This window comes from Xiphophorus hellerii, chromosome 6 (assembly GCF_003331165.1).
Source record: "Xiphophorus hellerii strain 12219 chromosome 6, Xiphophorus_hellerii-4.1, whole genome shotgun sequence".
Taxonomy (NCBI): Eukaryota; Metazoa; Chordata; class Actinopteri; order Cyprinodontiformes; family Poeciliidae; genus Xiphophorus; species Xiphophorus hellerii.
The window spans coordinates 3,694,167-3,944,642 of NC_045677.1; the positions used below are offsets into that span (position 1 = coordinate 3,694,167).

The window sequence follows — 250,476 nt, forward strand, 5'->3', positions numbered from 1 at the left end:
TTGTAAGATAGAATTTCCATGTGACTGCTACTGATTGCGAGACTTGCTTTGTGTTTAATGGGAGAAGCGAAACAGGTGTATCCTAATTAAAAGTAAAGAAATCAAGAAATGGCAAAAAATGTGGAATGAAGATAAGAAAGGAAGAAGATTATATGAAGTACAAAAGTCAGTTTGAATTCGAAGCATTAATGAACGAAACAGAAGAGAAGAAATAATAATTAGTAGATTAAGAGTAGGTCATACCTACTTAAATGACATGCTTTATAAAATAGGGAGGAAAAATAATGATAAATGTGAGAGATGTGGAGAGAAAGAAAATGTAGAACACATATTGATGAACTGTAAGTCAAATGAACTCGAAAGGGAAGAATTAAACAGAATAGTTAGAAATATGGGGCATGAATGGAATCTTAAAGGTATATTAGGAAATGAAGGAAACATAACAGATATTCACAAATTAAGGAAAGCATTGTTTATTTATCTTAAGAATACAAAATTAAAAAGTAGAATTTAATAGATATGAAGTAATGCTTCTACACACTCATGTACAGTAGGTGGCGGTATGCACCTTAAAGTTGCTTGTGATCCGCCATAATAGAAAAGAAGAAGAAGAAGAAGTATCCTATTGGTGGTGATGAACAAGCCCAGGCAAGCAGGCTACGGACTTTGTTCGGTAGCCTACTTGCTACTTGCTAATCAGTAGGTGGGGTCAAAACACTTGCGTTTCTCTCTCTCGCTTTTTTGTAACGAGTAACTAAACCACACATTGAAAATGTATCGGAGTAGGGGCGTGCCGTGGTGGCGTAGGGGTTAGCGCGACCCACATTTGGAGGCCTCAAGTCCTCGACGCGGCTGTCGCGGGTTCGACTCCCGGACCCGGCGACGTTTACCGCATGTCTTCCCCTCTCTCCTTCCCCCTTTCCTGTCAGCCTACTTCATGAAAAGGGACTCTAGAGCCCACAAAAAGACCCCCTGGAGGGGTAAAAAAAAAAAAAAAAAAAAAAAATGTATCGGAGTAAAAGTACGCAATTAAGTTCGGAAATATAGTGAAGTAAAAGTGAAAGTCATCAAAAATTTTCATACTCCAGGAAAGTATGAAGTACTCCAAAATATACTTAAGTAAAGTAGTGAAGTATTTTTACTTCGTTACTATACAACACTGGTCTTGAGGAAATGGTCTTCTCTTATAGCCTCCCTGTCTCTATGACAACTGAAGGAGTGTCTCTGAGGCTGCCAAAAATATTCCCAGTGAGAATGTTTTCATGCTGGTTTCTGGTGTCGGACTTTCTATTTCTTAATTATTTTTCTTCTGTAAAACCACTGACTGCAATTTCTCCAAAATGCAGATGTAGCCACTCCCAACGAGGCAAGGCCTTAATAAGATGCCAACGTCTTCTCTGATGACTGAAATATGAATATATCTCATGTAACTGTTTACATCTGTCACTGCCATGATTTTTAGTGATTTATCACATGAACAGATTTACTCATGTGTGATTTCAATTCCTTTTCTTATTTAATGGAAACACCACAACACCAAAATTGTTTTTTTCAAAATTAGCATAGCATGGAAAAGGTTGTGTGCAAATTTGTCATGGAAACGCAGCTACAGATAACTTATAGAAAGGTTAGGTCATTGAGATGCTGCACAGTACATAAGAACTCCTGTTGTTCATGCTACACCCGTCCCTTTATTCACTTTGCAACTTGTTGCTAACCTAGCTGAGCTGTTTCCTTTGCAGAATGTATATTTTGATAACTTTATTCTGAAACTTTTTATAAGGAGCTTCAAACAAACATGATGGATATTTTTGCAGAATCTTTCTATCTGTAGAATCACCAAGCAGTCCAGCTCTATCTCCCCACTGCTTTACAGGATGTGAAATGAGGTCAAAGGCTCATCACCATTTCCCGTAGTCTTTTGTTGTTAATTCATAACCATATTCATAACTGGCAGTTTATTGTGGATTGTTTTTGCTATGTAGGTTATCTATAAGAATTATTTCTTCATTTTAATTCCTTAATTTTACCTTCATGCTGACTGCTGGAATGAAGTTTGCGTTTTTTTCCCATGAAGGAAATACTGCTTTATGGGAAGCAGTATTTGCCAAACATGTTCTGTGTTCTACTAATTAATTAATTTTAGACCCATCTGTCCAAAGCATATTACTGCAGAAGTTGTTCATTTGGTAAACCTCAGAATGCTCTTCATGTTTTTTTCCCTGAAAACAAAGCTTGTGCAGTCTGTCAGATCCAGGTGTTTTGCAAGTTGTTTTGACTCTTCTCCACTTGTACACTACATTCTATACCAGAATCTGCAACCGATGCAATCCAAGGAACCATTTTTGTCCTTAGTCCCGGTAAGTATACCTGACATTTTGAAAAAACACAACTTATATATTTTCAGAAATATCTAATAAAGGAAAATTGTTGTCATTTTTCTAACAACCACCATTTTGTTTCTATTTTTAAAATTTGAAATAAAGAAAAATATAAAACCTTTGCATAAAGAGGATGTTTAATTTGTCTTAATCTTAATATTTGTGTAAAATTATGAAAAAACCATGAAAAACACACACCTATGACAAGAAACAGATCTAAAAACATATTGCTTGTACTTATGAAGAAAACTGCTACCTACTACCTGAAGACCTAAAAGAGCTCTGTGCTTCTCACTCTCAACAGCACGACTAAAAATGCATGATGCATAGCAGGAGAACCCTTCAAAATGCTGAGTGTTAACGTCTTAAAAATGTTCTGCTGATGTGATCAATGTGTTTGATTTTGACCATTTTAAAGGGGCAGTGTCATATAAAATCGACTTTTTTTTAGCTTTACATCATGTTATAATGTTATTCCCTCATCAAAAACATACCTGGAGTGTTGACTTGATCCTCTCATGTATATCTAAGAACTTCTTTGATTTCCCATGGCAACCATTCAGCTGTGCAAAACACTTGGATGGACCTAGCTCTGCCTTCAAGATGAAGTTCCTCCTAAAAGCTGAGGCTCACAGAGCAGTTCCTACAGACCCACTCAGTACCTTCAGACTAGCCAGCAGCAATTAGCAAACACCTGGTGGAACCTCACATCAGGTGAGCTCATTATAGGAGCTACTTCTAAGTGCAACGCTGGTAAAAACTTTGTTAAAGATTATAGGAGTCATGTTGTGATGACTTCCTGAAGTGTCAGAAAGAGCAGGAGTTTCTTAAAGAGACAGAGGCCAATTTGACAGGGTTATATAATAAAGTCAAATTTGTTTTAAGTCATATTTGATATATAGAGCATTTTTATAACAGCTACTTGATTACTCGTTCCTTGTAAACACATAATATGCCCCTATAAGAGGTAATTAACCTGGAGGTGTCCTAATGTAGCCTTAATTAGTTGAACTTTGTGTTAATAGATCATTTTATAATATTTCCATATATTCAAATATGTGAGAAAAACACACATAATTTCATAAGGTTTGTGTGTGGGGGTGTGCAGGCGTGTGTGTGTGTGTGTGGGGTGGGTGTGTGGGCGTGTACGTGTGTGTGTGTGTGTGTGTAAACGACCCTAAATTAAACTGTAGGGAGATGCTGCAGAGAGATGGAGTTGCTGGCAGGAGTCGCTGCGTCGCTGCGCTGAACTTCAGCGTCTGCCCTGACAGAGAGGAGGCGCTTCAAAACGCCTCACCTTTACTCAATCTACACTGCACCCAGGATGGAGAAACACACTGCAAGGAGGAAGACTGGGGTGTGCCGTTTCTACACAGCCCTACCAGACTGTAGCGCTGCCTCCGTAGAATAATATGGGAGTGTCACTTCCCTACTAATGCTTTTCATCATGACATGTTTTACATACATGGGGAAATGTGTGTTAATGGCAGTATTTTGCCCTGATCTTATTACAAGCTAACACCAGTCAGAATTTGCTTTAATCCACTCAGTAAGAAACACAAATAAAACATCGTGTGCCATTTCCTGTGCATAAAACTATGCGAAGTTGCTTAATAAATGACGTACTTCTCAGTTGTCCTCAGGGAACCAGCGCTTTTATTCAGAATGGAGCCTAAACAAATCCAGTGAGCTCTCCACGTGGCAGACACATGGTTCCGATCATGAGACAGAGAGAGTTAGGAGCTTCAAACACACACTGACATTCGTTTTACAAGAAGGAGAAAAAAATGCAGAAGCAGAGTTTCTTGATTTCATGTTATTGTTTTAAATGCATTTATAACCAACTTAGAAAAAGCTTTTGCTTTGAATAGAGTTCCTGGAGATTTAGAGTCGATTCAAATTTGTGGGCTCAAGGGGAAAGATGCAAAAGAACTGGCCTGTGTCACTCAGTTTCCGTGAAGGTTAGTACAACAATGCCACGGTGAAACGTGTCTGTTGAAATTTCTCTTCTGATTCTTTCTGGATTAAGGCTCCTCCTTAGTTGACTGGGTGGTGCTTGCTGACAGTTGTGTAATTCATCTTGCAGCAACAAGTTCTGTCAGACAAAGAGCATTTTCGAAGCCAAACTACAGAAGGCAGCGGGAGAGAGCCAAAGTATGTTGTCGGTCTGGCCGCGCTCCAAATTTCCAGTTCTAGCAGATTTATACCCTAAATGTGACTGAAAGGGGAGAGATTAGCTTGCAGAAGGCTGCATGTGCAAGTTTTCAATCATCTCTGCGCGGACGTCAAATCTAACCTGCTTTTAAGTGTACGAGAAATGATTCTGAGTAAGTATTTCCAGAAAAACGCGCTTGAAGAAGCTCCCCAGAGCTGCAGGTGTGGTTGTGAATGGCCACATTATGATCCAAGGCCAGATAGTTCCAAAACCATAATGGAGGTATTTTGTTGTGTGCACTGTAGGAAAGGCTCTCAGAGGGAGAAGAAAGAAGAAAAAATTATCATCACAGAGAACTATAGCAGCAGAAAACTACTGCGTCTCCCTTCTTCCTGCATTAGCAGCCTCTGCTGCTACTTGGTAGGACACAAACATGTACGGCCAGTCACACACACACGCACACACACACGCCCACCCCCACACGCACTGGAATTCTGGTAAAAGATGTGGAAAAAGCTTTCAAATAGATTGATGTTTCACTGCAGACACATATTTCCAGAATGAAAACTTTCCAGATTAAGAAATTATTGTTTTAAGCAAATCATTGGTTAAAAAATGTCCCATGGCTGTAAAGAGCATGATGAGTGTTTAGTTCGCTTTAAGGAGGCAGTTTCTTCTTAAAGGGCCAGCATTATGTAAAATCAGCCTTTTTGAGCTTTACATCATGTTATAATGTTATTCCCTCATCTAAAACATACCTGGAGTGTTGTTCTGATTCTTTCATGCATGTCTGAGAAAACCTTTAATCTCCATGGTAACCATTCAGCTGTGCAAAACACTTGGGTGGGTCTAGCACCACTTTTGAGGACAAAGCTCCTCCTCAGAGCTGCAGTTTCCAAGCTTCTGCCTCACAGAGCAGCCCTTCCCCACAGGTCCCCTGCTGAGTTCCTTCAGACTAGTCAACAGCAATTAGCAAACACCTGGTGGAATGAGCTCAATATAGGAGCTACTTCTCAGTGCAATGCTGGTAAAAAAAAAAAGTTGTTGAAAGGTTAATAGAGGAGCCATGTTGTGATGACTTCCTGAAGGCAGAGTTTCAGAAAGAGGAGATTTTAAAGAGACAGAGGCCAAATTTCAAGGCATTATGAAGTCGAATTTCTTTTAAGTCATATTTTATACATATATATAGTATATACAGTACAGACCAAATGTTTGGACACACCTTTCTAATTCAATGGGTTTTCTTTATTTTCATGACTATTTATAAGGCAAGAAATACCAATTATTAACCTGACAGGGCACACCTATGAAGTGAAAACCATTTCAGGTGACTACCTCTTGAAGCTCATCAAGAAAATGCAGAGTGTGTGCAAAGCAGTAATCACAGCAAAAGGTTGCTACTTTGAAGAAACTAGAATATAAGGGGTATTTTCAGTTGTTTTACACTTTTTTGTTTAGTGCATATTTCCACATGTGTTATTCATAGTTTTGATGCCTTCAGTGTGAATCTACAATGTCAATAGTCATGAAAATAAAGGAAACTCATTGAATTAAAAGGTGTGTCCAAACTTTTGGTCTGTACTGTATATATATATATATATATATATATATATATATATATATATATATATATATATATATATATATATATATCTTACTGTACATGTTTGCTCCAGAGGACATTTGACACCTGCAGGTGTTCTACATGTACACCTGCAAACTTGAGGTTAGTCTGAATTTGTTGACTTTGAACCAGGTGTGTATGTTTTAGTCATACATCACAGTTCATAGTTATGTAAAACTCTGTGCTCTGAGGAGAGTGTTGCTGTTGTAGATTCTGACTCATGCCAGTGTAGAGCCTCATTAATTAGTTACTGGGTTACAGCTTAAATTCTATAATAAATATCCTTCTACCAGAAAATGATAGCTTACATCCAGACAAACTGGTCAGACATACAAATGATATTAATGTAATTTTGGAATGTAAAGTGGTTTAGAAATGTCTCTAGAAAATGTTTGCGAGTTGGGTAAAGTTGCTGTCCAGATTTGTCCAGATTTACAGATTTCTTCAACTTTTCAGTTGTTTGGACTTTTGGTTGACCAAGTGCTAAAACGAACCATTTCTGTGCTGGCAAGAAGAAACTAGCAGCTGTGTTTCCATCACAAATGTGGACAAAACTTTGTCAATATCTCACTAATGTTGAAAAAAACACAACACAATTTTGCAGTCATGGTGTTTCCCTTAAATAAGAAACTTAATTAAGATCACGTGGGTTTGTTCATGTGATAAGCCATTAAGAAACATCCTCCATTGACTTCCTGTTGTCTTCTTCTTCATTGTTTGCACCAGTGGCAACATCCGGTTGTTGATCATGGGACTCGTGTGATGCGATGAGCGTTTCCATTACAGTTTTGCAAAATAAACCTATTTCTATATGGAAAAACCACCTCATCTTGGTGCCAAAACTTTACATCAAATATTGAGAAGTTTTTTTTTTTTTGTAATTGGTGTTTCCATTGAGCAAATTTATTTTTGAAATGTCAAATTGAAGTGAGAGCTCACAAAATGTCAGTGGAAATGCAGTTAATGACATTCGCGCATGAGATGTTAACCCGCCTCGGCCTGATAAAGTTACAAACTACAAAATGTATGCAAGAAATTACACTACCTCTCAACAAAAGATATTAATGCTTCATATCTGAGCATTAATGAATTATGACCTTCTTTGAAAGAGAGAAAGCAACAAGAATTTGTGTACCAAATTATAAGCCGTTGCGGTTGTATAAAATAATCTTGCCGTTCTGGAAACCAAATCAGCGCCTGATTGTTCTGTGTAATTACTGCGATCAAGTTCTGCTTGTGTTTCTTTCAGTTACACCTAACTGGACCACACCTCGAGTAATCTTCGTACCGAGTCAGACCTCTGTGGTAGTACTTACCTGGAATGCTATTATCCACCAGAGTTTGTTGCTGGTTCTTCTACTCCAGTCCAGTCACCAGAACCCCTCTGCCTGTCCCACTCATCCCTCTTCAACCAAAAGAGTCCAATCATCTCTACACTCATCCTGAGTCAGGATTCGTCCCTCAATCAGCACTGGGAACCTTCAGGAAACAAATAACAACAAGTGAGGTCCAAGAAAGATAAACTAATTTATCTCCTGTTCTTCCCTGTTCTCAGTTTGTTTCCTGCTCGTCTGTCTCAATCACTGACTTCTGTTGGATTTTTCTTTGGAATTTCACCGATTGCACAACAAATCTGGTTATATTTTACTCCCCCGTTCTCATTATGGTTTTGAGTCAAAAAGCAAAATCAAAGCTCAGCGAATGGGATTCATGTCGTTTCCGGTGAAGTTGCTAAAATGTGTTACTTTATATGCCTGTGTTTGTGGTGCAAGCAAATATTGATCCTGCAGAAGATAATAGTATCAAATGTGTCATAGTAAGAAAGAAATTGATTTGAGGAAATGTAATATATTGCCAATATACTAAAACATTTTTACTATTTTTTTCACTTTCATGTCCTCTGTATTTATATCATATGAAATATAGTGGATTTCAAACACTCTGTACTTTGTATGTTTGGTCAGATTTTCTCATGTTCCTGTCCTGCCGTCATTGTTCTACAAACATCGATGATTTCCTTGTAGTCTGGGCTGTTTCTATTAAGCAAATTTATTAGCATTTTTCCAGTTTGAGAAATTTGAAGCTAACTGGAATTGCAGCTAGTTCCACCATGTAATAAAAGTGTGTAGGACACAGATGTAGGACTCCGGCATTGAGGACTGCAGTGTTTGTGCCTTAAAGGTGTGTAGAACTGTACACTAGAGTTGTGAAAATACTGTCATGTATTTTTTCACTTTTGAGATGACAACTGGAAACGCTGAAGGAAAACACAGCTGACAGCATTTCACCTGAAGCAACAGCTTTCCATATGACCAGGAATTCAAAGGACGTCCAGTAGCGACCAGCAGGTCGGTCCGGGACACGGATCTCTTCCTGAAGAGTGTCGACAGAATTACATTACCACCAGTGCACTGCTTGCTCATCATTAACAATAAAATTGCGCAAACTGGAATTACGCAAATAAAAATTTTGCTTAATGGAAACACAGCAATTTTGGAGAAAATTACGCTTTGATAAAAAAAATTAAATTGCGCTTGGACGAGGTGGTTTTTCATCTGTCTCGAAATACAGGTATTTGGCAAAACTTTGATGGGAACACTTTTTTTGCATCACCAGAGTCACATGATCAACAGCAGGTTGAAGAAGACGGAAGGAATTGGTAGCAGGACTACGAATTGTTTTTGTTTTTTCAGACAATGTGCAGCTGGCTGCAGCACAGCTCACACAGCATCACAGTTCATAGAAAGTTGTGTGTCTCTCCAATGTATTGAATCATAGCTCTTCTGTAAACACACAGGCTACAGTTTCCCCAAAACTCCGCATACGTAGCCACTCCCAAGAAGGCAGGACTTATCGCTCAAATGCCTGAATAGGACCCCGACGTCTCCTCTGATTGGCTGGTAGATAATGAGCTCTGAATTATGAAAATATTTCATGTATTTGTTTGCATTCGCTTCTGCCATTTTCTTTTATGTCTTACCACAGGACAAAGCTTATTCACATGATTTTAATTTCTGTTCTTATTTAATGGAAACACAGCAATTGCAAGTTGTGTTTTTTGACATTAACGGCAAATAGACAAAGATTTGTGCACATTTGTAATGGAGTGATTGGCAGCGGGTGGGCGTGTCTGCATCCACATCCACGAGACTTTCAGACAGATTATTGTCTAATGGGAGGCGTCAAGGAATCTACTTTTGTAGAAGAAAAACATTGACATTCTGCAGGAATAGAAGAGTGGACAACACACTGTAAAAAAAGTCAGTAAATTTACGGTAAAAAACTGTAAAAAACCAACAGTTTTTGACCGTCGTATCCAAAAACATTGCATTACCGTAGAAATTACATGGAACTACCGTAAGTCGAAACTGCAAAGAAAGTCAGTAAATTTACGGTAAAAAATTGTAAAATGCCAGCAGTTACTGACCAGAATATTCACAGCATTATACTGCCGTAGAAAATACATGGCATTATCATAACTGAATAAACATATATCCTAAATAATTGTGACAGTCACGAATGTAGAAAATACAGAAATATAGTGTAAAAATATAAGTAATTGTAAAGTTCTTAAAAAATTGTAATATTGCCAGCAGTTAATTACCCTAAACTTAACAGTAGCAATCAGCCAAAATTACAAATTTTGCTGATGTTTAGATCTACAATGTAAAAGCGTAAACAAGACTGCAAAATAATTTTTTACAAAGAACAGAATGCTGGTGTGATATTTTGGTTTCTTTTTTAATAATGCCTTTAATACACCAAACTGAAATCTCAGCAGTAGACCAGGCATCGATCTGGCGATCCACCGATTGCAAAGCAAACTCCTACAGCCAACGCCACCATCATTTATGAGAGCATTTGATCATTAACATTAAGAGAACTGTATGTTAGCCCCTCTTGCTTGAATGAAGCTGAAGTTGGTTTCCAATTGCTGCTTCCAATTTGGGAAATGGCTAAAGGGCAATTCCACCTAATTTTTCACTGCAATCAGCATCTTTAATTTACTCTAGCTAAAAAACTACAACACCTAGACTCTTCAAATCTGGACTAGATTATTCTCAACTCATATCAGAATATTTAGAACCAAGTGTGGGATTTGTAAAACCTTTATCTGATTTGTGAAACTTCAATAAAGAACAATTCTAGTGTTATCCAAAATCATACAAGTTGTAAAGTCACCCATCATTGAAGTTTCACAAATCCCACACTTGGTTTTAAATATTGTGCTATTAGTAGAGAATAGTCTAGAGCAGGGGTCCCCAAACTTTTTCCTGCGAGGGCCACATAGCTGTTCCTTTCTCTGCTCGGGGGCCGGTCTTAGTTTTTGGAGAAAGATACCTTAGAAACTTATTGTCGGCGGGGGGGGGGGGGGGGCTGTTCTGTCTTTGAAACTGTCGACGGGGGGGGGGGGGGGGGGGGGGGGGTTGCTGACTACGACACATTCGCGGTCGCTTTTAGATAGATTTTTACCCAGAATGGAAATGGAAAAAACCGTGAGTGAAACGGTGACTGGGACTGACTAGTATATATTTGAGGGAAAGTTAGTTTAACATCTGCTCAAGAGCCCCCTGGTGGTTGAAGAGAAATCCACAAACCAGAAAATACAATATATGAAAAAATACACTGAATGCTCTCTGGTATGAGGAGGCGGGCCAGATCCGGCATTGCCAGACCAAATGACGCAGGCCGTAGTTTGGGGACCCCTGGTCTAGAGAGTTTTTCATTTTGTTATTGTGATAAATAGTAGGGTTTACAGTAAATGGAGACTGTTATTTGTCATGTAAACAAATAATTATCTAGTTTGCATTGCTGCTTGATCCTTCAGCATCAGCAGCAAGATTCTTTTAACTCTGTTCCTGTAGTGGTGTCCTGAACTCAACACAGTAAAGTCACTGTGCTAACTAAGGTTGCTAACTAGGGTGCTGAGAGCCCAGTAGGCCTGGTCCTTGTCAAGATGCTGCTACTGTCTTTGAAATCAAATTTCTGCTATTTTTGCACGTTCAGGAGGAGAAGGGCAACACATCACAGGTGAGTCCCTTTCACGGTTTCAACTGAAGTTAGCTAACTTTAACCAACTGACAAAGAAATGTGTAGTTTCTGAGCCATGCTGTTTATGTACATGCACTGCAGCTAGATATTTTTACTATATGGAACATTTAATCTTCACAGATGCAACACTTCCATTAATGTTTCTGTAGGAACGGCTGCATAGATTATATTTCTGGTCTACTTCAGACTACATGTGCTTAAAGTTATTGTTAATGGCAGAAGCAACTTTTTCCAAGTTTGGTTCAATAATTAATTTGAATTACTTTGAGTGTGAAATGTTCATGCATGCAAGTTAAATCTCTGAAGAACATGTTAGCTTTTGTTTCAATATTTTGGTAATACTTAGAAGTATAAAGCTTGGCATCAGAGATATTATTTAATATTTTCCTTTGACCTCTTGACTCTCACACCCAAAATACTTGCACTAAAGTCACTGGGTCCATGACAGTTGAAGGATTTGAAGATAAGAGAATTTAAATATTAATATTTTACAGCTTTTCTCAGTTTGGGTGCATCTCTCAGAACAGAATTGAAATTCTTAAAACTACCTGTTCAATCTTCAAATTACTGTGTCACTTCTGCACATCAAAACAATTAGTTTTGCAAGTTTTGCTTTTGTACATCATGTAGCTGGTTATGTACACTTCTATGCTTTTATAATTGTAATTTGCTTTTATCGTCTTGATCAAAATATGTTAACCCTCCTGTTGTCCTCGGGTCAAAATGACCCGCCACTGTGTTAAACCCCCCCCCCCCCCAAAAAATCCCCTAAATGTAATTTTTTTAACTTGAGATTTTAAGACTTTTCCTAGATTGGCCCAGACAATAGAAAAAGTTCAGTGTTGCTTTTATTCTCATTTCCATGTAAGCTGTACAAAAAAAGGTACAAAGATGGTCTTCAGGTCAAAATGACCCGTGAGGCAAATGGAGTTGAAATCAAGGTCACAGAGTTATTTACAAACCATAAAATGTTACAAAGTTTTAGTTGTGTCTCAGATCAATCAGTAGCAGAAGTGAGCAGAGAGTGGAAGGCCAATTTTCCGAGCCACAATGCCAGTCAAACTCTTTCACACCTACTCAAGACTGATGCGATTTGATGACCGTGAATCAAGACCAGCAAGACGTATGACAGACAAACTTGCAGCCATAAGAGAGGTATGGGACAAGTGGGTGGAGCGGTTGCCCTACCTCTACAATCCAGAGCCTGATGTAACAGTGGATGAGCAACTGGTTCCATTTAGAGGTAATCTGTTTTCATATTTGTAATAAAAGTGATTTTCACTATTGATTTCTTTGACTGTTTTCTGTGACACTGATACTAATCACTGATGCTAATGTCTTTTGTCCAAAGGTTGTTGTCCTTTCCGGCAGTATATGCCCAGCAAGCCAGCAAAATATGGGATCAAGTCATGGGTGGCTTCTGAATCAAGCTATGCTTGGAAAATGCAAGTCTATACTGGGAAGTCAACCAGTGGATGCCCAGAGAAGAACCAGGGGTTGCGAGTTGTGCTTGATGTGACAGAGGGACTGAGGGGTCACAATGTGACATGTGACAATTTCTTCAACTCTTATGAACTCGGACAGCAGCTCCTGAAGAGGAAGATCACCATGGTTGGTACAGTTCAAAAGAACAAGCCTGAGCTCCCACCTGCACTGCTTGGGTCAAAGGAGAGAGAGGTCTTCTCCTCAAAGTTTGCCTTCACACCCACCACCACTCTAGTTTCCTACCTCCCAAAGAAAAACAAGAATGTAGTTCTTCTGAGCACACTGCACAAAGACGGCGACATTAGTGACCGTGAGGACAGGAAGCCAATCATCATCCTGGAATAAAACCGAAACAAAGGAGGTGTGGACAACCTAGATAAGGTGATTGGAGCATATAGCTGCAGAAGAATGACTGCCCGCTGGCCCCTGGTCATCTTCCACAACATCATTGATGTGTCCTCCTACAATGCCTTTGTGATTTGGATAGAGATCAACCCAACCTGGATGTCTCATAAGCACAACAAGAAGAGGGTGTTCCTGGAGCAGCTAGGAAAGGCACTTGTAACTCCACTCATTGAAAGAAGGAAGCATGTCCCCCACACAGAAGCCTCAGCAGCAGTTGTGAAAGCTATTCAGAGTGCAGCAGCTCCTGATCAACCTGAGGATCCATCTACCACAGCCACTTCCTCAGCTAAGCCAAGTAAGAGGAAGAGATGTCAGTTCTGCCCTCAGACTGTAAAACACATACTGTGTGCTGCAGGTGTAAGAAATATATCTGCAAAGGCTGTGCACTTGCATACTGCCCTACATGTGCCAATTAGTTGAATGGGTTATGTTATTTTTCATATTTTTGTATTGTACATCCTCTTGTTCACTGGAGAAAAGTAAAAGAAAATTAGTCACTGTGATGAATAAAAATGCATTCGAAACTCATTTTGCACATTTTTTTTCTTAAGCTATAGAAATTCAAGTGGAGAGGGAAAAGTCAAGTATTCACACATTTTGTGGTGAGTGACAATATACAAGATAGAATTTGGTGTTTAAAATTCAATTAAGCTGCTTATATTGGGGGTTTATTGAAGACGGGTCATTTTGACCCGGAGGATAAAGGGTGTATACAGAAAATGAGGACAACAGGACAACAACGTGTCTGTGTTGAATTCTCAACTTCCAAAATAGCATCAGTTCATTGTGTAAGTCTTAACATGCATAAGTCTTAAAGTTGTCATAATGTGAATCATATATTAATTAATTTATATTCTATTATTTTCTAAATCTGTCCTGAATTGGTAAATTGCTCCCAAGTGAGTCCTGAGTTTCTCTAACAGGTCAGTGTATGAACCATTAGCTCAACCAACGATCAACCAGTTTTCTGAAACAGATTGGAGGTGCATCTTGTGAACCATCAGTTGGCAACATTATGCTCTATATAGTCAGAACACAACACAATGTTACATGTCTGAGAACTGATGAACAAGTATCTGGGCAGAGTGAACAGCCAGAGAGAAGAAGAGGAGTGAGGCTGAGGAGGAAATAGTTGGGAGGAAAGCAGAAGAAGAGTCAGAAGAGGCTGAGGACATCTGCCAGTTTCCATCAGTCCAACATCAGGACATGGCTGAGACCCACAACATGATGCTGATGGAGGTCCTCCCACCCTACTGTTCATTCCTTAACCCCACTGAGGAAAAAAGATTCCTCAGTGGAGTTAAGGAACAAAGTGACTATGGAAATTAAAATGTAATGTAATTTCTACAGCACTGTACAGTTTTCCTTGAGGAGATTGTCCTGTGGCTCCTTTTCTACTTTTTTTGTTCTCTGCATTTCTGTCTTTTTCTTTCTGAATCACCATGGCATGGTCCATGAATAAATTATAGCAAAAGCGTAAATCAGTGTTTCTCAATCCTGGTCTTCAGCGTCACCCTGTCCTGCAGGTTTAGGTATTTCCCTTCTGCCACACACCTGAATTGTATCTCTGGATGATTAACAAGCTTCTGCAGTACTTGATTGTCATCCAATCATTTGAATCAGCTGTTCTGGAGTAGAGGCACATCTAAAACATGCAGAGCAGGGGGGCGTTGAGGACCAGGGTTGAGAAACACTGGCGTAAATGATCCTTTTGTAGTCTCTTCTCATGACTAATCGATTTGACTGTCTTATCTGTACATAGAGAGACTATAACTTATTATTTTGAGTCACTGATATGTTAACAGACAGGATTTTAAGAGCTGAACTAAGGATTTTGAAAGCAAACAAATGCTATTTTTCCTGTTTCTACAAATTGTTTTGAGAAATGCGCTTACTGTTTTGTAAATGCCAACAATGACTCGAGAAATGCACCAAAAGTGACTGAGAAAAACTAACCTAGCATAAATTGTCTCAGCTGTATCAATTTGTTTGCCTGTATGAAAAGTGTTCACATTTACAGCTTTGTTTCTGCTAGCTTGCAGGAAATGTAACTTACATAAATGGTTGAAGACAACCTATTGGCCTTCATGAGACTCAGATAAATGGTGAGTATCTATTTCATAAATTGCCTAAAACAGTTATATTTGTTTTTAGTTTGTGTATTTTGTCTGGTTGCAGACCAGAGGATCACACCTGTTGACAACAAACAAAGGTTTAACTACTGAATTTTCAGTCAGAAATGATCACACCACCTGGTTGAAGTACCTGTGTCCATATGCAAGTCAACAAAGGTGAAACAAACATTTAAGCGAATAAGATGTTCATGTAGTGCATCTTTCTAACTTTTTCTTTTTGTTTTCCAGCAGAGAGGAAACACCCGATTGACAACATGCGAGTCTCAATTTCAACCTGTGACTGGGAAGACTACAACCATCCTGAGCAACGTCTGATCTCAGCGACTTGTGACTCTCAACCCAGAACAAGAATCCTTTTATCACCATTTTGTCTTCTACAATATGTTATCTCTTATGTGGACACATACTGTTTGTTTTGTTTTTGTTTTCCAGATCTCAGTAATACCGTGAGGAAACTGGACATAAAATAGAATCAGTTCTTTTTTTAACTTGACTTTTTAAATAGAAATTGTTTCTTTAAGTGGATTACTCGTAATCTGTATTTTTGTTTAATTAGAAATTATTTTCTTTATAACTTTCTGTATAGAAATGCTTGACAAGTTACACTTCCTTGGTTGTTGTACTATAATTTGTATGGTAAAATTCTGGTAGGAACAGAGACCAGTAATTTACCATAAGTTTTTTTTGGGGGGGGAGGGTTTACAATAAAATGTCAATATATCATACAGTCTGGATGTGTTTTTCACTCATGTAGATATTATGCCTCAGTCAGCATGACCGTATTTACTACGGCAAAACCACATTTTATTTTTTTTAAAATATTTTAGGAAGTACGGTATTTTACCGTATTTTAAAAATACGGTAGAATCCTGCATTTACAACATACGGTAAAAAACTGGCAGCTGTGGTTGCCAGAATTTTACCGTATATTAAAAATACGGTAAAATCCTGCATTTACAACATACGGTGAAAAACTGGCAGCTGTGGTTGCCAGAATTTTACCGTATTTCAAAAATACGGTGACATCCTGCATTTAGCAAATACGGTAAAAAACTGGCAGCTGTGGTTGCCAGAATTTTACCGTATTTTAGAAATACGGTAAAAAACTGGCAGCTTTGGTTGCCAGAATTTTACCGTATTTTAGAAATACGGTAAAAAAATGGCAGTTTTGGTTGCCAGACTTTTACCGTATAAAGACGGTAAACTTCTGGCAACTCAGCTGCCAGTTTTTTACCGTAAAATGAGGCCGTTTTTTTTTACAGTGCAGACAAATGGAGATAACTTATGAATCCTTTTTGTGATCATCTGATAATCTCTGAGGGAGATTAATGAAAAGTTGCAAAGAAGGTGGATCAGCACTCTGAACATCAATTTCTCTAAAATGATCTCAAACGTTTCATAATTTTATGGATAAAGGCGTTTTGAGTTTAAATTTTAACAGTGTTCAACTGATGGGTGTCACTATAGGACAGGAAGTAGGCCTGTGGAGAGGCAGCGGGGGCGTGGTGGTGAGAATTGTGTAATGACCTCCCTCACATTCCACTATCTTCTCACAGATTTTTTTTATTAGCCAGGATTCTTTAAAGACACTCTGAAGGAAAAATTCCGAGCTTTACACAGAAACACTTTACAGATGGCAGAAAATAATTGTCTGCCAACAGAAATGTGACCTACGAAATATTCCTTATCTGTTCGGAGTGTTTGAAGCAGATCAGAAATCCTGACACCACGTTGAATCGTTGGAATCGACATGGTTTTACCACCCTCTAAAGTTCTGAATTCGGGAGTCACAATCACAACGGGAGGACGTTCCTGAATTTAAGGAACGTCCTTAAATGAGCCACTTATCGGAACAAAATGTAGATATTTCTCATTTAATAGGCAAATCCCTGCTGAGAGCCTCACAACTGCTGCCTCTGGCGTTGATAATGGGCCTTGGAGACCTGCGGTTGCTAAGGCTAACCTTGGCGTGTGAGCTGCGGGTCGCTAAGTGTTAATATAGGAGTGATTCATCCTTCTGTGGTAAAAAAAAATTAAAGTGGGTGCTGGTCGGTTGTTGTGATCCTGATGGTCCGCTGTGCTGTCCCACCGCAAAGCCCAGCGCATTCTGTGCCTCCTCAGTCCATCAGCTCAGCAGTTGGTCCGGTGCCTGATCGCAAATGACTTAATTGCGTCATTAAAAAATAGACACAAAATATGCATTGTAGGAAAAAGTTACGTAATTGGTGTAACAAACTCTGGTTGACATGCAGTGAGGTCTGTACAGCACAGTTCACCGACGAGGCGTTTCATAGAGCTTCCCATCATAAAAACATGACAAAGTCATCAATTATGAAACAAGCAACAAACATTACATTTTGTCAAATGCCAACATCAAAATCATCAAGCAAATACACGTCAACTATGTTGATCAACTTTCCACTTAGTACTAATCAAAGGCAACCCTAAATAGCTGGGTTTAGGTGTTGATTTAAAGCAACTCAGTGTTTCTGCTGTTTTCCAGTTTACTGGACGTTTGTTCCAGATTTGTGGTGTATAGATGCTGAATGCTGCTTCTCCATGTTTGGTTCTGGGGATGCAAAGCGGACCAGTGTTACTCGTATCTTGTTTCATGGGGACGTTTTTCTGGACGGGCGCACCGGTTCTTTTGAAAGTCCTCTGTGGGTTATATTCCATATAACGGAATGGGCCGTCTCTTCTTTTTCTTCGGGTAAAACCTCTACTTTTGCATTAACAGACTTATCACTAACTGCTCTTTCCGAACGCCTCACTTTCAGACTCACCATGGTTGGTGTTCGCTCGCACTTCAGCTGTGAGCAGCACACCAAACTGAACGTTAGCGGTTCAGACAGGAAACCCCCCCCACCAAATGCTGAGTGATGATGTTCATGATGTTATCATGTGCGGCTGATGTGACATGCTCGCGCTTGGGTTTACTAAACGTGGGAGCTTCCAGATTTATACCTCACCAAAAGTGTAATGTTTTTATAAAATGCTACAATAAGTTTTTAAATGCATTTTTGTTTTCTTTTTTTAATTGTTTGTTGTTATGTAAAAATCTACTTTTTTGATTTTTACATCATGTTATAATGTTATTCCTTCATCAAAAACAAACCTGGAGGGTTGCTTTGATTCTTTCATGCATGTTTGAGAAATCCTTAAATCTCCCGCGGCAACCATTCAGGGTTGCAAAACTCTTGCTCTCTCCGAGTGATGACTCCTTCAGACTAGCAAACACCTGGTGGAACTGAGCATCTGCTGAGCCCATTGCAGGAGCTACTTCTCTGTGCAATGCTGCTAATGTTGTCGTTAAAGGGTTCATAAAGAAATGTTGTTGTGATGACCTCCTATAGACGAAGTGTCGGAAAGAGTAGGAGCTTCTTAAAGAGACAGACGCCAATTTGAAGGAGTTACATTACAAAGTGAAATTCCTTTTAAGTTATGTTTGATATATAGAGCATTTTTATACCTGAAGGTAACTTTATTACTTGATTGTGCTATAAAGTGGCATTATGTCTAAGAAACACATTATACGGCCCCTGATTCATGACTGTAGTGTTAAATTATTTAGAAAATCATAGTTGCTGCTTCCGTAGAAAATCAGACAAGGTCCAGTTCGAACATATTTTGGAACACAGTGATGGATGGCAGTCGTCATGGCATCCGGACTACATGGGTTCAATGGGGCCACGTTGTGTGTCCATCAGAGGCCAGGTGGTTGTATCGTGCAGCTTCATGGCATGAGTTAAGTACAGATGTTACCGTGGTTACAGGTTCAGGTTGTGAAAGACACACAAACGCCAAAGGAAGACAGCTTACCGTCCATAACTAGGAGCCATGGACGGGTGAATCCTGGACACGCCCGCTTTTAGGGAGAACAGCCAACACCACACATGTTGAAAAGATGTGTAAAGCTGTTACTGCAGACATCAGTGTGGCGAACCTTAGCGTTTATCCTCAGGGCATCTCTGGAGCACCCTGGTGGAACGGAGGTGAAATGCCACAGAGAAGTGTTTCCTTTTCTTCACATGTGTAAGAATTTCAAATATTTAAAATTTCAATACCAGACAAAGGTAACCTGACTGAAATGCCTGCATGTTCTATGTTGTTGTTGTTGTTGTTGTTGTTGTTCTGTTGCCACCCATCCTTCCCAAGGGCAACATGTGGGATCAGCCTGGATGTCAACCCTGACCCAGTGCCGAGTCGACGTCCGTTGGATTTTGAGGGACAGTAACAACAGCTGTGGCTGACGTGATGGAGGACAGGAGAGCTGGATGACTGAATGCTGCTCTGCATTCCTGCCTGCAAGCAGAGCCGACACGGTGCATACAAGCAGCAAGCTCCAAAATACAGTCAGAACAGAACTGGATTCCTTTCAGTTCCAGGACTTCCTCTAGGTGCTTGTTTTTTTTTTTTTAAATGCAATTATGTTTACACACACAACAATTAAATTTTTACTTAAAACTGTACATCAAAATACATATTCTTATTTTTAGGCAGTATAAATCCAACAATAAGCTGGTCTACAGTGGCGTTTTAGAGCAGTGGTATATAGGAGTGAATAAAGGAGTGAATTTCTGCCAAATCTCAACATTTTGAGATTAATGTTAGACATTTTCTAGAAAAAACAAAGACATTTCTGAGTTAAAAAAGTTATATGTTTGCTAGAAATAAAACTCAGATATTTCGAGACTAATCACAGAAATGTTCAATAAAACAAGATTTTTTTTTTACATTTTAAAAGTCAAACATTTGCTAGAGGAAAACAAAAATTTTGAGATTAATTTCAGGAATTTTCGAAGAAATATTTTTTATATTTCTCAGTTTGAAAAGTTGAAAAATTGCTAGAAAAGCACTCAGAAATTTTGAGATTAATCTAGGAAATTTTTGAGAATAAAAACTATGAAATATTAGAATTTTAAAAGTCAAGAATTTGATAGAAATTTTGAGACTAATCTCAAAAAACCTCTGACTTTTCCTTCAGCAAATTTTCACCTTTTCAAACTCAGCAGTGTCCTTATTTTTATTTTTTTAATTTCAGAGATTTTATTGGTGGAAATGTACTCTTTCTTTTTTTAAATGCTATCTACAATGGACCTAAGATGCTGTCTGACTCATCTTATTATTGGAGGTTGATGATAATTTTTGTCAGCATATTTAACAGTATATCAGATATCCAATATTCACCAGTTCTTTTAAATCAAATGACCTAATGGCTTAAAATAAACTGTCTATACCAGGGTTAGTAATTCTGGTCCTAAATGGCAGATTTTCTGTTTCAACTCCTCTGATTAACTGAATGGGTCAACATCAGCAGCAGGCTTCTTTAAACATTTGAATCAAAGCTGATTCAAATGTTTAAATTATGAGTTCGGACAGGAGACACTAAAATATGCAAGACACTGGTCCTCGAGGAAAGGAGTTGTTACTGTGACACTCTGACACTGTGCTTGCAGAACAGAACAATTATTCCTGGTAAAAAAACCCAAAAAAACATGCATAATTGTGAGCAAACAAGAAAATGACACGACTTTCAAATGATTTATGGATAAAAACCTCTTTGTTTTCACTATCTTCACTATGACACCTCTAAATGGGATCCAGTTTGGCGAGTGTTCAGATCCCAAATGGAACAGCAGTGAGAAAATGAAAGCAGGGAGACTAAATATTATAGGAACGGTGCAGATTAATGAACATCATGTAACATAAATGAGCACAAGCTAGGCGAAATGCAACAGAAAATGAGTCCAAGCTAGCCTGGCCATTTCCTTCCTGCGTTCGATTCAAATCTCACTTCACCATCAAAGCTGTTCAGTCTGTGTTGGTCACACTTCCAAATACTGAATTAACATTAACAGCCGCCATGTTGGAATTGGCTTTTTTCTCTTCGCAGTGGAGGATGGTTGTCTACAGTGCAAGCAATTTACGGTTAGCTTTACAGGATCAAACTGCCGAATTACATATGTCACAAACAAATGGTAGAGATCAAATTTAAAATGTTGACAGAGTCCAGACCTTCTGTATGAAGCAAAGTGTAGAACAAGGGCCTGTTTTACCAGGCTATGCCCAAGTTAGCTGAAGCAAGGTAATTTTCATTAATAATGCCTTTAGCTGTAGTTAAAACTGGCCTAAAAATGAAGTTTGACACTTGATATTGCTCAAAATGTGTCCACATAGACACCGCATGTAAACCAGATGCGCAAATCGCACTTGGCCTGAAAAGGCCTAAAGTGCTCTGGATCCAGTTTGTCATCCACTCCAAACATTGGGTCGTTCAAGTTAACAGGGCATTGCAGACCACTCACGACACATTCACTTACAGGGAACATACAAGCTAAAATATTTTACCTGCCAAAAAATGAGTTTAATTAGCCTTGGTAGATTGACCAATTACTGCACTTCTATTCTCTTTTATAAGCGTGTAATTTTCCCTACACTTCACTACTTTGTGTTCTGTCACTTAAAATTTAAGTTTTTATGTGTAACATGATAAAGTGTCAAAAGATCGGGGCGTGCTGTGGTGGCGCAGGGGGTTAGCACGCCTCACGTTTGGAGGCCTTAGTCCTCGACGCGGATGTCGCAGGACCTTTGCCGCCTTTGCCTCATGTCTTCCCCCCTCTCCTCTCCCTCCTTCCTGTCTGCCTACTGTCGAAAAAATACGAACCACTAGCGCCGCAAACTTCGGAGAAAAAAAAATGGAAAAAAAAAAAGTGTCAAAAGATTCAACGTACACATGCAGACTGACAGTCAGCTGGGATCCTGTCATGGGGTGTCAGGTCAATTTGAACCCTGTGTTTACACCACAGGGGCCACGATCACTGCTAATGTCGCTAAAACAAATACACAGGTAACTGCTGTTCCCGTCGCCCTTGCCACAAAAAAGACAAACTGGACCAGTTTGATCAGAACACCAACTGGCCAGGGGAGTTTTAACAATGTGGACGTACCAATCCAGAGGGAAAATGAGCAATCTAGATTTGTTCTCTGACTAAACCTGAAAGGGACTGGAGTCAGAGTGAGATTACAATCAAGTTTACTTTTCACACAACCCACCGACAAGTTGTTAACTTTGCAGCTACATCTGTTTTCTTTCACTTTGACTCGACTCAGTTTTGAGTAGTCACTTCGTATCGACAGCAGGATGAACTCCTGCGTCTCTTTAAAACGCCGGACTCCGACGCTCTCGCTCATCCTGACAGAGGAATGCCACCTCTCAATCCCCCCAGATCTCAGCTGGCCTGCAACTGTAAACTGTGCGTGCGGCGTTCCACCTGCACGAGGAGGTCAAAGCAGACCTCACAACTGATGTGCAAAGTGGAAAAATCCGCGGCGTGTTATTGAGTTTCCACCGCTGGCCTTTGTCCACGTTATGACACCTTCGGTGCAAACTGATCCCAGCGGCCTACACAGAGATGTCGTGGAAGTCTGTCACCTGCAGGTGTCAAATGTGGAGATGAGACAGCGGGGCCCAAAGCGCCTGATGATGAGTTTCATGTACGCCACTGGCACCTTTCACGCCTCCCACTCACTGCTTGTTTACCTCCAGGTCAGGTTTCACTTGTGGCTGAGCTTCAGTGAACCCTGTGAAACCAAAGAGAGACCCTGCAACTCTACCCTCATCCATGTGGCGAGTACAGGGTACTCTCATGATTGCTTTTCCTTCTCTCTTTTTTCTTCTTTCTTTTTTCTTTCTATTTTCTTCTGTCTTTCTTTCCCTTTGGCTTTCCTTTTTCCTTCTTTCTTTCCTTTTGTCTTTGTGTTTCTTTCTCTCTAATTCTTTCTCTTTCATTCTTTCTTTCTACCTTTATTTCATTTTTACTTCTGTCTCTATCTTTACTTCCTTCAGTCTTTTTTCTTCTGTCTATCTTTCGTGTTTTACTTATCTTTCCTTCCTTTTATCTTTCTTTCTGTCTTTCTTCCTTCCTCTTCCTTTTCTTACTTTCTTCCTTCTCTTCTTTCCTTTCCCTTCCTTCATTTCTCCCTCCCTCCCTTCCTTCCCTCTATTCTTATCTTCCTTACTTCCTTTCTTCCTTCTTGCACTTCCTTCCTTCCTTCTTCTCTTCCTTCACTCTCTCTCTGCATCTTCATTTCTGTGGAACCTCCAGAAAACTTTTCCACGTAAAGCCCAGCAGCACGTAGCGCACCGTGTCATATTTCACCTGGCGCTCCTTAAACTGGATTTACTGGCCCAGTGCATGGGCCGACCTTGAATGGTGGGAATGTGAGCCAGAGTTGACACAGGCGGAACAGAGAGCACATCATTCAGGACCACAGCGCCGCTGAGCAAAGAGTAATTACAGCTTGTTTACAGCATAATAAACAATCTGCCAAGTGAGAGCTCTGCAGCAGGAGGGAGCAGCGGCTACGAGCTTCTTCCTTCTTATTGGCACCTTGGAGCCACAGGGCTGTGAAAACATCAGTTCCCCCTCACCGATTTCTTTTGTTTTTGCTCTTTTTTTTTCATTTTAATCACTCCTAAACGCTTCAGATCATCAAATTAATTTTTACATCAGCCGACGATACTTTGAGTAAAATACAAAGTGACATTTTCAACATTTAATCTTTTAAGAGAAAACTCATCCAAACCAGCCCAGTTGTATGTGAGAATACCGCCGCTGTTAAATCATAAATTCACTGGGATGAAAAACATTTTTTTGGAAAGCTGAGGGAAAATTTTACAAGCCACATCCAGGCCTGATTATTGTCTGATCTGTGGAACTGAGAAATCACCTAAACATGAAGGTGTTTAAAAAAACAAAGTTATCTATCATTCTGGTGGTTACAGCCTTAAAGGAGAACTGAAAAGTGTGTTTAGCCCTTTAACTATCACCCCCAAATTGCTTACATTAAGTTCCTTAAGGTCGTCATGGATACAAGGTTGGCTAACATCAGGTAAATCATAAAATAATAATTGCTGTAAAACAAAATGAGTCCTCCCACAGCCTGAGAGACGGAGTCCATTGGACTCTGCAAGCTTTTTAAAAACCATGCATGATTACTAGGGGTTTTTTGTGTGTGTGTCTGTGTGTGTGGTTTCGGGAACTGACGGTTTGACAGGACAATGCCCTGTTTTCCCGCCATTAACCATAAAATTGCGCAAATTTTAATTACGAAAATAAATTTGCTTAATGGAAACACACCGATTTAAAAAGAATAAAGAGTTTTCGACCAAAGGTTTTTGCTTTTGTTCTAAGGTGAGGTGGGGTTTTTTCTGTCTGTATTGAAATAGTTTTTGTATTTTGCAAAACTGCGATGGAAACACTTTTTTCACTTCACGCGAGTCACATGGCTAAGAGACGATGACAGGAAGTGGCAGAAGGATGACGGTTTTGTTTTCGTCGGACGACCGCAGCTAGCTCCACCGTAGCTCTGACAGCATTTTATGATTCATAAAAAGTCACTTGATTGTGCTATGAAATGGTGCTATGTGCCTAGAAAATACATAATAATGGCCATTTGAAAAATAAAATATGGAAAATGTGGACTGCATTTGTATCCGGCCTTCTTTACTCTGACTCCCACTAATTAAATCCAGTGCAACCATTTGCCTTCAGATGTTATTTAATTAGTAAACGAGTCCACCTGTGTGTAATTGAATCTGAGTATAAAAGCAGCTGGTCTGTTCCTGGCCTCAAAGGTTTGTTGAGAACATAAGTAAACAACATCATGAAGACTCTGAAACATAGCAGACAGGTCATCAACATTATGCACTACTTTGTGTTGGTCTATCACATAAAACCCCAATCAAGCAACCATAAAGTTTGCGGTTGTGGCAGATGCGAAAGGTTTCGAGGATGGGAAAGCTGTGGAACAGACTCCGCTCTTCCAAACCACAGCGTTCGAACACGGCCCCGCTTTAAATGTTTTTCGGGAAGTTTTTTTTTTTTTTTGTTGCATGGCTGAGGTTTTCCTGTTTGCTGGAATCCGGGTTCCTCGGAGTGTGGTTATTTGCCTCGCTCTTCTGGACCTCAATTAAAGTTTATGCAGCGACGCTAAATCATGCGGATGAGATCGCAGTCTTGGCCTTCAGCAATGGCGAACTTGTCACATTCCACCAAAACAACCCCGAGTGCTGGAGCACACACACGATGAGAAGAGCGAAAGTGATGAAGGAAACAAGAGCGCCGGTTTGTGGTCCGAGTTCGTCTCCAAAAAGCACAGAACAGAGACGTAGGATCCTTCGCATTTCTGATGGCGAGGCTTACTGAACGGTGATAATACTCGCATGTTTTCACAACTAATTATAAAGTCAAAGACAGCAGCTTGTTTGCTTAGCTTGGCAGTGGGAACGGAATGAGGGTAAATGGCTTTGGTTCGGTTCCACGGTGTTCAATTAACACAATGTGTCTGCCAACCAGAATCCATAAAGCTCAGCAGTAACCATATTAAAGACCCGCTCAGTCATTGGCAATATCTTCGACAAGTTTCTTTCAGTGACTCAATTCACTAAGCGAAACACATTATATGGATCAGTTACACACAGACTGATGTTTTCCTTTTGAGTGTTTTTTCTTCTTTCTGTTAATTAGGCTGATTTTCTGCTTCCTGCCAATGAAACAAAAAACACAAAAAACTCCCAGTGCAGGTGGAATGACTGGCTAAAATATTATAACTACTGGACAATATCTCCCATTCTACTCAATGTGCATTCCTATTCTATTCTGTTTTATTAGAAAGAATATTTAATGCCTGGTCAAAGCTACTTTCTCTAATAAGCCGGTCTCACAGGAAAGCATATTTTAATTTATTGAATATGACTGTAGAACCTAATGTAGCAGCATTTGCCTTACGTAACTGTTTTTAAAGATGTCAAAATTAAATGCTGAATTTTAGACATAGCACACAAGGAAAAAAAACGACAAATATGCTTCACAATAAAAAAAAACAATACAAGAAATAAAAACAATGAAACAATAACTAAAAAAGAAAAACAATTAACATATGAAAACTCTTTAGGGCCTTATTTTTTTTTAAAGGTCAAAGAAAAACGTTGAGTTTTTAATCTGACAGATTACTCCATGGTGTGATCGGTGCAGATATGTGGAGCTAAGATATTCCAGCAAAAGGTCCATCAAATACATCAGATTTCTGCATTTCAGAAAGTTTATTCTCATAAAACATGCTGTGAGAATATAATCAACAACAAATGGTTTAACAATTTCAATACTTTTTTTTTTTTTTAAGAATTTGATCACTAACTGTACTAAACCAGTTCAATTAGCTAATTAGTTAGTTAGCTAGGTAGTTAGCCATGACTGGTTTGGTCATCTGGTTTGTAGTTCCATGTTGAAAAGACAAACAAATAGGGCAGGCAATTAATGCATAAAAATGACTCAAACTGAGAACAACTTTGATAATAAAAACAATGACTGCCTCTGGGTGAAGAAGTTCACTTAAAGTTGTTGACTTTAGCTTTAGCTGTTAGCATTAGCGCTGCTGCTAAACCAGTAAATTCTGGAAAAAAAACATCTGTTCTCACTCTAACACGGAGACTTTCCAAACAACGGGATCCACAGCTGTTTGTGTTCTTGCTTGTTTGTGTCTGGATTACTCTGGGCTGCTTCTGCCATTTAGGGCTTTACACATTAGCCAGGTTGAGTTTCAAGTTCCTCGTTATGTTCTGCTATCTGTGGATTTAGCTTAGTTTTTTATGTCAATATCAGTCTTCAGGTTTTTGTTATAAAACCCTCTAGTGTCCAGGTTTGCACCATTGCTTATTTCAGTTTACTAGTCACTACTAGTTACTAGCCATCCCTCAGTTTCCTGCTCCGAATCTTCATTTGTCATTTTTGATTACTTAAATGCATTTAATTTGGCGTTTTCTGCCCCTGATGAGCCTCTAAAACCGAACCACAACACAGCAAGTCTGACTCTTGTTAAAGTATACAGTCTTATGAGACTTCTGAGGCGAACGGCATGCGACATTACTGTCAAATAAAAAAATATTCACCAGTGGAAAACATTCAAAATAGCCACTAATATTCCCAGGACTTTATGTCCCAGAAGGTTCAACCCCATGTCACAACATGCATCACTCAGACGAGTCACAGCGTCCATACTGACCTCCTCCCAGGTTCTGCAGACCTCAGAAAGTAACATTTTATGACAGACCAAGTGTGAAATCGACTCATTTCAAGTTGAATCAGCCCATATGCAGCCATTTTCACGCATGTCTCCACAAAGGACTGCCATGATCTGTTGCCCTTTGGTTTTCAGTTTTTTGTTACTTTTGCATGTTTTGACCTCATTAGATTTTGGACATTCGATTATTTGATTATGTTCACTGTGTTTTCTTGTGTTTAGCTTCTTAATGTTTCTCCCAAATGGCACTGCTTTCAGAAATATGAATCATTGCATTTCAGTAATCATCTTCCCTTGTATTCAAGCCACTCTGTTCAGACTTCCTTTGTCAGATCCTAAGTGTTCCTTACAGGCTACTTTCCTATTTTTCCTCCTTCCATGCTCTTGCAGTAGGAAATTGGCTGAGGACACGCTGAACTGTTCATCAGCAGAGCTCCGTACAGGAGCTACTTCTGAGTGCAACTCTGGTAAAAATCTTAAGTGGTTAATAGAGGAGCCATGTTGTGATGACTTCCTCAAGGCGGAGTTTCAGAAAGAGCAGGAGCTTCTTAAAGAGACACAGACCCAATTTCAAGGCCTTAAATGACAAAGTCAAATTTCTTTTAGGTCATATTTAATGCATGCAGCATTTTTATAAGAACTGAAGGTAACATTGTGACTTGATTGTGCTGCATTGTCTAAACCTGCTTTAAAAGCAGGCACAGGCAATGCATGGATGGACTTTCTTTCTCCAATATCCCTTCATGTGTCGCCACGGTGACGCAGTCTTTTTTTAAAATTTTTACGTCTTCCAAGGTGGCCAGTGGGTACTTTTTTGTAACGTCACTGCAAATGCCCTATAATCCCTTAAAACTACAGAACAGTGTGTGTCTTCAGTGTGTATTTGATGGCTTCACCATCCTTCAGTTGGAGCAAACTGAACAAAGTCTGGAAAATGTTGTGAGTCTCAAAGTTGGGATCTCTCCCATGCGTCTCCTTAGACTAAGGTTGTTCTCTCCTTCTCTCCTTCAGCTCACTAAGCATTTCTGGCCAAGTCAACTCTGTCGACACATTCAGCTTGGAGATCGGCTTGTCGACGGCCACGGCTAGAAAGCGTATTACGTTTCGTGTTTAGTTGCCCCTCCGAATTCTTCCAGTTTTACAAATTTGCCTTGAAAATGTGATTTAAAAAAAACAAATAGTTATCTGATTATTCTCAGCTGTCCCCTGCATCAGTGTAAACAAGAATGTTGGCATTTTCTTCCAGCTGAACATCCAAACTTCCAAACATCAGTTCAGCAAAGATAATTAAAAGCATAACATCTGGTTTCAGAGAGTTAAGCCTCCCCTTCCCCTTCTTTTTTTTTTTTTTGCCATGTTGCAGCAGCATTCCTGAGAGCAAAAGCTCATCTGTGCAACTGTCAGACGAAAACAGAGCCGTGTGTATCTCCTGATCTGGCCTGCAGAGAGGAGCAGCCGAGCGCCGCTGTCCTGCATGCCACCGTCTCACCGCGTCAAGACGCCCCAAAGTTACCGAGGGTCAGTCCTTCAAAAACACATTTCAGATACATCCGTCGTGGATTAATGATTGTGTTGCTCTCATTGTGAACTTCTGCAGAGATAAAGAAGGATTACACTGGGGGGAAAAAAATCAAGTCGTAGCCTAATGCGCGCTTTACCAACAGGAGGCTCCTGATTCTGCAGGTTTTCATTTTCACACTGGCCCTAAAGGTTGAGATGGAGACGCTCCGTCGAGTCGCTTCCGCATCTCTGCGCTTGCTGTTGAGTTTTAAAAGGGACAGTATGATGTCAAATGGACTTTTTTAGCTTTATATAATAATGTTATTACTTCATCAAAAACATACCTGGAGTGTTGCTTTGATTCTTTCAAGCATGTTTGAGAAATCCTTTAATCTCTCCTGGCAACTATTCAGCTGTGCAAAACACTTGGGTGAGCCTAGCTCCGCCTCCCCCCATTCAGTTCCTTCAGACTAGCCAGCAGGAATTAGCAAACACTTGTTGAAGACTGCGCAAATGCAGAGCTCCTTATAGAAGCTATTTCTCAATGAAGTGCTGGTAAAAAGATTAAAGCGTTAATAGAGGAGCCATGTTGTTATGACTTCCTGAAGGCGGAGTTTCAGTGAGAGCAGGAACTTCTTAAAGAGACAGAGGCCCAATTTCAAGGCGTTAAATTCGTAAGTCAAATTTCTTTTAGCATCTTTTAATAACTGAAGTGGTTAGCCCTGTTGCAGCAATAAATCACTTCAACACATGCTAAATTAAAATCAGCTCAATAATTTCCATTTGCATGATGTATCATTTTTCTCTTTTCTCTTTCTACCAAAAACTGGATGACTAAAGACTTCAGCCTGGTGTTTTTGTTTCAGCTGGACCTATTTTTCTGAAGGACAATTTGTTTACAGAGACTTCATAGCTGATTCCATTTGTTGTTTCTGTTGTTTTGTTAATTTGTGGATGTTTAAAATGCTTTCCAGTTCCAGTGTTAAATGTTCACTACCATTTAAAAATGGTCTCAAAACAACAATATTATCTTTTATCGCAATAACTTCTGCAACAATTTATCGTCCATCAAAATTTGCTATCGTGAGTAACTTAAACATAGTTACTTGATTGTACCGTATATTGGCGTTAGGTACCTGGAAAATACATAAAACTGCTTCTTTAAAAAATAGATTTCATTCTTTTATATTTAGCAAAGCAAACCATGTCATCGCCTCAGACCAGCTCATTTAGCTCTCTGGTATTGCACAACCGTAGATGTGAGCAGAGGTTACCGAGAGACAACTGTCACGACGACCTCGGCAAGCTGCCTCAACCTCTTAGAGATGCCCAGTGTGTTGCATAAAACCAGCACGCGCTGGACGTTTTCTGCTTCGTGTTGCAGCACGGCTCGGGACGTAGCCGCGGCACGAATACGCATGGAATGTTTTCCCTCTGGTTATCTGAAGGCAGCGGCTGCTTCTTCCTGAAAACAACACAGTGAAAGCAGCAGGATGTCAGGTATCCAGTAAAAGGAAACCTATAAAAGGTACAAAGGCATTCAGGTTGATGCCATCGTGAATCGCTTTGTGAAAAAGGAAATCATGCTAATTGTAACCACATCTGTTCCATGCTGAAAAAAACCCCCAACAACGTTCTTTCTTAGCACTGAGGGTTATTATTTTTAGGAATTGTTCTTTATTTAAAAAAAAAAAAACTAAACAAAAGAAAAAAACGGTTGAGCTTTTTCCTTAATGTTTTTTTCCATCCATGAGAACATTGACTTGATCTAACTGCAGCCTGGTCCCTCACTTTGTTCTGTTGCTTGGAGACAAAGTCAAATAATGAAGCTCTGTGTGAGCAAGACCCGTCTACTTCAAGCTAAATATAGATGAAAAAACAACTAAGTTAAAATAAAAAGTTTCCGCATATTTCTGTTTTTTACTATAAATCATCAAATTCTTGAGCATTTTCACCCCCTGTCACGTATACTTCAAATATTAGGAAGGCCATTTAAAGCACCTTGCACTCATAAACATATTACATAAGCTAAAAGATTTCCGTCCACGGTCGATGATGTGTAAGGAATGTCGTATGTAAAGACGGTTGCAGCTCCTGGAACAGGAACGGCTGGAATGTTGCGTGGCTGTGCTATGTTTGTCATCATATTTGGCCGGGAGATTTCTCTCTCGTGTATGACGAATGGCCGTGTGAACCTCACACTCCATTACAGATACTAGCCGGTGGAGTCTCTCTCTACAGCAGTCGCTTCAATGAAAACACAACTGGGCAGCGGTGGTGGAGAAAAAACAAAGAGCGCCCTCTTTGAATTGTGCGGTTTTACACATCAGAACATCCGACTGGACTCTGAATCTGTTTACATCCATCGTAAATCAGCAGATTGTTGACTGATGTAGGCTATGAATGAAAAAACAATAAAGCTGTAATGGATTACAGTCAGTGGTTTTGTTTAGTGGGCTGAAGTAGTTCAGCCCACTAAACAGCCCACAGAGAAGAACAGCCACAGTTCTTCTCTGTGGCCGTCGGTCTTCCGGATCTGCTGTGGAGAAATCTTTGGAACGTCGCTTCATTGCTTAAACATTCCACTTCCAGCCAAGACTCGACTCTCACACAGGTGGGCTCATGTTTACAATGCTTTGCGATTGGTTCATGTTCTGCAAATCAGTCCCAAATTATTACCCCGACATACACACACACACACCTCTTCTGAGCCTGTGGTTTATTTTAAGTACACTATCATGAACTTTTAGCATCAAAAAGTCCCTATAAGAGTATTTATCAGTCGACGCCACGTTACGTCAGCACTTGGATTGTGAACTGTCACCTACACAATCCAAGAATACGCTATTTTAACTATTTAAACTGTTTACAGTTAGTCTAATAAAAGTATTTACACCCAGCAGCCAGCACAGATCACCTATCTTCACCCACATGCAGCTTTGCAAAATCTGCAGATGTCTGAGGTTTTATTTGTATTTTGGTAAATAACCAGATATTTTTCCCGTGTTATAAGTCAAATAATCAGTAATTGGAACAAGAACATTTTCATCAAGATTAAGGAATTATCAACTTAAAACAAGCACAAAAACACAAAGTCCCTTGATAAGACTTTGTGTTTTTGCCGTCTGAGCCTGAGGTGAATTTAATATGATTGGTGGCTTTCGTCCACTTTTCAGGAAAAAGCTTTACAATTCCAACCCAGGAACAAGAGCTTCAACAAGGCTATTGCTGACGTCTTTTTTTAAACTCTCATATGACCTCAAAGGTCACGGTTGGTGTCTTACTAGTCTTTCATTACCTCAACAAGGCAACATTTCTGACCTGAGAGTAAAACCCCAGAAATGCAAGTCTGCTCAGATGATTTAGGAAAATCCAAGTTTTGCTGAGTTAAAATATCTCTAGAAGGTTAGAGATATTTTTGCTTCTATCTCCTCAGCTCTGGATTCCCGCCTCACTTCCTCTGTGGCATCCTCAGATAACTTTTCCTGATGCTGGCCCCAAGTCATGTCTGCTGAGGAAAACAATATTTCTGTCCTGACTCACCACCGTGGGACGAGATAAAGCTCTCAGGCAATCATGAGTTAGTGTATCTAATTCTCCCGTCACATCTTCACATCTGGATTTGATGATGCTCAGCAATGCCGGTCACAAGACTCTATCATCCACGTCCTCAGATGGCACCCAGACAGCTTCAGAACTTTGCTTGTTTCCCTCCCCACCTCCCACCCCATTCAGTAGGTCCTCTGACTTTTACAGGCATTAGTCTACTTGATTAGATTTCTGGATTTATTTGAGTCATCTGAGGGTTCCATGGTGTACAACTAGTGAGGAATTAACATCGCGTTTCCCGGTACTTTGTCAATGAAAGTCAGCTTAAATTGCATTTTCCAGCTCAATGGGTGTAGAGGTTGTGAACAAAAAGGAGACGTTTCATACAAATGAGTCCCCGTCTCAGAGGAGACGTGTGTCACTCTATACGGTGACACACAAATAAAGGTGTATTCATTGGCACACAGTGGAGGCGCTCAGGGAGAGGGCATGACAAAAAAACACCTCCACAATAACATGGAGGAAACACAAGCCCTCTCCTCACAGGCCTTTAATGCTCCTGGTTTTTGTCCTGGGTGATGGGAGGTTTTGCTGAACTCCAGGATGCTGCATCCTCAGTGCACTAAGCAGCGTGATCCTTCCTCCCAGCAGCTGTTAGGCTCTAGAACCGTCACGGCTCCCAACAAGCTCAATAAGTGTTTACATACAAGCTGGTATTTGCACTGTTCGGTTTCCCTGCAAGTATTTATATATCTTTGTTGTTGGCACAGTTTTCATTTTTCATATATTAATCCACATTTTTTACATATATATATACTGTATATACTGTATATATACAGTATATACTCTACTCATTTGCACAATCCTAGAATCAGAGTGCAATATTTCTTTTTTTCTTTTCTTTTTACTCTGTTTATTAAGATTTTAGTGCAAGATAGAGGGTAGAATTTCAAAAAAAATGTAAACTTGCAAATTTTCAACATTTGGAGCACAGAAATTCTCTTTTCGAGAAAATTTCAGCGCTTAATCTCAAAATTTCTGAACCTTGTTTAGCTGACATCGACTCCTTCTTTTATTTCCATACCTACAATACGCCATGGTAATTTTCCACCCTCTTCCGGATGTACTCAAATTTCTGTGACATTCAGTCCAAGTAGCTGATTAGCTTTGTGCGTGTGTGGGGGTGTGGGGGTGTGTTTTTTTTTGGGGGGGGGGGGGGGGGGGGGGGGGGTTGCTGCAAACGGGGTTGCTGCCGTTTGAGACGAAGAAAACAAAAACCTACCAAACAGGTTTCTGCCGAAACAGCCGACTGTTGGGGAAACAGGAGAAAAAGGGGAAACGGCAACAGCGACGAGAAACTCGCTTTTCAGCTGGAGGACAAAACTACAGTGTTTTCTTCTCAATCCGAACAAGAAGGCGTGTGTTCAAATGCACTTAGGAGGGAATAGTTCCTTATTAATTGAGCAGCACATACTGAGGGGTGTTAGCAGCAAAGCATGACAAGAAACAAGCCAATAAACAGGCAGTACCACTAAAAATTGCCTGTGCAGAATCATTTTGGTCATTTAAACAATAAGAGATGAAACCTGCCCATCTCTGTCAGCCCGCTGTTCGATTAGCTAACCCTCCCGTCGTCAGACAGGTGCTGCTTCAGGTGAGAGCAGGTCCAAATTTTCCCAGCAGCCCTTTGGCCCAGGTCACTTTCCGACAGTGAAACCACCTGGGATCACATTAAAAAAAACTGCCTCATTCTCTCACACATACACATATGCAAGCAAACACAAAACACACAAGCAAACGACACAACCCCTCATCCCTCTCCTTCCCTTAGGCCCTGCTGTGAAACAACAGGGGAATCTGCCGTAGCGACACCACGCTCCCCCTGGTACTTCTCCACAGATAACAAAGGCTGAGGAGTGTTGTGTTGCAATACTTGTTGATGTTGACTTTGCTGGTTTATGGTGCACACATTCCATATAGGCAAGGTAGACCCACAATAAAAGTTGCTGTAGTGAAGCTGATTTGTTCTTCTACAGGAGCGGCGAGCTGGCTACTGATCAACGCCTGAAGTTTTCCACTGTCCTCCATCAAAGGCATCCATCTTCATTAACAGGCAGCAGATGCGCAGGGCTGTGAAAGGCTCCGGGAACGAAACGGAGCAACAGCAAGAATCCAATTTCGGAGATCAAAACCAAAAACGCACTGGAGTCGAGCAGAAAGCGTTAACGGTGGAAGATGTTTGACTAATTGTGTTTGCGGCTGCAGATTTTACGATGTGCCAGGGAGACTTAATGTACAGACAGCAAAAGGTCACATTTAACCACTTACAACTGAAGAAGTTTTTTATTTTTTTTTTCCATTTTGGATTCAACAAAACCCTCATTCATCCATTCATTTATTCCACCTTAAGCACATTAAATTAGGTCTGACCGCAGGGACATGAGTCCCAGTCCTCAGAAGACCCCAAAGGAACAAAATGAACCCAATAATGGGATCTATATTTGGTCAGCACAAAACCGGCCTGTTGTTTTGTTTGGACAAACTGTGCTGTAATGCATCCAAAAAGACTATGAGGTTAATTTGTTGCAATTAATCTAATTAATTGATTCAGTCACGGGGGAGTAATAGAGCGCCTATGAGAAGTGGTGGGATCGGAGATTCACATCGTGGATGCAACTGTGTGATGCTATCGCTGCGATATGGAGCCAAAATTACTGAGGGTCTGTTTCAGATGCCGTGTTAAAGTTCTGCTGCAAAGGGAGTTCTGAAGACGAGACAAGATGAAAGTAGAAAAGTGGGTGGAGAGTGTAGATTCTCCAAGTTCCCAGTTGAAGGCCGTTTATAATTTGATACTCGTTTTTGGTTTATATCGACCAGATTTTTGATATCAGTATCGGATCGGGACAACCCTGTGTGCCTTTAAACATTCATCCTCTACTGCAAAGAGAGAAGTGCCGAGCCGAACGAGGCGGCTGTTAATGTTAATTCAATATTTTGGTGATTGGCTAACAGAGACTGAACAACTTTGCTCATTTCCTCCGCTGCCATCGTTAAAACTACAATTCTAAAACGCCGCAGAGAATCAACATCATCGTTCACAACTTCTCCTTTTGTTCACTGATTTGTCTGGCTGAAATTCTACCAGAGGAATCCACTTCAATGGGAGAAATCCCATATGAAGCACTGGAGGGAGATGAGAACAAAATTGTGTAGGAAGGAAACAGCCAGACTAGGGCTAACACAGATGGAGTCTGTGCCAAGGTTCACCGGCGGATGCATTTGTTATTAGAAATTGAGAAGTTTTGTTTCATCTGGTCAGTTTTTCTTAGTGTTTTGGTTTACTTTGTGGCTCACCCTGAAATATAAGCACAGGTCAAACAGTTTAGTGAGGAGGAGAAGCAAAGTCATAGACATAAGTCTGGTAGAGTTGCCACAGCTCTACAGAACCAGAGTCACAAGGAAGGCTAAAGCTGGCCTTGTTGACCCAAACCACCCTGTCCAGCACCATTACATACATTACATACAATGCAACACAACAGGATATAGATGTTCATTTATACTGTTGGCCTCCTTAATAATTTGGGATGATAAGCCCTAACAGAGACTGTTGTGATTGTATTTTGTACATTACAGATATTGTGTATGTTACTATTGTTATTCTTTCAATGTGTTTTTGTGCTTCTACCTGCAATTGTGCTTAGGGACAACACAGTTTATCCTGTGTTGGCTTTTTTGAGGAACCTGTTTATTGAGTATTTGAATGCATATCGATGCATTGCTGTAGCTTTTCTGAAGTTGTGACGTCACTCTCAGATCCAGCTTCTCACTTTTGAGACAAAGTGAGCGCTGCGGTCTAAGTGTGTGTCGTCGTGGGACTGGTTGTGTGTTCATAAGGAGGTGTTGTGTTTGCAGGTGTACAGCATTGCTGAAAGACGATACAGTGAACCCCTGGTATTTGGGGAAGGGGGGGGCTTAGGGACCACAGCTGGCCTCTGAGTTGAAGAAATCTGCGAGACACACATTTATATCCAGACCCATTCAATAAATGACTGAAAAGCCCGTTTATGTCAGGAACTTTATCACTAAGTGAATGTTTGAAAGCATTTTAATTGTGATGATTTTCCACTTACAAACAATGAAAATACAACATTTAAAATTAGAATTTTACACCAGAACATTAAAAAAAAACATGGAATTATTTAATACAGAAATGTGGGCTTAATAAAAGTATGTTTAATACTTGCTTAAAGGTTGTTACTTCCAAAAAGGAAGTAACAACAAAAAGGTTGTTATTTTATGCTCGTTTGGACAAATGAGCTTAATCTGAACTCATATTTGAATTTATTAAAAATAAATTTATTAAAAAATAAAAATAGATAGACAGACAGACAGACACCATCTGAAGAAATGCACCAAAAACAACGAATCAGAATCAGGAGGAGGGTCTTACTGCTGTCAATCAACCTCATGTACTCGTAGCGTAACATGCTAATGTCAGAGAAACAACTCATCATTACAGGAAAACCATTTATCCATTGTCATTGGTGGCCATGCTAATTAGCTTTAGCATTCACAACAGACTGTGCTAGCTGTATCATAGCAAAGAGTAAGGGGATGGAGATTGATTGACAGCAGTAAGACCCGCCTCCTGGCTGTGATTGGTTGTTTCTAGTTAGCACTGGAATAAGGCAGAGGAGCTCTTTTTTTTTCAGATTATCTGTCTCACACCAAACTGTCATGAAATAGTGACAGTTTCAACAAATATATAAAAAATATTTTTTTTTGAAAAATGTTACGTGCTGCAGCTTTAAGATAAGATCTGTGGAAATAGATGGATTTTGCTGCGAATAATTCGGAGCCACATTCTGCAGGAAATCTGTGAATACTGAATGGCGAACAGGCGGGGGGCCCACTGTATATAAAGATCCACAGAGAAGATGGAGAAAACAGCAGGCTATGGAAAATTTATGTCTTCCATCCGTCTATGAGCCTCCAGCCGGAGTCAGATCTGGATAACCTAACACCGACTGAAAGCTTTATCGAAAAGGAAAGAATGTGTAAAAGTCTCAGCAACTGAAACGTCCCCACATGTCTTGTGGGGTTTCGTCAGCTGATTTCTCTTTGTCCTTTGGGTAAATTACCCAGTAATAAGTTAGCAGGTACGTTCGAAGAGACAAATAGGAATGGAAGGAAGTTTGTTTTTTTCACACATTTGCGGAAATCCTTGTTCAAACATTGTCAGGGAATTCATAGAAAGAAATGCGGCCCAGATGTAAGAAAAACACTGCTGTTGTTCGACTGTTTGCGTGTGTGTACGTGTGTGTGTGTGTGTGCAACGCATTCTCCAAGTGGGACTTTGAGCTGAGTGCAGAGTACAACAGAGACCCCCCTTTGTACGCCTGTAATATTTAGTCTCAGTTCAATAGCCTCATGCCAGCCAGTATGTACAAAAACAAGTGCATTCGAGGCACATTTAGGCATGTTCTTCACGCTTCTCAGGCTTTTGTTGAGCCAGAACAAAGTTTCATCTTGTCACAATAAAAAGAGTGGAATTGTACAAAATGCTAGAATGTGGCGTTCTAATATCCCACATCATTACATGGCTGTTGCACTATTTTATTAGGCCTGGCAATAAAGTGTGACTTTGATTGTTTATTTAATATGTTACTTTATGAGAGCAGGTTGTTCTGGCCTGGCTAGAAGCGTGTTCTCCGCTCAGGCTTGCCTGGTGCTGAGCCAACGGCCTGCAAGCCACAGATACGTGAGTAACAAAGAGCAAAGTTAATGTTTGATGCTGAAAGGAGCGAACTCTGCTTCTATTTATTTTAATACAAAACCTTAACTGCGGCGGACCACATCGAAGGCAATACAACTAGTAGTTCATCTTTTATAGCTTTGTAAATGTTTCAGTTCCAATAAGTCTGCTTAGTATCCAGTTCTGGCTGGTATAAACAACTGAGGGTGGAAAAATATCTGTCAGCTCACACATATTGGATCGAATATGTATGACAACATGTCAACGCCATTATAGATAAAAGAAAAAGACAGGAAAAAATACAAAAAACTGAAATTTGGTCTCAGTCTTTAGACTTAATCTCAGAAAATTTCCAGAAAAAAACAAGAACATTTATGAGTTTGAAAAGTCAAAAATTTGCAAGAAAACTAAATCTTAAAATCTTAGATTAATTTCAGACATTTCTGAGAAAAAAGAAAACATGGAAATTTCTGAGCTTCAAAAGTTGAAGTTTCCAATCTAGACAGCATATTAGGCCCATTGTAGACAGAAAACAGTAAAGAGTAAATTTCCACCAAAAACATTATAAAATTTCTGAGAAGAAAACTGAAATTTCTGAGTTCATAAAGTGAAACTTTGTTAGAAAATACTCAAAAAATTTTAAATTAATGTCAGAATTTTTCTAGAAAAAAATTGGGAGATTTCTAAGTTTGAAAAGTCCAAAATTTTGCTACAAAAAAACAGACTTTTAAAACTCAGAAATTTTCAAGGTTTTTATTTTTTTCTTTTTCAAAAATTTCTGAGATCAATCAAATTTTTTTTGATATTTTTCTAGCAAATTTTTAACTTTTCAAACTCAGAAACTTACTTATTTTTTCTCGAAAATTTCTGAAATTTTTTGGGAGAGATTTACTCCATTTTCTTTCTATAAACAATGACCCTTATACGCCATAGTCAATATGTCATGGTTGAACATATTGCCCTTATCAGAGCAAAGCAACATATTCTTATATGGGATTCTTGGGAGTCTGTTGTCTGTGTGTTAAGGTAACCTCAAGTTCAGTAGTTATCAGACGTAATGCCTGCGGGTTAAATATATATCTGTGAGTGAGTCGCAGAGAGACTCAAAGTTCACTGTAAATGTCACATGGATCATGTAAAGAACTTTTTATTGGCTCTCTGCAGAGCACACATTGACCGCAGCTAAAAACAACACAAACAACGTTGAACTTTGTGTGATTGATAATGGGCATTGATTCTTTTCCATTTCCGCATGCTTGGTTTGCAAAACAACTAGTGAACATTTGCTTCAAATGCAGATGACTGGATGACTTTTTCAGGAATGCACCAATACAAAAATTTGGCATGATTATCCGACATTGATACTGTGGCCAATAACCAATATTTACCGATATAATGTATACACATACAGTACATTTCCCTACACTTTTGACGCTTTGTAAAGGTGATTCTACATAGCTTCTCTGCAAACAAAATAAAACTAAACTATTATCAAAAAAACAAAACAGTTATAACCCCGGACCACACAAATCCCCCCTGACCAACATCCCCCTCCTGAAACACAAACAGCAACAAGATGGACATAAATAGTAGTCGTCAATATCGACCCAGCTTTACTTAGAGGACCGACATGTTAAAAAATGACACTTCTCTACCTGACTGCTGCAGTTCATCAGGGTTTTCAGACACCTGGTCCTGCGTGGATCTCTTAAGTTCCAACCAGTGCTTTAACTAGACCGGTGGTTTAGGTGTTGACTAGGTCGTTGTAATCCCTTCCAATCGTTGAGCCACTGACCCGTTTAAGACCCAGAGTGGAGCAATCTTTAGCTCTAAAACAAGATGGTGTCACATTTAGTAAACAGAGGAGCTCCTGGCCTTAAGGTGCCCAGGTCTAGTAGCTGCTCATCCCTCCATCAGCTGTGAGTTTGATTTTCACCAGACATGGTCTTGGTAATTATGACCAAACATCCCTACTTTGGTCCAAAGGGCATTGCCCCAGAGTTATTTATACAGATTCAACTTTCCAGATCTGATCTGTGTTGCAAAATTCTTGTTACAGAGAACAGAGGGTTTTTCCTTCAACCGGGTCCAACAGGATAAACTCGTCCAGTCTTCTTCTAAGTGGACTCTCCTGACCTTCAGAATTTAACATAACCAAAGCCTGACATGTGCATAGTTTGGCCTTTGGTTGAAAGTTGCTGTAAATTTTGTCTTTCATGTTTTCAATTTGTAAATAATCATTAGCAATGCAAAATAATAGATATTGGATTGATTGGAAATGGCTTCATAACCCTTCTAGGGATATTACTAATGTCTTTCCACCTTATCAAGGTGGTTGCCAGAGCAACAAACTGCTCAAGCTCCTGCTTAAGGGAGCTTAAGCAGGAGCTTAAGCAGGGTATTCTGTAAAACCTTTTGAGCTCTACATCATGCTATAATGTTACTCCATCATCAGACACACATCTGGAGTGTTCCCGTGGCAACCATTCAGCTGTGCAAAACACCTGGTTGGACCTAGCTCTGCCTTTGAGGCGAAGCTCCTCCTCAGAGCTGCAGTTTCTATGTTTCCGCCTCACAGAGCAGGCCAGCCCCGCAACTCCCACACTCTGCTCCTTCAGACTAGCCAGCAGCAATTAGCAAACATCTGGTGGAACCGCTTAACTACAGAGCTCTTTATACGAGCTACTTCCCAATGAAACAATGTTAAAGGATTAACAGGGAAGGAACGATGTGATAACTTCCTGAAAGCAGAGTTTCAGAAATGGCAGGAGTTTTTAAAGGGACAGAGACCCAATTTTAAGGTGTTAAATTAGAAAGTCAAATTTCTCTCAAGTCATATTTGATATATATATAAAATTTTTATAACAACTTTAGGAAACATAGTTACTTGATTATGCTGTAAAATGCCCGAAAACACATAATACTGTCCCTTTAACAGACGTAATCACACCTGGAAGCAGCTATTGTTTACTTTTTTTTCCACGCAAAACTTTTTCATACTCACCAATAATTACAGTTGTGTGTTTCTGTTCACTTGAGGTTAAATTTAACCAGAACAGATCGCTTTATGTTCCCCTGACATGTTTAATAGCGGAAATTAAAACAGAGCACACTTTCCTTTTCTTTGTCACCATAAATGTAAATCATGCATACTGTTCCCCAAATTCAAGCGCACGCTGTCACTTCAGCCGACATGAACACACTCCCCCCTCTTGTCCCTCCCCTGACAACCCCTTTTCTCTTCAAAAGGGAAAAGGGGGAAGAAGGCAAAGAGTCGTATTTTACTGACACGACCTTTGGTCCTAGTCAGGCAACCATGTGCCTGGATCATGTTTTGGGAGAGGCGTGTTGCTATCCGTCTGCATCTAGGCCCCCAGGTCAGCAGAGTTCATCAGGGGGTATTTGGGGGGTGGAGGGAGGGTGGAGGGAGACACTTGTTAACACATAGGACAGATTTATTTAACCGGCTGAGCAGGAGAGAGAAAATGGCTTTTTTTGTTTGTTTCAGGGTCGACTGGAAAAAAGCAGCGAGGGCTGTTTGTTTGTGAAACCAGCAGCATTGTTTTAACGAGCCCTGCGGACAGATGACGTCTGTCTGATGAAAGGGAAACGCTTCACATGATCTGTCAAGGCTTAGTTTGTTTCATATTGTTAACTAAGGGGAAAACGTTCTCCAAGCACACCTGGCCCAATATCTGGTTGTGCAACGATTAGCATAAAAAAACTAGCATAAAGGAGGAACTATGGCCTACTCTTCTTTGAAGAATTATGTTAATTCAGCCACATTGAAAGTTTTTTTTTATTATTATTTTTTAACGTAGACCTGTTTGAAGTCGTATTAAAGCATCCCAGACTTTGAATAGGTTCCTTTAAAATCCTCACTTTATCTTTCGAGGCATTCAGAGGGGAACCTGCTGGGGTGGTTTCGGATCATTGTCCTGCTGCTTAATCAAAGTGTGATTGAGAATAAACTCAACAAATGTTATCCAGACATTGTCCTTCCAGATTTTGTAGTTGAGAGTAGAACTCGCGATTCTATCAAGAACCACTAGTCGTCCAGGTTCTAAAGCAGCCAAGCCCTTCCAGACTATCAAAATACCACCATCATGTTCGACGGTCTTATATTAGTTCCATACCAAAGATAACAAGACAAATTTCAACTTGTTCTATGCTTAACTTCGTACAGAGTGTCTGGACCCTTAGCCATTGAGAAATGGTTGAAGTTAGAATTGATTGGATCTGATTTTATGCCATCTCTAACGTTTGACTGCGATGTATGCAACACGCCGGCTAAATGAAGTTTACCAAAAATTGTGAGCGCTGTAAAAAAAAAAAAAAATGCATGGAGAAGAGGGCCACAACATTTTTACTAGCAATAAAGCATCTTAAACATTTCTGTTGCTCCGACTTTAATTGCTCAATATTTGGAGGCGTGGCCAACAAGAACCTAATGGCCTTGTTACCTTCCTCCGCTCCCATTGTGAAAACTATAAACATAAGCAGACTACAATTCTAGAACATCAGAGAAAAATTGATGTCAACATTCACAACTTCTCCTTCTGTTCTGGTTGAAATTCACCTGGAGAAATTAAGCTCCATAGAAGAAATCCCAGACGGAGCACTGAAGGGAGATGAGAATCAAGAGAATAAGAAGATAGTGGCCAGACTGTCAAATTGTCAAATGTGTGAATTTGTGGTTTTTATGGTTTATTTAGATTTTTTTTTTTTCGTCAGCAGTGGTTTTTCCCTTGGAGCTTCACAATGGGGGCCATTTTTGTCTCTTACTGTTGAATTATGCACTCTGACCTTAGCTAAGGCAAGAGAGGCTGGCATTGCTTTACTCTACATATTGTTCTTGGTTCTTTTGTGATTTCCTGGATGAGTTTGTCCTGCGTAGCTGAAGCAATCTCAGTAAAGTGGGAAGGTTCCCCACTGTTCCATGCCTCTTACTGTGGGTCACTGGAGTCCTAAAGCCTTAAAAATTCCTGTCACCCTTTCCAGACTCATCTCAACGACTTTATTCCACTCATTCTCTTGAAAATCTTATAATTTGAGGGATCTTTTAGCCTACTTCATGTAGTCAGACAGGTTCTGTTTAAGCTGACAGCAGTCAGATCTTGGTGTGACTAGAGAAACATCAAAAGGTTTGGCTAATCACAGTTAAATCATGACTTATTTAGGGCGGTGATGAAGCTTTTTACACAGAGTTCTGTTAATTGGGATAGTTTGTTTCCCTTGGTAAACAAAGTTCACTTCAAAATAACTTTCTGTGTATACCGAGACTTTAGTTTGCAAATTTAACATTTGCAAAGTAACTTAAATGTCACACATAACTTAAATGTGAAGCATTTAAGTGTGACAAAAAACAAACGCCAGAAATCTGAAAGGCAGAAAATACCTTTTTTATCTTACCCAAAACTGCATAACACAGTTTATATGTACTTTTTTTTGTTGTTTTTGTGTGTTTACAAAAGCCAGACACATTACTTTGCTAAATAATCATAAAGTGGCATGTTTTTGAGATCCAGCCGATACCTTCTTGAGGAGATTATCTACCGCATGCAGAATTCTGTCTCTTATTTGCTATCTGCAGCGAAGCCCTCGTGAGAAGCCGAAGATGTTGCACTGATGCACGCGAGCAAAAGGCTGGCTAATCTGAAACCCGTGCATCCTCTCGCCTGCGAACAAAACACCAAGAACCGGACCGAGCTCTCTGCTGCACCTGACTGAGCAACTTTTTTTTTTTGTCTCCTGTAATTCATTGCAGGAAAGGATGTGGAGACGTCGCACCCGCAGAAACGTGGGCCACCAAAGATAACCACAAGGGGAAAAACATCAGCGATGCAAAACAATTCTCTATACTGCTTTGTTGCCATAGCCACCTGAACTGCTGCAATTTAGACCCATGGAGCTCCACTGCACGCTATCTTTTCTGCAGGTTGAAATTCATGATGGCTGTGAAACCTTAATGTTTTTGCTGCTCTTTGTTTTATTTAATTTTGCATATTTGTGAAGGAAAAAAAAAATCAGACGTTGCTCCACATTTTCAGTGACTTGTGTGCAGCTGTAGGATGGATATTTATGACTGTCTTTGTTGCAAGATCTTAAGTGCCAGGGAGATTTATTAGAAGCCCATTTATAATAATAATAATAACAACAATAATAATAAACCAAAGGTCTTTGCACTGTAGATATGAACATTTGGACATGTTTATGATGATGAGATAAACGTGATTGATATCATTATCAAGAGTAAATGTTTTATGTTTCTGGTGAACGAAACATGAGTAAACCTGACTTCTATAAGCACCTCGTCACACTAGATTTCATTCAGGGATATCAGAGTAAAATGCTGGTATCCTTCAAAATCCTTCAAAATCCTCCAAAATGCTGGAGGCAATAAAACATTTCAAAATATTTCTGAACTTTTTTTTACATTTTGCATTTTTACAAAATAGTTGTCCCAAGGACACCTACATGTAACTGACTATTTTAATGGCTCAAACACCAAATATGCCTTAATATGCATTTATATGCACAGTGGAAACTGGCTTAGCCCACTCTTAGTACAGACAGTCAGTGTCAAGGGGAAGAAATTGTGCTCCTGGATTGGCTGCTTCGCAAACAGCAGCCAATGGCCAAGTTGCATCCAGAGATGCTTTTTATTTTAAATATTTCAAAAGAAATCTGTGAGTAAACCTGACTTCTATAAGCACCTCGTCACACTAGATTTCATTCAGGGATATCAGAGTAAATTTGAATCAGTACATATGCATGCCACACTTTTCAGATTTGTTTTCGTAAAAACAAAAAAAATTAAAAGCCATGCATCACTTTCACTTTTACATCTCACTTATGCATTACTTTGTGTCAAGCTATCGCTGAATATTCTAATAAAATACATAAAAGCTTGTGGTTGTAAGAAGGCGAGATGTGAATGAATTACCTTCTGGCAAAACGCAGCTAGTCTTCGTATTTATGCAAGAAAAACACACTGAACACCTTTAAAAGAAACCCAGCAGGAATATGCTAAGAAAAAATATTACACACAAAGAAAAATTCATTTACAATTTAAAGAGCAACGGCCTTGGCTTTATAATAAGTGTCAGGCGCTATGAGCCCACAGCTACTGAAAGCTTCTCTGTATTACATTCTCTGTGTTTAGCATTTCAATGGCCCACTTGTTTATTTGTACACAACAATTTATGTAACAGATTAAAATTCACTGTAAATTCAATAAGCGATCTGCTTTTAGTAAAAGGGAGACGGCCAAACAGAACAAGATCCAGCTGTACGAGGAGGAGATGAATCACCTGTTGTGGATTTAGGAGAGTCCAGCTAATAAGGAACCGGCCCAGACATCTAGGAATATTTCATATCTCATCTCCTTATCTATGAAGCAGCCTGCTCCCAATGACTATTGCATCATATTTATATCTGCCATAAATAAACATCATGAAACTTATCAAGGACTTAGTCACAAATGTCCAGTTCCTTATAGAATGTATACTTATTCCTATTATTATTATTTTTTGTAGTAGTTACTATTATTACTATTATTTAACTACATTATTATATTATTAATATTATTCGTAGTTATTATTATTGTTATTATTATTAGACACTACATGTCATGATTTGGGCGGTTATTTTTTCCTGGGTGTCTTTGTGTTGTGGAAGGAAACTAGAAGATCGAGAATTTAGTTTCCCGGCATGCATTGTGATGTACTCATATTTTCAGCTAGGTTAGGGCGTGTTAGGTCAATAAGAAATTACACGCAAGTAATATATCATTTTCCAGAACATGTCTGATGACACTCAATGCGCATAAACCTATGCGAGACGTGAAACAAGCTTTGACACATAAACATGGTTGGTCTGAAGGGTCGTTTCTCTCCGGCGGAGACATTAGTCCGTTCACACGTGTGAAGTTGCGGCAGATGAAGCTGTCGTCGTTTCCCCCTTTGGGGAAACAAGGAAATCAAATTTTCGACTTGAATTAGCAGCGGGTGTCTGGGAAAAAGTGAAAAACAAACCAACAAATAAACACGCCGACATCACATTACTCATTTTGGTGAACATGAGCGGCTGACTTTCCAGCAATTTTCATAGGACCCTGAGCGACAGACAGACAACACAGTCCGGTTCCCCACAGTATTTATAACTTGGTCAGCTGACCTTGCACTTGGACGCAACCACTACGCGGGGAGAGTTGGAAATATTATAAACCTATTCATTTAAGTTCGTAGAGTTGACATATCTCACAGTAAACACTATAAAACACCTAAGAGAAAGCGTGTCTGTGACATGCACATGTAGTGTTTGCATAAAGTGCTTTTAATGCAGTTTTAGGGGATGTACGGCGGAGAGAGCCTCCCCCGCCCCGCGCATAATGGCTCAGCCTTCTGTTGAAATTCCGAGAATTGAGCCGCTGTGTTTCTTAGAACTGGATTCTCAGAACTGGTGATGCTCAGAGTTTCGAGGAAACTTTTATAAGGTGACTTTTTTTTCTCTCTCTCTCTTCCTATTTTCTCAGAAGTGTAGGGAAGCAGCACAGGCTTGTGCAGCCGCTCCAGCTGCTGTCAAGCTGGAGATTTTTATTTATTTAGTGTATTTTGTGAACATTTAAGCTGAGAGTGAACTGACATATGTGAACTGTGGTGGTTATTTTTGACAGCCGGAGTCATGTTGCGCTGTTTTAAACGGAAGCGCGGTGTTGGGACCGTGTTTTTCTTCATTCGACAGACTTATTCTGCTTCCGCTCTGTGTTTAGTAACTGCGGTGTTTTAGTAAACCTGTAGCGCTGGATAATTTTTTAACTTGTGGCTTAACGTTCGCAAATATTATTTCACTCTTTTCAGTTTACTATTTCACAAGTTTAATGCCATGTTGTGTTTAGCTGTGGCGCAACAGTACCGGTCTGTCTGGTTCAGTCACTTCCAATTTCCTTTGCGCAGTTTCTTTTTTCGACGGCGAAAGTATTTTTTTTTTTTTTTTATTCGACCCATTGTTGCTAAAGCGTTGTTTTTCGCCGTTTGTTTTGATAGTAGAATCAGCTGTAAAACACTTAACAGGACCCTGGACACATTCCAGGACGGTGCCAGGGCAGCTTCAACACTTCTATTTGCAAACTTGACAGGACTTGCGCTGGCCTGCTCTCAAGCAGCCCGAAGTTGCGCTGTAACAACTAAACCACTCCTTGAACTCGACAAATCTTTTTCGCATCGTGACGTGTGAGATTTAGTGTAGCAATTTCAAGGGGTTTAGGAACGCGGTGGGTGATTGGTTAGCTGGGGGGGCGTGTGAGTGAATGTAAACTGGTTAAATTAGACGAGTTCCCCTGATGTGGGGGAACAGAAAACCTCTCCGTCCGCGCGCTGGCAGCTCCAGTCTGAGCAGGAAGGACGGAATGTGCTCACGCGCTGCAGGCTGCCAGCGCGCGCTCTGCGCCAGTTCGTCTGCGAACATTGGAGAAACATGAGAAAGGTGTCCCGTAATAGCCCGGGAACATTGTAACAAACGTATTTATTTTCTTTTTTGGGGGGGGGGGGGGGGGGGGAATATCAAATTAATTCGAATTTATTTTTTACCCACCCTTAAAAACGAAAAATGTATTTCAAAACTATGTAGGGTGTGTAAATACAACCCTATTTATTAAGCCTGCAGGCGCTTCAAAGAAAAAAAAGCACATGTATGCACTAGATAGATATATCGTGTTTACTATCCTGTCGTTAAGACCCCGTTGACGGGAAGCAGAGTTTCACATAGTTTAGTAAACATGTTTTTTTCCGTTTACAATGGCGCCATCTGGTGTTGAAACGCAAGTGCAACACCTTCTAAGTTGTGTCTCTTTGTGAATGGCGGATTGTCAGTGGGGATGTGAAGGAAGTGCCAAGGTGACAGTCACTTATACAAATGTGCAAGCTGCTTTTTATTATAATATTTTCCATGCATACATTTCAGAAAGCTTTGAGTTGCAGTACTTAAATTGTTGCTAAATGTATCTTTTTTTTTATGTTTTCCATTTTTGTCCTACTTAGTGCCTTTTTAAAATTTCCACCATTTACTAGAGCCCCGTCACACCCATACATTTCTTCTATTTTTAATACTTATAAATAATTTTATGCAATAATTTATGAGTGAAAATGACTAGCTGTAATGAGTTGCAGCATTGTTTTTAGTTTTTCTTTTATATCAATATATTTGTGTGCTTCGTAGTGCCTCTTTTAACTGACCCCATCCTCAAATATTACAGCTCCCCTCACCTCCACTGCATGAATAAGCTAACAAGTCTTTCAAAACACACTTTTATGTTGTCCAACATGATTAATAAACATTTATTCGTATCTGGATTTATATAATTATTTCCTGGTTTCTATGACTTTTTTATGTGTTGGATCTTGAGCTGAATTTATTTGCAAAAAATACAAAGACCTTACATTCAGTATTCACCGACCTCGCTTTGAGTCTTTTATTTTTTATTTTTTGCACCTCTGCACAGATTGCGACAGCATGGCCACGACTGCAGATGGCTGCATTCAATTCACACGTCATGCAGGCGACGTCCTGCTCAACTTCAACCGCCTCCGCAGCAGGAACATCCTGACCGATGTCACGGTGCAGGTGGACGGACAGATCTTTCATGCACACAAGGCCATCTTGGTAGCCTGCAGGTGTGTGTTGGAGATGAAAGAGAGCACTTCACACCTCGTTGCTACTATTACCTGACAACTAATTGTTTTCAATCCTACAGTGGCTTCTTCTATTCTGTGTTCATGAAACCCGAGAACTCGAGCCTTGGTGCCATCAGCCTGGACCCCAAAGTGGACCCCAAAGGTTTCTCCCTCCTGCTGGACTTCATGTACACTTCCTTTCTGAACCTGAATGACTCTGTGGCCTTGACCACCCTGAACACAGCCATCTACCTACAGATGGAGCACGTTGCTGACACCTGCCACAGGTTTATCAAGTCCAGGTAATGCAGACTATCAAACTCAAAAATGGCGTCCTGTTGTTTCTGTAAAAGCTGCAGGGATCGGGATTTTAATTTCGATTTGTTTCTGCAGACATCAGGCTTTGAATATGCAAATGGAAGAGGTGCAGAACAACTCCTCGAATCTAGCAGAAGAAATCTCTGCTAAAAAGCTCGCTGAGGAAAAGGATCCAGACTTTAGTAATAACCTCTTACTGAGGTTGTCCCCTCAGGAGTGTGGGGGGTACGTCCCCAATGTTTTCAGGGGGATCAACACCACTGGTTCCTACCACGTGTACGGCGATCTGCACATCCCCGCTACGGTACTAGAAGGTTCTAATAAGATCGTCAACACCAGCATGGCCCAACCCTCCATTATGCGACCAGCAGAGGCTCACCGTAACCTCCAGTGTCCCGCCTCTCCCGTGGAGGGCCACAACACCCAGCACCCACAAACCGGCTGTCTGAGACCTACCCTGAGCTACACCAAGGGGGTCATCTGCAGCCCGCAGAGCCCCCACAGATCCGACTGCCAGCCGAACTCGCCCACCGAGTCCAGCAGCAGCATTAACGCCAGAATGAGCCTGAAGCAGGCCTGCGATTCCCCCAGAGACGCCAAGGCCCGCAACTGGAAGAAGTACAAGTTCATTGTCCTGAACCAAACCCCTGACGAGAGCGGGAGGGAGACCCAGAGCAAAAGAGCTGAAGTGGAGTCCGCGTCGCGCTCTCTCAGCCCCGCCAGTAGTGAAGCAGCTGGCGGACATGACAAGATCCAACCAGAAAAGGGAGCCAGCAATCACAGAGAGGAAATGAGTGAACTCAGCTGCAGCAGCAGGTACAACTGGTAGAACTCATGATGAATCAGCACTAATTGGGGATCTCTTAATGATAACTAACTGAAACGCACTCTTTGGTTGCAGATTCTCCTCCTCTAGCTGCGATAGCCCTCAGCGCATGGAGACCAGCCACCTCACTCCAACCTCTTACAGCAGCGACGAGGCCACAAAAATGTGCTCAGCTTATTCGCCCTCTAGCTGTGGTGAGTACCACACCACCAACCATCAGACTGTGATATTATTTTGCTGACTGAAAGTCATTAAATTTAAGCTGTTTTCTCTTTCTTTTTCTTTAAATTGGCAGAAGATAACTTCTTCTGCAACGGGTGTGACTCCAAGTTCTCGGAGGAAGACTCGCTGAAAGATCACATGGGTCAGGTCCACAGCGACAAGCCATACAAGTGCGACTGCTGCCAGGCCGCCTTCCGCTACAAAGGCAATCTGGCCAGCCATAAGACAGTTCACACCGGTGAGTGCTTTTTACGGTCAGCTGTAGCTCTTTGATGCAGCCACGCTTGTTCCTCGCTCAACCTGTCCGTGTCTACTTCCAGGTGCAAAGCCGTACCACTGCAACATCTGCGGGGCTCAGTTCAACCGTCCGGCCAACCTCAAGACTCACACGCGGATTCACTCTGGAGAAAAGCCATACAAGTGCGAGACGTGCGGTTCTAGGTTTGTGCAGGTGAGAAGATCAAGAAGCGCCGACCTTTGAAATCATTTTAAGACGGCCGCCTATGTTTCAGTCCGGTCACCGTTTCTGTCTCTTGCCTAACCAGGTCGCTCACCTCCGCGCCCACGTGTTGATCCACACGGGAGAGAAACCGTACCCCTGTGAGATCTGCGGAACGCACTTCCGTCACCTTCAGACGCTCAAGAGCCACATGCGCATCCACACGGGAGAGAAGCCTTATCATGTAATCCTATTATCCACCATTTGTTCTCAATGACAGAAGGACTATCAGTTCACCCTGTGTGATCCTTGAGTAGTTCTAAAAACATAAAAGAAAATATAAAAGCCCAACATGAAGTCATAATTACAAGCTTTAATGTTATAATTATGATAACAAAAGTAATAATTTTACGAGTCAGTCATAATTATGAGAAAGAAAGTCATAATTTTGACATTCAAAATCGATCTTAAGATCGAAAGTCAGTCTCAATTTTGATATAGTCATTAGTTCAACTTTCAGGCAGTTATGAGATTCAAAATTAGAGTTTTGACATTCAAAGTCATGATTATGAGAATAAAAGTCATAATTATGAGACATTGAATCTCATGATTATGACTTTGAAAGCCAAAATCTTGACTATGAATCCCATAATTATAACTTTATATCTCATAAGTATGACTTTAAATCTTAAAACTTTATATTGGGCTTTTATTTATTTATTTATTTTTTATGGTTAAAAGGTTCTTCCATAGTTTAATGCACCATGTCTGACAGTGCATTTTTTTTATTGTGTTCTTTCTGCAGTGTGAAAAATGTGACCTCCACTTCAGACACAAGAGTCAGCTCAGGCTTCATCTCCGACAGAAACACGGCGCCGTTACAAACACCAAGGCTCAGTACCGCAGGTCTCCCGGCAACATGGTCGCCGGCCCGGTGAACTCCTCCTGAGTTAGCCGCCGGCCACCGCTTACGGACTAAGTCAAAAAAAAATACAGAGCGGACGCTCAAGTGTAATATCTGCCTCTTTTTTTTTTTCCGGGCTTACACACGTTGCACGTATCCACGTGTGAGAAATGCTAGTCTGCGCTTTTATTTTGAATGTCCCAACAACAGAATGTACGTCTTGAATGTGAATCTGAGTGGGTATTTCTCCGTTTTGCAAATACCTCGACAGAATGTCAGCCCTCTATGTCGCTCGATTAGAGAATCACTGTTACACTTTGGTTTTAGATGAGGTATGAACCTGCCCAGTAATTGGTCTGATGCAGTCATGATGCCGATTTTAACTTTTCTTTCATAAAGCTCTTTGTGTAAATAAGATATATATTATATATTTTCAGATAGCTACTATTTGCTGGCAGAGTGTGAATATATTAACATTTGGTACATTGTTTCCTCATGGAGTGGCTTGACTGTCAGTCATGCTGTGGGCTTTTTATTTTTGCTGTGTCATAGTTTGTGGAACATGCTGTAATATTTACAGACTGTCATTTGTTTTAAAACTCGCTACTTTTTGTACATATTGAATTTTTTTTCACAGATTTTTTTTTTTTTTTGAGCTTGGTGTCTTGCACATGCCCATGATGTTGTAATATATCTGTGTTCATACATTAGCTTGAGTATTTCTACTTTAAATGTTCTCAACGGCTCCTTAAACCCTGTTCCCGGCACTTTTATATTCTTGATTATTTTTGTAAATGTGATTCTTTCTCTAATATTTGGTGCTGCAGCAATCCATTTCCCCCTAAGGGATTTTTTCCCCCCCCTTACTTAACTGTGCGCTTCATAAAACACTCATCATATTTGGCAGATTTTCTGTGCCTTACATTTACATTTCTCTGTTCGCTTTTTCCACAGACTGACAATTATTTGTATTTTAATTGTGACCATCTGAAAGCTCTGGTACTTAACTGCTTTTTTTATGTGTTTGCCTTGGTACTCGAGCTAATTAATGCATATGCATGTTAAGGTACCGTTGGTTTGGAAGCACCTCACCTGAAGGGTGAAGCTCTTTAATGTGCAGACACCAGGCCTCAAGCTAAAACACTCAGGAATATCAGTACTATGTAAGCAAATGTGTTTCTAATGGCAATTGAATATACATATGAAATATATTTATAAATATATTTATATATATGACAATAAAATGTGTATTGTGAAGCATATATGCGTCACTCCTTCATTTTTGGGTGTTAAATTACCACTATGAGACTTAGTGACATATTTATAATGCCGAAACCTGACTACATTAGAATATGACTAAATGATGAAGTAAAGATGAGTAGACTTGTAAAACAAAAAAACAAACTCTATCACAACAGATTTTCAGGGATGCAGACTGCTTCAAAACGTGTTAAACAGGAGCCTGGGCGGCCTACACAAAGCACTCAGTTTAACCCCATTTAAACTATAGGATTAGTTAAAAGTGAGATGGTGAGCCAACCGTTCTCGTCCAACATCAGTGTCTGACCTCACAAATGTGTTTCCTGGAGAACGGTCTGATATTCGCATTAAAAACATTCCTAAACATTGTGGGATAATAATTAGCGTATTATTGCAAACATGTCGTATTTGATCATTTCACATCAGGATGAGTTCTGGTTCTCACAGACCTGTTAGTCTGTATTTAAGAAGCAATTCTATTCTACACTAAGGACCAGTATTTATTGCACCTGTACAGTACATTTTCCATCATTGAAAAGCTGTTTTTACATAATCACAACTATTACATGTATTTTTCATCCAGATTAATGGTGTGTAAAAATAAACTTCCAACTGGACGTTTCGAGCCCTCGGCATGTGTAAAGTTGGCAACGTTTTCTTTGTGTTTCACCAAGGAAAATTTCATCACCATTAAGCTTCTTTATAGTTTACCTAAAATGTCTTGACATGGACACCCAGGGTCACAAATACAGTTTAGTCAAGTTAAGGTACATTCAAAGAAAACTTTTGGTTTTCTACAAGGGAGGCCTCTGTCTTTGTACACATGTGTGCATGAATGAATGACATACAGAAAAATGTCCATACAGACCTTATGAAGGCTTCATGGACGCTTCCCAGGTGTATTTCAGACTAGTCATCCTGACATGGCTTGGGTTAGCTCCGCCCACTGACGGTGATAAGGCCGACAGATAAATTCAGGATTCGCTGCAGCAGGAGACCATGTCATTAAACCGTGAAATACATTTCTGCTTGCTGTAAATTGCTGTTTTATTAATACATATTATAACTATATGATTAGTATTAGAATAATCAAATCATTGCTTAGTTCCCTTTTTCATACGACAGCTTTAATTGACTATATAGTTAGGCCTATTGAGTGAATTTTAAACCTGGTTATGAAGTTGTGTTTTCAGTACGCCTTTGACCGAAATGACTTGTTGAACTTGTTCCTCAGAGTCTGGATTAGTTTGAGGCGTTTCTATGTTAAATGTCTGTCTTCTGATCTATAAATGACTAAAAACAATTATATACATATAAATAAAAACAATACGATCTTAAAAGAACTTCAGAAATAGTAAAACTATTTTCACAAACAACGTTTTGTCTTTTTTTTTGTTCATAAACTCCGAAAACATGCATTTAAATATGGGATATTCCGCCCCCTGCTGGTTGATGATGTGATGTTTGCAAAAATATTGATTAAAACTTGAATAGATCTTTGCTATCAATAGCACACGCAGTGCTTTGAACAAGTATGTCCCCCTTCCAGGTCTCTTCAGTCTGTGCTTTATTTTCCTCTCCTCTAAAGGTTTCAGGTCATTAAGGAAATTTTTGGATCAAACAAAGATAACGTGAAATAAATACAAAAAACAAATGGAACCATAAAGTCAAGTCAATTCAAAAATAATGTACTTCATTGATCCAAAAGGGAAATTAAATGTTGTAACTCATATCACTCAAGGCCGTTATAGATGGCAATGGCTGTGGGCAGGAAGGGTCTGTTGTAGCGGTTCCACTTTTTTTTCTCATCAATCCACAGATCATTTTTCAGGCAACAATATCATTGCTCTAATCTATTATGACATTTCTTAAGATCAGGATGTTTGAAAAATTTCAGTGCACTTCATGGTTTTCTACTATTTGAGCGATTTCTTGATTCTGCACTCTTAAAACAAATGTTTTTGTTTTGTAAACACATTTTCTGCATAACCATCAAGTAAACATCTTCTGTTCCACACGTTGAGTTTAAACATCTGAGTATAGAATGAGTTGAACGTCTGGAGTTCTAGAACTTTCCACACTAAAATTGTACTGCAGGACGTTCGTGCAGCAAGACATACAGTACATTGGGTGAAAATTTAATCGATGTGTGTAAAACTTTGTCAATATGACGTTAATGTCAAAAAAAATGTCCAATGTCGCTTCCATTCAATTAAAAAAGAAATTAAAATCACAGAATAAGTTTTTGATAGGTCATTTAAAAAATGCTCTCACCTTCGAGCTAATTCCTATATTTTTCTTCTTCGTGGTTTGCACCAGTGGCTACATCCGGTTGTTGATCATGTGACGAGAATTTTTTTTTCCTTTGCAGTTTGGCGAAAAAAAACAATTTCTATAAAGCCAAAAAAAACCACACCTTATCCAAGTGAAAAATGTGTTTTTAGTCTAATATTTTTTTTTCCTTCAACATTTGAATGTTTTTATTGAGCCAATTTATTTTCAAAAAGTCAAATTGCACAGATTTGCTCAATGGAAACACAGCAGTATACACATTGTGTTGGATTTTGACTCTGTGTTGATATTAACATATGTAGTGATGTGTGCTGGGTGTGGCTAATGAAACAGGATTCAACACAGCTCACAGTTGACTTTGATAGGTATTCTGGATAAAAAATACATTTAATAACTCGAAATTTTATGATAAACAGTAAACTATATATTGGTTATGATATTTGGAATCATAACCAATATATCACCAAAAAAAAAAAAACCTTCAATGTTTTGTTTTCACTTTCCATCTTTATGAATCCTCCTCAAACACATCATACAAAACAAATTTCCTTTTCATCTACATATTTATTTCAACTTGTCCCAGATGTTATTTCCTCAATGAAGTGCATAAAAATGTTCTGCTAAAGACACGTCTCACTCTTCCCACCTTTCCCCCCCAACCAGACGCTGGATGCTTCCACGTGGAGCAGCCGCTGTCCAAACATGACACAGATGTAGAACTGAATTCAATGAGATGCCTGAAAGGTTATTGGCAGATCAATAAAGAGTCTACTCGGTCCTTGTCGCCAGGTCACATGACAGTTTGGTCTGAAGCATCACAGCTCCTTCTCACGACATGATACTGTGAAGACATTAGTGCTAAGTACCATGTTGATGATAGCGTTCAGCGTCTTTGATAAAATTATAACCATCTCGAGAGGAGAAGCGCTGAACGGGTCGATAGCGAGTAGCTGCTGGGCATCTCCTCTCGTCCCCTGGCCCCCAGCACCCGACACCCAACTCCATCACTTGAACCACCGCACACTGTGTTCGCACGAACAGGGTCGCGTTTACAAAAAGACATGAAAATCAAATGGAAAACGAACATAAAAACTCATCTGGAAGGACATAGAAATGCATTAAAGTAGTATCGCAGTGGATAAAAAGAAACTTAAAAAGATAAATGAATGTTGCTGACAGCTGGGAGGAACTCAAGCTTCTTTGTCCAGGATGGCTTTCACATCAGCAAACACCTGGAGGGACAGGAAACAAAAGGGCGGGGCTTAGTTTCACTCTGTGGTTCAAAAAAAAAAAGAAAAACAAACATCGTCTCCATTCATTCCAATTCAGCATTTCCACATTTTGGTCACGTTACAACAGCAAACTTTAAGTGGAAGTGGAAGATTATTGATGCGTGATTTTCTGATTTGGTTTACTGTACATGTAAAAATCTGAAAAATGTGGCATGCCTCTAAATCTGGGTTCCTCAAACTGTTCCAGGTTGAGGACCATTTAACAAACACTAACGGACCACCTAACTGGAAAATACCCCCACAATAACAACATCTTAATAAATGCAACCTGAAATTACAATTTTAGCCTCAAGTCACTTATTGTTGTCTTTGTTCATCCTAATGAGAAAGTTAATGCTGTTTAGAAGACGGCCACGACAAACCATGAACAGGTCGACTCGGGGCGTTTTGAGTTATTTACAGACTCTGGAAGTGTGGATATCCAATGATAGCAAATCAAAAAACAAAGTTGTTCTTTACTACAGCTGCTGTGTGCATTAAGAACATTTAGGGTATTTGTAATTTAGAAGCATAACAAGACTTGAGTTGCACTGGCAGAAACAAAAATGACAAAAGTCGTTGATGTGTGAGCAGAGCGCTATCAACAAGCAAAGTTGTAAAAAACAAAGAACAGTCCTCATTAACCGAGCCTGGAGTCCTACAGTTCATGGCAAAGAACCGTTCAAAAGAGTCGAATCACTAGTGAACAACACGTCAACACTGACAGAAGATATCACTTGGCTTCTTCTGGTCATATAACTAATCCTGTTATTGCTTTCCTTCCACCAGTGTCTTCAGTTTTTCTTTTTGAGTGATACAATTTTATCCATTATCATTTTTAAAAACAGTCTTTTGTTAAGCTAACTTAACAAAAGATTAAGCTCAAATCTTAATCTTGAGCTTACGATTTGAGCTCTAGTCACGATAAACAGTTGCTTACATGCAGTACCTTGCGGGCCACTAGGGGGCGCCCGCGGATCACGGTTAGAGAAAGACTGTTCTGAATTAAAACCCAAAGGGCTTCAGATGTCACCTGACTGAGATGGTTGTTAAAGAACCAGCATGATGGAGACAGCGGACAGGTTCTGTTCTTTTCACTACAAAACAAAACAAAATAAAATCATATCTAAAATTATGACGAGTTTGGATAGCATTAATAAGAGAAGCAGGAGAGAGGGACATGGTAACTGTGAAAGAGCTGCAGAGGAGTATTTATTTATTTAAAGGATAACCGTCTGTGATGCAGCATCTCACTGCCGAGAGCGTCCTTAGAAAACATCCAAGGTTTAGTCAAGAACTCCACAAATCTGGCCTTTATGAAGGTACAGAAAGAAGAAACCTGTAAAAAGTTTTGTTTGATGCTCACAATACAATATGCTCAAAAAGGCATGCCGCACTTTTCAGATTTTTATTTGCGGAAAATATTGCAAACCTTGAATCAGTTCCCTTCATGTCGTCTCCTTCCTTAAACCATGTCCCAAGTCATTTGTCAAAAGAAAAAAATGCTCTCGTCAAAAAAAAAAAAACAACTTAAGCTCATTATTTTAGCAAAGTGACGGTCAAAAAAGACAAAACGTGGAAATGTTTCAGCGGGCTTTAAGAATGGTGAAACAGAAAAGTGACGAGCCGTATCGAGGCGCGGTGTTTCCTCACCTCGTCCACGGAGCGGGAGGCGTCGATGGTGTGCACCTTGCCATGTTTCTGGTATTGCTCGATGATTGGTCGCGTAGAGTTCAGGTAGGTTTGGATTCTGCGTAAGAACAAGAAGAAGAAGAAGAAACGGCAGCTGGTAATTGGGGTCAGGCCGCAAAGGGGACTCGAACGAGACGTAAATCAGGCCAGCGACAGACGCAGGTATCCAGTCGGCCAGTTAAATAGGCCAGAGCAATCAGACATGCTGGATTTTAGTTGGACTTCTTCACACAGAAACCAATCAAACAAGCATGCATTCAGCACTCAGCAGACGTCTCACCTTTTCTCCAGGCTCTCTCTGTTGTCATCTGTCCGTCCGCTGCTCTTCCCTCTTTCTAAACATCTGTCGATGCAAACCTGTGCACATATCACATCTTCATATTTTATGTGTTGGACTAAAATAAGCCGGATGTGGGTTCAGATGCCCCGTTCGGTGGCGTACCTCGTTGCTGCAGTCAAAGAAAAGCACAAACTTGACGTCTGCTTTGCCGTCCATGACCCGGTTCCAGCCCTGCAGGTTGTCCTCGTTACGAGGGAAGCCATCGATTAGGAAATAGCTCTTGGTCTGGTCTTTGGTCATCGTCTCTTCCATGGACTAAACAGGGGATAAAGCACAAAAATGGCAACAGCTGCACGTTATAAAATGTGCACAAAACTTTGCTGCAGAAACACAACTTTGCAATTGTGATGTTTCCATTAAATAAGAAACATGATTAAAATCCCAAGATAAGATTGCTTATGCAACAAGTCATTAAAAAACACGCCACCATCCTCCAGCTACTTCCTGTCGTTGTCTTCTTCATGGTTTGCGGCAGTGGTAACATTCAGTTGTTGATCATGTGACTCCTGTGATATGGAAAAAGTCTTTCCGATGCAGTTTTGTGAAATAAACCCATTTTGATATGGCCAAAATTAACGTGCTTTCACTGAGCAAATTGCCTTTAAATGTTAAATTGTGCAATTATATGGTCAAAAGACACAGTTATAGACTTAATTTGTGTAAATATTAACACATCTAGTACAGCATACAAGTAATCAGGCCTGGGTTTTGGCTTTTAACATTATCACACAGGTTTGGGTTGGTTTGTGTAGCTTTTCCGAATGGAACAAATAACATAATTCAAAATTGTACTATACATAGCAAAATGCATGTGGGTATCATAACCAAAATACGACGAATTAAGCTCATTTCTTTTTGAAATGTCAAATTTTGCGATTATATGGTGAATGCAAACGCAGCAGTTTTGCATGACTGGTACAAACAAAGTTGGAGCGGCTCACAGAGCAGCTGTGAAAACTTTCAGCACAGAACAACAGATGTTCACGAAAGAAGCAGAATAAGTAACCTCTTGGCAACCCTGGAGCAGCTGCAGGAATGTTTATTGTGACACGCTGGCTTTCTTTCATTGCACTAATAAAAAGAACATTTTGAAATAAACTCTGTTGAGTCATCTCCCCAACCTCCTTAAGGGCTTGAAATGTTTTGTTTTTTTTCCAGATTGAGTCCGTCCGACTCAAACCGAGTGGAGTGCTCCGTCTGGCGGGCCGGCTCTGATTGGCTGAGCCTTCCTTTTCACCTAAACCGCTGTCAGTTTTCCATCTTCGCAGGTATGATGGTGGGTTAAAACCCATCTGTGATGCAGGTCTGAGCATGACAGGATGAGGGGAAGTTTGGAAGAACATCAACTTCTGTCACGCTGTTGAAGAGTACATCGCTTTTAATGCGCCTCTGTGCTGAATGGTGCGCGAATACTGGGATCAGTGGTGTGAGTTTCACTGTATTTTGCTGCATCTCTCTTAGCATGACATAGTCATCTAGATTTTTGGAGTCTTACTGAAAGCCATATGTAGTTGTCTATTTTTTGAAATGTAATTTTGTAAAAATTTGATTTGTGTTTTTCTATCATTTGAAGCACTTTGGGATTTCTATCTTGAAAGGTGCTACATCAATAAAGTCTTGCGTCAAAAAAGTTTTACTCCATTGACCAGCCGTACACATTTGTCTGTGGTCTGATGTATAACTAGACAGTAAAAAGAAAAAAAAAAAAATAACAAAAAAAATGTGCATGAAAAAAGAAAATGAATTCTCATTTGAAAACCACTGAAAAAAGAAATGGGTCTCTGTGTCACAACGAATTTGTACCCCAGAGAAACAGTCACAAGATCTTAGGAACTCTAATCAGCTCAATAAAAATGTAAATAAAATTTTTTAAAAAGGCTTCAGTCACATTTATTTTAAAGGAACGTAAAGGGAGTACCACTAATTTCGCCACCACATTTTGAGATTAATCTAAAAAAAACAAAAAAAACAAACAACAACATAGAAATGTCAAGCTTCAAAAGTTGAAAACTTTCAACTTCCTAAACTCAAGAGATTTTTGGCAGGAATGTACCTCTTTTGTTTAACTTTCTACAATGGCCCTAATATTCCGTCATAGTTCTTTGACGGAATAGCAATACTAAAGATTAGCCTGGCCCTGACGAAGTTGTATGCAGAAGTTGTATGGTTCTGCATACAACTTCATCTAAGTTGAAGTTGTATGCAACCTGCATGCAGGACCTGGACCTGATGCGTTACCTGTCTGAGTAAGCTGATGGTGATCTCCACCGGGACGATTTTGCCTTCTTTGATATAGTTATCGATGAGCTGTCCAAACTCAGACCCTTCTCTACCTCGCTCTGCCCTCAGCAAATCTCCAGCTGACAAATGAGTGTAGTTGTAGGCCTGAAACACACACACAGACATACACACACACACACACAGAGAGAGAAAACATTAGAATTTTCACATGATCAACTGATGCTCGGTGTTAAAACACAACGAATGCATCCATTTCTTGCTCCATTTTTATCCAAACAAACGATGAGTGCTTTATCAGACTGTAAGCGTGCAGCTTAGAAAAAGTCGGCTGTTTGTGCCCTGAATGAAAAGAGCTTCTGTCATTCAGGTCTGACTGCTGCTCTGGCAACGTGGCAGCCAACACCCAATCACGCTGGCTCAAAGTCTCCATCATAAACCCTTGCTACCAAACGTCTAGCATGTACGCCACTTGGGAATGCTTTTAGCAGGAAAGCAGTTTTACAGTTAAACACAAACAGTCGGAGGACAGGAAGAAAGATGCTAAGCTAACAGATGGGAACTGGTTTTTCTTCTATAACCGGTCTGTAAACAAAGTCCTCTTGAAGGTGATATGCTCACGTTACTGAAAGTGACTATGAGATTCTATAGCTATGAGATTCTATAGAATATTTGGCTGCTTTTTAATTCACTTTACATTCCATTTTGAGGTCATTTTGGCAGAGTACAAAATTTGGATCAAATGAATTATTGTCTAATAAATCCCGGCAATACAACACCTGAACTGAATGCTTGTAAAACAAGAGCGTGAAGGGGCTCATGTGAGAACATCTGGAGAGGCAAAAGCCAACGAGGTGGATTAGCAGAGCCAGCCAAAAAGCGACGGTGCTGTCCAGGAGACGCTGCTATGGATGGAACACCGTCTCTGCTTCCCGGATACTGAGCCGTTGGCGTCTCAGGACAGCCGTCAGACCGTCATACAGCAACTGTCTTCAGTCAGAGGCCTCAACAGCTTCCTTTGGTAGACTGACTGCTACAGGAAATCCTTACACAGCATCACCAGTGCTTTTGAAGATATTTCCATGAAACGAGTTGCGACATTTGGGACAGATAAAGTGTTTTCAAACTAAATTGGGATTCGTGAGAGATAAACCGATCGACATCAATAATCTGTGAAACTGTGTCATGAAAGTTTGAGTTCACTTTTCATTAACGTCATCAACCAGCATCTTCTTGTTCCTTCTGGATAATAACCACACAGCAGCAGAGCCTCCGGACATCACTGAAGCAGAAAACATAAAAATAGCCACAGAGAAAGATTTCAAAAAGGATAACCAAAGACAATTTTCACTCTAAAGCTCGCTAGTAGCTAGCCAGCCAGTAAAGTAACCCCTTTACCTCGTGTATTGATCTATTTTTGCCTATTTCAACAACTTACTGGTCACGTTTCACATTTCCATGAGAGAAAATACACTGAGAAGAGGCTAAAGCTTTAAGCTCCGTACAGTGAACTCCATCTCGTCAGTAAATCAATAGATGTTTGCTCAAACATGTATCTCTGTTTGATGAAGGGGGTCCCACTGCCCTCCAGACTGGCTCTGGTTGTTACATAACCGCAGCTGTACCGACCAGGCGGTGGGAAGGAGCCAACATCCTGCCGGCTCTGTTTGCTCTGCGTCATGTTCGCTTCGCTCATTCATTCAGCTGTTTGCTCTGGATAAAACTGGCGCTCTACAGAAAGCTCGTGTTGGTCTCATTAAACTTGTCTTTCCCGCTTCCGGTGTGCCAGGTTCTGCTGGTTTATAAGCGCCATAGCATCAGAGCAAAAGCGAAGCTAACTGGCTAGCTAACATTTATTTTTGGAGGACAAGCGGAAGTCCATAAATAAAGACATGGTTACTGCATCGTTAATAAAAAGGTAATAATGAGTCAAAGCACTCAGAGCTTCTCGTGTCACCTAGCTACACCTTCGCAACGGAAGTCGCCAGATTTCATTGTCTTTCCTCCATCATACCTCCACTATTTTGGAGCACTGCGTCCCTTTGCCGGCGCCGGGCCCGCCCAGGACGAAGATAACCTTCGGCTTCATGATGTGCGACACCCGCTTCAACAAGCTCTGCGACGCGTTACCGAGCAAGCGGCCCAACATAAACCAGCACCGAGGGAGCGGGGAAGCGGCGCCGTGGTGACCGGTGAGTGCGTGTCAGTTGTGTCGGTCGGTGGAAGAACAGGAAGGCTTCTACTTCCGCTGTTGACTTCATCCACCAATGAGGTTTCCCCACACGGTGCGTGATGCAGAGTCGTGACCACGCCCTCCCAGTGCACTTGTTATTTTTTTCAATGCAGAGGTCGGGTGACGCCCCTCCCTCCATCCCTCCCTCCATCCCTCTCTCTCTCTCTCTCTCTTCCTCCCTCCGCTGCCTCTACAGCATCAGCACCTCCAAACCGTACAAGACGACCAGCCGCTGGGAAGAGGATGCTCTCCCCTCCGTTATGATCCACAGCCTGGCGATGAGGCGGCTAACCGAGGGGCTGATGGTATGCTTTTATCACGTCCATTCCGCCTCGCTGCCTCCATTCATGATGCACCATTCATGGGTCTCCGCGGATGGAAGCACACTGCGAGGAAAGCATTAAAACATCCGCCGCTGGCTCCGCCTTTACGAGCTCGCCTTTTCGCATCTTCTGTTTCCATGTAGGTCAGAGCGATGAAGACCCCGATTTTGGCTTCCGAGGGCGCCGCGTGAATTTCGGGCAAATCCGAAGAAAGCCGAGCGAACAAAAGGCATCCCAGCCCTCATCCTCCTCCTCCTCCTCTGACGCACCTGGCTGCCCTGTCGCCACTTGACATGACAGCGCAGAGCCGGCAGCAGGGCAGCAGGATCAAGGGGCACCGACGTGCAGCCGGACGTGCGGACTCGACCAGGAGCGGGGGACGCTCGGCGGAGCGGAAGCAGCAGCCCAGGGGAGGCCGGATTGCAGTTTCTGGGGACGAGCGCCAAGGGCAGTGCGGCAGTCAGCAGACAGACCGGGGGGAGGAGGCTGCGGAGATCTGTGATATACTCTCCCCCGAAACCAGTCTCCACACCATCCTGGAGATATGATGGTTGATGTTTGTGTGCTTGATCTGTGGTGACTGTGGCACTCCCCAATCATCCTCTCCACTCTTCCTTCCCAACCAATCACTGGTGATGTGCAATTAAAAGCTTAGGTCTGCTCTCCAGGCACGGGTGGAGCCCTGAGGGGGGGACTGATGAGCATACTGGCCAGGCATCACTTGGTCCCTCCTTCTCTGTTTTTGCTCCTTCTGCTTGTCGCCTGCACTATGGGCTGCCTTCAAAGCATCGCCTGCAAGCCCCGCATCAGGCGGGAGAACATCGTGGTGTACGAGGTGTCTGCCTCTATTGACCAGTGTCCTACAATCATAGAGGAGAACTCACCGATTGTGCTCCGTTATAAGACACCCTACTTCAGGGCCTCAGCAGGAGTTGTGATGCCGCCTGTGCCCCGCAATGAGACCTGGGTGGTGGGCTGGATCCAAGCCTGTACCCAGATGGAGTTCTACAACACCTATGGTGATATTGGCATGTGAGGAGAAGACGCCACCTGGCTTTTTATGTTGCATCTTCACTCAGGCAAAGTAAGTTTCACCTTTCTGTGTCCTGTCTTGGCGCAGGTCTAGCTGGGAGCTACCAGAGCTGCGAGAGGGCCGGGTGAAGGCCATTAGCGACTCGGATGGAGTCAGCTACCCTTGGTATGGCAACACCACGGAGACGGTGACCCTGACCGGCCCCACATCCAAACCATCTCGGCTGACGGTCAGCATGAATGACAACTTCTACCCCAGCGTAACCTGGGCAGTCCCCATTAGCAACAGCAACACCCCGATGCTGACCCACATCACCCGGGACCAGAGCTTCATCACCTGGCTGGTGGCCATGAACTCTGTCACCAAGGTAGGAGCAGACCGCAGAGAGCAAGCCGGCTGTCTGTTCTCACATCATTTTTGCTTCGGTTTCACGTGCGTCCATCAACATTTTTGTCTGAGCTGTTAATGCAGAACACTGGCTGTACATCCAGACTCTGTATTTCACACAGACAGGCTGTGATGGTATCAGCTCCTCTTGCACTTTTCTCTTTTGGTGTAAAGTTACAAATGACTGAATTATGGCCAATGGAAAGCCCCTGCAGTGGTCATTAAAACTCAGTCAGGCTGCAGCAGAAGATTTTAGTCAGGCCTGTTTTCTGTTGAGCTTGTTTAGCTTCTCTCTGGACAGATAAGCATAGTTTAAGACCAGCGGTGCTCAACTCCAGTCCTCAAGACTGCAACTTTTAGATGCATCCCTGCTCTCAGCCATTTAGTCAAAAGGCTCAATTCTTTCACCAGTTCAGCTCTGCAAAGACCTGGTAACTGTGAGTTCATTTGATCCAGCTGTGTTAGAGAAGCTATGCGTCTAAAAGTTGCAGGGTGTTAGCTCTCCAGGAGTCGAATTGGACACCCCTGTTCAAGACAAACAATCATGTAATAGATAACATAATGCAACTTCATCATAATTCCCATTATTGAAGGAGTATTCCTGCCATACCGAGTACATCCTTCTTGTCTTCTCTAGGAGCGCATTGTGTTGCAGACGGTGCGGTGGAGGATGCGGGTCGACATCGCCGTGGATCCGGACATGCCACTCGGATCCAGGGCCTCGCTTGTTGGTCGACCGTACCAGGAGCAGCCGCACATCCTCAACTACCAGGAGCCCATTCCTCCCAATGCTCTGGGAAGGCCGAACGCCAACGACGCCCAAGTGCTGATGTGGAGGCCGCGTAGAGGGGCACCGCTTGTGGTCATACCGCCAAAATAGGAGGGGGTGAAATCTCTGCACAGACAAAAGCATAGGTGCTCCCTTTAAGGAAAAAGGGAGGACGGAGTGATCACAGTGCCCGCTGGTGTCCTTGCAGGTCCTAATTTCTAAAGGACTGAAGTGGACTGTTACCTTAAGCCAAAGCGAAGGTTGAATCTTGAATCTGACACAGCAGTCAGACGAAAACACCACAGTTTGTCCTCCAGGACCTTGAGCGACATCAAGGCTTGTTTAAACCCCGCCGCCCCCCGATAAGTTTTGAACTGCATATTTATCTCTGCCTGCATTTTAGCAAAGTACAAACCCAGTTTTTAGATGTACCGCAGAGGTATTAGTCAACAACAAGAACTGTATCCCGCATCCTTATGTAGACCTTATTGCATGAGAGTGAGGAGACTGGGAAAAAAAGAAGAAGAAGAAGAAGAAGAAGAAAAAAAACTGTTCTTATAGAAGTTTAAGAGCAGCAGTTTGTTTTGTATAACTTGATACCTGAAGACATTTTGATTGACAAGTCAGCCAAAATACAATGCGGGCTGGTTTGACCTCGTCTGTGCCAACAAAGGCCTTTCAGCACACCCAGTACTGCTATTAAAGGATGTACTCAGATCAGTTCAAGGAATCTTAAGTATTATATGAGTCTTTTTAGGTTTAAGATTAAACCCATGCATCCATCAGATTGTATTGAGAGCACCCACGTGGAAGGGGAACTCTACTGCTACCGTTTTCACCGGAGTCCTCTAACACTTCTGGCATATTTTCGCCTCTTTCGTGCAGCTGATATACTGTATTTCAATGGGTGTCGGATGGCTTTAAAGATGAGCTGGATCTCTTCATGCGTTAAATAAATAAAAAAACAAACAAACAATGCCAGACAAGCTTATAAGTACAGTGTAAATGATTTGGAATACTGCCATAAGGCACACTGACACTTACTGTAGCTGGAGGTGTCCAGCAACCAGAGTGGCACTAATAAAGTTATGTCACAGATAAAGTTAGTCCAGTAATGGATTGTATACGTATTCTTAATAGTTTTCTTGGTCTGGAATTAAACCAAGACTACTTCTAAGAAGTCACTCTTCTGCCCCCAGCCTCCCTGGCAGTCCTGTATGCGTAATATTTTTTATGAACATGAATTTAAGAAAAGAACATGCTTCAGAGACTTGCGACGTTTATTTACTACACATAAATGCTCGTGTCATTTTTATTTTTTTCTCTCCCCACTTCTCCACCTACAGAGGGCAAACTGTATCAGATTTTGAGAAACAAATAAATGATAAAATGATGATTTATATATGTGACAATTTAAATAAAACTTGAAATGAATACATCCATGCATATTTACTCAAGTGGGTCAATAATTTAAATGTCAAAATGAAATTTGAATTAGTTTTATGTTTCAATCGTATGCAAACATATGCAAGTCGTGCTTCATTTAATTGTGTCAGCAGCAGTGCAGCAACTGTCACTGAATTGTTAAATAGACAATGGCCTTTGATTGGTTGCCTGGAGAGCTGTGTAAGCCCCGCCCAATGACTTTGATTGGCAATTCATGAAGTGCTGCTGCATTAAACTGCATTTATTGAATATTAATTCAACTTTTGGCCTTTCATAATTCATCCTCCAGTAATCCACAGACATAACATGACATAATATTTTAATTGGTAATCACAGTAAGATTTTATGTCAGAGCCAATTACATATTGCAAAAAAAAAAAAAAAGTTTCAATTTTACTTCCAGATAATTCAAGAATCATGTATCTAGGTAAAAATGTAGCTACAGTACTTTAAAGCTATATGCACACATTATTAGATGGGTTACAAAAAGCATATGATAATACTGAATATGCTTATTTAATACTTTTAAAAGATGTAATTTTTTTCAGATGCCATTATTTCAGAAATTCAAGTCAAAAAATGTTAAGGTCTTATTCTATAGATTCCTTTTGCAGAGTGGGATGTATTCTAAGTATTTAGTTCTGTTCATTTTCGGTGATTATGGATTACAGCTACTGAAACCCTTCCGTTTCTCATTTTACAGGCCAAAATGTACAAACATTTTACAGGCCAAAATGTTTTGTTTTGAACATAGTATAATCTACAAGAATGAGAAAACCTGTCGACTAAAGGTAGCTGTCCAGCAGGAGCTCACCGAACAAGCTGACTGTTCACATGGTACTTTACTGAAGCATGTGTAATGTTTCCTGAACACCTCAGCAGAACCACAGTCTGATCGCCTCCCCTCACTCTACTGATGCACTAGTTCGATAATTAGGATATACAGTATTGTTATACTGTATCTTGTCTTATGTAACAACTGATTTTTGTGGTTTTTGTTACAAGGCCGTAAGCCATTATCACCAAAACAAACTGAAATTAAAGTTTGAAATTAAGGGTGCACTGATAAATCGGCTGGACGATAAACTGGCCCGATTTCTTTAATTTTGAGAGATCGCGATGGGCCGATATTTACATAAGTAATGGATCTTATCTAAGTCCGCAAAAGTCTGAAACTCAACTTCTGTCTTTTTTTGCGCTAACATGAGAGACGACTGACTGACAGACACGCCCACTTGGTTACATTTGCGCATGTGTGGTTAACAACAGTTACCCCACTGTTGCCAACTTAGCAACCTTATTGCTACTTTTAGCAACTTTTCAGACAAATCTGTAACGACCAAAATCGGAATGAGCAGGTCAGACGTTTTTAAGATCTGTGATCGGCCAGAAAACTGTAACTGGTGCATCCTAGATATTAAAATATAAGCAAAAAGGGTAACACTTTATTTGACGGGTTGTGAATAACACTGTCATAAACATGACATAACACCTGTCATGAACATGAGTAAGTCTTCATGAATATTCATGACTGTTGTCATAAAGTGTGATTCGGTAAATCATGACACTTTTAATACAAAGTTGACATTATTCAAAATGTCTTTATGTTATTAAAGCTGAAATGTAATCAGTAATACTTTTATAACAAATTTATGTCAGATCATGATTTCTTGGTTAATGTCAAGTTGTCATAACAAAGACATTTTGAATAATGTCAACTTTGTAGTAAAAGTGTCATGATTTACCGAATGACACTTTATGACAACAGTCATGAATATTCATGAAGACTTACTCATGTTCATGTCATGTTTGTGACTGTGTCATGACAGGCTTATTCACAACCCGTCAAATAAAGTGTTACTGAAAAAAGTTTGTTTTTCACGTGAACGGTCTATAAGCAGGGAAACAGATCGAAATTCTGTGGTCTTTTCAGGCAAAAGAGAATCGGTGATCGGCCAGAAAACTGCAATCAATTCAACCCTACTAGGAACATATCACTTTGCGAGGAATCTGGGCAGAAATTGAACTTTTCTTTTTTCTGAAAAAGAAACCGAGCAGGAAGAGCGGGTGTTTGTTTGCTTGTTTTATTTTTTGTTCTTAAAATGCTGTAACTTGGTGTTCCACCCCCAGATAACCAGCGGCCGCCCTTTACCAAACATTCTGTTGACGGCCCTGCCACCTTCACCTCCTCCTTGTTTTCCTGGTCATGGTCCGTCCACCGGCTCGTCCTGACAGCTTTCCAAGGTCCTGCCTGCCACTCCACACACGTTGTCACATGACTCATCCTCCATCTGTGCTTCTCTCCAGGTTCACGCCTCACCTTCCTCTCCCACTGCACCTTTTCCGCTCCTCCTCGCCTTTTCTTTCCGTCACCAAACGCACAACGCAGAACACAATGAGTCCGTCGAAAACAGTCAGAGGTCGAACCGGGCACGGTAATTTGGCGTCTCTGCTTTTGTCACAGCAGCTCGGCTTACTCAGCCATCTGTTGCTATAGAGACCGGTTTGGTTTTCCAGAGTGAGGCGCAACTGGAAGGGAAGGGGAAAGAGGAAACAAAAAAAATGTTCAAAATATTCATGGATGTGCCTTGCTCCTCTTCTCTTTTGTGAACTCATCGGTGTGAGAGTGGACACAAGAGCACACACACACAGACCCCGTGTACGCTCCTTTGAAGTGAGTAAAAAATCAACTAGAAGCATACTTTGACTTATTCATCCATAAAAGTCTTTATTTTGCATTTACAGAACAACAGAAGAAAATCTTTTTCAAGTAAATTCCCTAGACGGTGAGCAGCAATGTCAGGGCAGTCATGTTGCTTTCATTACATTTATCTCATCTGGTATGAAAAAAAAAGAACATCCAGCATGGAGGGGTTTACATCGTGGCGGAGGTAAACCCCTCCTCTTTGCAGCAAGGTTCGTCCTCCTCATCCCGCCACTAGGGGGAGCCTGCGCTCTCCCCATTTGACTCAGATGCTGTCAGATATGACGTTCCGATTTAGGAAGATGCTGTTTCCCCGAGTCACTAAAGTTAAAAAAAATTCATTAAACAAAAACAGCCCACGTTCCCGTGACTGCAGACTAAACTGCTCTGTTTGTTTTCACAGCATCACAGTGTGAACGACCTTATATTTTCTGCAAAGAAAATTGGACCCTCCATGATTCCAGCTGAAGTGGCTCCACGGTAACCAGATGCGCTGCTCCTACTCTTCCTGCATCTTAAGCACGGGAGCACCAGAGCGGTGGTTACAGTTCACAGTCCACCGATGCTGGAAAAGGAAGGAGGTGTGGAGGGGTGGAGTGGTGGAGGGCTGCCATCCCATCCCATCCCATCCATCAGCTCGCTGGAGCTCCCTGACTACACTTTGACGGCGCCGTTGGCGGGCTTGCCGTGGTAGCCGTAAAGAAACGTGGCAGCAATCACCAGCGTCGCTCCCAGGAAAAACACCCTGGGGGAGCAGAGAGGCAGAGAGAGAGAGAGAGGAGAGATTTATACGAATCCAATACACAAACGGCGTCTCGCTAGGCTTGTTTTACGTCGCCAAGGTTACCCCGTGGGATGGAAGTCGTTCAGGACGAAATACGAGATGAGGGTGGACACGATGATGGACACGGAGGTGGCGAATCCTTTGAGGATGTTGTCGGCGTACTTAATCACCACGGCGACGACCAGTCCACCCATAGCCTGCAACGCAAAGTTTGAAAGTCTGAAAGTTTTTCATGTGATCCCAACAAACCAGTAAAACCACAACTACTTTCACTTCATAAATAAGCCCGAATAGTAATAAAACATTTTTTAATGATTTGATGTCAAAAACTGGTCCTATAGTAGTAAGAAGAAGTGGAAACATGAATTATTTTTGCTTACTTTGACTTTTCGTTTCATCAGACACTACTGACCATATATTCTGTTGCACGATGTTTTCATGTTTTCTGAACGATTCATTGTTGGAAATAAGAATTTCTTCTCAATCAACCTACCTAGTTAAATAAAGGTGAAATGAAACAAACTAAATAAAAAGTGCAGCAGAAGTATTCACACCCTGTTTGTCCAGTGACAACCATCAATTTTATTTTATTTTATAAGACAGATTCAAATGAAAGGTTGCCAAGTTGTGCAGGAAAAGAAAAATGAAATGAAACTTTAAAAAAAAAGGCAATCTGAAAAGAGCGGCAGTATGTCCAGCCAGGGCCGGCCCAAGGCATAAGCAAACTAAGCCGCCGCTTAGGGCCCCCTCAGTGGAGCTGGGTTTTTTTCATTAGATCAAAAACACACAATTTCACCATGAAGTGATTTTTTACAATAACATATATTTGATAATGTATGTAGAAATCATTATTTTACTGATAAAAAGAAAAGAAAATTGCTCTTGGGGGACCCTGGTGGCCGTTGTAGGTACCGCACTCTTTGCCGGTAACATGAGACACGGTGCAAAGCGCAGAGCGCATCCAAACGTCCAAAGCTCCGGTCAGAAGTTAAATAAGCAAAACAATGTCTCAAAAAAGGACTTATCCTTCAGGGAGGAAGAAAAGAAAAAAGCCAAGATAAAGGTTTATTTTAATGTGTCTTGGTAATGTAAAATATTTGTAAAGCTGCTAGCTTGATAGCGACCTGGAACGGTCCAGTTCAACAGCCAAACATTTATGCTAGGGTCTTTGTGTTTGTGTGAAACTGAGTTTGAACTTTAAATGAGTTGATTCTCATGGTTGGCTCTGAGTATATTTCATGGTATATTTCTGAAGTATTTTTGCGCTACAAAATGCCGTGTTTGATAACGTTTGATAACAATAATTAAAACTTCTCAATGTTTGACATTGTCTAGCAAAATGTTTTTACGTCAGGCTATATAGCTGCTACATCGATGAGCTTCTCTATGCTGTAGTTGGGGATATGTTGTTTGCTGCTGAGCATAATCATTTTGTGGCTAAAACAAACATTATTTTTACATCAACTTCTATGTTATGTGGAACTTCTGTTAAAATCATTTGAAGACTCAGAATCAGTCCAGTACCGGAACCGGTCCACATCCTCAGGGGAGAAAGACTCACCTGGTATAAATAAAATTTTTAGCTATTGCAGTAACGCTTAAGAGAAATGTATTTAATCAAAGAATGTCATGAATATGTGTGTAGAGCTGCAACGATTGCAGTTTTCTGGCCGATCCCTAATTACCGATCTTTAAAAAGCCTGACCAGCCGATTTTGATTTTGGCTGATATGAATTTTTTTTTTGTCTGAAACGTTGCTAAATATAGTCAGAAAGTCACTGAGTTGGCATCATCGGGGTGAATATTGTTAACTGTAAACTTGCAGATCTGACCTGGTGGGTCGGTCTGTCAGTCAAACCTCTCACTGCAGAGCAGAAAAGGACAGAGGCTGATTTTTAAACCTTTACTGACGAAGATGAGATTAGGGGATAAGATGGGCTTCACATGTAAGCATCAGCAGATCACGATCCCCCAAAATAAAGAAAATCGGCGCCCAGAAATCAACTGGTCGATACATTATATATCGACCAGTTGATATGTCTGTCTCTGGCAGTGCTGTTTACATAATGTATACAGCACTGCCAGAGATGCAATAAGTTTACAGCAGGTGTGTGAATGATCTAATGATCGGACTGCTGATTGCAGCCAGTCCACATTGTTAGCAGAACTAGAGGGCCCCAAAACCAAATTTCGCTTAGGGCCCCATGGAGGCTTGGGCCGGCCCTCTGTCCAGCCCTCCTTATTTTGATACTCTTAAATAATCTCAGTACAAATCCAAATGTGAAGGCCTCAGAGGTTCATTAGTGAATTGATTTGAAACGTAATCAATTACAAATTTATTGATGGAACTTGACTTAATGTCGTGTTTTGATTGTTGATTCTATCTTGCATTGTGTTTCTGTGTTTGATATGACGTAAAGCACTTTGAAATGCCTTGCTGCTGAAATGTGCTATACAAATAAAATTTGATTGATTGATTTGATTGATAGTGAACGTTACAGAACCAAGGGAAGAGAGGGGTTAAGTAAAAAATGAAATGAAAAGATTTTTATTTTTAAAAGAGCTTTAAAAAACATTCATAATTATACTTCCTTTGACCTTGTGTTGGTCTGAGACAAAATCCTATTAAAATACAGTGGTCTGTGACCGTAACGTGATAAAATGTGAAAAAAGTTCGAGGGGTGTGAATACTACCTGCATGGTGCTGTGTATATTTCCTACGAACTATTTAGAATGAAATAAAAGTCAAAGTCGAGTTAAGAACTGTATTCTTTTTCTTCCAGTCTCAGCCGTTTTTCTTCTGGAAATAAAAAGGTAAAAGCGGAGATACCGAACGGAATCAAAGAGAGCCAACCTGCAGGACAACAACTGTCCAGGTGATGGCGTTGTAGCCCTGAAACATCCCGGACTGTCTCACACTCCGGCCGTCGTACACCATCATTCCTAACAAACCCAAAAGGAAGCTAAACAAACCTGGAAGAAAAGAAAAAAAAACATGACACAAAGACCGACATCACAGCTGATGACGCAGAAGAAATACGATGCTAACGACGCTAATGCTAACCAAAATAATGACTCTACCACTAAAAAAAAAATAGCTTGATTCTCCACAGCAGGAAATTACGGAAGAGGATTAGGGCCACCGAGAAAGAAAAAAACGAATTCTGAGATTAAAGTCAGACTTTAATCTCAGAATTCTTTTTTTTTTTTGGTGGCCCTAATCCTCTTCCGTAGGAAATATACAAGCAAACTTCCACCTTTTGCTTTAATACATTTTGCCAATACCTTTGTTATTGACTGTTAACTTTGTTAGGTTCAGAATGTTTCACTAAAGAGAAAGAAAGAACTACTGCTCTTCTCACATGTGAGGTTTTAATTATACCCATTATCAGCTGAAAAGGAGAACATTAGCAACATTAGGAAGCAGTGACTGCGGTCAGGGGAGGCAGGTCATCATGGAAAAATGATATATAATGATAACAATAATTTATATTGCTATTTTCACCCTGTAGTTTGTACTATAAAGTACCTATTTTCATTTAGCTTAACCAATTCTGATTATATTTTCTCCAAAATCGCTGAATTTTCGCATTTTCCCATTCAAATGCCTAGAAGTGAAGCCGGTGAGGCAGCAGCGATCTGAGCCTCACCTGGGATTGATCAACCTCTCACTAACTGCACTGGCTGCCATTCTATGGGAGCAAGTTCCTCCCCAAGTGCAGCGATACATTTATAGTTTTCTCCTCTTACCACAACAATCACGTATTAATAATCGCAAAATAAACATTAAGCTTAAAACCATACCACTACATTCTGCTCTTTGTGTGGGAAATATCAGAGTGGTTTTTTGGGGGGGGGGTTTGTGGCGTTGTTGTCAGTTGCTATGGCAACGAGTCTGCGCGTAGCTACGCTTATACAGAGAGCGAGAAAGAAGTGGTTTTGAGTTGCACTTTAACAGTTTTTCCCTTTGCTGTGGAGCACAGCACGAAATTAATAATGTGGACATGTCCAAGTTTGATTGAGTTAACGGAATTATTCTACGGCGGCAGCGCGGCCATGCATGACATGTTAAAGAATAGTCTTTTTGTCCTTCCGCATGTGCGGAATTTCCTCATGTACACAATAACATGCAGGGGGTCTACATTTGTAAATGTGATTATGATTAAGTCAGTGCCTCACCAGCTCTGAACCTCACCGCACATCACTGTTGGGAAAGTGAAAGCGACGACAGCTGCTGGGCATGAAAAACCTGTTTCTGTGGCACACCTAACACTGCTACTGACTGCCTGGGGACGAAAGAGGAGCAGCTGAACAAAGGCTTTCTGAGGAAATCTGACCGCAATCTAAAACTGCTACCAATGAAAGCAACTGGAGGGAAATTGGGGCATGCTGAACAACAACCTTTACAGGACTATCAAGAAATAGTGCCTTGATGTCTTTAAAGGTGCAGTATTATGTTTTTCGGCAACATAGCACCATTTTATACTCAGCATAAAATATAAAATAACTATGTTACCTTTAGTTACTGTATATCAAATATGACTTAAAAGACATTTGACTTTGTAATTCATTGCGATGCCACCGTTAGCTTGTTTTTGGTACAAAATTCGGACTCTGCTCCCAGGTTTAGAAATTTAATACCCAAATAAAAATTAATAAAGTAATTTATGTGATATATAGATATGTATATTAAAAAACTGTGTGTGTGTGTGTGTGGGTGGGTGTGTGGGTGGGTGTGTTTGTGTGTGTGTAAATTATTAAAGATGAAGCTGAATTAGGAGCAGCTTGAGTTCAGCCTTCACCTTGAAATTGGGCCTCTATCTCTTTAAAAACTCCTGCTCTTTCTTAAACTCCGCTTTCAGGAAGTCATCACAACATGGCTCCTCTATTAACCCCTTAACAACATTTTTACCCGTGTTTCACCGAGAAGTAGCTGCTATAATGAGCTACTTCCACCAGGTGTCTGGTAATTGCTGCTGGCCAGTCTGAGGGAGCGGAGTGGCGGAGTCACGGGAGAGGAATGCTCTGGGAGGCGGAAGCTCGGAAAATGCGGCTCTGAGGAGGAGCTTCGTCACAAAGGCGGCGCTAGGTCCAACCTGGCGTTTTGCACAGCTGAATGGTTGCCATGGGAGACTAAATGATTTCTCAAACATGCATGAAAAGGATCAAAGCAACACTCCCGCTATGTTTTTGATGGTATTACAACATGATGTAAAGCTAAAAAAAAAGTCTGTTTTACATAATACTGCCCCTTTGTGGCCAGTCACAACCATGATGTTAGGTTCAGAATCGTACCCAGCTGTATGTTGCGGACCCACACACTCTGCTTGGTCTCCTTTAGGATCTTCTCGAAGTAAACTCCAGCAAAACCGCTGGACATACAGGCCGTCAGCACCGCCGCCACTCCGACCACCTGGGAGCCTGCAGTCAGAACCTTCTGCTCTCCCGTAGAGTCGGTGGGCCACTGGGGAGGACGAACACGGGTTAGGTCAGGTGATCAGGACACGTTGTGATCAGACTACTAGAAAATAGGACAGTTTAGTGAAAAGAGACAGTTGAGTGTGCATTGTTGGGACCAGCTGATGTCAACTCATGGTTTTATTTTCCTGTCTTATAGAAAGTACTCCTGGCACAGTGCTTCTGTGTGTAGCTGTGTCTATTAAAGCACTGGTGCTGCCGTTAGGTTTGCGTATTCTGCTCTTTTTTTTTTTTCCCTCAGAACATTCAGAAGACTCAGTACTTCATCTGTTTCTTGAACTTTGACATTGGGGGAGCTATTGCTGCCCATAACTTGGGGATGATCTCCTTTTCACTCCCAAAAGAGAGTACCTCTGACAGAGAATGCCTATAGCTCAATTGACCATAAAATTGGAAAATAAATCTTAATAGAAGCATGCAATCGCAAACAAACTCAAGTTTTTTGATAAAAACATTTTAGCAAAAGAATGAGTTGGCTTTTCTCCCATATCAAAATTGGTGTATTTTGTAAAAACGCGATGGAAAAACTTTTTATTTGTTTGTTGGCGTTGGCCTCCATGGACAAAGCTCAGCTGGCTCCACCAGAGCTCATTGCACAGTTCATGAAACGTTGAGTTTATTATACGAACGTGTTGAATCCATTATCTGTAAAATCATTGACTACAATTTCCCCAAAACGCTTACATAGCCACTCCCAAGTAGGCGGGACTTGTAGCTCCAACGTCTGAATAAGATACAGACGTCCCCCCTGATGAGCACCGAATTGTGAATATATCTCATGTAACTGTTTACATCCGTCGCTAACATGATTTTTAATAACTTCTTGCGTGAACAAATGTATTCACGTGTGATTTTTATTTTATTTCTTATGCAACGGAAACACTGCAATTGTGAAATTGTGTTTTCTGGACCTCAGGTTGAGGGAGTAAGATGCCAGACTTTGACCGAATTAAATTCTGGACCCGTTAGTCTCGCTCACAATGTACAGTGAGAGCACATTGGTTGTGAACGTTCGCCATGGAAACCAACTCAGCAGAATTCAATGGACCTGACTCACCTGCACCAGCGTGACTCCAGCCATGAGGCTCAGCAAGGAGAGCCACTGGTACAGACCCAGCCTCTTTCCCAGCATGGAGACGGAGAACAGAGCCGTAGTGAGGATCTTCAGCTGGTAGGTGACCTGCGTCCATCAAAGATAAACAATATAAATGTACAGGGTTTGTTTTTGTTTTGGTTTTTTCCTTTTCAGAGCACTTGTTTTAGTCCTAACAGACTTTCTTACAGATTTTCAAACCTACTGGCATAATAAAACCAGAGAGGACGCTTCACTCAACCACCTTATCACTGAGTTGCAGGACAGCTATGATCTAGTGACACAGTGCTGCCGATGGCTGTTGTTGCTTTGAACTACAAGTTATTGGAGGTGGCAACATTTACCAGTTCAACTACAGCTGATCTAACTACAGACTAATCTACAGACTAATCTAAACTAAATACCACTGCCATCAGGCATCATAATAAGGCACTTTGAAACCGGAAGGTATTTGCAATTTTCCCGGAAAGAATGCGTCGGAGAGCCACTGAACTCCCCAACTTCTCCGATAAATGCTAACCCTCAGTCAGCCTGACCAATCACATCCATGTATAACCTGATAGGTGGCTGCATCCAGGTTGGACAGGGCAACATAGAGCAGATTGTTCTGTAGCGTGTAGATCCCTGCAGGCACGGCCAGCTTCATGGTCTCCACGGGCTTCTTCACAATCTCCTCCTTCAGCAGCAGGTTCATCGCCCGCAAACTGTATTCTGACAGAAACAAAGAGAGAGTTACTGGGTCCGTCCCATACAGTATAAGTATGATGGCATATTAGGGCCACTGTGGATAGAAAAAAAATGGAGGAGTAAATGTCGGCCAAAAAAACTTTTGGAATTTTAATATTAACGTCAGAATTTTTTTGTAAAAAATTTTTAAAAAGCATAACATTTTCAAAAGTTGAAAATTTGCTAGAAAGAAAAACTCAGAAATTCTAAGATTAATCTCAGAATTTTTTTTTAGAAAAAAAACTTGGACATGTCTGAGGTTAAAAAGTTTAAAAATTTGCTAGAAAAGCAAAGATATCTTGAAGTTAGGCCCAGAATTGTGCTAGAGAAAAAAAGGAGATTTCTAGAAACATGGACATTTCAGAGTTTCAAAAGTTGAAAATTAGATCCAAAAAACTCAGAAATATTTAGATTTATATTAGCAAGGTTTGGAAAAATTAAAAAACAAGGACATTTCTGAGTTTGAAAAGGTGAAAATTTGCTAGAAAAAAGTTACATTTTGAGATGAATCTCTGCCATGTTGAAGACAATGACACTTTTGCAAACTTGATATCTGAATTTGAAAGGTCAAACATTTTCAACTTTTGAAGCTCTGAAATTTCCAAATTTTTTTCTAAAAAATTCAGAGATTTTTTGGTGGAATTTTCTCCTCCTTTTTTTTCTATCTCTTAATGGTCATAGTAAGCCGTCGTAGATGAGGGACAGGGGAGCATTTGTGTACTGCTGCATGAGCCGTAGGAGGAAAAAACCCACTCACTGTTTTCCATGAAGACAATGAAGGTACATGTAAAGATTTTAAGGACCTCAGCAGCCACTACAGCAGAGGAGGCCAGGTAGCGGGGGCCGTCCTCCTTTTGGGTCCGGGAATAGCGCATGGTGAGAACCAGTGATGTGGTCTGCAGCACCAGGACCCCCAGGGACAGATACTTTAACCGTGAGGGGTGGGGTGTGGACGAAACCATCGTGGAGGACTCTTTGTCCGAGCTCTCAGCTGGAGGTAGAGCCTTTAGGATGTTCAAAAACCAAAGTAAGATTATTTCAGCAAAAACAAATGCCTAGGCTAAGCTAATATTGCCATCTGATGAAATATGACATCTGTTTGTGTGCAAAAACCTGTTTTAAAGGGGCAGTATTACGTATTTCCAGGCACATTGTGCCATTGTGTAGCACAATCAACTACCTGTTACCTTCAGTTCTTTTAAGAATTCTACATACATATCAAATATAACTTGAAAGAGATTTGACTCTAATTTAATGGCTTAAAATTGGGTCTTTGTCTCTTTAAATAATTCAGCGCTTTCTGGAACGCCACCTTCAAGAAGCCATCACAACATGGCTCCTCTGTTAATCCTTTAACAATGTTTTTTTTTTTTTTACCAGCATTTTACTGATATGTGTTGGGATCTGGGGAGGGCTGGCTGGGGTTCTTTCCCACTTTTTCCACCAGGGGGCTTCCTGGAGGTTCCTGGAGGGGCGTGGTTTCGCGGCTGCACACCTGACTCATATCTGACTCATTTGGAGGAGTATATCTGGATGGAGCTGCCGACACTCCAGTGCCAGAGTGTTAGCCAGTTATGGTATCTGTTGTTACTAGCCATCCTCTGACCAACCTGTTTCTTGAAGTAACTAATTTCGTGTAACCTCTTCCCAGGTTGCCCCTCCGTGACGCCTTGGCCGCCTGACCCGAGTTACTGGCTGGAGGGTTCTTCCACCCTGGATTCCTGTTCTTCCGCTACCAGCCCACCTCCCTTCCCTGAGCCCCGGCCTCGCGGACCCACTAGTCCCAGAGCTCCAGCCGAGCTTTCCCCTGTAAATCCTCAAATCCCAGAGATCCAGCCCTTGCCAGAGAGAATAAGAGAGAGACACCTCACCTTCACCTGTACATATCTGCACGTTGTTTTTCTAATAAATTTCCCTACCTGATCTGCCTCCGGAGTGTGTTCTGCACATGTGGGTTCAGAGAATTGATCGCACCATGACAATATGTAGCTGATATAATGAGCTCAGCAGATGCACAGTTCCACCAGGTGTTTGCTAATTGCTGCTGGCTAGTCTGAAGGAGCCGATGAGAAGCTTCATCTCCAAGGTGGAGCTAGGTCCAGCCAGGCGTTTTGCACAGCTTAACAGTTGCCACGGGAGATTAAAGGATTTCTCAAACATGCATGAAAAAAATCAAAGCAACACTCCATTTATGTTTTGATAAAGGAATAATATAACATCAAATAAAGCTAAAAAAATAAATTTTTCATCACACTGTTCCTTTGAATACAAGGCCCCACAAGTTCAATCACAGTAGCTCATGCTAGGTCAGGTAGCAACACACGTACATTTGTTGGCAAACTTTGGACAACTGCACAAACAGATACAGTAATGATCGTGTCTCACACTGGAGACACAACGGTGAAGTTAGAGAGTAAAAATGTATTTACCAGCTTCATATCTGCTACATCCTGGATGTCTAAAGACAAATATTCTTCACTCTTCGGCGTCATATTTCCTGAAACTCCTCAATGGTTTTAGCTGAACTTCCTCCTTCCCTCGTCTTCTCATTGTTGTGACCCCAGAGGTAAAACTTCCCCATGCACAGAGGGGCACAGGAAGGCGACAGAGGCAGACCATCCACACCAAACCTGAGCAGGAACCTCACTTCTAACCACAAGGAGTGTCCAACGGTGCTCTGCTGGTGGTGGGAGGAGCAGCGGTATGCCTCCTCTCTGAGGTTACTACCTCGCTCAAACTCTCGTCACTGCTACCGTATACTTTCACTCCTACAGACTCCTCAAACAGAACTGACTTCCTGCTTTCCTCTAAAGAGTCTAAAAGACAAAGTCCACTCATCTGCTTTCTGAAATTGCTGGGTAATATTTTGCAGTTTCGGGTTTACGCTAAAAGGAGGATGTAAAACACATCAGGCGGAGCAAAGCCGTTCTCTACAAACAGGAGGTGGGGGGCGTGTTCAACACACCAGCACACTGACGCTCTTATGTGTCAGCCGTGCAAAGCAGAGGGGAGCACGGCGGCACAGTCTCCCTCTGTATGACTCTGCCTGAGCGTGTGTGAGTGTGCGTATCCCTCCTCAAATCTAACACACCGGCTACAGTCTTTCGGAGAATGTTTCAGACACACCCTCGGCGTTCGCTGCAGTCTCACTTCATAGAAATGGAGTTCGTGGAAGGAGAACTGGGTCACAAACTGGAATAAACCAGGGTGGAAGGTTAGGCTTCAACACAGAATGCTGCACTGTGTATTTCTCGACAACTTGGATCGGACTCTTTCAAGATCACCCTATCCTTTTCTTGCACCACCACAAGATGTGGTGGTGCAAGTCTTCTTTCTCTTGAATGCATTACAGGTAAACTTGTAGCACATTGTAAGACGCTCTAAATGTAACCCAAACCAATGGGTTTTATTCAATTTCAGCCACATGAAAACTCTATCCGCCCATCTGGAGAAACATCCATCCACCCAGTAGGTCGTTGGACGTCGCGCTGCCAGTGACAAGCGGCCGACAGTTCTTCAAGAAGATCCCTAACAAGATAACGCAGCAAGCAGCAACAAGAACATTCTGGAAAACCTGACAAAAATGCAAAAATGTCCCGTACTAACCTGTGTGGACATATTCCGTGTCTGTGTTCACACACTCAGTACAAGCCTCAGCTGACACCACCGTCTCCCTCAGAGCCCAAAGCCGACTGAGCAGGTTGGATGACGACAACCCATCAGCACAAAATACCACAAAATACCTGACTGAAACGCCCTCTGAAACTGGTTCTGAAATGTCTATAGGTAGTAAGAAAAACACACTCAGCAGCTTGCTAAATTACAATAAACAGATCGGTGATTCTGTCTATTGTATCAGTGACGCAAAGCAGAGCTAAACAATAAAGAGGAAGGAAATGAAACATGGTTTTTACACAAGCTTACTCAGACTGGATGGAGACCAAGTATTTCCAAATCTTGAAACAGATTCTCAACTAAATATAAGCCTGGACTTGGACTAGGCCTCTCTAACTAATGAATTAGCTTTGACATAAACCATGGCATTATAGCAGTGATCCCAGTCTCAGGTCTTTTATTGCCATCCATCCATTTTCTGTTCACCCTTGTCCATATTGGAGTCGCCAGGGGTGCTGGTGCCCATCTCCAGCTAACGTTCAGGGCCAGACGCGGGGTTCACCCTGGACAGATTGCCAGTCTGTCACAGGTCTTTTATTGCCTCTAACAGATTATCTTTCATAATTGCTACTTTTAGCTCCTTCCATCTGCCCTCCAAGTTTCTTTTTTTTCCTGCTGAAGAAAAGCATCCACCTTGGAGTTACGTTTCACGGAAAAATTAACCGTAAATAGTCGGTGGCCCGCTGTATTAGGCTAAGACTGTTTAAACGGCCAAACATCTTCTTCTGTTTATTTAGACCTACATTGGTCAGTTCATAAAAATCTTTTTTTTTTTTTTTAAATCTAGATTTGAAATTAATTTGCATTTCAGACATTTTGAAAGCATATGTAAAGTTAGACTCAGTGTTTGTAAACATAACACGCAGCACTCTCGTAGTAACATATTAGTTTGCTTCTGCCTTTGACTGCCAGACAGGTCGCTCTGTAAAAGATGAATCAGGAAATGATCAAACTTCCCTTTGCGGTGTGATAAATGAATTAGAGCTCTTGTTTTGGGGCAGCAACCGGAGTTGACTTAACCAAACCACTTTACATTTCCTCATCGGGATGCGGATCTGCTCATGCCAGACAGGGAGTTCCCTTCCGCTGGGACGCACGTGCGTCTAAGAGCCTGTTGTGTTGTTGCGTCAGAGTTGCGACACAAGTTTTGAATCTAGTTATTGATTCAAACAAGCAGAGACAGTAACGTAATAACACACAAAAAAAAGTGTAATAAAAAGGGTTGAGAGTCTCGGCTGCCTCTGGAGACGTTTCCCCCTCCGTGCTGTGAGAGAAGCCCTTCAACCAGAAACTTACCCCGGGGGACAGCTGCTCATCCGCGGCCGTGGATGGATTGATTCATTCGCTGCTGCTGCTGCTGCTTCTCCAGCTTTAAACGCTCCCAGTCAGGGAGACGCTCCATGTAGAAATCCGCAGAGCAGTTCGCTCCTCCTCTGCAACTCAGTGACTTTAGGCATCAGATGAATTCAGCCTTTAGTCGTGCAGATTTGAGACCCATGTTGACCAACCTTCTGCCCATGCAGAGGGGGCCACCAGGGGGCCAATTTTAAACCAGCTGGATTCAAATTAGTTCCATAAAACGCCAAAAAACCCGGTTTGATTGCCTTTTGTTTTCTGCTTAACAATCGCAAAATGTTACACTAAAATGGCAAGGCAAGTATATTTGTATAACACATTTTCACCAACAAGGCAATTCAAAGTGCTTTGGTTAAAATGAACAAAAAAGTTAGATTTTTTATGGTAGAGTCATTTCGTTGATGCCTAATTAAATCATTAAATGTCAAAACAACTGATCAAGAACTGTTTCAATTTAATGTTAAAAGGGTAATATAAAACTTATATAAATTTGTCAGCAATTTATAAAATAAACAGTTTAATAATAAAATGTGTATATTATTTAAAATCAAAACTGTACAATTTATTCAGGTCATTATTGATTTATCTTCCTACTACAGGGCATCATGAAATAACAAGTCATCATCAGGGTGGTCCTGCCAAACAACAATAACATAAATAAATGAATAATTAATAATTTAATAAATGTTTAAAGAAATACGGATATAGCTTTATAATGAATTCACAAGCTGATTCATGTTTTCATTTAATCATTTTTTGATATATAATTTTTTTTTTTGAAACATTTAGATAAACACGCTTTTCTTAAAACTTTTGATCTAAATGCTTCAATAATTTCTAAAATACATCACATATATAATAATCTATGTATTTATTAAAATTCTGACGTTTGGATAAATGCTGTTTATTTTATAACGAAACAAAAGTGAGGCTTGCGCTTTAATAGCAGAATATTTCTGGAGGGTGTGATCCGACGGAGCGCGTCGTGACGAAATCAGTCACGTCTAACCCTCGCTAGGTGGTGCTGTGGCGGGAGATTCAGTCCTCAAATCTCTCCGCAGGTTCCGAAGAAGAAGAGCACGTGTTTCCGGTTTTCCTCGGAGAGAAGTGTTTGTGAGGTAACAGAGAAATAAAATGGTGCGTAAATTAAAATATCACGAGCAGAAGCTGTTGAAGAAGGTAGACTTCATCAACTGGGAGGTGGACAACAACCTGCACGAGGTGAAGGTCTTACGGAAGTATCACATCGAGAAGCGCGAGGACTATACAAAGTGAGTCAAATCTGTGATGAGATGTTTGGGGTTTGACTGGACTCTGCGGCGTTCAGATGGGTCAGACGAGACGGAGAATGGAAAAGGCCGAAAAGTTCAAGTGTGGAAAAACGAGTTATACACGAAGACGGAAGCAAACGAAAACCAAAGTTGCTATTTATAAGTCTGCTCGTTAGCCAAAATAAAAAAAAAAACACACCCCCTAATTTGCATGCGAGTTAAATTTACTACACAGATGGAATATTATCGAGAAATTCAGAAAATCACAAAGTAAAAGTAGTTTTCCAGGTTGAATACACTTTATATAACCTTCCAATTAGGTTCAAGTTTTACCACAGTGCAGTAAAATTCAATTTAAACGATTAACGTTGCAGACTTTCTTTATAGTGGAAATGCATGCGGCGACAGCGGAAAGAAATGTTTCAGTTTTAACAAGAAGAAACCAACTTGGGGGTTATAAACACAGAGGCACAAAATCCACAGGAAGACTTTCAGGGTAAATAACGTTGACACAATTAATGGCAGCAGTAACTGTTATCATCGAGGCTCAACTAAAGAGACAAACTACAAATCAGTCCTGCAACTAGTTAGTCAGTGGCAGCAGTATCTTCTTTTTCAACTGAAACAGCAAAAAGACAGGGGCGAGTGTATCATCTGCTGAGAGAGAGAACATGTTGACAGAAATTGTTCGAGATATGTCATCCTCCTGGAAAATGTCACAAAGCAGAGAAAACATAAAGGTAATGGCATCCATAACTGATGATGACGCATAACTGGAGAGTAGCAGGAGAAAGTAGCAGAGTGAGAAGTGGTCAAAATGTCCAAGCTAAGTGCTTACATGCTCTACAGAGACGGAAACAAGTTACAGTTTGTGATCTTTAAAGCATCAGCACTATATGAGAAACCACCGGACACAGTGGTTTCAGGGTTCTTCTCAGCCTTAGACTGGGTCAGGTGTCTTAACATGTGAAACATTTATTGAGTTTTTGAAACCACAAACTTTTCAATGTTGTATTTTACTTTGCTGTCTTAATTATAATACATGTTTACCAAGTGAGAGTATTTTAAATGTTCAGCTAGAGCTAATGGGCGTTGTCCAAAAAGCAGAATCAAATCAGACTCGCTAAGTCTATAGCTCATCATGATATAGGACTTTAAGGTGTTACTAAGGTGTAATGTGTGTGTTCCATCTGAATTAGGTGTGTTAGAACAGCATATAGGGAGGAAATGGTTGGTTTTATTGTAGGTTGTGTCTTTTTTTTTTATCTTTCAGGTACAACAAGCTGAGTCGGAACATCAGGGATCTGGCGCAGAAGATCAGAGACCTGGATGAGAAGGATGGCTTCAGAGCTCAGAGCACACACCGCTTCCTGGAAAAGCTGTGAGTCGCCAGAGGCCGTTGGGTCGGAACCGAGACAGCCCAAAAACAGAACCAGTAAAATGTCACAAATGAATCCAAAATAAAGGACATTTATCAGTAAATGTAACAAAAACACAAAGAACTAAAAGATGTTTTCGTTTATAGTCACATTAATGTAGATATATTTATACATGTACAGTTGAAATCAGATGTTTACATATAAAGAGAGAAATCTTTTTTCCTGACCATCCTGACAAGAAGTGAGACTAAATCTTTCCTGTTTCAGGGGAGTTAGAATTACTAAAATGATCTCTAGTTGCTATATATAATTTATGTCATTTGGAAAACCCTTTTTGACCCATATTCTGATCACTTTAATTTCAGCTTAATAAAAGTTCAGGTCTGTGTGCCCGAGTGCTTTGGATAACCTTAATCAGTAACGGCTTCTTCGTTCCTGAACGGCAGTACAGCTCAGGTCTCGTTTCGTTGTTGACGATGAAACTTTCTTACAGAATCTTAACAAAGTCTTTTGCTCTTACTTTGGGGTTTAACACATTTCTCAACAGGACTGTTTCTGGGACACAGAACCCGTTTACTTCCTGACGGCTGGACGTTAACCGAATTTACGTCTGGATTTTAGGTTTCAGGTGTCTGGGAATTGTGAAAAACAGAAAAAAATTTAGTCCGAGTCAGTAATGGTGAGGAGAACGTGTTTTATTTTTTATGCAGTGTTTGTAAATATCTGGTTTCAGATTTAATAGTTCCTCATTACAGGTAAAATAATGTCTTAATGATTTTGCTGTAAAATAGGTATTTCTTTTCGACGTCAAGGGAAGTCCCTCGTTATTTTAAGACACATGGTACGATGACTGTCAACGTCACTTTGATCTATGGATGCAGCCATTGCAGTTTTCTGCCCGATTCCTGATCTTTGCAAAGCCTAACCTGCTGATTAGGCATTTTGTCTGACACCTACTTTTTATTTTTTATTTTTATCTAAAAGTTGCTAAATATAACAACAAAGTTGCTAAGTTGGCAGCAGTGGGGCCAATATTAGCTGCGTTTCCATTACAAATGTGTGCAAAATTTTGTCGCTAATTTAAAACCCTCCACAATTAATCAATTACTGTGTTTCCATGAAATGAAAATTGCAATTAAAATTACACTTTAATAAGCTCACTCAACAAGTTAGTAACTTACTTCCTGTCATTTCTGCCAGTAGTAACATCTGGTCATTGATCATGTGACTTGTGTGAAGTGAAAGTGTTTCCATTGCAGATTTGGAAAATAAACCGCTTTCGATATGGATTAAAAAAACCCCACCTCAGTAACAACAGTTTTATCAAAAAGAAGTTTTTTTTGTTTTTTTGTTTTCCCCCAAAATTGACGTGTTTCCATTAAGCAAATTTATTTTTGGACGTGTCAAATTGCGGATTTTTATGGTCGGTGGAAATGCAGCTAATGTTAAGCAGAAGGAAACAGTGTGGAAGAAAATAAGATCGGTTTCACATGTCGGCCAATCGCCCAAAATTAAGGAAATCGTGGCTCATTGATCGGAGCACCCCTACTTTGATCACATCTGTTGTTGCCCTCTGACCTTTCCACACGAAGCCTCAGTGGATTGTGACTCGTGTTAACCTGATGCGACACTGTCTGCTCCTCTGGTTGATCAGGTACAGCATCGGCCTGATCCCCACCAGACAGAACCTGTCGCTGACAGAGAAGGTCACGGCCTCGTCCTTCTGCAGGTAAAATCTCCACAAACACAAACCGACGCAGCGTTGCAGCTCTGTTTTATCCTGCCTGCTCGTTCACCTGCAGGAGGCGACTGCCCAGCATCATGCTGAACCTCCGCATGGCTCAGAACCTGAAGACGGCCATTACGTTCATCCAACAAGGACGTATCCTTCAGTCCGTGTGTCTGTCTGGTGTTTGTTATTCCAGAGAGAACGCAGGTCGATTGGTAGTTTTCCTAAACACGCTGACAGATGTTCGTGTCGGCCCGGACATCGTCACAGATCCAGCTTTTCTCGTCACAAGGTCGGTCTTTGGCTTGGTTTATAACGTCTGACATCCCCCACAATATGTTTTTGTGTATAAAAATCAGCAGCGCTGTCTGAAATTATGTCTTTGTTTTAGAAATATGGAAGATTTTGTCACCTGGGTGGACTCGTCGAAGATCAAGCAGCACGTCCTGAATTATAATGACGAGGTGAGACTTTCATTCATCCATGAATGAATGGAGGAGCTGTGTTCTATAGCTGTGTTTCCACTGACCATAACATTCGCTTAATGGAAACACGGCAATTCCGAAAAAACATGTTTTTCTATAAAAATGTTTCTACACTAAGATGAGGTGGTTTTTTGGCCGTATTGAAATAGATGTATTTTTGCGATGGAGACTCTCTTTTTTTTTTTTTACATCGCACGAGTTACATGATCAGCAACCAGATGTTACCAACCAGATGTGGAAACAACTGCAGGAAGTAGTTGTAGGATGATGGCGAGGCCTGATTTCTCAATGACCAACTTTTTCACATGTGATTTTTAATTGAATTTCTGGTTTCATTGAAACATTACAATTGGGAAATTGTGTTTTCTCGATATTAGCAGGATATCAACGAACATTTCCGCACATTTGTTACGGAAACGCAGCTTCGAGAGCCTCGGTTATCGAGTTATGAAAATCTCTGTCATGTTGTCTTAATGTAGGATCACGACTTTCATTAATGTTTCTGTTGCAGAGAGACGACTTTGATCTGATAGCGTGAATGGGAATGAACTGTGCTGCGAAGACAACAGAAGAGGAGGAATGCTTTAAATTCCAACAGCACAGACTTACGGACTTCTGGGCAAACGTTTACTGTAGAGTCCTTCTGGATATGAAGGATGAATGCTGCCACATTCAGCATGAAGCGGTCTTTAAAATGTAGAACTCCTGAGTCCTGGCTTTAACATTAGGACCAGTTAATGGGCCCTGATTTCCTTTAATTTGGGTAATCGGCTGATACTTACAGAGCACCTGAATAATTAAAAAAAATAAATTATATCGGCCAAAATCTGAATCGGCAGATCAGGTTGACCTTATGGACCCATTGACTCACATGTAAGTGTCTTTCCTTGTGATAGTTAAGGGGTAAAAGATCTGTGATCAGCCAGAAATCCTCAATCGGTGAAGCCCTGTTTAAAATACCTCAGGATAATAATTTAATTCCAGAACTTTTTTTTGGAAATATAAAAAAAAATTCTGATCCTTTTAGCTCATTTCTTTGCTTCGAATCACACTATTCTAACCCGTTTCTCACCTCATGGTAAAAATCCAAGTCCTTTATTTTGGTTGTGTTTTTATTGTGCATTGTTATGAACAATTTTTGAATTGTTCATAACAATTCAAAAATGCACAATAAAGTGTTTATTGGGATCAGTAAATAAATGTATTTTCTGAAAGATGCTGATTCATTAGTAGTAAACTTTCTGACAGGAACCTTGTGAACGTGACCAACCAGGAACTGAACCGGGTCTGATTTTCAAAGTACAGTAAGAAAAAGAACATGTTTAGGTATTGAAGTCAGTAACAGTGGCTGGTTTCCAAATGAAAGTTACTGTTCAGGTTTGATTTGATGTAGTTTTCAAGTTGTTTAATTAAATTTTGTCCCTTAACTTATTGCACGAAAAAAAAAACACTTGTAAGAAAGTAAACTACAATTTCTGAACATGCAGTTAGGAGGCCATTGTAAACTACATTAAGTATTTCATTAGTATCTCTAGATAAACTAGGAAGTTATTAGAAAGATTATTCTAGTAATTCAGGTTAAAAAAGGTGAAACCTAAATGTGTTATGGATTCACTTCACTGTGAAATGTTTCAAGTATTTGGATTCATTTTGATGTTTGACTGAAATGGAATTACAACCCAAACTTCACGAGTCGTGAACCTGGTTTTGTATTTTGAGCATTTTGTACTTGTTTTCTCTTTTTTTACTGCTTTAGAATATACATGCTTTTTATTATAAACAGTTAAACCCAGAGATGTTCATGATGTCACCATACATGATAGTTTGCTAAATCTTTTATTTTTTTCAAAACAATACAAATTAACCAGAGTGTTTTCCTCACAGTGTCAACATATTATCTGGAAGCTGCTTCTTCTTCTTCTTCTGTTGTGTAACTCAGAGAAGCTCCGCCTCCAATGTGCAAACATCTGCCTCTGTAAACAACCACAACGGCCCTCTGTAGAACATTTGTCTCCGTACAAAAGAAAAGTCCAACTAAACACCGACAGCTCTGCTTTCACAGGATACAAAACCTAAAGCTACAGCAGAGAAGAAAGGTCTTCCTCCACCACAGAAAGAGGGAAAACTTTCCCCCCCTTTTCAGAGTCTTTGTTTAATCATCAAAGCCACCAAAAGCGCACATAGATGATGAGCGTCACGAAGACCAAAACCACGGCAGCGACTTTAGCGTAGGTGGAGCGGGTGTTGAGGAACCTGGCGTCGCTGCGGTACTTCTCGGCCTGGCTGCGCAGGTTGCTGGCCTTGGTGTCCAAAGCTGATGAAGAAAGCAGATTCGGGGTTAGCTGGAGTCGGACAACTGGTCAATGGGTTGGGGTTTTACTCCAAACTGGTTACCAGAAAGAGCTTCTCCTCTCTGCAGGACTTCCTCGATATTTGCCACCATAATTCTCTGGACGTCCTGCAGCTCCGTGCTGACGCTGCTCAGGTTCCTCCGAGCCCTGCTGTCAACGTAAGACTTCTTTGTTTTCTGGATGTACGTATCTAGAATATTAAAAAAAAAAAGTTACTTTTTCCTCCTGCTCTTTACATATGTGTCCTAAAATGGACCCAAAAGACATTTAATTCTTCAATTTCAGAAAACACTCCGACGATAAAGATTAGATTTTAATCAGATATTGTGAATATTCCGTTCCTTCAGATGTTTCGCATAAATGCTAATCTATTGTTTGTTTGCATTTTTTAAATGTAGTTACAATTTTTTGTACAAAAAGAAGACTAAAGTAGACTATCAATTGCTAAATTTAGGAAGCGTTCTTTGTGTTTCTAGCATCCCTAATATTGGGGACACACAATGTATCAGCATTAACATCTTTGACGACTCGATAAATAAAACTGGGCCGATATTAACAACGAATGTTTATTTCTATCTTGTTTCCATTTGTATTTCAGGAGGGGGTTGGTTTTTGTTTGGTCATATGACATTACCTGCGTTTCCGTTAACTAAATAACTGCACATTTTCATATTTTGACAATAAATTTGCGCAATAGAAACACTCCAATTTCGAAAAAAAAATTGTTACGTTTTGGCGCTAGGATGAGGTGGGTGTTTTGGTCATATCAGAATTGGATTATCTCGCAAAACTGCAATGGAAAAAAACATCTTTTGTATCGCACAAGTCACACGATCAACAACCAGACGTTACCACCGACAAAAACCATGAAGAAGACGACAGGAAGTAGTTGGAGGATGATGGCATGGTGTGATATTTTTAATGACTCATTGTGTGAACAAACTTATTCACCTGTGATTTTCAATGCGTTTCTGATTTAATGGAAACACTGCAATTCGACATTGTACTTTTTCCACATTAAAAATGTTTAATTAAATTGATAGAGATTCGGAATAAGGTTGTGTTTTAACCGAAGCAGAGAAGCAATGTCAGTGGTGTGGTCACTTTTTCACTGTGTCGAAATGGTAGCAAAATCTATGTATTATATATTATATCAGCAAATCGATATCAGTCCAAACTTTCATAGTACTCAATCTGGCACAGATAAATTGCTGCTGTCTTTGCTCTGAAGAAAGAACAGCTTTAGTCCAGAGCTGGAGCTCATGGACACCAGCAACCAATCAAAATGTTGTGAGTCACAACATCTCAAACTCATGTTAACTCCATTTTTGAAAGGTCCGCAGATACAAAATGAAATCAAACATCTACTGGCTGAGACGACGAAGCTCCTCGTTAGTGAATAAACCAAACTGGTTTTTTTAAAGAACCTGTTAAGAACTTGCTGAAGCACCAGCTGTGGTTTAGCACTGGAACCGTTCTAATGGGGAAAACCCAAAGAGAACCTTACCAAACTCTATGAAGGAGTATGGCCTCGTCACTGCAGGGACTCTCTTTCCGTACTGCTCACAGAATTCATTGTGGAGGTCCTCTAGGTACCCAAAAGCCATCTTTTTGGGGAAAGAGGCATCACAGAGACACAGGCAGCAAACGCCCTGGGATATGAAGTAACTGGCGGAGGGGGGAAGAAAAAGTCAAACCTATAAATAATTGAAAGGCCTTCGATTCCAGGTTAAATCTACAAATCTTAACTGACCAGAAGTTCATGTTCCCAGCCTCCAGCATGCAGCGGTCCGGGCTCTGAGCGTCGAGTTTCCGGAGCAGCTGCTTAGCCTGACTCTGGTAGTGCTGGAGGTCTCTTCCTGACTGACAGAAAACAGTCAAAGCACATCCATGTTTGTTTGCTGTAGAACCAGACAGTCAGTGAAAACAGCCTCTAATGGTGCAGGTTGTTTAAAACCTGCGGCATTGAATTCTCCATGAGTTCTGTCACATTAAACTTGAACTCTGAGTTATCTAAGATTGAATAGAAATATCTTTTACTGTCACAGTGGGGAAATTCAGGTTCAACAGAGGCTAAGTGACAGGACATCGACTCATGTAGGCTCACACTAAGATAAAAGTATTAAAATATATATGAAAAACTAAATTAAAAATAATATACTGTACCATAAGGGCAAGGGCATAGCTAACAACAAACATGAAATATTGTGCCTTTATCAAAAATAGTCAAATATCAAATAACACAGCTAACCCTTCCCCCACTTCCATAACGCATACACACACAAGATAGCAATAACATTGGTTATCAATATCAGATCAATACTTGTGTGGTAAAAAAAAAAAAGACTAACGTCAGCCGATACCGTTAATGCCGATATACCGTGCACATTTAAAACATTTAAAAAAATTTAAGCAGGCGTGGTGTGAGCTTGAAAGGCTGAAACCATGAGGTGGCAGTGCTCTGTTTTACACCAAGTTTAGATGTTAAATCTTTCAGCAAAACAAAGAATACACTACAGCCATGAGTTAGTTCTAATTTTTTTTTCTTCCCTTCATTTAACCAACTTTTGAATGAGGCTCAGTGTGCAGCTATTGGAGCCCAATTTAGCAGCCTCTTTCAAACCTGTTCATCTTCCTGGATGGACGCAGCCAGCGGCAGACCGTCCGCCAGCCGAGCGATTACCGTCAGGAAGATCATGCCGACAGACGTGGGCGCTCCGCGGCTGCTCGATCAGCCAAGACACCGAACAAACCTCCCTGCTGTTTACTGCGACGGAGCACTTGGAACGCGCAGGGCGGAAATGGTTCGGTGCACCTTCGAATTAGGTCCGACTGACAACACACGGTGACGACGCAATACCAGAGGTATGCTACGGTGGTTTACGTTTGTCGAAAGCTATATTTTTCAGGAATATACAGCCGTAATAAAAAAAAAATTGGCTTGTGTTTGACACACTCCCTCGCGCTGTTTCGTCACTGTGACAGAGCGCGCGGCGGCGGGGGAGCAGACGGCGCCGAGTCGAGCGGAGCTGCAGATGCTGTCTGAGCGGCAGCTCCGAGCGGACTGACAGCACAGGAAGGAGCCGCTGAGCCATGGATTCACCAGAAAGGTAAAGCCGCCTTTTTCATTTCACCCCACTCTCCGTTCCGCTCTTCAGAATAACGCCTCGGTTTTTATCCGCAGCCGCCGGAATGGCGCCTCTTTCCCCAACTTACGTTATTTATTAAACCAATCTAGCATCCTGTATACACCCCCCCCCCCCCCCCCCCCCACACACACACACACACACACCTCCCTTCCTCTATAGAAATGCTGTGAAATCAGCCCCACTGTTGGTTGGAATGTTTTACTTGGAGTTAGCTAGGCTCTTTTTTATTTTTTTAAAGATGTTTACAGTTATAAATGAAGCATTTATGCTAGTAGTTGTGATCGGAACGGGGCCCCGGAAGCAGCTGAGTCCGCAGCTGGATTCTCCTTCGCCGGCCGCTCAGGAACAACCAGCCCGCATCAGGATGGATCACTCTGGATTAATGGATCAGATGGATCCCACCCTCCATGTTGAGGTCTGCTCTGCAGCATTAGGACGTGGGAGATGGGAGCGCGCGTGCAGTGTAATCCCCTGTGCTTCACAGAGAAAAAAAAAATAATAATAAAACACCATTCACTGACAGAAATGACCTAATGAGACGCCCCATCCCGACCCCGACCCACCCTGAAAGGAATGATTGTTGCGGGGCAGCGGGCTTGTCGCTGGTGCATTCCCAGTCCCGTGTGTGATGGTGAATCACAGCTAGTTTTATTGTCCATTCAGGAGTAGAGTGGGGAGATTGTGTTTTTTTATTATTATTTCAAGGGTGGAGCACTTCATGACTAATTGATTATGAAAATTGAGATTAGTTTCACGCAATTAGTTCTTAATATTCTTTGTTTGGTGTTTTATTGGTGATGGCAGACAAATTTAAGAGCAACACCTTTAATTATTAAACTATCCATCATCTGATTATTGATTGTTGTTTTGAGGCTGCTGAGCCACACATTCACTGATCGGCCATGACAGACTGGATTCCTGCCTAACATTGTTTTACTCTCTGAACTGTGGCGGTGTATTGGGGCCATTGTAAAAAGAAAAAAAATCTCTGAAATTTTCTAGAAAAAAAAGAGGAAATTTCTGATTTTGAAAAGTCAAAATCAGAAATTGCTGAGGGGAAAAAAACTCAAAAAGTTTTTTGAACAATTGTGGAAATTTCTAAATTTGAAAAGTGGAAATTATTCACTTTTGAAACTCAAAAATGTTCTTGTTTTTTTCTAAAAAAAAAAAAAAATTCTGAAGTTAATTATAAAATTGCATTTTTTTTTCTTGCAAATTTTTAACTTTTCAAACTCAGAAATTTCCATGTATTTCCAGGACACTTCTGAGATCGATTTCAAACTTTCTGAGCTTTTTTTCTAGCAAATTTTTGACTTTTCAAATCTCGGATACTTTCGAGTTTTTTTTTTCTCCCAAAATATCTGAAATTTATCTCAAATTTTGTCCGTTTTTCTTAAACAATTTTTTGTCCTTTCAAACTCTGAAATTTCAAAAAAAAAAAAAAAAAAAAAAATCCTAGAAAATTTCTGAGATTAATCTCAAAATTTCTGAAGTTTTTTTTTTTTTTTTTTTTTTCGTTGGCAGAAATGTACTTCTCGCTGATCGGCCAGAAAACCTCAGTCGGTGCATTCCCTGGTTCCCGTCCTGTTTAACGTCTCCCTGTCATTAACCCTCATGCTGGCACTGATGAGAGTTTACCTGCCTGTTATCGTCTGCAGGTTTGCCTGTAATGCTTTGGGCTGAGGAGGAGAGCCGTTCAGGAGGAGATGGGCTGCACCTCTGCCAAGCAGGTGTCTTCTGTTCCCAGCGATGAGGAGGGCCAGAGCAAATCCCACAGCAACGGGGACCTCGTCTCTGGTCAGTCTGACACTGAGGGACTTATTCTGCCTCCTAACTCTTCCTGTAGCTTTAAACAGAGGGTACTGTTGGATGGGGATGGAGGGAACTGGACATTCTTTCCAAAGGGACAGAATCTGCTTGGACAGTTGGAGGCGGTTGTGTCGGATGGTGGCAGAGTACCTTCGGGGGTGAACGAATAGCCCTGCCCCCTCCGCGACATCCTGCCAAGGGAAGAAGAGCGCCCCGCAACAGGAGGGCCGTCGTTATTGTTATGCAAGCCTAAAAAGAGGGAAGCGCTGCCAAATTCAGCTGTTATTCAGGCGTCTCCTCCCCAGAGCGCGGCGTCGTTGGAGCTGAAAGTAGGGCAGAAAAGAAGTGAGACTTTCCGATTCAGTTCAGTTCAAAGGCACTTTATTTATCCCAGAGGGAAATTAAATCTTGTCGTAATTCATATCGTCCGAGTATCTTCAATGAGTGGATGGTGATGCTCCAGTAGCAATCAGTCTCGCAACCAATATGAAGAATCCTCTGACTGAAGACTGTTGCTGGGTGATGGTCTGATTGCTGTCATGACACGCTAACAGCTCGACGTCAGGGCAGCAGAGACGATATTCCATAACGACTGAATGACATCATCAGTTGTTAGCAGGCTCTGCTGATCCAGCTCCTCTGCTTTTGACTCGCCTGTTTAAATATCAACCTGAAAACGTATAAAATAACCAAAAACGGTAGAAAGACAGCTTGAAGTTAAGACTTATTGTTTTTATTAAATATACTGATCATGAGGAAGTTAAAACCCTCATTAAAACACTGGAGGAAGTGATGTCATTTGAGCGTTAAATGAAGACCAAAAGCCTGGGTCGTCCTGTCGCCATAGCACATTTTACTGAACGATAAATTATCCCAGAAGTTATTGCAAGTTATTGCAATGAACAAAACTATTGATGTCTTTGAAACCATAAAGTAAGAACACATTACATTGTTCTTAGTGTGAACTTTTAACAGTGGACCAGGGAGACGTTTTAAACATCCAAGTTAAACCACAAAAGCAGCAAACTGAAGACTTGTATTTTTTGGCAGAAAGAGAAAAACGATCAATCATACAAATGGAAATGATTGGCTTTGTTCTAATTTATCGTGCGATTAATTGTTTTATCGACAAGCTACAAGTGTGTAGCTCAGAAAATTAAGAGTAATTACATCAGCACAATATATATTTTTATAAATACAGAAATATGAACCTTCTGAAAGCGTGTTCATGTAATCTGCTCTGGGCTCCTTTAGCGTGAATTACTGCGTCAATTTGTCGTGGCCTGGGAACGCCTCGGGTTTCCCCCGGAGGAGCTGGAACAAGTGGCTGGGGAGAGAGAGGGAAGTCTGGGCCTCCCTTCTGAAGCTGCTACCCCCGCGACCCGACCCTGGATAAGCGAAAGAAGATGGATGGATGAATTTATCGTGGCATTCAGGAGCCCTAGTAGATTATCAATGGTATGGCATTGATGTGAATGAATATTAGATATTCACATCTCTAATATTGAGCAACTTTTCAGAAAAATGGGGGGGGGAATCAGTATTTGGAATCGGCAGCTCAGGCTTTTAAAGATCGGTGATCGGCCAGAAAACTGCAATCGATGCACTCCCTATTAACATCTATTCATCCATAAAGATCAGGTTTATGTTCCATAATTCTCTCCGGGTCGTTCCACCAGCAGCAGTTTGGAACCAGAGTCCGATCAGAGCGGCTCACCTTTCTGCTGCGGCTGCACTCTGACCGCCTCACGGCTTCACCTCGTTGACTCTCCGCTCCCCCCCTCTGACCTCTGAACAGCAGCTCATCTCTGAGTTTATTGGTTTTTTTCATTGAGCTCTTGAGGCTGCTGACGTGGAAATCCCTGGAGACCTGCAGACACCGACCAGCCCATCTGGCCCTCATAATCACATCACAGTCCGAGTCGACCAAATCACTCTTACAGAACGAGCCGGACACCTGACACCGCCAACCCCGGAATATAAAAAAAAAAAAAAAAAGAAGAAAAGCTGTTGATATTCCGAATAAATATAGATGCAAATCTTTCAGTGTTTAGATGTTTTTAGGCTCACGACTTGATTCAGAAGCCTTTTTTTTTCTGTTCATATTAGAGATTCTGCTTAAATGATGCGACTAGCAAGAGGAAACGACGAATAGAGCGTTTATTTAAAAATATTTTGCTATTTACATCAAATTCCATCATTTGCATTTAAACAGAAATAGTGCATCAAATTGCGTAACTCAAATTACCAGCATTAGGTTAGATTTAACCGTCTGGCTTTTTCTTAAATAAATAACTATTCAAAATGTCCTTTTACAAAAAAAATAATGAATTAAGCAGACTAAAATCAATTTTTGAGCATTTTGAATCGATTCAGAATTCCTAGGATTGGAAATTCTGATTCTCCATAAAATCAGAATTTTGTATTGTTTTTTCCCCCTGTGCTTTTACTTCCTGGTCTCTCAGCGCGTGGGATCGGACAGAGGGGAACCGGACCAGCAGCTCGTGTTCTGCTGCTTGCCAGCCATTGTTGGGTCGGGCGTTAGAGCCGGACGCCAGAACTCCAGTATGTAATTACTTTGAGGAGAACTGAACTGTGAGAACTGTTGACCTCAGAGGATTGTCCCGGACCGAGCCGCCGCCGCTCCAGCTGTGTTAATAATAATAATAATAATAATAAAAAGGGGCGTGGCTTCTCTGTGTCTGCTTCTCCACAGATGAGCACAAGATGAGAGGCGTGGAGAAGGACAAGCTCATCAGTGGAGAGGAGGCGGGAGACGGCGGCCATGACGGCTCAGTGCGTGATCCCGCTCCGGGTTTCGGTTCACTGCCGTGGAGAAAATGTTTGAAGTGTTTCTGAGTTTGACTTTATTGAACGTTGTGTCATAAAAGAATAAGCAAAGTTATAGACTAAGGAATTACGTTTAAACAGACACAGATGGTATGAAATGTCAGAACTACTTTACGACTTTATTCTGGTAATATTCGATTTTATTCTCGTAGAATTATGACTCAAAACTTATAAAAAAAACTTTTAGATGGTAATGTTTTAAATTCGGCCTGCAGAAAAACAGCACAGATTTGACTTTCTAACTTGCAGCTAAAGAAAATTACAGAGGTATAAATCACCGTTTTTATGTCCCTTTGTGTATTTTTTGATTCTAATTGAGCACAAAATCACCACAGAGGCTGTCAGGGTTTCCCTCAGTGTATTATAAGCCTGGCGGGTCACCAGGCTTTACTTGTGCCCCCAACAGGCTAAGCATTGCTTTTTTTAAGTCTTTTTAAGGTGCTTGCATTTTGTAAGACTTTATAGTTGGTGTTCAGGTATTAATCTTGCAAACTTTAGATAACACATGGTTATCAAGTGATATTTTCAAATTTCCTGTCAACTTTAAACATGTTTAACTCAAAAACACGACAGGCTGCTGGATGAATGACTGCCCTAGCGCCCAGCCACCGGGCTCAGCAAGTGTTCTGGGGGAAACCTTGGGCTGCAGTAGTGATGATGAGTGCTGTGGTTTGTCCCGCAGGAGAAGAGCGCTCTGCTTGGAGTAGGACAACATGCCAACGAATCGGGATCCAACGGGAAGATTCTGTGAGTCTCAGCGAGGCTGCCGTTTGGTCGGTTTTCTCTCAGGTTGAGGCGCAAGAGGAAAGTTCTAACTGGGTGTCTGTCTCTCCCCCCCCCCGTAAGGAGCATCCACTCCTCGGAGAGCCAGCAGGAGTTCTTCCGAATGCTGGACGAGAAGATTGAGAAGGTAAGGGAGGTGAATGGGTGGCTGCGGCGTTGCTGTTCTGCCCAATGACAGGCAGGAGATTAACGCTGCAGCTGCTGCGGATCTGTATTTAGCAAGGACATGACAGATGACACAATGATGCATAACAGACTCAATCTGTCACATCCAGTGTATGAGTAATATGGTTACCGGCGAGTCTGTCACATCTAACACAGATGAGGGGGGGATGAGTGACCGCTGATATCCCAGACTCTGTGCCAGCATGCAGAACAGGCGGCCGGGGAAGAATAGGGGATTTGATAATGTAATAAAGTCCAATTCCATTTCTCCTTCTGTACCCAGCACTTAGCCACATCCCTCAGCTTATGTTTTTGCACTTTTTAATTATTATTTTGGAGCTGCAGTATGTAAAAAAAGTAAAATTATATATATACATATATAAAACCTATTACCATGTAATGACAGTGTAACATTAGACATATAATCTGTCAATCTCCTCCACCTACTTCCTGAGATAATTCCTTCTGAAGAAATGCACCACTCTGACCAAAAACAACCAATCAGAGGCAGGAGGAGGGTCCAAGCACTGTCAATCATTGTCATGTACTCGCTGCTAAGTGTGCTAATGGCAGAGAAACAACTTACCGTTACAGGAAAAACCGTTTATCTGCCGTCCCAACATCGGTGGCCATGGTAACTTAGCCTTAGAATTCACAACAGGCTACGCTAGCTGCAGCATAGCAGAGAGCACTGAGGGGATGTGGGGCGCTCAGACCCGGAGGGTGACTGACAACGCTAAGACCCGCCTCCTAGCTCTGATTGGTTGTTTCTAGTTAGCACTGGGAGAAGGTAGAGAAGCCCGATTTTTTTTTTTTTTTTTTTCCCCACAGATTATCTGTCTCATACTGTCACAACATATAGATAGTTAAAAGAAATGTGTTAAATATATATCTACATATATATTTTACAAAAACGTACATACTGCAGCTTTAACACATCACTCATACAGGATAGCATGGTGGTGGTGGCAGCATAATGCTGTGTGAATGTTTTTCTTTAGCAGAAACAGGGATGCTGGTGGTAATCGATAGGAAGACAGGTGGCGCTAAATGCAGGAAATAATTTGAGACTGGGGTGGAGGTTGACCTCAAACAGGAAGTGATCCTTAAGCCAAAGCTCCAGCGGCATGGTTGGTTCTAAAAGGTTTAGGAGGTGTCAATACAAACGCACACCACACTTCCATTTTAGATCTTTACTTGTTGAAACTGTTCATTCTCCTTCCACTTCACAATTCTGCTCTACTTTGTGATGGTCTGTCAATTCAAACCCCAATAAAATAAACTGAAATCTGCAGTTGAAGCAGGAAAAAGATGAAAGGGTGTAAATACTTTTCACCAAAACAGTCCAGTATTTTTGAAGGGAAAACAAAGTCAGTGTTACTGTTCATTGGTTTCTAGTGTAAACAGTAGCTGCATTGCCATTACAAGTAATAATAACAATGCATCAAATTTTTATATTTCTTTTTTGAACACTCATAGACTCGAGAGAAAATAAATTAAATAATGTATATTTACAAATGTTAAATATTTGTATGTGGGAGAAACTTCTTTCAATAATCTGCTCATGTTGAAAAAACAAAATTTCACAATTATGGTTTCTTCAGAAAGGCAACTAAAATCACACCTGAATAAGTTTGTTCCCAAGATAATTCATTAAAAAACATGCCGCCCATGATCCTCCAACTACTTCCTGTCCTCTTCTTTGTTGTTTTCTCCAGTGGTTATTGATGTGACTCCTGTGATAAGAGAAAGGGGTCTGCATTGGAGTTTTGCAAAAGAAACCAATTTTGATACTGACAACAACAAAAAAACCACTTCCTCCTAGCTTTAAAGCTTTTTTTTTTTATAGAGAAACAAGAATTTTTCGAAATTCACATGTATCCATCAAGCAAATTTGTTTTCAAAGTGTCAAATTCCGCAAATATATGGAAGCGCGGCTAGCGAGTGCTGATTGTGTGTGTTGTGTCCAGGGTCGGGACTACTGCTCAGAGGAAGAGGACTTGACATAGCCTCACTGTCCTGTATCCGACCGGATGGAAGACGGGGCGGACTCTGGGGCTCGCGGGGCTTCATCTTGTTTTAATAAACTCTGTTTGAGCACGGCGGAGAGGGATCGGTGTTGAAGCCGGAACGTTTTCTCCCTCCCCTACCCGCAGCCTGAGCTCGGTCGGCTCCGCACACGATTCCAGCCGAGATCTGGAAGAGACGACCTCCGTCCGGAACGAAGCCATCACACCGACCCAGAGTCAGAAACATGACCTGGAACGTATCGGACCACCATCAGTATTCATCCACTCATGTGGAGCTGTGCTAAAGTTCCGTCATTTTTTTCCCGTGACAAGTCTCCCCTCTATCCCCCCTACAGAGACGCAGTATGAACCTGTTCTCCCCACAGCGCCCCTGTCTGTCCAGAGGTATCTACGTCAAACAAGGCTCAGGGTTAAAGTGTTGAAGTGTAGCCGTCCCGCTCCTTCCTCTCACCGAGACACTTTCGCACCACGAAACGTACACAACACATGCACTGGCGCACCAGAGTTAGTCACGTTTCCTGCTTCAGTTTCTGTTCCGTGTGACGACGAGGTGGACGCTGCCGCAGCACACGCTGCCGCAGCACACGCTGCCGCAGCACACGGGCGTCTGTTGCTGTACGTCAGTCACCAGTGTTAAATCTGTCTCGTTTTGTTTCATTGTTTTTATTTTATTTTATTTTTTTAGGAAAATTAAAAGTGTTTACAGGAATTCGACTGGTTCTGTTCTAGAGACGAGCAGAGGGACAGCAGACACACAAGATCAAATGTTCAGCTAATTATTAATATATACTGTTGGATATTAATATTAATTAATGGTGACATTTCTGGGGTATTTTTTGGTGGCTCTTGGCCGAGAATGTGTCCACCTAAAACAGCATATGGCTCTCTGCAGTATGTAAGTTTTACTTTAAAAAAAATATATATATATATTTTTTTACATATTTGCTGAAAGAGTAACCATGTCGTGACAGCATGTTGAGAAAGTAAATCTGTGAAAAAAGAAAGCAAAATCAAGCTACTGGTAACAACCGATCAGAGCCAGGAGGCGGGTCTTAGTGCTGTCAATCAGCAAGGTGAACACCCTGCTCAGCCCTACTCCATCTCCCCTCATGCTCTCTGCTGAGTCCTCCCAATAGAAAGAAGTCTGGCAGGAATGAACAAATTCATATGCGGGGAGAAAAAAAAACAACAAAACAACTTTGCTATGTTTCCTCAGGAAGTCATCTTTTTATATTTATTCTACCTTTAGTGAAATATGCAATATTTCAGTACAAAAACTAATATTTGAAATAAAACTTGAAACGGATTTCCCCACCTGTCCTGAGCCCTTGTGGGGGCGCTGGACACATGAAGGGAAGTTTGAGGAGTTGAAACCTCCAAGGAAGAGGAAGCTGACGACAATGTGGGATAATTACTTCTGTCACAAAATGAAAAGTGACTATTGAACGTTTCACACAGCTCCCTCGTATCCATAGCGACGATGCGAGGACCGCACTGCTCTGAAGTTTCAAACTGTAGAGCTGCACAAGCAGGAGAGGAGAAGCACACTGCCACAGAGCGGGATCAATGCTGCTGCTGCTGCTGCCGCCTCTTCCGGCGCTGCCGCCGCCCCACATCCTCAAAGGGCCCAACAGGGGGGTCAGGGGTCACCAACCCATCGGTCATCCTCTGGTAGACCAGGGTGGAGTCGGACGCCACGGCACACAGCAGCAGAGGGAAGCCCCGGTCCAGCGCCTGGCAGATGCTGCTCAGCAGAGAGGGAGAAGCTGAGTTAACAGAGCGACAGGAGGGAGGTGAGGAGAGGCGGAGCGGTTCTGCTGCGGAACGGACCTCCTGTGGCTCAGAGATTGGTGAACTGGCAGCGGCAGGACGGTGTGGACCGGACCCCCATCCTTCTCCTGGGCCTCCAGCAGAACCGCCTGCAGGTCGGGAATTTTCACACAGGAGACCTCCTTCCACCGTCGCACTGCAGAGCACAAACACACAGCCTGCTGACATTTATACGGCCAATACCAAGAGTCTGAAATAAAACGCTCAGATTTCAGGGGGGTTTTTTCAGCATGTCTAAAACTATGGGTGTACTGATAACTCGGTCCAGATTTCCTTAATTTTGAGAGATCGGCCGATATTTACATGTGAAGCAGATCTTATAAAGCCTCAATAAAGGTCCAAAAATCAACCACTGTCCTCTTCTGCTCTGCTGGGAGAGGTCTGACTGACAGACCCACCAAGTCATGTCTGCACATTAATAATCAGCAATGTTGTCAACTCAGTGACTGTCTTGCTACATTTAGCCACATTTCAGACAAAAAAAAAAATGGAATCGGTCAAAATCGGAATCGGAAGATCGCTAATCAGCGATCGGCCAGATCTGACATCGGTGCTGATGGCTGTTTACCTTGTTAATAAATGAGTTGTCTTTTTTGTTTGTTTTTTTTTAAATCCAACAAGAACTAGGTGCAAACTCGGAGTCTACAAAAGTTATGAATGGATGGATAAATAAGAGGATGTGCCAACGGGTCGGATGGATAAACAAGTATGTGGGTGGAAGGGTAAATCTATTGACATGGATGGATGGATGAACAGAAGGACGAACTTGAATTGGCAACTTTTAGACTGGGACAGGTAACCCTGGTGATCAAACATGGCGTCCAACTCACCCTCAGTCAGATCCATGTAGACTAGAAAAGCTGCGTGGATCTGCTCACTGTCCCCCACCTGCAGCTCTTTCATCTGCTGGAGCTAAAACAGGAAACCCCCGCTGGTCAATCCATCTGAGGGTCCGACAGAGCTCAGCCCTCCCCCGGCCAGGGTCCTGTCACTCACCGCGGGATGCCGCAGGATCCAGTTAGCCTCCGCTCCTTCTGATGCCCCGGACATCTTACACTAAACGTCTCTCCAGGTAAAACACAGCAGGTCCCAGAGCTGCCTAGCAAGGCACGGCTGGTGTTTTCAGATTTACCGGCGTTCTGCAGCAAAGTTAGTCCGGGTGGAAACACACTCGTCTTTTCTTTTCCGTATACCGGGTCAAAAAAACAAAACCAAAAACTGAATGTGAAGCAGTAACTTCCTGACGGACTGAACTCAGATATCACACTGATTGAGCTCTTTCTGTATGGAGCTCCTGGGGTGCCATTGTTGTGACCTTCCTTTTAACAAAACAAATGAATAAATAAACGATTGGTTTGTGATAAGATAAATTACCAATCAGGAAATCAGTAGTATGTAGGGGTAAAATGGACTAAATTAAATAAAAAATTAAATGTACCATGTTTAATTGAAAGCTTAAAGAATTTATTTAACAGACAATTAATTGACTAAATATGTCACTTTGTATTTTTATATATTTACTCAGGCTCAGTGGTGGTTATAGAATAAATTTACCAAGGGGAGCATGGTGGGGCCAGTGTTTTGTGTGTGTGGGGGTGAGTGTGTGTATGTTGGGAGGCGAGGGGGGGGTTGCTTTCATGGGGGCACAAAGCTACTGAAGTGTTTAACTGCCAGTTTGGAAATGAATTCAGGAGCAGGACCTTGTTTAAAGCAAAACCCATTTAAAACAAGAAAATTTTAAGATTGATCTCTCATTAAAACCAAAATATCTTCTCTTTTAAATTAGAAAGGTTGGAAACAGCAAGATGTCATCCACAAGAAACCAGGTCAGAAGGAGCAGTGAGCCACTTTATGCCTTCTTAACAAGCCGTAATATGTCAGAGGAGCGTATTTTGATCCCGTTAAAATGAGAAATTTTTTGACTGTAATGAGATATATTGCAAAACACAACTGATGACGAGGCAAAACTGTTGTTATAAGTGAAATAACCTGCCAATGGAACAAGCACTTCTTTCCCAATTGAACAAAATATTTACTTAAAACAAGCTCCTGTGTCTCGCTGACATGTTTGTTGTAAGTTCGGTTTGATTTATTTCAAGTGTATTAAGATATTTTCACTAGAAACTAGATCAAAAATACTTGATACGATTTTGTGTTTTTGCAGTGTAAAGAACTGGTTTTAACAAGAAACTAAATTCAGGAGCAACAAGATGCTGCTCCTGAATTTATTTCCAAATTCTGGCAATTAAATGCTTTTGTACAAACAAAAGAATAATGAAAATACACATACACACACACACACACACACATGCACACAGAAACACAAAAGAACAACATGTCATTCAAAATATTAATATTAATATTAACTAAGCCAAAGAGCCACTTGTAGCTCAAGAGCTTCTACTGATCTGACCACTTACCTAGCAAATGAAAACTTTGATCATGTCTGAATATGGCTGAAGCTGAAACTGCAACACCATAATTTTTTAATCATTGTTAAAGTAAAAGGTAGTTTACATGCCAGCATAAATCATCATAAGAAGTTGATTTATTATGATCTCTTTGGTAGAAATTATGAGATCCATAGCAGCACTGCCCTCTGCAGGCCCCCGTCTAGTACCGCCCGTGCTCGGATTATCTGCCTGGTATCAAAATTAGTTTGATGATATTAAACATTTTAGTATGAGGAGAAAAAGCGAAAAACAAACAAAATTGTAAGTGAAATAATAACACACAACAGCAAGTCATTGGTATGTACTGTTACAATGAGGGGAAAAACATAAAAAGTTTTGAGTTATGCTCATTTCAGAACCGCAGACTTTCACCAGCTGTAACAATAAAACACAGTTAATACAGATGATGCACACAGACCGCTGTTGGTACAGACTAACACCACGAACTGCTCTTTCCGCAGCTCGTATCCATTCAGGTGCTTTACTGGAAGCTGCTCATAATGAAAATGGCTGATGCACCGCGCCCCTTGTGGTGGGCAGCAGGAATTGCAGCCTGTTTTTGTCAGAGGCTGATGTCACGTCCCTGTGGTTTTTCTTCTTCTCCTTTCTAACTAAGCTCTCTCCGTATCCACGTCGAGTCTCCATGGTTATAAACTATTCATGATTATTTTCTGTTCTTTCTGAATGGTGACAAGAAGCTACAACGAAGGACCCTCACTAAGTCTTAACATTCTGAACGGTGCTGAACTTTTTCTAACGTACGTGTGATATCGCCATGTTTTTGTTTCTGGAAGCATTTTTTTTTGGTGGAACCTTTGCTGCCGTTGTTCGCACAGCAACTAGTGAGCCCAGCTTCCTCTGCAACACAGACGCGTTAACCATCATTATGTGGACATTAGAAGGCCTGCGCCGTACCCCATTCTGTAGCGGGGCCACGAGAGATGTATGGGGGGCCAAAAGGGTCAAACAGAAATATATCTGTATCATGAAATAAATACCTTAAATGACTCATTAAATGATCTAATATGCATTTTAAATGGTGAAATTAAATAATTAAATAAATATTATTTTTAGAAAAGAAATGTATTTTAAAAAATACATAGAATTATTTGAATCTCTATGTATTTTTAAATTAATAGAGGGAAATAAGATAGTGATTGCAGGAACATAATCCCATGGTGGGAGTGTCTTGTTGTCAGGGTAATTTGATACAGGAAAGATAGGTGCGCTTCTCAGAATTGGAGTGGAAAGACTGTAATGTTCCATGAAATCCAAATTGCGGTGCCATACACACGAAAGACCAGATCTCGAGCAGAAGAAGAATAACAACGCTTGTTTTTAAGGAACACAGTGAGGAGAGATTTGTCATTTTTTTCCAATGGGGATAATTAATCTCACAGGGAAGACAAGAAGGATACTTCGACTCTGGCTTCTTTTGGTTCTTTTTGTCTCTCTTCTCAGCTCGACGTCGCCCCCTATGAGGCTGTAGTGAAAACTGTACCTCTTAGTGAAACAGCTCTTCTGATGGAGAGAAAATGGGATGGAAAAAGGGGCAACTAAGGGTTTGTCAAAGCTTTGTGAATGTTACAAATAACATTGATGCATCTCTCTTAAATATTTTATATAATTACTGCAAAACTTTGGTGATTTTAAGCATTTGTTTTAGCAAAATTTTTAGCAAACTGGAGAAGTTTTTTAGTCAAATTTTAAGATGTAGGCTTCTGAGATTGAAGAACTAGAAAATTATTTAAGGAATTTTTTTTTTTTCTTAATTTCACACAGCATAAAAAGGTTTTCTGTGTTTATTATACAGTGCATTAATGGTCTTTATCAGCCTAAGCAAAAGGAAACACAAACAAGTTCTGAACGTCAGACTTTTTATTTAAAAAAAAAAAAGAAATAGTAAAACAAACATTGAAACAGTGTACTATTAGTACAGTCCCATATGACAAAATGAGTTATGAAAACAAACCACATAAATGATGTGTCTTTGATATGTAATAAATTAATCAGCAAAACAAAAGTAATAAAATGCTTATACATCGGTGCTGCACAGGAAAATTTTGAAACTCCAAATGCTTAAAAAAAATCAAATCTTACAATTTTAAGACACCTGAGAATATAAATATAAAAAAAAACAGCCATTTGTAGCTATTATTTAATTCCACAGTTCTTCCAAATGACCTTAACTAAAGCTTTAATAGGAGAGCTTTTTTTTTTTAAAAAAAACAACCAACATTGTAGAAAAATGAGCCATCATAAAACATAAAAATACAGCACATCCACTTCCTGTACAGTGTGCATAACTGAATTAGTGTGGTTGAGATATCGTTGCCCCTCAAAGCAGAAAAGAAAATAATAATAATATAAAAAAAGAGATTCATCCAAGGCTTAAACCCTTTATTAGAAAAAAAAAAAACCCTGCTGTAGCCAAAGCCTAAAGGAAGTTGAATGATTTATCTGTCGGAAAGGACTTCAGCAAACTTTGGAAAACTAGAGGCTAAATGACAAGCTGGGAATACTGGAAAGAAAGGGTTGGAGGGAATCTGCACCGACGCTGCAAAACAAAGTAAAACTGTGAGGTATGTTCTTGTGATTTTATAGCTATAAGAGTCAGCTGACTCGTCCACCTGCCATGAGAGACAGAAGGACATCTGAAAACAGAAGTAGATTGTGTTTGTTCCTTTTGTTTTAAACAGTCCGTGTGTTCGTAGGTTACTGCCAGCAGTAAACCTCCTTCAGAAAAAAAAAAAGTGTATAAAAATTATCAGTGTTGCTTTGTTTTTTTTGTTTTTTTACTTCAACGGGTTCCCACTGACACGGAACCGACATTGAACTGCTGCCGTTTGTGAAAAATAGAGAGGAAGACATCTTGAATCGGAAGAGATTACGTTGGAGGATCAAGGTACAACAATCATCTACGGAAGAAATTCCACAAGAAGAAATGGCCTGGATAACTAAGTTAGACTAAAAAAGAAAAACAACAAAAATAATAAAAGCAACGACTACCCGGTTCGTTTATCTCGCTTTTTAAAGCAAATGGGGAAAAGGCAGTTTTATTCTCTTTTTATACAAACCATTTGTTATAAACATTAGCAAAGTTTCCACAGTGCGTGCTTGTAGAGACTCAGTCACAGTGCAAGCCATTCCACTCTTCAGCCATGTGCATCTTTCAGGGAAAAAAAAAAAAAAAGTGCCATCTTGCATGTTTCTGATGGAATATCCACCTTTGTGATGATGCAGCTGTAAACACGGTGAATAAGTAGTCATGACGATGCTCAAGGCTTTCAAACGTCTCCCGATAGACCTGGTCGCTGAGACAAAAGGAATGTGGGATAAACAGTGCAGGGATCACTGACACGAAAGACTGACTGGCTTCACCTTGAGCAAAAACTCCTGAACATGCGTGGCCCGGTTACTGGTACCAAAGTCCGCTTTTCAGAATGACTCAAATTTTCAGTCGCGAAAATTTTTCGGTTAAAAGCCCCTTACTTGTGATGCAACAGGAAGTGGCGCAGTGAACCTGTTGCTCCAAACTGCGCACACTGCCCGCTTCGACAGCAACAATAAAGCACCCAACCAAAAGGTAGCGCCATTCACACAAAACAGCTAAATCTTGAGCAGAAGAAGAAGAAGAAGAAGAACAACAACAACAACAACAACAACCAGGCTTATTTTTAAGGAACGGAGCGAAGAGAGATTTGTCATTTTCCCCGTGGGGATAATTCATCTCGCAGGGAGGAGGATACAACGAGTCTAGCTTCGTTCGCTTCCTTTTTTTTGTTTCTTCCCAGCTCTACGTCGCCCTCTTGAGGCTTTAGTGAAAACTGTGTACCTCGGAGTAAAACGCCTGTTCGGGTGGAGTATGAAAAAGGGGCGCGTGCTCACCTGCTAAAGGTATGTCAAGGCTTTTTGAATGTTACAAATAACATTGACGTATCTGTATTTTTCAATAATTACTACAATACTTTGGTCATTTTTAGTCTTTACTTAAAAATGTAATGCCGGCTCCTTCTTATTCCTGAATGATTTGATTTTCTTTCTAATGTTTTGGAGGGTTTTATGCGACAGGTTTTAAACGTTTTATTTGGTACGTTTTCGTTTGACAAAAATGGTTCTGGGTTACTTTTGCTGCTTCGCCATTTTGTTCCCCGATATAACAGCCAGGAATTACAGTTCCCATCCCTCTACTTATAGTTGCAGTGGGTTTACGATAATTTGTGCATTGAGTCGGGAAAAAGTAAATTAATGTAACCCAAAATGGACCATATGCTAATTAATGTGCGCAGTGCGCAAAGTAAACTAGTAGCAACTTCATGCTGGTAAATAACATGTATTGTACCCACAAAACCTGTTTTTCCCTACAAGTTATAACTGATATCTATGGAGGAGGATTAGGGCCTCTGGGAAATAATAATAATGAATGAAAATCTGACTTTAATCCCAGAATTCCAACTTTATTCCCAGAAATCTGACTTTATGAATCCTTTTTTTTTGCCAGTAGCCATAATACTCTAGTGAATGTCTAGCTGTAACAGTGTAGGAATGAACTGCATGTTCTTTCTTCTCCACTGAAATTTTGACTGAAGAGTGATGAAAACTGTAACTATGCATAATGACAAAGCAGCAAAGCAAGCAGCACCAGACTGAACTTATTAGGCTAATAAAAGCTGCTGTCACTGTTTTTTTTGTTTTGTTTTGTTAACACATCAGGTCTGACAATGTAGCAGTCAGAATTTCGTTTTCGTTTGGTCAAGTGATTGCAGTCATGTTTTGTTTGCATCTTATTACTGACACCAGCTCTTCTTCAGTGCCGATGATCCAAATGCCTAGCAACCATGTTTGGATTTCCACACAAATAACAAAACAAAACAAAAAAAACTGTTGCAATCAGATTATTCTTCCAGTGGGACCTGTAAGACTTGTTTATCTGCACTGGAAGAAAAAGAAGTTGAAGAAGATGGAAAAAAAAAAATCCATCTGGCACACCTGATCCCACGCACTTCCACACATTCTACCATCTGGTCTGACAAAGCCAGAGGATCGAATGCTTTTAATCTGAAGGCAGCACCGAGCTAAACACACATCCGTTCTCTTCCCCGCCGAGAAAAGTAAAAAAAAAAGAAAAAAGTCCAACTTTTACACACGCACACACTTACAATTTCAATCACTATCCTTTCAAATTATAAAGAGAAAAAAAAAGAAAACAAAACACACACACCAACTCTCACTGGCAATGCCAACCTATCTAGCATAATATTACCCCTAATATAAGGACTACATGTATAATTTCTGCTGCTAGTAGCATTACCATTTATTCTACATTAAAAGCTTAAAGCTTATATACAATTGCATCAATATTAGACATAACACTGCTGCGTATTATGTGAAGATAATGATTCTAGCCTTCAGAGTGGTGTGCAAACTGCTTGTCTACAGAGGTGTGTTCTGCTTCCCGACCAAACGATGCGATCGGATGGAAATATCGACAAGATATCCCACATATAGTTACTACTAATGAATAAACATGAATGGTTCATCGCTAGGACTCAAAAAAAGCAAAGCAACAGCAAAAATAAAAAAAAGTTCTAGTCACCGCCCGGCTACCTAATATCACAAACTTAACGCTTAGCCCTAAGGATGAACCATGAGAAACCAGTGAAAATCTCAATGAGGAGAAGTATGAACATCATCTTTTTTTTTTCTTTTTCTTTTTTTACAGAAATGAAAGAAAATGTGAAAAATCCCTGCAACTTGCAAAAAAGTGTTTGAATCTGAGACGTTAGGATTCGGAGTTCTCTATGGCTTAGGATGCACTCCACCGTTCTCGTTGAAGCTAAAGAGAAAGCATCAGGACTGAAACTGATTGTGCTGCCGTGAACCTGCGTTAAACAATGAGGTATTCTGTGAGTTGTGGGGGTTTTTTTTGGTTAGAAAAGGTGGAAACAGTATTAACGTTATGTTGGAGGCAAGCTTCAGGAATGTTTCTTGGTATGATTGAATTTTACAGGTGTTTTATACCTTTAAATTTCAAGGTGGTGGTTAGGAACCAATTATGTTCTGGAGAAAATCCATCCATCTGCCGTTCTGTGGTGAATCTCTAAAAGCACTTCCTCTTTTGTTCTTGCATATGTTCAGTTTCACGCAGCGCTGCGTAATTTCTACCCGCCTGCAGTAAAGCTCTAACACCTCAGAAGGCTTAGTCCAATCTGCTGTTCTGTAAACTTCTATACACGCGTGTGCAACCAGGAATCGCAAGCGGAAGAGCGCTAGGTCCGAAGAGATCATTTTTTGGGTAAGTGAGGACTGAAATGGGGAGATTTCTTAGATGTTCACCTCTTCCTTGCGTGTGTGTGCATGTGTGTTTTGGAGTACGGCCCAGTGGATTTGATTGTAGCTGGTTGACTTTGAAACAGACATCACCTAAGCGCCCTCCTAGGTGTGGGCGGGTTGGTGGGAAGACGTGGGCGTGGCCTTGCAGCGAGCCAGCAAGGAGGGCTGGAAGTCGGGGTGGCGGCGGGCGTGCTTAATCAGGTGGTCGCTGCGCATGAAGCGCTTGTCGCACAGCGGGCACAGGAAGCGCTTCTCCCCCGTGTGGGTGCGGGTGTGGCGGGCGAGCTCGTCAGAGCGTGCGAACTTCTTCTCGCACTTGGGCCAGGTGCAGGGGAAAGGCCTCTCACCTGCAGCAGGGCGGAAAGAACCATTAAGACATTGGCGGTTTAGCTCCAATGTTACAATACAGATTAACATTCACTTACATACATTCTTATTTAATCTTAAGTCATAAAACTCTGCATGACACATGCACCAAGAAATCAGTTTGAAGCCTTTTCTTCAAGGGTCTTGCCTTAACATTCCAGGCATACGATATGCTGGTTGCCTCCATTGCCACGGCCAGTTTGGTCTACAACAGGGACATCTAGGGATGGCTTCTTCATTGGATGAGTGATTTTATTAATCCAGATTTGGTCATGACATCAAAGTAGACAGGTTGCATAATGATATATGAATCTGGTTTTGTATGACGTTCAGTCTTCTGTGTTATGATAATGTGAACTTCTATGGGTGGGGTGTGATTGTGCTAATTTGTCATCTGGAATTGAGATGAGGCTAAAATATTTAGAAGAGCATAAACCTTACAGCACTCAGTACTCAGGGGTCCAGTGGCCTCATCGTCCCTCACCTACAGAAACCGAGTAGAGGGAACCCCGCAAATACCCCAATCCCTGGTCGGAGACCAGCAATCCACAGCATACCTAGAAAGACTGAGGAAGTAAAGGGAACCGTGTTATCCCACCCCATTGGACAGCCCCCAGGGTGAACAAGGGGCTGGGCCATCCTCTGGGATCCAATTCAAGCCGGACCAGAATATCCTCACCATCGTGGAGCGAGCCACTCCACCAGAGACTGTGAGGTTGTCCACACCAGCCAGCGCAGACATAAGGAAGCAACAGAGGGAGGCCATGGCACCATCCCACACCCAGCATCCTCCTTTCCTCGTATGTGATATGTTTACGTTACTGTGAGTAATGATACATATAAATATGTATAGTCTACAATACATTGAAATCAGGCCTGAAGGTGGTGTTTGGGAGACTCTACTACTTGATGACAGTAGAGCCTTCCCCACCTCAACCCTTTTTTAAATGCCTTAAAACTGGAGTGTAGAGTAAGGTAGTCCATTTTCACTATTTGTGGGGTGATTTGTGAAAAAAAAAGACCTGCCTGCCACAGGACATAAATTTGTACCTTTTTTAGAGACATTGAGCTAAAACGCCACAGGAGAAATTTGGAAATGCGGAGACTGAGGTTTATAGCAAGTAATGCTAACCATGCAAACTGTGCTAACAGTCATATAGCTTGCTAAAGCAGTGGTCTCAAGTTCCACTCCTTCAGGGTGGGTGTCATTTAACTTTGAGGTGTCCCTTAGCTTTAAAACACTTTAATCAAATGATTAGATCGTTAGCAAGACTTTGAGAAACCTACTGCCGTTTCACTGAGGTATGCTGGACAGCAAACATCTAAACAATCAGGACACAGCTCATGAGAACTTTGAGTTTGAAGCTGGGTCTTCATCAAAACAAATATCTCCGCCACATCATTTAAAAAAAATTATTTTGTACACACAGGATAGGTGTCAGAAAAATTTTCATCCACCTGAGCCCTCACAAATTTACCTCTGAACATGCCAAACCCATAGGGGGCAGTGTAGCTCAAAGCCAATCAGATTGCTGCAGAACAAATACGACTTCCTATTAGGAATTAAACATGGTGCCAGGAGGTTCATTTGTGTAGACAGACAGAGAGGTTGAACTACTTTTAAATAGTAGGAGTATTAAAATATAAAGTTATTAAAACTCAAGACGATGTCGATTAGGAATTATGTCAAAGCAAGTATGTAGACATACTGGCGCATTATTTGTCACAGACTGCAATGCGTGGAACTCTAAATCTCCTTTTTCGCCAAGTGCACACGCAATCACAACTAAAGGAAGAGTGGCATTAAATGAGATTCTAACATTGACTCACCAGTTGAAAAAAACATTACCAAAGTTTAAGATGAAGAAAATCAGTGTTAGCTGAACTCAAGTGTTTTAAATAATTGTATGAACATTGAGCAATTATTAAGCTGGATTCTAAAATAAAACGTAAGAATTAAGAGTTGTGCATGTGTGCAGCGTTGATTGAATGGATGACTAATAATGTGCACAATCCAAACATTAACGGGACATTATTTTACAGTGTAAATACCATTGATGTTAAGCATTGAATACATTTTATTTGAAGTAATCTGGCTTAGAGCATAATATATTAATCTTCTCAGGGCAACAATACAGCTTTCTGTATGTCGTTTTTATCACTGTACAATAAAGTATTGTATGGAGGAAAATTAGTGGAAAATCTCCCTGCACTCTGAAAGCAAGCTCAGATTTAAAAAGACGACCCCCCATGTGGGGTTTCTCTCCTCACGGCCAGCCTCTCCTACGCACGCTGCCATCTTTAATCTCCTGCAGACGTGAGTCAAAGCCACCAGGATCAGTCGTGATGCTCTCTGCTGCCATGTTCACAAAGCCTGACCACGTTGTTGTTGGAGAACGTCCAAGTGTGAGTTCTCGCCGCGAAGTTTCCTGCCCTTGATCCACATGTTCGGTTGCTGTTTTATAGCTTAGCTTGGATTTTTGCATAGAGAATATTTAAGTTGGAAAGTAATAGGTGCAACCAATGTGGCTCATTGCCCAGGGCGGCACAGTCTAAGGGGCGGCGCTCAGGAAAAAAAGGTGTTATGGCTCAGTGTTGCACAGAAACATGGCCGTACGTCACTGATGGAGAGGAAGTTAGCGATTCATAGCTTTTATCTTAGTGCTAAATTAGAACTAGTGTTTCAGGAGTCTGGTGAGATTCTTTGTTTATTACAACGTTATTCTATTTCTGAAAACATTAAAAAAAAAGCTAATCTGTAAATATTTAATGAATTTTTTTTCCTGTAAAAATATACGCATATCTATATCTATCAATATTAAATTTCATTTAAAAATGGACAATGTACAACTCAAACATAAATGTTTCCATTTGATCTGCTGTCCCAGATGATAGCATAAGCTAATTATATGTGTAGTGAAATCTAACTTTCAAAAAATGTGTTTTATGCAGCAAAAAGTAGTCATTTCCACTGAAGGGGTATTTTCTACTGTTTTTAATAATAAACCAGTCTGTAAAATACTATTTCTGTAAGCAATTAAAGAAAACTCCACTAATTTGATACAAGACCACATGCTTACATAGTCTTACAAAATCTGGTTTTACCACAGAAATAGAGTTTGCATTTCAGTTTCAAAGTTGTACTTGTAAAAGTAAGTAATGTGTGATTCTACAGCAATTAACGTGTCAGTTTTGATTGACTAAAAGGTCAAGTCAAAGGTCAAGTCAGTTAACCGTCATTTATTCTCACCAATGCTAAAGTTAGATCATCCACTGTGGTTAACCCCCACCAGCCCTCTCTATTTTTTTGTAAAATTAAGAACATTTTGTGGTTTTGTTGCATAACTTTTCACACGTTTCAAGGTGAAATGGAGACACACAATTAACTGTAACTCACTTAATGTTGAACCGACATGCAAGATTTTGGCATTATTCCAACATTTTTCTACCTTTTGTCATTAAATTATGCCATAAGTTGTACAATAAAGTTGTTGTTTTAGCAGGATGGGCTTGTCAGGAGGAGTGTGTTTGCGTCTGGTTATGTGTGAGGCGATGGGAAGTGTAGGGGCAGAGGCAAGAAGAGGTTCGCCCATGGTCCTATTTCTACCACTTGAGCTCTATTTTAATGCTGAATTGCTAAAATTAATAGATTACAGGAAGAAATCACGTTTCCATATCCGGACGGGACCTCCTGCGGCTGTTCTAACTAAACTTGTATGAATAATTCAGAATTATAGAGGAGTGATACGGAGAAAAGAGAGAGAGAGAGGATGGTAAGATGAAGAGTCGCCCCCATCCTGCACTTGCTGCCAGAAACGTGTCTGCTTCTGAACTCCGTGTCCCCGACGTTAAGGTTTCGTCTTACGTTCATTTCATATGCAAATCCAGCGGGGAGGAAAACTTTCGTCACAGTTTTTAACGTCCAGCCCTGTTCTTTTGTTAGTTTACTTCTTTGTCACCGAGGGGAGTTCGGTTTTTTTTCTATCCCCTTCTTTGTGGGGCCACGTTTATCGAACAAACCCAACGAGGATAAAAAAAACCAAACAAAACAGCCATGCTAATAAAAGTTAGGCACACGAAGCATTTCCTACGGTGTAATTAAGGTGGGCGAGAACAAAAGCAGGGTAGCTGGATAAAGCTAGCTAACACGTCCTGTAAAGTGCTGATGTAATCAAGCGGCTGTCGTGTACCTGTGTGTGTCCGGATGTGAGCCTTCAGGTGCGATGATTTCCCGTAAACTCTGTCGCATCCGTCAAAAGTGCACTGATGTCGTTTGACGGGGGACCGCGAAGGCCCGACTCCCCCGGCCCCTCGGAGGTGCTGCTGCTGGAGATGATGCTGCTGCTGTCCGGGGACGGGTGTTGCGGAGGGGGTCATGGTCGGGGTGGTGGGGTCGGACAACGTGGTGTACCCGCTCTCCCCACCGCACGAGGAGTTGCTGCTCTCCGAGTAGGCCGACATCGGGCGGAACTTGCTGTGCAGGTCGGTGAGGATCCCGGCCACCGTCATCATGTTGGTTCCCTCCAGCCTCAGCGTCTCTCGAACTTCCCTGTCCTCGCTCGACCCGTCGGGCTCCCCGGGGTGAAGGCCCACCGGGGCGGGCTGGCTGGCGGGGGCCACCGGAGTGGGTCTGTGCAGTACGGGACCGCTGGAGATCGAGACGAGACACTCCGCGGCGAAGTAATCAGACGAAGCAGGCAGCGACATTTTTTATCTTGTTTGGTTTCGGGTTTTTTTAGTGTGTGTGTGTGTGTGTGTGTCCGCGGGGGGAAAAAAGAACGAAAAGTCTCGCTAGGAGGGGCAAACTGTGACGTTGGTCTGATCCCGACCTCGTTCTCCTCAAACTCGACGTCCAACCTGCTTCCAGTCGAGAGTTGATGCGGTCATATGGTGTGTCAGCAGTTTAAGAGGAAGTTTACAAAACAATATCAAGGCACGTCTAAAAATATTAATGTTCTAAAATCATGCTAATGCCCCGGGCCCAACGCGCGTGCCCCTCTCCGTCTGACGGTTCATTGTGTCTGAGCCTCCGAGAAAGCCGGTCAACCCACGCCCACGCACCCCCCCCCTCCTCCTCCCTCTCTAGTCCGGACTAACGGCGCGTTCACGGGAAGTCGGTGAAAACTTTTTCTTCTTCAATTAGATGTTAAAATGCTATATCCGTGTTTATTCTAACGTTTCCATAGTTGTCGCGTTCAAATTATTTATATATATATATTTATATGTAAGAAACGTGGGCACTGGTTGTTATGCGGTCGTTTGTCATATCATCACTTCATTAAAACTAACGCCACAAAAACATTTTGATCAACAAAGAATATTATATTTGACAGAATGTAAAATGCACCTCCTACTCTTTAATATAGGAGGGGGGAAAGAATAGTATGTTGACCGTTCTCAGTTGTGGAAAAAAAGGTTTGGTTTTTTTTTCATCGCACGAGAAGGTGGCGTGAACCCATACGCACATTATGGGCGTGGACCACGCTGCTGGCGGGTGGATCGTGGAAAGTAGGTGGCACTCTAGCAGCTTAATGATGGAGAAAGGAGGCTGGGATGACGCCTGTTGGGTAATTTAGTTTCTTTTTTTCCCCTCCACATCCAGTCTTAGAGGACGTGGCTGATTGGCCAGGAGTAGATAAATCCAAAACTCATCCCTGTTTCTGACAAGCTTTTTTTTTTCTTTTTTTTTTTAAATTAGGTTTTTGAAACACAATATAGACTTATTCCTCCCATCTTAGTTTATATCTACAACATTGTAACAGGTTTGTCTTCCAGCCTCCACAAGTAATGTTGCTTTTTATTAGGTGAGCATAGATCCTCCTCACATCCAAACAAACATTACGGTTTTGATTTTAAAAAACAAAAGTAATTGTTCAAAATTGTTCAAAGGCGGAAGATGAAACTTCAAATAAACAATAATATGTTTGACATTATGAAATGTCCTTGGAAAGCACAGCAGAAAATGCACCAACTGTTAAGCACGGTGGTGGGGGGCTGGTGATTGGGCTTGTTTTGTTATCACAGAAAGCTGAGTGTGCGATTTCAGTCTCAAATGTCACCCTGGGTTGGAATGAGAGACTAATGGTGTGAAAACTTTGAGCAAAATATCACAGATTTATGAAATATTTATGCAAAATGAATGACTTATTACTTTTCACTCCATGGTCCATTTCTATTGCAGCCAGAAATGATTGAAAGCAGGTGGTTTTGTGTCCCTTAAAAGCAATGGAAAAACTTAACCTTGATTCAGCTAAAAACTATTCACACCCCTTGCAGAATCAGGTTGAAAGTGATCTTTTTGTATTGCCAATATGTTTCTTCTGGCTGGAAGTAATATTGCCATTTTGAAATCCTAAAACTGATAGAGGACATGTGGAGAAAGCTAAAGATTAGGGTGATGACAAGTAGCTCTTTCAGCTTCAGCCTGATTCAGCCTAGAGAAATCACCCCCAGAAAAGAGTGTATTGCTGCAACATGTATAACGATTATTTAAGAAGTAATTAAATAATTTTTGACATGCTGTATTTGTTTTGACAAAATGTAAATAAAAATCTTAAATGTTATTTGTCAAAAAATTTATATTGTGTTATTTTTTCAAGCGATCTCCATCCTTAGTTGAATCAAAATCTTAAAAAAATGAATGAATTTTTAAATAATGTTTGACATTCAATTTTCTTTTAATAAAATGAAAAAGGGAGGGGCAGAGCTTAATTGCTTTATGCACCATACAGCAGGACATTCCCACACTTTGCCTTGCGTCTCAAAAGGAAGCCAGACCAAAGAAACGATAAGCTGGGAAAACTTAGAGAGGTTTTGAAATGATCACTCTTAAGAGCTGGTTACCCGGTAACCTGCCCTGGTCCAGTCAAATGTGAGACCATCTCTCCCACAGTGGAGGATTGGTACAAATCAGGTCATGCAACATAATGACCCTACAATCTACAACAAAGTGTCTGAAGAAGAAAATGGCAGGGTTAGTGTCTTGTGAAATAAAATCTTTGCTTAGCATAATGCTAACAAACAATGCTGTGGTGTGTCTTTGTTAGTTAATTGCTAATGAACGATGCACATCAGCTAGCTTGGCCTTTTTCTATTCTTGTTGCATAAAAACATGATAAAAATAATAAGTCTTGTGTCTGTCAATTCTATATGCACTATTTGTTTGTTAATTAAAGGATCAAAGGCCTGCTGATCAAATATACTATCTAGCTGTTACAAAGTGTTCCAGTTACCTTATCCAACACTTCCTATGTAAATACCGCTTCATTAGATGTACAGCAGGGGGGTACAAACTCTTTGTGGCATGGGTCAAAATTCTCAAGTCAAAAGTGATTGGAGGCCAAAAACATGAGAGTTTTGAAAACTAAAAAAATAACAAAACAAGTTTTGTTAAGATTTTTTTTCAGACTTAGCGTGCAATATTTTGATTAAAAGAATAAGGTAGTTATAGCCTACCTTATTCTTTGTAGGAAATGGATGGGCAAATTATTGTAGATCAAAACACAAACAAGGTTTTGCCTTGTTAAAAAGAAATCTCAAATAAATAGATATTTTTGAGGCCGACTCTTTTCTATTTTCTTGGCCAAGAAAATAATTTTTTGTCGATTTTTATCAACAAAATGCAGGATTCGGGTCACTCTTTCGTCAGGTTTTCCATCAGGATTGATGTAGCAGAGATTTATGGGATGTTATTTATTTCTGATTTAAACTTCTCTGCATCTTCCTCCAGTCTGCTGTGTTGTTTGGACTGCATGCTGTTTGTTCTCCAATTTTCTCTAACAAAACCTGTGAGGCCAGAAACAGAAGAGCTGGATTTACTGAGTGTAATTCCACACAGGTAGAATCTATTTGCTAACTATGAAACTCAAAAGCAATTGGTTAGACTGGAATTTATGTAGTATTTCTGTGTAAAGTGGAGCAAATGCTTGCAACAAATTTTGAAATGTCTTATTTTCCTTCCTCTTCCCAATTATCCACCATTTTCACATAAAATCCTTATCAAATACATTAAAGTTCTGTGGTGGTAGCATGTCAAAATGTGGAAAAGTCCATGGATACTAGTACGTTTACAAGCAGATGTGTGTTCCATATACTAAACCTACATTTTCTCTACATATGTGCCTCATGTGTCCAATTTGGCCACACATCTTCATGTGTTTTGAGTCTCGAGGCCTCGCCAATGATTGGCCTGTTGAGTGTTTGTAGCTTTTAGCTCGGGAGCTGCGTCTTGATTGGCCGCTTTGAGCAGGATGGGTCACAGTGGAAGTCCACACATACAAGCCCGGTCATTGAGTTAAGCGAACAGAGCTTGGCTTTCATCCCTCATGTACATGTCAGGGTTGCCGAGGCTGCCGGACCTGCGCTGACTCTGGGTTGCTATGGCCGTGTCTGTGTTGCTGCTTGCTTGTCCACGTGTTATTTTGATTTTTCTACTTCTTCATGGTAAGAGTTGAGATTTTTTTATTTCATGTTAATGTTTGTGGAGAAATTTGAGATCATGACATGAGACGTGAGAGCGTTTATCATCACTACTTCTTACCTTAAAGTTAAGTGTTTTTTTTTTGTTTGTTTTTGTTTTTCTATTGGACCTTATGTTTAGTAGGTGATTGTCTTCTGGTGGAGCCAATCATCTGTGACACAAGTTGTCTCGGTGAGATATTATTTTCTTGCACAGGATAAAGTTGTTTAAAATAGTTGCATGCAAATAAGGCTAAAAAATGGGATTAATTGATAATTGAAATAATCGTCAACTAATTTAGTGATCGATTAATCGTTAGGTGGAGCATAGAGACTCTAAGGAAGGCCATTTGCTGAAAGAGCAACACTGTAATTGAGTAAAAACTGTACAAATATATATACATTTTGTAATGAAGATAAAAGCTCTTTGTATGTAAAAATGTTCTACCCAGAACTCCTCAAGTAGGAAAAATTGAGCTCTGCCTGGCTCAAAATTGTAAAAAAAAAACTCCCCAAAAAACAACCCTACAGTTTAGCACCCTTTGCTATCCAAATATTAATCAATTAATCCAAAAAGTAATTACCAGAGCAGTCCCACACTGTACTGATGACATAATTGATGTTAATTTGAGCAGAAAGGCCTGAACTTTTCACATGTTGATGTTAGAAGTTCTTTTTAGCTGCAGATGCATCCTTTGCTACAAATGATCAAGTCTTCACTAAAAAAAAGCAGTTTTATTGAATTTATGCAGCAAACTGCTTATTTTCATGTTTGAAAAATGAATTGAATTATTTGTTTATTTGCACTCTTGTGTATTTCTGATGTTGCATAAAACAGGCTTAAATGCTGAAATGAAAAATCTGCAGAATGTGTCAAGTTTTTATGTGATTAATCATCAGAAGAACTGATTAATCATTAGAAGAATTGCTAAGTAAAATAATTGTTAACTTCAGCCTTACATGCAAATACACCAATAATGAAAAAAAAGTTGTTGTTTTTTTTCTTTTCCAAAAGTAGGAACTTATCACTTGATTTTTTAAAATGTTCTTTCTAATTCTACACCCCTAGGGTCTCAGAGCACTGACTTCTCCGCTCAGAAAAGTGTGAGATACACCTACAGGTACAGCGCGGCCATCAGCACCACCCTCCATGGCTCGGGTGGAGGCCGGAGTGGCCTGGCCCTGGAGTGCGTGGTGGACATCGAGGCGGTCTCCCACTGCCACCTAACCATGCAGGTCGGCTCTCGCTCAAAGCTGCTCTGAGCCGGCTATCTAAAAGCATGTTGTGTTGTGGTTTCAAGTGTCTGTCTGTCCAACAGATAAGAAATTCCCAGATAAAGCGTATGTCCCCTCAGAGGGAACACTCTGTCCTGCATCTAAAAACTTTGAGGTAAAATCCTGTAAAGGTTTTTTTTTTAAAATTATTATTATTATTTTAACTCATAGTTGTGTCTGCGCTCTGTTTGCTGCAACCTTATACCCCCTTGGAACGCTTCAGCTACGATTCCTATTATAGGGATACTCGGTTCAGATGTGCCTCTTCTATTTGTTCTCTTGTCTTGGGAGGAGGATGAGGGGGAGGAAGATGGGCTCATCTGGTGTTTTTGTTTCCCAGGGAGTCACTGGAGAGAACGCGCCTCAAGTTCTCTCTCCAGGGGGGAAAGGTCACAGCCCTCTGCCTCCAGGAGGGGGAGCAGGTGTGGGCTCTCAACATTAAACGGGCTTTACTGAGCATGCTCCAGACCTCCCCCATGGTCGCCAAATTCAGAGAAGAGACAGAGGTGAGCGGACGGAGACGACATGAGTCTGAACTGATTCACGTTTTCACAAATTTCGCCGCAGTTCACTGGGATTTGACAAATAACTATTTCTGTGGCCCTAAAACGCAAACTACTAACGTATGTTTGTCTACATACGTACAAATATCTTATTACACTTGAAAGTTACTTACAAGTAACTTTTTAGCAAGATATCGAAGCTTGTCTTAAGTCAATAACTTCTTAATATTGATGAGAAGGTTCTAGCTCCACTGGCAAATTGTTTCGCTTATGAAATGGGAAGAATGTCTTTTGTGAATTTATCTGCCAGTGGAACTAGCCCTTTTTCATCTATATTAATAAAATTACTTCTGTTGCGCTGTTCATTTAAAGGACTTGCACCGATGTTTTTTCTCAGACTGATGTTCATGGAACATGCACCAGCAGATACGAGAGGCGAGGACCAACACTGCTGAAGAGCAGAGATCTGAGGCAGTGCCAGCAGTCCAGGCTGGACCGCCTGTGGCCTCATTCAGTCACTCTGACCGAGGACACAGTGAGTTCCTCTGTCCGAAAGCACGACGGTATATTAGGGTCTTTGGAAATAGAAAAAAAGCAGTGAATATCTGCCAAAAAACTCATAGTTTGAGATTAATCTAGAAACAATGTGGAAATTTGAAAAGTCGAAATTTTACTATGAAAAAACTCAGAGTTTAAGGATAATCTCAGAAGTTTTCTTGAAAAGAATTTGGTCATTTTTGAGTCTAAAAAGTTGAAATTTTGAGATTAGTCTCGGAAATTTATACGAAAGAAATGCTGTAGCTTCTGATTTTCAAAAGTTTAACATTTTCAATATCTAAAATGTGTGGTAAAAAATCTTTGAGATTTTGTTCGTGGAAAATTACTTCCTTTTTCCCATCTACGGCGACGTTAAAACATCGTCGTGCTGAACTAATTTCAACAAATAATTTTATTTTTTCCGTTTGGGCTCAGGATGTAGAAAAACACTTAACTTTATGACAACTCCAAAAATAAAATATTCGGTGTTACTTCAGATGTTTGTAATAGAATATGTCATGTGATTCCCTTGGTCTAGATGGTGGGGATGGAGCTGCACTGTGTCCAGCGGCCTGGCCAGTCGATGGTGGAAGAAGTTAACTGTACTGAGGTTGTATCGTTGGCAACTTCCTTGACGCCGTTAGGGCCTGTAAAGACAAAGAGTGTGTCCACGTTGCTCCTGCTCGAAACCCAGCCGGGAGCGTCTACCGGAGCAGGTCAGCATGACGATTCTACTTCCACTCCTTAGTACAGGGGTGTCCAAACGTTTTGTCACAGGAGGAAAAATCATCAAGTAACATTTACTCATTGGGTAAAAGGAGAAAAAAAAAAAAAAAAATAAAATAAGTCCAATGCTTTTGTAGGAAATGGGTGTTAATCATTGTTGATCTAAAGCTTGAAAAGGATCTTTTTGCATATTTGCTGAATCAAAAGAAAAAACATCTAACTTTCAAAGTCTTTTGGGCTCAATTAACCAAGTAAATTCACAATTACAAAAACAGAATTTGGGTCACGTTCTTTCAAAGTTTGCCGCAACCAACATTTACATTTTATTAAAAGTCCTCTGGATAGACGTGATTCTACTTCTTATAAAGGTTACAAAAAGATGAATACTTTGTGTTTTACATAAAGTAGCAGTGTTATGTTTATCATCAAAGACATACCTGGAGTGTTGCTTTGATTCTTTCATGCATGTTTGACAAATCCTTTCATCTCCATGGCAACCATTCAGCTGTGCAAAACACCTGGGTGGACCTAGCTCCGCCTTCGAGGACGAAGCTCCTCTTCTGAGCTGCAGTTTGTGAGCTTCCAAGCTTTCGCCTCACAGAACATCTCTCCTCAATCAGCTCCTTCAAACTAGCCAGCAGTAATTAGCAAACACCTGGTCGAACTGCACATCTGCTGAGATCATTATAGGAGCTACTTCTCAGTGAAATGCTGGTAAAACTGTTGACAGGTTGACAGAGGAGAGATGTTGTAATGACTTCCTGAAGGCAGAGTTTCAGAAAGAGCAGATAAAAAAAGAGACCTCTGTCTCGTTTCTAAAGAGTAGCCATTAAATGAAAAAAGTCAAATTTCTTATGTCATGTTTCATAAGTCATATATACTTACTGTATTACTTAATATTACTTAACTGTCCTATAAATTGGCACGATGCACCTGGAAAGCACATAACACTGCCCCCTCAACATTCTCCATTGTAAAACAAATGATGACAGTAATCATTTTTACCCTGATTGAAAAGGAAAAGTCTCCATCTTCACCAACCACCTGCACTGAACGAGGCCAAATTTGTATGGTTCTTTAACTGCAGCTGGGGGCCACACAAAATCAGTCCAAGTGCCACAAATAACCCCCGAGCCGCACTTTGGACACAACCTGCCTTAGTAGCAGTACTTCCTGACAGACATGCAGTCAGATCCACATATTCCTTTGCTCCATCAGAGTCCCTGAGTCCTGGTGTGTTCACTGACCTGCAGTTTGAGGATGAAGGCCCTTCGAGGCCGACAAGTCTCCAGGAAGTTGGTCGGACTGTCGCGTTGCTATGCAGCGTTGCCTCGGATCCACAGCTGGTAACCTACAGTCTGTTTTCTTCCACCTTCATTTCTTCTGCTCCACACTGTTTATATTTAGCAGTGAATGTGAATAAAGCAACATTGCTAACACTCTGCCAGATCACTGAGTGCATGTTTGTATTTGTGTGTCATGGTTCCCCCCTTGGGGCCCCAGAGTCTCCTGGGAAGGTAATCATACTCAGTCTGACGGTCTTTCAGACTGTATATTCATAAGGGATGTTTTATGTTTTCGGAACAAATGCATAAGTATAAAGTAACATCAATCAAGTGATGGAAACAACATAAATTTAACAATGTGTCTGATCTTCTTCTAGATTTCCCAGGACTTCCTGGAGCTGGTGTTCCAGCTCAAAGACATGACTCTTCCTCAACTCAAAACACTTTGGCAAGAATCTTCTTTCAAGTGCAGAAATGACTGGTCAGTTGGTCCATAACGGCTATATTCATGCATCTTGATCGGTGCTTTAGTTTAGAATCATTTCAGTATCAAAAATGAGACATCAGCTGAAATCTACCAGTGATTAGGAAGCCATCTTGTCAGTGCAAATAAATGTCGGTTAGTTCAGGCCAAACTAATGGCATGTAAAATAGAGTGTCAAATTGTGATGTGTTTATTGTATCAACTCATATATCTTATAAACTGTGATCTCACATCCAGTAAAGCTGGTCATGGGAAACTCAGGTGAAACATAATCAAGTTGTTCTGGTGTCATTACAAACACCAGAACAACTTGAGACTTTCTGAGCGAATGGAAAGCATCAGAACAATCTACTCATATTTGCTTCAGATATCAAATATGATAGATTTCATAACTTATTCATTTCTGTGTTTTTGTCCTTCAAAAAAATCATTAACAGTATTAGCTGTGTGCATTACAAATGTGCACAAATCTTTGTCTATTTTCTGCTAATGTCGAAAAAACAAAACTTTGCAATTGCGGCGTTTCCATTAAATAAGAAATGCAATAACAATCAAACGTTAATAAGTTTGTTCCTGCAAAAAATCATTAAGAATAATGGCAGTGACGGATATAAACAATATTTATAATTCAGGATCACTTATATTTGTATGTACCCCCTTATATTTGGTAGTGGCTAAATATCTGGCATTTTGGAAAAATTGTAGTCGCCGATTTTACAGAAGAGTTATGGATTCAACACGTTCCAATGACACACAACATTTAATGAAATGTGTGATGCTGTGAGCTCTGGTGGAGCCAGAAAAAAAAAAAACTATCATCCTCCATCTACTTCCTGTCATCTTCTTTGTCGTTTCTGCCAGTAGTAACATCTGGCTGTTGATCATGTGATTCCTGTGATGCAAAAAAAAAAAAAGTGTTTCCATTGCACTTCTGTGAAACACATCTACTTTGGTATGACCGAAAAACAACCTCATCCTAACATAAAAACGTTTTAGCGAAAAATGTGAATTTTGTTCTTTTAATTGCCGTGTTTGCCACAATCTAATATATTATTGTGATTTCAGTTTGCGCAATTTTCTGGTTAATGGAAACGCAGCCACTGTTTGAAGTTCACTGGTTCAAAACAGATTTTCTTACCTCAGAGGTTAAAGGTCATACAAATGGATACTGATGTTAGCTATTGTTGACAGGCAACCACTACTGGAGGCATTACCAGCGTGCGGATCTGAAAACTGCATTCTGCTGCTGACTGAGCTGGTGCTGAATAATGAGCTGGAGGAAGGGCAGGTTAACTCTTTTCTGACCACCTTAGCCGTCATTCCGCACCCATCACCTCAGATCATTGGCTCCATCAACGTAGGACCTTTTCACCAAAGCTGCTGAGTTCATTCATGCAATATTTCACTTAAAAACTGAGATATTGATTCTTTCTAAGGGCTTTTTGGCACGCCAAGAGCTACGGGCCAAAGCGATGCTGGCTGGATCATCTCTCATCTATCAGATGTGCCAAAGGTTTCAAGCTTCCTGCGGTGAAATGCCTCAGGTTGAGTTTTTCATGCAGACAATTCAGGAAACCCTGAATGCAGGGTGTGGCGAAAAGGAACCTCATCAAATCAGAGAGGTACGACGTCTTCAAGCTGAAGTCAGTGCTCTTCAATGCACAAACCATGTCTTTGAAATGGATTGTGAAATATTTGGCTGCTCATTTGCAGATATAATTGTGTGTCTTCCAGCTTATTTATGCATTGAAATCCATTGGAAACAGTGGTGTGAATGCAGCGTCCTTTATTCCTCTGTTGAGTCACTGCCTGCTGGGCCACCAAACTGAGCTGGAGCTCAAAGTCACCGCAGTCAAAGCTTTCAGACGCTTTCCATGCTCAGCTGACGTGAGTTGATTCTTAAAACCAGTGGTGGGCAGTAATGGAGTACATTTACTTTAGTATTTTTTGAGTATCTTTTCTTTACTTGAGTATTTATTTTCTTGGGGAATTTATAACTTCGACGCCACTATATTTCAAAAATACAACAACATATCAGGGCTACTAGAGAAGAAAAGAAAAGTAAATTTCTGCCAAAAACTCAGAAATTGTTTAATTAATTTCTGAAATTTTCTAGAAAAACTAGGACATTTCTTACTTTCAAAATTTGAACAGTTTTGACTTTTGAAAGTCAGAAATTTCCTTCTATAAAATTTCTGAGATTAATCTCAAAATGTTATTCTTTTCTATAAAATGTTTGACTTTTCAAACTCAGAAAATTCCAGATGTTTTTTTTGTATATATATATACATTTCTGATTTTAATATCAAAATGTCAGATTATTTTTCTTTAATAGAAAATTGAGGGGGTTTTTTTTCCTTCCGGATATTTACTCCTTTTTTAAATAATACGCCGTCTTACTTCCTTTTGGCTCATCATAGTTTTGTAGTCTGCTGTTGCTTTTTTTATTTACTGAAGTGCAATTGGCCACACGCTATGCTCCGGGAACCAATCACAGTCGCCGCTCACTGCTAATGTTTGGAATTAGGTCATCCTCGCAAACTGTCGCGCGCTGAGCTGCCGCTTTTATCCAAACATAACTCAGCGATGGAGAGAAACTCAAGTGGACTAGATGACCGCATTTTAGCTCGTTGTTTGATGTTTGTAAGCTTCTCTGTCTAGTATGGCATTATTTATAGTTACCAATGTTGTTGTCTGTGGGAAAAAATAATTTCTCCTGTTTTTATCCTTTTGGAGAGACGTTTTAAATATTTATTTATCCTGAAGTTTGTATAGGTGGGCTAGACGTTTAGCAGAGTGGTTCTACATATCAATACATCATAAGGTGGTTTCAGCCAGTTAAAAGGTTCTGTAGAAGCATTATGAAAACAATCCCAGCAATATCCTGCTACTGGAATATACAAAAGATGGTTTTGAATACTTAGATATTTTCAAAAGTAAGTACTTCAAGTTGAGTACTTTTTTACTTGTAGTTGAGTAACATTTAACCATGACTGTCAACACTTTTACTGAAGTACTGCCGTTGAGTACTTTGTCCACCACTGCCTAAAACCACAGTCAAGTCAGAACCCAGGGTTAAAAACTAGCAAACACTTTAAAATATAGTTTTTGCCCCAGTTAGATTAATTATGTATTCAATGGCTTAATAGTCTAAGTTGCAACGAAAGCAATCCCCATTAAGGCATGTTTAAATGTAGTGATTATTGATTTGCTATGCGCGCTGGGTTGAGGTGAAGTGGTCAGATCGTAATCAGTTACTGACAGCGGTTTCCTTCTCTCAGCGGTCGGTGCTGTTGCAGCTGTACAGATGTTCCCGGGAGGATCCTGAGGTCAGGATGGCTGCATACCAGCAGCTCATGCTCTGCCCCGACCAGGAAGTGTTTGAAGTGGTGAAGACAACACTGAAGAACGAGACCTCCAGCCAAGGTCCAATCTGTGCTTGGACAGGACGCCCAGAATTTGTAGCACAAGTCTAAATAACAGTTAGGAGTTTAATATTGACTTTAAACATATCATAAATACTTGTTTTAAGTTGAGAATTTATTCAGATTAGTTTTTAGTGGAACTGTACAGGCAAGACAATTTCCTTGTACCTTTTTGCGTTATATTTTATTGGAAATAAGTTCCCTTTCTTCTTTTGTCTTTCCAGTGGGGTCCTTTGTGTGGAGTCATCTCACCAATATCCTGCGGAGTGAGGATCCTGTGAAGCAGACACTAATTCAGCTTCTGCCTGATGACATTATAAGCAGAGATTTTGAGGCAGAGTTTTGGAAATATTCCTCCTATTCAGATCATACTTTTGTTTCAGGTAAAAGGAGGGAGAGCATAATTATTGTGGATGCTAATCTTAGCATCATTGCTTTTACTACGGTCCCTTTTGGTTGCTTGTATTTGACATGAAACTCTTTCCCAAGTGTGACGTTATGAAAAACACAGAAGGGTTGCAAAAGAGAGATACCGGGTACAAAAGGTCTCAGAGCTCGGTGACACACTGGCCGTCGCTAAAGTAGTGACAGCAAAGTCTGAAGCAGGAGATTGGAGACCCAACAGACCAGCAAGCTACCCAGAGGATTAAAAGCTCTCCATAACAAACCTATTTAAAAACAATTACAACTGAAAAAAAATTGATAAAAGTCTTTCAGTATCCAAGCAGGCATTGTAAATTTGGGTCCAGTTCTGACTGTTATTGATACTTTGATGTTCAAAGCCAAAGTTCAGCTCTTCCTTTTCTCCAATTTTTCATCAAAAATCTGAACTGGTAAATGTTGCAGTGAGAGTTAGGGTTAGGTTAACCCTACCATCTGTGACCTTAAGCATTTTGGGCAATGTCAGAAATGACAGCAGCCTCTGTCCCATTATCTAAATGCTATATTAGCATGTAAAATTCTGGCTCATAATACTTGGGGATATATTAGCCAACAATCATTGCGATGTAAATATTGCACACATGAACATGATGATGATATGGTTGTAATATATTCTAGATATAGACTCTTGTCCCATGAAAAAGTTTTGTAAAACGTTGCTGTAGTGAACGGAAGTAGTTTATAGTCTCACTTTCCACATATTTTGAGTTCATTATAAAATCTTGTTATAGAGAAAAATTCTTCATATACTATCCATGAACATCAGCAAATCATACTGACATGTGAGGCACAAAAGTAAAAGGGTTGGTGAAATAACACATTTTCCAAACAGAGGAATGTTTTGCTACAACCAACACTGATACTGACTAGGCTGGAGCCATCTGTGCCACTACACGGCATGAAATGTGTTTCGTCCTTTTCCCTCAGCTTTGGATGGCTCCTTCCATTGAAGCGGATATTCTCAATGAACCCTCAGGTCGTGCAGACGTTTTCAAATTAAAAACGTTTCAATTAAAAATAAAAAACTGTTTCAAATTAAGAGCTTTTCATTAAAAGGAAAAGTCTAGTCCTATACACTGACAAATCAGACAATGCTAAATGGTTTAAAGAGAAAAGTTAACGGAAACCTTGCAATATGGATGTGAGGTCCTGAGAAATATAGAAAAGAACAGAGTAAGCACTCTTACTTCTGCAAAAAAAAATTCTACACAGGAAAAGCGGGCTGGTTTGTGAAACTTAGCGAGGCCAGATTTTTCTCTTATTTACCAAAAATCTCGTTAAAACACTTTCCACCCCTTTAAACAGAAAACAATGTTTAAAAATGACTTTCCTGCTTTAAATAAAGTGTAAAGCCAGTCCTGAATTCTTACTCTTAGCTTTTTCATGATTTGTATATTTTGTGATACTAAAAAAATGGTTTAGAAAAATAAAAGTCTTAAAAACTAGCAAGTGCCATTAACGGTGTAATGCCTGTTTCTTCTCCATTTCAGGCTTTGGGATAAAGAATCTAGAAACATCCCTGATTTTCTCTCCGAAGTCCTTTCTGCCCAGAGCGATCTCGGTCAACCTGACGATGTATCTGCATGGCAGAGCGCACAACCTTCTGGAGGCGAGTTTCACAAGCAGCAGATTATTAAAAATCCGTAGCGATAAAGTAAACGTGACGTTGAGTAGGCCACGTTTTCTTTCTTCCTTCAGGTGGACGTACATATGGAGAACTTTGAGCCACTTCTGAGGAGCGCTTTTGATCAGAAGACAGAGGGCGAGCCAACTGCTAAAAGTGAAAAACAAGAGACCAGAAGGAGGAGAAGAAGAGCAGACGACGGAAACAGAAAAGAGAAAGAAACATGTTTGTCCGACACCGACGGTTATCTGAGCCAGGCCAGGGCCATGGTAGGAAACAGAGCTGATAAGTTCTGACGTTTAGATAGCAGACTCTGCAGGCAGCCAAGGAGGCTTTTAAAGCAGCACCAAATCCCTACAGCAATCGATCCACTTGGTGTCCCAAACTATTCAACTACTTATAATATCTGACAACGACAACCTGAGTTTTGTGATGATTTCATTTAGAAATGGAAAAAGCTATCAAAACCGACCTGACTCTATGTAGAAAAATAATTGCTTTCGATGTTAAATTAAAAAGTAAATGTAATTTTAAAAAAAAAAGCTTTTGGTCCAGTCTCAAAGGGTACATCCAGGCCTAACTAGTGCCAGACCTTTAGAGCAAAGAAATCACTCAAATAGAACCCGTCTGACAACATAAAGTAGGCTAGGAGATCAGGGCCCATTGTGAAGAAATTCTAAAGCAGAAAAGAAATAAAGTCATCAACATCTGTCAGTCTGGAAAAGGTTAAAAGGCATCAGATTATTCTGCGGCATGACTTCGGGAGTCCAGCAAATGAAGTGTGATCTATTATCTATGAATGGAGAAAACATGGAACAGTGAAGAACCTCCCATGGAGAGGTCGACCTTCCAAAATTAGGCAACATGGATTCATCCAGAGAAAACAAAAGAATCTGGAACATCTAAAGCATTACAGTCGTCCCTCGTCACAGTTAAGGTCAATGTTCATAACTCAACATTGGTAAATATAAGAGACTGGAAAGCACTTTTGACTAATAATAACATTTTAAAAAATCATGAAGAAAATGTCTGACAAAAACCTCAGGAGCTTAAAACAAGAAAGTAAATAATGCTTTTTAGTGGCTTGCTAAAAAGTTTGGATCCGATTGGGCTTGACCTTAAAGGGTCAGTATTATGTAAAATTGACTTTTTTTTAGCTTTACATCATGTTATAATGTTACTCCCTAATCAAAAACATATCTGAAATCCTGCTTTGATTCTTTCATATCTTTGATTCTTTGAGAAATCCTTTAATATCCCGTGGCAACCAGCTGTGCAAAGCGCCTTTAAATAGGCCGTTCATGAAAACCCCCAATGTGGCTGAAACAAAACAAAGAAAAACAACAAAATGTCTAACAGTCATACCCACAGCAGTGCACCATCCTCTGTCTGCCTTGAGAGTTCTATCACACATTCCCTCCACTCTTTGTAAAACATTAACAAGATTATTGTGGACGGCAGGTTGCATGAGACGTTGCTCTCTCAGTTAAAAAGCCTGCTTTGAGAACAGATGAAACCAACTGATATATATATATTTTTTAAAATAACAAGGAGTTGTCCTTTAAACAATAAGTTTAAGTGGTATGACTTGACATGACTGAACATTTTGTGGGGTTGTAAATTTATGTCTGAGTCTTACATTGGCCACCAAGCAGATCATATTCATGTTCCAAATTTAGTCAACTTCCTGCAAAAGCATTGAACATTTCTAATTAAGAGATCTATAAAATTTCTGCATGTTTTTGATGCATTTATGTTTGTTTTTTTGTGTGTTTGCAGTTGTTTGAAAGAAGGAGAGCAGACGAGGAAAGGCCGAAGTGTCGGGTTTCTGTGAAGATCTTCGGGAACGAGCTCAGTGTGTTCACATGTGACGACGTCCGTGACCAAATCCGTCAGGGTTCCCTCAGCCTGGCTGGGCTGGCTGTGAAACTGCTCAAGGTAACATCCAGCTTATGGGGATGAAAATTATTATTTTTTTGTTGTAGCCTCCATCAAAAATAATCATATTTTTTTCCAGATGAAATTGAGATAAAAAGTAAATAAAAACAAAAATATAATACAAATATGAACCAAAGCTCTTCTATAAAGGCCAATCATTGTGTTAATGCTAATAACAATGAGATGGAAACAGTTGGAAGAAGATGCAACCCATTAAGATTTAACGTACAGTAACTAGTGAGACATTATCTTTGCATAAATTGCATATCTTATTTATGATCTTTGACTGTTCAAACTTTATTGTTATTTTTTCAAAACACAAAACTCAATATTTGTCTGTTTATTGCAAAGATATAAATTCATATTATTTCCACTTGCCTCTACAGAGTAATTGGACCTTCTGTAATGGCTCCTAAAGTTTTTGGCTAAACATGATAAACAACAAACTATTATTTATTTTTCTTTTTTTTTAATAGTTATTACAAAAGGTGGTTTTTAACAGCTTTTGCACAACAAAATGACATGGACAGTACCAGTAATATTTGTTTACATAAATTTTTCTTGTCATTATGTTAGGAAAATATGATTTTTCTTCATCATTTTCCACTCATATTTGCATCCTGTCAAAGAAAAACTCAGCCATCCTCTTTTAGCAAAAGTTTTATGTTCATCCTTAATTTAAAACTTCTAAATAGAAATATTTTGGTGGTTCATTTGAAAATGACAAAATTTCTATACGTTATATTTTTTAAAAATATCAGACATTGCCTTTTTTTCATGTCATGTAATATTTATGGCTCTAATCGAGTTTTATTTAACTGGACTCGGAGAAAAAAGCAGCTCTTTAGGTTATCACTTTTGCAGACCCTTGCCATAGAGGACAGGTTTGAAGTAAACAAAGATGCAAAGGGATCCTGAAAATTCATTCCTCTTTTACTTCTGACTTTACTCAACTACATTTTCTGTAAACTCAGTCGACCAGCGACTACAATGCCAACAAGTTGATTGAATCGTCAGTAAAACTATTTCAGTCGAAGACAACGACCGATACTGATACTCCTAGGTCTGTTTGCAGCCCATCACCCCCACCGTTTTTCCTTCCTTCTGCTTTGTCCTGCAGGGTCATGAGGTTCATCTGAGCCACAGGGGTGTGCTGATGGCTGAGGAGCTGCGATTGCCCTCCCTGTCTGGCGTCCCCATCAACTTGGGCGTCAATATGACCTCTCTCCTTTCACTGCACCTGAAAGGCAGCGTTAACTACAGGGACACTTTGCACTTCTCCCTGAATGGATACGTCCGTCCCAAGTAGTGTTGAGTTTACAGTCTTAACAGTGGCCACATGGTTAGTCTATCAGCAGAGTGTAACTGGTTGTCTTTGTTCCCAGTGCTTATGTGGGCTTGTCAGCCAGGATGGGGGTGGACGGTGCTCCGGGTCAGGCCGCGGTTGAATGGCTCGCCGAGCTCAGGAGCTCCCCCAGCCTGGATGGGAGCTTCCAACTGCAAGAGGGCCGGGAAGTCCGAGTCACCCTGAACACACCACAGGACTTCATGGACGTTATCTCTCTCAGGTAAGCGTTGGTATTTAATGGCGGTGTAGGCTAGCTTTTCTTATTTGAGCCAACTTTATTTGGGTTTGCTTTTGTCATTAAGGTTAAAAATAAATAAATCTTAAGTCGTATGTGTAAGTGTAAGTGTTTATTTATCCAACTTGTCTCATCTCTCTCCCCCCCCAAAAAACGACATCTGATTGGATGTTTTCTCTCAACTGCTATCTGGTTTTCTTCAAAGCGCATGGCAGAAATTCAGTTTTTGTCGTGAGGTTTTATTTAGTGTTAATCTTGTTTTCATTCAGGAAAAAGAAGTAAATTGATTAAAACTATGACCAAAATCCTTCCTTGACAAAATGAACACTGTGCCACATTATTATTCATTTACTTTTGAGTTGGTCCCCCTTTTGGCAGCAAAACAGCCCAAACACACATAAGCACTGAGCTCACAAGTCATATGAAGTCCTGCTGTGATTTCTGACACCAAGCTGTCAGTGGCAGATCCTTAGAAAATTGTAATTTGGGTCTCCAGTGGTTTGAATACAGTTAGACTCCTAGTTTATCAAATTACAATGAATAAATTCCTAACCATTTAAATGGTTAGAAAATTACACATTTTGATGTGAATTAAACCAATAAACTATAAGAGAAGGAAAACAATAATCCTCAATACATCAATAAAAGACATTTTGAGTGTTTATAAAACTCCCTACTATGATCTAAATAAACAAGTCTAGTGAGTCATTCCCATGGCAACAGATGTGACAGCAAACACTTCATTCTAGCCAGCTAAATAATAATTTTGTGAGGCTAGCTAGCTGAACAAAAAAAACCTAACAAAATAAGACATTACACCTCCACTTATCCAGCCCACATCATCAATAATCACCTTAATTCTTTGATCGCTTTTCTTCCCGTTTACTTTTCCTCCTGTTTTTCCGGGCCACTAAATTTCTTTAGATGCCATGTGTCCAGTTTACTTTTCTTGCTAACGGCGGCTCGCTAGGCCACCTCGTGTATGACAGTGTAGTCCAATAATACGACCTAACACTAATGACCAAATAATGGCCTCATAATGGTAAAAAAAATAACATAAAACAGTCACAGGTAATCTTTGCAATTTGTTTTATTTAAATCCTACTATTTGTTTTTCAAGCATGAAAAACTAATTTATTACATACATGTAACAAATATATGAGACGGCTTTAGATAAAGACAGGAGATTTTTACGTTCCTGAGATGAGGTGAACATGCAGATTTGGGGCCCCCTGCTGGGTAGGGGCCCTAACCAGTGGAGATGTGTCAAGATGTCACAACTCTCGTCAAGCTTGTTTGTGTTGTAAAAACACACTTAATGAAATAACAGAAATATAAAGAAGCTGTTGTATGAAACATGCTGACCATCTCTTTGTAATTAGATAATCTGTGCCTCTACTTGTGGCATCAGCCTTCTTCTAGTTGCGCAATCTGTTGGGATAGCAGCATCATAGGCATCATTAAGAAAAGATTTGAAAGACAGATCTGGAATGCTAGCTTGGACACAGAGATGTGGGCAGTACTACCAGTGTGACTTGCAGCATACCCTCTTCATAAGATATTGCTTGATGACTCGACGTGTCTCATGTACGCTCTAGCTCCTTTTAGAACATCTTTTGTTTTAGGATCTACAAATGTCCATTATTCCCTTTGATCAGCTGGAAAGTCCCAACAACACAAAATAGGAAATTGAAATGGATTCAAAAATATAGTGTTTCCCATCTTCCTTGGGAGTAGAAATAAAACAGTAACGACAAACTGTATTAGAACTTACAGTTTAATGCACTGTAAGGGCCATTATGGGATCATGGAACCAGTGGTCTAGTTGTACGCTGAGGATGGAAGATGACAACTTTACCTCTGTGTAGACACAGCCGAAATTTCGTGCATGCGCACAACCCTCTGGAGCTTGTATGACGTGAGAGGACAAAGACAATTCTTTTACTTGTCATCGAGAGCCGCGCTGCTGTGGTAGAACGATTTCGTTAAGAAAAAGAAACCTGGAGATGTAGCTATTATTAATTTAGTGCAGTGCGAAACAGCAAAAGGAAAAATAAAGCAGAAAACACTTTGAAGAACAACTCAAAACCTCTTATATTCTTTTTTCTCACTGTCTGTGTTAAACACAGTCCTGTTGCCATAGCAACTGACTGACACCAGCTCCACTAGTGCATCAGGATTCAACATGTTAAGATTGTCAAAGTCAAGCCAGGATAACTAACCTACTCCCCTCTCCGCCACTACTTTTGTTTTTTTATTAAAACTTTTTTCTGACCTTGATATCTAGTGCTCATAATGTTGACAATTAATTGCACACCACTGCATTGCTTTTTCCTTCATGTATCACACGTACATTTAATATTTAGCGAGTGACGCTGACAGCTAAAACCAATGGTAGTCATTGTTGGCCAGCCATTTTGTGCCCTCCACTTGCACACGTGACGTTACATTGCAACTTGTCTGTAGCACTAAATGTGTTTGAACAGCATATTTGAGGATCGTGAAACAGAGCTTAGCCAAGAGAAAATTCCCAGCAGGCTCTGAGTTTAAAGCCACGCCCCTTTGATTCCACAACCCCAACTGCATTGTCTGAATGCTCACAGCCGTGATTATGGCCGACCACTTTGTATGACTTGAGAGGACAAAGTGATCCTTAATGGTGGGTTTGTGGTTGTGTGGTTATTGCCTAACTGAGATGCAAAAAAAGGCTACTAGTTCCAATAATGGGCCACTAAACTATTTGTATGTGCCGTATACTGGACAGTTAAAGGTTAGGGCTACTAGACCTCAGAGAAATCTAAAATGGGAGCCCTATCATTTAAAACTCTAGAGTAGAACAGTCTTTATTTTCATTGCTTACACAAATAAATTGCTGAATAATTTAAAATTTAACAGTGGCACTGTTGTAGCATGGACAAAGTTAGCATCATAGCTACATCGGCTGTTTTGTTTCTGAAAATCGACATGCAACCTCTGTGCTGTCCAGCTCCAGAGTGTTTCAGCTCAGCGGAGACCACAGAGAGGAGATGAAGGGACCGAAGAGTCGAATCCAGAAGACCACCTGCACGCCAAAAAGCTGTGAGTTTGTTGTCATGGCTTTACCTTCTCTGCTATTTGGCTAAAATGATCCTAAATGAACCATCAGTGTTACCTTCTTTACTCTACTAAAAAAACACTGGGTTAGTTCTGACTCAGTACACGCATTTTCTATCAACGGGGATAAAAAAACATAGAGAGAAGGCAGCAGAGTAGTCCAAAACTTGTATTTTAAATACAAGAAAACTTGTATTTTCAAATCGAAGTTTGAAAATACAAACTGAAAAAGTTTCTTGCTGAGTCCATACCAGTATATATAAGTCTATCAATCTATTAATGAACCGATCATGTCACTCTATTGTCATTTCATTATATAAGTTATACCACGCAAGGAGAATTATTAAATTGATTTAAAAAGAGAAATGAATAAAAGAAACGGAAGCAGCTGAATCAAAATAGACTTCATAAACGAGTTGAATCAGAAAGTTGCTGTCTCTCTCACTGTTCCACAGGTGGTTGGTTGACAAACTAAACCTTAACAATATCTTTACTTCGCACTGTCCACACTCACATAAAAGTAGCATTTTTTTAAAATGTATTTTCCAATATTTTTCCATTCTTTTCTAACGTAGTGTTTTGTAACTATGGTGTCCTGCAGGGTCTAAAATGATTGGCTGGCAGCTGTGCTCCAATGTGTCATACCCTTCACTTCCCACTGGTGTCGCTCTGCCCCCCACTGGACCGGCCCATCTGTCGCTCCGCCTGCTGAAGCTGGACAGAGGCCTCCACTATTATCTGCTGGAGGCTGCTTACTCATTACATTACAAGGTATGCATACACTATTACTACTGACCCATTCAATAAGTTAGGATATTATTGAAAAGCTTATTTATTTTAGGAACTTTATCACTGACACAGTTTGAAAGCCTTTGTTCCTGTCAATTATTATGATTTTCCACATGTAGCTCACAAAAACATGACATTTGAAATTGAAATATTACATTAGACAAAAAGAAAAACATTACTGAAAACAGAAATTTATGCTAAATCAAAAGTATGTTTAGTACCTGGTTAAATGTTTTTTTTTTCAAAAGGTATGTTTAATACGACAAACAATCCTCATCGGGACACGTTCAAATTTTTTGATATGACTCTTAAACTTACAGGTGAACATTCATGCAATTTACATGAAATTGTTTCTTTTAATATAAATGTATATATCCTCCTGTGATATTGCCTAATGATGCCAACAAATTAATATTTCGATAATGTTCTTTATTGTGTTTTCTTTGGATATTTATGTAATAAACCAACACAAAGTAGCACATGAATGTGAAGTGGAGGAAAAAGGTTCTGGTTCTTTATAAGTATCTAATAAAACAACTTTAAAAAGCATGACTGTGTATAACTTCAGGAGAAGTGTGATTGCTTTATATTTTTCAATCCATCCTTTAGATTGGATGTGACACTGCTGTAAACATATCAAGACGTGGTCGCACTGCTAAACCAAATGGCCAGACGAGTGGAGCGTTAAAAGAAGGAGCCAGGGGCATTGTTGTTTTGGCAGCCATTTTAGTTTTAGTCTTAGTCTTGTGGATGAAAATGCTTGTCTGTTTAATTCTGACTTAAGTCATTTCTAAATGTGAAACTCAAAAAGGTTTTAGTCAAGTACTAGTAAAAGTAAATGAATAAATGAATAAATAAATGTGTTATGTCTTCATAAGAAGTCAGGCTATCCCAACAGATCACAGCCAGTCCAAGGCATATAGCAAGTTACATTGATGTTTACTTTGTGGTTGCAATGTGTCAAACTGTGAAACGGAGTTGTAATGTTGATCAACTTCATATGCTAATATGGTCACCCTTATTTATGCCATAAAAGAGATACTCCATTCATTGTCTGTCTTGTTTTAACCTAGAGGGGGACCTGGCTACCCAGAGAGGCCTCCATCCACCTCCTCCTTGCCACGCCCCAGTCCTCCATTCCCAGGGACATGTCTCTGGACCTGGCCTTCAGCTCCCACAGAGTGCTGCTGAGAATCAAACACCCACTGAAAACCATCGTCTTACAGGGTCAGGTCCAGAGGAAGCATGAAACCGACTCGGGGTTTCTCAGGTATCTAACCTTTTAAGACTTGTTCTTTCTATCTTTCTTTAGGACAGTTTGATCAAGAGAGGAATATAAAATCTGGGAAGCTTGAGCTTGCAATCGACAGTGTCCATTTTTATCTCATGGTAAGTATTATATAAAAAGTTTGGAGGTATATTAGTTGAGAATCGATTAAATGTAACTTTTTTTCTTGTCTCTGCAGGGTTTGGTGGACAGCACCAGCCTTCAGTATGAGCAGAGAACGCGCTACCACCTGGAAGCTAAGATGGCCGCCGATCAACGGCCTGTGATTCTGTCTGCTAATGTCACCCGTGGATTGGGCAGGAAGAGCAGCTTCTCTGCTACTCTGAAGAACGTGTTCAGAGAGACGGCTTCGCTCTCAGGTGACGCTCTTCTTTCAGGCCCTAGAAACGTCCATCTCCTTTTACAGATGCCACAGAACTAGCAGTTGTCTATTGTTTAGTGGCTCTGGAGCGGCGGCAGGACCTTAGCAGCAGCAGCAGCCAGTACTCTGTGGAGGCGGAGCTTTTCTTACCTGGACTGGTGGGCAGCAGGATGCTAGGACTGATGGAACAGAAGGGGGAGCTGTGGAGCTCTGTCCTTAGGGTCAAATATGGGCTGAGAGGTAAAAACAGATAGGACCAATGCAGTGTTAGCAGCAAGCTGCCATCTTGAAATGAGAGTTTCAGTTTACATGTAGAATATGAAAATTTATTTTGATTTGCATTAGAAACTGTTTAAAATGTAAAACCTATGAAGAATAAATATGCGGTGGTGGGCATTGCTAGCTAAAGAGTTAGTTCGGGTAGTTGTAAGCGCTAATCATAAACATTAGTTCTGCTAATGCTACAACAGTAGGTTAAAACAACATTTAGCCAAACTAATGCTAACATTCTAAATGCAGCCTGATACATGGGCTAAATTTGTTATTGAGAACATGTACAGTACAGACCAAAAGTTTGGACACACCTTCTAATTCAATGGGTTTTCTTTATTTTCATGACTATTTATAAGGCAAGAAATCCCACTTATTAACCTGACAGGGCACACCTATGAAGTGAAAACCATTTCAGGTGACTACCTCTTGAAGCTCATCAAGAAAATGCAGAGTGTGTGCAAAGCAGTAATCACAGCAAAAGGTTGCTACTTTGAAGAAACTTGAATATAAGGGGTATTTTCAGTTGTTTTACACTTTTTTGTTTAGTGCATATTTCCACATGTGTTATTCATAGTTTTGATGCCTTCAGTGTGAATCTACAATGTCAATAGTCATGAAAATAAAGGAAACTCAATGAATTAAAAGGTGTGTCCAAAGGAAACTCAATGAATTAAAAGGTGTGTCCAAACTTTTGGTCTGTACTGTAGTTGTGATTTTATTTTGGACCTTTCACTCATAATTTTGCTTTCATATTTGTTGAGTGTTGTGGCTAATTGCTATTTAGTCAAAAAATACATGGGGCAGTTTAATCATGTAACTTTTTGGTTGCTGCCTGTTGGCCAGAACTCCTGTGAAAGTAAAATAAATAAAACATTCAGTGGATTTTAAACTGTTTACCATACAACTACTGACTGTGCTCCACAGCGATGCATTATGGGTACAGAATAAATGTCATTTGATGCACTGCATCACAAGTGGAGAATGTGGAGAGAGAGAACAGGACTGCTAAATAGCTTTCGCACACTTCAAAATAAGAGCATGAGCAGAAACGTTTAGCTAACTGAAGAATTCCTAAGAGTCGATAAAAACAAAACTTCGACACAGATGTCAACTGAAGCTCTAGAAAACAGCCAAGTAAATTAGCATTTCAGAATATATCTGGAAAAATGAATTCAGGGGAAGCTAAGTGTTCTTATAGTTAGCAAAAACACAAAAGCGCTAAATGAAAAATTAGCTCCGCTTTTGGCACATCAGTGGATTAGCGGCACTGTTATACACTGTTATACAGTGCCGACCACTGTATAACAGGTTGAGGATTAAAAAGCCCCCAAAACTAACAAAAATAATAAATCTATAGTTCAGACCTTTGCAGTCACCTGCTCCACAATTATGGCACAATATGTAATGATTGTCATTATGGTTAGTTTTATATAATTTATGTTTTCCACGTCCTCACAGGGGACTCCAGGAACCTGCATCAGGAGTGCTACACATCCCAGAGACTGAGGAGAGGGAGGGACTCCAACCTCACATACATCATGAGAGCTGATCATGAATTCTACTGCACTAACATGGAACCTATCAACCACAAGGTGACACTGAACACACAGCGGCACTTTGTGAAAGATGTAACTTTTATGGCAACAGCACCATGTAACACTGAAAATGAGAAAATACTAATTGTTTAAAAAACTGATGGCACAATTATTGGCACCCCAGGCAAGTCCTAATGTAACTAAATCTTATATATATATATATACAGTATATATATACAGTACAGACCAAAAGTTTGGACACAACTGTGTGTCCAAACTTTTGGTCTGTACTCAATACAGAATTCAATCATTGAATTCAATGAGAAGGTGTGTCCAAACTTTTGGTCTGTACTGTATATACAGTATATATATATATACAGTATATATACTTTATGTTTTAAAGGGACAGCATTGGGTAAAAACTACTTTTTTGAGCTTTATATCATGTTATAATGTCCCTCCTCAAAAACATACCTGAAGTGTTGGTTTGATTCTTTCATGCATGTTTACAAAATCCTTTAATCTCTTGTGGCAACTAACCATTCACCTGAGTGAAACGCCTGGGTGGACCTAGCTCCGCCTTCGAGTCACAGTTTCCAAGTTTCTCCCCAATAACGCCCCGATCAGCTCCTTCAGACTAACTATCAGCAATTAGCAAACACAGCAATTAGCAAACACCCGGTGGAACTGTGAATCAGCTAAGGTCATTATATGAGCTACTTCCCAGTGTAACACAACAAACATTGTTAAAGGGTTAATAGAGGAGCCATGTTGTGATGACTTCGAAGCAAAATTTCTTTTAAGTCATATTTCATATTCATCAATCATTTTTAGACAACTAAAGTTAACACAGTTACTTAATTATGCTATAAAGTGGTATTATGTGCCTGGAAAACACATAATATTGGCCCTTTAAAATTGATTTGAGATGTTGAGTGATCCATAACTTCCTGTATTCTGTTTGGAGACTTCATCTGGATGTGATGTTAAAGAACTTTGTCACGTTGATTTGGTGCCTGATTTGGTGCCCTCTTTTAAAGCTAAAAGGTTTAATACTAAAGACCTTCCAAGAGACAACCAAGCCAGCTAAACCTTATAATTCTTGAGTCACTCTGATAGAAATGTGTTACAATGAGAAATGACCTAGTTGTCTGTGAACAGATCCACATGAAGCATGAGGAAAGCCCCAGCCACATCAAATCCGTCCTGGACCTGAGCTACGGCAAACACTGGGATGAGATTAATAACAAACACACGCTGCTCCTCAGTCAGTCCTTCAGAAACCAGTCCACACAAAACCACACCAGTTACACTTTGGAGGTAAACACTCCTTAGTTTTTTCATCGTTTTATTATTTTTTCTTTATAAAATTGTGTTCCGACAGGCGACATGTTCTTTCCTTTCCAGTTTACCCTCCAGGTGCCTGAGAAGAACTTGAACTACAGGACTCAGCTGATGCACTCTCGCCTGCTGCAGCACGGCTCTGAGAGCAGCACTCACCTAAAAATCAACTACAACAACCTGATGCCTCTGGTGGCGGGGTTACACTGGAAGAGCCCCTCCGAAAACTCCCTTCATAAAAAATGGGAAGGTGTGACGCCGTCGTGTGTATGTGGATGCGGGGAACAACTAAGCACCTGCGTCCGACCCGCTGACCATCACCTCTGTGTTTCCATCCAGGCACGTTCAACATGGACACACCTGGACAGTACATCTATGCCGCCTACAGGCTGAGCCGGCCAAACCGCCATGCCCTGCAGCTCACCTCGGAGCTGACGGCCAGCAAGTGGCTGAGCATCCGCAACCTGGTTCTGGACGGGTTCTACAGGGATCGGGGTAGAGAGAAAGCAGCGCGCTTTGAGCTCCACACACCAGCTGCTACCTACGTCCAGGTAAAACACACATCAGCTGAACAGTAACAGCATAGTGTCTTATGGTGCCTTGAAGAGATATGCATCTTTCAAAGTGTGGAGGCAAAATAAATTGATTAAAGTCAGGAATCAAATTTTGTATAAAAAAAGGGGAGGTTTATTTTGAGGCATACCATCCAGCCCTGCTTTGATGTCTCATAATCTGTGTCTCTCACCAGGCGGGGGTTTGGGGTGCGGTGGGGAGGCAGGCGGTGAAGGCCCACGGCTCCTTAGCTTCACTCTGGACTCCTCCTCTGAAGGCGAACGTCTCTCTGGAGAGCTCTAAATCCAGCCACGCCCTGGTGATGAGCGCCACATGTGGCAGGCAAAATGTCAGCTTCACTGCTGCTGTGAGCGGTGCTGATAAGGTGGGTGGAGACAGTGGGCTGGGAGAGTTGGAAGCCTCGTTTATTTACGGTATAAATGTGTCAATCTTTTTGCTGCTTGTGTAACGTCCTAACAAGCCGTCTCTGTTTGCGGACGTGTTGAAGAATTTGAAGAAGAGGCAGGCGATATTAAAGATGGCCTTCACCAAGCCGAAGACTCCGACCGTGGAAGTGGAGTTAGAGGGATGGGTGGAGGAGCTGAGGAGGGACAGGAAGATGTATCAGAAAGCAGCCCAGCTCCAATTTAGGTGTGTGTTTCAGTCTGGAGGATGAAATCCTCCCCTGAACGTTGAAATTGAAGATAGCATCTGATTGACAGCTTCTGATTCAGCACTTGAATGTTTAATCTGAAACAGAATTATTTCATTTAACTTGTAAAATCTGAAAGAAGTGGAATTTCTGAGTTTATTTTGCCACTTTAGATCAGGTCCATATTGAAAATGACACTTAAGAAGAATTTTTCTACACAAATGACAGATTGTACAAAACACAGTAGCTGTGTTTCCATTGACCATACAATTAAACAATTTGACATTTTGAAAATTAATTAGAAAAAAAAAAACAACCGTATTTTTTTGATAAAGTTTTGCTGCTAGGATGACACAGGTCTTTTGGGCCAGATCAAAATTGTTTTATGTCACAAAACTGTAATGGAAACACTGTATTTTTTTGCATCACAAGAATCACATGATCAACAACCGGATGTTGCCACTGGCGCAAATCTAAAAGAAGAAGAAGACAACAGGAAGTGGTTGGAGGATTTTGAAAAATTATTTTTAATGACTTACCATATGAACAAACTCATTCGTGTATTATTTTAATTGTGCTTTTTATTTAACGGAAACACAGGAATTACGAAATTGTGTTATTTTGACATTAGCGGAATATTAACAAAGTTTTGTAATGGAAATGCAGCTACTGTTTTTTCCCAAACATTACAAACCAGTATTTTATTTCTAGACTCATTTGCATAGAATAAATCTACACAGGTTTCACAGCTGAACCTCATGTAAAGCATGTGGTTGATCAAAGTTTCACAAATCCAAACACGTTTTATAGAATTTGCCATTAGAGTGGAATAATTCTGTTTGTTTGTTATGCAACATGAACAGTGTTGCATTCTATGTGTGGCTCTTGTACTTTTTAAGATGAATCCCATTTAAAGTGGTGGCATGCCAAAAGAAAATACTCTAAAAATCACTCCTACAGTCATCAAAAAGGTTTCACAAACCCCAAAGTATGATTTCTATAGTCTGTCATCTGTATAGATTATAGTGTACATTCAGGTACCAACTATGGACGTACCGATAAATTGGCCCCAATTTCCTTAACTTTAGGAGATTGGTGATCAGCTGGTATTGGCCAATTGGAACCTGAAGGTGTGAATCATATACCAACTTCAGCAGCCTCACCACTAAATTAGCTGCAGTTTACCAGAAAGCAGGACGTAACAGCTGCCATCTCACACAGGCAGCCCTTCCAGAACTTTCCTCAGACTCTTCTTCTGCGAGAAACCTTCACTGTGGACCTCGTTAAAGGTCTCTACGTTTTGGAGACTAAAGCCGGTTTCCACGACAACAAAGAGGTCGTCCACACATTGACTCTCGGCTACAAACCGCCAAGCCCATTTGTAAGTGATTTGCTTGATATTTCATTCCCTTAAGGGAAAGTAACTGAGCTGCATTCAGTGACCTTTTTGCTTAAATATGACCTGCAGGTTTGTTCTGCACTAATCCACACGTTCAGCTCTGACACTTTTCCATCAGACTCTGAGGTCTGTGTGACTGCCACCAGCAACCAGGTAAACTCCGCCTCTTCAGAACACTAAAGGTGTTTTTTCTTTTTTTCTTTTGCCTGAAGAGACTAAAACCAGAAGTGACAGGAAGTCAAATTGATTCCAGTGCTAATAACTATTAATATACTACTAATATATATATAATATTGTATGACTGACAATGCTATATGTTTAAAGATGTTGAAGTATAGAATTAACCAATCAAATATGAGTTAAATGGATAATGTAAAACAGATTATTCTAGTGAATAATCTCTCGTTCTGATGCTTTTCCACAGACACACAGAGATCTACGCGGGACGCTGCAGGTTAACGGGGAGGACAAACTCTGCCTCTTTGGGCAGATTCAACAGAGCCCCTCCAATTCAAATCAGCAGACAATAATAATTAAAGCAAACTTCACCCATGAACTACAGGTCAGTCCCTCCACCCTCTTTCTCTTCTACGATGTTACATTGAATACTGAAGAACATTTTGTGTTTTGAGGTTTGTTATTGAAATTATTTTATTGAAAAATTTTTAAACGTTCAAAAGCAACAAACTCCACAAAGACATACCAACTATTTGAGGGTCTTCTACTGATATTTATATATATATTTATATATATATTTCCAGATTATCATCAAATACTGACACAACATATTGACAGCTTTAACAAATATGTGAAAAAATAAAAGTTTTTTTATAAAAGTTGTATACTACAGCTCTAATAATAATAATTCTCTACATTATTATTATTATTTATTACATTACATTTATTCCAGGACTGGAAAAGAGTTTTTTTTTCTATATCAATGTTTTGTAGTCAAAATATAATATATTATTAACCATTTATCAGATTCTATTAGTTCTTATTAAACAAACTAAAAATTATCTAAGTTATATCTGAAATTGGGGATGCACCTATATAAAATTTTTTGCCGTTATTGATATCCGATATTAATATTGCAGTTATACCTGATAACCAATAATTAACAATATCGTACAAGAAGAACAAATGCTGCAAGTCAATGAGTTGATGCAAGCTGCTGGGTTTCCTTAGATAGAAACTTTTTATCTAAGGAAAAAAGTTTCTAATAATTAATTGAGCATACAGCACTGTTTGATAACTAGGATCAGTTGGAATATGTGTGTGATTGAATCAGAGTAATATTTTTGTAGAGTGCCTTGAGACGACGTTTGCTGTGAACTGGCACTATATAAAAAACTTGAAATCAAAAACACGACCACAGCACTGACGTTGCTTCTCTACTTCACAATCCTGTACTGCATTACTGTCACATGACCAAGCAAAAACCAAACCCCTGAAACACAAATGGCAACAAGATGGACATAAACATTGGTTGTTATTGGACCAAAAAGGACATGTTAAAAATAATTGACCAACATTTTAATGTTGAAATCGATGTTAATGCAAATATGAGTGGACCAGGCCTTCATTCAGGTGTTTCTGTTCCAGCTGCGGCTGCCCTCTTCTGCTCTGATGGAGGGATACTTGCACTGGATTCCTAAACACAGCACTGACTTTGACTACCAGGCCAGAGGAAAGCTGAGACTAGAGGGACAGGAGTGCACAGTGAGTGTTAAAGATACAGCACGCATTCAGAACAATGCTTGTTAAACATCCAGCACCAGGCGGCCATGTTGGTTTTGCAGCTTTCAGTGCAGCTGAACGGAACAGCAGGAAGAGTCAGCCTCCGTTCCTCTCTCACTCATCCCTTCAAGTCGAAGATTCCCGAAGCGCTACAGGTGTGCACTGTGAAAACATCAAAACATTTTTTGTTGTTGTTGTCGTTACATTTTCTCATTTTTCGGCCAAACTGCATGCACTGTCCAGGTGAAAGCTGCTGTAGACGCCTCAGAGACTGGCAAAAGGAGCAGTTCATTGTGTGTGAGAGCGAATGGGAAGAGCAGGGTGACTGTGACTGGTCAGATGTTCCACCGGCTCCAGAATCCAGATAGAGTGGCGAGATTGGACCTGGATCTGTCCCAGAACCTCCTTCCGTCAGTCAGCGCCCTGCAGCTGAACATGGCAGCCAACGTGTCAGCAGACAGGTTGGTTTGCCATTGTCTGTGTGTCTGAGGAAATGTTTTATAGATCTGTAATAGTTTTTATTTCCTCGTCTGTTTGTCCTCCTCCAGCGTGGCTCTGCATGGCTCCGTCACACTGGGACAGGAGGAGCTGCTGGTCCAGGTCAAAGGGTCACGGATAAACTCCCAGGTTCTCCGGCTGGTTTTGTTGGGGAATGTTCACCATTCCATGTCCGTATTGGAGGCTCTGCCGTCAGTCCTGAGTCTGGACGGAGTGTTAGAGCACTCTGATACTTTAACAGAAGGTGCAGCTTTTCGATCATTGGGAAAGTATTTGTCCCCTGTTAGCACTTCCACATATTGTCACCATAAACCAAAACACAAACCAAAAGGTATTTTTATCCAACACAGCAACACAAAGTAGTGTAAAGAGAAAGGAAACAGTTTAAGAAATTGGCTCATTTGATTTAATTAAAGGGACAGTATTATGTAAAATCAACTCTATTGAGTTTTACATGATGTTTTAATGTTATTCCCTCATCAAAAACATATGTGCAGTGTTGCTTTAATTCTTTTATGCATATTTGAAAAATCCTTGAGTCTCCCATGGTCACCATGCAGAGTGCCTAAACTCTTGCTCCAAGCTTTGTTTCCTCAAAGCTCCTCCAGACTAGCCAACAGCAATTTGCAAACATCTGGTGCAATTGCTGAGCACATTACAGGAGCTACTTCTCAGGCCAACACTCCTAAAAAGGGCTGTAAACGGCATAATGAAAATCACTGTCGTGATGGTGTAGTGTTGGAAAAAGTAGGAGCTTCTTAAAGATACAGTGGCCTAATTTCAAGGTGTCAAATTGGGAAGTTTAATTGTCTCTTAAGTCATGTTTTATATATACAGCATTTTTTATAACAACTAAGGCAACATGGTAGCTTGATTTTGCTATAAAATGGAAAATTGCTCTTTAAGGGGTATCGGTTAAATTTTCAAATAAAATACATAGAAGTTTGTGGTTGGAGTGTAAAATGTGACAAAAAGTTCAAAGGGCACGAACAATTCTGAACAGAACTGCAGTAGAATGAAACTGATTTTTGTCTTGGTATACTACCTGATTGGTGCCATTTTTATTTGAGAACCCCCCACAAATCCTGTTATTTTTAGCTTTGTGCATGTTGCTGCAGGTCACCTGGGGGTTAACGTGATGGAAGCTGTACACAGCATAGAGCTGAGACATCAGCTGGATGCTGCAGAAGGTCTGGTGAAAGGAGAAGGAACGAAGGGAGGTGATTACCAGCGGACACAGGCCCGGCTCTGTGTTTGGTCCGGACTCCAGAACCTGTGTGCTAACGTTAGCCTCCACCTGGAGAACCGGGGAAACGGACAGCTCTCTGTTCAGCTTTCTCACTCTTTCCACCGACTCAACACCACAGGTGAGCTCTATAGATTTTCTTTAAGAACTGTAATATAAGAATGTCCAGAATAGAAGAGAAGTCTTTTAAATATTGTTTATTATAAAGAGATCATGCTGTGTCAGTGAGACCTGTTGCCGTAAATCAGAGTTTTTATTTTAAAATTCCCTGGAGAATGCAGAGCCTCTGAGCCTCCCAAAAGATACGATAAAACAGAGCAACCAACATTTAGCCTTCCTGTTGTCTCTTGATTGTCTTCCACTCTCTGAGAGCCTGAATAAACCACAAACGCGTCTCTGCATGTTGCAGAAAATGCCGTTTTCTTTTGAAAAGTTTCTTTCGGCTCCAGTGATTGGTTCCAATAATTGCTCAAGTTATCATTCAGGGAGTTTGAAATCTTCTCATTCCGATCATTAGCCAGTTCCTCCAGTCTTTTGCAATTCTTTGATTGCAGAAATTCATGCAAAATCAACATGAAAATCCCAGGATTTTCTTGCACTACTGCATAATTGTGAGTTTGTTGAAGAATTTCCACAAAAACGTTTAAACACGTCGGGTTTAAGTGACTTCTAACTCCTACCTGCAGGTGGCAGTAGGGGTATCAGCATATGTAGCATTTCCTACTTATGCTACACTGCTACCTCAGTCTTACTTGATGTTAAGTTATAGCCTGATCAATGTAGCATATAACAAAATTTAGTTATTTTAGTTCTTTTAAAGAATAAAATATTTCTAAAGTAGCAACACAAAATCAGTGATTTTGATTGCAAATAAACACAACAGCAAAATCCTGGAGGAACTGATTAGCTCAGTGCATCTCTAATCATAGCTCAGTACATAAACACATGCATTTATGTATCTGTTAACTAACTGAGGTTGTGGTTGCAGGCGTTCCTGGTGACAGCAGTGCTAAGGTGAAGTGGACCCAGGACGAGTTTGGACTGTCTGTCCTCGTAATGCTGCAGGCTGGAGCTGAGCATGTCAGAGCTGAGTTCCTCAGAGACAGAACAGACCAGCGGTGGAGCTACTTCTCCAGGTTCCAACATCAAGTCAAAGCCCTGCAAGCAAGAGGCCTGCCAGGCTCATTCCAAGCCAGAGCACAGCACCAGGTGCAGGACAACTGTCTACTTTGTCTTTGAGATTATTTGAACTAGAATGCATTAAGAAATCGTCTCTTTCAGGATGTATATGCCCATGCTAACATGTCTGTTATGTTTTTTTTCTCCTCAGTTAGAAACAGGAGGAATTGACATAAGTCTGGTTCTTAGCGTGGAAGACGAGAGAACGGCAGAGATGTTTTTTAGCGTGGGGTCAGAAAATAAGACGTCTGCTTTGGTCATGATGCTGTGGCAACACATGAAGCTACTCCAGGGTCACATCCCCAATTCTTTACAGGTGCATTTTATATTATTTAGATATATATTAATGATTACTTTAAAAAATGCTTTCTTTAGCCTGGAAAATATATATTTTTTTGTTATAATGACAGAGCCTTCCTTCACATGGCACTTAGACCCCACCATGAAATTAAGAGACATGCCAGAAAGTAGATGGTCAACTTCAAAGAGGAGTGGCTACAATGTAGCCTCACCCACAGACCAGTTGCAGTCTCCAATCTCACAGCTCTGCCTGCAACAAAAATGATTCATATGCAAAATTCTCCCCTTCAGTAAAAGAAATTTTGTACTCAGATGCTTTGTACACAAAGACATTGGTGTGAACTGTCTTCCTCCTTGAATAGAACTTCAAGGTTATAAAAGGCGTGCATACCTCCAAATTGTGCATATATTCACCTTAATAATACACACAGGGGAAACTGTCTGAGTGAGCATAGTGAGCACTAACACAGAAGCTAATAGCTAGAGTCTTCCCTATCGTCTCTCTTCAGATTACAGCCAATCAGCAGCAAGTGAAGTAAATGGTGCTCCGGGACTGGCTGCTTTGCAAACGGCAGCCAAAGGGTTGACCAGGTGCAAGGGTTGCGCCTGGTCACAGGCGTGAATTTCATGGGATTTTTTTTGTAATAATGACGTGAGGGACCTTGACAAATGTCAGAAGGAGGGATGGACGTATTGAACTGAGCAACTGCGATTGTTTTTCCAAGTTGTTTTTGCCAGTGTAGCCATGGCTACTTCCTGTTTAAATTGAGCTAACTTGTCTGTGAAAGTAGCAAGTTGGAGATGACTAGCTTAGAATCCGACCCATACCTTCATGTTGATTTGATCAAATCAGTGACAACAAACACAAATCGGTATTGACCAAAGTTGGATGTGCCAAGTCAGGTTTCTTAAAGATATGTAATCAGCGATTGGCCAGAAAATTGCAAACGGTGCAAACCTACCAGAAAGGTGATCTCTGGCTGCTTCACTGCTGAGCATGAGAACTCCACCATCTCTCTCAGGAGCAAATTTGACCAAAAGCATGTTTTGTTTTTGCAGATGAACTGCACCGGAGTCTCCACTGAAGACCGACTCTCGGCCAACTGCTTTGGAAACGTGGCAAACCGGCCCGTAGAGGTACAAGCCGTTCGCTCTGACAGACCGCACCACGGCCTCTGCTATGGCCTGTCGCTTATCCATGTTGGTCTATGGCTCCAAGCCAAAGGTTGCTACCGTTCCGGTGGCCAGAAGGAACTTAGAGCCAACCTAAATCATTCTTCTCTGCGCTTCCTGACATATTTAGGGCTGCCCAGCAAATCTGCCGTTAGGCTCCTCCTTCGGCCTGGCCCCCAGAGGTGGGTTTTGGGGACTAGGATGGTGGCTGGGCCTTGGAGAGCAGATCTGAGAGCAGGACTCAGGGTGGAGTCTCTAAGGCTATATGCTTGGGATGGACTGCTTCAATATGGGACTCATAGTGAAACACAAAAGGCTGTAGTGACGGGCCGTGTGAAGATGAAACGACTGTGTGACGTTAGAGCAGAAGCAAGTGTTTCCTGGAACTCTGCTACTTCCTACCTGTTGGCTGCTGTACGATGCACAGAGGTGGGGAGAGTGGTCCGGGTGCAGGTTGGGAATATTCTGGGTCCCTTACAAAACAAAACGTCTTTAGTCTTTCATGGAGAAACGGGGAGCAATGGTCTGAAGGGGTTCCTGAGCTATGAGGACCAGCAAGGTTTCCTCAAATCGTTTCTGTCTATGCTAGCAAAGGAGCACAAAGCTGAGGTAGGATGGAACCTCAGTGGCACTCTCATCCCAAGCAAAGTGGATTTCCAAGGATCGGGTCAGCTCCACCATTCTTCCTTCTCTGGAAGAGCAAAATTGCTCATCAACGACGGATCTGCACAGATTAACCCCATCGCTGCTTGGAAACTCTTCATGTCTTTCTCAGCTAGCTTTCTGCAGAAACTAAAGCCACAATGGCTCCTCACCATGACCGCGTCCGCCACACCGAGTCAAGCCCAGGTTGAGATGGAGAGTGATGCTTGCCAACTGCTTCTCTTGGCAAACAGACGCCAGGAAGAAGAAAAGGAGAGCAAGTGGACACTTTTTGCCCATCAGAGATGTTTCCTTCTGAAGGTTAGCGAGGAAACAAGGGACCAGAGAACTTGTTTCCCTTCAGAGAGAAAGCAAATAAACCATCTTCCCTGAAAGATGATTCCTGCCTTTCTGACCTTTACGTGATGTTATGGATAACGGAAACGATGCTGCATTGCCTGTTTTCTGTTCAATAATGTGGACCTTAAAATAGCCCACAGTCGTGGTCGTAACTTCTTACAGCAGGTCAGAGGTTTACATCCACTTATCAGGCTCCTGAGCTGCTGAGCCCCTAAGAGCAGGTGTAAACGGCATCATGGAGAAACATTGATGTGATGACGTGCTGAAAGGGGAAGTGTAAGAAAGGGTTGGAGCTTCTTAAAAAGATGGGCAATTTCAAGGTGTCAAATAGTACGGAAGTGGATTAGGGCCACCGAAAAAAAAAAAAAAGAGTTCTGACTTTAAAGTCAAAATTCTGACTTTAAAGTCAGAAGCGGATTAGGGATTGTGTGCATTAAAGAAAATCTACAATAAATTCCAACTTATTCACCTCATTCTTACTGCAAAGTTTTTGTTGTATCATCCTTCAACCTTGGAGAAAGAAACACATGATTAAAAAGCTTAAAATTCATACACCATTCATGCTAATGACGTGTGGGTATAAAACTCTGACAGGCACTTTCAGCATTTAAGCAGACATGGAGGATAGTTTACTCCAGCAGTTTAAATTTGTACAGGAAAATGAATTTAAGAAACTCACAGTAAAAACATTTTCTATTAGTCTGCTAATGTAGTGTCATTTCCTTTTCCTCCTGCAGACTCTCATTGGTCCACAGGCCTCAGCCAACATCTCCGTCTCCCATTCAGGATGTGACACAAACCTCAGAGCAGTTCTCCATGCTGGAGGGGAGCAGAAAGGTTCCGTCAGTCTGTCTGTGACCTGCGATCCTCATCGCAGTCTGCGTGCATCTGTTCTGCACTTCATCAGTGCGGTAAAAACGCTCAGATTTCCCACCGGCGCAGCGCCACCTCTGAATGTGTCAGGTGGACGTCTGCCTCAGGTGGACGCTAGCCTGGAGTTGGGACGGTGCTATTTCAGGGGGAGCGTGGGTGACTCCACCGCTCCGCAGGCAGCAGCAGACGGCCCCCAATCGCTCACTGTGAATGTGAGAAGCCACTGTCCCCTGCTTCAGGTAACAGCATGGACGAAACAAATCGCTATTAAAACATTACAGTTAACGATGAAATATTTCTTAAGATACAAATTAAATGACAAATGTTTTCATTTAACTGTTGGTATGTATTTACGACGGTGTATTAGAGCCATTGGAGATGAAGAAAAATAAAAAGATTTCTGCCAAAAGAGTTAATATCTGATACATTTTAGAAAAAACAAGGGCATTTCTGAGTTTCATAAGTAGAAAATTTGCTAGAAAAACAAACAAAAAAAATTGAGATTAATCTCAGAAATTTTCTACATTTTTTTCTTTGACATTTCTGAATTTGAAAAGTCAAATTTCTGAGTTTTAGAAATGTTGAGTGTCAAAGGTTGAAAGGTTTTGACAGTAAAATTTGTATTATCTACTTAAAATATCTAATTTGTTGGTGGAAACATGAAAAAATAAAGGTCAATTAAATTATAAAACGCAAAGTAAAGTTATCATTTCTAAAAATAATTTGACGTATTTTAAGTGTTTAATTGTTACCTTTATTTATTGAGCCATTTATATATCTTTGCTTTTATTTTTAACTATGCCAGTTTTGGTCCTTCATGACGGTCACGCGTCATCATATTCCTCTCAATCAAACTATTCCTTCTGATTGCTAAACTTTTGTTCAGCAGCTTTTAACAAATAACTCTTCCCCCCCCCAAATCTTACAAGTGTACAAAGCTATCACCAGACAGACTGCCTCTAACAGCCCACACCATGATGCTTTTTCCACTGTTTATGGCGTAGGGGTGGGTCCTCCCTCAGTCTCTGGCTCTTCGGGCCCTCTTGTCAGTGGCTCCCTGCCAGCTGACCGTGTCGTCCTCTCTAAGGGTGGACGATGAGGATGCGTCTTTAGAGCTAAGTTGGTCCTGTGTGACTCCGTATCTCTTCGGGAGCGTCAGTCAGTCATTCTCTGGGCTAAAGAGCCGAGGTCTGCCGCAGACGATCAGCGTGGAGGCTTTGGCTCTGGAGGGTTCGGACCAGGGTGGAGCTGTGACTGTTGATGTTGGGACATGTAGGATTAGAGCCAGGAGAATCGCTCAAGACAGAGGAACGGGACGCCGGCTTTGGGCCTGGGAGACAGACTGCCCTGGGTTACAGGTACGACTTTGTTCCACGTTTCATCCAGCTGGACGTCTCGTTTTTACTCTGTCATGTTTATATGAACAGCTAAAGGCAAAGACCGGAGAAGAGAGGAATCTATAAGGCAGGGGTGTCCAAAGTATGGGCAAGGGGCCATTTGCAGCCCCTGGAATGGTTTAGTTCGGCCCCTGAATCATTACTCCCTCCCACCCCCTCACCTGCAGGTGGTTGAAGCAAATGAAAATCTTTTTTGAATTAGAACAAACTTATTAAATTAAAATCTTGTCACAAAAATGTTAGAGGAAACAAAAAGTGTTCATCTTTTAAAGGAGCAGTATTATGTGAAATTGACTTTTTTGAGCTTTACATCATGTTATAATGTTATTCTCTCATCAAAAACATACATGGAGTGTTGCTTTGATTTTTACATACATGTTTGAGAAATCATTTAATCTCCAATGGTAACCATTCAGCTGTGCAAAAAGCCTGGTTGGACCTAGCTCTGCCTTCTAGACAAAGTTCCTCCTCAGAGCTGCAGCTAACAAACGTCTGCCTCACAGAGCCCTCCTCCGTGATTCCCCGGCTAAGCTCCTTCAGACTAGTCAGCGGCAATTAGCAAACACCTGGTGGAGCTGGGCAACTGCTGAGTTCATTGTATGAGCTTCTTCTCAATGAAAAGCTGGTAAAAACTTTGCTAAAGGGTTAAAAGAAGAGCGGCACGATGACTGACTGAAGGCAGAATTTCAATCTTAGTCTTTGAAAGGATGTTTTCTTTTTTGGCATGTTATTTCTCTTGAGTTGACAATTTTAGCCCATGAAGCAAACAGTTTGGACACCCCTGCTGTAAGGAATCCAGATATCCTGAGTTTAACATGTTTAGTTCATTCAGCACCAGTTTGGGTCACAGTGACAGCTGGATGTGTGACCCAACAGGTTCGTGTGAACGGCTCAGTGTGGGAGCACCCTGGGGGTGTGTGGACGGCTGTGATGGAGACTGATCTGAAGGGCAGGAGAGCGTTCCTCAGACTGGATGCTGAACCTGGGCCAGAACTGAGAGTTGAGGGCGTGTTGAACCATGACAGTTCCCTCTCCACTCAGCCTAACAGCAGTACACTGAGATTCAGCAGCTCTGGATTACATGCTGCAGAAGTTTTTGTTCAGACGGAGGAATGCCACCTCAGAGCTGAAGGGGATGTAATGTCACGTCCTGGCCTGCAGGTGTCACTGCTATACCACAATAACTGCTCTATAATTCAGGTATGGGTAACATACAGTAGATTCTTCACACAGAATACATCACTTCAGCATGATCAATTCATTAACTGATGTTTTCCTGCTTCTAAAGGAGTGGTTCAGTCCAAACATCATGCAGGCTTCAGGCTCTCTGCTGATCTCACCAGCTTCTGTTTCCTCCCACATCTTCCTGGTGGTAGATGGCAAAGAGTTGCACACCGTGCTGTCTGCAGGACAAACTGAGGTTTGAAAACAGAACCGAACTGACGTTTCAAATCGACTCGTTTGACACAAAGACGTCTTATTGTGCGTTTCTTCTTCTGCAGGTTCACAGGGAAGCATTTCTACATCTGAACCATTCCGTCCCCCTGCTGAAGAAACTGGGCCTGCCCGTGAATGTGTCCCTGGCAGTAAACTGTGAGAGTCACAACAATGGTTCTCGCTCTTTTACGGCCAATGGCAGAGCAGAAAATCAGCGGGTAAGGACAGCAATCAGATAAACTCTGAGGTAACGTGTTCCCTCATTTAACCAGACCTCTGTCCAGATCCAGAACTGACAAATTCTCAGCCTGTATATGAAGTGATGGTGGACATTTATCATATCATGATACATTTGTTATAGGATTTTGATTTATTGTTGTCTTGAGGAATTCCAATTAATGATGTTTATAATCCATTAAAACTGTACATATTGTCAGGATCCCTTCACAGTGCTTTCAATAAAGGAAGGGCAAGTTAATTTTATTTATGTAGCATATTTTCAGCAACAAGGCAGTTCAAAGTGCTTTATGTGAATCAGAAGGAAATACAACAAAACAACAAACCACAGGAAAGAGCAAAAGAAAAAAAGAAAACAAAAAAGTATAAAACTACACAGTCTGGTCAATGTCAATTATATTCAAATGCTGAGATGAGAGCTTCAGAAAGCTCTGATGGATCAAATACCTGCAAACCCCGATAAACTGAAGGAATGGGATTAATGGGGTAAAGAAGTGTTGGTTAAAATTGAAAATGCCTTTGAGAAAACTACTTTTTAGAGCTATTTCTGCAAAAGCTCTAAAAAGTAGAGCTTTTGCATTCATTGGGAAAAAAACAACCCAATGAATGTTTTTTTCATTGCGTTGAAAAAAACAACCCAATGTGTTGTTTATTTCATTGGGTTTTTTCCCTGTAAACATGTTTTCCTTTTATCATTACCAAATAAGAATCTGTTGTCCATTTCTGTTTGTTTTGATATGAAATGTTTATTTTTAGAACCTGTTAAAGAGAAAACTATTGCTACCGTCACAATACATAAAACCCAGACTTGAAATGGGTATCATTTCTTTTTTGCCATGAGTCTACGTGTAGTTTTTTTTTTTTTTTTCCAGTTTTCTCAAGAGCTGAAAATGGAAAAGACATCCGAGACTGTGAGGGTGCAGGGTGAGCTAAAACATGCAGTGAATTATCTGGGCAAGCTGGGAGTCCCTGGAAGCAACAGTGTCCAGGTTGGCTTGGTTTTCACACCGTAAAAACAATGGGTTGGCTCTGGGAGCGGGGTCACTGAGCTCAGGTTGTATGTTCCAGGTAGAACTTGGTTCTGCTGAAGGACGGATCCTAAGCCTGGAGTCTCAGTGTGGAGCTCAGCAGTCAGGACTCAGACTGCAGCTGAAGACGATTCCTGAACTCAAAGAAGTGAGGGGAACTCTGTGGCATGATTCGTCATGGCTTCACCACCGAGGCCTGCCCCTGAGAATATCGGTACGCTTTGTGTTGACATGCTTTTATTGCTAATTATTATTAACAGACAGTGACGGCTGGTGGTGATATTTGCAGGGTGGGCTAATATATATATATATACATATATATATATATATATATATATATGTATATATATATATATATATTCTTTTTTTTAATTCCAATGAGAGACCCATCCAATTGGAAAAATAAGGAGAAAACCTGCTATAGACAACCATAAAAAAACAACCATGGAAACATACCAAAGACCAATTTCATAGAACCTCTGCAGTTGTCCAAATTCATTCCCCAACACTGGACACAATAACACTGATAAAATGAAACAAGATACAATATATTTTTAAATGAGGCCTACCTTATTTAAAGAGAAACTCACTCCTTCGACTTTTCTGGGATGCAAAAAGGCTAAATAATTCACCTCGTTTATGCTAATATTGCTCGCCATCGCTCCTTCTCAGTCTACGCCAAACCACGCCCACACACTCTCGAGCTCGAGGAAAGTCCATCCTGATTGGATGAATCCTGGGGCCACGGTTCTGGCCCTGGGCTGACGAAAATTAGCCCCAATGACCCGCACACCGAGGGGGCGTGGCTAGACGCCTGCCAATCATTCTGAGCCATGACAGACAGTAATGCTGAATGGGGCTGTCAGAAGTTAGCCCTTTGGAAAGACCTAGGGATTTTCCCCTTGCGCTTTGACACCAGGTTTGTTGAAAATTTAACAAAATGTGATACATTATTTATAAAATGTACTTATTTTTAAGTTGTTTATTTTAACAACTTTATTGTAAATGTCAGGGAGGGCTTAGCCCTACTAGCCCACTTATACCATCCATCCCTGTTAATAGTGATAAGCAGCAGATGTGCTGGTATTGAGAGGTATTTGTGTTTTCTCTCCCAGGGCCTTTGCTCCATAAAGGGAGCGTTGTCTGAGCTCCGGTCCAGGGCTGAGCTCAGTGTGGACGGACGCAAGCTGCTAACGTCCGGGCTGGATGTCAGCGGAGCTGCCGGTCGCCTGGCTGGACTCGTCTCATTCTCTTCTGCTGCTCTCAATCAAACACAGACACAACACAAGCTGGACACTGTCCTAACTGTGCAGTTCAAAGGTCAAGACATTGTGTCATTTCACTTCTTCTAATTTGACTCAGTTTAGAAATTAGTTGCATTTCTGTTTTCTCTGAGGGCAAAGGATCCAGGCAACCAAAAGTATTATTAACCACAACTGGAGCCAGTTCTCACAGGGTCATAGGTCACCTCAGGAAATTTGCTCACTCCCTTTGTCCCGTACCCACTGCCTGCATCCCAGGAAATGACTGATTGGGTCACAGCGTAGTAATATAAATCTGCACCACAGAAAAACATTTTCTGTGCTCGGACATTGTTTTGTACGACAGCATATTAGAGCCATCATAGATAAAAAAGGAAGTACATTTCAGCCAAACATCTCAGAAATTTTTAGATTAATCTCAGGAATTTTCTAGACAAAAAAACGTGGAAATTTCTGAGTTTTAAAAGTTGAACATATTCAGCTTTTAGGAGTTTCATCTTGATGCTTCATGTGACCTTGAATGAAAATGACTTTGACCCTCCCTATTTTAATGTATTAATTTGCACATTTCTGGCTTTATTGTCTCTACCCGCAAAATACAATAATATAGTTTGACCAGCAGATGTCACTGTTGTCCTTCCATTTATATTGCTAATTTTGACTACTCTTTCCGAGCTAAAAACCGGAGACCATAAATAATCTGTATTGTAGTTTTCATAAATTCAGTGCCAGAAAAATCCCAAGATGCATTGCACTAACTATAGCCTTCTCTTCTGCAACCGTCTTCAGGTCCTTTAAGAAGCGCGTCATTAGACGTTCACCGCCAGGACTGGAGGTTCCTGGTGGCGGGGGAGGCCGGGGGCTGGGGGACGCGTGGCGGTACCAAGGAGGCCCGGTTCACACTGAGGCACACTGAGCGAGGAGAAGCTAGCCCTGCCTTCCAGGTGTAATGAGGTCAGCATGTAGAAGGAAGTTGCCACAGCGCTGCTCCTCCCTACTAACGACCTCTGACTGGTTTCAGGTGGAGGGCTGGGGGAGACTGACGGAGTCCCTGCTGAGGGCCTCCATGGCCGTCGACCCTGAGCTCAGCTCTTCATTCGCACTCATTGTCCAAGGACACACTGCCACTCCCAGGTACTGATAGTGCTCAAAGATTTTATAGCTGATTTCCGATCGCCAGCTCTGATTTCTCTTTAAAAACTGTAAATACATAACAAAATACTTTTTTCCTTAGGCTATTTTTTATTTCTTAAAAAAAAAAGGCTTAAAATTCTTAGTCTTAAAATTAGGCCTAAAAACATCCATCCTGACCCAGACAATCCCATAGGCACTGTGTCGGATCTGACTTTAATTATGTAAGATGAGATAATACTTTATTGATCCCTGAAGTGTGGGGCCAGGGGACTTGTTTTTCCCAGCATAGCACACAACAAAAATTAAAAATAAGTAAATAATAGTAGTATGCATACAACAATAAATATCAATTAGCAGTGATGGTCCTAAAGTCACACGCATATCACTTAGTATATTGCTAAAGATATATTCTATATTTAAAACGCAACTGAATCAACTGAAAGGTTGATAATCTCTACTCACCTCTCGGAGAAAAACTGGGTTACAAATTAACACTTTTACCCTTTTCTCTCTCTGTCTCTCTATATTTTGAAAACCTAACTTTATTATTGTTCTAGGCAGCATAGTAACTGTCACAGTCGTTCTTGTCTTCTACTGTCTGCTGCTGAACATCGTCACCGTCAAGCTCCAAGCAGGAACGAACCATTTCATGCAGATTCAGGGGGGTTCAGGGCAAATGGGCGCTTTTTAGCCTGGGAGGGATAACATTTAATTTTTACTTGCTAAAAAGAATTTTAGAAAACACAATATAATTAATTTTGTAATTGACAGGGCCCCATTTTTTTATTTTATTTCTATGAAGGAAAAAAATAAAAATTGTGGAGGGCCCCCTGTTGGTCAGGGGCCCTTGGAATTGTCATAACTTTCCCCCCTATACGGCGCCCCCTCCTATAGGATGTCAAGAATTGGCAGCAATATTGATGTTAATTTAATTTAATTTTTATTTTTTGCAAAGTTGCCAATGTCTTTTTTTTTTTAGTTCCAGAGCCAGACCTTCTAGGGAAAACGACTTAGAGTTTAATTACAGTAGAACTAAACTGGACTAGCGTGAATTCAACCAAAGACTCAAAGCACACAACATCTCTGTGTTCTCAGCCTGTAGGGGGCGCCAACTCTCCACTGACTCCATATGCATGAAACCAATAGAAAGTTGTATTTTATCTGGTGCTTGTGCGCCCCTATTTCTAATGCTGCCCTACAGTCTATAAACATAGACTGTATAGACCTACAGTCTATAAACATGCTCTTCTGTTATTATATTGAGTTTATTAAAGTGACACTGGTAGCTTTATTGAATTTGAAAGTCTTGTGAAAAATACAAATTAATAACATAACATTTATAATATAAATGAAACACTCAACTGGGCCAAATTTTATACAATTTGCATAAACATTAAAATATTCAAATTTATGCACAAAAAAGAAAAACTAGAAAAAATGCCAGGTGATCTAAATGTAATGTGAAATACTAATAATATGAATACCCATAGCTGACCTTTGTTGTGATATCTAGCAAGGAACTGATGGTGAACGTGGTCCACAGCGCCCCCCAGCTGCTGCCATACCTGCCCCCCCAGCTCCACCTCCGTTCTCAGGTGGGTTCACTCCATTTCAGCCAGGCGGAGGGTCCGACTTCCACATCTTCACTTTTGAAGTAGAGTTGCCTGCCCCTTAAGATCCTCATTCCCTTCCCAGTTGAACCAGTCCCAGTCCAACGTGGCAGCGCTGGTGGAGGTGTTATCAGGCAGGAGGAAGCTGTGGGCTCTGGGGGAGCTGGCAGCCATGGAGGGCGGCTACAGGCAGACTGTGGAGGTCAGACACTCCTTCCCACAGGTACCACTAAGATAAACTATCAGTTCACTCTGCAGAAATATTTCTATGTTCAGATTGCATTGTCCTATAAGTTTATAAGTTTGTCCATCATCAAGAAAAATGATTTGAATTATGTTGATTAGCTTCTCCTAAAGAACATGTAAGTGTGTTTGTGTGTTAGCTGCAGCCTGTGCCCAGACTTGTCGCAGTTAGTACGATGTATGAGGCCAGAAGGTGGCGCCACCTGATCCAGCAGGCCACCGTGTGGGGCAGCCACCAGTTCAGCTTGTCTGCTCTGCACTCGGCTGCTCCAGGTCTGGACTTGGAACCAGGCAACCACACTCTGAAGGGTAAACACCAACACACACACTTTACATAACCTCACACACGGTGCACCGTAAACATGTTCATAGACCTTTTTTTTTTATTTTCCTGAAGCCACAACTGCAAATGTCGCAAAATATTGGAATTTTTAATTGTTTTTTAATTTTTTTATTTTTAATTGAATTTAATAACAAACAAAAAGTACTAAATGATTGTCAGTGATGCATGGATTTTCAATACAATTTGTATTTAGCCCTCTTGAGTCAATACCTTTGATGGTATTTGTTTTGGAGTTTTTTCAATTTGTTTTCTAGCTTATTTGCAGTGTATGGAGAAAGTACAGGTCCAAGCATGTTGATAAAATAAAAAACTATTTTTTTGTCACTCATTTCAGAAACTGAAACTCACATTAAATAGACAACACACAAATAATTTCAAACCTTTATTTCTTGTAATTGTGATAGTTATGGTTTACAGATGGCAAACCCCCTCCCCGAAAATTCAGTGTCACAGGAAATTAAACTTTTTCCTTCCACTCAACTTTCTATAAATATTCTTGGAGATACAACTCTGTAAACCGCCAGCTTCTTCAAGAATTGACAGTATTTTTGTGAAGTGTTTTTAACTATCTTGTGGACGCCTGTCCTACTGGTCCATAGTAAGAGACCGTTTGGAGTCTCAGGAGTAAATTAGCTGTTCAGACAACATTAGTTTACATTTTTTTTATTTTTTATTTTTGTACTTTCTGAGATGCTGAATTTTCCTTTTCTGTTACCTGTAAGCGATAATCACCAAGAAAGACACTAAGGCTTCAGATATTTCCCATCTATATATGTGAGTTTCCCTTTCTGAAGACTATTGAAGACTTTATTTTGGTTTCTTTCAACAATATTCTGACACTCTTCTATAAAGTGTTGGTTTTTTATTGTTTTTTATTCTTCAGTAATATACTGCTATTCAGATGCTTTTTATTGTCGTCTGGTCACACTCCGCTGGCAGCTCAGACTTCTGTGAGCCTTTCTGGAAGCGATTGTCTTGTTTTTGGCTCACCCTCCGTTCTCCATTGTGGGTGTGGAGAGTCGGCGCATGCGTCGACAACTCTGCGGAGTTTCTCCGAGGTTCTCTCATCTGCATTCTGGCCGAAGCTGGATGCCGTCTAAATGTTTGCTCTTCTGCTTTCTTGGCAGTAATGCATAAAATTGTTCTCTAGAAGAACAATTGCTGTGTACTCCCAAAGGACTACGCTGTAATTTTCTCGGTCAATTGGTAATTCTCGGTAATTGTCTCTGTTCTGTTTAGTGTCCTGTTCCTAATCCTTGTCCTAAAGGTACCTGCTCACAGATAGTCTCTGCACGATTCGCTAGAGGGATGCAGCTGGATACAGATTTTTAGTTTCTTTGTTGTTCTTCCCATCAGTCCAGGTCAGCGGCCTCCCCCGTTTGAGCAGTCTGGAGTTGGTGCATGAGAGCTCCTCCCACAGCCGACTGGACAGCGTTTCACTGGGCTGGAAGAGGCAGGGACTTCTGGAGCAGGTGAGAAAGAACAAAGTGTCTCAACCCCGGTGGAAAGAAAAACACACCTTAAGACAAAAGTTTCTCTTTCTGAAATGCGTCTGTAAGGAAAATAATAAACAAAAAGCATATATTTTTAGGCAACAATGAGTCTGTATGGAAAGCAGTGTTGTAGTACTTGAGACCGGTCTTGGTCTCGAGACCATTTTTTGATGGTCTTGGACTCGACCGCATTTGGTCTTGGTCTTGTCTCGGTCTCGGGCGCTGAGGACTCGGGATTTTATTTCAAGACCAGTCAAGACCGCAACTGTGAAAATATCACTAAACCTACAGCACACTATCCAGTTTATTTGTCAACATGTTTGTTTTCACTGGATGCAAAACGCACCAATTAAAATCCAAGCAGTAACGTGACTTACCAATTACGTGTTTCTGTAATTGTACTATTTATTTTCCTTTTCTATCTCTTCCAGAATGTCATAAAGAGTTTAAAGGTCATGGTTTTCTTCTTTTTTTTATTATGTTTTTTGTGCAGGTGCGCATTCTCAGGTCGTGGAGTCTCTCCGAGGAGACAAACGAGACGAAGCTGGAGCTGAAACATCCCTTCTGCTCGGCGCTGAGCCAGCTGTCTCTGCACACTCTGTCACTCCGCTCACCCAGGAAGAGCAGCAGCAGGCTGCAGGTACACATCCAGCTCCACACACTGCACTCAGTCTCACAACACTTTGCTTTTTGTTGCTCCATTAGATTCCATCCATTGTTGGTTTTTTTTCTAGAAAATTTCTAATTTTTTTGGCAGAAATTTACTCCTTTTTTTCCCTATCTACAATGGCCCTAATACACTGTCATAGTAAAGAGATGGAAAAAGTCTGATTCAACCTCTAGTGTGTGTAAGGCAGCCATCCAGGTAGTAATTGTGTGTGTGTGTGTGTGGGGGGGTGTGCGTGAATGTGTGTTCTGCAGACCCATTTGTCCTGGGACGGTGCCGTTCCAGTCAACATTTCTCTCACCCTGAACAAACTCAGCTCCAGCGTGGGCCGGGCGTGCGTTCTGCTTTCAGCCAAGCGGGTCTGTGGATTTCTGCGGGGTCAAAGGTCAGGGTAGGATGGGATGCAGCTTTTTAGGAGCATGAAGTGCATGTCTGTTGTTGCAGATGGCCGTGTCTTCTGGAAAGGGCTGCGTATCGATGGGTTACCGCGGAAACCTGTATTCACAGACGGCAGAGGTGACATGGCACAACAAGAGTTTCAGGCAGGACATGACGTACCAGGTACTACTCTGCTTCTCTGTTACCGTTTAAGCTCAGGATGCTTTTAAATGGAAGCCATTCCTCTTTTGTTTCTCTGTCTTCCTCCAGAAAAGTGCTGAGGGATTGTACGGCCTCCAGCTGTACGTGGATCTAGACCGAGTGGCCCCTGCACCCTGCCACTCACACATGCTCCTGGCCAAAGTCCTGACCAACCTCAGGGACCGCTTGGAGCACAGAGTGGAGCTGGGAGTTTGTCCTGAACAGCCTGTGAGTCCTCACACTGGTAACCATGGAAACTAGAAGAGGAAGAGGAAGTGATCTTCTTGCTAAAATGATTTGGCAGTGTCTAAAGATGTCCACATACCCTGTGTGCGTGTGTGTGTGTGTGTGTCAGACTCTCTGGTGGTCCGGGTCCCACAGAGTGAACTCAGGAGAGGAGCTGTTCTACAGTCAGTGTAACGTTTCGGTGACGGGTCGGCCGCTCCGGTCCCGCTTCACGCTCGCCCTCACCAACTCCTCCACTGCCCAGGGGACCAACATCTCTCTCTATACCGAGGTAAAGATACTGCTGAATATTCACTTGATAAATGATCTATGGGTTCCAAAAAAATTCTAAAAAGGATCATGTCCATTGGATTCAGCTTCCTTTACTCTCACGGCCCTAAAAAAAGTCCTGTGCAGCCAAATGCTTTCGGATTATGGAGTGTGGTTTCTAAAGTTACTGTCAAAAATCAGCAGCAATAAGAGATAAAAATGGCAATCCATTTTTATGCCAAGCTAAGTATTTTGCTCCAAATTAAACATTTAGTTTGTAAACTAAATATGTAACTTGCTAAGCTGAAAGCTAAATATTTAGCTTATTTGACTTGCTATATAAATATTTAGTTTGGACGTATAGCTAAATATTTAGCATGTGAACAAAATACTTACCTTGCTAATTAAATCTTTAGCGTATTTTGCTTGCTATCTAAACATTTAGTGTGAAACGATGACGTGTCATGGTGAAAATATGACTTTGAGAAATGAACTACTGGAGCTGGTGTCCAGGCTGTACACTTCAACGTTGCAGAAAATGATTGTTTACTGCGTCGTACAGCAAGAGTAACTTAACCTTCAAACAGGTTCCCAGTATTAGGAGTTCTGTTAATACTCAGCAGAACTCCTCCCAGCGGTTCTGGAGAGTGTTTGTGTCACCTTGTAAATCTGTGAGATCTGCCGTCTTATTGGAACCAGAGCGCGGGAATTCCTCCAATAAAACCGAGCACCTCAGAAAACATTGAGCGATTTAAAAAAAAAAAAGAAACAAATTCACCCAGATGGAGTGGAAGAAAACAAAATGAAACTGTTGTACAGAATTCAGCGTGTCGGAGTTCTCAGATCAGACTCGCGTCTGAACAATTAAACACGTTTTACCTAAACCACACATTAATGTTTAAACGAGTGCAGTGAAATGAATATTTCAGATTCATTCAATGGAGAAGTTAACATAGAAAGTCAAACAGTTTACTAATAATTACGGGGAGAAATGTGTTCAACATGAATTAAAATCCACAAACACATTCAGTCATTTAGAATATTATTGAAAAGTCCATTTATTTCAATATCTCCATCACCATTTAAAACACATTACAGCGATTAATTAGACAAAGATTGATATTTCAACACTGTTACTTCTCTAAACCAGATTTTTAACATTTAATGATAAAAGGACATTTAAAATTTGAATATTACATCAGACCAAAAATTTTTTTTAAATCACTTATGTTTAATACCTGTTTAAAGGTTAAGTTACTTTTGCTGTACGACACAGTAAACAATCATTTTCTGCAACGTTGAAGTGTCACAGCTTCTAAAGTCATCAAAGGGTTAAAATAAAATTTCCAGACTGATGCTAGACTATCTGGAAACATTAAATTAAAATGAGCATAAGGCTAAATAAACTAAAGTGTAAAAGATGAATTAAAAGTTGAATAATATAATAAGATAATAGGTAACAGAAGGTTAATATAAATACAGTGAGTAAATATGTGATTATAAAATAAAATTTTTCCAAGAGATTGACTTCTTTTTTTCTTGAGAAATGAATATATATATTTTTATAAACTAGCATTTTGGATTTACTGAAATGTCTTCGTCTGACATGAATTTGTTTAATAATCCAAATCATGTACGTGCTGTGAAAAATTACTTCTACAAATTGTCTGTTTTGTGCATCTTTTTTCCGCACCTAAATTGTTCAGATCATTAAGCAAAATGTAAAAACCTTCAGGTTTAGTTAAACCAAAAACTTTATTATTTTTATTCTTTGTTTACTTCTTATAACGGTGTTTTTGTTTTTTGTTTTAACTTTCCAGACGGTGGTGGGTAACTGGAGCTTGTTGCTAGGTAGCAGCGGCCTGTCGGGGCCCCACGGGGCCGGCCTCCAGGTTCACGCCACGCTGGACCGCAGACACCAGGTCTGGGTCAACGGAACACTGGGGGGCCGCTGCCTCCGGACCGCTGCAGGCTACATGAACAGTAAACAGAGGATCACTGCTAACTGAGTCCAGAAAACTAAAAAGAGTAAATATCAACATGTGTTGATATGTGTGGGTGTGTGTGTGTTTTGCAGGTCCAGGCCTCTGTGAGGACGTCAGTGCAGCAGTGTGTGCAGGAATGAACCACAGCTTTAAGGCCGAGGTGCAGAGAAGAGAACGCTGCAGAGAGACTGAGACTCTGGGAAGCTGGTCATTGAAAACGGCCAATCAGAGGCTGATGATGTCAGCCAGCGGCTGCTTGGAGAGATTAACTGCAGCAGAGGTAACCCTAACGTCTTCAGATATGATACAGTATAGAGCTGCTTCACTCTGTTTGCTCTAATTTATCGTTTCATAGGAGCGATTTCACTTCCTAACCTCTGAGATCCAGAAGGAACTCCTGGAGAGGAGGAAGGCATTACAGCATCTTCTAACAGAAACCACTGAACAGGTCTGCTGCCTTAAAGCTGCACTATGTCACTTTAAAAAAAGAAAAGCTGTGAGCAGCACGTACATAAGTGTGATCGACAGTGCTAAGACCCTCCTCTTGACTCTGATTGGTTGTCTCTAACCAGGAAGTGATGTACTTTTGAAGATGGCCATATGACCACAGGGAGAATCCAGAGGAGCTTGATTTTTTTTTTCACAGATTACTTTGAGACATAGTGATAATACTAAAGGGACAGAATTATGTAAAATTGACCTTTTTGATCTTTACATTATGTTATAATGTTATTCCCTCATCAAAAACATACCTAGAGTGTTGCTTTGATTCTTACATTTGTGTTTGAGAAATACTTGAATCTCCATGGCAACCATTCATAAGTTCAAAACTCCTGGGTGGACCTAGCTCCGCCTTTGAGACGCAGATCCTCCTTGGAGCTCTAGCTTTAAAGCTATCCAGAGCCTCACAGGACACACGTCCTCCTCAACTCCCCATTCGGCTCCTTCAGACTAGCCAGCAGCAATTAGCAAACACCTGGTAGAACTGCACATCTACTGAAATCGCTATAGGAGCTACTTCTCAATGCAATGCTGGTAAAAACCTTGTTAAAGATAAAAATAAATGAAGTAAAAAGAAATAGAGCTTTTAAAGAAACAGAGTCCCAATTTAAAGTTCTCAAACTATGACGTTAAATTTCCTTTCAGCCATATTTCATACATGCTTATTTTTTATAATAACTGAAGGTAGCAAAGTTACTTAATAGTGCTATAAATTGACACAATGTGCCTGGAAATCATACTGCCTCTTTAACAAATATGTATAAAACACATTATATTTTCTAAAAGTTACATAGTGCAGCTTTAATATTTCCTCAGTAACGTCATGCTGGACCTGCAGGTGTTTGTGATTAACTCTGTGCTTCCTGTCCCCCAGCCTGCAGACATGCGGCTGCTGCAGGACTGGAGCTCCGTCCCTCTCCTCGTCTCCCAGCATGCCGAGGGCCTGCTGGGCCGGGGCTCCACAGGGCTGCTGTCCCTGTGGCTCAGCAGCTCCCTGCGCCGCGCGCTGACCAGCAGCCTGCCTGACCTGCTGGGTCGGCTCCAGCAGGCCTCACTGCAGGGCCAGCAGGAGCTGCGGCGTGAGTGTCTCCGGTGTCGGAGTTCTTCCTCTTACTGACAGGAAGACATCATCAGTGCAGTGTCTGAACTTCCTGTCCAGGGCCTCTGGCGACCCTGGCTGGAGTGTACCAGGACGTGAAGGGCCAGAGGCTGGAGGCAGCATGGAGGGAGGCTGTTGGGATGTGGACCGGCAGGCTGCTGGACGTCCTGCCTGCTGAGCTGGAGAACCCTCACCTCAGAGCCCTGGCAGCAGCAGGAGCCTCCGCCCTCACAGCCGCTCTGGACGTGGTGAGGAAACGACAACCTCTGGTTATTTTCACTGTCGGTCTTGTGTGTTTGAAAGCAGAAACATGTTTGTCTCCTAAAGTTTGGAGTTTAAAGGTTTCCTCATTACCTCATTCTCTTTGTGTTTTTGGGTTGTTGCGGGAAGCAATCAATTAATCTGAATTAAAATGAGCTTGGTAGTTTACATTCTGATATTTGTAGGATGGCAATTTTGTTTCCAGAAGCATCATAATTAATTTTATTTATGGTTTTTCCTGTGTGTATTTTTAAATTATTTTTTATTTTATTTATTGTTTTTGGTTGCTGGGTTTTATTTTGGATATTTAAAATTTCTTCCGGTTCCACACTGCAAAAACACAAAATCTTACCAAGTAATTTTGGTCTAGTTTCATCAGAAAATATTGTAATACACTTGAAATAAGACCAACTAACTTAATAGTAACTTTGTAGCAAGATATAGGCGCTTATTGTAACTAAATATCTCCTTAATATTGATGAGAAAATTCTAGTTCCATTGGCAGATAAATTCACTTATGAAAAGGGAAAAATGTCTTAACAGTTAAATAATCTGCCAATGGAGAACTTTCTCATCAATATTAAGAAATTATTTACCTAAAACAAGCGCCTATGCTATGCAACCAAGTAACTTTAAAGTTAGTTTTGTCTTATTTCAAGTATGCTAAGATATTTGAACTAGAAACTAGACCAAAACTACTTGGCAAGATTTTGTGTTTTTGCAGTGCAGTGGTGTGTTCTGTTCAAAATTAAAGTTTATTAGTATTGGTGTTCTTATTTGTGCTATAAAATGGCACAACCTCAACGTTTGCTCTTTAACTGTATTTTTCTGGGACATATTTTTTTTGACATTTTTCTTATGTCAGGTTGTAAAATTGTGCTACAACAGAGCAGACTCATAAAAATCCTGAAAGTCACTGAAAACATTTAAATACCATGAGTACTGTGTAGTAACTGTGAGTGTTTGGTTCAGGCGGGCCAGCAGAGCTCCCACTGGGCCGAGGCCAGGCTGGCCACGGCTCTGTCTGGACTCAGGAAACGGCTGGCTTCTCTCTACACATTCAGCCGCAGGTACTGCATAACTCAGGCTCGCCTTAAACCTCCGTTAGTTCCTGATTTTATGAAACCGTGTGACCGTGTAAGAGGTGGAATGTATCCCTCCTTTTTTCTCCGAATACGTCCTGGCTGACCTCAGTCGGTTGAAATGTTGGGCCAAATAAAGACGACATGTTGGCGACTTCCATCCAGGGAGCGGTTCACAAGGCTACTTGGTCAGATGTCTGTCGTTTCTTTCAGAGACTGTGCAGTCGCTTTGTCGGTGCCGCTGCTGAATCTCAACCTGTCGAGGGCCGCCGAGGGCGGGCTGTTGGAAACCGTGCTGGAGGAGTGGCTCCTGGGGCCCCTGAGGGCCCTCGCCTCCGTCAGACCTGCAGCTGAGCTTTATCGCTTCAAGAGGAGGATCATGGACAGCCCGTTCAGACGTAAGCTGCTCGAGGGTTGAGATTCGACATGTTCATATCTATCCTATTGTAAGGTTACGTTTACATGAAACGAGAAGAGTTTTTGATTTGATTTATTTATTTATTTCAAACAGGTTTTTAAAAACAAGGGTTAAAGAAGTGCATACATAAACACTTTTTGAATACATAACAAACCATTCTTTAATCCTACACCTTATCTCAATTTACTTAACTATGTTACTTACTGGCTCAGTAATTATCAAGAATTCGTAATTATTTAAACATGATTTAATATTCATGTACCTGTTCAGCTGCTGCAGTAACAGACGTTTAGTTTCACTTGAACCACTTCAGTAAACAGTCTATCATTGTTGTGGTTGAGGAAACGCATAATGGAATCTGAATTATTAAAAATCAGACCCAGCTTATGAGGCCGACTTGGCTCTGAATACTTTTACAATTAATTTGTGTCCTCTTAATTTAAAAGGCAAAGATTTTCGGTTTCTGCGCTACGTTTGCTCATCAAAGCTTTTATCTGACAAAACAGATTTCTGAGATCTTGTTCATGCTGAAGCCATTACAAGGACACATGTTTTGGACTTTCAGGATGTTCGGACCTGTGGAGTTCAGCGTTGGCAGACCTGTCTGCTCAGAAAGAGAGGAGCGGCTGTAAATCACACGCAGAATCCTTTCTCTGTTGACAAAACACATCTGCTGATGGAAACAGTTCGCCTCTAATAAAACACTTCTCTGCAGGCTCAGGGGCCTGCTTTCTACCAAGCTGGAATCCATCACAGTTATCAAATTAGTTTTTTTTGTTTTGTTTTGTTTTTCTTCAGATGTAGCCAAGGGAAGGGAAGGGAACACTGTTCTTACTGGAAACACAAATTTCAGGGTGGTGTCACTAATTCGTACTGTTCCTGCCAGAACACCTGTTGACGTCGTCCAGAGTGTGAGTGGAACAAAGAACTATCAGGCTGATGTACTGAATTGTACTCAAATAAATGTTCTTTACTAAAAGGAACAATAATAGACACAACAAAAAAGAATAAATCAACTTCTACGAATGAACTTAAACTACCACCAGTTGTTTCTAACTAAAGTAAACAAAGTTGGCAGTCACATCACAATTCTATTATTTTGTTCTCAAGTTACCAGCAATATAAACGGCATGCTTCCAGCAATGAACTCTTATTTTGAAAATCTAAATGAGAGACTTCTGGTGCTGAAATAGCGACAAATATTGAATTAAAAATAATTCAAAAATAAGCAACTGTCTGTTTTACCGCCGTATGCGCTGAACAATGGCTACTGGAAAAGACAAATGTTTTGTTGTTGACTTTCCATCTAGCAAACCACTTGCTGCATTCTTGCTGGTTGTGCAGGAGGCTCCACTTCTGCTTTTCAAAGCTGTACGGTTGTATAACTGCAGCCATTTTAATGTGCGGTGTAAATGTTGACTTGGGGGCGTGGCCAGCAGCAGTTTATTTGGATTTAAAGTGACAGAGACCTAAACAGCTCATTCTGAAAGAAGATGAAAATAGGCAGAACTGAGCAGGTGAAATTTCATTATCTAAGAATGAATTTGTGCAAAAAAATATTATTGAACACGTTTAGTTATAGACCTGTCTTAACCTGCTGAATGAAGCATCATAGGTCACCTGTAATGTGTTTGCCTCTCCCCTCCCTGTGTTCCTAAAGACCAAGCGCTGCTGGTGGCTGATCAGTTTGTGGTGACGTTTGACGGGCGTCTGTATGAACTTCCTGTTTCCTGTCCGCTGCTCCTCGCCCAGGACGTCCGCACCGAGCCGTCCTTCACGCTGCTGCTGGGCGCCGACGCTCAGAGCTCCCTGCTGATACGCATGGACAACAGCAGAGTCCACATTCAGCGCACTGGCCAGGTTTGTGCACTGCCTGTGAAAAGTATTCATCCTCTCGGATGTCTTTCACCCCCCTCCCCCCTTTTTTTAAAATTACTTTTGCAAATCAGTTGTCATCAACAAATTTTTGTTTTATTTTCACAAAAAGTCACAAAAAAGGGTTTATTGTGGAGTGAAAGCTGATTTCTGCAAAAGTAACGACTGTTATTTAAAAATGATTCAACATGAAATAAGTGATTGTATAAATATTCACTCCCTTTCAGTCAGTATTTAGTAAAACACACCTTTGGATGCAAATCAAAGATTTAACTAGGCCACTTGATGTCTTCAGACTATTTCTGTTTGTTTCGGGTTGTTGACTTGCTGGAAAATTAAAAACTGTAGTTCATTTTGCGTCCCCGCAGCATGATGCTGCCACCACCATGCTCCACAGTAGGGATGGTGCGTTTGTGCTGATGTGCAACGTTCCAAACATCAACACTTCATGGAGTTTCAATCATTATGAGACTCCTGGCACCGATTGACAGGACCTCTATTAAGTTAGGTCAGTCACTTTAAAAGGGGGTGAATATTTATGCAGTCACTTATTTTATGCTAAATATATTTTTAAATTATTCTATATAAATTATCTTTCACTTTGACTTTAGAGATTGTTTTTCTGTTTTGTCAAAAAAGCCAAATTTTGTTGATGGTGATTGATTTGCAAAAGAAAAACCAGCATAAAACACCCAGATGGGGTGAAGCTTTTTACAGGCACTGTAAGTGAACGATGTGTTTAATCAGATTTGCTACCGACGGTTACAGAGACGGTTACCGACGGTTACTCTGTCTCAGGTGAAAGCTGACTGTAAGAACGCCGTCCCACCTGGACCCCTCAGCAGCCGTGGACTGAGTGTGAAAAAAGGCTCAAACAAAGTACAGGTGTCCAGTCAGGAGGGACAGTCGGTGTCATGTGACCTGCAGCTGGAGTTGTGCAGCTTCACCCTGGATGGATGGTTACATGGTAAGAGCTGAAACCTGGTTTTTACATTTATTGTTTTAAGAAATCACGTTTTTTTCTCACAGTGTGACATTAAAACAAATAAAATTTTCTCTTTACATCAGTGATTATTACTGACATTATTTAACATCAGAACAAAGAAAGAATCTCATGACCGAAGACCCAAATTTGGGGACACACGTCCTTTCTGGACGGTGTGACCCCATGCTCATGAGCATCAGGAAATCACACCCAGAAATGAAGGAGACTGAAGGAGGTTATCGTTTTTCTTCATGACCTCATGACCTCTTGGCTGATTTCTTTAGATTTTCTTCCCATGATGGGAACCTGAGCCTCCGCTTAACTAAGATGTTATCAGTTAAGCTCTCAGAAGCCTATAAATCCATGACATCATTATAATGGTTTTCACAAATTGTATATAAAAAAATTATCTTAGTGTATGAAAACTTCTATATAAACAAACAGAAGAAAATTTCCTCTATTCTGACATTTAGCAAATAGCTATAATATAAAACATTCTAAATGACCTAAAGAAGGAAATGTGTCTAATTTAATGTCAGACAGTAAGGTGTATTTTATACAGGGTACCATTGTGCTCATAAGTTTACATACACTAGCAGAATTTCTGATTTATTTATTTTTTATTCCATTTTCCATAAAAATATGCCTGAGAACACAAAATAAAATCGTTTTCACTCATGCTCTGTGGTTAGCCGAAGCCATTTATTGTCAAACAAAAATCATAAACTTATGAGCTGTACGTAAACACGTGATTTCCACGGAAAACGTAAAGGAACGTTTTCTGCTTGGACTCGTTTCCCTGCTCAGGCGCCTCCACTGGTCTGCTGGGGACCAACGATAACGACGCAGGCAACGATTTCTCTTTGCGTGACGGATCTCAGGCGAAGACTCTGGAGGAGTTTTTCCACAGTTGGGAGGTCGGGTCAGCAATGCCTTTTTTATTTTTTTTTTCCCTCCATAAATGTTTGTATCTGATTGTGTTTATCTTTCACCGGTCCCGTCTGTCTGCGTCTGCAGCTGGAGCCAAAGTGCAATAAATCCACAGACGTTTCCACCGCAGCGGCGAGCCCGGCGGGCTGCGCTTCCTTCTTCTCTTCCCCAGATTCGCCTCTCAGCTCCTGTTTCAGGGTGGTAAGTGAAGAGGAAAATACTTCTGGTATTCCTCAGCCGCTTTTTTAGCTTGTTGGAGATAAAGAAATTCAGACTGATTTAAGAAAAGAAGAAAAAAAAAAAGCACTGTGTGAGGAGATTTGACTGGCAGGACATCTCGAGTAGATTTTTCCAAAATTGGATTGAATCCCATGGCAAGAAACAGCAGATAAATTGTCCAACAAAATTGGTTTTTCTCCTTTTCACGTGAAATTTTGTTGAGATATTCTTAACGCGACCATACGATCCGAACAAAAGGTGAATTTTTATAAGGTAAATAAAAACCCAATGGCAAAACGTTAGCATTAAAAAAAGTCTTTGCATGACTGCATGAGAAGCTCTATTAAAGTAAATGTAAATCCCTGTAAAAGTCTTCATTTTTAGTTGGATTGTTTACAAATAAAAATGTGAAACCTTTAGCTTGAATCCGTATATAGCATTTTGAATAATATTCATTCAGATGTGCAAACCTGGTAGAGGAGACTTGCAGCTGCAAATGCAGTAAAATGTGTACAAAGATCTAAAAAGTGCGGTGTGCATTTATATTTAAAGAAAGATTTTTTTTTTTAAATTGTCATTTATCAATTCACAAGTATCTACTACTTTTTGTGAGTACATTGCAAAAAGCAAACTGAAGTTTGTGATCAAATGTAAAAAAACAAACCAAAAGAAGCGCTAATGCTAACCTGATGCCGGTTAAATTCCGAGTGTTTGGGAACCAGAATAGCAGCTAGCTGCGGCGATGTGGATGTGTGTGTTCAGGTGGATCCAGCCCAGTTCCTGTCTGTGTGTGGGCAGAGCTCCTCCAAAGCGCCCTGCAGGTTAGCAGCGGCGTTTGTTCACCTCTGCCAGCAGAATTACATTCCAGTGGAGACCCCCGGCCAGTGTAGTAAGAACAGCAGCACAAAGTGACCCAGACGTTCAGCTGTTAAAATCCATTTGAAATAAATTGAGCTCTTCTTTTTTCTCTATTGTTTCAGTGAAGGTCTGAAGGACAAACAAACTGAAGACTTGACCTCTGCTAACTTCTGTTCAGAATGAATACATTTACATACCACTGTCTTCTCTATGTATTCATTTCAGTAACATATTTTAATGTGTTGTCATATTTGCTAATGTACTTTGAGAAAGATTCTAGAATATTTTCAACAACTTTAAATAAAATCCTTCTGTCTTTTGTGCATCAGTATGGTTTGGTTTATCGTGATGCACTGGGAGGCGGCTAATCAAACCCAGTGATACAAGGACAATAAACCATGTATTGATCATTTTGACATTGTGGGCAGAGGGATCTATTACGTTTCAATAGTTCCTGGTTGCAGTGAAGGTCTGAAGGACAGTCTTATTATTATTTAATTAGCATGCTAACATGCTACAACACAAGGGATAGTTCTTTTTTTGCTTGTGTTTTTACTTCCATTTGCATTTCTGCCCAGAGCCGTTGGGATTGTTCTGCTTTGGATAAATTGGTAAACAAAAAAAAGGGGCTTTAGCATTTAACTTGTGGAATAACTGTCCAGGTGGTTCTTGTCATGTTGAAGTTTCTATTGAAACGCATAAAAACACTGAGCCAACAGGTGAGATTAGGGAAGGAATGATTTACTGCGACATCAGAATTATTGTGAACTCTGAGGAAAGTCAATCTTCTGATTTAAGAGTTTCATAATCCTCATCTGTGTTTCATAAATGCGGCTGCAAGATTGGCTGAATTTGATGTTAAATCATCCCAGAAAACCAGTTACTAAGAGTTTTGTAAAATAAATTGTTGTGAGAATCTTTTCTTTCCATAAGTGACATTTTGACCCCTTCACCACATCATACTTTTGGATATTTCATTAAATATTCAGATTCAAAACTGAGTTATGTGTCACAGGACATTCCAGACTGCTTATATGTCAATTAATCCCAGCAAAGGTGAAGAGTCGTACCTGTTCTGAGAAAAAATTCTACACTTCATAGAGAAATGTTCCCCCGATTTCAAAACTTTAGCGGAAGTGTTGCAGCAGGGTACAGATTTAGTCATTTTCAGTAGCGGTTGGTCCATAGGGGGCGCTGAGGGGCTGCTCTCAGATGTGGAGAGGGAAAAAAAAAATCTAAAGATTATATATACTAAAAAATTTATTATCAATGTCATTTTCCTTAATAGTGTGTGGCTAAATGTGATCTCAATTATTTACGGAACAAAATAAATACATAAATATGCTGCTCCGGCTAAGTGTTGCTAAGTGCTAAGGTTTTTTTGTTTTGTTTTATGTGAAGCTCCTGTTGCCTTTTTTGCTTCTGCTAAAGTGGTAATGTTTGAAGAATGTTATATTATTATGGAATTGTCGTCATTTTCCGAACATTCGTTTGAATGTTTCCAAGAATTTTTCTCACCAGGCAGTCGCCGCCATCTGCAAGGAACACAGAGGCCGTTTGTTCCCCCAGGCGGTCTCTCTGAACGCAATGAGCATCTGAAAGCCAGAGCAGTCAGTTACTCTCCTGTGAAACAAAATGAGCATGTTTGCACTATTTTAACTATACAACATTGAGTGTATACATTAATATATGTACATTTTGTTCTTTAAATTTTTCAAAATATTTTTTGCACAGAACGATGAGGGTGTGTTGACACGGCTAAAGAGAGACTTGAGTCCAGGTCATTCATGATCTGTATGTTGTGACTTACAGTGCGCCTGTGACGGAAACCTTTTCAATACATAACTCAAATGAAACATGTGGGCGTCGCCAACTGACCGGATAACAGCCTGAATGGAGTTCATCTGAGGCGGAGCGCCGCCCACAGCCGCCTTTTCACACAGCAGGAAACAGACGGTTATTTATTATTATTTAATTTTAGGTTTCTGTCTTAGGAAAGTGTGAATAAATTAAAGGGGAAACACGTTCGCCAACACACCGTCACGAAGCAGAGGTCCGTGTTCTTTCAGAGTTCTTCTTTCAGTTCAATTCAGTTCAGAAATACTTTACTTATACCAAAGGAAAATGAAATGCAAGTCATATCATCCAAGGTTCTTCCAACTGTTGTTGTAGATGCTGATGTTGTGATCAGGTAGGCTCTCTAGTGGTCTATATTGCAGCGAATCTGAAGTAGCCTCTGACTGAAGATACTCTTATGGTTTGCTACATTTTAGGAAGGGAGTAAATCTCATCTCATTATTAGGGGAGGGGGAAATAAAAAGGATTTTTTTGGGGGGAGGGGATCGGCAAAGTTACCTTGACATGTAACGTAAAACGTGGTTTAAAAAGTTTAAAACCACCTTCAAGCTTCAGGACCAAAAATGACTAGTAATGCACATCAGACGTGTTTTTCTCAGTAAACAAACTGTTGAGAAGTGAAACTAAAATTCAAATGTTGCTTCTGTACGAGTTTTTTTCAGTCTCACTGATCTAATCTCTGCTACACCTTTACAAAAATGTAAGGTTCTAAATAAAAAGTTTTAATGAGTAACTCCTTAATAAAACTCCTCATAAGCATTGATTTATTGTAATGGCTCCCAATAAAAGTTATGGGCTATTAAAAGTTATAACTTAAGTTGCTTTATTTTTAAACCTTTTTTTTAGTTTTGCTGGAAGGCTGAGAACCAACATGTAGATAGAAAGGAATATCTGGGGAGAATCAGAACATAAACGTAACACTTCTAATTAATCTAAGAGTTAAAGTGCTAAATATGAATGAGATATTTATTACCTTTGCCAGAAAAGCTTAAATCAATTCTAGACTTTTCCAAGATTGGTGGTTCCGGACCCCTGACCCCCTTGGGATTTCTGCCCATGAGTTTTAATGTACACGAGTGTATGCAAGTTGAATTTCAGAAATTCACTTTAAATCTAATAAGTTACTCATAGATCCCTCACATTTAAATTCCATATGGTTGCAGTCACTGATCGCAAATCGTGTGTTTTTATTCCGTCTTTGTGTCTTTAAATCCAAAGTGGCGCCATGTAAATGAATGGACTCTTCTTTTTGTTTGTGAAGCCCCTTCACAGTGCTGGACCTTTACAATTTTGCCCAGTTAATATTGGACTTTTTTCCTCTAAATTTGTCTGACGCCAGACAAAATATATATTTTTTTAAATTACAAGAAAGTTTGGCCCCTTGAAAAAGAAAAGATGGGTGGAGGTTTTCTGTACGGTCCAAAGTGTAGCTTGATATCGCTAGGTAATTTCAGACACCTGAAGCGTTTGTCAGATCATAGTTTGGCAATGAACACAACCACTTCTGATCATTATGGATTACTTTGTCATTTTGCATCATAAAGGTCAATAAGTAGCGATCACAGATTGTGTGTTTTCGCATCATGCTGTTGGGAATGCTGAAACAAAGGGTAGGGTTAGGGTAGGGTAGGGATAGGGATAGGGTTAGGGTTAGGATGGCTTACAACTCACAAACGTACGAGTTGTATTTGGCAGTTCCTATTTTGTTTAACAGGTTTATTTAGAGGGTGTAAGGTTCCTTTATTTCAAGCTGAAACTTTAGGGTTTATTACATATTAAAATAGAATTGATTGACAATGACTTAAAAAAAAAATTATAATAAATAGGACATTGTTGGAGAACCTAAACCTGCTAAGTCTCACTACTTTCTCCCTGGCATGTCTGCTGTGTTCCTTCTCCATGAGGCTTCATGATGTTATGTAACTTCACAGAACAGCTGGACTTTCATTGAGAGTAAATTACACACAGGCGACGACGTTCACGCCACACTTTTCGTGTAATCATTTGTCTAAGAAAAACCTTTCAGAACCACGAACAGTTTTCCTTCATCGTCACAGTTCTACACTACGTTGTGTCTTTTCAAAAATAGAAGTGAATGTACTCTTCTTGTTCACGTTAAAGCTAAAATTAAAAAGAAAAAAACAAACAAACACCCACACGGTCACATTCAGAAGTTTTGATGTGATCTTATTTTTGGAGCTGCTCTTGTCTTCTCACCCACAGAAGGAATTTCTGGGAAAACACATTTCAGCTCTTCTCTTTGATAAATGAGTTCCAGGTGAAGAAACTGGATAAATAAAGTGGTTCCTGTCAGCAGCCTGCTGCTGCTACTTCTGAGACGCAGACACGGGTTCTTACTCAAGAGCCTCGAAAAGCCAATAACAGTGTATATAATACTTTGTAAAAATAAAATGAAACAGAATGCTCATGCTGCAGTGCGCCATATTAAACCAGTCTAAATTTGTTGGCTGTGGTTGGAATACCAGCCTTTCTTCTTCCAATCAGATCCTCCAGGAAGCTTCAGTCTGCGGTTTCACTCACACTGTAATGATGCCCAATGCTGTTTCAACATCACTGACAGATTTTTAACTTCATTTTTGTTCCTTTTCCATTGCTTAATATTACAACCACAAAATTCTAAGTATTTTATTTATTTTGGGAGAGGGGGGATTTTACATGAAAGGGTAATAAAGTAGTATATGCTCAGGGTTTTGAATATTTTCATAAATATATGCAATAGAATGGTTGAATTTATTGCCAATTCAACCATTTGCAATAAAATCAAATGAAGCTGAATGCCTGTAGAAGTTAGTACAGAAACAATGAACAATTTTTAATTTGACTATATTCTCTATGTACTCTACTCAAAAACTATTTTTGTTGTTAAATTATTAAATAAATATGTGCTCAACAACAAAGATATATTTGTTGTTTTTAATCTGTTATTCAATCATCAGATCGGTGCAAAGTGCTATTATTCAGCTCTCGAGTGTTTCAGGAACCCCTGATCATTCATGTTTAAAAAAATCAAACTTTTAGAAATGTGGGCTGTGAACGCTAGCATTAGCATTAGCGTCCGTGCTAATGTTTTGCATTGAGATGCTATTTTAGGCTTGAATAACTTTGCTGATAGGCTAGCACCTTTTAGCACAACTTGAAGACAACAGTAGTGTTTTCCAGCGAGACATGGTGTCGTTTTTTTTTAAGCAAATATTGACCCTCAGTGGACCAAGACAAACTTCTTCATTGTCCAGCGCTTGGGCGTCAGATTTACGGGTGCACCAGAAAAGGCTGAATATAAAGGTTCCTTGAAATTTGTGTACAGTAATTACTTAACCAAATTAACGTGTTAAAGTTCCCAGCCCTAATCTTTTTTTATAAACAAAAATTCTAATTTATTTTACTGTGAAGCCTTCTCTTTCACCTGCTCTGCAATAAATAAAATCTCCAATATTTCGATGAACATAAGTAGAAAGGAACAAATTATTGTAGCTCTAAAAAAAAAAACAATATACGTTTTTTGCCTTAATGTAAAATGTGTAATTGCCTAACATTTTAGGAGGAATAGTTTCTGTTTTGTTAGTCTGTTTCCACCAACAAAATTGAGAATGGTCTTCAAAACCGTTGAAGATCATTCTTCAATGCTCCTTTTGATTAACCTTGAAAACAAGGTTAATCAATGGAAATAACCAAAAACTTTTATTGTCTACACAATTTGAAAATGAAAAATGAAAAAACATTTGCTCTTCCTAACATTTCATCATTGAAGATCTCATCCTAAAAGTTGCTCAGTAATTCTTAAAAGAAACCCCAAACGTGTCGTCGTAAAATCGCTCAGGTTAACCTCAGTGAGAGCTTTGGAGTTGCTTCGTAATAAAATAAATTCTTAAACTTTCCTGATTCTTGTCCACACAGCGCGAGTCCAACTGAGTCCAGCAGCAGCACAGAGGAAACGTGTTTCCTGATGGAGAAGACGGACGATGCATCTGTCATTTCATGGCTCCCCTGCTGACACATTTAAGTCGACCTTTCTTCTCATGCTCTGCCCTGAAACATGAACGCGTCTTGTGTACGGAGCTGGACTGCTTCTCTGTGACCTTCAAATCTTTTCATGTTTGTGAGTGAGAAAGGAACTTGGGAAACACACTAAACTGTGTTCCATTAAATGATCTCACTGGTGTAGTCAGCCATCCTTCCTTCATTTTGCCTTCAGTCAGTCAGACTCAGTATTTGCCTTCTTTAAAACATCCTGTATTCGTTTTAGATCATCAAACAAATGATCAGACAAAGATAACCTGACTAAATGCAACATGCTGTTTTCTCAGCAGTCTTTTAAATTCACGTAGAGAAATTTATAAACCACTCTTCCTTGAAGAATACATTTGATTGAGCCACAATGGAGGGTTTTTGAGACATGCTTTAGCTAGCACTGCACCATTTCAATTGGAGTAATTAGTACTTTGACCAGCTCTCTCCAAACCTTTCAGTCTTTTCTTAATAAGGATAAACCTGCTGATGTGCTTCCTGTGGTCTTGTTGCGTAATCCAATTGTGCCTCATCTTAAGGTCACAAACAGATCGTTGAATGTTCTCCTTCAGGATTTTCTGCTAAAGAGCAGCAGGTTGTGAAGCAGCAAAGCAATAAAAACCACAAAGTTAACATGGTTTTTTAACATGATACCTTTTACATACAAAGCTGGTTTTATGGGATACACACATTTTGAAAGGTTTAAGTCTTGGAGATCGTCGTGATGCTATTTGTCAAATGTAAGGCAGGCGTGTCTGTTGGTCTGTTGGTTTTTGTTGAGGCCTCCAGAGCTTTACATGTTCTGGAGTTGTTGTTTTTTTTTTTTTTTTTTTACTCTTTCAACAATTAATTGACCTATGATTAATTGTTGATCAATGGTTTATTAGATTCAAATTAGATCCTATCTATAAAGAAATAACGCCCGCTTAGTCCTTCTTTCAGTGTTGTAGTGTGGCCGCCATCCAGCAGAGGTCGCCGCTGATCATCCTAAAGTGGAGCCAGTTGATAAAGAAACAAAGATGGCAGGACCATACCAGAACGGGGAAGAGAAACGGTCCAAACAGAGTCTGCATTTTATGCGTTTCTGTTTTGAAATATAGAAACTCAACAATCTCCTGTCTAGCCCTGTCACAATAAACAATAAACCAATTAATCGCATCATATATTAAAATGGCCTCTATAATTTCCATTTGCATGATTTATTGTTTTTTTCGTCAGACTGACGTTTTGATCTTTTTTGAAGAACAGTTGTTCTGTTTGTAAAGATTACATAATTTATTTTTTGTTGTTTTGGTTGTTTTATTTCTTTTTTTCCATATTTAAAATGTCTTCCAGCTATAGTATTAAATGTTCGTTAGAATTAAAAGTTTATTGATCTTTGAGAATGTGCTCTTGCATTATTATGCCATTACCATTGCATTACTTGAAAATGGTCTCAAACAACATTATAGTTTATTGCAATAACTTCTGAGACAAGTTATTGTCCGACAAGAATTATAAGTGGCAGCCGTACTCCTTACGTTTCTCATTAACAGCACTCAGTCAGCTATGCTGCATGGTAACCAAAAAATACTGATGTGCTACGAAGGTAAGGAGGTGATAAAGAAAACAAAGTTTTATGCTTTTCATCTTTTATTAAAGTTCCTGTTTTGCTATATTTTAATAATATATCTACGTTTAACGTGAGAAAACAACAATTTCCATTTTTTTTAGTCGGTATTTAATACGGCTGACATTAAATGATGTTAAAATTGTTTCATTATTATATAATGAAAACTTTAGCCTGTTATGTTATGGAAAAACGGTCAACCCTACCTGCTAGAATCCTACATGTGGTATTTAGTAATGTTATCTTTGACATTAAAATATATTGGATGATCTGAAACATCTAAGTGTGACAACAACAAAAGAAATCTGAAAGCTTATTTTCCCTATATACGGTTTTTTATTCTTTTAGGATGTTTTTTAGTAAAATATTTTTTTTAACATTTCAGCTCAAAACAAACCCCATGACATCATCAGTTCACTGCATATTTATTAGATAGCAAAAATATAATCATTTGAACTCATAAAACCGTACACAAATAATTAAGTGCAAGCAATAAAGGAATAATAATGTACATGAAATTTGTTTTTCCACATCATTTCTGCTGTGAGTCTTAAAGAAAAGATGCTGAAGTCATACAGTAAATGTCTCCACATGAGTGACAGGAGAGAATATGCAAATATTTAAAAGCAACAATGCCTAAAAATCAGTCACAGTTAACATGTTATTGTCTAGAAACATGAAAAATGACACAAGTCAAGCTTTCCATTGGCTACACCCTCTGATAGGAACACCATCCCTGTTTATGAGGCAATCTTAGCGCAGCAGTGATGCATAAAACTGTCTCGTCTCTGTAAGGCGACATACACTGATGTAAGCTAACAGACGGCTTTGTTGTGTACTGAGCCAGAATTGTTTCATAAACTTATTTATTCTAATTTTTACAGAGAAATGGCAAGAATCAGTGTTTATACAGGCAACGTTGTACACTTTTAGTGAGATATAGCAGGCTCATGTGTTGAGTCTTTATCTGCCTATTAATGCTGCGTGTGATGACAACTTAGCTTTTCTTTTATGCTACATCTCCTTAGAAACATTCCCTTATTTTCACCATCTTATTCACAGCTACTGCGCTCTGCCGTTGGATGATGGTTCGGGTCACATTGAAGCAGAATTAGAGAGAACTCCCCCAGTGTGTGCTGAGGTGTACCGGCGGGTCGCCACTAGGTCCTCTTCAGGCAGAGCGGATTCATCCTCCAGCAGTGACAGATGGTGTTAAAGAGGCGGCAGCGGCAGGAGGCGCACGGGTCGCAGCAAGGCAAGTGTGAGGAGCAGTTCTCCATCAGGCGGCCGCAGCGCCGCGCCGGGGTCAGGATGTGGGACTTGTGTCTCTGAAACGGCAGTGAAGGTGACAACGTGGCATGTTGGAACAGAGACAGGACCTCAGGTCTGTGCAAAAGGAATAAACCAGGGAGAAAGTCTGGAGTCGACTCAGCTGTATGTTGGGACGGGCGTGTGAAGGGTAAGCATGTCGCAATAAGAAATTAATCAGTTAATCACCTGATCAATTAAAATGAGCTCAATCATTTCCATTTTGATGATTAATATTTTTCAAGGGCAGTTTTGTTTACAGAGACAATCCTTATAGTTATGCTCCCAGTTGTAAGAGGTTTTTGTTTTCTTGTTTTTGGTTGTGTTTTATTTTGGAACTGTCTTCCAGTTCAAATGTGAAGTGTTCTTTGAAAAAAATGTAAGTTTATTGATGCACTGGAGGGCGAACCGGCATTATTACACCATTCTCAATATTATCACCTTCCTAAAGTGTATCACTTTTGAAAAAAATCTGTTTTTTGGCAAAAGTGATTTTTTTAAAAATGTTTTTGAAAAGAGAAAATATAACTTATGCCATTATTTTAGAAATGTGACGACATAATATTATCGCCTATCGTAATAATTAGTGGGACGATTTATTGTCCAACGTAATTTTTTACCGTGAAGGATTAGTGGAAGGATTTACAGGGGAAAAGGTAATTGATAGGAGTTGGTCAATAAGGGAACTTTATTTCTTGTTCAGGGTAAGAAAGCTAAACTTTTGTTAGGTAACAAGAAGGCATACAGTATTTACTGTATTATGTTGACAGTAAATACTGTCAGCTTAGTATTTATATGCCCCAAGAAAATTGCTTTAATCAAAAAAGATTAAAAACTTACAATGTGAATCTGCTCTGCTGGAGAAATCTTATGCCTCGCAAATAGTCGTCTTGTTTTAGTTTGTCCCCAAACTAGGAAGAGAGATAACAGATGAAAAAAGGTTTATTGACAAGAAACAAATTTTTCTTTACTATTAAGTGTCAGGAAGTGATGCGGTGAAGGGTGGTGAGGCAGACGCAGCGGACCCAGGTAAGATGAATATGGTGTTTAATGGCGAAAACACAGTCCAAAACAACTGGCAGCACGCACATGGACACATTGAACATTCACAAGACATAGACAAGGACCCGACGAGGAACAAGGAACACAGGTGGAGTTAAATACACGGGAGGGTAATCACAGAAACGAGACACACCTGGGAACAATCAAGGGGAGGACAGGACAACGAAGAGACTCAAGGACACAAAACTCAAAATTAACACACAGAAAACACAGATCCTGACAGTACCCCCCCCCTCAAGGGCGGCTACCAGACGCCCACAAAACAAAAACACAAGGGTGGGCGGAGGGGCGCTGGACGGGGGGCCAGAGTCCAGAAAAAACAAAAAACAACCCACCAACGTGGGCGGAAACACAGGAAGGGCCAAGAGTCCAAAAATAAACAAAAAACTACCCACAGGGTGGGCGGAGGCAAAAGAGGTGGGGACCACGGAGGTTCCCAACAGCGATGCCGTATTCAGTAATATGGTGATGTTGTTTTATAGTTGATCTATCCAGCTTTCACTGCTTTGTTCACTGAAAAAAATCCAAACAGATCTCAAGTCAGTTCTAAACTTTCCACTTTTTGAAGTCTTAGAACATAATAAAACCATTTTAATTTCAGAAACTTAACATTTTATTTTGTCCTTTTTTAATCTCTGGACAGCAGTAAACAAATACAGTAACTCTAAAATATTGTTCTCGATTTAACCGTGGCAAAACTCAACTTTAAAACCAGGATACTGTCATGATCCTGGGAACTTTGGGCTTTGGTTTTCCAAAGTTTATCTGATCATTATCTTGTAGTTTATTTATGTCCAGTAGGGTTTATCCTATTCTGAATATTTCCCAGTGTTCTTTATTGTTAGGATATTGTTACCTTTATAAAAGGTTTATTCATTTGTGCTCAGTTTCCTAGTTTATTCTTCTGTTTGTCATTTACACCTCAGCCTCCGTAGAAACTCATTGGTTCTCACCGTCCTTTGCTAGAGAAGGGTTTTCTTTTATGGTTTCCTAATTATTGACCTCCATTTCACCTCCTGCCTCCAGTTCTGCCTACATTCGTGTCCGACTTGAAACCAACCATGACAGATGCATACCGAACTGTAATTTATTTCTTATTTACTGTTACGCCCGTGACATTAGCCTTTCATAACAGACGGAGAATAATGACAGAGAACAAAAAACAGCCCCCCAGGCCAAGCTCAACCTAATCATCGGGAAGAACAGGGTTTCATTTAAACTGGCCTATCACCAACTAGCAGGGTGTTCGAGGGGTCAGCAAATTGCCAGATAATTGGTGGGTGAAAGCAACAGAGAACTTGGCACGTTACATCTGTTTTGAGCGACGGAATTTAGAGCTAAAGTAGATGAACATTTATCTCCGAGGCAGCCAAGAAACGCTCGCCATTAATGAGTTGAAGATGTGAAAATCAGTGCAAGTGGAGTCCTTTAGGGAGAACAACTCCTCAGTCATTAGGCAGGACTTCTTCACCCCCTCTGTTTAAGAATATGCTCCTTTGATCTCCAGAGGAAAACATGTTAGCAGATGTTTTGGTTAGCCTCTCCTAAAGAGAGTTGTCAAGGCTTAATTTAATTATACTTTGAGCAGGAGAGGTTGGACCGGTATCCACAGACCAATGGCGTGGTATTGCTTAAATATGAACAGACACACGGTGCTGCTTAGGCGCAAATCAATGTAGTCACCTTCACAATGTTTTGATCATAACTGAAGGGACCCTTGAGCTTTCTCACACGGTTAGTACTGCAAAAATCTGTATATCCAGTTGGGATTTTATTAGACAGGCAAACACAAAGCAGTGCAGAATAGTGAAATGGAAGGAAATGATTCGTGGATTTCAGAATTAATTAGCATATGAAACTGTAAAACGTGTTGTGCATTGACATTCAACTCCCTTTTCTCTGATACCCTTAACTTCCTTCCAAAGTCACTGAAAAGGTAAATAGGCTTCACCTGTGTGAAATTCAGTCTCAGTGAATCTGTGTGGTATTGGTCTAGATTGTAGAACATTAATAACACAGTGAGAGCAAAGTTGTGGCAAAGTTTTGTTAATGGCATCGCGTGCGTGGGTGATGTGGATTATTTAACACCCACACTTTTCAGACCGAGTTCTTTGTTCGCCTAGGCTCAATTTGGACAAAACAAAAGTTCAAAACAAAATTTGGTTTTTAAGGAACATTTCTGGGACGATGACTGAAGCAGATGCTTAGAGTGCTGTACTTGGTTCCGAATAAATTATCATTCAAAGCATGAAAAATATTATTCTGTTTTACTCACTTTTATAGCAAAAAGCAAACAATAATTTCTTAAACATTCACAAATGTCTTACTTTTATTAGAAAAAAACGAGACCATGATAAGTTATCTGTATTATGTAAAGAGTGAAAAATAGGAAAGAATAAACAGAAACTTTGATCAAAGTGGTTGTAATTATCAACAGTTTCAAATTGTCAGTTTTGCTCTTAGTCTAGTCTATTTATAGTATATTTATAAAATATTGAAAAATTTAGGATTTCACAACGTGCGTTTGAGTCCAAAAATAAAAAGTTACATTATGTGGGTGCGATGTGTTTTTTAAGTAAATTTAAAAAACAAACAAGAGGAGTCTTCAGCATAATTTCTTAAGTGTCGTAAACCATGGTTTTTATGACCGAAGTCATAGAGTTCAAAGGCAATGCAACCAAAGAATAATGTATATAAAGTTTTGACTTTAAAGACTTAAACCTGACACGTTTCTCTCATTACTGGAGCAGAAATAGTTTTCAGTAATTCTAACTGACCTGAAACGAGACAAGTTTGGTTTAACTATAGAATGAACATGTCTTTTGATTTCCTGCAAACTTTTTGTTTCAATGGTGTACCTTAACATTAAAGTCTGTTTGAACCAATAAAAATGACCTAATATTTGATTTATAAACGAATATTGCTCTATCAGATGCATTTATTTAGCTAAAAGTAAAATAACATTTTCAAAGTGTGAATGAAGTACATCTACAATTTTTTGAGATTTTTTTGTTTGTTTGAGTGATTCTACTTTATACAATACTATTTCAGACCCCACAATAATATATTCTGTAAATACTGAACAATTGTTTATCTGACATACCAGTTTGACTGATAAAAGCCAGAATACCGCATGCTTAAACAGGTGAGCTTTAAAATGTCCGTCATTAAGCAGGTGTAGTCAATTAAGTCTAAGCCACATAAGAAAGAAATTAGCTAATTCCTCAGACTTTTCTAAGTTTGCCAGATGTGAGATGGAAGCATATATTGTCAGACGGACTAAAGAAATGCCTCGCTTTATGTAGGATCTATCCACAATTTCCGCAGACCGCGCATCCCTCAGGCCCACAATTATTACGGATAATAAACAGCAGAAAACAGCGCCAGCTGCAACAGGTTTGCTCAACGTCCGTACCTGTAACATTCTCGGTCTTCCTCGCGTCTTTTTTCGTGTCCTCTGCCCACGAGAGCGGAAAGAAAAGCAGCAGCAAGCACAACAAGTGTCTGCCGGTGGAGCTTCTCATGGTGCTGGATGAAGATAGTAAAATCACCCTCGCACTCAGAAAATGTGTCTCTGGGTGTCAGCGGCTGTTGGAAAAAGTGAGGGGTGAAAAATGAACGCGTCGGTTCGCCTACTTTTTTTTTTTTTGCTCTCCCTTATCTTCGGTTTTGAAGGCTCGGGTCCGTGTGAGACTCTGACGAGGTCTTACGCTTCTACCTAGGCCGAGCGCGAGCGACGAAAAGGCGGGGCGGAGCGCGCCGCCCCCGCGTTACCGTCTCGAGACGCGGCGGGAGGTGATGCTGTTTGAGCTGCTCCATGTTTAACACGAGCATCCTATTCACATTGTATTACTGAGGCAGCTGGTAAAACGGAGGTAAAACAGAGGTGAGTTTTGGGTTTCATTTAACCAATTCGTTATTTTGGTACTACTACATCTAAAAAAAAATTAATGCAGTGTAAATATGCAGTATTTCTTTTCATTTATCTCAAAAAGTGAAACTCGTATGTCGTAAAACATCACAACACATAAAGTGACATATTCCGAGCCTTTATTTCTTGCAATTTTTGACGATTGTGGGTTTTCAGACAATGGAAACCCACATTTTAGCATCTCTGAAATTTTGAATACTATGAAAATGTCATTATCAGCTCCTGACCCTAATCAGCTACTTAATTCAAAACACCTGCAAAAGTTTTCTGAGACAATGGGAGAAAGAAATTTTGGATGAACTGGTTTTTTGTCTGTATCAAAATTGGTTTATTTCACAAAGCTGCAATGGAAACACTCATTTCGCATCACAAGGCACATGATCAACAACCAGATGTTACCACTAGCGCAAACCACAAAGGAGATAACAGGAAGTAGTTGGAGGATGAGGGCGCAGCATGTTTTTTAATGACTTATCTCATTAATAAACTTATTCATGTGTGGTTTTAGTTATGCTTCTTATTTAATGGAAACGCTGCAGTTGCAAAATTGTGTTGTTGGTTTGTTTTACATTAGCGGAATATTGACAAAGTTTTGTGCGCATTTGTAATTGAAATCCATCTACTCTGGGTCAATAGGTTACAAGGGTGAGGAAGACTGCTAACTGAAGATGTCCAGAAGAGAGTCATCGACACCCACAATAAGGGTAAGCCACAATAGGTCATTGCTGAAGAAGCTGGTTGATCACAGAGTTCTATATCTAAGCATATTAACAGAAAATTGAGTTGAAACCAGCCTCAGGGAGAACCACAGCCTTGAAAGGATCGTCAAGCAAAATCCATTCCAGACTTTGGGAGATCTCCGCAAGGACCGAACTGAAGCTACAAATGTTGAATTTCCTGTGTCAATTCGTCGGTGGTTTAATTGCTAGCATTCCCAGTCGCATCCCAAACAAAGTACGAGCTAAATATTGCAACCTCAACAGACTGTGGTAGCAGTCTGCATGCTGAGGCGCAGCATTTCATACACAGTTGGCCTCTGAAGTGACTAGAACACCTGAATCCAATGATAAGGGGTGGTGAGCAAATCATTTCAGTGTGGCATCTACACTACTAATGGGACGTGTAAATCCAACCGGTTGTCAGGAGCAACCCAAGGAATCAGAGCAAGTTAGTTCATGAAATGTGTGTAACGAGAAGGAATGACACAGCGAGTATGATAGGTTTATTTTGTCACAACCTGCAAAGAATCAGCCAGAGACAGAGATTAGGTTTCTTTTGATTTCTTTTCTGCAGAATAGGAGAATTGAGAACAGACGCGACGAATCGCTGTCAAACACTGTCCGGACTCAATTCTGCCAGTTCTTTCTTTGCATTTCTCTTTATTGTATAGAAAAAGGAGGTTGGGCTTCTCTTCACACAGTCACACAGAGAATTGACCAACCGTCTTTACATTCTGAAACCTCCTATGGACATGCCCTTATAAGGGCATGTGGCTGACCACAACTAATCAGTTACAGATGGAACTAATAACACATGAATGTTTAACGTTTTTAGCTTCCAAGCAAACATCCTAAACAAAGTTAATAACATACTACAAAAGAAAGAGAAGTTAAGTAAATATAAAAAGAAGAATAATATGAGAGTAATAATATAAAAGAATAATATGAAAAGAATAATATGAAAACATAACTTGTAAAATAAACTCATGAGTAAATGAACAGGAGGATAACTTTCCTAACATTTCCCACCTGTTTTTCATATTAAGCATGAAAAGTCTAACACAGACATCAGGAATACATCACTTGCTGGCACATTTTCAATGCATCCATCATAACGTTAGACATCAGAGTGCCCCTCAGTGATAGAGGCAACAAGTTGATATTGATATAGAACATGTCCAACAGTTTTGGCTATCAGAGATTTTAGACATGGGATTATGCAGGCAGTAAAAATACAAAACAAGAAAAGAATAATAAGAAGAGGCATCATTAATTTCAACAGCAGGTGCCACCATGGTCCAGATATGAACCAAGAAAGGAAATCTCCTTGTGAGGGAACAGCATCCTGTAACATGGCTTGTTGCAGATTCTTTAAGGCAGACATGGCTTCAGCAATATGAGTTTCATTAGCATCAGAAATATAAGTACAACAAGATGTTCCTATCATTACACACACACCACCCTGACTAGCTGTAAGTATGTCTAACACCATCCTGTTTTGGAGAACCATCAGTCGCATTTCACTAAGTTGTTGATTCTGACCTCTCTCAATGTCCATGGTAATATTTACCAGGGTCTTCATCCTGTAATCCAAAGTTTCAATCATCAGCATAGATTTTGCTACTCCAACCCATGGAAAAATTGACAGTCCCCATTTCCCAGCAGTACTCCAATGTTTGTGTTCTTTGGGAACATTTGAACCCCAGATAGGATCATGTGGCTGGAAAACAATTTCTGAATTTCTCCGCCGTCGCAGGTGATGAGAGTGTACTGCTGCAGTAGATACTATGATGGTATGATCAGAGACAAACACAGGAGCACAAGTACCTGACCAGTTCATGGGTAGCGACGCATAGATATTACTTCCTCCACACAGAAACCAACCACCCTCAGTAGGATAATTTCCTCGAGGTGTCCACATGGGACATGGGATTAGAGTCCCATCAGCACTTGGACAAACGGAACTAGGAAATAAATCAGTGATATTTTGCTGGCATCCAGGTACGTGGCCTACCCGAACAGTCCAGTTTCCTGGTGGAGAATGGATACAGACCGGATGTTTTGTCCCTGGCATCGTGACAGCTTTCATCCGTGATGGGTATCCAGTAACATTACTGTAGGTGAAGATAGGCGTCACGCCAGTGCACACTCTTTTCATCAGGATGTCACCATCTGAAGTGTTGACTGGAGTCGCTGGCATGAAACGTAAAGCACAAGAGGCAAAACAGACAGCTTGGGACCTGTTCATGGGACTGACATACAGAGTAGGTTTTCTGGTAGACTTTGGCATCACCGAGCAGACGTAGCAGTTGGTCATGTTCCGTTCTTTGGCCAACATCTCCACATAAGTCTGCCATATGTTGTCATGGTGATGGTCTGGAAGGTGTCCTAGCCAGATCTTCATAGCAGTGGTATGGACAAATCTTCTCCCCAGATGGATTAGTGAGGTTGGACTGAAAAAACAGGACACGCACACAGCAGCCACAGCACAAAAGAGGCCCCATCTCCATGAGGACCCCATCTTTGCTCAGTTACAGAGATGTTAGAGTTTACCTAGGACTCTATGGAACAGGGATGTGATGAGTTCTTCTGCTGACGTTGAGACGTGTGACCCTATATAGCCACACCCCTTTGTAGTCAGATCTTCCCCACTGCCCCCACCTAGGTCTCCAACACTCTCTGCAACTTACAGTGGCTGAGGTGAATCCAGGATGGTCTCTCAGCGATCTTTACTGCAGTGGGAGTGGTCAAAAGCACTTGAAACGGTCCCTCCCACCGTGGGCAGGCCCAGTTCTGTCTCTTAATGGCCTTGATGAAAACCCAATCGCCTGGTTTCACCACCTGGAGGTCCTGTGAAGACAAAGGTTCTTCTGGCAGTGAATTTGCATTTGACACTTCTTTAGACTGTAACATTTCCTTCATGTAATCAGCTAAAGTTTTTTCACTGTCATCTGGTGGTGGTGTGGTGTCTTTAAATAAAGGAAGCTTAAAAGCTCTGCCGTGTACTATTTCAAAAGGAGTTAAACCATTCTCAGTGGGCACAATTCTCATGTACATTTTCACTAAATCCAGACACTCTGGCCATGGCCTTTTAGTGTCTTCCATACATTTTTTAAGTCTGGATTTAACAGTAGAATTTGCTCTTTCAATTAACCCAGCGCTTTGGGGATGGTATGAACAGTGATTTTTTAATGTTATCTGCAATCTGTCTGCCATTAACCGAATGACTTGATTCACAAAATGTGGACCATTGTCACTGTAGATTTTCTGTGGGATGCCATGAGTTGGAATGATAGTTCTGCATATTGCTTTAGCTACAGTTAGTGCATCCGCATATTTTGCCGGGACAATTTCAACCCATTTAGAAAAAGCATCAATCATCACTAAGCAATATTTATAGGGACCACTTTGAGAAAGTTCAATGAAATCCATATGCATAGTCTCAAATGGGTATTGTGGCTTAGGAAATTGACCCCTCTTTGGTCGAACATTTCCTTGTGGATTATGTCTTACACAGATTGTACATGCTCTACAGAAAGTTTTAGCATATACATTAAACCCAAACGCTGAAAAATGCTGCTGAATTATGTGAACCATCCCACCTGTGGACACATGGCAACAACTATGAGTCAGAATTGCTGCAGCATTAAAAAGACTTTTAGGAAGAATAGGTTTATTGTTAAGCATATAAAGGCCTGTTGTGTTCCTAACAGCACCCTTACTGAACCATGAGCGTTGTTCAGCACGGTGAGCAGCTTGTTGGTGTGACAGGAGAATTTCTAGATCAATAAGAAGTTCCTGTGATGTCGCATGATATATCTCTGACACACCAAAAGCGCCTGTAGCAGCTAGCTTAGCCGTGTTATCTGCATAACGATTACCAGTAGACACAAAATCAGTCCCTTTAGTGTGAGCAACACATTTGAGAAGGGCCAACTTAGATGGTAAGAGTATGGCCTGAAGCAGCGATAACAGAAGCTTAGCATGTGTAACAGATTTGCCAGTACTAGTAGTCATACCCCTGCGTTCCCATTGTTTAGCAAAAAAGAAAACTGTAGAAAATGCATATTGACTATCAGTATAAATAGTGACATCTTGACCTTTAGCCAACTCGCAAGCCCTGGTCAAAGCAACTAGTTCAGCAGCCTGGGCTGAATGATGTGCTTTGATCTGTTTGGCTTCAACTACTTCACCAGCAGAGGTCACCACTGCGTAACCTGTTTGAGTCTCCCCTTTGTAATTTTTGGAACAAGATCCATCCACAAACCATACATTGCCAGTTTTTAATGGCACATCAGACAAATCTGGACGAGGTAATTGTAATTTTTCAGTTTCAAACACACAGTCATGTGGAACACCATCTGTAGCAGTTGGAACAAGAGTAGCAGGATTAAGAACAGTACATCTCTGAATTGTTAAATGAGGCTGAGAAAGCAAAAGTGCTGTGTAGGAGAGCTGTCGAGCAGGTGACAGAAAAGACATTTTTGCCTGCAACAACAGCACATCTACAGCATGAGGAACTAATAAATTTAGTGGGTGATATAAGACCACTTCTGCTGAACTTTCTACCGCTAGAGCAGCTGAGCATACAGCTTGTAGACATAAAGGAAGTGCAGATGCGACTGAGTCTAGCCGTTTGGAATAATATGCGATAGGTTTTAATTTTCCTCCATGAGACTGTAACAGGACTGAACACATAAACCCATTTTTACAATCAACAGTTTGAACGAATGGCTTCCTGTAATCAGGTAGCGCAAGAACTGTGGATGAGATAAGCTCTGTTTTCAAATCTGTGAACTGTTTTTCAGCTTCAGGTGTCCATGTTATCACCTCAGACATGGCCATAGGAGTCTCATAAATGAGATTAAGTAGCAGTTGTGTTTTTTCTGCAAACTGTGGGATCCAGGCTCTGCAATAATTACAGAGGCCTAGAAAAGCCATCATCTGTTTTTTTGTTACAGGTTTTGGAGCATTCGCTATTGCAGATTTACGCTCATCATGTATTTCCTTCCCATTTTCAGAAATCTGATGTCCCAAATAGCGAACTTGTTGTTGAACCCACTGTAATTTTGATTTGCTAACTTTATTTCCAGTAGATGCAAGGTGATGTAAAAGTTGCAGAGAATCTGCTTTACATGCTGCTTTACTTTTAGATGCTATGAGAAGATCATCTACATATACCAGGATTTGACTACCATTTTGCGGAGTAAAACTTTCCAGACAAGTCATAACTGCTTGTGTGAAAATAGTTGGACTATCAGCAAAACCCTGTGGCAAACGCGTATAAGTATACTTTTTTCCTTCAAAAGTGAAAGCAAACCAGTATTGTGAGTCAGGATGTACTGGTATTGAGAAAAAAGCATTACTTAAATCGATCACGGTGAAAAATTTGCTTTCTGGGTCTAGGGAATTAAGCAACGTGTGTGGATCTGGAACGTTTGGGGCTCGAGTTTGGACTGCTGCATTTACAGCTCGGAGATCTTGGATCATCCGCCAATTTTTTCCATCAGCCTTTTGTACTGGAAAAATTGGAGTGTTACATGGTGAATCAAAACATGGTCTAATTATTCCAGCATCCAAAAGGTCCTGTACAACAGGTTTTATTCCTTCCTGTGCATCCGGTTTTAACGGGTATTGTTTTATTCTGGGCCTACACTGTGATTTTGGAGTAATAGTGACTGGTTCCACTATAGTAATTAATCCTACATCTGTTGGACCTGTGGACCATAATGAAGCAGGCAAAGTCTGTAGGTCATCCTCATCAGACTGCGATAGTAGGACTGTAGAATCTAGATTAAGTCAAGGAGAATCTGTAACTTTTGGTTCTGTATCGAAGAGAACTTTGTACGACATTCTCCAAAGCTGTGTACTCGGACTGTACGTCCAGCCTAATTTTTGAGAACAAGGCAGAAAATCAGATGCCATTTCTGCTGCTTTTAAACGGGGACCTGTGTCTCTGCTTTGTGTGTCATCAGCTTTAAACAAAGACAGATGTGGGACCCCTGGTAGGCAATAAAGAGATAGCTGTTGTGTGGGCAGAAGCACAGAAGCTGCTGCAAATGAGTTTCCGTCAGTATATAAATACTGAGTAGTCACCAACATTGGTTCCTGCTTTAAGAATTTTTTTGCATATCTGTCATCTGTTGTTAAACACACATTCATGATAACTTCTAGTTCTGCTAACGGTGTTTCATCAACAGGGACAGACAGAGACTCTTTTGCTTTGATTAAGAGTTCACTTTTTTCACTTATCTGTTTAAGAAATGGCAGCTGCAGAGCATAATACATTGGTTTTTCAGTTACTGTGGCCATAACGTTTTCAACTCTTACAGCTTTCATTCCTCCCTTTGTAGGGAAAATTGCAATGCCTAATTTTCCCATCAAATCGCGCCCTAAGAGATTAATTGGGCAGCTAGGTGAAATTACAACAGGGGCGTGCAGCCTTTTTCCTGTCTGAGGATCACAGATGTCAATACAGCGTGACATCCACTCCTGTGAAGTTTGACCATTTGCTGATTTTACAAATATAGGAGTATTGGAGGATTTGAGTCCTACACTGTCTTTAACGCAAGTTTTACAAGCTCCAGAGTCACATAAGAAAGTCACAGGCTGACCATGGACAGTCAGAACAATATACGGCTTTTCTTTTAATGCATTTAATAGTTCCATTGTCCCATACACATTAACAACGTGAGTCTGAACTTCGTTTTTAACAGTTGATTCATCTAGTCACGCCTGATAAGGTCGTGAATTGCCCCTGCGACCTCTCCTCCTCCCCCTTTGGTGTGGCGCCTGTCTCTGATTAGGACATTCTTTTGACCAGTGATCTAGTGACCCACAAATCCAACACCCCTCCTCTATTTGTGGTATTCTATTTCTTAACTGAGACAACCCCCTAGACCGAGGGCCACCTCTATTTCCTTGAAAACCACCTCTATTTCCTTGAGGGGGTCGGGTGCTTTGAAATGAAAACACTTCCTCTGGGTCAGAGGTGGAATCTGCCCAGAAGATTTGTGCATCTCCCTTTGTTTTTGCATGTTTCTCTGCATGCCGTGCATACTCCATTAACTCATGAACGGTGGAGGTGTTAAATGCTACCAGATGTTTTCTAATCCATTTAGCAATGTGTGGGAGAAACCCGGACATTAACATATTTTTTAACTGTTGCTGGTAAGGAGAGCCGTTGTGATCACTGAACATAATGCCGCTGTGAAATTTATATTCGTTTTCAAAACGGATTTTAAAATCATCGACATCTTCCCCTGATTTTTGTTTAATTGAACCAAGGTGGGAATAATCTGCATGCCTAGCAAAAACCTCTCTAGCTTTTTGTTGAACTTGATCCCACTGATGTTGTAATTCACCTCCCATAGTCGTTTGGTATGGTAAAGCAGTTCCTGGAGAACGGATTGAGTATCCAGTATAAGTGCCCCGGACTTTTGCCCAATCTTTCCCTAAAGAAGATTGCAAGGCTTGGCCAAATTCATATCCATTTAATCCATAAGAATTATAAATCCCTTCCATATCCATGATCCATTTATCAAGATCTTCTTTTGGAGAAGTTACACCTTCTACAGCTTTTCTGGCTTCTTCAAGAGACCACGGACGGAAAACTAGTATTGTAGGTTGTTTATTTTCCTCTCCCGGATTAGGATTTGCAACCTGAACCATCGGATATAACTCTTCTGATGGCTCAGACAGTGAAGGGTACAACTTTTGATATGAGCTAGAAGAACCCGGAGTTTTAGAAGAATTATATGGAGGAGGATTTTCCATTTGTACATGGATTTTAGCAGTTATTGGGGTTGTTTTACTGCGAGTAGATTGAGAGGGACCCAAAGTTTCCTCTTTTTTTCCTAGTTTTTCAGGCTGGCCTGTTGAAACCCCCCTTAATGCCTCTGGAGCGTCCTCCTTTGGGTCAAAGGCTGGGGGTGGGGTTTTTTGTGCACATACTTGAGCTCGAGGTTGAGTTTCATTATCTTCTGGTCTAACAAACAAAGCTTCGGTTTTTCGGCCTAATTTATTTTTAGCACGCGCATTATGTCTATTTTGTGCCTGGGTTAACCACTTACGTGCAACTACAAGTTCCTTTAATTTTTTCTGTTGTCTGGTACCAGTTTTTGAACTAACACTTGTTTCTAATTTACACACCACGTCCTTCCATTGTTCCACTTTCAATACACCATTTACTCCGTACTTTTTTTTTCCATTTAGCGAGGTATTTTAAGTTACCTGGCTCCATCTCACACATAAACTTTTCATCCCCTTTAAGACTTTTCACCTTCCCATGTGAAGAACCCATTTTTTACAGTGTTTTCGTCCCGTTCTTTATGACACCTAGGGTGGACGCTACAGAACGGGGGTTGGAAGTGGGGTGGTGGTTAAATTCTTGTCGTGGTAATCCTCGCTTCGACTCAACTCAATAAATGATTTGAGTGGAGGATTCTTGCTACACATCCCCAACAAGGCCCACCACTTGCTTTCCCACTGTGTTTTTAAAGGTTTCACAGGTTTCTTTCCCTTCGTGTGTGTTTAATACTTTCCCTTATTTATTTTACATCAAACGGGGGACTGAAAACCACCCGGATACCACATTATTTACTTACTTGGCTGATTCCTGCTCTGTCTCGGGTCTGAGTCCCGTCAATCCGCCGTTGGCTGAAAGAGGTTGACCTAAGACACTGGCCCAGCGGGGAATTTACCCCCCGGGACTTTCAGGTTAAAGAACCTGACTGCCGGCAGTTTTCAGCGCGTCTGTCCTCCGTCTGTCAGCGGCGGGTATGTTGGGAATGCCGGACGAGCCTCCAAAAATGATAGGTTTATTTTGTCACAACCTGCAAAGAATCAGCCAGAGACAGAGATTAGGTTTCTTTTGATTTCTTTTCTGCAGAATAGGAGAATTGAGAACAGACGCGACGAATCGCTGTCAAACACTGTCCGGACTCAATTCTGCCAGTTCTTTCTTTGCATTTCTCTTTATTGTATAGAAAAAGGAGGTTGGGCTTCTCTTCACACAGTCACACAGAGAATTGACCAACCGTCTTTACATTCTGAAACCTCCTATGGACATGCCCTTATAAGGGCATGTGGCTGACCACAACTAATCAGTTACAGATGGAACTAATAACACATGAATGTTTAACGTTTTTAGCTTCCAAGCAAACATCCTAAACAAAGTTAATAACATACTACAAAAGAAAGAGAAGTTAAGTAAATATAAAAAGAAGAATAATATGAGAGTAATAATATAAAAGAATAATATGAAAAGAATAATATGAAAACATAACTTGTAAAATAAACTCATGAGTAAATGAACAGGAGGATAACTTTCCTAACAGAGTAAGTGTTGAAAACAAGAGCTGTTTTGCAAAGGCAGCCAGAAAAGCTAAGATCTGTCAACATTTTAAGACCAATTCTAACTGCTATCAGGGCAAATTAACATCAGCCAGTTTTATTCCTAATTGATGTCCAGGGCATCACACAAGAAGCATTTCAGGATGGCTAAAAGCAATGACTATCTATCAAGAACTTTGCAACTTCATTGCTGCATAGCACTGATAATAGACATTTTTATAGTCTTGGAATGTTACAGGGGCACCACCTAGGTGCTTCGCTACAGATTTATGACGCAGAAGTCAAAACAGAATACACTGGCACTTCACAAAATCAGAAGGCTTGAAAGAGGGCCACTTATAGAGAGCTTCAGAAAGAACTGGAATTAACAGGTACATTTTTTCACTGAAAACAATTATCAGTTCACTCAACTGCAATGGCCTCTATGCAGTGCTTCACTGTGAAAGAAAAGCATGTTGAAATTTGTTTAAAGTTTGCTACAGAACAGGGGGTTAAATTTGAACTCACACACACTCACCGAGTTTGTAGGAGGAACAGCAGTGCACCAACAGGGGTTTTGGAAGTGAGGACATCATGGTGTGGCGCTGTTATGGCAATGACAGACTTTATAATAGAGGGAAAGATGAATGACATTGTTAATAAGAATATGAATGTAACAACTGGAAAAGAAAATCTCCATTGGGTTTAGAGACCAAAAATAAAGCTGCTAGAATGGATCAGGCAAGTTATAATTTTTTGCAAAACCCGAAATACGTTGGGTTAAATTATTTAAGAATACAATTCGTAGTTTCTGCAAGTATGAATCATGTTCAGTACTTGTCATTTCATTTTATTGCACACAACCTGTTTTATGGAGTAAATGCTCTTTTTTTCCATTGGTAAGTGTTGATGACTTTAGATCACAGGTGTCAAACTCCAGTCCTCGAGGGCCGGTGTCCTGCAACTTTTAGATGTGCCTCTGCTGCACCACACCTGAATAGAATAATTAGGTCGTTAGCAAGGCTCTGGAGAACTGATCTACACAAGGAGGAGGTAATTAAGCCATTTCATTCCAGCGTTTTGTACCTGTGGCACATCTAAAAACTGCAGGACAGCGGCCCTTGAGGACTGGAGTTTGACACCCCTGCTTTAGATGTTAATGGCATCTGGTGTGAATTTTTCCTACTGTATGTATGTTCACTAGCATAACACAGATGGAAATCAGTGGATAGATACATAGTTTGACAATGATCCATTCTTCTATTCATAATACTTTGGAAATGATTCAATATGAAACACAGATGTTTTAACATCTGTAATGTGTAACCATGTGTTTCACATGAGCCCACCTATACCACCAGCTGTAACATTTCACTGTGGCGTCTTTCAGAGATGTTGTACTAAATCAATAAGACGATGAAACATCCATTACATGTTCATTTGTAGCAAAGATGTAAAGTGTTGCTTACTGACAATCACTGCAATATTTTTAAAAAACCAACATGTATTTGCTCTGGCCCAGTTTATTATGTGCACCGTGGCATAGAGACTGATAAAGTTTGTCACGACTTGCTGTTCATGCAGGATTCATCTCAGATGCTTAAATCTGTTTCTATGGTAACCTGCTATGGTTACCTACAATTTGCATCCCTCAACCAAAGATTGTGGCCTTTCTCATAAATTCACCGTGGGCTTTTAAAGCCCGCACAAAAAAGAAGACTAAAATACATTGACTGATTAAAATGTTCTTGTCTTTGCAGAAAGAGAATAACTGGGGAGAATAAGCTGATTATCTCCAGACCTGTGGCATATTTTCTCTCCATGTGTTAAAAATTACACAAATTGAAAAGCATGATGGAAAAAAGATTTATTAGTGGTAGACTTGTTTGGATAAAACTGAGTGATTGTTAGAAATTTTGCCAGCAATTTTCTATTATGACAAATGAAGATATTTTTCTTCCATCTAGGCTTGCCAACAGGCAAGAGCTAAGGCAAATCTTTATAAATGTGTTCGAAAAGATGCTGTGCAAAAGGATACGCTTAAAACATGAAGCCTGACTGCGCTCTTAAATTAAGACAAATGTGTAAACTGTAGGATTTATTCATGAGTGTTAAATGAACATATTCTATGAACACCCCCAGTGACCCATCTCAAGCAATCATTGGTCGCAGTAGAGTAAGACTTAGGCAAACGATGCAGTCTTTTGTTTGTGATGCTATAACAGGAAAGGTCTTTTTGATCACACTTCTCCCAATCAGATTGTATCTAATGGTTGTCATAGAGACTCTAATGACTGAAAAATATCCTTGAGCCAGAGATTTTTGAGCCATATAGTGATGATGTGCTTTTGATCATTGTCATGTTAAAAAGAACCCAATCTGCATGGTCTTAAGGTCAGCCATACCCAGACATTCTCCTTCTGCACAAGGCAAAATGATGATTCCATCAGTCATGACAAGTTATCCAGGTCCTGGAGAAGCAAAACATCTCCAGACCAGGACACCATCTCCGCCATCCATGATCGTCTGTTGGATGATTCCTTTTCTAAAAACATTGAGTTAACTTTACACCAGCTGTAACAAGAGTCTTGGGAATCATAAAGACATTCTATTGTGGACAAGTTAGTCATTGTTCCATGCTTCCTCTGTGGACAATGACCATTACTGTGGTTCTCTGGACTCCCAAAGCTTTAGAAAGTTCTTTGTAACGTTTTCCGAACTGATAGACATCAGTCACTTTCTTGGTTTCTAATTTGTTCGCTGATTTCACATGTCTGGTATCAATGTCTTATAGGGATAACAAAGATCTAGAAATCACACACTGGACCACCTTCTCTGTCTGCTCCCTGGTGTGCTCTCACCAGCCTGGACCAAGAGAAAGGCCTCAGTGTTTGATACGCATTGCTCAGCGGAAAAGTTCAGCTCCTCCAAAACAGCGGGAAGCCCGTGTGGCATCCAGAAAGTCTTGGTGGATGAGAATTTCCAGAACATACGATCCAGAAATGCTGTCTGTTTTAGCTTAACATCAAATGCCGGGTGGAGTGTTCTTACTGAAACCTGTGAACTGGAACACAGACACAGCTTCACCCTGGGGCAAGATCACTGTATTCTCAAAACAGAGTCAGGCTTAAAAAAATAAAAAATGTCGATGTTGCAAAAGCTATGTTGTACAACCTTATAGACACACTTGCTTGTAAAGCCTGTCACTCGTCTTTTGCAAGTTGGCACCGAGAGACGAAGAAATCAGCCACAAGCATCTGACAGGAAAGAAGGGATTGCTTTCTTAAACCACACTGAGGTTGAATGAGTGATTGGGCTGCTCTGGGGGACTCAGAGTTGGAAGTCTTTCCCTGACAGTTTGTGGTAAAGTGATGTATTGCAGTTTTACTTGGAAATGTTTCTGAGGGCCCTGGGATCCACTGACAACCTGTCCAGAGTGCACCTTGCTTCTTCCCCAATCACTGCTGGAGATAGGCAGCAGCCCCATGTGACCATGCAAGGATAAGAGATACAGGCAAAAGATGGATTTCTCGACGCTTCCATGAGCAGAAAAAGAAAGATAAGTCCAAAGGACTTTAGGAAGTCCAAAGGGTCATTGGGGAATCTCTGTCAAAACTGGATTAGAATTACATTTTTCTCTATCAGGGAGTATTTGTCAAACTACACCGACCAATCCAAACCTGGAAAAGAAGTGTATTTTACTTCTGTTAAAACAAATGTCTCTGTAAAATGGCAAATGATTAAAACAACCTTACAAACAGTTTATGTGAACAAGTTGGTAGAGCACAAACGTAGCAAAAGTAGAAATCATCAATTTCTGAGAAAATAGAGAATTTTGTTTTATTTTTAAAATATGCTAGTTAAAGATGTAAAGAAACCACTAAAATACTAAGCTTAGTGTTTAAATTCAGCTTGTTTTGTGAGTAATTTCAGCCCACAGCACATTGCTGTGTCTGGGTATGCTAATCAGGATAAACACTGATTAGCATATGGTCTTTGATTGGCTGCTCACACATCTGTTGTTGTTGGTTTTGGCCAAGACGCTGGGTAGAGCGTGGCTGCTTAAGCAGATACTTCCTGTTTGGATTTCAACACCAGAAAAAATGGGTTGTGGATGTTGCAGTATGTCACTATGGCAATGCTTGACTCTGATCCAACTCCAGTTATTGAATCAGAACAGGATGAAGCGGAAAAATGCGACTAAAGCGGCTACATTACTTTAGATAATATTCTAAATTTCCAATTGAAGCTAACTGAATATGAGGAAGACGAAGAATGTTTTGTACTGGTGGGCAGAGGAGCTGGAATGCAACATATCAGAATCTATTGCCACAACAACATTCGAAGATGACAGAGACAGTGAAATGGAGAAAATCCATAATTTTGACTATAAATGCTACAGGAGACGAAAACCAAGTTCTCCACTTGGAACACTGCCTTATGGCTGCAAACTTTCTCCAGAGTATGGATGGATTCTTTGGCAGCAAAAAGAAAGTGGCAAGACATGAGACTAATTGGACATCTTGAAGCTAACAGGCAACCATGACAGCATCTAAAAAAAGACACAGATGAAAAGAAAACTTAGCATGGACAAAACTGAACTAAGACTGAAGAGGAGTTGTACAATCACATATAAGTGGTCTGCACAAGGCCTGCAGGATTCTGGGATGGAAATTATCTGGACCTGCAGTTCAAGGTCTTCGCATGACGTCCAGAGACACATAGGATGGAGATGGAAGCCAAGAGAGCAGCATATCCTGGTTTAGTCAAAGAGAAAAACACAAAATGATGCAAACTGTGAAGTGTAACGATCAGGATCTAAAATTCGTCCATCCATTCTTCTCAGATGTTTTTCCAGTTGTGACGTGGGTTCAGATTTTCAACCTTTCCTCACCTCAGACGCTGAGTGCTCCCTTTCTTTTCTCTTCGTGTGCAACACAAATTAATTTCCAAATTAGTGATAAAGGCTGTTAATACACAGAAAACCTTGTGTTGTAGCTGTTCAGAATGAGCTTTAACTTTATCACGCATCTAAAGCCCACCCTGTCCGGCTCTCATCGACTCCTATGGATAGCTGATGCTCCATGTTGGTGATGGGTTCTTCAGGACTGACAGTCCTGGTGCTGCTGGAATCATGCAGAGTTCTCTGCAAAGTCTGCATTCAATCTTACAAGACTAAGCCCTTAGATTTATTAGGAAAGAGACTTGTTTCTTTGTCAGTTGCTTATAACTTTTGGAGCTTGCAAGAATAATCAGTAGGAAGTACAGTATGTCCTACAGAGCTGAGAGAAAGTATTTCCTCCCTTGCAGATTTCTTACTTTTTTTTTTTTTTTTTTGGCGTCTTTGTCACACATGTGTTTTAGATCATCAATCTGATTTCAATATCAGGCAGCGATAAACTGAATAAATACAACAACAACAAAAAACAAACAAAAAACTGCATTGTGGAGGAAAAATTCTTTCCAAACCAACTTTGCCTGCATCTAAGTATAACTGGCCACCTAGTTAAATCATGAATTAATGGCGCTCAGTAACATTTTTTGGGTGGCTGAGTTCAAATCACACACAGGCCTGTTTACAGCTAGAACTGTAGAAGAAATAAATCACTTAAATATAACCTGTCTGACAACATGAAGTAAGTGAAAAACATAAGTCATGCATCATGCACTGATCTAAAGAAATTGAAAAACATGAGAAATAAAATCATAAACATCAATCTGGAAAGGACTAGAAAATCATTTTTGATGGCTTTGGGAGTCCAGAAAACCACAGTGAAAAGCATTATCCACAAATGGACAAACCATGGTACAGTGGTGAGCCTTCTCAGGAGAGGCCGCTCCACCAAAGTTATTCCAAAAGCACATCGATGTCTCATCTAGGAGGTCACAAAAGAACCTGGACGAACAGCTAAAACACTGCAGGCTTCACATGCCTCTGTTATGTTCATGACTTAAAGGGGTAGTATGTGTTTTCAGACACAAAACACCATTTTATAGAACAATCAAGAAACTATGTTAACATCAGTTTTTATAAAAATGCTGTATATATCAAATATGACTTAAAAGAAATTCAACTTTGTAATTTAACGCCTTGAAATTGGGCCTCTGTCTCTTTAAAAACTCCCGCTCTTTCTGAAACTCCAGCTTCAGGAGGTCATCACAACATGGCTCCTCTATTTACCCTTTAACAACATTTTTACCAGTGTTTCATTAAGAAGTAGCTCAATGAAACACTGGTAAAGAGCCCAGCAGGTTCTTGCTAATTGCTGCTGAACATGAAGGAGCTGCATGTGGGAGTCACTGTAGCTCTGGGGAGGAGCTGCGCCTTGAAGGTGGTGCTAGGTCCAACCAGGTGTTTTGCACAGCTGAGTGGCTGCATGGAGATTAAGAAATTCCTCAAACATGCATGAAAGAAACAAGGCAACACTCCAGGAATGGCATTATGACACAATGTAAAACTCAAAAAGGTCTACTTTACATAATACTGCCCCTTTAATAAAAGATAAAATGTCATCCATGGGAGATCGCCAAGGCCAAAACTACAGCTGACCGAAAAGAACATCAAGTTCTAGTCACAGTCTAATCAAAGTCCAGACTTAAATTGAGATGTTGTGACAGGATTTGCTATGCTCAAAGTGCAACACATTCTCACTCCCGACTCGTCATATATTGACGAGTTGGGACAATTTCTGACCATGCGTCGCATATTGACTTGGGCAGGGTCCTTCAGTGTCACATGTTGACGATTTGGGAAGGTTACTTGTTTTACGTGGATTATTAACGCGAAGGGTTCTCGCAACCGCTGCCGAACCTTCAAAACCCGACGATTTGGTTAGGTTTAGGGCAAAAATTACGGTATGGCATAGGGTAAAACCCTATGCGTCACATATTGACGCGAAAGGGGTACCCCGCGCGTCAATATGTGACGAGGACGGACCGTCCCATGCGTCAATATATGACGACTTGGGAGTGAGAATGGGTTGCAAAGTGTGTCTGAATTCAGTCAGTTCTCCATAGAGAAGTGTGTGTACAGTGATGTAAGAGTGGGCAGATCTCTTGTGTGATGGAAGAAAACTGTGAGGAGTTGGTATTTGCATTATGCTTCTCTTTTCAATTGTTTTTTTCTCGACAGAAGAAATGCAATAAAATTTTGGATGCCATCACCTTGTACTAATTTCACAGTCTCACCGCTCTGATTCACAGGAGCCCATGAGGGAGATCATCCACTTTTTCTGGGTCTGGTTTTAACCGAGCCCAGAACCCGCTCCGCGTTATTTCTGGATGTTGATTTAAAAAAAAAAAAACAATACCAGAAACGAAAGCTGATAATCTTTACCTCTACTGTACCTTTTAAAGCCTTGATATTGCTTACATTTAAAGGTAACGCAAGCCAGAATTGATTTGACATGCATGTCAACACTTTTGCAAAGTTTGAGGTAAACCACCTGGACTGTTCCAGTGTGTTCCTAAATATGAGACATAAAGCAGGCCCCACTCAGAAGGCCCTTAAAGGGCCAGCATGGGTGAAAGGTGTTCAGAGTTTCCTGTTTTACGCTGGGAATTCAGCAACAAGCTTGAAAGAAAAGAGGAGCCATCACGAAGCCAAGAATGAGCAGTTAATTCATTGTTTAAGGAAGGAATTCTTAGTTTTCGTGTCTTAGTGGTTTCCACCGATTGCAGTTTTCTGGCCGATCACAGATCTTTAAAAAGCCTGACCTGTCAATTATGATTTTTTTCTGATATAATTTTTTTCTTTTTTTATAGATTGCTAAATATAGTCACAAAGATTTTAAGTTGTCAGCAGTGGGGTGACTATTATTATCCACACAGCCCTCTCTCATCAGGGCAAAAGGAGACAGTGACTGATTTTCAAACCTTAGTAGAAGTAGATATGATCGATAGGTCTTATCTATCTCAGACACAAGTTTCGCCCGATCACCGGTTAAGGAAATCGGGGCTAATTTATCGGTTCAGCCCTAGTTTTAACTCTATGATGGGGTTGGCAGTCAGAGGATAGTCTGACAGTCTAAAGTAAATGTTTGTGTAAGAGTCCTATAAAACACCCGGAATTATAATTTTACAAAGGAGAGTCGGAACATTGAAAAATCCAGAAGATTTTCCATGTTAAAAATCTTAAAGACAACTCACTTCAGTTCAGTTTGAATCCATGTTCGGTACAATCTACTTTTTAACTCCAAACAACAGAAAGCGGCTCACATTTTACTGCCACATACATCCAGTCCTGTAATGCCTGGTTCACACGGCCAGACTTTAAAATAGTTCTCTGATTTTCAAAACTTGCCGATTAAAAAAAATCTTATTTATCACTGACATACATGAGTTCGGAGTAATCAAACATGGCCGACTGGGGAGAAACAATGATGATAGTTTGTGGACTACATCTAAGAAAGAAAAAACAATAAGTCTCCAACGTCCACCGGACTTTTTGAAGCACCATGACAGTTGTCAAATTTTATGACCCTTTTAGCTTTACATCATATTATCATGTCATTCCCTCATCAAAAACATACCTGGAGTATTGTTTTGATTCTTTCATGCATATTTGAGAAATACTTTAATCTTCACGGCAACCATTCAGCTGTGTAAAACACCTGGTTGCACCTAGTGCCACATTTGAGGATAAAGCTCCTCCTCAGACCTGCAGTTCCAAGCTTCTGCAGCCTTCCCCCTCTCAGCTCCTTTAGACTAGCCAGCAGCAATTAGCAAACATCTGGTGGAACTGCACATCAGCTGAGCTCATTACACGAGCTACTTGTCAGTGAAGTACTGGTAAAAATGTCGTTAAAGTGTTAATAGAGGAGCCATGTTGTGATGACTTCCTGAAGGCGGCGTTTCAGAAAGAATTAAGGCCTTAAACTACAAATTTAGTCAAAATTCTTTTAAGTCATGTTTTATAGCAGTGTGTCCCTGAAAAATACATAATACTGACCTTTTAACGCCCTGCTCAACTGCAAAGGAGAGTTAATCGAGAGGACTTCAAATCTGACTTCTCTGCTGACAAGTCTTGGTACTTCCTGGTTCCTTGTTTGAAGCTAGCATTAGCTAAATGCTCTTTAATGATTCCCATTTTGTTCTAACACCGAGTATCCATCCCTGCAGTCTGGGCAAGGTCTCTGTCTGTTTGTGGCTCCCACTTCTGATCCTCCACTGGAAATCAGCCACTTATTTCTCAGCGAGAAGAGCCTCCACCTGCCTTCAGGGGGACCGACTAAAGCAAAAACACAAGTCGACCTTAATTCTCTGGCTCCAGTCTGAGAGTGAAAAATGTCCAGCTTCCGCACAGCTGTGAAAGAGTCAAACATCTCGCCCTGCGAACAGCAGGACTCGCTAAGAGGGAGGAGAAAGCATGCTTGCCATCACATGGACCGTCAAAATTTTACAGCAAATGAGGCCTGCTGTCGTCCGGCAGATACTGAGCACATAAAAAAAAAAAAAATAATAATAATAATACAAGATAAAGGACTAATGAAGTCAAAGTATAGTCCTGACGCTCTTCCTCTGGCTGGAGGACAAACATAGATCAAGAGAAATTACTTCATAGTAAACAAGCTAAACAAAAACACATGTATTTTATGTGTGGAACCGTAACATGCCGGCTCAAAGCCATAACCCCGTTGAGTGAAATCCACCCAGACCTGGATCGCTGCAGTCCGAACCCGGACTCGGTTCGCAAACAAAATAACCCAGATTGGTCTGTTTTCATCCCAGGAGTATTTAGGATGTCTGTAAACCTTTAAGTGTGTCCTGCTTTGGTGTGTGTGGTGCCTCCGATTCAGTAAAGGAAACTCACTCTCAGCTGGTACTTTACCAAACACCAACACCAGGTCTGTCCTTACTCAACTGTTGGGTTAATTTGCTGATTGGTTTGTCTTTAGAGGACATTTTCCTTTTGCTCTCCCACCCAGGGTTGATTATGCTGGAATTCAGATTTCTATGAACTGATTTATAGTTAGGCTACTTCCTGAAGCATAAAGCTGCTCTTTAATCGTCTTGTATCTTCTGCCAGTGCTCTCTGATTCTGCCATCTGTCTAATGTTTTGTTTCTAATCCGCAGAGTTTTACTATGTTTTAATTATATGTGATGTTAATTATGTTTCTTTACAGACGAGGTCACAGTCTAATGGTTTAAAAAAAAACTTAGCCAACTTTCCAGAGAAGCCACCTAGCAAGAAAAAATCAACAGCAGCCGCAGCTATAATTTTCAGTTTGTAGCCTGGATGCTTTAATTGTGGGCAAAATGTTCTTGTTTTCACAAGACGAGATCAAGAGCAGATGCTCCGAGGCGGTCCTGACCCACAAGAGCGGTTATACCAGTAACACCAAAAAGGCTGCAGTTCTACACATTTCACACAACAAGCTAGCATTGGCCACTGATCTGCAAACACTTGAATCCACAGAGTTACTGAACTCATTTGATGTGGGGTCTCCTTGGGTAATCCATTAGCCTCAGCAGGCACACTAGTAAATACTAGTTGTTTTCTTTTTTTTTTAAGGGGGCAGTGGATTTTCTTGGCACATAGTGTGACTTTATAGCACAGTCAAGTAACTGTGCTACCTTCAGTTGGTAAAGAAATGCTGTCAAAAATAACTTCAAAGAAATTTGACGCTTTGAAATGGGGTCTCTGTCTCCTTAAAAAAAACTCCTACTCCTTCTGATACTCCGTCTTCAGCATGCCATCACAACAATGTTCGCCCATCATGCCTTTTGCAAATCAAAAAACAAAAAAACCTTTTGTCAAAGAATGACTTAGGCTTTTATTTTGGGAAGGTGATAATATGTGCTCATTTATGGGTCTTCAAATCTTTCACACACACACGATACTGTACAACCACTGTCAGATAGAAACAATTAAAAGCTAAAACTAAAAAATTTAAGGTGCAACACGAAGTATCCATCCAGGTTTTTGCTTTTGATTTCACTTAATTATTATTTTTCTAATCATAGGGAGCCAAAACATCCAGTGGCTTTTACTAAAATGCAGACTTGGGTATGCCCATTTAATGAACCTGACAAAATAAAGCAACAGTTCGCAACAATCCTGCTGTTGTTGATAACAAGACACACACACACACACAAAAAAAAAAATCTAGAAAGAGATGGATATGTTTTGCAAGACATTTTTGTTTCAAATCTACGATGATTCCTGAGTCACTTGTCTAAAGAAATCTGACTGCTTTGCTTATTTTATTAAAGTATTGTGTGTTTAGCTTATTATTTATTTAGCAGGTGAACATAAAAAATAAAAGTTTTTTTTAAATCATAATAATAAAACAAAATGCTAAAAGTTTTGTATGTTAAATGAATTAATAGTTAAGTCACCAAAACGTCTAGTTTCATAAAACGATCATCCAACCCGATAAGGTGAACAAGGTTCAGTAGCTAAATGAGCTGTTTGGTGCTGGCAGAGAGGGCAAAACCAAAACACTCAGCTCTGCTGCCCAACCCACGAATGCATTTTTCTGATACATGTGTATTATATTTATCATTATTTATTACAGCAGAGTTATCCAGGGACATGATCCTGGTTTACTGACATCTGCTTTGGTTTGTTCTGGTGGAAATTCTTCCCTACTGGATTTCAACTCTGTGACGTTTCTGAAACTCAACATACTTGGACTCAAATTTTTAGACTGTTTGTGCTCATTATTGAAAATTCCAAATAGTGGATTTTGAACTTTCTCTGAATACCACCATAAGCAAAAAAAAAGATAAAATAAAATAAAACATAACTCCAGCTAACATAGGCCACTCAGAAGACTTCCTCTTGCTTTGACTTAGATTTTTTAAGACACAGAGTTATAGATTATTTCAGAGCTGTGTTCCTTCTACTCTAAGTAGAAATATTTTTAAGAACTGATTAATTGACTTTTACCAGCCCAGAAGCTTTTCAGAAGAATATGATGAATTATGTTATCAGTATTGGAGGAAAACCTTGAAGAAGCTTTGGAAAAATAGTTGATCAAGCAATATTTACAATCCTCTTCTTGGAAATAAAGATATAATTTTTTGTCAAATGTGATATACGTCTGGAAATGGGATCGCCACAATTAGATTATGGCAGACTCAGAAATCTAAATTAAAAATCACGGTTCCTGTCACTTGGCCGCCACAGCAATAAATGTTAAGAATTCATAAATGCCAAAATGTTCTTTTGGAGTAAACGGCAAATGGGAACACAACAAAAACAGGAATGCGCAGCTGAAAAGGTGCACAAGAGGCTCCCAGACGAAGCAGATTTATTGAGTGAGACAAAAGCACATCTATCTATCTTTTATGTCTGGATCAGGATTCAGGATTTCAGGGGGCTGGAGCCAATCCCAGATTGGTTTTTAGCAACGAAAGATAGAAAAAAACAAAACATTGAAAGTAGGCTAGTGGGACAAAACAATTCTCTGTGCTAGCACGTCTTTTTTGGACGCAACGTGTTTTCACACTGAGCAAGCGGAGATGAAAGCTAAAGGGGAGATAAATAGAATGAGGAAAAACGACAAACTTACTGATATTTTACAGGATCTGACCAAAAGAGCTTCTGCTTCTACAACTGGACATGAGAAATAGTGGGAAGTTAAAAAATTATATTAGACATTGAAGCATCAACAAAGAAGTTTTGTTGATGCTATATAGATAGATAGATGGATGGATGGATGGATGGATGGATGGATGGATGGATGGATGGATGGATGGATGGATGGATGGAACCTGGTGGTACCCCACATCTGATTATTGTCTGCTGTAATGACAGGTTACCTACAGTAACAGATATCTTGGTTCTGATTGGACAAAGCATCGGTGGATTTGATGATGGTTGGGGTTAACCCTGGCCCCGCCCCCTAAGTGAAACAATATGTAGATTAATTTCACAAAATGATGTTTACAAATGTTCATTTTTGTAAATTATGATGATTTTCTGTTTACAACCAATGAAAAGACAATATTTAAGATTTCAGTATTACATCAAACTAATAAAATATGTATATATTACTATGCAAAAACTGTGGGCTTAGTTAAAAGCAACTTTAACAGTTGATTAAAAGTTATTTTCAAAAGATAGTCCACATCAGTGAACATATTCTAATTGATTGATTTTAGGTATGGCTCAAATCTTGATAGTCAATGTTTTCACCTGTTATTTTAGACTCCCACACATGAGTCCTTTCTTAAAAGCTAGCAGCCGTTTTTAATGTCATGGATGGCAGCTAAAAGCCTTTTCAGAGGTTTATTTTGTATTTGGATATTTTTCGAGTGAAGAGGCATGAAAAGGCCATTCAGTCCTACAACAGGACTAGAATGAATCAGCTCTCCTTTCAGACATAAATGTGCAAATTTTATATTGCTTCGAAAGTGTAAACAACAAAACTTCTGCTTATTGTTCTGTTTAGGCTTTTAAGAATCACCAACATGCCTCTGGGTTCAGTAGCTTCACTCTTGGATTTACAGCACCACCTTGTGGTCATTTCCTACATGTCACCTTTGCTGATTTCAGCTGATGGATTATGACACTAATATTCAGTCTTCAAAACAATTACACTGAAACCGTTTGTGGATATAAAACGATTGCAGTCAGTTAACAAACATCTTTACTTCCTCTCCTACTGATGCGCATGCAACACACTTACTCCTAGTGGCATAATCGAATTCCGAAACTGAAATTTAGTAAACACAACCTACACACGATTGATAAACTGTTTAATTGTGCTGCTCGTCGTGGCAACATGGAGTAGCTCTGTTACGATGATTCTGATTTGTTCCTTCTGAAGACCTCTAGTTTGTCTTTATTTGATTGAGGTCCAGCACTTTTGGACGAATATTCTTGGACCTGGAGTTGACCTCCAGCTGTTAGCATGTCTTGACAGTCATGAGACTTTCTTCAGTCAGAGGCTTATTCAAATTCAATGCAAGACTGACTGCCACTGGAAATCCATCCTGCCCACAGCATTACTATTCATAACAACTCTTGAAAATACTTTACAACAGCATTTAGCTTCAATTTGGGATAAATAAAGCATTTTTTAAACTGACTTTAATTAAATAAATTTTTTATTGATTAGAATAATTGGAAAAGCTTTTTGTTTGTTTGTTTTACCCTAAGCACTGTCTTCTGTTAGTTTGTTTCGGAACTGTGCATTTCTGTAGGGAAATCTACATAAAATCCTCAATTCTTGTCATCCACTCTGAAATCCAAGTCCTTTTAAAATATGTAAAGGTGAATAAAATTGTGAAGTTTTCATCTTTGAAGACTTGACCTACTGCAAGTAATATATTTACTGTTCACAATCTTTGCACAGAACCCCACTTTAAAAAAAAAATCCCAGGTAAATCACACATTACTGCTGCTGTGCCCTGACTTTATTGTTCATCAGTGGTACGGAAAATAAAAAAAAAAACATTTACGCTTCAGCACATCAAGAACACTAACAAAAAGCAAGACTATTTCAATACATTTTCTTATATAACTAGTTAATTTTTTTCTTTACTGATGATTCAAGATAAAAAGCTTCTAGTTCCAGCTTGTGTCTTGATTTAATTCTTCCTTGGCTCCCTTTGTCATTCTGAGAATTCCCAGATTTTGCATCTGTTCGTTCACATTTGTGTCTTCCTTTTTGTGTGGATGGAATTCCAAATCTGGAACGTTCAAAGCCCTAGAGAAAAATGGCAAAACATAAGACGTTTGAGAGGAATCTTTTCCGTGAAATGTGAGATTTTTCTGATTTTCTCAAAGTTACGAAGTCGACTATTTTTACCTGCCTTTCCTCCACAGCAGGTCGATGTAGTTCTCTTTATCCTCTAAAGACTTGGTTAACGAGTCAACTTCTCTCTGTTTTTCCAAGAGTTCTCTGAGGAGAAGATGATTCTTTTGCTCCAGAGTTTCACAAAATGCCTGCTCGGCAGACAAACAGCGTTTGAACTGAATCAGAAAGTCAGTATTCAACCCGTTTGAAAAGCTAAACTCACCCTGCTTTCCTCCGTACTGTAAAAGGGACTCGATGGGTCGTCCACAGACAGAAAATATCTCACAGGTTCGCTGAGAAACCAGAGATCTCTTCAATAGTTGAACAAAGACGACTCAGGGTGCCGTCTGCAGGAAGGGATCGTACCTTGTGCTAATATCTTTGTGCAACATCAGATTCTCCAGAAAAGTCTGCAGTCCGAAACGCCTCTTCTCTAGAAAACTTCCATCATAGTTGTCTTTGAATCGTCGTTTAGGAGGCAGCGCTTGATGGAAACGGGGGAACAGCTCTCTGAGCTGCAACAATGACAGATAAGAGAGAAAAATCTATATTAGGTTTTAGATTACAGAGAGTCAACATAACTTTTTAACAATGATTTCATTTATAAAGTAGCCTAAATAAGCTATCCTTTGTGAAAAGGTAGTTGTAGTTCTTCTTATATCATGAATTAACTGTCATTAAATAAAAAATAAATAAATCTGAGTATAATTGTTGGCACAACTATGCAGGATTACTGTCACACCTGTAAAACCAAGAAATTACTTAAACAGAACCAGTCCATCAACATGAAGTTGGCGAAAAGGTCTCAGAAGGTAGAACATGGCTGAAAAAAATTCAAGATTTAAAGGGGCAGTACTGTTTTTTTCCCCCCCCAGTTACGTAGTATCATTTTATAGCACAATCAAGTTACTTTGAGTTGTTGTAAAAATGCTGTATATATATAATATATATATAATATATACAGCATTTGTAATTTGACTTAACATCTTGACATTGGGTCTCTGTCTCTTTAACAAAACTCCTGCTCATTTTGAAACTCCGCCTTCAGGAAGTCATCACAACATGGCTCCTCTATTAACCCTTCATCAGCGTTGCACTGAGAAGCAGCTCCTATAATGAGCTCAGCAGATGCGTAATTCCACGGGGTGTTTGCTAATTGATGCTGGCTAGTCTGAAGGAGCTGAGTGGGGGAGTCGCGGAGGAGGGCTGCTCTGTGAGGCCGGAGCTCTGAAGCTTGGAAACTGCAGAACTGCAGCTCTGAGGAGGAACTTCGTCCTCATGGCGGAGCTGGGTCCACCCAGGCGTTTTACACAGCTGAATGGTTGCCGTGGAGATTAAAGGATTTCTCAAACATGCATAAAAGAAACAAAACAACAGTCTATTTTGTTTTTGGTGAGGGATAAACATTATAACATGACATGAAGTTTAAAAAAAGTGGATTTTACATAATGCTGCCCCGTTTGTAAAAAAAAAAAAAAAATTATTGAGATTTTGAGTCGGGAAAGGGTTGCAAGCCATTTGTCTCTATGGCTTTGAAACTCAAGGAAAACACTCTAATGTGTTATTTAAACCCAGAAGAGCATCTAAATCACTACAGGTTTTAGTGTTTATGATTTGACAATAAGATAGAGCCTGGACAAAAGTAGCAACCATGAGTGTCAAGCCAAACACAGGAAAAAAGCAACAGCAAAAAAAGAAAAAAACCCACTGAGTATCAAAATTTCACAAATTTTGGATATTCTCTATAAATCAAATCATGCCTTCAAAACTGAATTTTGTATTTACTGAGACTGTGTTTGTTAAAACCTAATGTAAACGGAAGAAATCGGTGAGGGAACGTTTTTCACAGCACTGTACCTGCTCTTAACCGATTCCTAACCTGTAGAGAAACTAAACCTCCTCCTTCGTGTTGCTCTTGGCTTCACGCCCTGTCAGGTCGTGACCTTCGTACGAGGTCAGCCTCGATGGAATTGTGCGGTCGGTGTGTGTAAATAACTCCCACCTGATAACTGAGTATGCAGAAGTCTGCGTATCTTCTGAAGATCAGCCAGCTGCCTCCTTCAGGCCTCTTTATAAGAATCTTATAAACCTACAAAACAGATGGCGCTTTATGGAATTATTGATCAATCAACATCAAAATAAAGTATTGTAGGCATACATTTTGCTTATATGCTTATTTTACAAATGTACCCCTTGTGACGTATTCTGAATCTTCTCAGACTAACAGCTGTGGATAGAGTCACTTCATAAACTCTCTGCCTTCTAAATAACATCACCTGGTGATCATGAAAGGTTTATTGTTTATTGCTTTATTTTTAGCCATAGAAAAAGAAAAACATGTACATGATGCCCCTGAGTAGGTAAAAACAAATACATATACATTCACTTTTTCACAAATATATTCAGTAATATTAGAACAAGACACTGTCTGGGTCAAGTTCTTGTTTTATGTAATAATACTTTATTTAGAATGCAGTAAGCTTAAAACGGAGTGGGAAGAAGACAGACTTATTTACTCCCACTCCCTTTAAAAATAATCTAAAAATCTATAATACATGGTGAGATAATATTAAATTATTGTTAATTCTACACATGTAGAATGTATGGAATGTACTTTTAAGTGTAAAATGTACTTTTTAGTGCTAAAAAGTAAAAAGTACACTAAAAAAGTGTACTTTTTAGCATTCTTTGGAACTGCTGTGGCTATCAACTTCTGTTTTCTGGTTTTTATTTGTGTGTTTTGGGCTTTTCTGTGATGTTTCTTTTTTTTTTTTTTTGCAATGTCTTGTGGTGTGAACCCCAGAAATAATAGTTTCTACTGTGGTACAGACAAATGGGGGATCCTTAAATAAACTGGCCAAAACTAAACAATGAATTCATAAAAAAAATCTGATCAGTCTTCTCTTAATCTAAATATGATGTCACCCCCCCTCTCCCAACATCTGCCATCACAAATACTATAATAGAAAAAATGATAAGGCTGGCATCTGAATCTTTTCCAAAACTTTTGGCTGGGAATGTTTATGTAAAAATGTTGGTCATGCGACTAAATGTCGCAACAAACCCTCAAAAGAATTACCATAAAGACAAAAGTCAGAAAATGAAAAGAGCAAGCGCATGTCATTACAGAGTTCTTGATTTTCATTCATGATACAGTAGGGCTGGACGATACGGCTGACAAACGTATCACCATATCAGCATTTCATATATTGATAATAATTGATTATTTTTCTAATATCTGAAATACTGGCACCACATTTCCTGTTTTAGCCACAGTTTTCACTCGTTGCTTTTTTTCCCTTTTTTTTTCTTTGAGCAGTTAAAAGTCACGGTGATAAAACCTGAAACTGCTGCTGTGACTCATTTGGTTGTTGCTAGGTAACCAAAGAAAGAGTGATTTTGGTTGATTCCACCAATCTCATCTAGCTGTCCGTAAGAAGTTGAGCAGCTAAAGCCTTTTTCCTCTGCCTACATCCCCCAGAATGCTGTGTGGTTCTGGATGGGAATTCAGTGAATATTCTATATATTGAATTTCATCTTCGTCCTAGAATAATAGCATAGATCATTTTTTGACAATAGTCCTTCTTTTTCTGCCTAAATCATCTTTTGCTAAAAAAAAATGACTTAAGCCATTATTTTAGGAAGAAGACAATATTGAATATTATATCAGACGTATTACCTATTGACATTCATCACGTTTCTACTGTGATATTTACTGTTTTGATTTGTTTTCTTTATCTGGGACCGGACTTCCTACCGTGAACTTTTCCCTCTCCTTCAGAATCTCATAGCCCAGCAGAGTTGCGCTGATGGGTGTCTCCTCTTCCTCGGTGTTCCCTGGCCTGTCACTCTGCTCTCCTCTGGGTCTCCTGCAGGCCTCATCTACGGTGAGCGTAGAAGCCCCTCTGTTCAAACTGGAGCTATTCACTATGAACCAGTTGACAGCTAAATGGACTGGAACAAACGGGTCAGCCATCCGACGGTTTTTTTTATTTTTTATTTTTTTTTGAAAGTGAACACCTGCTAACACACACGAAACAAGTTCATTTATAGCCACAATGAGGAATAAATACAAGGACATCATCCTGACGGATTCTGGTAAGTTTACTTACTTCAAGTCAGAGCCGCTTTAACACCAGTTTCATTCCTCGTCCGAACTGTGGGATAGTCTCGCTGACTCATCAAAAACAACAGGCCACTTTATGTGGCTGGATGTTGAGTAAGCAGTAGTTATAGTGTAGCAAGGAATTTATTGACCTTATGGGTTACACGCGTTTACAATTACAGAGGGTCAATGCACATACAGTCATGTGCTACTGTGTGCCAGACAGGAGGGACTTCCTGTTTCTTTTAAATGATAATTCAAATCAATTAACTGGATGCCAGAAACTTCTCAGCCATGTTATATTTACAAAAGAAAGGCTAGTACTAGCCTTTTTTTAATTTTTAAATCATTTCTAGGACACAATGGAGCACTAGCTAAGGAAAAAAATGGAATCAATAGAACAAAGTCATAATATTATGATAATACTATCATAATGTAGAAAAATGTAGTGTGATGAGGGTGTTACAAGTCACAATCGTACTAGAATAAAATTGAAAAAAACAAAACAAACAACAATAAAAGTTAGAATATTACCAGAATGAAGTTGTCACGAAAAATAATAACAAAAAAATTATAATGAAGAATGTTGAGCATCTTGTGTATTTGTACTTTTGTGTATTGCCTTTACACAAAAGAAAATAGTTCATCTTTTAACCACATCAGTATCAAATTATTTTGAGTTGCTGGACTTTTAAACAGTTTTACAAAGACTGTTTCTATATCGAAGACAGAACCACACAAACCTACTCAGTAGGTCATGTCAGATCCTGATTACCATTTTCATTACCATCAAGCTTTGTCTGTTAGAATTAGGATATTGTTTGAAAATTGCGTGATGGCCCCAATTTTTTTCTTATTTGACCAAGAATCCAAATTGTCTTCCTCCATCTTCGTCATACTTCAGCAAGCTTTAATGTTTTCCTCTGTTTACAATCTCCAAAATGTCCAAAAGCAGACCATATCTCAAATCATAGACTTTGTTGATATGGCATTGCATTTCTAATCCTATAATGGCTGATGCCATAATGCACTGGTGGAAAATCTCTCCTGATCACTTTATTTATTTATGTTGTTTTTTTTTTTTTTACGTTGCTTGTTTATGTGATATCATTATTTTTTATTTGTTGAAGAGAGATAATTAAAAATAATTTATTTGTTTATCAATTTATTTCTTTTGTATCTCAAATTTAATACAAGACCTGAAAAACCAATGAAACGGTGACATTTTAAACTCACGGTAAACAAGCAGTCACATGGCTGAATGCAAGTTCAGTCTGACACCTTTGAGGAAAACCCCGATTTCTGGAAATTCCAGCATATCTGAAACTCCCCTGGCCCCCCCGGAATATCTTACTTCAAGTGAAATTGGAACAATAAAATGAACTGAGCAACTATCACGAATATTGTCTTTATTAAAAGAATTCACACACGTCCTATTAGAAATTACGGGCTTCCACATACTCATAACGTCTGCTTCCATCCGATAACATGAACTACTTATCCACGTGTTTTATTTTAACTGTTGAAATATCTTTAATCCTACAGACTTGAACATATCACACAGACCCGGAAATGAGTCGTCATTGGCAGCACAGAAAGTGGCTCTCTTAAATTATCGCGCAGCTCCCGCAGCGGAGCATTAACTCCCCCCTCCGCTGAGTCGCCAGGGCGGCACTACATCAATAAACCGAGAATTGAACGCGTACTTGCTCAGTTATGATGTTCTCTTAATAGGTAAAACATTTTTTTACAAAATAAATCGCTGAACAGCGTCGCTGACTCCTCTCGTTCAGCCTGTAGTTAGCTTAGCTCACTAACATTCGCGACGTTTCGGCAGGCGAGTAAATGGGATAGCTGTTCCTCGTTGCGTTTTACCGCAAGAGGCAGTTCTGCTGTCTGTCCGAGGCTGAGCCTGTCCAGTCCGCGTATACCTCCCTGTTAGAGAGCGTCATGGAGCCGCACGGGGCCGCGGGCTGCGTCAACATCGGGACCTTAACGAGCACTCTGCCGGTGATCCCCTACCAGAAGCTGACGGACCTTTACTACCTGAGCAGAGGGGGCTTCGGCACCGTCTTCAAGGCGCAGCACTCCGACTGGAGAACCACCGTGGCCATCAAATGCCTGAAGCTCGACTCGGTCGGAGAAAGGTACAGGTGTCAATGTTGTTTTCAGTTCAGTAAGTTTGTTTGGAGGTAACGTCCTAACTGAAGTTAAATTGCAGGCTAAATTCAGTTTAGCCTGCTGGACAAAGTTCTTAGATAGCTGCAAATTATATCAGAACTCATTCAGGTGGCGGACAAAATAACGAACAACCAATAAAGTAAAGCGTCCCCACATCATGATCCTGTCACCACTATGCTTCATGGTGTTTCTTTCAGGTTTGCATCGACCGGAATAAATAGAGAATCACAACATTATTAAAAATCAGAATTTCTTCCATATTTTCCCTTTTATCAGACTACTAAAGAAAATATGGTGAAATGAATTAATGATTTGCCACCATCCTGCCAGTGGTTGTTGCTTTCAGGGGTTTTCCACCAGACTGTCACTTTAAAGTTGGGCAAGCCAAACATGCAGATTGCCACGCTTAGCTTTTTGGATCATATGGGCATGTTTACTCATGTCTGCACGTGGGAAACTTTTCTAGATGAGCTGCAGTTTCTATTTGATATGAAATCAGCCACTTAAAAACTGCTGTGCAACAACCGGTGGCATGTGCTTCCTTTTCAGCTTACAGTTCTAACTCATTCAGAGGAATCTGTCCCAAATGGCAAACAAAATGCATAATCATAGTGTTGATGATTACATAAAAATGGAGTGCTCATCATTTAAGCATTCTTTTAAGTATTTATTATTATTACTATTATAAATGTTCCTAATCAAGTGATATTAAATGTTTCAAGGCTGGATTTTGATTACGTGTCTGAAAAATAATAAAGAACCAGCTAATATTTTAAATATTGATATTATAACAATGCAGGCTTTAGCAGTTTTATTCCTGGAATAATTGCTGTGAGTTTCTGCAAGAAGAACGACACTAAAAGTACCAGCAACATGTTCTTAGATTTGTTTTTCTTGTCCTTAGGTTGGAAACTGTTTTTAATCTTGATTTCCACAAAACATAGAATCTCATAAAAGAAAAAATATTCATCCTCTCTTTGCAAAAGTTTTATGCTTTTCCACATTGTAAACTCCAAAGATTTAAGTCAAAGTGTTGCTCTTTAAGACTGACCAGACATTTAATGTAATAGATGTTAGTCAAATTTCTAAGTTACTGCTTTTCAAAGTCATTTCACATTTGCGCCTCTAAACAAGTTGTACTTAGCTGGACAGATAGCAAAAGTGGATCTTTCTAAGGTAAGGTAAAGAAATACCTTTACTTTAATAGAGGGTCAAGGTATTTACCCTGCAGTCTATTTAGACAGAAGTTTAGCAAAAATAGATGTCGATTGACTGCATACATTTCTTTATCTCACTGTTGGGAATCTGTGCTTAGCGTTTTGGCTGGAAGGGCAGAGGGCCAGAGGTCACCTGAGTCTTTCGCTGTGTTTCAGAGAGAGGAAGTGCTTGCTGAAGGAGGCCGAGGTGCTCCACAAAGCCAGGTTTAACCACATCATCCAGATTTTTGGCATCTGCAACGAGCCCGAGTTCTTCTGCATAGTGACAGAGTTCATGAGCAACGGCTCTCTGGACCAGCTGCTTCACGAGGTAACCGCACGGCATCCCGGCGAGCTCCGACTCCGGTTCTGGTTTGGATGGTGACGGAGGGATTCGTTAGCAGAACTTGGTGGGTTAGAATCGGCTGCGTTGGAGCAGCGATGCGTTTAAGCCACGCAGGACAACCGGCTCTTCACTGCTGCACCCTAAGACTTAGAACTGCTAGAGTCATAATAGCATATACAATACTCAAGTAGTTGAAAATTATGAAATTCTAATATCTTTCTTGGGCAGTGAGGACAACATGGAGCTTCTGGTCAAGAGACATATTAAAATGACCATCATCAGTTGGTATCAGTTTATACCCAGTTATATATTGGACTACATATCAACAGGCTTGTCACAATAACAAATTTTGCTGGAGGATAAATTGTCCCAGAAGTTATTGCAATAAACCATAATTTTGTTGCTTTATTCAAGCAATGTAACAGTAATGACATCATAATGCAAGAACACATTCTCAAAAAGATCAATGAACTTTAAATCACAATGAGCATTTAACCCTGGAACTCGAAGACATTTTAAATATCCAAAATAACCACAAACAAACAACAAATAATATGAATTATGATGTCTCTGTAAACAAAATAGTCCTTCAAAAAGTAGTAGTTGAGACCAAAATACCAAATTGAAGAGTTTTATCATCCAGCTTTTTAGTCAAAAGAGAGAAAAGAGAAAATCAATAAATCAAGCAAATGGAAATTATTGAGCTCGTTTTAACTTATTATGTGATTAACTGATTTGCTGCGACAGGCCTACCTGTTAATGTTCTGTAATTAGCATTAGCCCCATTCTTTAGTGAACATGGCACCAGAACGGTTTCCAGGAATGACTGGTTCATTTCTGAACTGCTCTGCTTCTCCTATCACTATGGCAACGTGCCATATGAAAGTACTACAAGTCCCGCACTACAGAAGTTCAGCTTATTTAGTTAGCTTAACAGTTCCTATTTTTTTGTAACTGTGTTGGTCGTACTCTTTGTTCTCCTGCTCCAACCGTAACCTCTTTATCATCTGTCATTAACTCAGCTTTTTCTCTTTTTTTTTGCCTTGGCTTGCCAGTAAGTGAAACTGAAAATAAAAGTGAAACACTGAAGCCTCCAGTCTTTGGTGAAACTCTGAAACAGTCCAGAGATCAGAACTGAGTCTTGGGGAATTCCCACATGAGCTAATCCACATTAGATTCCCTCTCACTTTGTGTTTGGGCTCTTGCATCACATTTCATCAGCTAAAGTGAATCTCTTCCATCCACAGAAGGAGCTGTACCCAGTCCTCGCCTGGCCTCTGCGCCTGAGGACTCTGTACGAGATCGCCCTGGGGGTCAACTTCCTCCACAACATGACCCCGCCTCTGTTGCATCACGACCTGAAGACGCAGAACATTCTGCTGGACGGAGAATTTCATGTGAAGGTTTGCTGCCGAGACGTGTCACAAGAGGGTCGCTGGCAGAAGAGTTGTGCAGCGGGTTAGCTCTGAAACTCTCGCCGCTCTTTGCTCTTCCTCTCTCCAGATCGCAGACTTTGGTCTGTCCAAGTGGCGGCAGCTGTCTGTGAGTAAAGGCTCCGGGTCCAAGCCCACTGAGATGGAGGGCACCGTGATCTACATGCCCCCCGAGGAGTACGACCCATCCAAGACCCGGCGGGCCGACGTGAAGCATGACATGTACAGGTGAGGCTTCAGAGCTGGATCTACGGTCGCCTCAGTCGGGTTGATGATTCTTTCTTAGCCTGGTTAGGAATTTGTAGTGTTTTGGAAAACTATTCACACACTTTGATCTTTGCATTTTGTCACATTACTACAACTTCCGACTTATGTGTAGTTTATACAGACATGTTGTTGTTTATGTACAGTAATTTTGCTGGAGGGCAAAAAGACGATTCTCTTCCTTGGCAGCCGTAGCTGCGCTGCCGCAGGAGAACGATTCCGTTAACAAAACGAAATAATGCTGTTAATTTAGTGCAGAGCGCCAAATCAAAGGGAAAAATAATGCAGAAAAACCGATGAAGAACAACTGAAACACACTCGCAGTCTTCTTTTTTCTTGCTCTTCTCAATCTGGTCAGGTTTTTATACTGATCTGATTTAGAGAAGTCGGATCTTTTGACTAAATTGATGATATTTTTGTGACATTGTCAGTTCATTTCCATTAATATTTCTCATCCAAAAAAGGCTTCAGGAGACAAAAAAAAGTTTTCTAACAGAGTGTATTAATTAAATGTTACAAACTTGGATTTCTGTAAATTGAATAATAAATACTGATAAGGGTAAGTACATGTGAATTAGACATTATGTCTTCATTGTGTAAAATTCCCCGTCTCTTTTGTGGCCTGATGGAATCTCTCCTCCTGCTCATCACTCACTGATCCAGATACTCAGGAAACCGATCCAGATGTGAGAACAAGTCATGCATTTTGACGCTCATGTTGCTCCATAGTTCAGAAAGTTGACCAGGTGGACCAAAACCAATGTGATTTTTGGATTCAGCACATCAAAACGACCCTAAAACATTGAAAAAGCCCAGACAATATTTTGACTGTTGACCAGTGTAATAATCTAATACTTTGTGCTGATCTGACACACAAGAACAACTTACAATACAAGGTGATTGTGACACAAACAGAAACAGATAAAGATCTACGAACTCTTGCAGGGCGCGGTAGATATCAGAACGACAGCCTCCGTCTGCACATGAGGGCAGCTCAGATTTTTGCCATAGTTATGGAAGGTGGATCCCCTGCCTGTCAGAGTGAAACGCTGAGCGAAGCGGAGCTGTCATGTGAGGGCAAGAACAAAGAAGTGACGAGGGAGGATGTGGTAACGCTATCAGCCGCAGAGTTTATGAGGGACGAAATAATTGCTATGAAAACGAACAAAGTTCACTTTCCTCTGCGGGGGGTTCCCCTGCTGCTTTTGAGCAAGAGAATTCGATTGCTGCAACAAAGCGGGCCAGTGAGTCGTCACACTTCCCTAAACTTGCTCCAAAGTGGAGAACAGAAAACCAGCCGAGAGCAGAGATGTGACTCCCAGTTTCCATAACCGGTTTCTCACTGTGACCTCCCCCCCTCACCCCCCCCTGCAGCTACGCTATCATCATGTGGGAGGTCCTGTCCAGGCAGATTCCATACGAAGGTGAGTCATTATTCCACGTGCCGTCATGGCAACCACATGTGTGACTCCCCTGGCAGTGAGCTGAACGTGTGGCTGCGTCTCTGTGCGCTCAGAGGTGACCAACCCCATGCAGATCATGTTTGGCGTGCTGCGCGGGAAGCGACCCGACACCAGCCAAGACAGCCTGGCCGCCGACATCCCCAGTAGAGACACGCTCATCAGCCTGATGACCAGCGGCTGGACCTCCAACCCCGACGAACGGCCCTCCTTCCTCAGTAAGCCGGCGCCAAAAGTATCACATTGTATCCACATCGCAGAGTCACATCCACTCATCTCGCTGAGTAGCAGGAGTCATGTGAAAGTTTGCCATGACTAAGCATAAATTAAGTGCTAGCTTCCTGTTACATGCTGTCACACCTAGGCCTGTCTGAATAAGAATTTGTGGTAACACTTTATTTGACAAGGTGTGCATAAGACTGACATGACACTTATGTCATGTTTATGTCATAAACATCTGTCTATGTTTATGACATAGACAGATGCTGTCATAAACATGACATAGCATCTGTCATGAACATGAAGGAGTCTTTATGAATGTCTATGACTGATGTCATGAAGTGTCATTTGGTAAATAATGACACTTTTAATGCAAAGTTGGCACTTTTAATGGACTTTCAGTGTTATGCACTCCCCGTCCAATAGTTTTACCAATTTTATTTTTTTAATGAATTTTGACATGTCATGATCTGAAAGACATTCAGATCAGGCCAATTCAAGCCATCAGTCTGAAACATCAGCTCATAACCAATCTCTATTCCAAACAGAAATGAGACGAAACAAAAAAACAAAACGGAAACAAAAATCTAAATTTACACCTGTTTGTAGTCTGATGTAATTGCCTTCAAGGAATTGAAGTAGTTGAGAAAATGTTGCCGCATTTTAAAAATATCTGTCTTCATTTCCTCTGAACCTAAACTTGATGTGTGTTTTTTTTCTAGGCTTATAAAGCCAGTCATTTTATAAGCCTGGTGGGCTGCCAGGCTTTACTTGGGCCCCCAATCGGACTAGATGAAAACAAAAAAAAAACTTTGGACACTTTAATAAGGATGAAGCAACTGATATTTATTTTAACTGTATTTTGTTAATACTTTATGGTTGGTGTTTAGGTGTTAATAATATCTTCCAATGACAATGAATTTTCCAGTCATGCTTTCAATTTTCTTTTCTTAACTTTAAACAATTTTTACTCAAAAACACAGAGGGTCGCCTGCTGACCGCCCTGGCGCCTCTACCTGCGGCTTTCTGGGTCAAACCCTGTATGACATCCTTCAGTCAGTGTGACAGGTCAATAACAAAGTGAAGGCAATGACATCTGACCAAGGTTTATAGTGGGAAATATTGCTGGACAATAAATTGTCCCAGAAGTTATTGCGATTAGCGATAATATTGTTTTGAGAGCCTTTCAAGTAATATAACGCCAACAGAATAATACTGCAAGTACAGTACATCCTCTCAGAGACCCAATAAACCTTACTTTGTAACAAACATTAACACTGGAACACGTAGACGTTTTAAAATATCGGAACTAAATAAAGGAAAGCACTCTCCACGGCGCCGACTGATGAGTCCGTTTCATTTTCAGCGTGCTTGATCGAGCTGGAGCCGATGGTGAGACGGTTCGACGAAATTGACTTCCTGGAGGCTGTGCTGCAGATCAAGAAGTCAAAGGTCAGTCTCGTCTTTAACGCGTTCATGGGGTTTTTAAATGGTACAGGGACAGATCCTGTGGTTTGTACTGAGACTGCAGTGGAAGTTCATGAAGGAAAGTACCTGTGATGTTTGTCATGTTGCCAATGGCGGGACTTTGAAATGTTTTCATGTCATCTCTTCGTATGCAGCTATTGGAAAGAAGGAGTGCAAATGCAAAAAACATTTTATTTTACATATGATGAAATTTGCAGGAATATAATTTAACAGAAGAAAGACTTCTATATATTTTAAATAAAATGAGACGTTCAGAGAGGAGGTTTAATTATTCAACTAAATGCTTCAGATCAGAGACGGTGGCGTTTCAGTCCATTTTTGCTTGATGAAGTTAAAAAAGTGAAACTAAAACAAAAGTTTTAAAAAGAGACTGTTTCATTTGATAACCTTTGAAAACAGGCAACTAGTAAAATAACTGGATTACTTTCTTGGGGAACTAATGACTATTTCCAAGTATGGCTCACCGAACAATTTATTTTAGTAAACGACTATTCGATCAATTACTCTGGTGATTAATCAATTATGTGGACCTAAAATCCTGGATTTTAGAGTCTGAGTACTCCAGTTAGCCATTAATCACTAAATCAGCTGACGATTATTTCAATAATCAGTTGATCACAGCTCGAGGTGTGATGAATAAACCTGCGCTTTATCCCAAACATGCAGTTCCATTTCAACAAATACTCAACAAAACAAAGAACAACAGAAAGATAAAGCAGACAAATATGAGAAGCAGAGAATGACATCATGAATTCAATCAAATATCTGAAACTGGATGGAAAGAAGAAGTAAAAACCTATTTAATCATTCTGTCATTTAAGTTGGTGTGTCACATAAAATCAATATAAAATGTTGTTTATAAATTTAGTTGTAATGTGACAAACTAAAAAGGTTAAAGGGAACAAATACTTCAGACACTTTCGGTAATGAAAACTTTAGGTAACGCTGTTCATAGTAAATGACACGCACATTATTAGTCATTATTTGTCAGTTGGATGAAGCCATTTTTCCAGTTGAGGAACTTCATCATCTCACCACCTGATGCCGATTCCTGGCCCAGGTGAACAGAGAGACGCTGAATATTGCAAAACTGTGTAATCTGGGACAGTTTTTTGCTGTAATGTGACGCCCAGCAGAGGCTGAGAAACGAAAAATCCCCCCTCAACACATCCTTCTCCTTTTCTAGTTTCTGTGTGTGTGTGTGTGTGTGTGTGTGTGAACACACCAGCGAGAGGGCCGGGTCCGGTTGGACAGCTGGAGGAGGAAGCGGAGGTCGCCGCACTCTTAAAAATAGAAATGTGTTGATGTGTGGCGGTTTGAAACGTGTTGAGCTAAAACCTTTTTTTTAATTATTTATATATTTTTTTTTATTTAAAACAAGGAGCTTTGTTTAGGTGACAGGAAACTCGTCTGCTTTATAATTTCGGTTTCTTCCTTCATCTACACGGTTCTTCCTTTACTGAGGTGACTGAGGTCTGCAGTGTGTCACGTCGCTGTGTGCTTCCTGTTCCCTCACAGCTGAGTCGGAGTTCAGGCTGCTGCTCAGCTCAGCCTCCGATGTGTAAGAAGAGCAACGAGGCCGCGTCTCTGAACGACCTGAAGGAACCCGTCACCCCGTGGCCTTTGGTTAGTGTCCACCCGTCCTCCACCCGTCCTCCACCCGCATGGAACACAGGAAGCCTGTCTGACAGAAAGGCTGTGATGTTGTATTTAAAAAAAAACAGCTTATTTTCAGAAGTGAGCATGTTTGATTTACGTTTTGGACCGGATTTTTCATTCAGTGACTCGTCTTTCTGTCAATAAGTGGAGCTTTATTGTTTAAAGCACTTCACACTGCAGGAGCAAGTCAAAGTGTTGCAGTTCAAGACAGAACAACAGCTCTAAACATAAGAGATGTTGCACAGCAGCGCACCGATAAATCTGCCCCGATTTCCCTCATTTTGGGCGATCGGCCGACGCCTGCATGAGAAACCATCTCATCTAAAATCAGCCGTTTTCCCTTTGCTCTGCAATGAGCGAGGCCTGACTGTTGGCCCCGCCCACCAGGTCACATCTGCACCTGGTGGCTTCACAGGTGCAGATGTGACCATTGTTACCAACTTAGTGACTTTGTCACCTTTTTTTTAACGACTTTTCCAGATGAAAAATCAGAATCGGCAGGCCAGACTATTTAAAGATCAGTGATTGGTGACAAAACTGCAATCATAATAATCATCATCATCATCTTTTGATCTATTTTTATATGTATGATCCATATAAAAATAAGAAAAACAATAAGACAACACAGAATTAAAAAGGCCGTTGAGGGCAAATCTATCTGTCTCATTTATTGCCTGTCTGCTCTTTCTCTCCATATGACAACCTTTTTTGTTGTAAACTCTTCTTACCCTTCGACCTTAAGACCATAACTGACGTTAAAATGTCCACTAAGGATTGGCTAAAGATGAACCAGAACTTTGCTCATTTTGAAATATTTTAATTGTTTTAAGTTGTTTGGAAGACTTTGTCTATTTTCAATCATTTTATTGTATTTACTATTATTCTTCACTTTTTATTTAACGGTTAAATGTCCTCCTAGGGACGAGTGTTTTCTCTAAATATTCAGTGTTTGTAGAAAAAATCTTTTTTTCCCTCTTCTTACATAATAAACAGTAAACCAGATAAATGAATAATCCCTGAGAGTGGCAGAAAGCCGGCATCCAGGTCCGTCCCTCACTAACGGACAGAAGCGGTACCGGTGTAATCCAGTCAGACATTAGTTGCTTCACTTGCAGCTCAGACTGTTTGAGTGGAAGCTTATCTGGTCTGTCTTGTTTAATGCGCCGTAAAAAAATCCATGTTGTTGCTGTGAGCTGTGTGTGCAGGTCACACCGCGGTCGGGACAGTTTACACAGCCGACTTCTTCTTCTTCTTCTTATCAACTCAAAGCTGCTGGTCTCGTCTCTCATAAATGTAGCCGCAGCAGCTCAGACCAGAATCACGTCAGAACAGATTCCTGCTGAGGCTCACACCAAGGAGTCAATAAGTTGTAATGTTTTAATCCACCTCTGCTGCTTCGGTGCAACTTGTTACATTATTGAATTTCATCTTGATGCCTCTTCCTTCACTCGAGAAATTAAAACTCCACTCAAACTTTAAAGCAGCAGTACATTTTCCATATTTGTTGAAACTGCCACCATGTTGTGACAGTTTGATATGAAACACATAATCTATGAAAACGTCTAGCTCCTCTGCCTTGTCCCCGTGCTGACCAGAAAGAACCAATCAGAGCCAGGAGTCTTAGTGCTGTCAATCACCCTATGTGTGGCGCTGCTCCTTCCCTGCTATGCTGTAGCTCGCACAGCCTGTCATACACTCTAGGGCTAACTAGCGTAGAGACCGATGACGGCGGATAAACTGTTTTTCCTGTAACGCTGTTTCTCCGCTATTAGCACATTTAGCAGCAGGTACATGAGGATGATTGACAGAGCTAAGACCCTCCTACTGGCTCTGATTGGTCATTTTGGATGGTGCTTTTCTTCAGACAACTTTTAAAATTAAAATTTACAAGTTTTTAAAAGTTACTGCAGCTTTAACTCAAAAATACTTTTTCACTTTATTTGATCTGCACTAATTTAAAAAAATTTTTTTTAAATAGACGAAACAAGTTGGACCTTAATTGTATCAACTGTTTGTGATTTGGGAATCATTTACTGTATTTAAATAGAAAACAATCTGAGTTTTTTTTGTTTTTTTTTACATCACTGTATAAGTGAAACATGAACAATACTAGACCTGTTGGATGATGATCCGTCCCAGACGTTATCGCGATAAACGATAATATTGTTGTTTTAAGACCGTTTTCAAGGAATATAATGGTAATGGCTTAATAACAATGCAAGGACTCATTATCAAAGATCAATAAACTTTAAATTCTAACAAACATCTAACACTGGAACTGGAGAACATTTTAAATATCCAAAATAAACAAACTAAACTAACGGAAACAACAAATAGCATAAACTGTAAAGTCTCTGTAAACAAAATGAACTTTAAAAAAGGAACTTCTTGAGACCAAAACACCAGACTGAAGACTTTAATCATCCAGGTTTTGGTAGGAAGGGAGAAACGATAAATCATGCAAATGGAAATAATTGAGCTGGTTTTAATTTATTATGTAATTAGTTGATTTATGGTGAATTAAAACCCTTTTCTTTCTGCTGCTCTGTCTGAACAGGGAGCCTCCCAGGCCTGCTGCTCTGGCTTATACTCCCCCCAGGAAGAAAACGTCTCTCTACCCGGCGCGCTCATCAGCACCAGTCCTGCTTCCTCTGAACGTAACAATCACACGTTATAACAGAAAGCTTCGGCTCAGGTCTTTATGTGATGGACCCGACACAAAGTTATAACATTTAGCCTTTTCTGTTAGGGAGAGCGAGAATTTCACCATCTGAAAAGCTACAGATTATTCATGTATTAGGAGGATGGCCCAGTCAAAGTCCAGACATAAGTCTGAACCTGAATTGATGCGCAAAAATAGCAGTCTGAAACTGGTAGAAACGCACCTGATTATATAAATGCATGCCACACTTTTCAGATATTTATCTCTAAAAATGATAAACCATGTATCACTTTCCATCCGTTTTACAGTTACCCACTTCGTCGTGTCGGTCTGTCACATGAACACGTCTCTGTCTGAGCTGAATGTGAACGTTCGGGTTCCGCACGAGTTCTGACTCTTGTTCTGCTCTCGCCGACGCAGAGAGCCTTCCCTCCTCCTTCATCGCTCCTAACCTGGAGCATCCGCAGTCTCTGAAAGATCCCTGTGAGGTCAGCATTCCCAACGGCTTCCAGAGCGCCAAACCCATGAACGACTTGAACATTCCCGTCACGCCCGCCATGCCCACCATGCCCACCGCAGAGGCTGGCGCAGCCATGCAGAACCTCAGCCTGAAAGGTATCAACAGTCAATGTGTGTGTGTGTGTGCGTGGGTGTGTGTGTGTGTGTGTGTGTGTGTGTGAGTGCGTGTGAGAGAAAACTCTCAGGCATGTTCAGATGGTCTTCCATTTGTAGTTTATTTTACTCATTGCCAGGTTTTGCTTTCTGTTTACATGGTCAGAGTCAGGGATGCACCGCTTGACGTTTTCTGGATGACCTTTAAAAAGCCTGACCTGCCAATTCAGATTTTATTCTTCTTGTTTTTTCTGAAAGGTTGTTAAATATAGCGACAAAGTTGTGAAGCAAGCAACAGATTGATACAGGCTGTCTGTGCGTTCTTAGAAAGTCTTTAATCCTTTTATCTAAAACAAATGTCTTACATTTCTAAAGAAAAATCCAATAAAAGTTGCTGTGAAATATGAAAATAACAGGTCTTGCCTGTCACAAGAACACATTTTGCTGGGTGATAAATTGTCCCAGAAGTTATCGCAATAAACGATAATATTGTTGTCCTCCTAAGAATGCGAGAACAAATTCTGAAAGATCAACAAACTTTAAATTCCAATGAACATTTAACACTGGAGCTAGAAAACATTTTAAATATCCAAAATAAGTAAACAAAACAAACAGAAACGACAAATGAAATGAATTATGAAGTCTTTTTTTTGAAAATAATCTTGGAAAAAAAGGTTTAGTTGAGACCAAAGCAGCAGACTGAAGACTTTATCATCCAGTTGTTGGTAGAAAGATAGAAACGAAAAATCATGCAGATGAAAATGATTGAGCTTGTTTTAATTGATCATTTATCTCTTTAATCTTGTATATTCTGTGTATTTTTTATTCTTGCAGTATGTTTGTCAGGCAAAACTGTGAGTAAAGATTTGATGACACAATTGATATTATTTTCATAAAACGATTAATCAAATTGATTCAATTAACCCAACTTTTGTTTTTGAAGATTGAATTTGAGACGAAACATACAATTCTCTTTTCTGTCGTCGTATAGGTCTTAAATTTTGTTCATAATTGTCTTAAAAAGTCTTAAATTAGAGTTGGTGGCTCACCAGGTCAGGTGGTTGGATTTTCAGACCTTTGCGGACGTAGATGAGATTTGTTTCGGCCGATTTCCCAGATGGAATCAAATCCTGGCCGGTTTATCGGTGCAGCCCTAGTCGGATTAGCAGCAGGGCAAAAATGGGTCAAATAACCGTTTAGTTCACCTGATTTCACCAGAAAATCTCTCCCCCTCCTCCTTCTGTGTGGCAGTCGAGAACTCTCCGCCCCTGCACCAGTCCCCTCCCTCCCGGGGCCCCGTCGCCCACTGGATCTCCACGCGGCGCGAGGACATCGTCCTCCAGATGACGGAGGCTTGTCTGAACCAGAGCCTGGACGCGCTGCTCGCCCGCTCCATGCTGATGCGCGAGGATTACGAACTGGTGGTCAACCAGGCCACGCGCACCGCCAAGGTCCGCCAGCTGCTCGACAACTGCCACAAGCACGACGAGGACTTCTGCCGGATCGTCGTGCGCAAGCTGGTGGAGAACAACCAGGGAGGGCTGAAGCCGTACCCGCCCGAGATCGGCTCGCCCGTCTCGGCCGCCGTGCCCAGCGCGCCGCCCTTCTCCGCGTCCTACAGCAACTACAGGAACTTTTAGCAGCAGCAGGCGGGAAAAAGCAAACGGAAACTCTTCAGGTTGACGGCACGACACTACAGTTCATACTCCGTGGTTCTGGTCTCACCATATTCACCTCACTTTCTGACCTGGGAAGGTCAGAAGGGAAGAGCTGGCTGAGCAGGATCGGTTACCGGTACCAACCCAATATTCACTCTGATAATGAGATGTTTTCATGAAACCAAAAGGCTGTAAGACTGTATCAGTGATTGTATTCAAAATAGCTTTGATTGGGGAGGATTCAGGTGGACTTAAAGTAGAGACGCACCGATCCACTTTGTTCACTTCTGGTACCGATACCAATATCTGAGGTTTAGTATTTGCCGATTTGATGAAGAAAAACAGCTGAATTGTCTTAAAACGTTTTCAGGCTTCATGTTTAGTTTGCGGCGCTGATTCAGAGTTAATTTGATAACTCTGCATCAGTGCAGCTCACTTAAATACACAAACCGCTTCACAAGCTTTGGTCAAACATGTAAAAACAACTTTCATTTGTTCAGTCAGTGCAATTAGGAGTAAAACAGTCAATGTAAAATAAATACATTGACTGAAAGAAACTGAAACTGACAAAAACAATAAGTTGACTACCTTAGTCAAACAACAAATCTTCCTTCAAATGGTTCAGAAAGTGAAATCAGGAATTCTAAAAATATTGTAAAAAAATTATAACGCATGATGTCACTCAGAACACAAAAAAAATGTAATTAGACTGAATAGATCTGTCTTTATAGATCGGACACAGACGCGCGATTTAGAATTTTTTTCAATATCGGGACCAATATATTGGATCGGTGCATCTGTAATTACAGGGTTTAATTAACAGCAGTACCAACTGCTGTTTGAGTCTAACTCAGAGTGTGTACAGACCTCCTTGTTGGTTCTTATTTAATCAGATCGAAGTAGCAGTCGTATCTGAAGGTAGTATTTATTTCTCTGGGTTGTTCTTTGAGGTTTCAGTCCAGTTAGTATTCGTCCCTCAGTCTCTCTCTGTGTGGGTTTAGTCTGGAATACAGAGGCTAAATATGTCGACACGTTATCATAAGTTCAGATTCATCTTCAGTCATTATTGATCTTGTATTATAAAACCCAGAAGAAGAGATGTGTGTGTGAGAGTGATGGATGTTAAAAGTGGGCCAAGATGATCACAGATCTATATTATTGGATTGGACACTGCCTATTAGCCGCTATAGCTAGAAGCTAAAGCTATTTTACAGAAATTGGTTTAACCAACTTTGGTGAAGTTTTAGCCAAAGCTGGTTGCGGCGCACGATAGCAGAGGGAAAATGACGCTGAAAACCAACTCAAAACTACTCGTATTCTGCTTTTCTCACACATACCTGTTGCCATAGTAACCAGCCAAAAACAGCTCCACTAGCAGACAGAGCAGAGATTACTTTCAAGTGTATGAGGATCTACACACTAAAAGAGCGTGCAAACATTAAACCACCCCAAAAAACAGGACATTCAGTGAGTTACAGTTTTATGTTTTCAGGCTTCATGTTTAGTTTGCGATTACTAATAAGTGATTATGAGAACTGGCTCATTTAAACTCCTGCTCTACTGATGATCTGTCAGACATTAGCTGTGTGTGTCGCCTTATTTTGACGTTAACTGAACCAAAACACCAAATTCCACAGCACCGCTACATGTTAAGGTTTTCAAAGTCAATCTAGCATGACTGACCTGCCTCCCACTTTCTCAAAAAAAAAAAATGTTTTCAATTAAAACTTGTTACCGACCTGTTAACTAGATCTTGTTATCTAGTAGCCATTGTTTTGACAATTAATAGCAAAACATTGCGGCTCTTTTTCAGATTCTTTGATTGATTTAGTCATTTTCCCGACTCAGTGCTTAGCAACAGTTCTTGTGTGTCGCACAATAGATGCTTGACGTCCAGTCCAGTAATATATATTATCAACGGTCTTTTTTTTCTGGGGGTTTTTTTTTTTTTTTTTTTTTGCCTCTCCTCACTCAGTATTCTTATAATTATGTAGCTTTGCACCTTTCTGAACTCCTCCAGAATTAATTTTTTTCTAAAAACTCCCATATTGAGAGGATTAATTATTCCAAAAGGCACATCTGAAGAAAGGCCTCCTCACTCTCCAGGTAGCAAAAGCTAACCAAACTTCACTGTACAGGACGTCCGACTAATACTGAACGTTTACTCTACTGTAGCAGCTCCAAACAGCAGCAACCTTTGTAAATACAACAGATTTCCCTCTATTGGAAAGTGATTAGTAGCAATCAGCAGGAATGTTCAGCAGCATCAACTTCCTCTTTACATGGAAAGCTGCAGTGCTTCTGCGAAAATATGGAATTCCTTTTCATAGACACTTTATTTTTGTATCAGGGCTGGTAAAATATATTTTTTTTTAGACAAATTTGCGAATATGAGTAAAGCTTTTGTGCAGCAAAAAAAATATCTTACTATAGTAGAAAAGTCCAACCTTTAATTTCAGCACACGATGGGAAATAAACATCACCATCCACAAGTTTGAAGATACATGGATGAAGTTACAGCATTTAATTTCCCTTTGGGATAAACAATGTTTTTTTTATATATATATATATATTTGAATTCAATATTGGAAATAAACTTGGATCGCAATTTAGAAGATCTTAGAGGCCTGAAAGAGATGCATGGATTTTCAAGGGATTGTTAGGGAAACCAAGTCACTTTGTTGGAAATTATTTTCTTAAAATTAAGAAATTAAAGGTTGGATTTTAAAAATATCAGATTGAATTTATATTATATGATTTATTTGAAAGTCTTTTCTTGACCAAATGTTCCTGCTGCTGCATCTTATTTTAAATGCATTAAGGGAGGAGACAAATTGGATCATTTCCCATGATTTATTATGACCATGATGATGATGTCACCAAATGGTTTTTTTGTTTCTATTACAAGTCTAGTACTATCACTGACCACTTCATCATGTCGTATCAGTTGCTCATCTGTTAAACCATGAACGATATTCATATATTCTGTTATTGAAACAATTGAACCTGCAAAAGTAATAACAATCCCAATCATGCCATCAGGTTTCCATCGCTTTCTCATTATTATCATGTAATGACTCATTCAGTCACACTGTGTGTTAGAGAGAGAAATCGCTGTAAAACATGACTACTTAGTTGACATTTAATGCCAATAATGTAAGAATCTTCTATAATTAGTGTTTGCTACTGTAAGCAGCAGTCTGTGTGTGTTTCCTGGACAATTCACTGTAATCTGTTCACTTCCTGTTTTATCCTTGTTTAATAGTAGCAAATAACACACGAGCTTCAAACGATGTTTCATTTTTAATCAGCTCACTGGAAAAACAACAACAAAAACGGTAAACTTCCGAGTCTTCCTATAGCTTCCCCACCGAAGTGTTGTCGTCACGGCAACCTGGTAGCGCTCCTGCGGGGAACATGATCGGTTGTTTCCCAGCAGCTGGTCAGCGGTTCGCCCCGATCCGTTTCTGTAGAGCCCAGTTTGTTTGAACTAGACGAGATTTCCCACCGCTAAATATCATTTTTCAGTCCATCTAAAAAAAAATTTTCAAAATACTTTATAGCTTAATGGTATGAAGTTAAGCAACAATTTGCACTTTTCGAACATGATGTGATGTTTGGCCATTTTTTTTACTTACTGTCGTGATTGAGGCCTTCGTTTTCTCCAGCAGGTGCTTAAATTCCAGTTACTGCTGGGGGAATTTTCAACTTTCTTCCACACCTGCTGCCATGACGGAATAAAAATCGTCTTGGTCACATTTCTGGGAATAAATACACACAATGTCTTCTTATTTTGATGCCAAGACTTGGTTATTGCCCAGACTTGATCACAACACATAAAAAAAAATGATTACAAGGTGGCCCGTTCTTAAAAAGCAATGTCACCCCCGAATCATTATTAAAATGCCAAGATAAGGACCAGGAGAGGTCCATATTCTTCCATACGGTGGACATGTATTGCCTTGTCTTTGAAAACTGTGCCTCACGTTCTGCTTGTGGTCTCGACTCTAATAATAAAGTGAACAACGTGGAAAAGCTCTTCACACACATATCAAGCAAAGTCGAGGAATAAAATGTGACAAATTTGATGACTCGTATATGTTGTTCTATATTTTATACTGTATGTGATAACTGCATTATTTTAAGTATTTGTGAAGTTTGTATTTTTGTGAAAAGTGAGCAGGGTTGTCTTTTTGCAGAACTGACCTAAACTAGTTCATCTCCGCGGTCGACGGTCAGGAAATGTTTAGGTTGACGTGTAGCTGCAACTGAGACGTTTTTTTTCCAAATGCAATATCATTTACTTAATTCAAATAAACATTCTGTTTTTAGCTCTGCCTGCTGTTTTGCTTGATTTGATCATTTTTTTCTAATTTTCTTCAACAACCAGATGTTGAAGAGGAAGACGACAGGAAACAGCTGGAGGATGGTGGTGTGGCATGTTTTTTAATGACTTATTGTGTAGACAAACTTAATCACATGTGTTTCTTATTTAACGGAAACGCTGCAATTTTTTTTTTTTTTACATAAAAAACATAGCAAATTATTGGCAACGTTTTGTGCACCTTTGTAATGGAAACGCAGCTACAATCAACAGTGTCAGATCCTGCGCTGAGGTCCAACAGAACCAGCACCGCGGGTCTTCCACATATGGATGTCACATAAATGAGTACTTTGACAAGGGCAAACTCACTGCAGAGGTGACCACGGAAAAAACTCGACTGAAAGCAGCTGGTCGTTGTTAACTGTTCAAACTGTTTTTTTCAATCATTTTGCTGATGAATGGAAAGTTGGAGATTGGACTCCAGTTCTACACTGGTGACTTATCAAGAACATGAAGACCTTCATAAGTCTCTTTACATTACACTTACCTGGCCTCTAGCATGTTTGTGTTCAGGTCTGTGTCTAAAGCCATCCTTGATCATAGCACCCTCTCTTACCAACATGTTGGCCTACCTTTGAAACCGGTCTGGTCATTGTCTGGGCTGTATTTGGGCTCAGAGGCGGCTCGGTTCGCCCTGAAAGGCTCCCTGAAGGCAGGAGCTGCTTGTCTCTGAAAATAGCACACTGGAGGCATGGGGGGGACGTGAACGTGTGCTTTGGCCAGTGCTTGGAAAACACAGGTTGTGTTTGTGCAGGCTTGCAGACATTGCAACATCGTCCGACTGTCGCTGCCTCTCAGTTCTAATCTAACCAGTGTCCAACTGGAGACTTGGAGAGGTCGCACTGACCCAGGACAAGAAAACACTCATATCTCATAAACAAGGTGAGCTGACTTGCTAGTCTAAATGTTTGCAGTTGTTACATGTGTACTCTGCATTTCTACCTTAACCACAAGCTTTATGACTTGTCCGTAAGTTGCTGGCATTGGCCTCACGTTGTTATTCTGCAGTTTTGTTGTTTGGGAATTGTGACGCAAACAGCTTCCACTGTCTAATTGTTGCTCCTTTACCTCAACATCAGGACTGAAGCACAGATGGGGGATTTAAGGCAGACCATCGGGGTCATGTCGCAGACGATATGCCCGAGTTCCCCGGCTGCGTCCGAGGAAGACCTGAAGACTCCAAATGGTGGGCAGCGGGAGAAGATGCAGATGAGGAGGGAGATTTCCCTCATCAACGGGATCTGCCTCATAGTGGGCAACATGATAGGCTCCGGGATCTTTGTCTCGCCCAAGGGGGTTCTGATGTACAGCGGCTCCTTTGGGCTGTCCCTGCTGATCTGGGCCCTTGGCGGCCTGTTCTCGGTGTTCGGAGCCCTTTGCTACGCCGAGCTCGGCACCACCATCCCCAAATCCGGAGCCAGCTACGCCTACATCCTGGAGTCGTTCGGCAGCTTCCTGGCTTTCATTCGTCTGTGGACGTCCATCCTGCTGATCGAGCCGGCCAGCCAGGCGGCGATATCGCTGACATTCGCTTTCTACCTGGTGGAGGCTCTCTACCCGACCTGCCAGCCGCCGTACGACGCAGTGCGACTCCTCGCTGCGGCGTGCCTCTGTAAGGATGTGTGCGTGACTTTGAAAATACCGCTCATCTGTCAGCTGCTCCCTGAGCTCATTCTTCTATTGCTCTTCTGCATGAGATGATGGTGTGTTTTGAGTAGGTGCACAAAACTTTGTGATGCTCACAAACATCATAAAGTTGAAGTTTTGTTTGCTGCCTGGTTTTCATTTCCATGAATTTGATTTATTGTGTAATATTTGGGAGGGCAGGGGGCAAGTGGGGTTTGGGTTTGGAGCATAAGAAGGGACTTGCCCAGTGTGCCATACATGCAAGGACCAAAGATAAGATTACAATGTATAAAGGGTAAAAAACAAACATATATATACATTTCAACAAAGATGCCTGTTGAAAGATGAACCATACTATTCTTAAAATTTAATAGAAAAGCTTCTATTGTTATTACAGTGTTCAAAACTAACTTTTTACGTGTTTCCACTGGTGTTTATGATAGTTATTCTCTCATGACGAGCTACAACTCATTCAGGCTGGAAGCAGTGTTGTAACAGTTTTGGCTTTTTTATTATAGTTGAGTTTTATTTTGTTGCGACTTTTTGTTTGTCTAACTCTGTTAGATTTAATATGTTTTTAGAGAGTGTTTGCTAGTTTTTATTAGTCATGATTTATTAAATATTATTTAGTTTCCGTTTACCTTTCATTAGTCATAGTGGCAGTTTTAGTTTTTTTTCATACTCTGGTTAATTTTGGTGTAGAATTCAAAAAGGTCAAAGTATCATACTGTGATCATGTACAGATTTATTGGGCAATGAAAACTTAGGGGAAGATGCCACTGGCAAAAAAAATATATTCAGTTATTGTTGGACAACCAGCTGACTCCGGTCGGCCTTGAAGTATTAATTTTACTTTTAGTCAGAAGAAATATGTTGGTGTAACGGGATTGACCATCATGATGTTCAGGTGGGTTCTGTGTCCCAGAGACAAACGTGTTTTAATGGGAGATGTGAGGATTAATGGCAGAACAAACTGGCAAGAGAGTCATAAGACACAATGTGGAGTCATACAGAGACGCGATGTAAAGCAGCTACACTTCAGTGAGGAAGAACTTTACGACAGCTGGTTGCATGAATTCTGTTGTCTTGTCTCTCAGGTGTGGATTGTTCCTCAGCTTAAATATAAGATTCCTGTTGCTTCATATAATCCTGGGTCAAAGGGCGTCTTGAGTTGAGCTTCTTTCCAGTAATTGTTGCACTGGTTTCAATTTGCTCGATGTTAAACGACACACGCGAGCTTTCGGTCAGAGTTGCGGCTTCATTAGGCAGACTCAGTAGTACATATTGGAGCCTCTGTCCTGCAGAATACCACAGTGTGTCCAACAGCCTGGTTTTGTGCTTTGGATCCCGCAGGACGCAGAAGCAGTATTTAGGCTACAGGAGCCGCTCTACCAGGAAAAAGGTTTCTGTTTTCGTAACCGCATACTCGCTGCGACCCGCTGCAGAGTCACATTCTCCGGCTTCTGACAGCCGGGCCTGAATCGGGACACCATCACCTTAGATGGCCCCCCCACCAAATGTTATTTAGTAACTACTGGAGGATTTGCTTTACGTTGCCCTTCTCTTCCCTTCTACCAACTTCTATCTGTTCTGTTCTTCATATTTTTTTATTTTTCTTTGCTTTCCTGCTTCGATCAGGTTCTAGATAAAGTTGCGATAAGAGATAACGGTGACACAAATCCACAGCTAATGTACGGCTCTGGAAAAAAATTAAGAGACCGCTGCACTGAACCTCACTGAAAACCTCTTGGGTTATTCCATCAAGTATTGACTTTTGAACTCTTCCTGAGTTAAGACACAAGCATTGTTGTTTCTGAATTAATATTAACTTGTTTTCTTTGCATTATTTGAGGTCTGAAAGCGCTGCGTCTTTCTCTTTATATTAACCATTTCTCATTTTCTGCAGATAAATACTACATTTTTGCTTGGAATTTTGGAGACATGTTGTCAGTAGACCATAGCAGAAAAAAAAACAATATTCATTTTACTCAAACATATACCTACTGTCTGCCACCCTAATATGAAAATACACTAGGTTTGATTTTATTAAGCTAAGTAGCTCTGACATGCTATTACTTATTTGTCTTGTTTCAAAGGATTACTGAAATACATTGCTTCAAATAAATAACGCATGCATTCATCTGATAATCCTCTCTTTACCAAGGGAGACATGACCAAGGTAGCAGTTTGCTTAGCATAAGCTAGCAGCTAAGCTAAGCAAATGTTTGGCTTGCAACCATGGAAAATGACTCCCGTCAGCATGTTGAATTTTCAAAGTGACTTCAACTCACTGCAGGTCGAGCTATATTCTAATTGAATCAGCTAACATTAAAATGATTTGACCTCTAAGGGCAACTCATAGGCTACATGCACACAGCAGGCAAATAAGACCCTAACTGTTTTTGTCCAGATGCGACCCACATCCGACTGTTCCATGGCAATCTGAACAGCCCAATGTCCGATCTTTTCATACCCTAAAAGATATTCGATTTAGTGGTACTAAATCGAATACATATCCGATAGTTTTCAAAGCGTCTGCCGTAGAGCGGTCATGTCAAATTGTCCCACGTTTAAGTCATTGAAGTAACAGAAGAAGCCAGACGAAGTAAATCCGGACACAAACAATGGCTGAAGCAAGACGTGACCATTATGAAAATGAATTATGAAAGAAGTTTGTGTCACTGAAGAGCATCTCATCACCATCCTGGTTCTGACTGCGCACCCAAACTTCACCGCAGAAGTTACAGTCAATGCTCCAAAAAAAAAGCCCATTTCCATCAGATGTGCTTTATTAGCATTAGCTCCCTTCATGTTGCTATGATCTTGTGACTATACTGTCGGCTCCCATTGCTGAATAAAGTTTAAAATCGTCCATTATTACTTCCGTTAGCAGTGCGCCGCTGTGTGGCGTCAATGTTCTTCTTCATGCGGGTCGCTTCAGGGTCTTGAACCGTTCACACAGAGATCTAGTGGCGGTTGCATTTAATTAGTGGCATAAATGAGCACGCAAAAAAATCAGAGTAGAGCAAGACCTGCTGTGTGAACGTACCCCTAGACTGGTTGCAGGAGAGTTAATTTTCATTCCCCCACAGGAAATTATTTAGTATGGAATCCAAAGTGATGTAAGTTTAACATCTTGGCTATGAGGGTGACTTATTGTGTTCTTTTGCTTCTCCAGGTATATTGATCTTCATAAACTGTGCTTATGTGAAGTGGGGGACTCTGGTCCAGGACATCTTCACATATGCGAAGCTCATGGCCCTCTTCCTCATAATCATCGTTGGACTCCTGAAAATAGTGTCAGGTAAGTAAAAACCAAAAGCAGGAAAGCATCAGAGAAAGGAAAAAAAAAACAAAAAACACCTGCTTTAATCTTTGGCTTTTTTCTGTAGGAGACATAAACAGTTTTGAGAGTCCGTTCGAGGGGTCCTCCACCGATTCGGGAGCCATAGCTTTGGCTCTCTACTCAGCTCTGTTCTCCTACTCAGGCTGGGACACACTCAACTTCGTCACGGAGGAAATTAAGAATCCTGAGAGGTAACCTGAGCATGCCCAGGGTCCGTCAGTAACGGCTCATGTTTGTCGTCATTTTGCTTCAAGTTCAAACTGAAATCCCTGGGAGACAATGCTGCATAAGGGAACAGTGACTTTTTACACTTTTACAAGAAACGGTTGCTAAGTTAGTTGGGCTTCTCAGAACATCAGTGTCAGTGTGACACAAAGTCACACTGATAAAGGCTGTTGGCTGCATCAATATGCCGGATCATCAGCAATTTCCTTCTAAATTCAAAGAGATTGGTAGTAAGCTCTTTGACTCAGCAAGAGGTATCTACAGTATACAATAGCAGCAACGCTGCAACTCTACAGTGGTCGTGTTGTTCAGTGCTAATAATAGTCATCTTGCAACCCGAGACCCCGTTTACAAGGAGCCGGTTTTCAAAGAAACCGTAACATTTGCACGTCTCCAGTGATCGGAGTCTCTCACACCGGGACTTTCTGAATCCGAGTTTCAGAGTGAACATTCTCACCAACACCCAGAGATGTGAAAGCGTACACGTGCAAAACGCATGGATGCAGGGTTTGTTTTACGCATGCACGGACAGAAAACAACAAAAACAAAGACGGATAGCGTTGCGCTGTGTGTGCTACTTACCCTGTACAGTTTAGCACAATGGCTACATGAGCACTGGAGATATGTTACTGTTTTCTAAATGAGGTGGAAGCTAACAGTCAAAAGCACATACGGCTTTCGACGACGTACTAAAATCACACCGCCATCTAGTGCATGACAACTGGAGCAGATTAAATGTGTTTTGGCGGTATTGTCTAACTGTGGAACTTTTCTCCAATCAATCAATATCCAAAAATACCAGCAGTTCAATACAGTGGTCTCATGTAATCGTAGTCTCGTAGTTTGAGGCTTGATTCCAGTTCCTCCTATCACATGTCGATGCTCCCCAGGGCAAAGCACTTAACCCCAATCTGTTTATTGAAGAATGTGCGCCTTTTTGTGTGCGAGATCGGTTGAATGCAGCTCTAGAGTAAAATGATGGGTATGACTATAAAAGCGCTATGTGAAATCGATTTAGCATCCAATAGGCCTTTCCGGGTCTCCTAATTTGCTTGGAAAGTAACCCTGATGGTAGGAGCGTCTTTTGTGTCATAATGCGGATCATTTGGTCGAGCAAACGACGCCAAAAACACAAAAGTGGTTTCTTGTGAAAGCGTAGATGGTTGATTTCCACCAGCGTAGCGTCGATGTGAACGTTACCAGTGTGAGTCACTTTGAATGGCAGGAGTCCACAAAAACCAGGAATATCTTCACTTTTTAACATCCGCTGCAATTTGAAATCTTTCCACAACAGACGGCAAAATTATCACCGACAATGCCTTCGACAAAACATAACCAGAGTGCACAAACTACTCCTCTAATAAGTCATGCATCACTATTAAACATAAATATATAGCTCAGTAGAAGCTGAGACCTAGAAAGCTGTGACTAAGTCCAAGTTGTGTCATGTGTTACAGTACTTTTCTGTACGCCAGTTCCTGTGGCTCTGTTGCAGGAATCTCCCCCTGGCCATCGCCATCTCCATGCCCATCGTGACCATCATCTATCTGTTGACCAACGCCGCATACTATGTGGTTCTAGACATGCCATCCCTGCTGGCCAGCGACGCTGTTGCTGTGGTAAGCAAACAGTCACCCGAGAGATGAGTCCCACTGATGCTAAATATAAAGCTGCTCTAGTTCGGGATGAATGCGGTGGGGCAACCAGGACATTTTCATAGAGGTGCCCAGGCTGTGAGTCTTACTGACATTTTGGCTGGACGGTTTATGTTTCATTGTTGTTTTTCTGCATGACTCAGACCTCTAACGCTTTAGGGTTTACGCTAGAGTTCTCAGGATGCCGGTAATCACAGAGGGTGAATAAGATTTGCTCCTGTTAAGGTTGTGAACATTAACAAAGGCCATGAAGACAACAGAGTCAGAGCTGATCTTTAAAGTTTAGGGTAACTTTTAGGGTTGCACGGCCCTATTTTCCTGTGGAATATGATCCTAAATTGTTCTATGAAAATGTCAGCCTGGTAGAAGGCTACCATATGTTTGTTTTTGTTTTTTTGCTGAAGTTAGTTTAGCTAATGGGGGTAATACTAGGTAGTAGGGAGTAGATTGTTCTAACTGTTTTCTTAATTGAAAAACACTAAATGGTATATCTGTTGTTTAATTAGTAAAAGTAGGATCTTTTTTGAAAGAGCTGAAATATTCTTGGCTTATCTTACTGGGAAAAATGGTACAATGTGTATTATTGGAGTATCAGTTTTCCATCCTTCCCCCACAGACGTTTGGAAATGCAGTGCTGGGTCCGTTCAACTGGATCGTACCGATATCGGTGGCCATGTCCTGCTACGGAGGACTCAACGCTTCCGTCATTGCTGCTTCACGGTACTCAGAAAGCATGGAGAAGGTGCTCACATTGAGTTCATGCGGTCAAAGGAACCAGTAGTATGCTTTGCTAATCTTTCCGTTTGTGGAACGCAGGCTGTTCTTTGTCGGGGCTAGAGAGGGCCACCTCCCGGACAGCCTGAGTCTGATCCACCTGAACCGCTACACACCCGTGCCGGCGCTGCTGTTCAATGTGAGGAGCACACCACCGTGTTGCATCCGAACAAATGAATACCTGATCAAAATGCTGAAAAAAAAAAAAAAAAGACATCTGAATGTTTTCTAACTGTGGCTTCAGGGGCTCATGGGTCTGATTTTCCTGTGTGTGGAGGATGTGTTCCTGCTCATCAACTACTTCAGCTTCAGTTACTGGCTTTATGTCGGTCTGTCTGTGGCCGGCCTCATCTACCTGCGCATCAAACAGCCAGAGAGACACAGACCAGTCAAGGTACGCCGTACTTGATTGCATCTTACTGATCTTACTTACTTATGAAGTATATGAACGTTAATCTTCTTACCTTGTACAAAGTGTTGCTGCAAATCCACAAATAGCAGTTGGCAATCGATCCAATTGATGGCTGCAATCCGTCGCTGTCTTCTGTTCTCAACAAAATGTTTATGATAAAATAAGTTTAGTTTGCATTCTTGTCTGTTTGTATAGCCGACACAAACATTTATTGAGTTTACAGTGAAACCAACTAAATAAAAGCGATATTAGACTTCTGTCTGTTACAGGAGTTTACGCGCACATACAGTAGGTCGTTTTGTCAGAGTGGCCGCTTTCCTTAAGAGTGTGACGTCACGTACAAGTGGTCAGTACTAACTGTCGAGATGTGAGGCTATTTGATGCTAAGCCGAAATTGTGCTATCAACATGACAACGATCAAGTACAGTTTCAGACATTCAACAGAATGAAAGAGAAGTTGCAGTGGTTCAGTCAATGTACAAAGGATCAGAAATCCTCCACAGTGATGTGAGAGATTGACAAAGTTCTACAGGAAACAAATACTGGGAAGGTGTTGCAGGAGGCGATTCTACGAGCTGCTGTTCAGTTCATCTTCTGTGTTCCTGTCTCTGCAGCTCAGCTTGTTCTTCCCCATCGTTTACTGCATGTGCAGCCTGTTCCTGGTCATTGTCCCTCTGTACGGAGACACCATCAATTCTCTCATAGGGATCGGCATAGCTCTGTCAGGTGTGCCGGTTTACTATGTCACCATCTACCTGCCTGAGGAGAGGAAGCCCCGATTCATACGCAAACTCAACAGTAAGCTTTATGTTTCCATTTGCGTGTAAGCTTAGCAAAAAAAAGGATGCTTGTGCTTGCCTGAATATTTCTTTGTTTATCAATGTCTCTTGCCAGTTAGAAGTATTCTGTTGGGCAGCGTTTTCTCCTCCTTTGGACGGTGACACATCTGTAAAGAAAAGGCATTTCTGGACTGAGCATCAAAGTTTAACTTGTGACCACTGATGGTCACAAGTTAAATGTCACAAGTCACATCGGTGGTGCGAAGACACAAGACGACATAGTGGCAATTTGCTCATTAAACAAACAGCGAGCTCTGTGGTGTGCGGAAAGAACCCGATACGGCGTAACTTTGCCATGCTGGTCACCTGCTGGGTCACTTCTGTGGGACGGCAACCAGCGTTTGTTACAAGTCAGTTGATGGGGTTGTGTTTGACACTTTGGCATCAACTGTTTGTCCAAGTTAGCCTGGCCATTACATTTCTACGCACTTCCATTCGATTTTCTGAGATTTGTTTCATTTCTACAGTAGAATTTCAACCTAGCCAATAAGCAAACAGAAGGAAGAGTTGTGAAGGTTGACGGCGAGTTTCTGCAGTATTTTTTGAATTGTAGTTTGCCTGTGATAATAGCTTGACAATGGCAGCATTGTGAACGAAGCCATGCAGTCCGTGCTGGCCACGCTTCCAAATATCGCGCAATTAAAGAGGAATCTTTAAGATATTTTAATCCTGTCGAAGATGCAGGTCAGCTCAGCACTTCTCTCTTCGCAGTGGGTTGTGGTTGTTTACAGCGCATGCAACTTGGAGTAAGCGTCATATTGCAGCTGTTGCATTATATATGCATTACCATCGAACGTTAGCGATTGGGCAAAATTGGATCTAGTCGTTTCAAACAGAGTCACGCCTCCAGGACGCGATCGCTTCTCGGTGGCCGAGAGCAGAGACCTTCTGGATGAAGCAAAGCGTGGAACAAGGGGCTGGTTTTTACCAATAGTATGTTTATTACCATCAAGCATTGTTGCAATAAAGAAATAACAGGCACAAACAGACTGCACTTTGTTTTGCTAACAGAGAAATACTTTTTTTTTTGACAGTTGGCATATTTGTTACACATTTGCTACACTTTGATTATACTCAGATTATTCATGCCATAAATGTTTCTGACATTTCCTTCACTTCCTGTGTCTCTCTCTCCAAGCCTCTATCACCAAATACACACAGATGTTGCTCTACTGCTGCCTGACTGAGTTTGACACTGAAACAGGAACGCCGGACGGCGGCAAAACACAGTGAGGCGCGCCCGGAACCACTCCATTCATCCGGCTGCTTCCTGGGCCCTGTGTGGACAGCGTGACGGTGTTTGTGGGAATTACTTCTTGTCAGGCCTGCATTTACAAAACGAAGGGCCTAAAATCTCAAAAGACTCGCTGAGAAGGAGCGACTTCAACGTGGTGGCGATTTATTTTCTTTTTCAACTTTTGTATGTTCCGAGAATATCTTCTGTGAGGATTACAAGGAAACATTTGAAACAAATGTGTAGCTAAAGCACACGTGTTGAAACGCTTCGTACAGAAAGGGACAGAATTCAGTCATCTGTCTGGCAGAAACACATGAGATAGTTTAATTTTCAGGTACAATTTTACATCCTATTTACTCATTAAAGAATCGTTATTATTAATCAAAAGCAGCTCTAAACAAATGAGATTTTAGCTTTGACTTAAAGAAACTGTTTCAGCAGTTTTGCAGTTTTCTGGAAGTTTGTTCCAGATATATGGAGCATAGAGGCTGAATGCTGCTTCTCTATGTTTGGTTGTGGTTCTAGGGGATGCAGAGCAGAACCAGAAGACCTGAGTGGTCCGGAACATTGATACAACAAATCTTTAGTAACATTAATAGCATTAATGCTAAGCTAATTAGTCATTTAAAAACCGACTAAAGAATTTTGAAGTATGTCTATCAGCCTGGTTTTAGTGATGTTCTGGATCAATGGGTCACTATAAGGTTTTTTTTGTTTTCACTGGAACTCGTAAGCTGCCATGACTCCTGGGTCTACTGATCCAAACGTGGAGCACAAGAAAAAACAACAACAATGTCAACAGGCTATATAAAGAACTAAAAAGAACTCTTCAGAAAATAATGCAAAATTTAATCACGTTATACGTTTAATTTGAGCCGTACGTGTTATGATATATATTGCCAAAATAAGAAAAAAAATCACTTCCAAGAGAAATAAACACACATGTAATGGGCACAACGGTTTGCCAGCTGGTATGAAATGGAAGAAGAACAACTTGAAACAGCGAAGTAGAGAACTGACCTGTTTAGCTAATGAGCACCGGAAGCGGCTACGTTCAAATTTCCGCCCAGCAGAGGGCGCTGGTTGAGCCGAAAAGCCCGGTCCTCAAACAATTAAATCATCGCGTTGTGTGTGTTGTACGGCTGTTACTATAGGTCTAATTTATAGGTTCAAAATAAGATATTAGGAACAGAACGAAATAAAGCACCTTACCAGCTCAATATGTATCTATTTTAGGTTGCCGAGTTTCTTCCAAGACGACAGTGTGTGACTTTAGCTGTATGCTACCTCCAAAAACCTGTAACATTTTGTCAGTAAAAGGAAGAAGCATTTTCTATTTTCAGACGGGTGTATTTTGTCTTCAGTTTACTGTGTCTGCTTTGTTAGTCAGACTGTAGTTAGAATATTGTTGCACTGTAAGTGTGGGTAGAAATTAATGGCTGACCTGACTTGCTCATTGTGTGACGTATTGTCTGTGTACGGGTGGTAAAAATGGCCAAAAATAATAAGAAAAAGAATCAAAAGAAACAAATAATAAAAAAATGTTTTAAAAAAAATCTTTCAGTTCAATACTTTATTCACTAAATATTTACTGTATGTTTTCAATTCCTTTATTTGCAAAAGTAATCATTCTGCTTAGATGTGTTTTATTGGGATTTTATATGAGACGAACATAAACTAGAACATCATTGTGAAGTTAAAAGAAAGAGGATTCATAACTCTTTACGCACCACACACACACGCACACACACACACATATATATATCCTATATTATATATATATATATATATATATATATATATATAAATATATATATATATATATATATATATATAGTACAGACCAAACGTTTGGACACACCTTTCTAATTCAATGGGTTTTCTTTATTTTCATGACTATTTATAAGGCAAGAAATCCCACTTATTAACCTGACAGGGCACACCTATGAAGTGAAAACCATTTCAGGTGACTACCTGTTGAAGCTCATCAAGAAAATGCAGAGTGTGTGCAAAGCAGTAATCACAGCAAAAGGTTGCTACTTTGAAGAAACTAGAATATAAGGGGTATTTTCAGTTGTTTTACACTTTTTTGTTTAGTGCATATTTCCACATGTGTTATTCATAGTTTTGATGCCTTCAGTGTGAATCTACAATGTCAATAGTCATGAAAATAAAACTCATTGAATTAAATGGTGTGTCCAAACTTTTGGTCTGTACTGTATATATATATATATATATATATATATATATATATATATATATATATATATATATATATATATATATATATATATATATATATACGTATATATACGTATATAAAGAATCACCTTTTAGCACCGGAAGCAGCTACATTCAACCATAAACCTTCAGCCAGAGCGACAATGGCTATTTGTGAGAACGGACCAGTCAAAGTGCAGATCTAAATTGCACATAGACTTCCAAAATTGCTGTCCATGAAATCTCTCCACCTAACCTGACTTTGCTTGAACTGTTGTGAGAGTAAGAACAGGCAGAGTATTAGTCTCGATGTGCGCAAAGAGAAATACACCAAACATGTTGCAGTGAAAGTTCTGCAAAATACAGACCTGAATGCAAATACACAAGACACTTCTAGAAAAAGAAAATTTGTACAAAAATTTTAAAAAAAAATCTTATCCATCTATTCCTGTCTTAAGAGAAGCTGCAGACGGCTGAATCAAACCCCGGACAGATCCACTTGTTGCTGAACTGTTTGTATCCTTCGGCGTCGGTCAGCTTGCTTCCTGAAACACAGAGGAAACCCACCGTCTCATCACCGG

At 40.4% G+C, this 250,476-nt stretch overlaps 13 protein-coding genes and 6 long non-coding RNA genes across 29 annotated transcripts; 11 read left to right on the forward strand and 8 right to left on the reverse strand.

Annotated features, from left to right (window-relative positions):
• Nucleotides 1-4,454: 4,454 nt before the first annotated feature.
• Nucleotides 4,455-8,106, forward strand: LOC116721639 (uncharacterized). Its single transcript, XR_004339633.1, has 3 exons — nucleotides 4,455-4,708; nucleotides 4,842-4,956; nucleotides 7,410-8,106. It is a non-coding gene; the product is annotated as an uncharacterized LOC116721639 (long non-coding RNA).
• Nucleotides 8,107-36,543: 28,437 nt separating this feature from the next.
• Nucleotides 36,544-44,428, forward strand: LOC116721652 (uncharacterized). The gene is made up of 2 exons (XR_004339647.1): nucleotides 36,544-38,128; nucleotides 43,890-44,428. It is a non-coding gene; the product is annotated as an uncharacterized LOC116721652 (long non-coding RNA).
• A 2,086-nt stretch (nucleotides 44,429-46,514) lies between these two features.
• Nucleotides 46,515-52,766, forward strand: bcl6ab (BCL6A transcription repressor b). Of its 2 annotated transcripts, none has more exons than XM_032565423.1 (9): nucleotides 46,515-46,619; nucleotides 48,624-48,795; nucleotides 48,876-49,097; nucleotides 49,189-49,929; nucleotides 50,015-50,133; nucleotides 50,235-50,399; nucleotides 50,482-50,612; nucleotides 50,707-50,844; nucleotides 51,406-52,766. In XM_032565423.1, the coding sequence occupies exons 2-9, from the start codon at nucleotides 48,635-48,637 to the stop codon at nucleotides 51,547-51,549; spliced, it is 1,821 nt and encodes a 606-aa protein (XP_032421314.1). In that variant the 5' UTR covers nucleotides 46,515-46,619; nucleotides 48,624-48,634; the 3' UTR covers nucleotides 51,550-52,766. The 2 variants fall into 2 exon arrangements, with proteins under 2 accessions (XP_032421314.1, XP_032421315.1); XM_032565424.1 differs by lacking the exon at nucleotides 46,515-46,619 and adding an exon at nucleotides 46,653-48,018.
• A 2,559-nt stretch (nucleotides 52,767-55,325) lies between these two features.
• On the reverse strand, nucleotides 55,326-62,867 carry cmpk (cytidylate kinase). The gene is made up of 6 exons (XM_032565495.1): nucleotides 62,612-62,867; nucleotides 60,598-60,744; nucleotides 58,462-58,614; nucleotides 58,300-58,376; nucleotides 57,981-58,077; nucleotides 55,326-56,288 (listed from the first exon to the last, which is right to left on the reverse strand). Exons 1-6 carry the CDS (start codon nucleotides 62,744-62,746, stop codon nucleotides 56,247-56,249), a joined length of 651 nt encoding a protein of 216 aa, XP_032421386.1. The 5' UTR covers nucleotides 62,747-62,867; the 3' UTR covers nucleotides 55,326-56,246.
• A 103-nt stretch (nucleotides 62,868-62,970) lies between these two features.
• On the forward strand, nucleotides 62,971-66,780 carry fam78ba (family with sequence similarity 78 member Ba). 2 transcript variants are annotated; one of them, XM_032565481.1, is made up of 4 exons: nucleotides 62,971-63,135; nucleotides 63,297-64,185; nucleotides 64,274-64,553; nucleotides 65,211-66,780. In XM_032565481.1, the coding sequence occupies exons 2-4, from the start codon at nucleotides 63,851-63,853 to the stop codon at nucleotides 65,451-65,453; spliced, it is 858 nt and encodes a 285-aa protein (XP_032421372.1). In that variant the 5' UTR covers nucleotides 62,971-63,135; nucleotides 63,297-63,850; the 3' UTR covers nucleotides 65,454-66,780. The 2 variants fall into 2 exon arrangements, with proteins under 2 accessions (XP_032421372.1, XP_032421373.1); XM_032565482.1 differs by having other exon boundaries at nucleotides 62,988-64,185.
• Nucleotides 66,781-69,494: 2,714 nt separating this feature from the next.
• slc35a3b (solute carrier family 35 member A3b) lies at nucleotides 69,495-82,637 on the reverse strand. Of its 3 annotated transcripts, none has more exons than XM_032565467.1 (8): nucleotides 82,545-82,637; nucleotides 78,331-78,577; nucleotides 77,404-77,558; nucleotides 76,812-76,934; nucleotides 75,572-75,740; nucleotides 73,131-73,249; nucleotides 70,340-70,473; nucleotides 69,495-70,237 (listed from the first exon to the last, which is right to left on the reverse strand). In XM_032565467.1, the coding sequence occupies exons 2-8, from the start codon at nucleotides 78,533-78,535 to the stop codon at nucleotides 70,147-70,149; spliced, it is 996 nt and encodes a 331-aa protein (XP_032421358.1). In that variant the 5' UTR covers nucleotides 78,536-78,577; nucleotides 82,545-82,637; the 3' UTR covers nucleotides 69,495-70,146. The 3 variants fall into 3 exon arrangements, with proteins under 3 accessions (XP_032421358.1, XP_032421357.1, XP_032421356.1); XM_032565466.1 differs by lacking the exon at nucleotides 82,545-82,637 and adding an exon at nucleotides 81,180-81,390; XM_032565465.1 differs by lacking the exon at nucleotides 82,545-82,637 and adding an exon at nucleotides 80,003-80,716.
• On the forward strand, nucleotides 78,584-79,745 carry LOC116721651 (uncharacterized). The gene is made up of 2 exons (XR_004339646.1): nucleotides 78,584-79,150; nucleotides 79,225-79,745. It is a non-coding gene; the product is annotated as an uncharacterized LOC116721651 (long non-coding RNA).
• Nucleotides 82,638-83,668: 1,031 nt separating the features above from the next.
• Nucleotides 83,669-89,260, forward strand: imp3 (IMP U3 small nucleolar ribonucleoprotein 3). Its single transcript, XM_032565500.1, has 7 exons — nucleotides 83,669-83,875; nucleotides 85,149-85,256; nucleotides 86,909-86,983; nucleotides 87,057-87,136; nucleotides 87,224-87,275; nucleotides 87,375-87,447; nucleotides 87,980-89,260. The coding sequence occupies exons 1-7, from the start codon at nucleotides 83,739-83,741 to the stop codon at nucleotides 88,004-88,006; spliced, it is 552 nt and encodes a 183-aa protein (XP_032421391.1). The 5' UTR covers nucleotides 83,669-83,738; the 3' UTR covers nucleotides 88,007-89,260.
• Nucleotides 86,797-87,142, reverse strand: LOC116721641 (uncharacterized). Its single transcript, XR_004339636.1, has 2 exons — nucleotides 87,051-87,142; nucleotides 86,797-86,977 (listed from the first exon to the last, which is right to left on the reverse strand). It is a non-coding gene; the product is annotated as an uncharacterized LOC116721641 (long non-coding RNA).
• A 25-nt stretch (nucleotides 89,261-89,285) lies between the features above and the next one.
• sec22ba (SEC22 homolog B, vesicle trafficking protein a) lies at nucleotides 89,286-92,633 on the reverse strand. The gene is made up of 5 exons (XM_032565497.1): nucleotides 92,443-92,633; nucleotides 91,573-91,682; nucleotides 91,327-91,487; nucleotides 89,863-90,009; nucleotides 89,286-89,782 (listed from the first exon to the last, which is right to left on the reverse strand). The coding sequence occupies exons 1-5, from the start codon at nucleotides 92,515-92,517 to the stop codon at nucleotides 89,628-89,630; spliced, it is 648 nt and encodes a 215-aa protein (XP_032421388.1). The 5' UTR covers nucleotides 92,518-92,633; the 3' UTR covers nucleotides 89,286-89,627.
• Nucleotides 92,634-92,804: 171 nt separating this feature from the next.
• LOC116721635 (uncharacterized protein C1orf21 homolog) lies at nucleotides 92,805-101,314 on the forward strand. Of its 2 annotated transcripts, none has more exons than XM_032565508.1 (6): nucleotides 92,805-92,929; nucleotides 94,627-94,765; nucleotides 97,494-97,573; nucleotides 98,310-98,374; nucleotides 98,474-98,537; nucleotides 100,546-101,314. In XM_032565508.1, the coding sequence occupies exons 2-6, from the start codon at nucleotides 94,675-94,677 to the stop codon at nucleotides 100,582-100,584; spliced, it is 339 nt and encodes a 112-aa protein (XP_032421399.1). In that variant the 5' UTR covers nucleotides 92,805-92,929; nucleotides 94,627-94,674; the 3' UTR covers nucleotides 100,585-101,314. The 2 variants fall into 2 exon arrangements, with proteins under 2 accessions (XP_032421399.1, XP_032421400.1); XM_032565509.1 differs by having other exon boundaries at nucleotides 97,494-97,546.
• Nucleotides 98,602-103,630, reverse strand: tsen15 (TSEN15 tRNA splicing endonuclease subunit). Of its 2 annotated transcripts, XR_004339630.1 has the most exons (5): nucleotides 103,432-103,485; nucleotides 103,266-103,347; nucleotides 102,436-102,571; nucleotides 101,921-102,349; nucleotides 98,602-98,619 (listed from the first exon to the last, which is right to left on the reverse strand). XR_004339630.1 is itself a non-coding variant. In XM_032565502.1 (4 exons), the coding sequence occupies exons 1-4, from the start codon at nucleotides 103,483-103,485 to the stop codon at nucleotides 102,169-102,171; spliced, it is 453 nt and encodes a 150-aa protein (XP_032421393.1). In that variant the 5' UTR covers nucleotides 103,486-103,630; the 3' UTR covers nucleotides 101,809-102,168. The 2 variants fall into 2 exon arrangements, 1 of the variants encoding a protein (XP_032421393.1); XM_032565502.1 differs by lacking the exon at nucleotides 98,602-98,619 and having other exon boundaries at nucleotides 101,809-102,349; nucleotides 103,432-103,630.
• Nucleotides 103,631-107,109: 3,479 nt separating this feature from the next.
• Nucleotides 107,110-116,936, reverse strand: LOC116721618 (Krueppel-like factor 9). The gene is made up of 2 exons (XM_032565490.1): nucleotides 115,778-116,936; nucleotides 107,110-111,568 (listed from the first exon to the last, which is right to left on the reverse strand). The coding sequence occupies exons 1-2, from the start codon at nucleotides 116,292-116,294 to the stop codon at nucleotides 111,324-111,326; spliced, it is 762 nt and encodes a 253-aa protein (XP_032421381.1). The 5' UTR covers nucleotides 116,295-116,936; the 3' UTR covers nucleotides 107,110-111,323.
• A 1,350-nt stretch (nucleotides 116,937-118,286) lies between these two features.
• LOC116721567 (uncharacterized) lies at nucleotides 118,287-182,473 on the forward strand. Of its 3 annotated transcripts, none has more exons than XM_032565401.1 (74): nucleotides 118,287-120,029; nucleotides 120,187-120,237; nucleotides 121,114-121,280; nucleotides 121,364-121,434; nucleotides 121,660-121,825; nucleotides 122,220-122,357; nucleotides 122,898-123,075; nucleotides 124,304-124,431; nucleotides 124,749-124,852; nucleotides 126,047-126,212; nucleotides 126,292-126,477; nucleotides 126,590-126,742; nucleotides 128,137-128,281; nucleotides 128,505-128,663; nucleotides 130,212-130,330; nucleotides 130,420-130,614; nucleotides 132,125-132,283; nucleotides 133,404-133,588; nucleotides 133,669-133,851; nucleotides 136,853-136,944; nucleotides 137,561-137,730; nucleotides 138,822-138,975; nucleotides 139,061-139,137; nucleotides 139,215-139,395; nucleotides 139,476-139,637; nucleotides 141,129-141,262; nucleotides 142,367-142,525; nucleotides 142,613-142,796; nucleotides 142,886-143,097; nucleotides 143,295-143,483; nucleotides 143,607-143,749; nucleotides 144,972-145,131; nucleotides 145,219-145,302; nucleotides 145,574-145,711; nucleotides 146,755-146,871; nucleotides 146,952-147,044; nucleotides 147,133-147,350; nucleotides 147,438-147,631; nucleotides 148,506-148,754; nucleotides 149,622-149,842; nucleotides 149,964-150,128; nucleotides 151,172-151,249; nucleotides 153,025-153,399; nucleotides 154,165-154,518; nucleotides 155,434-155,757; nucleotides 155,846-155,977; nucleotides 156,060-156,212; nucleotides 157,104-157,220; nucleotides 157,300-157,473; nucleotides 158,375-158,579; nucleotides 159,311-159,465; nucleotides 159,543-159,655; nucleotides 161,169-161,250; nucleotides 161,351-161,488; nucleotides 161,649-161,817; nucleotides 163,208-163,323; nucleotides 163,838-163,984; nucleotides 164,266-164,370; nucleotides 164,456-164,572; nucleotides 164,660-164,818; nucleotides 164,946-165,107; nucleotides 166,906-167,068; nucleotides 167,163-167,350; nucleotides 167,426-167,518; nucleotides 168,446-168,650; nucleotides 168,731-168,918; nucleotides 169,904-170,001; nucleotides 170,227-170,411; nucleotides 172,092-172,291; nucleotides 173,105-173,273; nucleotides 174,099-174,208; nucleotides 174,309-174,422; nucleotides 175,203-175,329; nucleotides 175,421-175,626. In XM_032565401.1, exons 1-74 carry the CDS (start codon nucleotides 119,966-119,968, stop codon nucleotides 175,429-175,431), a joined length of 11,439 nt encoding a protein of 3,812 aa, XP_032421292.1. In that variant the 5' UTR covers nucleotides 118,287-119,965; the 3' UTR covers nucleotides 175,432-175,626. The 3 variants fall into 3 exon arrangements, with proteins under 3 accessions (XP_032421292.1, XP_032421293.1, XP_032421294.1); XM_032565402.1 differs by having other exon boundaries at nucleotides 161,351-161,467; XM_032565403.1 differs by lacking the exons at nucleotides 174,099-174,208; nucleotides 174,309-174,422; nucleotides 175,203-175,329; nucleotides 175,421-175,626 and adding an exon at nucleotides 181,071-182,473.
• On the forward strand, nucleotides 177,800-180,651 carry LOC116721654 (uncharacterized). The gene is made up of 2 exons (XR_004339649.1): nucleotides 177,800-178,770; nucleotides 178,810-180,651. It is a non-coding gene; the product is annotated as an uncharacterized LOC116721654 (long non-coding RNA).
• A 725-nt stretch (nucleotides 182,474-183,198) lies between the features above and the next one.
• On the reverse strand, nucleotides 183,199-188,884 carry asip2b (agouti signaling protein, nonagouti homolog (mouse) 2b). Of its 2 annotated transcripts, none has more exons than XM_032565507.1 (3): nucleotides 188,576-188,884; nucleotides 184,939-185,009; nucleotides 183,199-184,176 (listed from the first exon to the last, which is right to left on the reverse strand). In XM_032565507.1, exons 1-3 carry the CDS (start codon nucleotides 188,582-188,584, stop codon nucleotides 183,951-183,953), a joined length of 306 nt encoding a protein of 101 aa, XP_032421398.1. In that variant the 5' UTR covers nucleotides 188,585-188,884; the 3' UTR covers nucleotides 183,199-183,950. The 2 variants fall into 2 exon arrangements, with proteins under 2 accessions (XP_032421398.1, XP_032421397.1); XM_032565506.1 differs by having other exon boundaries at nucleotides 183,199-184,118; nucleotides 188,576-188,865.
• Nucleotides 188,885-219,599: 30,715 nt separating this feature from the next.
• ripk2 (receptor-interacting serine-threonine kinase 2) lies at nucleotides 219,600-237,513 on the forward strand. Its single transcript, XM_032565425.1, has 11 exons — nucleotides 219,600-220,146; nucleotides 221,554-221,707; nucleotides 222,970-223,125; nucleotides 223,226-223,383; nucleotides 224,794-224,843; nucleotides 224,936-225,097; nucleotides 226,465-226,550; nucleotides 228,105-228,212; nucleotides 230,803-230,902; nucleotides 231,328-231,522; nucleotides 232,771-237,513. Exons 1-11 carry the CDS (start codon nucleotides 219,950-219,952, stop codon nucleotides 233,157-233,159), a joined length of 1,755 nt encoding a protein of 584 aa, XP_032421316.1. The 5' UTR covers nucleotides 219,600-219,949; the 3' UTR covers nucleotides 233,160-237,513.
• LOC116721644 (uncharacterized) lies at nucleotides 236,462-238,243 on the reverse strand. 2 transcript variants are annotated; one of them, XR_004339639.1, is made up of 3 exons: nucleotides 238,134-238,243; nucleotides 236,816-236,938; nucleotides 236,462-236,710 (listed from the first exon to the last, which is right to left on the reverse strand). It is a non-coding gene; the product is annotated as an uncharacterized LOC116721644 (long non-coding RNA). The 2 variants fall into 2 exon arrangements; XR_004339640.1 differs by having other exon boundaries at nucleotides 238,049-238,188.
• Nucleotides 238,244-238,313: 70 nt separating this feature from the next.
• LOC116721586 (Y+L amino acid transporter 2) lies at nucleotides 238,314-248,593 on the forward strand. The gene is made up of 10 exons (XM_032565430.1): nucleotides 238,314-238,443; nucleotides 238,641-239,173; nucleotides 242,366-242,491; nucleotides 242,580-242,724; nucleotides 244,254-244,377; nucleotides 245,030-245,133; nucleotides 245,230-245,326; nucleotides 245,432-245,581; nucleotides 246,214-246,397; nucleotides 247,577-248,593. Exons 2-10 carry the CDS (start codon nucleotides 238,654-238,656, stop codon nucleotides 247,669-247,671), a joined length of 1,545 nt encoding a protein of 514 aa, XP_032421321.1. The 5' UTR covers nucleotides 238,314-238,443; nucleotides 238,641-238,653; the 3' UTR covers nucleotides 247,672-248,593.
• The last annotated feature ends 1,883 nt before the right edge of the window (nucleotides 248,594-250,476 follow it).

Bases quoted from the DNA above. Each gene is read 5' to 3' on its own strand.
- bcl6ab (XM_032565423.1), top strand. From the start codon at position 48,635: ATGGCCACGACTGCAGATGGCTGCATTCAATTCACACGTCATGCAGGC. The intron at 49,930-50,014 runs GTACAACTGGTA...CTTTGGTTGCAG, and splicing joins GAACTCAGCTGCAGCAGCAG to ATTCTCCTCCTCTAGCTGCG. The intron at 50,134-50,234 runs GTGAGTACCACA...TTAAATTGGCAG, and splicing joins TTATTCGCCCTCTAGCTGTG to AAGATAACTTCTTCTGCAAC.
- cmpk (XM_032565495.1), bottom strand. From the start codon at position 62,746: ATGTTGGGCCGCTTGCTCGGTAACGCGTCGCAGAGCTTGTTGAAGCGG. The intron at 58,078-58,299 runs GTGAGACGTCTG...GTTCTTACGCAG, and splicing joins AGAGAGAGCCTGGAGAAAAG to AATCCAAACCTACCTGAACT. The intron at 56,289-57,980 runs GTGAGGAAACAC...CTGTCCCTCCAG, and splicing joins CCTCCCGCTCCGTGGACGAG to GTGTTTGCTGATGTGAAAGC.
- fam78ba (XM_032565481.1), top strand. From the start codon at position 63,851: ATGAGCATACTGGCCAGGCATCACTTGGTCCCTCCTTCTCTGTTTTTG. The intron at 64,186-64,273 runs GTGAGGAGAAGA...GTCTTGGCGCAG, and splicing joins ACCTATGGTGATATTGGCAT to GTCTAGCTGGGAGCTACCAG. The intron at 64,554-65,210 runs GTAGGAGCAGAC...TGTCTTCTCTAG, and splicing joins CCATGAACTCTGTCACCAAG to GAGCGCATTGTGTTGCAGAC.
- slc35a3b (XM_032565465.1), bottom strand. From the start codon at position 80,065: ATGACGCCGAAGAGTGAAGAATATTTGTCTTTAGACATCCAGGATGTA. The intron at 77,559-78,330 runs GTGAGTGGGTTT...TGTTTCTGTCAG, and splicing joins CATTGTCTTCATGGAAAACA to AATACAGTTTGCGGGCGATG. The intron at 73,250-75,571 runs GTACGATTCTGA...CTTTTCTTCCAG, and splicing joins GGTCCGCAACATACAGCTGG to GTTTGTTTAGCTTCCTTTTG.
- imp3 (XM_032565500.1), top strand. From the start codon at position 83,739: ATGGTGCGTAAATTAAAATATCACGAGCAGAAGCTGTTGAAGAAGGTA. The intron at 85,257-86,908 runs GTGAGTCGCCAG...CTGGTTGATCAG, and splicing joins CACCGCTTCCTGGAAAAGCT to GTACAGCATCGGCCTGATCC. The intron at 86,984-87,056 runs GTAAAATCTCCA...GTTCACCTGCAG, and splicing joins ACGGCCTCGTCCTTCTGCAG to GAGGCGACTGCCCAGCATCA.
- sec22ba (XM_032565497.1), bottom strand. From the start codon at position 92,517: ATGATCTTCCTGACGGTAATCGCTCGGCTGGCGGACGGTCTGCCGCTG. The intron at 91,488-91,572 runs GTCAGTTAAGAT...CCCCTCCGCCAG, and splicing joins GCTGGGAACATGAACTTCTG to TTACTTCATATCCCAGGGCG. The intron at 89,783-89,862 runs GTAACCAGTTTG...TTTCTTCATCAG, and splicing joins GAGAGGAGAAGCTCTTTCTG to CTTTGGACACCAAGGCCAGC.
- LOC116721635 (XM_032565508.1), top strand. From the start codon at position 94,675: ATGGGCTGCACCTCTGCCAAGCAGGTGTCTTCTGTTCCCAGCGATGAG. The intron at 97,574-98,309 runs GTGCGTGATCCC...TTTGTCCCGCAG, and splicing joins ACGGCGGCCATGACGGCTCA to GAGAAGAGCGCTCTGCTTGG. The intron at 98,375-98,473 runs GTGAGTCTCAGC...CCCCCCCGTAAG, and splicing joins GGATCCAACGGGAAGATTCT to GAGCATCCACTCCTCGGAGA.
- tsen15 (XM_032565502.1), bottom strand. From the start codon at position 103,485: ATGTCCGGGGCATCAGAAGGAGCGGAGGCTAACTGGATCCTGCGGCAT. The intron at 102,572-103,265 runs GTGAGTTGGACG...TGTGCTCTGCAG, and splicing joins CTACATGGATCTGACTGAGG to TGCGACGGTGGAAGGAGGTC. The intron at 102,350-102,435 runs GTCCGTTCCGCA...TCTGCTGAGCAG, and splicing joins CAATCTCTGAGCCACAGGAG to CATCTGCCAGGCGCTGGACC.
- LOC116721618 (XM_032565490.1), bottom strand. From the start codon at position 116,294: ATGTCGCTGCCTGCTTCGTCTGATTACTTCGCCGCGGAGTGTCTCGTC. The intron at 111,569-115,777 runs GTACACGACAGC...GCCCTGCTGCAG, and splicing joins TCACATCCGGACACACACAG to GTGAGAGGCCTTTCCCCTGC.
- LOC116721567 (XM_032565401.1), top strand. From the start codon at position 119,966: ATGGCCGTGTCTGTGTTGCTGCTTGCTTGTCCACGTGTTATTTTGATT. The intron at 124,432-124,748 runs GTAACCTACAGT...ATCTTCTTCTAG, and splicing joins TTGCCTCGGATCCACAGCTG to ATTTCCCAGGACTTCCTGGA. The intron at 154,519-155,433 runs GTACGACTTTGT...GTGACCCAACAG, and splicing joins CAGACTGCCCTGGGTTACAG to GTTCGTGTGAACGGCTCAGT.
- asip2b (XM_032565506.1), bottom strand. From the start codon at position 188,684: ATGAGAAGCTCCACCGGCAGACACTTGTTGTGCTTGCTGCTGCTTTTC. The intron at 185,010-188,575 runs GTACGGACGTTG...CTCTCTTCCTAG, and splicing joins GAAGACCGAGAATGTTACAG to TTTGGGGACAAACTAAAACA. The intron at 184,119-184,938 runs GTAAGTTTTTAA...CTGCCGTTTCAG, and splicing joins CAGCAGAGCAGATTCACATT to AGACACAAGTCCCACATCCT.
- ripk2 (XM_032565425.1), top strand. From the start codon at position 219,950: ATGGAGCCGCACGGGGCCGCGGGCTGCGTCAACATCGGGACCTTAACG. The intron at 223,126-223,225 runs GTTTGCTGCCGA...TCCTCTCTCCAG, and splicing joins ACGGAGAATTTCATGTGAAG to ATCGCAGACTTTGGTCTGTC. The intron at 230,903-231,327 runs GTAACAATCACA...TCGCCGACGCAG, and splicing joins CAGTCCTGCTTCCTCTGAAC to AGAGCCTTCCCTCCTCCTTC.
- LOC116721586 (XM_032565430.1), top strand. From the start codon at position 238,654: ATGGGGGATTTAAGGCAGACCATCGGGGTCATGTCGCAGACGATATGC. The intron at 242,725-244,253 runs GTAACCTGAGCA...GCTCTGTTGCAG, and splicing joins GAAATTAAGAATCCTGAGAG to GAATCTCCCCCTGGCCATCG. The intron at 245,327-245,431 runs GTGAGGAGCACA...CTGTGGCTTCAG, and splicing joins TGCCGGCGCTGCTGTTCAAT to GGGCTCATGGGTCTGATTTT.